The sequence below is a fragment of the Ursus arctos genome, unplaced genomic scaffold (assembly GCF_023065955.2).
Source record: "Ursus arctos isolate Adak ecotype North America unplaced genomic scaffold, UrsArc2.0 scaffold_4, whole genome shotgun sequence".
Taxonomy (NCBI): Eukaryota; Metazoa; Chordata; class Mammalia; order Carnivora; family Ursidae; genus Ursus; species Ursus arctos.
The window spans coordinates 86,868,151-87,110,556 of NW_026623056.1; the positions used below are offsets into that span (position 1 = coordinate 86,868,151).

At 41.0% G+C, this 242,406-nt stretch overlaps 3 protein-coding genes, 2 non-coding genes and 1 pseudogene across 18 annotated transcripts; 2 read left to right on the top strand and 4 right to left on the bottom strand.

Annotated features, from left to right (window-relative positions):
* Positions 1 to 6,997: 6,997 nt before the first annotated feature.
* Positions 6,998 to 15,848, bottom strand: PIGP (phosphatidylinositol glycan anchor biosynthesis class P). 4 transcript variants are annotated; one of them, XM_044390369.3, is made up of 5 exons: positions 15,781 to 15,848; positions 15,063 to 15,166; positions 9,182 to 9,254; positions 8,499 to 8,617; positions 6,998 to 7,384 (listed from the first exon to the last, which is right to left on the bottom strand). In XM_044390369.3, exons 2-5 carry the CDS (start codon positions 15,142 to 15,144, stop codon positions 7,254 to 7,256), a joined length of 405 nt encoding a protein of 134 aa, XP_044246304.1. In that variant the 5' UTR covers positions 15,145 to 15,166; positions 15,781 to 15,848; the 3' UTR covers positions 6,998 to 7,253. The 4 variants fall into 4 exon arrangements, with proteins under 4 accessions (XP_044246304.1, XP_026361202.1, XP_048071252.1 ...); XM_026505417.4 differs by lacking the exon at positions 15,781 to 15,848 and adding an exon at positions 15,610 to 15,760; XM_048215295.2 differs by lacking the exon at positions 15,781 to 15,848 and adding an exon at positions 15,393 to 15,548.
* A 65-nt stretch (positions 15,849 to 15,913) lies between these two features.
* TTC3 (tetratricopeptide repeat domain 3) lies at positions 15,914 to 132,235 on the top strand. Of its 11 annotated transcripts, none has more exons than XM_044390068.3 (46): positions 15,914 to 16,009; positions 28,404 to 28,558; positions 29,387 to 29,429; positions 30,108 to 30,258; positions 30,724 to 30,811; positions 31,609 to 31,662; positions 32,657 to 32,777; positions 34,532 to 34,617; positions 36,047 to 36,141; positions 37,286 to 37,348; positions 47,207 to 47,261; positions 56,521 to 56,683; positions 57,635 to 57,680; positions 58,506 to 58,626; positions 59,773 to 59,836; positions 62,435 to 62,495; positions 65,426 to 65,510; positions 69,944 to 70,078; positions 70,740 to 70,820; positions 72,976 to 73,088; positions 75,691 to 75,811; positions 78,319 to 78,441; positions 79,215 to 79,316; positions 80,722 to 80,814; positions 81,456 to 81,520; positions 82,541 to 82,677; positions 82,906 to 83,232; positions 85,381 to 85,632; positions 88,790 to 88,836; positions 89,781 to 89,837; positions 90,378 to 90,451; positions 91,776 to 91,937; positions 98,930 to 99,995; positions 101,171 to 101,236; positions 101,387 to 101,536; positions 110,744 to 110,883; positions 114,073 to 114,141; positions 115,083 to 115,179; positions 116,557 to 116,657; positions 119,404 to 119,494; positions 119,918 to 120,019; positions 123,260 to 123,621; positions 125,168 to 125,294; positions 125,467 to 125,607; positions 129,433 to 129,525; positions 130,694 to 132,235. In XM_044390068.3, the coding sequence occupies exons 2-46, from the start codon at positions 28,415 to 28,417 to the stop codon at positions 130,757 to 130,759; spliced, it is 6,000 nt and encodes a 1,999-aa protein (XP_044246003.1). In that variant the 5' UTR covers positions 15,914 to 16,009; positions 28,404 to 28,414; the 3' UTR covers positions 130,760 to 132,235. The 11 variants fall into 11 exon arrangements, with proteins under 11 accessions (XP_044246003.1, XP_057162785.1, XP_026360401.1 ...); XM_026504616.4 differs by having other exon boundaries at positions 15,935 to 16,118; XM_044390076.3 differs by having other exon boundaries at positions 15,977 to 16,118; positions 32,657 to 32,702.
* LOC113257198 (U6 spliceosomal RNA) lies at positions 73,745 to 73,847 on the top strand. The gene has a single exon (XR_003316869.1). It is a non-coding gene; the product is annotated as a U6 spliceosomal RNA (small nuclear RNA).
* A 37,779-nt stretch (positions 132,236 to 170,014) lies between the features above and the next one.
* VPS26C (VPS26 endosomal protein sorting factor C) lies at positions 170,015 to 211,659 on the bottom strand. Its single transcript, XM_026504175.4, has 8 exons — positions 211,376 to 211,659; positions 187,539 to 187,682; positions 186,234 to 186,383; positions 180,430 to 180,510; positions 177,717 to 177,791; positions 173,526 to 173,676; positions 173,155 to 173,307; positions 170,015 to 171,541 (listed from the first exon to the last, which is right to left on the bottom strand). Exons 1-8 carry the CDS (start codon positions 211,430 to 211,432, stop codon positions 171,459 to 171,461), a joined length of 894 nt encoding a protein of 297 aa, XP_026359960.1. The 5' UTR covers positions 211,433 to 211,659; the 3' UTR covers positions 170,015 to 171,458.
* A 20,992-nt stretch (positions 211,660 to 232,651) lies between these two features.
* On the bottom strand, positions 232,652 to 232,822 carry LOC113257146 (U2 spliceosomal RNA; annotated as a pseudogene).
* A 2,905-nt stretch (positions 232,823 to 235,727) lies between these two features.
* Positions 235,728 to 235,835, bottom strand: LOC113257300 (U6 spliceosomal RNA). Its single transcript, XR_003316917.1, has one exon. It is a non-coding gene; the product is annotated as a U6 spliceosomal RNA (small nuclear RNA).
* Between the last annotated feature and the right edge of the window lie 6,571 nt (positions 235,836 to 242,406).

A 242,406-nucleotide genomic window follows, 5' to 3' on the forward strand; every position in this document is an offset into this window, starting at 1 on the left:
CTCTGTGGCTTCTATTCCTAAGGTCACTGAGTGATCTAAGGGGCACCTTGATTTCCAGTCATTAAATCCACACCCCAGACAGCAGAAATCGGGGGGCCGAAGCAGGGCATGATCCTTCCTTGAAAGACACTTTACAAAAGTGTCCGTCCTCCTCCCCCTTCCGTCCAATAACTGCCCAGAAGCAGCTGAGGTCGCACTGCCTTGCTGCAAGGGAGAGAGAGCTTTATTCAGGTCACCACGCACCTCGTTGGAAGTGGGGAACCACTTCAGAGGAGGGTGAGAGATGGAACACTAGGGAACACAGAAGCCCCTGCCTCAGGGTGGATGTCCACCGCAGCACTGATGCCTGGGTGTCCAAAGACAGGGACAGAGGGACAGGGGGACAGAGGTCTGAGAGTTAACGTGCAGCGCCCTGAGAGGGGGGCCTAGAATCGGGGAGGTCAGCAGGTGGCCTGTGGACAGGGAGCGTGAGGCTCACGAGCCCGAGGCAGTCTCCGAGCAGGGCAAGAGAGGAGGTGGGGCCATGGGCCTGGAAAGGGCACAGTGGCAGAGACAGCAAACATGATGGATTAAACGCCACTATCGTCTCTCCTGTTCTTGGCTAGCATAAGCATAAACAGTCCAAGGGAGGGCAAGGAAGCCTCCCTCCCCTCTCCAATGAATGATTCTGAAATTCCTGTCAACAGTGGACAGTGGGAAATCAAAACATGTTTAGTAAGATTTGGAAAAAATGGAACATGGTGACATTTCATACACGCCAGAAGTGAGGAGCACTTCTGACCCAGCTGTGTGAGTCACGGCTCTCCGGAGAAACAGAACCAATAGCGTGCACATAGATACAGAAGAAGAGATTTATCATGGGAGTTGGCTTTTGTGCTTATGGGGCCTGCGATATGCCACCATCTGCCCCTTCGTAAGCTGGAGAAACCAGGAAAGCCGGTTGTATAACTCAGTCCAGATCCGAAGGCCTGAGAACCAGGAGCTCTGATGTCCCAGGACAGAAGACGGATGTCCCAGCTTAAGAAGAGAGAGAGCGTTCACGCTTCCTCCACTTTTTTGTCCTATTCCCGGCTCTCAAAGAATCGGATGTCCACCCACGCTGGACGGGGCAGCTCTTCTTTACCTAGTCTGATTCAAATGCTCATCTCTTCTGGAAACACCCTCACAGATACATTCAGAAATAATGTTTTACCATGTGTCAAGTTGACGCATGAAATGAACCATCAGACCGGTATAATGTTAGTGAACTGTAAGAGTGTGTTAATAGATAAGACCTTTTGAAGATCAGTGTCTTAAAAATGTTCAAGCCCTTTGACCCTGGAACAATTCCCATGTCAGGAACCTCGCCCAAGGACACAATGTCACAAAGCTTATCCACAAAGATTTCTGTTGCCTGTTTCTAATAGGGGAAAACAGGAGACAACGTAAGTGGCCCGTGTAGGGAAACCATGGTCTTTCTCCTCGTATTTCTGCCTCAGTGGCTAAAACAGTTCTGCCTTCTTGGGAGAGGATTAGGGAACACACTCCCGCACTCTATCCACACTCCTTAACATCCACGGGGAGGGCTGTGACTTATCCGACGGGTGAGAAATGGTAACCCGTGGGTTATCTGCTATCTGCCAGGACCACCCGGGTGGCAGCCCACCACGCTCTCCGGCGCGTGCAGAGGGCTGCGCCAAGTCGAGATCTGCAGGCCCAGCCCTCCTGCTATCAGATTTCAGGAAGAAAAGCTTGGTTTGGCTTCATTTTCATGCAGCACTTAAACATCTGGCCCCACCAGTAAAAAAGCGGACACTGTATTTGATTTCCCGTCTGGTGCTCGTCCTTCACGGAATAGTGGCAAGGAGTGGCTGTGCTCACCCCGGAGCATGCCCACCCATGGTTCATTGAGAACAGACAGAAGAGGGGTCCTGGAAACCAGTGTCAGAGGGCAGGATGGGGCCTCTCGAAGTAGCCACAGCAGCTGGTGTGGGCTGACTCACAGCTGCTTCTAATGCGCAGGGGCCACATAGACAGGCTTTATCACACAAGGGGGCCGGCCTGGCCAACTATGGCACGACTGCAGTGTGACAGCTGAGTCACTGGGAGGCTTTGGCTGGCGTTGTCCAGTCCTGGCTGTATGGCCCTCTGTGACTGTGACCTATACAAAAGCAGAGCTCGAACACTGGATTTGCAGAAATAGCCTGAGACAGGTATTAAATTATTGGAGAAACACAGTTTTTCTCCTGGACCATGTGAAAGATGTAAATCTTGGTTCACAAATGCACCTGCTCAGGAATTATGACTTAATTTCTAGAACACCATCACTTTGATCTCTGTGGCTCCTTGGGTTCCTGAGATTTCCATTGTATTTCTGGCACATTGGGTCTTACGTGGTGCTGAGGAACGGAGGGGGAGAGAACACTCAGTCCTTGGTCATAAGTCCACACAGGTGACCACTGAGACACCCACTGCCTCTGTGTGGCTCCATTCTGATTTGGTGGCTATCTCAAAGTGCTGTTTTTTTGAAAAATGAATTTTGGTTGCGCCTAGATGGATTAGAAAAGGTGGGTAAGTAAATTTCTTTCAAGAGACAGACTGAGTGAGCAGGGGAGGCGGAGAGAGTCTTAAGCAAGCTCCATGGCCAGGGGAGCCCATCGCAGGGCTCCATCTCACGACCCTGAGATCATGACCTAAACCGAAATCAGGAGTCGGGAGGCTTAACCAACTGAGCCCCTAGGGAAGAAGTACATTTCTGCCCATTCCGAACAGTAACCCAACTGAATTTTACACTGAATGAGGAGATCTTGACAACAGCCACAGCCTGACCTGCTCCTTGGGAAGACAAATCAAGAAGAACCCCTTCTTTCCTGCCTCCCCTTTCCCACATCCAATTCAGTCTCCACTGCAGTGACTGGCTAGGAGGGAGATCTGTATTGTCCTCCGTACTGGGTCTGGCACAACTGTGGTAGCACTAGATTTATTTGGGTTTTCTAAGTTCTGTGGGCCTGGGGCTGATAATATATTGACTGTCCCACTGACTCCTTGAAAAAGTGGGATGTAGAAGAAATTTGGGGTCGGATCAGCTTCCGTAAGGAGGGACCCTGGTTCTACCGAGATCTTAAGCATCAGCTTCTGGACAAAACCCAGGCTCCTGATTGAGATCCTGCTCAAATAGGGAAGGTCAAGAAATTAGGAAGGGAAGAATTTTGGATTTGAATTCTCTAGGCTTTCCATTTAGGTGATTTCATATTTGGACTTTCATAATGAAATTCTTGTTGAGAATCTAATTATCAGAGGGGGTTTTGTTAAATTTGGAAATTTCATACTGCTGACATTTTGGGGGTATTTTATGCTATTATTTGGGCTTACTGTAAAACACAGTGTCTTCCATTTTTCTTGAATTAGAACACGCAGCAGGGAAATGCATCACATATCCTGGCCCTGTAACCGAAGCACAATTTTTACAAAATAAAAACCTCTCAGCTGGGGTTCCCATGAAAGCAGAGCCTGCGACAAAGGCTTGTGTGTAGGCAGTTTATTTGGAAAGTGACATTAGGAAGGAGTGGGCAGCAAGGGAGCAAAACTGAGAAGAGCCAATACAAGCATGCGTTACTGAGGTCACCGTTGCTATGGTGACCGCAGCTCAGTCTCCCAAGGCCTCCCAAGCTGAATGAATTCAGCTCACAAGGGCTTTGTTGGGGGATGGATGCCTGCCCCACAGTGAGCTCCACGGTGTCCTTTGGATGTTGACCGCCCCCCCCCCCCCAGGGCACACTGTTGAGTGGCACCTGTGTGGACGTGGTCAGGGTGGAATGGGAAGGATCTGCAGTGGCCACAAGAGGTATTCAATCAAGATGTTTATCCATACCAAGTGCCATACTGTATCCTATGCTAGTTCACACACACACACACACACACACACACACACACGCACTGTAGCTGAGGCCCACTAAGCATTGGTTCTCAAAGTGTGCCCTGGAGACCCTGTTTCAGGGGGTCTGTGAGGTCAAAACCAATTTTATAAAACCATTAAGCTGCTATTTCTCTTTTCTGCGCTCATTCTTTCACAAGTGCGCAGTGGTTTTCCAGAGACTTTGTGACGTGTGATATTGGAACGGATTGAATACAGAAGCAGATCGGAGAATGCAGCTGTCTTCCATTAACCCAGACATTTAAAGAGATTTGTAAAAATGTAAATCAATTCTATTGGTCTTGCTAAATTTGTTTTGGAAAATGGTTATTTTTCATAAAATGTTAAATATATCAAAATGTAATAGGTTTAGTATTTATAAACAAATGTTTTTAAAATTCCTATTTTAATTTCTAAATATAATCCACATATGTGAAAGCTCTTTGGGAACACTCTTTATGAGTGTAAAGGGGTCCTGAGATTTTAAAAAATGGTGAGAATCACTACACTAAACTGACCAAGACCGTGGAAAGAATTGCAGCCCTAAACTGAGAAACACTGACATATTCTCTTATGAGCTGTAAGAACAATGTGGTTGGGAAACAGAATGAGGAGTTCATAGGAGGCCTGAGGTGAGGTGGGGTACTGGAGGTAATTAAGGGCCTTTTCTGGCCCATTTCAAAACCTTCTTAGGCCTATCACTGGCCTGAGGGGAATACAAAGGGATGATGTTGACCTGGGCAGGAGTCTCATGAAGGTTGAGAGGACTGCTCTGATAACCACCCATTCTTCCAAAGAAACAGCTGCTCCCAGGTTGACCACAGGCTGTTAAATCCAATGGATCACAGCACGAAGTTCTCAATCCTGGCTGCATGTTGTTAAGTGTCCAGGAGTCATTAAAAGCTATCCCTCCTTGGGCCCCCCTCCAGACTAATGAGTTAAAATTTCTGGGGATGGGGCATAGGCACAGTTTTTTACCTTTTTATTGATGTATAAGTTATGTCCAGGGCACAGATCTTGGGTGGGGGGGATGGCTGGAACAGCTGAAGGGGATTAAGAGGTACAAACGTCTTATAAAATAAGCCACAGGGATGTAATGTACAGCATAGGGAATACAGTCAATAACACTTGTATGGTGATGGACAGTAACTAATCCTATTGTGGTGAGCATTTTGTAATGCACGGAAGTATCGAACTGCTACCTTGTACACCTGAAATTAATATAATATGGTATGTCAATGATGATTCAATTTTAAAAAGCACAAGTTAAATCATATTAATGCTGTGCTTCTGTTATGGCCAAGTAACTACAACCCAGATCAAGATGTGAGGTATTTTTAGCTTCCCAACAGGTTCCCTCATGCCTCTCCTCGTTGACACCGCTATTATATATTTATCACCAAAGGTTCATTTTTTCCTGATTTTAAGTTTCACATAATTAGAATCATACAGTATATATTCTTTTATGTCTGTTTTTTTTCTCCCCCAACATGTGTGTGTGATATTCACTCATGTTGTTAAGCAGAGCAGTAATTCTTTCTAGTTTGCATGGCTGTATGGTTTTCCACTGTATAAACAGACATTTTATTGTTTATTTACTGTTCTACCCCAGCTGGAGCCGACCGGTCCTCTCAAACTGCTCTGAAGTGTGGCGACATGATCTTACCATAGAAATACAGGAGCTGGGACAAAGGACAGGATGGAGATAGCAGGTTCACGTCACCTGTCTTATGCTTATGAGGCAGGGATATGGTTACTGAAATGGAAGCCCTAGTTTTCTCAACTATTTAAAATTAGTAGTTTCTTTTTCTTCTTTTTACGAAGGTATAAATTTGCACAAAAATGTGTGGCTCCATTCCTGTGTAGAGATTTAGGATGTCAAAAGTTAGAAGGCCTTGAATGCTCGAGGAGTTGAGATTTGGTCCCACTGGTCACTGTGAGTACACTCTTGCTAAGTTACATATGATTTGTTTTTAAAACGTATTTCTATCTATGCTTCTCAATTTCACAGGGACACAACAGATATTAACAAGGAGGAGTCACTCAAACTAATTCATACACTGAATCCTCCAACCCCCTCAACCACACTTCCCCAGTCTGATTCAGTAAAAGGCATAACCACCTACTCAGCTCATTGATCCAGAGACCTCAGGAATGACCCTCGATCACAACTTCTCCCAGCACCTGCCCACTCTGCACAATCAGATCCACACACCCTGTCAGTCAGCTGTCTCCGACAAAGGCTGCAGCGCGACCGGCTCGCCCCCAGCTCCACTGCTAACACCGTGCTGAGCGGCCCCCTTGCTTCCATACTCTTGCCCATCCCCAACTCTCCCTCCTGAATCTACCCTCTATCCTCCAGCCTGAGCGATTTTTCAAGACCTACATTGGGCCAGGTCATGCCTTTCCTTACGGCCTCCCTCGAGCTCAGAATCTAAAGGGCCTCCAACTCATCACACTGACACTTGAGTCCAGACTTCCTACGCTGGCCTTCAAAGCCCTTTGTGGTAGTGCAGTGGTGGTGGGCCTCTCCAGGCTCCCCTCAGACCACATTCCCTTGGGCAGTGGGCTTGAGGCCCCCTGCTGGACTTCAGTCCTCAGGACACACTGAGCTCCTTCCCACCTGCAGGCCTCTGCCGCTGGCTGCTTCTCACCGGCAAGCTCTCCCATAGCTCCAATCCTTCTGATGGGCTCCGGTGTTGCTAGTCAAATTTCAACCTCAACTGCCTCTCCCTGAACAGGCTTCCCTAGCCACCCAAGCTAAAGTAGTCATTCCTTTACTTTCTAGAACATCATCCTATCTTTAATTCTCTATATAGCACTTGTCAAGTAATATTTGCTTATTTGCTTAGTCTGTCTCAATCTGCCTCTAAAATGTAGGCTCTTTCAGAAAGAATCTTATCATGGCTGTATCTAGAAAAATACCTGGTATGTAATAAGTACCCAACAAATGTTTCTTTCTGTTTTAGACACAAATATGATGCAAAAACACACAAACTAAACGTACCCTTCTCCCAAATCTCAGAGTTTGAATTCTGCGCCTCTAAGAAAAAACAGAAGGAAGGACATAATTGCCATTTAAAAATCACAACATGAATGCTTCTCTGGAGGGATTTCTTGCTTTTATTGATGCTTATTTTTTAACAAGTCTGCTATCTGGTAATGCACTATTTTATTTATTCTGTTCGTTAATAACGAATACTCAAGAACCTTTATATTATTAACAGAACTTAATCTAAGAGAACCAACTTACTTTTTTTTACATTTCAATACTGGGTACGAGAGAGAGTCAATATAATTATGGTCAAAATTACTACATCAATAACTTGCAGTAAATGCTTGGTGTTAGTCTATACACAATTTAGTTGTTGGCATAAAGTTCTTTGGTCGCAAGGAAGAACATTTGGTTTACTTCACTAATAGGAATATCTCTTAATGCTGGGATGGCCTCTTCTTGGTATTTCTTCTGCTGTTGATTTTTAGCAAAGTTATCTGTAAGAAAAGGACAAAAAGCTCTGTTTACCCCATTTCTCCTACCATTTCTGTGGTTTACGGGGATCTACTGCATAGTTTACTAGGCTAATATTTGCATAATGACAAATACCATGTTTAACATAATTAAAAGACTACTTACTTTAAAAGACTGCTTAAATTCTCTCCTTAGAAGAAATGTCCCAATTAGAACAAAAATCAGGAAAGTACTTTCTGCATCTCTAACTAGGGTAAGAAATTAATATTTCATTCAACTGTACCATGATGATTCAAGTCCCATCTGCACATGTCTCACAGGGACAGAATTATACCCAGGCTTAGAAAATATATTTAATCCAACACCCCCAAGCTTTTAAATCATTTGGTACAATCATTCATGCAAACTTAACAATGTCCCCTCTTTGCACGAATTGTCTATATGCTGTAATTTTAGGCAAGAAGACAGTGAATACAGTAGCTTATCAGAAAGAAATATAAAAATACTAGAACTGGTTTTCAAAATACATTGTATAGGCTCATGAAAAAAAGGCTCTGAAAAGTTTAAAAAAATCATACCAAGCAACTTAAAAAACACTTCACTTCTCGAAAAAACCGTTTTACTTCCTAGAATCTAAGCAAGGTCAGGAATTTATTTTAATCTTTAGACGTAGGGGGGTTAAAAAAAATTACAAAAACATGCTGTGCTCTTCTATCTACGTAACTGGGGTCAGGTGTATACAGGGATCCCGAGGAGCACGCACTCTCTCAAATCCCTCTACTGCACAAGGTCTGCATGGACCTATTTGCCATTCTTTGATCAACCTTGCCCATTTAGGATAAAATATGTTTTTCTCAGGCACAGTTGCTAAGGAACATATTATATACTTGCGGTCTTAATGGGAAAGTACACCTGCTGATTGGTGCTACAAACAGCATATTCATCAGAATTTGTTTCTGCCACATAAACACTCCCTCTGGTATAACTTTGGATTTATTTCTCCTACGTTCTTTTTCCTGTGCCGATGTGTGTAACCTACTGCAGCCTACTCTTGGTTGCTTTTCTTGATAAAACTGCTAATACCTTGCTCTTCCCTCCTCCCTTCCCCCCCAGCACTTCCCTTTGATATACATTTACCTGTGATTGTATGAATGGAGTTGAGTGGAGAGGTACTCATCATGTTTATTCCAAATAAGAGTATGTAACCGATTACTATAGTAATGAGGAGGTAGACGGGCAATGCAACTGCCCAATATCTGCGGAAGAAAATGTTAAAGAAAATATTAAACTGCCTAGAAAGTCATCGTTCTCAAGAATCCATCACTGAGTTAACATGCTTTTTAAATCTGATTTTTTTAATTAAAGTAATACATATAAATAAAAGACAGTCAAATCGTTCTACAAGGCCTGTAATGGAAAGCTGCAATCTTGCATCGTTCCCTACAGCAGCACCATGGAAAAAGTGGAAACGAAGTCAGTTACCTCTCACCTGTCTACAATCCATTTCCTTGAATTCTTTTGATACTTCTTATCTGCTATCCCATTATTTGTTCCCGTGGGCTTTTACCTTAAACATTTTTCTTCTACAGTGTTATCTTGGCAAGATGTTGGGAGGAAATGGAGACAATGGTGTGTGTTCACCCCGCCATCTTGAATTAGCGGGGTATCAACAATGACCTCTGAAAAGCTTTAAATTTCTATATGCCTATTTATAGATCTTAAAAGAATAAACATTTACAATCTGGGTAGTTTTAAGGAAAAACTATGATCCTTAAAAACAACATTAATACATTTTAATTTAAGAAAAGCATTAAACTTACTTTTGAGGCCAATAGGTTAAGCCTAAGGAGTTTAGCCAAGATTCAGGAATAAAAGCCCACACAAGATACAGTACTGCAGAAAGGAACAAAAACAAGAAAAAAGAGAAGTCAGTAAGGCATATAACTAATTTATCAAAGTTCAGATAAAACAACAAGCTTCTGGGGCACCTGGTGGCTCAGTCAGTTAAGAGTCCAATTCTTTTTTTTTTTTTTTTTTTTTAAGATTTTACTTATTTATTTGACAGAGAGAGAGGCAGTGAGAGAGGGAACATAAGCAGGGGAGTGAGAGAGGGAGAAGCAGGCCTCCCGCTGAGCAGGGAGCCCGAGAGAGCCAGAGCCGAAGGCAGCAAGTAACAACTGAGCCACCCAGGCCCCCCTAAGCGTCCAATTCTTGATTTCAGCTCAGGTCGTGATCTCAGGGTTGTGGGATGGAGCCCCCAGCAGGTTCTGCGCTCACCGCACAGTCTACTTAAGATTCTCTCTCTCCCTCTCCTTCTCCCTCTGACCCTCCTGCTCATGCGTGCTCTTGCTCTCCCTCTCTAGAATAAATCTTTGAACAACTACAAACAAAAAACAAAAAGCTCTTTGAAGATTCCCTGATTACCCCAGAAATGAGTTTTCTTTCCTTTCAGTCTCCTAGCTCTTTATTTCTATTATTCTTATTGTATCTATGACACTTAAGGCAGTATATTTGCATTGCTGTGAAATGGATCTCTAGAACTTTACCATCTTGCAAATTTAAAACTCTACGGCCATCTTGCAAATTTAAAACTCTACGGCCATTAAACAACTCCGTTTCCACCATTAGTATTTTTTTTTTTTAAACATGTCTTAACTCTCACACTGTATTTTAAGCAATTTAAGGGCAGAAATCACATCTTAGCAATTGTTGTGATCCTGATAGCACCTAACAATTTGCTTTATATATGGTAGCTATTCAACACTTCATCCCCACAGGGCTGAAATGATTACAGACACTGGTTGTTTAAAGGTGAATTTATCTACCCTTGTTCTCACCCACCTCATGATGGGCTTCTGCCTCATCTCCCAGAATATAATCTTATTTCCCTCAAGCCCAGTCTTTGTGGCACCCTTTACTGTTGTTAACATGTAAAAACAACAGCTAACCTCCAAGCACCCACTGCAGGCTAAGTGCACTTCAAAGCATTTCACATGCATTATTTAATTTAATCCTTAAAACAATCCTATGATATGTACGCCATTTTTACAGATGAGTAAATGAAATCTTAGAGATGTTACATCATCTGCCCAAGGTAAAGGGGCAGAGACAAATTTCAAACTGTATCCATAATGTTGAAGGTTCATATTCTATATCGGGACCATGAGCAACAGCGGTGAATCCAAAAGACATGGCCTCTGCCCTTCCCGAGCTTAAAATCTAGGGGAGGGGAACAGAGACGAGTAAACTGACATTCTCACGACCCTGGTAAGTGCTAATGGGTAAAAAAAAAGGTGATACAGGAGCACGTAAGAAGGATCTTAGCCTACACTAGTGCTGATGGAGGGGATGATAATGGTCAGGAAAGATTTCCTGGAGGAAGTGACTAAACTGGGGCCTAAATCATCGGTGGGGGATTAGCCAGATTAAAAATGTGTATGTCTGGGGCCTGCAGATGAGGAAGGAAGGAAATATGAGAAAATGGTGTTCCCTGCCATGACCCACAGAGTGGGAGGGATCTGGTGAGGGATTTGGGGTGACTAGATGGTAGAGAGAGAAGGTGACATGGGACAGGCTTGCAGCTTGTGACAGCTTTTGAGATGAATGAAATACAAACAGCGGGGAAACATAATGTAAATTCATAAATGGAAGTGACTGACTTTAATCAATGAATGAGCACTTATGGAACATCTACTATATGCCAGGCACTACGTAAAAGTCAAGGCTATATAGAAATAAAAGACACACAAAGTAGTGTGTAAGACAGAAATGAGTCAAATGAGTGGCAGGCACTTCCCATGCATTAGCTTATCTGACCCATTCCAAACTCTTTGGGGTGCATGCTATTATTATCCCTAACCCACAGATGAAAAAAATCAAGGCACAGGGAATTTAAGTAACTCGCTTGGGATCTCACACTAAAGGTTACTGGGCTGGAATGTGAACCCAGGCTGTGTGTTCATACTATGCTTTCAGGCAGCAGCAAGAGCATTAGTAAAAACACACAAGTGAGAAGGAATGTGATGTATCTGGGGGAAACTCTAAGCTGTTTAGAGTGAATGGGGCATAAAGCATAAGGCTGTTGAGTGCTGAGAAAGAAAGCTAGAAATGTGAATAGGTCCCAGATCAGGAAATACGTTGTAAGAGGAACTTGGACTTTATTCTCTAGGCAATGGGGAGAACTGGGTATTTCGTTTGTGTTTAACTTTAAAGATACAGCAACCTATAAACAGAAATAACCATTCCTACCCCAACCAGATTTTAAGCAGAGGAGTTAGGGGATTAGCCAGATTATAAAGATACATGGTCGCGGCCTATGGAGGAGGAGGGAAGTAAAGAGGAGAAAACGGTGCTCCCTGCCGTGATCACAGAGAGCTGTGATGGCTGTGTGTGGGATGTGTCTGAGGAAGCACGGAGGCAGTGAGAAGCCCCACCCGACTCAGCGGCAGGAGCCGAGGAATGAGTTAGGAGGGGGATAAAGAGTGTAACTGAAGAACAATTCCCAGGTTTCTAGAGTAGATGTCTAGAAATTTCAAGACTTGGGGCGCCTGGGGGCTCAGCGGGTTAAGTATCTGACTCTTGCTTTAGGCTCAGATCGTGATCTCAGGGTGGTGGGATCGGCTCTGCACTGGGTGTGGAGCCTACTTGAGATTCTCTCTCTCCCTATGCCCCTCCCCTGGTCTCTTGTTCAAAAAATATTTTTTTTCAAGCCTGAGGACACAATACCTGAGCAGTTCTTCTCCACACAGCAATGAGCGAGCTTCCAAAAATACAAATTGGACCAGATCACTTGCCTGCTCAAACCCTTAGAATAAATTAAATACCTTTAGAATAAACTCCAAACCCTTACCAGGGCTTCCAAGGACTTAAATGTCCTACTCACCTCTCCAGTGTCTAGTCCTGGTGCACGATGCTCCAGTCCAGACAGTGTCTCAGGGTCACTGCACTCACAGTGAGTGCCGTTTGCCCGGGATATTCTTCCTTTGACTCTTTCAATGGATGACTCCCCCTTTTCCATCATGACTTAGCTCAAACATCACCTTCTTAAATGAGGCGTTCCCCATCACTTGCTATTCCAACTGTGTCCCACCCACCACACTCTCCTTACTCCCTATCATTTCCCCTTATTTCCTTCAAAGTTATCATCAAAATCCCTAATTACTGTTATTGACCGAATATTTGCATGTCCCCCAAATTCATATGTTGAAGCTCAAATCCCCGGTGTGGTGGTAATTGGAGGTAGGGCCTTTGGGAGGTAGTTAGGTTTAGAAAAGGTCATGAGGGTGGGGCCACATGATGGGGGTTAGTGCCCATATAAGGAAAGTAAGACACCAGAGCTTCTGTGCACTCTCTCTCCACTATGTGAGGACACAGCAGGAAGGTGACCATCTGCAAACCAGGAAGAGGGCCTTCACCAAGAACCCAACCATGCGGGCACCCTGATCTTACACTCCCCAGCTTCCAGAACTGTGAGAAATGTCTACTGTTTAAGCCTCTCAGTCTACGGCATTTTGTTATAGTGGCCTGAGCAGACTAAGAAAATGCCTTGTTTTTAATTCTTCAAACTTACTGACCTCCACCTGTTCCTTGAATCCATAGGCACGCTCTCTAAAGGCTTCTAGTATGGTCTATTTTCTATCTGGGAGGCTCCTTCCCCAGACTGCCCCATGGCTAACTTGCGCTTTTCACGTCTGTGGTTAAATCTCATCTCTCAGTGAGACACTTCCAGAGTGCTGTATTTTAAACACCAACCTTTTCCCATTCCTTATCCTCTCTTAATTTTTCCCCACAGTACATGTTATCATCTGACATCATACATGTATCGCTTATTTAATTTGTTCATTGGTTATCTCCCCCAACTAGAATGAAAACCCTCCGAGAGCAGGACATTTTTGAATGTTTTGGTCTTCCTTTGCCTGTAACAGTGCCTGGCATGTGGTAAGCACTCAAAAATTTGTAGCATTAATTTCTTCTTACTAGATACGTCTCCGGAGGCAAGGGAAACAAAAGCAAAAATAAATATTGGGACTACATCAAAATATAAAGCTTCTGCACAGTGAAGGAAACAATCAACAAAACTAAAAGGCAACGTATGGAATGGGAGAAGATATTTGCAAATGACATATCTGGTAAAGGGTTAGTATCCAAAATATATAAAGAACTGATACAACTCAACACCCGAAAAACAAATAACCCAGTTAAAAAATGGGCAGAAGACATTTTTCCAAAGAAGACATATAGAATGTCAATAGACATGTGAAAAGATGCTCACCGTCACTCATCATCAGGGAAATGCAAATCAAAACTATAATGAGATACCACCTCACACCTGTCAGAATGGCTAAAATTAACAACGCAAGAAACAACAGGTGTTGGCGAGGATGTGGAGAAAGGGGAACCGTCTTGCACTGTGGGAATGCAAACTGGTGCAGCCACTCTGGAAAACAGGACGGTGGTTCCTCAAAAAGTTAAAAATAGTGGGTATTATTGGATTTAAGTCTTAAAGTCATTGCCTTTATCATCTGCATAGTTTCTAATCTTTCAAGTACCCTATAGAACAGGGGTTTAAACAATGATGTCGATAACAGTAACAGCAGCCAACATTTATTAAGTACTTATCAATCTTTTGTATTGTTTTAAGCGCTTTTCATGAATCAAGCAATTAATCCTCACAACAGCCCTAAAAGGCAGCACAGTGAAGTCAACCCAGTGTCTGGGTTCAAATTCCAGCTCTATCAGTTACTGGCTGTATGACCTCGGCACATTCCCAAAACTCTGTGCCTCAGGATCGTCATCTATAAAACGAGCACAGTAACAACTATACCTACCTCACAGGACTGCCTTACACACAATGAGGATTCAATAAACATTATTACCACCCTTTTACGGATGAAGAATCTGAAGATTCAAGGGCTTGGGCAAATGGTGCCAGGTGACAGAGCTAGTCCCTGGAAGAGTCAGGATTTGCACTCAAGTCACAACTTCTTTACTCTATACACTACACTTGCCAACAGCATGGCTGGCTGCACTGATGGAGTCAGGGTTCAGAAACACTACCACTCCCTCACCTCCCTGGTTTCCACAATTCCAAAAAGTTGAATGGGGGCACCCGGTTTTCTCCCTCTTGTTCTCCTTATAATTCCCACCTCCTTTAGAGGAGAGATGTGGGGCCTGCAGGATCTTCTGGGAACTAAGCCCGATCTAGGACTCTATAAAGTACACATGGCTTCTCTAGCCTAATTCTCTTGGCTTCCTGGCTCCCACAGGCTGCACCTGCACCAACTTACTCTATACCCTTCATTCAAAACCTTCCCACTCTTCCTTCTTACTGCCGGGGAGAAAGCTAACCCTCTTTCCCAGTCTGATTTCATATCTCTCTATTGGGTTCCCATGGCTCTTTTCACATTGTTAATTGTAGATTCCCTCGTCTGTTTTGTCCAGAAGACTACGACCACAGGGACCAGGTTTTACTCACTTTGCAATCCTTCCGGTGCTATACAAATATTTGTTGAGATTAAATTATTTAAACTAGTGTCGGGCATATAAAATACCAAACACAAGTTCCCTTCAGGTTTTCTTAAAAAGAGACATAGGTGGAAAAAATCACAGCTCATATGTGCACATTCTAAGAACAAATGCAGTAATTTCCTTGTCCTTGAACACCAGAAAAAGGCCCTGGCCATCCATCAGGAAAGTACTTACTGAAGCCAAACTGGGAGCTTAAGAAAAGAACAAAGCCATAAATCGCTCTTTCTGGCAATGGCGACGGTGAGTTTTCCACCATTTTCCCTGTGGCTTTAGACAATCTGCGGGAAAGAAACACAACCATCGTCAGTGATTTACTCCCTTTCATCAATGGTGCGTTGCAGCCTCATCGCGTTGCTATGGGCACAGCCTCTGCAGTTTTTTTCCTAGCCTAAACCACTGCACACCGCCACCCTGCGCACACACCTCCAACACAGACCGCTCGCACGCGCCCCCAGACCTCGCGTGTGCGCGGGCGCACAACCGCACCAGCCAGAGAGCGCGCACCCTGCAGCGGAGGGGAGCGGAGAGCAGGGAAAGGACAGACGCCGCTCCAGCCCTGCAAGCTTAGCCTCCCTGCGGAAAGGGCTTGGCAGGGCCCCGCTCGGGGCATGCGCGCCTCCCCAGGTTTGGGCCACGGTGCCCGGGACCGGGCCCTGCCCTCTCCGGGGAGCTTCAGTTTCTTATTCAAGGGTCGGGGGGTGGGGTGGGGGAGGCCCTCGACCTTGGGTCCTTGAAGCGCCCACTCAAGCCCCTCCCAACAGCTCGGCCACTTCAGCGCCGAATCCCCCGCGCAAGCGCCTTCCGGAAAGCCTCCGCGGGGGCGAAAGATGGAAAAACTAAAGGAAAGGCCGGGTCGCTACAGGGCTCCCTCCCCGCCCAGGCGCAGGCGCACCGCGACCCCTGCCGGCCTGGAGCGCGCGAGCGCCGGGGACGGCCGGATCGCTCCGCTCGCCGCCGCGGAAGGGGGCGGGGCTGCACGACTGCGCCTGTGCACTGCCCACGTGACGCGCCTGCCGCCTGCGCCGCCGCCCGCTCCCGCCCGCCCGCTGGCTGACGTGGAGGGCCCGAGGCGGCGGCGGCGGCGGCGGCCCGCGTCCGAGGCTCGCGGGCGGCGGGCCCCGGTGAGTGCACATCTGGCGCGCGGCGGGGCTTCCGGATGTGTCACCTTATCGCGCTGCAGCCGAGATGCCCGGGGAGAGGGACCCTCCACACCCCCTCCGTGGGTGTGTGGTGAGTGTGGGTGTGTGCGCGTCGCCCCGCGTCGCTCGCTGTGGTGCCCGCGGTGTGTCTGCGTGGGTCGGGGTGCCGGTGCGCTGGGGGTGTGGCCGCCTTTGTCGGCCCCAGTGGGTGTGTCCCCTTTGTCTTACGGGCCCCTTCAGCTAGCTTGGGCCCTTCGGGGCGTCTGTCCGAGGGTGGGAGTAGCCCCTTTGTGTGCGCGTCCCTCTGGCGCCCGCGCACTCTAGTCTGGAGGGTGACACCCCTAATAGGCGAGGGGTCCCTGGGTCCGGGCGTGCGGGCACGCGCCTATGTGTCCATTCCCAGCTTCTTTGTGTCGCGACCGTTTTTGGCGATTGCGTGGGTGCCTCTGGCCCGTGTGGGTGGCCCCCCTTTGTGTCACCGTCCCTCTCCGGGGCGCGCGCCTTCTGCAGTCGTGACCCCATCCTGGAGCATCTCCCTCCCCGTGTGCGTCCTCGCGTGTGCCGCGCCTGGGTCCTGTCGAGTGTATGATTTTCTTTGTGCGCGTTTTCGTTCGCGAGTGTTCGTGAACGTTCGCGCGCGCCCCGTTCTCTGTTTTCCGTGCCTTAACGTCTGCGCCACCTGTTTTTGTGAGAATGGCAGTCGAGTCCGGGGGCGGCTTCCCTCCCAGGAGCCGACCAGGGTGGGGAAAAAACCCAGCGCTCCCCCCTCCCTCCTCGCGAGAGCATCCTCCCTCCCCCGACGCGGGTGGGAAGGGGGAGACGGAGGCGGGTCTGGCCAACTACTTCGTAGTGTTGACGACATCAGGTGTGGCCTGTCGAGCCAGCCTATTCTGGGGACGGAATGAGGGGGGAGCCAAGGGCCAAAAATTGAGCCAAGGCGTAGGTGAATTTTGGCTTGTACCAGTGCAGAGTGCCTTTTCCTGAACCGCCGTAGACGCCCAAAGCCCTTCAGTTGCAGACTCCTTCCAAAATATACGTACACGCCAACTGGGCAAATACATTTTATCTGTGCTTGGACGTTCTTGATAATACTTAACGGTTCGTATAGTGTTTTATGGCGTTCACATAAATTATCTCTTGATTCTGCCCGACATCCCGGAGAGGGGACTCAAGGTAGAGATTGTACAGATTTTTACTCCTCCCTTGGCAGCAGTTTTCTCATAGTTACAGCTCTAGTTAGGACATTTTTATTTGCAAGAAATTTGCGTTTTATCCTAAGGGAAATGGGCTTTATTACAAGGATACACAGGGAAGGAAACTTCAAACCGATTAAAGATCCACCTCCTACGCTGCTTGCTCAAAGGTTCGTGCTCTGCGCTCAAAGGCTGTGTTTTGGTGTGTCTTTCTGTTCAGTTTTGTTCAATTTTCTTACCTTTGCCTAATTTCCTTTTTTCTTTTTAATTTCTGAAATATTTTACATATAAAATACACAGGGGGATCTAACCAACCCGTGACTCGGATTTACAAATGTAATTATTTTGCCAAATTTACTTCAGATCCTTTCTTATTTTAAGAAATAAGACTGCCGATGTTGGAGGCGCTCCGAGTTCCTGCCCCTCCTTCCTTAGAGGTAGCCACCGTGTTCAGATTTGTGTGTATCATTCCCTTGCATATTTTATAGTTGGTTCACAGTGAATCCATAAACAGTATATGGTGGTATGTGTTTTCAGTCTTAATGGTTTTAAATGATATGTGTCTTTTTGCAACTTGCTTTTTTTTTAAATCAGTATCACATTTTGAGATTTATATACAAATAAATTGGTTAATTGTGTTATCTTTGCTTCATTTTAATTGCTGGTGTAGAATCCAATTGTATGAATATACCATAATTTATCCATTTCCCAATCGATGGACTTTGAAGGTGTTTCTGATTTTTGACTCTAAAAACAATCCTGCAATAAACATCTTTGTACTTGTCTGCTTGTGCACACATTTGGAAGTTTCTCTAGGAAACACACCCAGTAGTAGAGTTGCTGGATAGTAGGATATGTGCATCTTCAACTTAACCAAATATCACAGAAGCTCTCAAAGTGGTTGTACTGATTTTCACTCTCACTGGTATTGAGTGAGGACAGCCATTTCCTCACATCCTTGCTAATACTTTATGTTACTAGACTTTTACTTTTTTGCCTTTTCTTTACTGACCAGCTTCCTTGTAACTTTAGCTTATGGCTAAATTTGCTTGTAGCACCTTGGCTTCTGCTCTAGCCGTGTGTCAGATGGGTTCATCTCTCACAGCTAACTGGCTCAGTCTTTATCTCATGTGGTCTTCATAAGATTAATTCCAGTAAAAGTTTATTTTGCACCTATGGTTGATGTGAAGGTAGTAATTTCTATGGTATGTTTTATGTACCTCTTTAGTGGAAGTTGAGGTGATTTAATTACTTTTTAAAATCTAATGAATGGTTTTGAAAAATCTTTTTTCCTCTTTAATGTAATATTTGATGCAATCAAAACATCTGTAACAAAATAAAATAATAAAAATATGTAACATATATGCAGATTGTGAAGCAAAACAATAGATGAACACCAATCAATATACCAATTAATCCAAGAATCAAAATGACCAGTATTGTATGTGCTCATCTCCAGAGTGACTATCCTGAATTGTCTGTGTCATTCCTTGCTTTTTAAAAATAATTTTGTCAGATATGTGTATATCCCTCAACAATGTATTGTATGGTTTCTTTGTTTTTGAGTTTTAAAAAAAAGGAATTCTGGATACAGTTTTCTGAGATTTCCTTATTTCACTCAATGTTGTTTCTAAGGGTCACTGATATTGAATATAGATGTAAGTCATTAATTTTCACTGCTGTGTAATATTCCACAGGTGAATATAACACAGTGTATGCATTCTTTGATGGACATTTGGCTGTTGCTAGGTTTTGCTCTTATGAAGATTCTTGTACATATCTTCTGGTACATAGTTCCAAGAATTTCTCTAATTTTCATGCTGGGGTTTATGACCCCCAGGGGAGTAATGAAGATATTTCTAGGGAGTACTTGGGCCGGAGTGATATTGATGACTCAGTTTCTAGATCATTAAATCCCATGTGTACTCTTTCTTAAAATTGGTAATGCCTGAGGCCTTTGATAGAGGCCTGCTCTTGGTTCTGATTTCCACCTTACCTTTCCTAGTAACACTTAGACCTTAGATAAGGAAGGCATACCACCTGCCCACATGGAATATTACTAAGGCATTGTCCCTATCAGAAAAACTCCATGGAAGACAGATAATTTAAAATCCAATATATATATATATAGCGTTGAAGCTTTTTCTAATCCAGGTACTTTCCATTTCAAGAGCTGGATTTGCAGTACAATTTCACATTTCATGTTTAATTATCAGTGTATATAGTTATTTTTGATAAATCCTATGCTATAATTATTAACAGTTCAAAACAATGATATGTCAGTTTTATTTTTAAGTGTCACAAAAAATTCATCACTTGCAATTATTTAAACTTGGGCTGAACACTTTTAGATGTCATCTTAGTGTGAAAATGATTTAAAACATTTTTAGTGGTTTTTGAGTAAAAAGTGCTTGGAATACTACTGTGGTAAGCTATTTGCTAGAAGTCAAATTGCTGGATTATGGGGTGTGAATGTTAAACTTTACCAAATTGTTTTCTGAAGTGGTTGTACCACCTTGTACTTTGGCCAGCAGTTTTGTCAATTTTTATATACTTTGATAAGCAGTGTATACAAGAGTTATAGTTGATCTATATCTACTCCAACACTTATCAGATTTCTTAATATTTGCCAATCAAATGGGTATGAAATGATGTGTCTTTGTGATTTTAATTTGCATTTCTTTGTTAATGAGTTTGAGCATCTTTTCATGTTTATGAACTGTTTCCCTTTTGTGAAATGCCTCGTCATATCTTTTACCCATTTTTCTCTTGGGTTGTCTTTTTGAAACTAATAAACTGGTAACACCGATCCTTTGTTGATTATATGCATTGTAAATATCTTCTTCTAGTTCATGGCTTGTCTTTTTACTCTTTATGGTGTGTTTTGGTGAACAGAAGTTCTTAATTTTAATGTAATCTAATTGGAAGTTTTACCTGGCCTTGGAATTATAAAGACATTCTCCTGTGTTTTTCTTTAGAAATTTTAAAATGATTATTTCACATTTAAATTCATAATTCATCTGGTATTGATTTTTGTGTACAGTGTGAGGCAGTGATCCACATTCATTTTTTTCCTCCATGTGGCTACAGCTGTCCTTATACCATTCATGGAACTGGCCCTCTGTTCATCAGCATGGGTTTGTTTCTGACTCCCCTTTCTGTGCCACTTGTCTGCTTGACTATCTCTGTGTTATACCACACTGTCATAACTATTAATCCTATAGCTTTACCAGAAATCTTGCTATTTGGGGCAGGGGGTCTTGAGTCTCAGCTGTTCTTGGACCTTTGTTCTTATTTTAAGAATCAACTTGTCACGTGACGTGAAAAACTCTTTGGGAATTGATTGGAATTATTGAATCAATTTGAGGGAGAATTGAAATCTTTAAGATTTTGAGCCTTCCTGTCTGAGAACATGGTATGTATTTCTATTTATTTAGGTTTTTAATGTCTTTTAATGTAGTTCTGTAATTTTCGCCATACAGATCAAACACTTTTAAAATGTTGATTCTGATGTTTCTAGTAGTTTTGTTGCTTTTATAAATAGTGTTATTTTTTAAGATTCTATTTTCTGGCTTTATTGTTAGCAAATAAAAATTTAATGGATTTTTATATTAACCTTTAGCCATCAACTGATAAACTCTTACTATTTCTAATATGGTTTCTGTAATTCTTTTGAGTTTTCTGTGTGAATAATTATATCATTGCAAATACTGATACTTTTGGTTCTTCCTTTCAATTATTTTCCCTTCCAGTTTTTTTTTTTCTGGTCTTAATATGCTGGCATACTTTTACATTTATGTTCAGTGGAAGTGATTCTGGTTGTTCTTTAGAAGTGATTATTGTGGGCATACATGTCTCATTCCCGATTTTAAAGGGAATGTTTCCCCATTAAAAAATCTTTAAGTTTGTAGATACTCTTTATTAAGTTAGGGAAGTCTTTGCAATTTTGTCACATGCTTTTCTGCGTGGGACAGAAAAACTTAATATTTTGTGGTTTTTCTTTTTTAATCTGTTAAATGTCATGAATTTCAATTTATATATTTTAAAACTCTTAATTCTCTTTTGTATTCTTCACTGAGATAAACCCAAATTGATCTTAGTGAATTGTCATTTCATGAACTACTGGATTGAGTTTGCTAATATTTGATTTTAGGATTTTTGTATCTTTTTGTGGATGAAATCACCCATCATTTTTCTTTATTGACTATCTTGTCTGATTTTCGCATTAAGGTAACATTGGCCTTATACCAATTAGAGAATAGCTTTTTTTTTTTTCCCTGTTCCCAGGGACAGTTTGGTTTGGAGTGATTTGTTTCTTAAAAGTTTGGTGGAATTTACCTCTACGATCATTTGAATCTAATGTTTTCATTGTAGATGGATTGTAAATTGTTAATAATTTAGTAGTGATTAGCAGCTGAGTAGTAATAGCACTTCAGACTTTCTATCTTTTAGTCGATTTTGGTAAGTTTAAAAAATTTGTTTTTCAACAAGAATTTTAAGTTGATTGGCATCGAAGTTCATGGTATTTTCTTAATTCCCTTTTTAATTTCTGCTTTATCTGTAGTTAATGTTCCCTTTCTCATTTCGAATATTATTTGTATGTGGCTTCTCTTTTTTCTTGTTTAATCTTGCCAAAAGATTTTTGGCCTAATTAGTTCTATTATATGTTTGTGTTTTAGTTCATTGATTCTTTTTCTTTTATTTCCTTACTTATTCTGTCTTGGGACTTATTTGTATGTTATTTTTCTAACTTAAATTGCATGCTTAACTTAATAATTTTCAGCCATTGTTATTTCCTAGTGTAAGTATGTTAGGCTGTAAACTTGCTCAAAATTTATTTCAGTTTAACATTGTTTAATTTATAGTGTTTTCATTAACTTTCAAATCTAAGTACTTTTTAAATTTTCATTTTGATTTCTTCTTTGACTTACATGTTTTAAATTTTTCTTTGAAATATGTATTTTAATTTTCAAAAGTATCTACATTAACATTTTTAATTTCTGTTATTCATTTCTAAATTGTTAGCAGAGAATGTAGTGTCTGTTTTATCTTTTAAAAAATATTTGGTTGCCCTGGACTTAGGGCCTTGTACATAGTGAATTATTATAACTTTTCAGTGTATACTTGTGACACGTATGTATTTTCTAATTGTTATGTATCTGTTAGACCAGGCGTGTAAATTGTGTTTTTCAGAATGTCCTTATTAATTTTTGTTTCACCTGTCGTTAATTGAGAGAGATGTGTTGCAATCTCCCACTATCACCTTCTGACTTTCTGTAGTTCTAACAACTTTTTTTGATGTATTTTGAGACTTTGATTAGATTTTTGAAAGTTTAACATTATTTTCCTCATGGATTGAACCTTTTCTATTACGCTGTCATCCTCTCTATGCTGGATTGCTTTCTGTGTTAGTATCTATTTAATCTTTCCCACCTTTTTTTTGGTGGTAATTTATCTGGGCTATCCTTTTCCTTTATTTTACTGTCACTTTTTTTTACGTCCTTAAATTTTAGATGTTTGTTATAGAGATTTTTCTTTTAATCTAGTCAGACAGTTTATGTCTTCTAATTGGTATTTTTTAGAAGTTAGTTCAAGTCTCTTGGTAGTCAGCTCAGTTTTTATCTAAAATTATTTTTCAGGGGCTCCTGGGTGGCTCAGTCAGTTAAGCACCTGACCTTGGCTCAGGTCATAATCTCAGGGTCCTGGGATCAAGCTCCGCGTTGGGCTCCATGCTTAGCGGGGAGTCTGCTCCCTCTCCCTCTGCCTCTCCCTTTGCTTTTGTGCGTGCACATGTTCTTTCTCTCTCAAATAAATAAAATTTAAAAAAATACAATTATTTTCATTTTACCCTTGTTCTTGAGAGATAGTTTCGATGGATATATAGTTCTAGGTTGATGGATTATTTTCTGTCTGCGTGGTAAAGATATTCTACATGCAAAGCCTCTGCCTGTTTTATTTTTGCTACTCTGAAGAAAATACTTTTTTACTTTTGGTTGCATTGGATTTTCTATCTTTGGTGCTATGTCATTTCCCTTCTGAGTCTGATTGAGGTTACTTTTTATTTATTCTCTTTAGGATACATGTGTTTCTTGATTCTGAATTTTGTCTTTCATAAAGTCTAGGATTCTGAGCCTTGTAATAAATATTATCTTTGATTTTATCTATTTTCTCCTGGAATTTTAATTGGATGTGTATGTACTGAACTGTTTCCAGATCAGTTACTTTTCATCTTTTCAAAGTTTTCATTTTCTTGTTTCTTTGCCAGAATTTACAATGCTGGGTAATTTCATCGGGCACATCTTGTAGTTCATCAGTTTCTCTTCATCTGTGCTCAGTCTTCTCTTAAGTGCATCCATTTTTTCCCCTTTTAATTTTAACAGTTATATTTTTTATTTCTCAAAGTTCCACTTCTTTTTTTAGACACACCAAGTCTCATGTTGCTTGCTTATTTTTCTGAATCCATGGATATTCTGTAGACTGGCATTCCCAATGTCTGATGTCTTTAGGGATCTAAATTTATGGCTTGTTCTTTCTGTTGTGTCTGCCTCATGGTGGGTTGTCACCTCCTTTGCTTGGTGATCTTTGGTTATGAACTCCTATTTGATTGATCTTTCCCTGTGGGATCTTCAGAGTTTGATTTGAGGGTGCTTTTCTTCTGGTAGGATTTGTATCCAGTTCCATTGGGAGCCAGGGAGTTTACATTACATGGCTCAGTTTCCTCACTTTGCTTCTGGCCCAGGGCTCAGTGTCCATTATTGCTCTTGGCATTATTACTTAATAGCGCTTGACTGTCAGCTTTAGTTTTTAGCTAGAGGTTTATTCCTTTTTTGGGGGAAAGGGTAGCTTTAAATGTTCCCTATTTCTATGAGCTCAGCAAACTTAAAAAATTTTTTTAAATCTAGGATCTACTTTGTTTTGCAGTGAGAGTCCCCCATTAGTTCATTGTAACTGATGGGATTAGAAGTCCTTTACATTAATATTTAATTTTAGCAGTATGTTTACTTGAGTTTGTACTAGGAAAAAAACTGTCGTACCAAATGTAAGATTTCTTGTGATACCAGATTTTCTATTAAAACAAGTTTATATCTAAGTTAGAAGTTATTCTCAAGGAAAAATATTGAATAACAGTAGTATAGGTGGCAAGTGGATTTTGCAAAGTTTTGTACTCGGGGAGTGTGAATAAAAAATATGAGAAACACTGAGTTAGGGAATCAAGATGAGTAGAGCACAGTGTACCCTCTGGGCCTAAAAAGATAAATCTGTGATGACCAGTGTGATAACTGCTGTCAAAAAGATATGGACAGGGTGCTCTGGTCTTACAGAGAAGAGGTGCAGAAAGAAACTTGGTAGTAGTGAGATCAGGAAATATTTCCCAGAATGGAGTGTTAAGGACTGGTAGGCATTAGGTGGTTGCAGAATAAGGTTTGTTTATGAATAAGGAGCACGTGAGTATGAGTGGCTTCTAAGTTGCATGTCATGGAGTGATTGGAAATAAAAGCAGAAACAGGATTACAAAAGGCCTTCCATTCTATGGTAGGGAGTTTGGACCTTATTCTGTAGATGAAGGGAAGCTGTTGACTGATTTTAAGCACTGAAATGTTATGATCGGAGTTCTAGAGAGTGCCAAGGTTGAAGGCAAGTGACCAGCTAGGAGGCTGCTTGTTAAATTAGTTCAGAGGAGAAAAAGATGAAGTGGCAGATAAGGCAGTGTCACAGGCATGAAGAGGTGTGTGCTAATTTTAGATTTCTTAGATGGATAGAAAGGACAGGACTTTGTGGTCAGTTGGATGGGAATGTTGAAAGAGACTGGGGAGTCTAGATTGACCCCCAGATTGCTGGTTTGGTTAACCAGGTGGCATGTAGAGCAGTTGACTGATAACATACAGAAAGGGGAAAGAACTTGGTTTCATTTGTTTGTTTTTGAGGAAAAAGATAAGTTAACTTTTGAGCTTAATGAATCTGAGAGACTTCTGGGACATCTTGTTTAAGATCCAGTGACAGTTGATCCAATAGCTATAGAGATGCAACACAGCCTGGAGTAATTAGAGACTCTTCAGCATTTGGGTGTTTCAGCTATTGTTTCAGTTACAGTGCAGTATGAGATATTTAAAGTGGCACATAGATTATTTTAATAGTCAAGAATTTAATGTGTATAAAAAATATAAGTTGTGCATCAAACCTATGATGTCATGGATATTATCACGTAGGCCAAATGAGCCCAATAAAAGAGAAATAACTGAGTAAATAAAAATACATGTCATATGTGGAAATGGCAAAAATCATGGCGAAGCTGTGCAAATGATGGAAGTTCAGAAAGTGCTGTTTTAAGCCATGGGTGTGGTGGATAAGGTCACCAAGGAGAGTGTAAGCCTGAAAAGAAAAGAGTTGACATTTGGGTGGCGGGGAATGGAGAAGAAGAGCCCATGGAGACTGAGGAAAAGCAGCCAGAAGAATAGGAGGAGAACCAGGAGAAGATGGTCTTTGGAGTCCAAATGAAGAGTTCTGAGGAGGAGGAAGTGGTCAACAGCGTCAAGTAAGTTGTAAGCTGAAAAGTGCTCTTTGGACTTAGCAATTATGGTAGACCATTTAGTTGGAAGCATCCAAACAGTGGATTTTTAAAAAATACTCATCTAATACTAATGTTAATGATAGCTGATATTTATAGCATTTCCTCTCTGCCATGTCCTATTCTAAGCATTTACAGATGTGTTAACTGGCTAATCAGGTAGGTAGTATTGCTACTGCATTTGATACATGAGGAACTGAAGTACAGAGAGGTAAAGTGACTTGCCCAAGATCACACTCAGGAATAGGGGAGCCAGGATTCAATCCTAAGCAATCTGGTTTCAGAGCCCATGCTCTTAATTAACCCCTGTGCCAGTCACCTCTCTGGTTAAAACAAAATAGAAAATAAAAATCACACCAGTGTCTAATTACAGTGTAGTTGGTGTAGGGTGTGCTGTCAGTAAGGTCTGCCAGGCTGACAATGATCAGCATGACGTCACAGTGGCTCAGTCTGTTGGGTATGGGCACATTAACTGGATTGTAATCGATGCCATGATGGTGATGTGTGGGCTATGACAGAGAGTTTTTGGCTCTTTTTGTGTATATATACAAAAAATGTTTGTAAGGCAAATGAGTTTAAAAGTGTATGTTTCCAAGATAGCATATGTCCCATTTTACATTCTACACTTTGGGTCCTAAAATGTTTATTTTTTCACTTTTGGAGTTAAATTCCCTAAACTCTGGAAATAACTGTTCATCGGGAACAGGTTGCGTTCCAGACATGATAGATAATCTTTTGTAGAAGGTCACTGATGACCTTACTGTAAGCAGTTTCCCTTGAATGGCAGAGGTAGAAACCCAGTTGCAGAAAGCTGAAAGTGAATGAGAATGGAGGAAATGGGAGAGAAGGGAGGAAGAATCGTGATGAGGATGAAGAATGTCTGTGGTAGGAGATTGAGGACTCAAGAGCCGTATGACTCTTGGTTGTGGTCGAAGGAGCTAATCAGAGTTAAAGATTTAAAAACTGGTTTAGACCTGCGCAGTGATCTGAGGTGTAGCCTTGGGAAGAAAGAGCCTAGGTGTCAGGGGTGGTGAAGATCATTTTAATCAAAGAGGTCAACAGCAAGGCTGGGGTCTTGAAGGGATTGTCTACGTGGGCCTTGATGTGGCTGGGATGGTGAGAGTTTGGAGGAGAGCGGGGAACATTGTGAACTAATGGCCAGTGTTCTTAAACAGGGCAACAAGCAAGAGCTACGTAGGTGGCAATGACAAGGAGAGGTAGATAATAGTGAAGTAGAGTGAGAGTAGAGACTATGGAATCTGAGGACCTACGTTTGAATCCTTCCTAGCGTGGTGACTTTGAGTAAATTACTTAATTTTATTCAGAATGCTTCCCATCTATACATTGCAGGTGGTGTTGATTGGACCTGAGAATTGCTGTGAGGATGAACGAGATAACGCATGAAAAATGCGTGGTAGGATGTGTGACAAATAATATGAGTAGTTAGCTAAGAGGTTTGTTATTGTTCTTCACTTCTCATACTATGAGGTTTTCATATAGCAAATTGGACATAATAAGAGTTAAACAGATTTGTATTTTAAGGACTGATGGTGGTCTTGCTTAGGAAAAACGAAACTTGATTTGTCCTAACAATAGCTGGGTAATAGTGAAGTGGAAAAGTCTAAGAAATGGTGTTAATGGTCGTGTTGATGATGATATGAAAAGAAGGCCATTACTTGGGCAAGAGTTAGAAGTACTGCTTAGTACTTTTTAGTGATGTGTATGTTTTGTAGCTATTCTCTGATGGTTATAAATTTTTATTATTAAACTTTCTTCCAGAAAAAAGCTTTAGTCTGAAACTCCAGGCCTAATTTCCCTTTTCCCCCATTGAAATAATTCTTTTTAAAACACAGATAATACGTTTGATAATATGAGGCTGTTGGTAACGTGAGGGTTTTTGCTCACATTTACAATCTAGCTGTGCTGTGTGTTGTGGTAGTTGTGAGAGCGCCAGATGCAGTGATTGTTAGGAGGACGGAAGTCTGGATGCGGCTGTGGGGTGTTAGGAGATTGACAAGCTTGCTGTGTACCACTCCAGCTCTGCCCCTTTGCCCAAGACAGGAGCACACACGGATGGATGGATAGGGGAATATAAGCAGCCAAGAAGAAACCATTTTCTCAGTGGAATCAGGATTTACTTCTGGCCAGGAGGTTGAGAATATGGCAGAGTTTGTGTGTGGTGAAATGGCATGTTTCACAGGATGCAGTGAAAGCAGTTGGGGTAAAAGGGCAGCAGTGGAAAGACGTCTTTTGTTCCTTCAGCCAACAATTATTCAAGGGCTTTATCATGTGCTGGGCACATACAAAAGTGAATAAGATGCCCTTAATTATCTTCCATCTAAAGGAGACATGTAAACAGATAAGTTCAGAGTAGAGATGGTGACTATGTGAGCCTAAGGAAAAAAAGAAAGATTAAACTTGTATTCGAAGAGAGATGGGGAGAGAAAAAGTAGCAGACTGAGGATAAGAGTCTTCCAGACTCAGTGTCCTTACTGATTATTTTGGGGAGGCCTAAGTTTGAAGGATTTTTCTAATATACCATAGAAGCCAGGAAAACTGCTTCTTATATTATCTCAAATGATTTAATTACTGATTTGGGTTTGTGTTGTTTCCTTAGGATGGTACAGCATGGACGATTTTGCCCTGGGAGATTTCACTGTAGCAGATGATGCCTTGTTAGAAGATTGCCCGTATGTGGATGACTGTGTCTTTGCTCCTGAATTTATGCCTAATGATTATGTTCGTGTGACTCAACTTTACTGCGATGGGGTGGTAAGATTTGTTGCTTTTTTGTTTTAACGTTGTGTCTTCTTATAGGTTTATTATTTTGTTGAGATATAATTGACATATGACATTGTATTAGTTTCTGGTGTATGACATAATGACTTGAAATGTGTGTATGTTGTGAAATTATCACCGCAGTAAGTCTAGTTAAAACTACATCACCATTCATAGTTACAGACTTTTTTTTTATTATGCTGAGGACTTAATGTCTACTTTTTTTTTTTTTAAAGATTTTATTTATTTATTTGACAGAGATAGAGACAGCCAGCGAGAGGGAACACAAGCAGGGGGAGTGGGAGAGGAAGAAGCAGGCTCCTAGCGGAGGAGCCTGACGTGGGGCTCGATCCCATAATGCCGGGATCACGCCCTGAGCCGAAGGCAGACGCTTAACCGCTGTGCCACCCAGGCACCCCTTAATGTCTACTTTTTAAAGGGTTTTTGATTGAGAGCTATGGGAGTAGAGATGTTTTTGCGGGACAGAGTTTTTGCAGAGAGTTACAACTGGGATTTCAGAAGGGAAAGTAAACAGTGCCTCCACAACAAGAGTGCAGTACCAGAGTGTGGGTGATGGGGAAAGATGGTTTTCTGACTGGAGATTAGAATAGCTCTCAAGAGATAGCCGTAGATGTACACTTGCAGGAAACACTTTAAAAAAAAAAGCCTAAAGACTCACCGGCTGAAGATGTTTTAAAGTGTATAAGTAAATGTGCACTGAAAAATTTATTAGTTTAGTACTGATAATCCTTACATTAAAAATTGAAAACTGTACTTTTGCATTTTACCAGATACAAATCAAAAGAATTTTTTTCTGTTTAGGGTATGCAGTATAAAGATTTTACCCAAAGTGAGAGAAACTTAGGTGAGTACATTGGTATTTTAATTTGTTGAGAGACTGTTGTGGGAGGTTCATCCATTCACATCAGCATAACAGTCCTACATATCTTTCATTTTTATTTTTTATTTTTTGATTTATGTGTTTTTTTTAAAGATCTTATTTATTTATTTGACAGAGATAGAGACAGCCGGCGAGAGAGGGAACACAAGCAGAGGGAGTGGGAGAGGAAGAAGCAGGCTCATAGCAGAGGAGCCTGATGTGGGGCTCGATCCCATAACGCCGGGATCACACCCTGAGCTGAAGGCAGACGCTTAACCGCTGTGCCACCCAGGGGCCCCTATGTATTTTTAATTGAAGTATAGTTGACATGCAATATTATATTAGTGCCAGGTGTACAACGTAGTGATTGGACATTTATATACGTTATGAAGTGCTTACCATGATAAGTGTAGTTATTATATGTTGCCATACAAAGTTATTACCATGTTACTGACTATATTCCCTATGCTGTCTGAACTTTACATCCCCATGATTTATTTATTTTATAAGTGGAAGTTTTACCTCTTAGTCCCCTTCATCTATTTTGCTCATCCCCTTCTTTCTTACCTTTCCATATCCATTGTAGCCATTTCTCTATTAACAGTGTTGATTTATTCCAAAATGAGGCATAAAATACTAATTTAACACTTTTTTTTAATAAAGAATTTGACATCTGCAATATGTGGTGTAGTAAACCAGTTTCTGTCCTGCAAGATTACTGTGATGCCATTAAAATATATATCTTCTGGCCACTTCTGTTTCAACGTCAGCACAGTTCTATAATATCACGGTTGCACCCCTGTGTGGAGGCCACGTAAGTTACTACTTGTCATTCAGTTTGTGTAAACAGTGATGAGCATGTTGCCCATTATTGAGGAATGCCAAGTACAGGGGAAGGCTTATGTCTTATTCTTGTATATACTGTTCAACTTCACTCTTACGTAATAAGATGGAAAAAATTAATGCTTTGGATTTGGATATGAATGACTAATCATGGTGACATTATGGTGAATGAACCTCTGAGGAGCATTAGATGGTAGATTTGAAACTAAGGGAAAATTAATATGCTTGTTTATAAATAACATTGTAGTATAGAAGAGAGAAAAAGGTACAGTATTTTGTCCACTTAATAAACAACTTATGGTTACCTAGAATGAAGTAAGAGAGTTTAATTTTTTTCAAGTAGTTTAAATTGAAGTATAACATATAGTAAAGCCAAAAGTCAATGAATTTTTATATATGAGAACCTAATTTCTTAAAAAATGAATTTGTATTTAAGCAATTCTCATGCTTCTGAGATAAGTTTGAAGAAATTACAGCATCTGGAATTGATGGAAGATATCGTGGATTTGGCAAAGAAAGTTGTGGTAAGTGGTGGAATGTGTATTTCCCCCTGTGTATCTAAAGAATATAATTTGTATGGTGTCAGGCCCATGTTACTCATTTATAGTGGTTAACAGGTAATGGTTTCAGTTTGCTTTAACCTGAGATTATTCTGCTACCTGTGAATTTGTGCTATGTATTTGAGAGATTAGGTAGACGGTGGTCTTCCTGGTTCTGACATGAATGATGAGATCCAGGACCATTCCTCGTCATTAAAGGATAGAAAATGGAATTTGTCACAGACGAAAGAATGCTCCTGGTTCACAGGAACTTTTGTCACTGAAAGTGATGGGTTCTTTCTTATAAAATCATGCCACTGTCAGCAGCATCACAACAAATATTTGTTCTATGGGGTAAACTTTTTATTATATAGTATTTGCGGCAGTGCCCTGTGTGACACTGAGGGTTTTTTCCCTTGAAAGACATTTGATTGTTTTTCTTATTTCAGTTGGTTATGGAACCAAGTGCTTATTTCCTGCTCATAATCTGTTGCTATTCCTTATATTAGCCGGTATAGTTTCATAAAAAATCTTGGTGTAATGAACTTTAAAGTCCTTACATCTAAAAGTTACACTAAGCCATTTTATTATTAGAAGCCAATATAAGACTACTTCTGAATTCTTAGAGTTCTTAGGAGGTAAATTGGGCGTGAAAGTGCTTGTGGGAAGTGGACTGTATGTACACATAGCAGTGTTCCTGAAATGGAGGATTTTTTTGTCCACTGGAAAATTCAAGTGTAACTGATTGAAGACGGTTCATTTTTTGTTGTTTTGTTTTGCAGAATGATTCATTCTTTATTGGAGGCTTATTGAGAATTGGTTATAAAATAGAAAATGTAAGTGTTAAGCACGGGAAGCAAGCACAACCATTGCTGATAAATGGCAGTTATCTCACTGCTCATTGCTCCATGAATTGGGTTCATGTGTTAGTGTTTCACATGTAGTATTTGCTAGTATTGATTTCTGTATTTTGTCTTAAGCAGTCTCCTTATTTTGGGGGTTTGCATCATTCCCTCCCCCCATATATGTAGTATAATTTGGGGTTGCTTTTACACAATGATTCTTTTTTTTTCTTTTTTAGATTATTTATCTCGCATATATTCTCCCAAATGAAATTATTATGTCCCCAGTATGAACATTTTTGATATGTAATTACTAGATAATCTCCAGATAAAATAAGCCAATTTTTAATGCTACTGGTAACATAAATATCTACCTGCTTCCCTTAAGCCTGACCTGAGCATTGATAACTGTTTTACTTAACTTCTGAAGTCATTTCAGAGTAGAAGTACGAATAACATTCCTGTGAACTCCTGACTCTTCCTGAAGATCTTTGCGCTGAATGCTCATTTGCACAGCTGCACCCTCCTCCTCTTTATCTCCTTACTTGTCTGTTTGCCATAGACCATTTAAAATACACAGTCCCTTTCAGGAACCTTAATCTGTACCTTTAACTTTGCAGTAAGGGTGGAAGTCCTAGATGAGATCTGAGACCCCTCATTCGCCTTGTATTATTGGACCCTCCTGCTACCCAGGGCAGCCCCTGGCCAGGTTGTAAACCTCAGCTTCCAAGTCTGTAGTGATTGAAGCAGCATCCTGGTGTCTTGGGGTAGCCTGAGATTATTTGAAGATGTAACATATGTGAGGCCGTGGTATCTGTTAACTTATACGTTGGGGTCCAGCTATTCTAGGTTGCATGAGTAACGAAAATACAAGATTGTGTTAAGTTTTTATTAAGAATATGAAATACTGTATGTTAAATTTATGGTACCACATGTACATTTAAAATTAATACCCAAATCACATTCTTCATCCATCTTTTTGATACAGAAAATCTTGGCAATGGAAGAAGCTTTGAATTGGGTGAAATACACAGGTGATGTAACAATTCTACCTAAATTAGGAGCAGTTGACAATTGTTGGCCTATGTTAAGTATTTTCTTTACTGAATGTAAGTATAAATGCATTAAATTGTCACTTGACTCAGTTTTTAAAGGCATTATTTAGAGAAATGGAATGTGTGGTTATGTGATTTCTTATTTATCTTAGGATTTTAAAAAATGTTTTCTCTTAAAAAAATCTTTTTCTACTGTGCATAAGAGAAAACCCTGAGTAAGAGAACTATAACCTCATAGTTAGCTTTATTCTGTATTTCCTGTCTTAATGATTTCTATGATGTCATACTTCTAAAAATCCTACCAAGTGAATGCCATAAGTTATATATATAATACCCAAAAAAAGAATCCACAACTGGGGCCTCTGTATTCTCATTGAAAAGAGAAATAAGTAACAGAGCTAAGATTATAATTTTCATTTTCCTGATGACCCTGTTAACTCTTTTGTATAATGAAACTGCCTTCTATATATTTTTTAACTTTGTGAAATACATTTCTCTAAAGCATTTGAATGTTAGTGTTTTTATAGTATAGCTGTAGGAATCTTGAAGCAGAAAATATTTGGTTCTTTAGTTGATGACTGGTAATTTGCCATCACCACTTGAGAAGAGATCAGATTTTATATTGTTTATCTAAGTGGTAGAGAGAAATTAGGCTGCAACACGAAGACAGGTTTTTCTGATATTACATACTGGGCTGTATTACATCGATAGAGGTGGTTCTCCTCATTGTTCTGGAGGCATGTAATTATAGGGTAGATTTTATGGTAGAAGTAGAGGCCCAATATCATGTATTGGACACCCATGTGGGCTTGGTTGTGACATTCTCTTTCTCTCTCTGATCTCTTCTTTACAATAGTCCTGTAAGGTAGCTGCTGTTTTCCCTATTTTAGAAATAAGCAAACTAACGCTTTGGAAGGTTAAATGATACTTCTGCAGTCTATTGAGTAGTAGAACCTAAGTGAGAAGTCAAGTCTCCCTGATTTCAAAGCCCAGATTTTTATTCTGTAATCTTACTCTGTCCCTTATTAATTACCTTATTTGGTGAACTTCTGAAATTCTTCCTTAAATTTAGATTTTAGATACTTTTTTCACCTTGGAAATGTGTGTGTGTGGCTAGAGGCTTAGCTCTAGTTTTGTTGGGATGAAATTATTACCACTTAAATCTATAGAACAGCTGAAAATACAGAAAATGAAGTCTTACAAACTTTTAACATAAATTTTGGTGATTACCCAACTGCGTTTTAATTACTTTATTAAACTTTTAAAAGAATAGTATTTCAAATGACATTTTAACATTTTATTCATGAGAGTCAAAATGTTGAATTAAGATATTTAAAATACTTTATTTGTTGCATTAAATACATTTTAGAGAGTTTTCCAGGTTTTTGTTTTTAGACATTTTTATTGAACATTGTGCCAGGTACACCATAGGTGCTCAGTAATATTTGTTGAACTAACTTTAGTAATTATGAGGCCTATTTGGAATATTATGACAGAGGATTTGTTTTAACTACGATTAGAACTAATGTAATAATAAGTGCTTTTTTAAATGTTAGAAATAAAGCAGATTAGATTCACAAGCAATGACTCTAATGTGTTCTAAAACATTTTATCATTTGTTCACTTTAAGTTGTATTATTTGATACATGTAAAAGATTACAAGAAACATGTTATTAGAAAGTATAATAATTAATTGACCTTATGGACTGACCTATGTAACCGAAGTTTTAGAACTTTAACAATACCAGTTTGCTTTTTTTTTTTAATAAACAAATGTTCTCTCACTCTCTCCTAAAAATAAAATTTAGACAAGTATCAGATAACTAAAGTTGTAACAGAAAACTGCAATTTGCTTGAAGAATTTAAAACTCAAAATTGTGCGGATTGTATAGAGGTGAGAATAAAGATTTACTTGTAAATATATTTTAAAATTTATGTTTTGGAACTTTAAACATTCAAAGAAAGTTCAATAAAACTGCTGTCTGTCAGCACACAAGGAACTATTATAAAATTCAGTAATATGTTTGAGGGAAAATTTTAATAAATTTTGATTGGAATTTTTTTTTGAAGAGGAAAACAACATCTTGATCAGAATTTTTAAATTTAAATATGAATTTTAAATATATGTATGTTAGTACATTAAATTTGTAGAATATTGAATAATAAATATTTATATGTATTTTAAGAGTTAATTGAAAATGGAAATTTGATTTTTTTTAAACTAAAAGGTTTTTAATTGAGGAAATATAATTTTCTTTAGTGACAGATTTATTGAGATGTAATTCATATGCCGTAGAATTCACTCAAAGGAAATTTTTTTTTTAAGATTTTATTTTTGAGTGATCTCTACTCCCAATGGTGGGGCTCAAGCTTACAGCCCTGAGGTCAAGAGTCACATGCTATACCAACAGACAGAGCCAGCCAGGCTCCCTGGGAAATACGATTTCAATTAAATTTCTAAAGAAGGGTTTAGGAAAAATATTTAATGTTCTGCTTAATTCACTTACTAAAGCCATTTATAGGATCCAGTTTATTTTAATCTGTTTATTTTGAAAATGTGAGTATTTGAAGTGAAAAGTTTCCATTATATCTGTAGCATCTTTGATTTCATTCTTGCTAATTTGGCTGCCTCATTTTTTGGCAATTAATCTATTTGACATTGCCTATATGCTACCAATTTATATAGATATTTTTTAAGCACTCAGGATTATTGAATAATACCACATTTTCCAGCTTAAAGTTTTACCTTGCATCTGTTTTTTTTTTTTTTTTTTTTTTAAGATTTTATTTATTTATTTGACAGAGAGACAGGCAGCGAGAGAGGGAACGAACACAAGCAGGGGGAGTGGGAGAGGAAGAAGCAGGCTCCCAGCGGAGGAGCCTGATGTGGGGCTCGATCCCAGAATGCTGGGATCACGCCCCGAGCCAAAGGCAGACGCTTAATGACTGAGCCACCCCGGCGCCCCACCTTGCATCTGTTTTTTTCTCTGCTATATGGCAGGCTCGATAGGTATTTTTAAAAGTGGGCCTGCCAAATGCTATACACACGGGCATAAATTGTTAGTAGTTATTCATAATGTGGTGGTTTTATTTACTTGTTAATATCCCTTTAACAAAGTTAGCATTGAGTCATCAGAAACAGATTTCTTTAAATAAATATACCAAAATATTTAAGGTAGTGGGTTCTCATTTTCTACAAAAATAATCCCCCAGCTTATTTCTGTTATTAGAGATAAAAGCCCAGAGCTATTTTTCCTAGATATTGGGGTTCTTGATTGTCTTTGCTTTTCATTGATGGGTCTTCTTTCACCTTGGTTTCTCAGCAAGGAGAGCTAATGAAAATGAAAGGAAATGAAGAGTTTTCAAAAGAAAGATTTGATATAGCTATTATCTATTACACCAGAGCCATTGAATATAGGTAAGAGCAAAATAGAACAATGAGATCCTTTTTGTGTGGCAGATCAAATTAGAATGCTAGTCAGGAGAAATAAAAGCAAGGCGAGGAATTGGAAAGAGTATCTTCAACTTGCTATGTAGAATCGATTTTCTCACCCTTAGGCATTAGAAGCGTTAGGGATGGCCTGGGTAGATGAACTTAACTGAATAGTAGAATTCAGGCAAGTCAGGCAGAATTGTGAATATCGCTTCTACCCTGCCCCACTCTCTCTCAAGCTTTCCAGTATAGGTCACCTGTTTTTTCTTGTTCTCATTTTGCCTTCAGCTAATACCTTCCAAATTATTAGCTAATCAGAAAGGGTTAATTACTAATACGTAAGATGTCACCCATTCAGGAATTTTTGCTTTCTAAGAGGGAACTTTTAAAGGATAATAGTTGGAATTGTTGAGAGTGTGGTGTGTTCTCTCTACCTCATCTTCTGTTTGCTCAGCTGCTAGAATTTTGTAGCATTCCTGCATGTTTGCATCATACTTGGTTCCTACTGGTGTCTTAGCTGGACCATCTAATATTGTAGCAGTCTTTGGAGGATGTGCTGTAGACATCTACTCTCTTTCCTACCTTGCCTGTCTCCATGGGGAGTGAGTGAATCAGGGTGGCACACCACGTCTGGAAGGCTGCTGCTCTGTTCTGAGGAAGGAAAGACATTAAACTAGAAAAGACAAAATTTGAAATGAAGCTATATAAATTGTTGAAATTTACAGACTTTCTTTGTCAGAGTTCTTTGTCAGAGTGGTATAGTCCTGACTTAATAGAAGTATAATTCTGTCCTTTACATCTACATCATACTTGTGATTTGCTAGCTTTTTACTATGTCCCATTTGATCCTCGCAACATCCCTATGAGCTAGGCAGAAAAGGTAGAACATTTTGAATACAGTGAAGTTAGGTTGATTTTTAAACAATGTTACACTGGGAGGAAGTAAAGGAACTAGGACTTAGCCAGTTAGGTCTCCAGATCGTATATTCTTTCTGCTCTGCCATACGGATGTAAAGTTTTTGAAAAGTTTTTCATGCCTTATATTTTCTGTGTGCTTTTTATTTGTTTTGTATGTAATGTATTTTACTGACTAATATACTTTACTGACTAAACATTATTTCTTTTAAAGACCTGAAAATCACCTTCTTTATGGTAACCGAGCTCTTTGTTTTCTTCGCACTGGACAGTTTAGGTAAGTTGGTAAGAGTACCCCAGTCACTGAGCTGTTATGCTAAATACCTATTTTTGAGAAATTATTTCTGTTGTGCAGGTATAAAGAAAATCCTTCAGTAGTTTTTTGTCAGATACAGTTAAATGGTTAAAGGGGCTCTGTGGGCTTTATACATAACAACGATGACAGCAGGAGCTGTTCTGATTGAGTAGATAACGTTTTTTGATATTTTATTTGCTGTTTTAAGTACTTTACATTGTTCCTTAATTCTCACAACACACTTAATAGGTAATGTTATTCTCCACATTTACATTTGGGCGGACTTACACTTATAAGTAGCGATGTCAAAATTTGAACACAGATCTTAATGATGTTGAAGTCTATGTTTATACTACCTGTGTTATCTCCTTTTGCTCTCTTAATTAATCTGTATAATTCTGGAAGAATTTTTGCCATTTTCTATATCTTAATATAAGAAAATTAAGTAAATTTCATTTGTAAGTGAAAGAAAAGAAATTTAATGGTCTAACCATCAGAGTGAAAACGTGATTAATTCTTTTAATTTCTTACATGATTAATTCTTAGTTTCTTATGTTGCATTGAGTTTTTATTTATTAGTTGAAAAAGATTGTTGACACTGCACCATGATTTTGTTGTCCCTCAGTTAAAAATTTTTAGGATATAAATTACAAGCATTAATATTGAGAAGCAGATGCTGTTACATTTAATTATGTCCTGGCTTACTGTAAGAAGGGCTTAGGGTGGCTTCAGGAATAAATCTGTTCGGTAGAAGAATATTAAAAACACAACGAAACAAACTAACAAACTGAAAAACCAATTTAGAGCTGGGGATCCTCAGAGTAAAGCTATATAGGGATAAGGTCCTGCACAGTTATTAGTTATAATTCATACTTGTATTTGACCTTTCTGTTGCCCAAAATAAAAGGAGAAAACCTGACAAGTTACATGCTTCTCACTGTCCATGAAGAAAGAGGACAGAAGTTGCTCAGGTGAAACAGTTTTCCTGATGTTTAGTTCTGGAAGAAATTTCTTACATGGCTTACAAGTAACAGGAACTGGGTGATGGAGTAGAGAAGAACCTCAGCAACATTTCTGTTCAAAGCAGAAAGCTCCCCGAAAGTGCAGTTTTGGGTTTCACAAATTTTTTTGTGGAATTTTCTGATGAAAGCAGAGAGTCTGATAGTGCTTTTTAGTTAAAGTGCTTATTGTTGGGATGTGGGAGGGTGGGAATGGGGAAGAGAATATATTCCAAGTATGTAGCTTTTAAAAATAACATTTGTTTTTCTTTTATTATAAACAGAACACATTCTCATGATAGAAAATTTGGAAAATACAAGAGTTTAAAAAGAAGAAAATAAAAATCACCAGTAATCCAACCACCTCGGAGAATACCGCTGTATTAACGTTATGCAGCTTTTAGATGGCTTAAGCCGTGGATAAAGCGAGGCTATCTAGACTAGAGGAATGGATGGGCTGGACACAGTCTTCCATCAATACCACTGTCCTCAACTGGTTCTGACAAGAAATGAGCTGCAAATGTCCTTAGGTTATGGCGTCTGGCTAGGTCCAGAATTGCAGATATCCTGTGCTGTTTGATGGTGAATCTGTGTGCTTTCAAGATGAATAGGTTGGCAACTTGGCTAGCCTCTTGTGAAAATCGAAACCTTGATTGGGCGAAAGGTCATCCACTCTGCGTAGGGGAGCTCCGAGAGCGGAGAGGCAAGCCGGGGGGTTTCTGCCCTCTTTCATGAGTGTTGAATGCTAGACACTCAAGGAAGATCCTCTTAAAACTGCGCTGCAAAGGAGGTGCATCAAAGTAGAAATACAGAAGCCAGGTAGCCCGGTGAGGAAAAGGTCAAGAGCAGGGTTGTGCATCCATCCTTGTACCTCTTTCCTGGTAGTCTAGCTTGTGGGTCAACACCATCGAAGTTTTCACTAGCTCAGGTCAGCAACATTTCCTTCTCAGGCAATCACCAATACGTATTGGATGCCAACGTAATGTCAGAAACGTTGTGCACAGTTTCGTTGGTGTTTCCCACCTTCTCGCACCTTGTTTATATGACTTGTTCAGTAATGTAGGGATAATGTTTTCTGAGTCTACAGTACATCTCACTCCTGATCAAGTGAGTAGATAATGTGACTTCAGAAAGGAACACGTTGCCAGTGATTCGCGCGTGCCATTGAAACAGAAGGACCCACGCCCTTTAGCTGAGTTACCACGCTTGAGATGTTTTGAAGCTCTCACATCTGAGGTTTGGTAGATCTGTCCTGGGAATCTAGCTGAGCAGCTGTGGGACACCTCGGGGTAAAGCATCCAACCTCCCTGGCACTGTTATAGGCACTTTATGCATACAAGCTCAAAAAGCCCTCAACAACCTGGTGAGGTGGGTGCTGCTGTCTCATTATAGATGAGGAAACAGGAATGGGAGGTCAAGCAAAGTATCCTCAGAAACTAGGTGGGTGTGATGGAGCCAGAATTTGAACCCAGGCAGCCTGGATTCAGAGTTTCTACTCTTAACCCCGATGAAAATGGGATAGTAGAATCAAAGGGCAATGGGAAAGCCAAAAAAAAATTAAAAAATAAATGGTCAAATAGTCAATAAACATGAGTATCCTGATAAGACATGCAGATTACAAACTTTGAGTCTCTTTTTCATGTTCATCAGATTGGCAAAAATTTTAAAAACCTCATAATACCAAGTGTTTGAGAGGATGTGGAACAAAGCAAACTTGCATACTCGGCTGGAGAAAGTGTAAATTGGTGCAATCACTTTGGACAGCAGTTTGGCAAGGTGAAGATGTGTGTACTCTGCAGCCCACTTCTAGGCTCCTGTCCTCCAAACTCAGATGTGTACCTGAGAAGATACGTACAAGCCTTCACGATAGCATTGTTTGTAAGAGTAAAGAAATGGAAACAACTTAAATGTCCATCCATGGGGGAATGGATAAAGAAATGATGGTATATTCATACAATGGAATTTTATGCAGCAGTTAAAATGATGACAATGTTGAGTGAAAAAGCAAGTTGCAGAATGATTTGTATGGTGTGATGTGATTTATATAATGTCAAAATATGCAAAACGACAAACATATCATAGTTAATACATAGTATGTATTAAAAATGTTTTACAAATGCATGGGCATGTTAAACACCAGTGGAGTGGCTGTCTCTGGGGAGGGAAGGAGGGAAAAGGATTGGAGATGAGTAAGTGGTACACAGTGATTGTCGACTGTAACAGAGTTCTGCAAAAAGATCTGAAGTAAATATGGCAAAATGTTAAGATCTTGCTAAGGTGGTTCATGGGTGTTGACTATATTAATGTTATTCTCTGTACTTTTATGTATACTTGAAATATGTGATAAAAATATAGTAAAATTAAGAATGCACATGGTAAGATGAAAAAAAAAAACAACAAAAGCAGTGTTCACTAAGACATCAAGGATAAAATAAGTGAACATAATCTCGAAAGAAGATAAGTGTTTTAAGACTAATGGTGGGGAGCCCAAGGTGAGGTATGTGTGGGGAAGGTGCTTCATTAAGAAATGGTCAAAGTGCTGGTGGTGGCTTTAATGCGAGGTAGTCACAGTTTGTACCGCTTTCCGTGGTACAATGTAGGTGAGGCCAAGAGCCCATCTGAACTCTTAACCATTCATCAGACGTGTGCACCTCCATGTCTGCAGATGTCGCACTTGGGAAATCTGTGGAACGGGGTTGCGGGGGGTTGCTGTGTGGAAATACGCTACTTCCTGCCACAGCTTCTGCCGAATCCTTTAGGCTCAGGACTGTGTGCAAATGCCCATTGTGGCTAAGATGTCCTTTTATTCACGTCTTCCAAAAGTTCACTTTACAAATACAATTTGGCAGTTACAGGGAATTTTAGAGTGATAATTTTAATTGAAGTAATCAGATACTTTTAAAGGAGAATCTAAAAAAAGTAATTAGGCATATCTATGGCTTCTGTAGATGCGAGATGTATCATCAGGCTGTGCCTCTTTACTGTTTCATTCTTCTTTCTGGTACTCACATGTTGAAATTTGAAGTCTTTGATGCGGTGTGATAAACTGTGTAGGGGGATATGTAACTGGAAAAAGGGAAAGCTTAGCCTCGGATGTTTTTTTAATTTACTTTGGAAAATTATGGAATTTTAAATTTTGGCATTTACCTTGACCTTCAGTGTTTACCCATCATAATATTTTCTTTTCTATTAGAGCCAACTTGTGATTAATAGCAGGCAGATAGACTTTAAGTAATTTCTAGTTTTTGGTTTTATTTTGTGTTTTTCTGAATTTCTCTGAGGCCAGAGGTATAAATCAAGTCAGTTGTATGTTCCTGTGAGAATTTCAAAAACTAGTGTGGGGATGCCTAGCTGGCTCAGTCAGTAGAGCATGTGTGGCTCTTGATCTCGGGGTCGTGAGTTGAGCCCCATGGTGGGTGTGGAACCTACTTAAAAAAAATCCTAGTGTGTGTGGGGAGCTTCAGTATGAGTGTTTTATGTATTTCCACAGTACCTTATGCCTATATAAGCACTTAGTATGTTGAACCAAATGAATTTGCCATTTTTATAATCCAGAATGTAGGCAGTTTCGTTTGATTCAATGTAATGTGTATGTATATGTATGGGGGTGTGTGTGTGTGTGTGTGTGTGTGTGTGTTAACGTGGGTGGGAACATACTACACATACTGTTGTACTTCTTGCTTTTTTTTTTTTTTAATACTTAAATCTTGGAGCTTGTTGCGTATTAGTGTGTATAGAGAGATACCCTTATTTATGTTCATGGCTCCATCGTCTTTTACTCAATAGTTTACTCTTGCTTTGGTTAGTTTGTATTAGAATATAAATTATTTCCAGTTAAAAAAAAATTCCGTATAGCTTTGTAATGATTATCCTTTTACTTGTATTCTACACTCAAGTGCAAGTATATATGTAGATAAACTCCTGATTGCTTTTACTTGGATGAAAGAGCTTATGTAATTTTTTTCTAAGATTTTATTTTTAAAATTTATTTGATAGAGAGGGAGAACACAAGTAGGCAGAGTGGCAGACAGAGGGAGAGGGAGAAGCTGGTTCCCCGCTGAGCAGGGAGCCCGACGTGGGGCTTGATCCCTGGACCCTGGGATCATGACCTGAGCTGAAGGCAGCAGCTTAACTGACTGAGCCACCCAGGCTCCCCAGAGCTTGTGTAATTTTAATTCTAGACACTAACTTTTGATTTAAATGTATGTTTTTATTTAGTTGATGGTTATCAGTCACTGCATATTTGGCAGAAACTGACCATTGTATCTGAATTCTGCTTGTGTTGCTTCATGTAAGATCTAGGAATTTGGGGAGTAATAGTATTATTTCTTTGTTGGTCTGGTCAGGCCCTAGAAGTGATGATTTACAATAGGGAAGAAAAAAAGTGATAATCCTTTTATGGCTTGTGAAGTTTTTACATATATTATGGTTTGAGAGAGTCACTAATAGCATCTTCTTTTCTTCCCAAGTCCAGAATCAGTTAAGAAATAGAAACGGAAGACAAGGCAAATGTTGATCCAGTCTTGCTTCCAGTGCTGACAGTTTTTGGAGAGTAGGGCCTTATCCGAACATTCTGATAGCCAAGCAACTTATTAGTTCACTTATGATCACAGACAGAACTGGCAACAGGGACCTTTGTGAACTTTAACCTTGGAGGAAAAGGGAATCTGGTAATATGATGGTGTTCATTATAAGATTCCAAAGAGTGAGGAAAAGAAGAGGCTAAGCCACATATGATTAGTGCCCCTCTCCACCATTATTCATTCTCTGGAAAAGTTAGGGGTGGGGAAGGAGAGAGTTAAAAAATGATTAATCTAGCAAATCCACATGGAAGCTAGAGGAGGGAGAAATACGTATTCTCTCCTAACATATTTTAGGGCAAAATATTCCATATTGTATATGAAGAAATAGGTGAGAAGGCTGGAGAAATAACACTTCCCCATGTAACATGTATTCCATTGGAGCATCTAGGCTAGAATGTTCTCTTACCCACTGTTCAGTACTCTCACCATTTTGTTACACAGTTTTCAAGAGTAAGTAACCATTTGCATCGCTTGAGTTCCTGTTTTCATAGATGTATTGTGCAGATGGATAGATGTTGCTCAAGTCATACCTGATCTTCAAAGTATGTACCCCTTGGCTGTACTAGGTGGGATGAGCAGTCACACCATGTAATTTACTATGCTCACTTTGTTTTAGTAGGAGGGTGTGGTCATATGCTAGTAAGTGTGAAAATACCTTAGTGTTTTTATCTCTCTCTGTATACACATATATACACACTAATACGTATGGTATTTATAAGGTATGTTTTTGTAACAATATGGTACTGCAGTTATGGTATTATATATAAATCATAATAACAACATTCAGCATTGATTCAAATAAGTATGATTGGAGTTCTGCCTCTAGCTATGTCAGAAATGAGCAAAACCAGACATTGTTCCTGTATTCTAGGCAGTGGGCCGGCTGTGGGTGGGAGGATGTTGCATTCATGGAATTAATAGTGTGCTGGATGGCTTGAATACAGAGAAGGAGTGAAGTGGTGGTCAGGGACTAGACCAAGGAGGGCCTTGTAGGCTACATAACTGTGGCCTTGAAGAGCATCAAGAAGTAAGTAAAGGATTTTAAACTGAGGTGAGATGGCATGATTAGTACCTTAGAAAGATCAGTCTAGTTGTAGTGAGGAGAATGGGTTTGGAGGGGATGCAGCACGAATTGGGTTAGGAGGCTGTTGTAGTACTTTAGGCCAGAGGTGATGGTAGCTTAGAGCAGGGTAATGGTAGTGGAAATGGAGAAGTGGAAGGATTTGAGATAATTTTGGAGGTAAAATGGACAGAGGTTGCTTATGGTTTGGTGTTTGGAACTATTATGAAATTTCTGCCTTCAGCCGCTTCACGGATTATAGGCTCACTCCCTAACACTGGGATCACTGGAAGAGATACATTTGTAGGAAGTAGAACTTGACTTCACTCTTGGGCATTCTGAGTTGAAGTGTCCTTGAAGGATCCCAGTTGGAATGTCACATCAGCAATGAATTATGTGGGTCTGCAACTCCACGGAGATACTTGGGCAAGAGAGGCGTATTTGGGATAGTTAACCTAGATGATTTGAAGTTGCAAATGTGGATGAGATTGCTTGGGGAGGTGGTTCTCAACTTTTACTGCACCCTGGAATCGATCTTGGAAGAAATGCCCCCAACCCAGAGATTCTAATTTAATTAATTGGGCATTGGGCTTCTAGCAGCCCCCCCAGATGGTACTCACGTAGCCAGTGTTGAGACCCACTGGTGTAGAGCAAGGATGAACTGAAAACTAACACAGAGCCTTGAGGGACACAAATAGTGGCCAATTAAGGGAAAATGAAACTTTGGGAGACCGTTAAGAGGTAGCCAGAGAGGTAAGAGGAAAACTGGAAGTGTGACATCATGGAAGGAAAAGGGTGATCAGTAGTGCCTGTTGTTGCTGGGAAGCCAAATGGAATTTAGATTGAGCAATATGGGCATCTTTTAGTTACATAGGGAGAGCTGTGTATGGGAACCTTGTAGATCCTGGGTTGGAGTGGGTTGAAATGAGAGGAAATGGAGACAGTATAGGCAGTTGTTAAAAGTATTTGCGGAGGGAAGCAGTGGGGAGACAAGGTGTGCCGTTGTATTAGGATGTGTTTGGTTGCCAATAACAGAAAACCCTGTTTTAAAGGTGAAGAAAACTTAACCTCATTCACGAAATCCAGAAGAGGGTGGCTCTAGGGTTGTATATTTAGTGCCTCAACAATGTCATCAAAGACCTAGGATTTTTCTAGTCCCACTGTGTGACTTGGACTTCAGGCTGCCTCCTCTGGCTATTGTAGTTCAGATATTAAACTGGACATTACAGTCTCCAGCAAAAGAATGACTCTTGTAATCTTCAAAAAAAAATACACATACTGCAAAGTGTACAATTCATAAATATATAGGTTGAATTTTCAGAAACATTACATGTGTAATTGGTACCCAGATCACAACTCCAATACCCCTGAAATCCCCCTTGTTCTCCTTCTGGTCTACCCACCTTCTTCCCCAGGTTAACTATTATCCCATTTTCCAGCACAGTGGGTTAGTTTTGCCTGTTTTTGTGCAATGTAAACAGTCATGGTATGTGCTCTTTTATGTTTGGCATTCAGCATTGTTTTCAAGATTCATATTGTTGCATGGAGTTGTACAGTGTTCATCTATTGCATGAATATACCACATTTTATCCATTCTAATGTTGATGGACATTTGGGTAGTTTCTAGTATTTGGCTTTTACAGATAGTATCATTGTGAACATATGTATTCATTTCCGTTGAGAATCTAATTGAGGAGTGGAGTTACTGGGATGAGGGTATGCTTATATTCAGCTTTCATACATAAGTTCCTATATGGTTGTATCGTTTTACACTTCTGCCAGCAGCATATGAGAGTTTCAGTTCCACGTCCTCACTAACACTTATTTTTTGTCATTTCATTTAGACATTCTGGTGGGTATGTGGTGATACAGTGCTGTGATTTTAATTTGCATTTCCTTAAGTCAATTAAGGATATTTAAGTTGAGCATCTTTGCATATGCTTATTGACCACTTGGATTAGTCTCTTTTGTGAAGTGCCTGTTTGGATCTTTTGCTTTTTTTTTTGTTTTTCTTTTGAGTTGAATGTCTTATTCATTAGGTTTTTAAACTTTTTTTGGATTTGAGTCATTGGTCAAATATCTGTATTACAAATAGCTTCTCACACTCTGGCTTGCCTTTTCACCTTTTTTTTTTTTCTTTCAACAAATGGATGATGCTGACTTTAACATAGCACCCTTTATCAGTTTTTTCCTTTATGATGAGCACTTTTTGGGTTCTGTTTATAATCTTCTCTGACATCACGAAAATGTTCAATGTTTCTTTTAAAAGCTTGATTAACTTTGCATTTAGTGAGCGGTAGAGTTCAAGATGGCTATGAATGTCTAATTGACTCATGACTCTTTCTTAAGAATATGTTTTCTCCATGCACTGCAGTGGTCATTTTTGTCATACAGATCAGGTGACTGTATGTAAACATCTGTTTCTGATTTGTTTATCCTAATCTATTGTTCAGGTCATCTGTCTTTAGATAGACTTTTTTTTTTTTAACTATATATAGTCTTTTAGTAGGTACTGCTGTCTGGTAGTGTAAGTTACCTAGTTTTGTTCTTCTTTGTAATCTCTTTTTAAGAGTGATGAGTCTTCTTAGCTTTCAGTGGCCAGTGCTGGGTCGTATGACTACCCCCAAAACAGTCGGTAGAAAGGAAAGTGAAATTGCCATGATTGGCTTAAATTAATTAGAATTATCATCCTCATTTTACATATGAGAAAGCAGGCCAGAGAGGTTAATAACTTCCGAAACAGTCCTGAGGAGAGTTAGTGGTTGTGTTGAACTTAACTCCCATCTGCGTCTCAGCTTTTATGCTCTGTCCACTGCAGTTTAGTTGATGTGTGAAAGATCTGGGACTGTCTTTTTGAAGAGAAGAAGTCTTGCTGACGTGCAAAAATAATGCAGAAAAACTATGTAGATAATAAGTTACACATAGATAAGATGTAGGTATGTGTAGGAAATACTCCAAAAGTATGAAAAGTAGTTATTCCTGGGTAGTTGTGATTGTGACTCTGGGTGACTTTTTCCTTTTGTTTTACTTTTCTGTATTTTCCAAATTTCCTATAATGGACATACATGGATTTTTAAAAATTAAGGAATTATTTTAAACTAGGTTATTTCTGGAAAATTCAAGAAGTACAAATAGATACACAATTTATAATGACTTTATGAAAAAAACAAAAATGGATATTTCTTGTTTTTCTTTTTAGAAATGCACTTGGTGATGGAAAGAGAGCCATTATCCTGAAGAGCAGCTGGACAAAGGTAGGTTGCTTTTATCTTTGCATTGGGCAGGTAATGTCATATAACTTTGTGAAAAATCTTTGTACAGGATGTAAATTTATGTGTAAAATGCTGGATAAAATCATGCCGAGCTCAAGAATGTGAGATGGGACTCTTCAGTTCCATAATCAGAAAGGAGACTTCACACAGCAGTGAGAGGCCATGTGTGTCTGAGCAGGACAGGTAGCACATAGAAATGTTGAGGAGCTGCAGGGTACCTTAGTGACTGAGATGTCAGCATCCGCACATTCTGGATGGGTTAAAGACCTTACTATGAAAAATGAAACTTAAAACTTAGGACAGGAATTATAAGAGACTGTCTTTACAACCTTGAGGTGGGAAAGCATTTATTAAATAACATACAGTGCACAAATCAGTGTGGGGGGTGCATGAATTTGACTATATCAAACTGAAAAATTTCTGTATGTCAAAAGACACCGTGAGTGAAATCATAGTCTGGGAGGAGATAGTTTATCATATGGATAACATATATGTATAACTGATAAGATTTATATCCAGAATACACAAAGAGCGTAATAAATAAACCCAGTAGAAAATGGGCAAGTGAATAAACAAGCATTTCACAGAAGAGAAATCCTGAATGGGCAATAGACATAAGCTATGTTCTTTTTCCTAGCACTTAAAATTTTACAGTTAGCAAAAGAAAACCAAGAGAGCAGAATAGAGAGCTTCCAAACAGACCTATATGTACATAAGTAAGTAAAACAATGTGATATTGTTTAGGTCCTTTAGATTGGCAGAAATTAAAGAGACCAGTAGTCCCTAGTATTGGTGAATGTGTGTGCTAACAGGACACATAAACCAGTGGGTGAGAATTGGTTGCAACCAACAGGAGAGCGCTATGATGTGCACATGCTGTAATTTTTAAATTCTAAGTGTGTATACCCCACAAACATTCTTGCAATATATGCACATTGTGAGATACGCAAAGTGGTCATTGCAGTGGTGTTCTAATGGCATAGAACTGCAGATATCTACATCCATTGATAAAGCAGGGATGGATATGGTATTTTCACTTGATCAGAGTTGTTCCTCTTATCTGTCCCTCTTCCTTAAACACCCATATGTCTCCGACCTCACTTCTACCGTTCTTTCCCTCGTTCACTCTGTGTTGACCTCCTCACCTGTTCCTTATATATGCCAGGCCCACTCCCAGTTTGTAGTTCTTCCCTCTGCCTGGAATTAGAATGCCTTTCCCCAGAGCGTGGGCTAGCTCCTTTTTTTCCTTTCATGTTTTACTGAAAGGCTTTGTGAAGACTTTTTGGCCACATTACTAAAATGCCAAGACTACCCCTGCCTAGACGCCTAGACATTTGCTATCCTCTTTCCCTGCTCTTCTTTTTTCCTCTTGGCATTTAACACTATTGAACATACTGTATGTATTATTTAAGCTATGTTTATTGTGTATCCTCCCATATAATGTGAGCTCCATGAGGATGGGTTTTTTTGTTTGGTTGTTTCACTATTGAATCTGGACTGCCTGACAAGCTGCTTGGCACATAGCAGGTACTTACTAGTAAATATTTGTTGCCTTAGTGAATGAACGAATGAACTCTCGATTGAAGTTGGAATAAGTTAACTGGCTTATCAGTATTAATAGATTTAAAAAATAGTGTTGAATGAAAAAAAGCAGTAAAAGCATAGGATAGGCCAGAAAGATACCTATCAAACTCATGATAATGTTTGTTTCTGGGCAGTTAGAGAAGGAAAGATTAGAGAGGGTAAAAAGAGGATTTCAGCTCTATCTGTATGGTTTTATTTCTTCAAGTAAAAAAGAATTTAAAGCAAATATAGCAAAATGTTAGCGATTAATTCTGGGTGTTTGTGATACTAATCACTGTATTTTCCTAAATAAGAAAAATATCTGACTTTTTTTTAAAGTAGAGCTTCAAATAAGACACAGAAAGATAACATGTGTCAGACTTCATTCCTGGCTTTACGTAACTTGTTTTTAAATCAGAGTGAGTATTAATCATAGAATTTTAGAGTCTCCCAAATTATGATTCATGTGGCCGAGGAGTGTATAGGAGTCTGGGGATTGTGAAATTCCCCAGGTGGACTCCTGCATCCAGATTTTGGAGTCCGTTTTTAAATACCTCATTTTACAGATGAAGAGTTTGAGTCCCAGAAAGGTAAAGTGACTTTTGCGAGTAAAAGACAAAACCGGATTTTGAATCCAGCGTTGGATGTGCTTCTGTGTGAAAGTGATCAATTTGTTGCCGATTTTACTAGGAGTCATTGTTGTGCTTGGTACAGAATCTTTGTTGATCACTGAACCTGGCATTTGTCATGTACTTCTTAAATACTTATTCTGTGGATGATAGAATTCTTAATACTGAAACCCAGACCTTGAAGTTAGTTTTCTAGAATTACCTTTGAATTTTCTATTATCAGTTTAGAAAAAAGAATACTAAAACTTTCTGAATTACATTGAGGACTTCATGTAGAATGTTTATTCCTGGCTTAATTTATTGAACAAAATTTTCACTTTTTAAAAAACTTTTTTTAGAGCATATTTAGGTTCACAGTAAAATTAAGAGGAAGGTAATCTCCCATAAACCCCCACACACGCATAGCCTCCTCCATTATCAGCATCCCCCTGCTGAGTGGTATAATTTGAAAATCGATGAACCTACACAGACACGTTGTAATCATCCAAGGTCCATAGTTAGGGTTCATTCCCTAAGTGTTATGCATACTATGGGTTTGGACAAATGTATAATGACATATATCCATCATTACGATTTATACAGAGTATTTTCACTGTCCCCCAAATCCTCTGATCTGCCTATCCAAACCCCTGGCAGCCACTGATCTTTTTACTGTCTCCATTAGTTTTACCTTTCCCAGAGCGTCATAGAGTTTAAATCATACATTATGTTGCCTTCTCAGATAGCCTTCTCTTTCACTTAATAATATGCATTTAAGTTTCTGCCATGTCTTTTCATGCCTTGAAAAGTGCTGAATAATATTACATTGTCTGGATGCGCCAGTTGATTTATCCATTCACTTACTGAAGGACATTTTTAAAAAAGATTTTATTTATTTCTTATGATAATTGTCTTTCTCTGCTTGACTTATTTCGCTTAGCATAATCTCCTCCAGTCCCGTCCATGTTGCTGCAAATGTTGGGTAATTGTTCTTTCTGATGGCTGAGCAATATTCCATTGTATATATGGACCACATCTTCTTAATCCAGTCATCTGTCGAAGGGCATCTTGGCTCCTTCCACAATTTTGCTATTGTGGACAATGCTGCTATGAACATTGGGGTGCATATAGCCCTTATCTTCACTATGTCTGTATCTTTGGGGTAAATACCCAGTAGTGCAATTGCTAGATCATAGGGTAGCTCAATTTTTAACTTTTTAAGGGACCTCCACACTGTTTTCCAAAGTGGCTGTACCAGCTTGCATTTCCACCAACAGTTTAAGAGGGATCCCCTTTCTCCACATCCTCTCCAGCATTTGTTGTTTCTTGCCTTGTCAATTTTTGCCATTCTAACTGGCGTAAGGTGGTATCTCAGTGTGGTTTTGATTTGAATTTCCCTGATGGCTAATGATTTTGAACATTTTTTCATGTGTCTGTTAGCCATTTGTATGTCTTCATTGGAAAAGTGTCTGTTCATATCATCTGCCCATTTTTTGATTTGATTATTTGTTTCTCGTGTATTGAGTTTGAGAAGTTCTTTGTAGATCTTGGATACCGGTCTTTTATCTGTAGTGTCATTTGCAGATATCTTCTCCCATTCCGTGGGCTGCCTCTTAGTTTTTTTGACCATTTCCTTGGCTGTGCAGAAGCTTTTTATCTTGAGAAATAGCAGGAAGATCGGTAGGAGAAGGAAGGGAAGAATGAAGTGGGGGTAAACAGAAGGGGGAATGAACCATGAGAGACTGTGGACTCTGGGAAACAAACTGAGGGCTTCAGAGGGAAGGGGGGTGGGGGACTGGGATAGGCTGGTGATGGGTATTAAGGAGGGCACATATTGCATGGTGCACTGGGTGTTATACGCAAATAATGAATCATGGAACACTACATCAAAAACTAAGGATATGCTGTATGGTGACTAACATAACATAATAAAAAATTATTATAAAAAATAAAGATTTTATTTATTTGTCAGAGAGGGATAGTGAGAGAGCACAAGCAGAGGGGAGAGGGAGAAGCAGACTCCCCACTGAGCAGGGAGCCCAGCATGGGCCTAATCCCAGGACCCTGGGAACATGACCTGAGCTGAAGGCAGATGCTTAATCAACTGAGCCACCCAGGTGCACCAAGAATATGTTTAGTTTTTTAAGGAAATGCCAAACTGTTTTCCAAAGTGGCTGTACCATTTTGCATTCCCCCCAGGCACAAGTGAAAGTTCCTGCTGCTCCATATCCTCCTTGGCATTTGGTATTGTCAGTGTCCCGAATTTTGGCCTTCCTAGTAGGCATATGTAGTATCTTGTTTTAATTTGCATTTCTCTAATGACATAATGATGTGGAGCATGTCTTCATGTGCTCATTTGCCACTGTATATCTTCCTTGATGAGGTGTCTGTTAAGATCTTTGACTTGTTGTCAAATGGGTTGTTTTCTTATTGTTGAATTTAAAGAGTTCTTTGTATATTTTGAGTAACAGACGTTATCAGATGTGTCTGGTAAATATTTTTTCCTTGTTTGCGGCTTGTCTTCTCATTTTCGTGACAGCAACTTAGCGTAAGTTTTTAATTTTAATTAAGTCCACCTTATCAGTTATTTCTTTCATGGATCATGCCTTTGGTATGGTATCTAAAAAGTCATTACCATTTTTTGCATTTTACATTGAGGCCTTACAATTAGGCCAGTTTCTAGCTAACTAAATTTTTAGTTAATTTTTGTGGAGAGCATAAGGTCTAGATTAATTTTTTTTTGCATGTAGATGCCCCAGCATCATTGTTGAAAAGGCTGTCTTTACTTCATCGTATTGCCTTTGTTATCTTCGTCAAAGATCTGTTGACTGTATTTATGTAGGTTCATTAACTCTATTTAAATAGGGATGTTTTGTGGTGATTGCAGAAATTGTTGTATAGATGCAAAACACAAATCCTAGTAAGTATTTAAAAAATGTGGTAACTAATCTAAGTCATTTTTTCACTTCATTTTACCAGAAAGAAGTGCTCATTAAAAGGTAACTTAAATTTCAAAAGCAAAGGTGAACTGTGCAAGGTGCATTTTGTACTTCTACTTTAAATTAACTATGAGCCTAAGTCTGTTGAGTCACGCCTCTACGATACAAACCTGTATAAGTAGGTTCTCTGTAGATTTCTGTGAGGGTGGGCCATTGTTCTCCCTTCTTTCCAGATAGAAAAGACTGGTACATTGCCAACTGCCCTACACGTGCTTTCAGGCTTAAGAGAGGGTGTGCCGTTGTATCCCAGAGAATGGGAATTTTTATGGTATTGTCAGTATACATTTGTTGACATTTCTCTATGCATTGCTTTTTGATATTGTTATATAGCATACAAAGTGGTAGCCTCATAGATGTCCATAAGAGCCTTTTAATATTGAGGGGTATATTAGGACTCTTTTGTTTGTGAGTGACAAAACCTAACTCAGATTTGGCCTAAGTAGTTGGCTCATGTAATTGAAAAGTCTAGGTGTTACCTTCAGGTATGGCTGGATCCAGATCTATACACATTTTTCTTCCCGTTTCTCAGTTTTTTCCCCCTGTTTGTTAGCTTCATTTTCAGTCTCTTTTCTCCCTTTTCCTTCTCTGTTTCTTTTTAGGTGGGTTCTATTGCTGTATTGAGTTCACTGGTATTTTTTGTCTGCAATGTCTAATCTGCCCCAGTTTTCATCCCATGTCCTTTTCATCTTAAATGCTATAACTTCCATCTTTAAAATTTCAGTTTGAGTATTCTTTATGTATTTCACATCTTAATATATTCAGTCTTTTAACTTCTTGAACATATGGAATATCTTTATAATAACTATAATAACTCTTCTACTAATTCTATCATCTGTGTCATTTCTGAGTATTTTCAATTGACTGATTTTTCTCTTCCTTATAGAGCACATTTTCCTTCTTTGCATACCTAGTAATTTTTTATTGGATACAAGACATTGTTACTGATATTTTTATATATCTGTAAATATTTTTGAGCTTCCTTTTGGGATGCAGTAAAGTTACTTGGAAACAGTATTATTCTTTGGAGTCTTGTTTTAAGCTTTGATAGGTGGGACCCTAGTGGTATTTGGTCAAAGGCTATCTTTTTTTTTTTTTTTTTAATGTTTTACTTATTTATGCGAGAGAGAGCATAAGCTGGGGGAGAGGCAGACTCCCCACTGAGCAGGGAGCCCAATGCAGGACTCGATCCCAGGACCCTGGGATCACAACCCGAGCTGAAGGCAGATGCCCAACCAACTGAGCCACCCAGGCACCCCAAGGGCTATCTTTTTATTGACAACTGAAGCAAAAGGCTTCTGAATACTCTGTCTGTTATTCCATGAGTTACGATGTTTTCCACTCTGGCTGGTGGAAACAGGAATTTTTCTTGGCTCAGGGTGAGTGCTGACTGTTGTTTCCTTAGTAGTTTTTCTAGTGGTTCTTTCCCTGGTTTGGGTTTTGGGTAATTGCCCCACGTGCATGTACTGATTAGTACTCCCCTCAAGACTGAACTCGGGGGGACCATGTGAGGATCTCTGGAGTTCTCTGTGGAGCAGTTTCCTCTCTGGTCCTCTGCCCTGTGAACTTGTGCTGCATTGGCTGTCCTGGCCTCCTTTGTCTGTCTCCTGAACTGAGACTGCAGTCCCTGCCTGGGTTCCTTCTCCTTGAGCCATGGCTTAGAAATGCCATTCCATAAGCTGGAGCAAGCATAGGGCTTGTTTTATGTTTCTCAGGGGTCACTGTCTTTTGTTGCCTGATATTCACTCAGTATCTTGCAAACCTTTGTTTCATGTATTTTGTCCTTGTTTGTTTTAGGCAAGACTGTAAATCCAAATCCCTGTTAACTGCATCTTGACCAGAAGTGGTAATTAGGGTGTGGGCACTCTTGGCTTCATTTTGAAAAAGACTTTTATCATGTAGTGGGAACCCCAAACTGATATCCTTAATAACTGTTAATTGTAGTGGCAAGAGAACTTCTTTTAGTATCTATGTAGTACTCCTAAGGGATGCCTCAAACTGATCGTGATTGAGCCATGTGTTCACCAGTGGACTGATCCCATGACCCGGAAAATGGTGCATTTCGATTGGTCAGTCTCCTGGGTCATACACTTCTCCCCATCCATTTTTGAGATGGAGCACTAGTCCCAGTCCTGCCAATGCTATGTGGAATAGGGACATGGTGGCACCCAAAAGGGGGGGATGCCAGGCAGGTGAACAACAGGGAATTTCCATATATGTGATAGAGAATGAGGTAATGTCAAAGAAAAGCAAAACTTTATATTGTAATTGGGTTCAGAAAACTCTCTGAGAGAGAGACCTTTAATTTAAGCTTCATTCACATAACCTCAGCAGTGAGATCTGAATAAATTCCTTTCACAACCAGTAGACATACTAGGTTTTATAGAGTTTAGGGAAGAGGACCCAACAAAAGATGAGGAAGGTGGGAGGTTAGGGGGCGGGGGATGAGGAAGAGAAAGAAAAAGTGTTTTCTACAAATTTAGCAAGTATGGTTTATAATCTATCATATTTCTTATGCTGTGACTTTTTTTTTTTTATGCAGTTACCTAAATTTTGAAGTTGAAATAGTCCTGGGTGATAGGATGTTGGTCTTGCAGCATATCTGAGAGATCTGTCTTCTTATGCCTTCTGAGGAAAACCAAAAAAAATTTTTTTTTTTTAAAGATTTTGTTTATTTATTTGACAGAGATAGAGACAGCGAGCGAGAGAGGGAACACAGGCAGGGGGAGTGGGAGAGGAAGAAACAGGCTCCTAGCAGAGGAGCCTGATGTGGGGCTCGATCCCATAATGCCGGGATCACGCCCTGAGCCAAAGGCAGACGCTTAACCGCTATGCCACCCAGGCGCCCCAGGAAAACCAAAATTTAAGCAAATGCAATCTGAATTGGGATCTTTGATCTGAGTCTAGATAGTCTGGCTAAAAAAATGCTTCGGAGCTCCTAGATGGGCTTGGTGCCCCAGAGCAGGATTACATACGCACCAAACCTGCAGAAACAAAGGTCCCCATGCTTGTTTCTGGCCTTGTTTTTAGTGAAAAGCTCATCATACTTAAAAGGGTCACTTATTTCTGATTTAGTAGTTTCTCACAGAATGAGAATATTCTTTGTAAAATTTTGTAGTAAGGGAGAAAAAGCTCTGGATCTGGAGTCATAAGGTCAGGATTCTTTGGTTTGCCTCTAAATAAGTGTGACGTTAGGCCAATTTCTAGCCTCTCTCACGGGTAAGTCAATTCTCAAGTGGAGATACTGTGCCTACAGTGAGAGTTCAGTTTGTGAGTAGCTAGAAGAGGGGGTGGTTGAGTTAGCCCCAGGTTTGGTAATATTAGCTTTCTAGATTAAAATGTTCATCCTTGCGATGGAAGATTTCCCAAAATGCATAAATGGGGCCAGCCAGGACTGTGGTTCTGTAGCAAACAAAACAAAACAAAAAGCCCTGATTATTGGAATTGAGTAAATCAGTGGTTTTCGGACCTTTTCTGAAAGCCAGGAACTACACTTAGAGATAAAATAATTAAAAGCTGATTAAGAGCAAGCTGAATGGAAGATCTAGCTTAGATTCACCCCTTATCTGTGACCATGCTCTTCAGAGGGGTTGGAAAACAACTGTATAAGCTGGTTGTTCCTTCCAGCTCTAAAATTTGTTTGATTTTCAAAGTGTAGGGAATGTAATGACTTAGAAACTGTTACTGCCTTAAGATATTTTGAAAAAAATTAAGTTACTTATTTATAATGAATGTTTTTTTGTACTTTATTTGACACAAAATAATATATTTCATTCTTTACTAGAAAATATAGTAAAGGTTGAATTATTTTCTTCGGGGTACAAAAATCTCTTAAGCAAAAATACTGATCTGTAGTTAAAATTATTATAAATACTTTTCATTTGTAACTTCACTTTAGCTCATTTAGGTAATTTTATTTCCTATGAGGTATTAACATTTTTAAAAAGTTTTCATTGATAGGATCCTAATCTAACATTTTAAGTAATCAGTTTTCAAGCAAAATATTTTTCCTTATCTATTTTCTTTAACTTAAGCATATTTTTGAGAAAAAATTAAATTTATCTTTTGGAACAGGGTCATTATCGTTATTGTGCTGCTCTTTCTATGCTGGGGGAATATGACTGGGCCCTGCAAGCAAACATAAAAGCTCAAAAACTCTGTAAAAATGACCCTGAGGGAATCAAGGATCTAATTCAGCAGCATGTAAAGTTACAAAAACAAATAGAAGACCTGCAAGGTATTTCACCTAAGATTCTTTGGTTACAGTTGAATTCCCTTTAAAACTTTTGAAGGTGGGTTTCTTGGATTAACGGAGGACCATAAATCAACTCTCAGGTGATTTGTGCTTATTTTGTTAACATTATCTTGGTCAAGTCACTGAAGTTTTCCATTTCTGTCTGTGTAGAAGTACGTTAGTGTTAAATTCCACCAGGTAATTATAAATGATTTGTATTTTTTATTTGAAACAACAAATTATTATTTGTTCTTCTGTAGAAAAATATGGCTTCTTGACATTTTGGATAAAGTGAAGCCTTTGAAACAAAATTGTTTAAAATTTTTTCCTCCATTATGGTTATTTCTTAAAGAAAAAGACCCTTCAGTAGAGTTGTTTGATGCTTTTGCACCAAGTGTGCAGCTCGTTCTGTAGCATGCTAAACATTTTCACATACATACATCTGTATGCGGGTACGGACGCATAAATCAGAAATCAGGTGTGTGGGTTAGGAATTCTAGGTTTTCATTCTCTTGTTTTCTCTCCTAAGTCTTTTGCTTTCTCCAGTGCCTGAAATTCCCTTACTCTGTACTTTTCAGCATACAGGTCTTTCCTGTTTTTTCTTCTTTGGGTATTTAGTGTCTTAGGAAGCTGAGCTGAGATGTTATCATCTAACATTACATGATTATAAGATTGTGAGCTCCTGGAAGACAGGTACCATCTCTGATTCAGATTTATATACTGTTGCTTCTAGTCAATGATCACATGTAATGGGATGTCAAATAAGGCTGTGTAACATTTTGCTGAAGCCATCCTAAAACTCAAAACATCTGAAAATACAAAATTATTTAGGTTTATTTTTCAGTTTTGTAAATTTGATGTTCTTACTGTCAGCTTAAAGGGTATTTGAAAATCTTTTCAAACTATGTGTTGCCAATCCACTGATTACTATGCATGTGTGATTGATTTTTATAGGTCGAACACCAACTAGAAATCCAATTAAAGCCTTTTATGAAAGCAGGTAAGTTAATACCAATCAGATCCGTAGCTGTTACTTGGGATGGCTTTGCACTGTAAGTTTAAGAATCACTGTATTCAACGCTTTGTGGCTATTAGTAACCACAGTAAAGTTGGGGAGGGAAGGAAGAGGGGTTTGTGTCTAAGATAGGTGACCTGTGAATTGTCAGATTTGTTTTGTGGACTGTTTTACTGAGCCATTTGTATATGTATTTATGGGAATCAGTAGCCTAAGCCTATGAGAAAAGATAGGTGAAATGTTAAGTGGATGTCACTGTGCTTGGGTGGGAGCAGTTTTTGCAGTGAGGGACCTGGCAGCAGAAAGCAGGGACAGGGTCTGTACCTTTAGCTGAGCTTCTGTCCTGGAAACATCTGCCTTCAGTCTCCCAGTATCCTTTCAAAGACTAGGACACTTTCTGTTAGAAACAGAAACAACAGACAGATTTGAATTTGCCTGCAAGAAAACAAATGGCAGCCAGGGTTCTACATTTATTACTTGGCAATTAAAATAGATTTTTCCCCCACATGCTTTAGATGCCTAAGATATTGAAGCTGTTAAATTTAAAACAGGGAGACTTACTTATCTTAATATTAGAAACCAGAATACATTATTAAACTGTTCTTAATTTATTTTGAGTTTTTACTATGAAATTTAAAACAATATTTGTGTATAAAGCCCAATCTCAGAGGTAGATCCTTTTTAAAACAGTATTACTGCTTTCAAGGAAAAAAGATGATATTTGCTGGAACTTGTTTATTTGAAGGATAACTTTTTTTAAAATGCATGCTAATCAATAGAAATAACATTATTTCTTTTATTCCCCTTCAGGGCCTACATACCTAGTTTATCAGCGCCTGCCTTCAGTACTTCACTTAACTTTGTGGAAACCGAAAAAGATTCCAGAAAAACTAACCACGAAATGGCAAACGGTGGTAATCAGAATCTAAAGGTAGGTTCAATTAAAAATTAAAATGAAAAAGGTTTCAAGTATAGATAGTCTCATGTTTTTATAATAGTATTCTGGTGATAATGGAAAATGAATATTTTGGCTATATGAATCCCTTTTGCCTATGATATGAAGAGAATAATTCTCTTTTTAATATTCCAACTACCTCCTTTCAGCTACATGAAGAGACTATTTCAGCATCACAGAGTTTCTTTTGAAATCACATTGATGTGTTTTCAAAATATTTTTTTTCTAAATTTCATTTTACTACTTGGATAGTTCTCTTTGTATGCTTTTCCTCCTTTACATATCTCAGACAGCCACTTGGGAATGAGTGACAATGGGGTCTGGTGGCCATGTCACCCCACTCCTTACAGTGCTTTGGATTTTTCTTTTCCTCCCTTTTCCCTTTTGCGTCTACTTGGCTGCCTGGCGCCACATGAGCCTGTCCACCCGACTTGTGTTATATTGGGCCTTGGTGGCACGCCCTCCCCATCTCTGCCCAAGGCATTTCTGCAGCCTCTGTTGCTATTCCCACAGTGGTCCCCAGCCTTGACTCCCTGCTGTGCTCACCAGCACCCAGGCCTCGTGGTTTTTGAGGGCACCTCTAGGCCTTTTAGCCTGGCTCTGTGACTGGTATCCCAAATGACCTGAATCTGAGTTTTCCTTTGAACAATAGTGTACTAAAAACTCGGCAGGTATCACCAAGTCCATGTTAATATTTCTTTCCAGGATTTTTGAGGAAAGAAGGAAATGATATTTTGGAGTATTTGGCTAGTAGGCATTTAAGGGAGCTTTTCCAGCTTATTGTGTAGTCCTTTTATTGTTAATGAAAATCTCAGAGGCTGTATTCAGTTAGGGAGAGGAGCATAAGGAAAGTTGGGATAATATTTATTCAGTACACTTATTGAAAAATAGACCTGTCAGGCATCATGCTGGGTGTTGGAAGTAGAATTATCATTAGAGAATTTGTCATATTAGAATCTCTTATCATTAGTTATTATTTTGTTTGTTTATTCATTTATGCCTAATTACCAGCTGGTTATTTTAGGCACTTGGGTAAATTCTGTTCTATTTTATTATTTAGCTATTGAATTCTTCATGGCTTTATTTTTTTGAAAATCTCATGAATTTTGTTTTCATGGGTAGGTGGTAGATGAAGCTTTGAAGGTAGATGATTGTGACTGTCATCCGGAATTTCTACCACCATCAGGTAAGTTTCTTCCTTATGTAAGTTGTTGCGGAATTAATATAGCATTCCTAAAATTCCAGCCCCAACATTTGACGAGCCTTGGGTACATTTGCTGTTACTCTCCTTTTACTTTATAATGCTTCTGTGTTAAGAAAACATTGAATATTTATTTGAAATGAGCGCTCAGTCTTTTCATATTATTTGATAAATTTAATTTTGGAAATCCAAGTAAATGGAATAGAAAGGGAGGATGAAACTCTTTTTGGTCTGCTACCTAATCTCCGTGAGGCCAGTGTTTTTCGACTTTAATTTCATTGAAGTCCCCTGACCGAGGAGGCTTTTTAGACATACTTTTTTCCTGTTTGCCCTCCAATTACAGATACTGTTTAACTGTTTATGTCCTATATGTACATCTGTGCTTTATAAATTAAAAAAGTTAGATTTTTTTTCATCTCCTGATAACTAACTTTCACCCTGTTGGGGGTGATGTTGAGAATGGATGCTTTAGGCTGATAGTAGTTTAACTGGTATGTACTTAGTGCGTATGTTTATTTCTGCATCTAGTAAATACACAGACACACAGCGGTACTTCATTTACATTGGGAAATGAAGTGTCCAGAGAAGCGAACATTCACGTTCATTCCATTTATTTCTCAATCTCCCTTTACATGACCAGATTTTGTTGAAAATCATTCTAAAGTAGATTATATGCTTCCCTGCCTTTTTTTTTTTTTTTTAAGATTTTATTAATTTGACAGAGACATAGTGAGAGAGGGAACACAAGCAGGGGGAATGGGAGAGGGAGAAGCAGGCTTCCCGCTGAGCAGGGAGCCCAATGTGGGGCTCAATCCCAGGACCTGGGATCATGACCTGAGCCAAAGGCAGATGTTTAACGACTGAGTCACCCAGGCGCCCCTGCTTCCCTGCCTTTTAAAACGGTTTAAGAAAAATACAGATTTTCTTGATGACTCAAGGTTGCTGTTTGATACAAATTTTTTGTCTGAAGCTTTCAGAGGTTTTTGGGGGTGAGATTGCTGACCTGATTCGTGATCTTGTTAGTGATCTCTTTTCCTTTCTCTTGCTTGTTAGCTTGTTTTCTTTTCAGTGTTTCTGCTTCTGGCAGCCATTTCTGTCTTTTGCTTCCTGCAGTTCTATCTTTTCTTAGGCTTCAGTGCCACATACCCAGCTGTTTAACCACTGGCCATCCCGTTGTTTAGCACGTTGGAAAATTATAAAGAGAAAAATTATCAAGTGATTGTCTTACGTGGTGTAAGTCTAATAGCACATGAAAAATCTTTGAAGATCAAACTTTTCTTTTGGAAAACACCTTTTAATTTATTGATATTTCTTAGACTGTTATTATCAGATAGCACATTTAAGTAAATACTTTAAATACCATCCACGCTTCAGCATCTGTATTCAAATAAATTGAGGTCCAGGGTTAGGGCTATGTAGTTTTGCCTGAAATCAGACAGCAGGAATCAAATTAGAACTCTTCTGCCTTTCTGGAAGCCTCTTTTGTTTTCTGAGGCCATCCAAACCAGCTTGGCTCCTTAATACATAGGTTCTGACTTGCCTCTGCTGTCTCTCCCCAAAGCTTCCATCGGAAAGACCCCTGTCCCTATTGCTGTGCTTTTTTCTACATAACTTGTGCATGGCCCTCCCTGCTCCAAAGTATGCAGTGGTCCCTGCTCTTGCCAGTGGGACAAAGGCTGGGCTCACAGAGTTGGAGTATTCGGAAGCAAAGGACCCGTGAACCCTCACTCCAGCTGGCCTTAGCTGCCTGGTTCTAACCTTCTCTTCTTACCCAACTCACTAGATCACACAGGTTTACTTAGTGTTTCTTAAAGTGAATATCATTCTTGGGTTTGGCCCATCCTATCCAAATCCTACTTGTTTGTTTCTTTTTTCTTTCTCTCTCTTCCTTTCATTCTTTTTTCCTTTTTTTTTTTTTTTTAAGATTTTTAAATTATTTACTTGAGAGCGAGTACAAGAGGGGGAAGGGTCAGAGGGAGAGGGAAAGGGACAAGCAGATTCTCCACTGAGCACACTGTGGGGCTCCATTCCAGAACCCTGAGGTCATGACCTGCGCTAAAGTCAGATGCTTAACTGACTGAGCCACCCAGGTGCCCCAAATCCTACTTGTTTCTTAAAGCTAAATACAAATGCTGCATCCCCACTAAGGCTTTTCCTGGCTACTCGACCTCAAGTGATTTCACCTCTGTGAGTTATAAAAGCAATTAAAATGGAATTAATATGTCAGTAACAACATGCTATCATCTCTTCTTCCTAAAGGTGGTTGTTGTGTCATTACTGATGACTGTCTTTTCTTCCCATCTGATTATAAACAACCTGAGATCAGGAACTATGGCCTATATCTCTCTGTATCGACTTTAGGTCTAAATAATATCATTGTCATTAATGTTCACAGTAATTTTATAGCATACATAGACAAACATCATTGTAGCTGGTTTTTCACCTTGTTTGTACTAAGTTACACTCACATAAAATATCGCTGCCTTTGCTGCTTATTCCAATTTACATATTTTTAATTGATTTGCTTTCAGGCTTGTTGATTTTTATGAACAGATTTCAGAAACAAATACTTTGTATTCACAGGTCAGCCTCCAAAACATAAAGGAAAACAAAAATCTCGAAACAATGAATTGGAGAAGTTCAGGTATGTTTTTCATCTGTGTGTTTTTTCCCCCCTAATAGCCTCCTCTTAAGAGTAAAAGGGGGGAAAAGTCTGAAATAGTAACTATGATGAGTGCTGAAATCCCTTTCAAATAGCGAAGGCATATCTTTAGGAGAGTGTCGTTTTTAGCCAAAGGATTATTAATCCTGGGTGTTAGTAAATGTCTGGAAGGCATGGAAGATGAGATATATCAGTGTTAATTTTTAAAAATCCCAAAACACATGCTCAAACGAAGAAAAAATATTCAGCGAAGTATAAAGTGAGAATTACGTCTTCTCCCTGCTCACCTTATTTCACCTTTCCCACAATTGCTTCTCTGGTGGCTTCCTTTAGGAGCTCTGTGTTAACAAGTTCTTGGCCACCAGGAAGCTTATTCTGTACACACAGGCATGTGTATGTGTGTATTTAGGGGCCCTTCTGAGTAGTTCTCATTAAAGGAAAGTGTTCACTAATGAAGTGATCACTTATAAAGTTAGTTCTATCAAACACCCCCCCACCAAAATTCACAGTAGGACCTTTTGCCACCTGTCTTTATAATTAACCCCTCCATTGCCTACAGAGATATATATTGATTGCAAAGTGAAATTGTAAATCTTAAAATGAATATAGGAGTTCATGAGGTTAGGGAAAGTGATGCTGGAGACCCTGCAAAACCATTTCTGCCACAGTTAGACCAGCTGTCAACTCTTTTCTTCACATAAGGCTGATTCCTGGATAGATGCTTCAAGGAGGATTTTAATACCAAAGCACTAAGAGAAATTAGTAAAGCCCCATCTTTAAAAATGACTATATTTTGATGCTGCTACAAAAAATTAAATTTAAAACAAGGACTTAGATATTATGTTGTTCTGTTACTCAGCAGAAAAATCCTGATCTTCTCCCCTTGTTAACCCTCAAAAGAAACCAAAAACTTTACAGGGTCATTCTTTGAACGCATAGTTATAATTTTAAACTGTTCTGCTAAAGAAAAATTTATTTTCCGATATCTTGTTTTTTGTTTTCAAATTGAGATCTTCTTATTTGATTATGTCTACTTCATGGGTTATTAATGATTAAGTGGGGTAACCACATGAAACACGTAAAGCCCTGGAACGTGGTAAATGCTCAGTACACTTGAACTATCATTATTGGTATTACTATCATTTTTATTGTTGTTAGGATCTTTCTGGCCTATAACTTGCTTTTTTTTTTTTTTATTTCTTTCAAGTATCTTGCATATCTTCACATATCAGATCATGGAGATCTACATCCTTCATTTTCATGGCTACAGGGTATTTCATAGTATAGATGTATATTTGAAGAAGAAATTTCCAGAGTGGAATTGTTCTGTCAAAGAGGATGTATAATTTTAACTTTGCTAGATACTGTCACATTGTCCTCCCAGAAAATGAGCACTGTTCATACTCTTACTGAGCTGTGGAAGTGTGTGGTATAATAAAAAAATATATATGTTTATTTGGTCTTTGTCCTCAGTTTTTGTCATAGAGCACTTAAAACCCTTGGAACTTTCAGAGTGATAAGAGTATCTTGTTATTCATAATGAACTTCTTTCTACCTTACCTATACTAATGAGATGACTCAAGGCTGGTCCCCCACCTTCAGGATTGGGGTTGGTCACCATAAAGACCAAATGTGTGATTGGAGGGTTGGAACTCTCAGCTCCACCCCCTCATCTCCAAGAAGGGGAAGGGGCCTGGGAATTGAGTTCAGTTACCAATGACTAGTAATGATTAGTCATGCTTATGTAATGAAACTTTGATAGAAGAAACCTCTAAACCACTGGGGTGGGGGATCTTCTGGGTTGCTGAATACATGGAGATACTGGGAAGGTGGTGCACTATGGGGCAGCACAAAAGCTTTGCAGCATTCTCCTCCCCTAAACCTTCCTGTGCATCTCTTCCATTGGGCTGTTGTGAGTTATATCCTTTATAATAAGCTAGTAATGATAAGTAGAGCACTTTCCTGGGTTCAGTGAGTCATTCTAGGAAGTTGTTGAACCTGAGGGAGGGTCACAGGAAACTGAGTTTGTAGTCCACCGGGCAGTAGTGTGAGTAGCCTGAGCACCTCATTGTGGCCGACAGTAGGGGTAAGGATATTTTGTCTGAAGTGGGGTCAGTCTTGTGGGACTGAGCCTTTAATATGTGGCGGCCTGTGTTAACTCCAGAGTTGGTGTCAAAATGGAGTTGAGTTGTTAGACACTTGGTGTTGGAGAATTGACGTGGAAAATGGCAACTATTTGGTGTCAGAATATACCACCTAGGGTACCTGAGTTTTCCTTACCCTCACCAACATGGGGAGTCAGACTTTCTGAAACAGTTGTATCTAATTATTGGTTTTCATATGAGATGGAGCATCTTTGCAATGTTTATTGGGCACATTTCTTGTTTCAAGGCTATGTTGTTATGACTACATTTATAATAACTTCTGATGATCAGCGTAAATCCCCCTAATTTCTTTTTTCTTTAAGTTTTTCTTCCATACCATCTTTATAATCAATTCATCTGCTCCCCCTTCATCTCTAATTTTATAGGGATTTTATTGAGATTTCATTGTATTTAGAGATTAATGTGGGGAGAATCAACTTCTTGGTAATATTTCAACGTAGGAACTTGTGACTCTCCATTTTTTCAATGTTTAAAATGACCTTCACATGGAGATGGAAAGTATAGCATAGGAAATATAGTCAATAATATTGTCATAATGTTGTATGGTGACAGGTGGTGACTGCACTTATTATGGTGAGCTTTGCGTAATGTATAGCATTGTGGAATAACTGAGTTGTATGCCTGAGGCTAATGTAACATTGTATGTCAGCTGTACTTCAGTTTTTAAAAAATGGCCTTCAGTAAATATATTCTTTATATAAGCAAGAATGTTTTATTTTAAAATAACTCAACACTTTTCTCTGTTAGTTCTAGTTCACAAGGGACTTTACCAGTAGATTTGAAGAACATCTTGGAAAAACAGTTTTCTAAATCTTCCAGGGCTGCACACCAGGTAAAGGAAAAGGCTTATTTCTAATGAAAAAAGCAAAGACTTTGAACAAAACATTTATCATATGAATTAAGTCTAACCATGTACATCTGAGATTTATTTTTTATAATTTAAGTTATGGACATATGATTTAATATATGACTGCTAAGAAACCAAATTATCACTAATTTAGAAATTAACTTGATAATCACTTTAACCAGAAATTTAACTAATGGTTGATACTGCAGAATTGTTCGCTTCTCAGAGATTTAAAGATTTGGGATCTTTGCTTTCCAAAGTTTTTAGTTTTAAGATAAATATTTTAAGGGGCACCTAGCTAGCTAACTTGGTAGAGCATGCAACTCTTAATCTCTGGTTGTAAGTTCGAGACCCATGTTGGGTGTACAGGTTACTTAAAAGTAAAAAATTTTTAAAAATAGATAAGCATTTAAAAAAGATTTAAAGTATTTTAAAAAGTTTAAGCACTTGCAATTTTATTACACTTACCTTAATGCTGTTAAAGAGGGAACTTTTTAGTCTTTGAATGATTTTAACAGTAATAGATAATTTTGTATATCAAATTCTTTTTGTGGTATTTAGGAAGTAATTAAAAAGTATACATTAAGGGGGAAAAGATGAATAGGCAGAGCACAGAGGATTTTTAGGGCAGTGAAAATTCTCTATAATATTATCATGGTAGATATATGTCTTTATACATTTATCCAAACCTGTAGAATATATGACACCAAGAGTGTATCCTGTGGTAAACTAGACTTTGGCTGATTAAGATGTATCCATGAAGTTCATCTTTGGTAAGAAATATACCGTTCTGGGTTAAAGAAGATGTACACACACGTACACACACATATACAATGGAGTATTACTTAGCAATAAAAAAAGAATATAATATTGCCATTCTTAACAGCATGGATGGACCTAGGGAGTATTTTGCTAAGTGAAATAAGTTAGAGAAAGGCAATACCATGTGATTTCACTTATATGTGAATCTGAAAAACAAAACAAATGAACAAACGCAAACACAAAAACAGAAAGTGTCATAAATACGGACGACATACTGGTGGTTGCCAGAAGGGAGACGATGGGAGGATGAGTGAAATACATGAAGGGGATTAAGAAGTTCAAACTTCAGGGGTGCCTGGGTGGCGCAGTCGTTAAGCATCTGCCTTCGGCTCAGGGCATGATCCCAGCGTTTTGGGATCGAGCCCCACATCAGGCTCCTCCGCTAGGAGCCTGCTTCTTCCTCTCCCACTCCCCCTGCTTGTGTTCTGTCTCTCGCTGGCTGGCTGTCTCTGTCAAATAAATAAATAAAATCTTTAAAAAAAAAAAGTTCAAACTTCAGTTATGAAATAAATAACCACAGGGTGAAAAGTGCAGTATAGAGAATATAGTCAATAATATTGTAATAACTCTGGCTGGTGACAGATGGTAACTATACTTATTGTGGTGAGCGCTGCCTAATGTTTAGCATTGTCGAATCACTGTGTTGTATACCTGGAATTAGTATGGCATTGTATGTTAACTATACTTCAATAAAAAATATAGATATGTCAAATATACCATTCTGATGAGTGATACTGATAGTGGGTGTACATGAGGAGGCAAAGAGTATATGGAAATTTCTGTACCCCCCCCTTTCAATTTTGTTGTAAACCTAAAACTAAGAGAAAAAGTCTTCTAAAAATTACAAGGGATAGAGCTAAAGGATTACTTTGAAGGAAATTTATCTAGTTAAATATATGTATTAAAAGAAAAAACTTTTAAATTAATGACGTATTTATCCCGGGAGCTAGATAAAAAGAAAAACAACAAACAAACTCAAAGAAGTAGAAGGAAGGAAATAATAATAAAGATCAAAGTAGAAAATAATGAACTGGAAACAAACATATAAGGAAGAATCCACAGAGCTAACAGTTGATTCTTTGCCAGTATAAATAAAATTTATACACTGGTGTTGCAGCTGATTAAGAAAGAAAGAAAAGAAAACATAAAACAATTTCAAGAATGAACAAGGATGCATTACTATAGATCCTTGAGTATTACAAATACATCAAAATACTATTATGAACGACTTCATACCCAGAAATTTGAAAATGTATATAGATGAAGTGGAAAAATTCCTAAAAAAATCCAACTTACAAAAACGGATTCAAGAACAAATAGAAACCTTGATGAAATCCAGAATTTACGGAACCATGGCTGGTCACTATTCTAGTCACTGAACACTTGTAGACCATGTAGTAGTAAGTGAAAGATTGTCTGTTTTGGATAACCGTGATTCGTAGGAGTCTGCTTTGACGATTAGTCCTTAATGTAAACACAGTTTTATTTCTTCTAAGATACAAATTTCACTCCAAAAAATGTATATTAACATATGGAATACAATACGTGTTTTAATATGGGGGTCATTTTAAAATTCACTTAACTATTTTAGGTATATATCACAAATATCTTACAGAGGACTGTAGGAATGAAACATGTTTCAAGCAGTTGATGAAAACATTTCTAATTAGTTGCATAAAAGCATCTTTAGAATTTCTGACATTTGGAGATTTTTAAATTATGTCTTTTTATATTGATTTTACTGACTCTAAAAACTGTGAAGGACTTAATTAGAAAAAACAACCTGGGGGGCACCTGGGTGGCTCAGTCGTTAAGCGTCTGCCTTCGGCTCAGGGCATGATCCCAGCGTTCTGGGATCGAGCCCCACATCAGGCTCCTCCGCTGGGAGCCTGCTTCTTCCTCTCCCACTTCCCCTGCTTGTGTTCCCTCTCTCGCTAGCTGTCTTTCTCTCTGTCAAATAAATAAATAAAATCTTAAAAAAAGACAACCTGGAAAGATTAGAGATGATTTAAATAAGTATGATAGTTATTTTTGAGCCTTCCCTTGTTCATTCAGCACACTTTGGGTTAGGCCCCTGTCTGTGCTGAAGTCTGAGAGAGACTGGGTATATGGCACTGCGACCCAGCCTACTCTTATGGAGCTTTTAGTACTCCATGATAGTTTTTTGTATTGTACTGAGAAAAATGATTTTTTTAAGGCTGATTTTTATTTAAGAGAGAGAGCACGCACTTGCCCGTGAGTGGGGGGAGGGGCCGAGGGAGAGAGAGAATCCCAAGCAGACTCCATGCTGAGTGCAGAGCCCTACGTGGGGCTCATTCTCATGACCCATGAGATCACAACCTGAGTGGAAACCAAGAGTTGGGTGCCCAACTGACTGAGCCACCTAGGCACCCCCGAGAGAAATAATTTTTAATGAAAACATGAGGTTATATGGCTCTCTTTTCTAGACTGTGAAAGAGATTAAAATGGAATCAGTTCATTCAAGGTTAATAAGTAGTATTTGTGGGGGTAGTATATCATCATCTATAACTTAGAATTCATGTCTTGACATAAATATAGCTATCCTTGAGCTTTTAAAATACCTTAGCAAATACCAAGTTTATGTGAGAGCTACTCTTTTCTCTGTGTGTATTCTGGCAGAAAGTTCTCCTAAATTTTGATTCATTGGATGAAAACCAGTAGGCTGCTTCTGTTAATTGTGACCATACTGATCTTCCCTCTGTGCTTTGTGCAACGGGGCCTCCTTTTGGATCTTGTTAGGAACAGTGAGGAATATCACACACATATTTGCATTTTCTGCTTTCCTGGATGGTGTACACATGTATGGCAAGGAGTGAGGAAATCTAGGCTTAATTTGTAGTCTAATGGAACTTTTGTGACTGATAGCTATTGCCATGCAACTAAAACTTGAATTCAAATTGTAATGCATGTTCACATATATATCCAAAGATAAAGTTTTTTTTTCCTCGCTTTATTTCAAGGTATATTATAGCACTTTTGTTTTTGTTTTTTATTTCTTATGCTCTTCCCTTTACATTTAACCTCTAACATCTCTTCTGATAATTTTATTGAGTTCTCTTCAAGTACATGTCGGGCAGAAGTAGAACCAAAGATCGAAATACCCATTTCTTGCTGAGAATTAAAGTGTTCCAGAGCACAAGGGTAGATGTTAAAATCTGATAGTGATCAGTAAATTGATTGCTTGTTCTTATTTGTCTAATTCTAGTCAGCGAAACAGTTATTTAGATGGTGGCTGGTGTTCTCTGTTTGTGCTGTTAAAACTTCTAAATGCTGTCTTTTCAATCTGGAAAAGTGAGCAAGACATAGAACCATGTAGTGTAAAATGAACTACCCTTTCTTGTCCTGAGTAGCAGTAGGAATGTTGGAAATAAGATGGTGAAGCAGTACCTTTCAATTTTCACTGTAGAAGTGCTGTGTAGAGAAGGGAGTGTAACACATAAAGGGCAGCTTTGGGTATTTATTTACATATTTTATGATCAGTTATAAAATACAGCTGCCTATGATGACTTTGCATCTTAAGTTTTTGCCTAAACACACATAGCTCTCGATTACTTAATAGAATTTCTTTTTTGCAGGATTTTGCTAATATAATGAAAATGCTGAGAAGCTTGATCCAGGATGGTTACACGGCCTTGCTGGAGCAGCGCTGCCGCAGTGCTGCACAGGCCTTCACGGAATTGCTCAATGGTTTAGATCCTCAAAAAATAAAGGTAAAATTGCCGTCTTACAGTCTGTCAATGCAGATGCATTTCAGGTGAATGTAGAAGAGAACCAAGGCTTTGACTTCATTGTATTAACGTCCTGAGACCTACCTGAGATAGGCTGAATCTGCTCCAGGTTGTGAGAAGCAGGTAACACTCTGATTCGACCTTTATGGTTGCACTCAATATGTGACCCAGGCTTAGACTCTCTCCTCGCGTCTACTTGGTGATCATTAGAACGCTTGGCTTCTTCTCCTACAAAAGTACTGAATCAACGTTTTGGATTTGCTTTAGTCAGATCTTTTCATCCAGAAAGAATTAGGTAGGTAAATAGTTTATGCAGGATTGTAAACAAATGTCTTAATCTGTCCCTAGTATCCACTTACATGCGAAAGAATATGATGACTCAGTTATTCTAATTTGCTATGAACCACCCCTTCAGGGAACTCTGAGACAATGTTTCTGTGTTTTAAATACTTGATTTCAGTATAACTGCATATCTTTTTAAAATACGTTTTCTAATTCTGTTTGGCCTTTGTCCCAATCATACTGATTAGAGAGATTTTATTACAGTTTTTTTTTTTTTTTTCTGTTGTGGCTAACAGGTTGGTATGATGCAAGTTGGGCAAAATTGTGTTCAGATTTTTAACTGGAGCATTTTTATTGACAGCAATTGAACCTGGCCATGATTAACTATGTCTTAGTAGTCTACGGACTTGCTGTTTCTCTCCTTGGAATAGGACAGCCTGAGGTAAGATTGGTAAGAGATGATAAACAGTTAAAATATGCCATTAATTTTAGAAGACATGTAAAAAATAGTTTTCCCTCTTCGGCTTATTTCTTTCTGATAGTTTCTTCTGAAATACCTGTTTAATTTGTGTTGTTTTTATTGAAAAGAAAATGTGATCCAATTAGAAAAAAGCCATGCTAGACAACCAGTAGGAATTTTTTTACTTGTATAAAAAGTAAATCTGTATCATCACAGGTTTAAGAGAACATGAGTGAAAAAGACGGAGAACATAACAAACATTGTGATAACCACTTATGTACAATTTGGAAAACGTATGAAATGGTAGCATATATTGTTTAATGACTATCTCTGCCTCTTATAAAGGTGAAAAAAACCACGGGCTAGCCTAGTTTAAGATAATGGTTGCATTTAATGTTGGGAGGAAGGAATGGGCCTGGGGAGATTAAGAAAGGAGAGTTCAGCTTTGTGTTAAGATCTCTTAGTTCTGGGTGATAGTATTTGGGTATTTTATTGTTTTCTGGAGTGCAGGCTTCCCATAACGACGTACAATCAGTGTATAGGTGGGAGCACACATGGTTCCCGTTACTCATGGTCCTTCAGTGCTTTCCTGGAAGGTGTGCTTATCTGCACTGTACAGCATTATACAGTTGACCCTTGAACAACACAGTTTGAATTGCATGGATCTACTTATATATGGATTGTTTTAAAAAATATAGTACAGCACTGCGAATGTATTTTTTCTTATGATTTTCTTTTCTCTTTATTATAAGTTTACAGAATATAATATGTATACAAAATATGTGTTAATCTGCTCTGTATTATTGATAAGACTTCTGGTCAGGTAGGCTATTAGTAAAGTTTTGGGGGAATCAGAAGTTATACCTGTATTTTCGATTGCATGGGTTACCCCTAGCCCCTGCATTGTTCAAGTGCCAGCTATAATTTGCTTTCTGTGGTTTTTCAGTTTTCAGTAAAAGTTAGAATTGCTCTAGGATTACCTCAGGTATAATATATCCTTTCTGCCAACTTGGCCTCCAAGCTTCCTTGGCTAAATGAAGGCTTAACCCTAACTGCTACCTAATAAGGATCAACTCATCTTTTAGGTTCCACTCTCAAAGTGGTTTACAGTGTCTGAGGTTCATTTTCCTTGTTACATGCTTCTTTCCTTGATCTTGATGTGACAGATGAATGTCTTCCATTAAGGCCTAATTCTATTTTCTAATAGATTGTTGGAGACAGGACTTCATGATCTCAATTCTTCTATTCTTGGCAGAGTGATAATAAATACTGTTTTCCTTTATCAAAATTGAAGAAGTAGTTCACTGCATTTGTGATTTACTTTGAATTAGACTGATTAAACAAATAAAACAGGTATTGTAGAATTTGGACATTTAAAAGAATGTCATTATTCACAGTAGCCCCCGAAGTAAGCAGTGTATTTGCCCCAGTACAGCTCTTGCTTAAAACATTTTTGGAATGCCTCCTTTGGAACTGGCCTCAAAGCGTCTTATAAACTCCCATTTTGTAGTGACATTTCCTTTTTCACCCACAGTGGGGTTACCAGGATTGCCTTGAGCTAAGTTTCTTCTGGATTTTTTCCAGAACAGAATTCATTCAAAGCACAGAAGTTTCTACTATTGAGAATATTCAAAAGAATGTACTCTAAGTTCTGTAAAGCTTTTGCTAAAGCACTATTTTAAAAAGAGAGCATTTATCTTTATATGCCACAAAATATTGTGGGTAACATTATTAGAGTGCCTATATCCCAAGGGAGCAGCACTTGCAAGGATAGATGTCATGGTGTGTTTGCATCTAATCAGTGTTTTTACTATGAATTCACACCTTTTAGTGTTAGCCAGCACATACCAGGCCCTCTCTTTGTAATAGAAAATGCTCATTTGGTTTGTTGTCTGATGTGTTCCACGCCAACTTTTCATTCTCAAGCCAGATCGCTTTGGTTGTGTCTCTGTATATCGTATGGTCAAAATTTGTATATTTGCTAAGAAAATAAAATGAAGAAGGTTTAATTTTGCCATGAAATTTTTGGATATACATTTGTTTGTAATATTACACAAAAAGAATCAACCTTCAGATAAAATGTGTTGCAGTATTTCTTTTGTAGTTTAAGTGATCATTGTTTTTATTGCTACTGAAGGAATTATCTGAAGCTGAAAACCAGTTTAAGAGGATGATTGAACACTACCCCAATGAGGGACTTGATTGCTTGGCCTACTGTGGAATTGGAAAAGTATATTTGAAAAAGAACAGGTTAGTGGAGACTATGCTCTTTTATACTCAGGGTGGATAACTCATTTGAAGTCTGATGTTATGGAGGTCCCTTTTCTGGAATTATATTGTTATCTTCTTTGTGGCAGATTGTTATCATCATGTTTGCTTGGAGGACCAGCATTTCTGTATCAATATTAATAATTAAAATATGGCCAATCAGTTCAGCTCCTAGTGCTTCCTTATTTTGAGAAAGTCAGGAACAAGATGATTAGACACAAAGGATTTTGTATTTTTTCTGTTAGTATATGTCACTTATAAATGGTGACTGAATTGATATAAATTAATGCTTTACAAGTCTGTATAATTTTTTTTCAGGATTTATTTTATTTATTTTTTTAATAATATTTTTTATTATATTATGTTAGATTGTATAATTTTTTGGTTACCAAAATATCTGTCTCCCCCCAAAACCTGTATGAAGATGATTTTAATATGAGATAGATATCTGTTCAAAGACATCATGAGTTAGAAACAAAAAATCTCGTCACAGAACTTCTTCTATAGTTGGAATCGCCACTCAAAGTTTATGTAGTTGTTCTGCAAATGTTTCATGTCTTATCTTCCCAAATTGCTATATGACCCTTTGGGGATAGGATTATGCATTGAGCTTTAAAAAGAACTCCCTTGTTCACTGCTTGCTTGGGCAGCACATAGACTAAAATTGGAATAATACAGAGAAGATTAGCATGGCCCCTGTGCAAGGATGACATACAAATTTGTGAAGCGTTCCATATTTTTGGCAGCATAAAACAGTATCATTAACTGTAAAGCAACAATAACAAAAAGAAAACCAAAAATCTCCCTGTTCCTGCACTCAACACCCAATATATTCGTAGGTGTGTTAGATTACTTTATAAAGAAATAATTGTTGACTGATTGAATATCATTCATAGCTTTTAATCTTGAATATTCATCTGTCCTTTTAGGGTAATTTTTTAAAGATTTTTATTTTTAAATAATCTACACCCAACCTGGGGCTCAAACTCACAGCCCTGAGATCAAGAGTTACATGCTTTTCTGACTGAGCCAGCCAGGTCCTCCTAAGGGAAATTTTATCAGATCTTTGGGACTCTTGGGAACCCAGTTTTGGAATGTGCCTAGAGCTTCCTTTATAGATTTTTTTAGATATTAAAGAAAGTTCTTTTACTTCCTGAAGTTATTTTGTGACCAGGCTGAATTATATTAAGAATCTGGTAAAGGGAGGGACAGTGAGGATTTAGCAATCATCTGTAATAGTAACAGCAAATTAAATTAATTTCAAAGTTTGGCATAACTTATTTAAGATACATGTTTTTAATGCAGTAGTAACATGTAGTTATAAGATCTAGGAATAATCATAAATATGTAACATCGTGAGAATTATGGTAAATGAAGAAGTCTTTGCCATTTTGAAAAGCATTTACATTTGAATTTCAAAATAATATGGTGTGGGGTTCAGTGTCTGATATGTTGGTTTTTGCTGTTGTAATGTACAGTTTCTGGTGAAGTCTTGTTGTTAGCTGTCGTATGTTGATGGTGGTCTAGCTTTTCTGCACGTGAATTTTTCTTACCCATAGGCAAAAAAAGTTCTTAAGTTGGAAAATAATATCAAGATTGGAGAAAGCAGGAAACTTTTCTCCTCTAGTCTGAAGAGAATAATAAAGCCCTGGTTAACTTTATAATCCAGTGTATTAGTATTCTTTTGTTGAATGGACTGTGGAAATCTATTGACATTTTTTAAAAACATGAATCAGAACTAAAACATTTCATGTAGTTAAAACAATTTACGTACACATTTGTTCTGTTAAAATACTTTACTGCTTTATGATTGAAGAAATATGTCCAGCATACACGATCTCTAGATTTTTTTCTGAAGAGTGGTTTTTACTAATAGATGTCCTAATAGAGTTGAGTTTAAAAAAAAAAAATTATGATTAATTAGTTGAAGTGAATGGTTGTCATTTCTCTGTAGGAATCTAATTAGCTTAGTAAATGAAAATAAAAATGGAACAACCAAATTATTCAATTTTCTGTTTTAATTGTTGGAAACTTTTTTTTTTTTAAAGATTTTATTTGTTTGACAGAGAGAGTACAAGCACAAGTAGGGGGAATGACAGAGGGAGAGGGAGAAGCAGGCTTCCCGCTGAGCAGGGAACCTGATGCAGGACTCGATCCCAGGACTCTGGGATCATGACCTGAGCCGAAGGCAGACACTTAACCAACTGAGTCACCCAGGCGTCCCAATAAATTATAACTTTAAAAGGGAGTAGTATGCACCTACTATAATAAAGCCAGTGTCCAGGCAGATTTGTTGATTCATTTATGTTACTTTTATAGCAAACAATAATGCCTTCCTTTTTTTTTTAAGTTTTTATTTTAATTCTAGTTAAAGAGTGTTATATTAATTTCAGGTGTACAGTATAGTGATTCGACATGCCTTTGTTTTTTTAAAGAAAATATAGGTTCCGTTGAATATTTCTGAATGGTGTTTTATCAAATGTACTCTTATTAGTAAACTTGAAATTTCTGTAACTTTTATTTTGGGGAATGAAAATTCTTATGACAGCTTTAATACCTTCTTTCTTCCTAATTACGACTTCAGATTTCTAGAAGCTCTCAATCATTTTGAGAAAGCAAGAACTTTGATTTGTCGTCTTCCTGGAGTGTTAACTTGGCCCACAAGTAATGTGATTATCGAAGAGACTCAGCCTGGGAAAATAAAGGTAACCATTTATTTCTTCAGAGAGCTTCTAACTAATTAGAAAAGCCCATCTGCACTGACTGACTTGGGTATCAGAAGACAAGGAGGTAGGGGCAGTCTGTCCTCATCATCCCCACATGTTTGCCCTTTAAAGACTAGTGAGAATCACTAACATTTGTTAAATATTTCCTGTGTGACAGTCATACAGCTTCCATTTATCATACCTTTAATCTTTACAGCAACCCTACAAGATGAGTACTATGATTATTCTCATTTTACTGAAGAGGAAGATTAAGTTTGGGACATTAAGTGATGAGCTTAAGGTTAAACAACTAGGAAGCAGTGGAGGTGGGACTTGCCTCTAGGCATTCTGAGTTCAGAGCATGCATTATTAAGTAGTATGACTTACTGCTTGTGCTTAGAGAAAGGTATAGCATTGCTGTTTCATCATAGTGACTGTAATTATTAAGATGGCACTAGAGGACTTGGAAAATATAAATTTGATCTCATATCCAGAGACATAGGATGCTTTGCTAGTTCTGGAAAGACTAAATTATGTGTGGGTTGACTAGAATAGGCCTTTACTTGTGGGGAACCCTGGCATGTATACAGAACTTGCTTTTGGCTAAAGCTTTTAAAAGCACAGGAGTCCGCTCTTAAGACTCAATAATGAAAAGACAATTTTTAATTAAAAGTAGCCATTATACTGGAATTAAATAAAAAATAAATGAAAAGTAGCCAAAGGATCTGAAAAGGCACATCTGCCAACAATTTCTGCAAATAGCCAATAAACCTGTGAAAGATGTTCAGCAACATTAGCTATCAGAGAAATGCAAATTAAAACCATAATGAGATACAACTTCACACAGCAGGAAGGCTATAATTGAGAAGGCAGACAGTCAAAAGTGTTGATACATATCTCTGGATATGTCTCTGTATCTAAACCCCCATATTTTGCTGGTGGACATGTGAAATGGTCTGGCAGCTCCTCAATAGAGTACAGATAAAGTTACCATATGACCCAGCAGTTTCATTCCTAGACTTATGCAGAGAAAGGAAAACATGTTCTCACAAAAATGTGTACATGAAAGTTTATAGCAACGTTATTCATAATAGCTAAAAAGTGGGAACAGCTCACGTGTCCATCAACTGGTGAGAGGTTAAATAAAACCATAAGCCATTCATAAAACCATATAGTGGCCTATCCATATAATTGAATATTATCTGCCCATAAAGAGTAATGTACTGATAAGTACTACAGCTTGGATAAACCTTGAAAACATGCTAAGTAAAAGAAGCCAGACACAAAGGCCACATGTCGTATGATTGTATTTATCTAAAATTTCCAGAATAGGCAAATCTGTATTTAGAGACAAAGTAGATTAGTGGTTGTCAGGGTCTTGAGGATTGGGAGGAAATGAGGAGGGACTGCTAATGGGGATGGAGTTTTTTGTTAGGTGATAAAATTGTTTAAATTTAGACTGAGGCAGTGGTTGTACAAGCCTGTGAATATACTGAAAACCACTGAACTATATACATTTTAAATGTGTAGATTGTGTGATGTGTGAATTACATCTCAACAAAACTGTTTAAAAAAAATCACTGGATGTTCTGTTTATAGTAGATTGGGGTGGAGACAGAGGAAAGCCAGCACTGGAAGCATGGCACGAGTGTCTTGGGGGCTTCAGTGGCCCTGGGGTAATTCTCCAAGGAATGCACAAGATGAGTGAGGATGGTAGGATCCCAGGTGAAGTGATACTGGAAGGGAGGAGAAGGGTAGATTCCCAAGGGTTTTTCTACCTCATCTGACTCCCTCTGAGTTATACCTTGTAAGGTTGATACACCGGGGACATTTCTAAGAGCTATACCTTCTAAACTGAGGCTTGATGATGATAACATGGGATAGGATTTTGATTCTGACTCTGAAATTCTGAAACTTTTTGTTCAGTCTTTTTTTCCTAACTTTATCTCTGGATATGTCTCTGTATCAGCCCCCCCCCCCCTTTTTTTTTGAGAGAGAGGGAATGAGCACAAGTGCGTGCAAGGGAGAGAGAGAGAATCTCCAGCAGGCTGGGCACAGAGTGTGATGAGGGGCTTGATCTCACAACCCTGAGATCATTACCTGAGCCGAAATCAAGAGTCAGGCTCTTAACCAGCTGAACGACCCAGGTGCCCCGTGTATCAACCTCCTTCTGAAAAGAAAAACTTTAAGGGGTGCCTGGATGGCTCAGTCGGTCATGATCCCAGGGTCCTTTGATTGAGCCCCGTGTCGGGCTCTCTGCTCAGTGGGGAACCTGCTTCTCCCTCTCCTCCTGGCTTGTACTCTCTATCTCTGTCTCTCTCTCAAATAAATAAATAAAATCTTTAAAAAGAAAAACTTTAAAAGTTATATGTAGTTTATTCTTCACTAAAAAACATTTTGTCGTTCCTATGCTGGAAGTATTTTGATGGCAAGAAGTTACTGAAATCATAAGCATTTTTATTGACAAATTAGTGTTGTAATATTGTTTTTGTTTATTTTTGTTTTAGATGCTATTAGAGAAATTTATTGAAGAATGCAGGTTCCCTCCAGTGCCAGATGCCATTTGTTGCTATCAGAAGTGCCATGGATATTCCAAAATCCAGATATATATAACTGATCCGGACTTCAAGGTACATAATGAATGTGCAGGAGGACAGTAACTTGCAGAATTGTGCCTTAAAATGGATTCAGAACAAGTTCTGTAATTGGAAGTATACAAGTTCTCTGCTGTTGGCAGTTTTTGTCCTCTTTTCTACCCTTCCCCCTGGGGACTTCTGTAGGTCCACATCATCTCATTTGGGGACCCAGAGCCACTAAATAAACACTGAGCGCAGGGGTAGTAACCTAAGAAGGCAGGCTAGCTAATTCTGTTTCCCCTTTCTAGCCACTGTTCGTATAATTTGCCTGTTTTTTAGCACAGGAAAGAAAATGAAATTGTTACTTCTGATTGTTTGCAATTTTAATTTCTTGTAAAATTTGAATCCAGGAATCTAAAGGCTATTGTGACCACTGAATTAGCTCCTGGAGACCTAAGTCTGAAACCAGGTCTGGCACTTAATTGAGTTACTGGGCCTTACTTTATTCAAGAAGATAGTAACTACCTACTCTCCCTGGTTCGTAGATCAAATGAATAATGTTTATAAAATATTTGCTACTCTAAAGGATGCTACAGCTATACGCCATGGAAGTGAATATGTCGGTTAAGTTCTCTTTCTCTAGCAATAGGCATTTAGGGGTATAGAAGGATTGTACTTCCCAGGAGAGAATGTGATATCTAGTTATGTTTGCCAGGTGAGTGCAGACAGCTCTCTCTTTATCTTAATATGTGTGTTGTGATTGTGAAAGAGAGTGTGTATGTGTAGACATCTTTAAATGTGTATTAAGCACTGTTTTAAACCCCTAGGGTTTTATACGAATCAGCTGCTGCCAGTACTGTAAAATAGAATTTCACATGAACTGTTGGAAGAAGTTGAAAACAACAACTTTTAATGATAAAATTGACAAGGTAAGTTCACAATTAGTCTGGATTTTGTAGTATGCTTAATTTATGTTGATTTTTTTTCCCCTGAGAATCTTCAGGAAAAGTTTTTAGTGAATATAAATTCCTTTCTGTGCATTCTAAACATAACTAAAAAGTTTTAAATTAAAACTTTAATGATAAAGTAGAAAACCAGTTTTTGTTTTTATTTTATACTGGCATTAGGGTAGTAACCGTAGAGGCCTTTAATAAATTGTTTAACCAGTTTTTATATTGGGAATCTGATCAAAAATAAAAGTTTAAATGTCCGATGTTAACGTTCTGATGCAGAATTGGGGTCTCAAATTTTTTATTTTCTACCATATTTGATGAGATAATTTGTACTAAGAAATAACTTAAATCTGGTACTGCTACTTCTCCTTGTGGTTTTTCTTAATTAGCAAGATAATATTAATTACCATTAGCTACATATACTTTGAGAGAAGGCACAATTTTATAATCTTATTTGCATTCATTTGTTTCTGATTCCTATAAGCCATGAACTTTTAAAAAAAGAAAAGAAAAACATTTTCTTTTTTCTTTTTTATTTATTTACTTATTATTATGTTCAGTTAGCCAGCGTATAGTACATCATTAGTTAAGAAGACCATTTTCTATACTGCTTAGCCTCATGCAAGCCCCTAGTCTTGTTGGAGAAAAGAGTAAGGTGCTGTGCTAAGTGTTTGTTGGCAAGAGGAATTTTTCACATCTGATAGAAATTCTCAGATTTTATGCATTTTCACATAGTTAACTAAAGATACAGTGATATAACCAATTAATTGTTGCCATTGAGTCACTTTTGCTATGTCTTTGTCTGACATTAATTCAGTTACCCTTAGTGGGGTGCACCCTTAGTGGTCTTAACCATTGCTGTGAGTTAAAATACTCCCTGTAAATTAGTCATCTTGCACTAGCATATATTGAAGTAATACACAACCCAAGTATATCTTGATTTATAATAAGAAGGGTTCATCTCTTGCTTACGTTAATTGTCCTAGAGTTCCGCAGCTGTGGGCCAGCAGCTCTAGTCTGTGTAGGTGTGTGTTCTTTGTTTCTGAATTGAGGTTGATGAGTGACCGGAATATGTTCCCATGGCAGAGGGTAAAGAGCAATGGCCAGTGCATTCACTGTTTCTTAAAGCTTTTGGGTGGACATGGTGTACATTATGTCAGCTCACTCTGCACTGACCAAAGCAAGTCACGTGGTCAGCCCTACAGCTGGAAGTATATTCCTTCTACAAGGGAGGCTCCGAAAGTCCAAAGACAAGGAGCAGGGACTTTCAGTGCCTCCCTAAAGGAGGTTTTAGACATGTCTTGACTGTTCCTGATGGTTAAAATGGTATACATATACGGATTTATTCTGAGATATAGCACTTTTTTTTTTAATCAAATAGGATTTTCTACAAGGAATTTGTCTTACTCCTGACTGTGAAGGAATCATTTCTAAGATTATCATTTTCAGCAGTGGTGGTCAAGTTAAATGTGAAGTAAGTATCTAATAGAGGGGAAATATTACCAAATTGTTAACCAAAATGTTTATAACTTTTAAAATATCATTTAAATTTTGGGAGATGTACAATTTGGATCTTTTGTTTTCCAGGAGAAATGTTCCTTAATTTAATATAGGAAATACTAGGATGTTAGAATGTATCTTTGCAATGAAGGATTCTCACATTCTTTTATATCCTTAAAGAGGAGACTTTTTACATTTTAGTTTTACTGTTTTTATTCTTTTAGATGATCTTGTTTTCTTAATCCCCAGTAAACTTTTGGGTATTAACGAGGGTGGAGTTCTTAGGAAGGGGGAAGAGTGTTTTGAAGGATTACCTTTCACTTCACTATAGGGGAGTGTTAGGAATTTTGTTCTAATGGTGTTTGTAGTTTATTTGATCTGCTTACTCTTTTTTTTTTTTTTTTTTTGAGCTTCCTAAAGTGTGTCTACTCTTCTACCTCTTTTCAGTAAATTGTTCTGCTAAAATTTTCTGGACTTTTGTCTGGGTCAGAACATCATCACTGTTCTCTCTCAAATTGAACATTGTGTGTTTCTGAACTGCTTGTTACTTGTGGTTTTGTGCTTTATGTCATGGGAGTATGAGACAAATTTTGGATGTCTTTGTTTTATTTAAAGTTTGAACACAAGGTCATAAAAGAAAAGGTTCCTCCAAGACCTATTCTGAAACAGAAATGTTCTAGGTAAGATTTTTAACAATCAATCAGTAGTTTAATGATGTCTATTAGAATAAAATTCTATTAAATGCAGATTTCTAAATTATGATATTTTTTAAATTGGCTGTATACACATACCCAAATAAGTGGTGTTTAAATGATCTTATGGATATTTAAAACTTAAAGAAAACTAGCCTATGGTTAAATACTAAAAGCTTGAATAAGAAGCATTATTTGGTGGTTGAATTTTTAAGTAAAATTATGACATTTGATGCTGTAAAATGACATGTTTGATTAATAGTTTTGGCATTTAGATAAAATTTACATACTTAGCTCTCAGTTGTTTAAACTTTAATTCCAAAAGCATTTTTCTTTTTTATCTCTCTTCAGCAAACATTTTTGAACCAGTAACTATTTCTCACCCTGAAAAACTCAATATACTGTCAAAAATATTCACTTATATATATTACTGTTTAGATCAAATAATTCCAATCCTTTTTCTTCTTCTTTTTGGTCCTGTTTCTTGTCCTCCATTCCAAGAAGTGATTTTTTTCATCATTTGTGACTAAGAAAAAACAAAAGAAAAGATGAACAGAATTATTTGTTGAAGAGAGTTCATTGTAAACCATATCAACCAAATTCCAGTGTTGTGGGCCATTATTGGGATGTGAAAATAATATTTTATTGTAGGATCTTTCTTTGAAATGAGTGTACATATGTATTATCTTGCAGGGTAATTTATACTATTTTTATTTACCTTAAGCAGTAACTTATATATACATGGAAATAACATTTGTACAATGTGTGCATGCCACCCTTAATTTTAAGTTACTCAGTCATCGAGTTCTTGCTTTCATGAAATAAGTACCCTAATTTTAACTGAACATGTGTCAAAAGCTTTTGATATTAAAGAGAAGATGCAGGCTAAGTTCTAAATTAAAAGGGAAACTTCTAGCTTACTGCTTGGAGAATGGTTTCTGTAATAGGCAGATAGTTAATTGAGTTTATAACAAAGGTGGATTATTACTAATTGTAAATGCTTACCAGCCTAGAGAAGCTAAGACTGAAAGAAGACAAAAAATTGAAGAGAAAAATCCAAAAAAAGGAAGCAAAAAAATTAGCACAAGAAAGAATGGAAGAGGACTTAAGGGAAAGTAATCCACCCAAAACTGAAGAGCAGAAAGGTATGCTGAAGTCAAAGACATGAAAAGAGGAATATATTCTTGCTTTAAAGTATAAACACAAATATCCACCTTATTGGGCGTTATATTAATTGTTACTGAATTGAAATTTAGATTTCAAATCCCTCTGAACATATTTTATATTATTATGTAATGTTTTATTCTTTCTCAGTTTATATCTTTGCAAATTGGCCCATTGCTCACTAACTAACCACTTTTATTTACCCTTAGAAACTGTAGACAATGTTCAGAGTTGCCAGTTCCTTGACGACAGAATTCTGCAGTGCATAAAACAGTATGCTGACAAGATAAAATCTGGTATTTTGAACACCTCCAAGCTTCTCAAAGAATTGCTTTCTTGGAAGGTTTTAAGCACAGAAGACTACACAACTTGTTTTTCTAGCAGAAATTTTCTAAATGAAGCAGTGGACTATGTCATTCGTCACTTGATTCAAGAAAAGAATAGAGTAAAGACCAGGATATTTCTGCATGTTTTGAGCGAGCTTAAAGAAGTGGAGCCAAAATTAGCCGCCTGGATCCAGAAGCTTAACAGCTTTGGTATGCCTCTGAATTCTCTAGAGCTGCAGGGCCTCTGGTCCCTTTTTCATTTTTCTATCATCATTTATGATTTTTTAAAGTGTAGGACTACAAATTTGTATGGTTAAAAATACTGTTTCCTCCCAACTCACAATTTAGGTTGTTTTGTAGATAGGTTACAGTACACTTTCAAAAGATGTAAACACAAGAAAGTTTAGTCAGAAAATCCAGTCCTGATTTGGCTAAACTATTAGTAAATATGTAAACGAAGTGGATACGAGACAGGTGTGGGCAGTAGCATCCCCTGGAGGCGGCTGTCTGAGTGCCCTCTGGGATTACACAGTTCTGTACTCCGATTCCTTAGAGAACTTAGAGGGAAGAGTGCATGGAACTAATTGCTTAGGATCACCGAAGGCAAATCTGTATCTAAGGATTATGAGAAAAATACTCTGAGGTTGAATCACAGGGTTATAAAACTGGTACTGTTCCCGATTTTCCTAATTTGGTGGAGGAAGACTTTCCCCTCCCCTCAAGCAGACTCTGCCCAAGGCCATGCAGGGACTGCAGAAAACAGCTGCAGATAGAGTTGTAGTTTCAACCAGATTGATATTTCTCTGGGTACCTACCAGAACACTGTTTATCTTGGTGACCGTGGTGGTAACTAGCCTCATAGTAGATGATTCATTTGGCAGCTGTTAGATACAAGGCCAGCAGGAGCCACAGCGGAGCAGTCCAAAGTGAGACTGCCAGGCCTCTGCAAGTCACCCCCACCTGCTGGAATTTTTAGGGACATGGAGCTCTTAGAATTCTAGAGTTTCAGAGAATATATTGATAAATTTCTGTCAGTAGAAACAAAGTAAGATGGCAGGAAGCTCGACATAGTTGATAACTAAGTGTTGCTGCTTTGAGCATAGGTCTGCATGGGTTTCTGGTCCCAGAAAATCACTCTTAAGTGATAAGGTTGTCATTTGCATCTGTTAACAATCAAATAAGTAAATTATAATGTTATTTTTTTTTAAGATTTTATTTATTTATTTGACAGAGATAGAGACAGCCAGCGAGAGAGGGAACACAAGCAGGGGGAGTGGGAGAGGAAGAGCAGGCTCCCAGCAGAGGAGCCTGATGTGGGGCTTGATCCCATAACACCGGGATCACGCCCTGAGCTGAAGGCAGACGCTTAACCGCTGTGCCACCCAGGCGCCCCTATAATGTTATTTTTTAACTTTAATCCGCTTTGGAAGATAGACTCATATTTAACATGAGAGGTCAGTTTATTTGCGGGGTGCAGGAGGAGAGTAACATTTTAATACTAGAAGTGACCTCTTGCCTTCCCTTCAATGAGCACATTTTTCATGCAGCATGACATCTGCAAGGTAACTCTTTCATCTGGAGGAAACATCTATCCAGGATAATTCTGACTCAGCAGTCTGCTTCATATGCCGAGAAACTATGGCTGACATAAGAGGGGATTGTGCTATATGTAAGATGGGTAGGAAGATAGACCAGAACTAGTCTTTTGCCTTTTGGTGGCTATGTTCGTAAGGGTAGCAGTAGCAGTGGTATGAGGTTGCAGCTGCTTCTTTTTCTGATTTGTTAGAAGGTGGAATAAAAGTGGAAATAGGGATCATCCTGATTTTTGAAGGAGGGTAAGAAGCCATGATATTTTCGAGGATAAGGAGTCATTAATGGAGGTGTTGGGGGGTTTGTTTACCCCTTTCCTGTTTTAAAGGCACTTGGGAAGCATTTGTATATTATTGTTACTATGGAATATGTGTAGAAAAGCACTAAAATCTTGCTAGTTTGTACTAATTAGAATGAAAATCTTGAATTAGTGAAAAAGTTGTTATATTTTTACAGGAATTTAACGCCTTGCTTTCATTACTGAAGTCTAATAAAAATGACCATAGAAGCTTATATGATCTATTATGTAAGAAGTCTTTGGCCCACCTTATTCAACTAATAGATAAGAACTATTGTAATTAGCATATCAGTGTTAAGTGGTATTTCTGAAATACAAAATAGCTTGAACAAGTTTGTATTCAGATGTTTGTTTTCACTGAAAATATTGGCAAACTGTAAGCAAACTGCTATTCAGAGATTTAAGATTGAATGTGATTTTATGGTAAATGATTTTCCCTTTTTCTGATTTGGGTTTTGTTTTTATTACAGGTTTAGATGCCACAGGACCTTTTTTTTCTCGTTATGGGGCATCTCTTAAGGAGCTTGATTTTAGCATCATGACCTTCCTCTGGAATGAGAAATATGGTCATAAACTAGCCTCTATAGAAGGAAAGCAGCTTGATTACTTCTGTGAGCCAGCATCACTGAAGGAAGCGCGGTGTTTAATATGGCTGCTGGAAGAGCACAGAGACAAGTTCCCAGGGCTGCATAATGCTCTGGATGAGTTCTTTGACATAATGGGTGTGTGGGCTGTTTCAGTTTATACCGTATCTGGGCTGAGGGGGGGAAAACAAGTCTGTGAAGGAGCTAGCTTATTTAATACTTGACAAAATAGTAAGAATTATTATGGTACAGCCTGCTTATTTGGGCAAGTAAGTGATTAAGAATAGTGATTTTTTTGATAAAATGTTTTTATTCTGTTGAGCTTAGTGTTGTAGGGGTGCTCAGATGGGTGTGTTACACTGATTATATATCATACTGTTCACAAATCTTAGATACATTGATGGTATCATGGCAAAGGTTGCATATTGAATGGACAGAATTTATCAGTAAATGGTTTAAATTGTAACCTTCAAGAAAACATTGCCCTGAAGAGGAGGGGATGTTTGCAGAATCTAGAAATAGCACAGCTATTGTAGTGGTAAGAACTTAGAATGGGGAGTCAAGAAAAGTAGGCTGTGGCCCAGCTTCTTCCCTAATTCAGTTCACTAAAAACCTTGTTTTTACTACTGCTTTAAGGTCCCTGCCCGAGCTGGGAGTTAACCAGGAGCTCAGAAATGCTTATGGTAATCCCTGCCCTCAAGGACCGTATATTATAGAAAAGGGAATAAGATGAATATACAAATAACTATAATTTGGGCATAAGCTCAGTAAGGGAGGACCGGAGCGAGTGCTGGACAATCAAGCACTTGTGTTCTTCCTGGGGGAGACGATGCCTTGGTGCAGGGCTAGAGTCCGAGCTATGAACATGGACGTAGTCGGACAGGTGGACATAGGACTTAGAGACATGGGGTTGAGGAGAGTTAGGTCACCTGTTTGGGTACCAGCATGGAGTCCAGTTTAGCAGAATAGGATGACTAGTATTTAATTCCTTAGCTTCTCTTGGATCTTAGTTTCTTCATCATTGAAGTGATAGAATTTGGAGCCAGTGGTCTGTATGGTCTCATTTTGCTTCAAAATTCTAATATTCATAGATTCTAAATTGAATTTTACTTCTTATCTTTGGTACTACACGTGTGTCTTATGATAACAACCCCCCACCCCCACCCCGCTTTTCCCTCAGCATCTGCTTTACAGACTGTCAGGAGTTAGACTTTTAAATTTCATGCTTTTTTTTTTAAAGGGCACATTAAAAGGTCTGGCCTTGTATAAAAGTATCACACATTACAAAGTTCATATGTATAAGGAACTAAAAAGGTTGCTTTCGTTGTATTTCTTAGGAGGGAGCACATTCAAATATAGATGGCTTTATTTTTCTAGGACACAGCTTCGTGACTAGAGGCCTTACTTGATAGCCTGAATTTATTGCCATCAGTTTGCTGCTGCTGGTAATAAAATGCTGTCTGGCAACTGAGCTTGTAAACCCAATGCTTGGATCACACAAAATAAAAAGGACACCCTTCTCAGTGTGTGTTTGTTTGTTTGTTTTTAGATTTTATTTATTTGACAGGGAAACAGCGAGAGAGGGAACACAAGCAGGGGGAGTGGGAGAGGAAGAAGCAGGCTCCCAGCAGAGCAGGGAGCCCGACGCGGGGCTCAATCCCAGGACCCTGGGATCACGTGTGAGCCGAAGGCAAACGCCTAACAACTGAGCCACCCAGGCACCCCAGTGTGCATTTTTTTTGTACCCCAGCTATGCAGTCCGTCTGGCTATGACTCTGTCTGCTTAGTCATAGAGTCAGAACCCACCAGCCAAATGACCAGCCATCCCAACAGATTTTCCCCTCTAATAGCTCTGCTTCTCAATCTTACACCAGATATTTTCAGTTTTCTCTCTTTTCATTTAAAGAGATGATTATATTTCTTAAAACTTTTCAGAATCCATTGGTTGTGTAAAAGAAAATATTCAATAATGTCACCAATGCTATGATAATTTGAAGTTCCATCCTCTGTCCTGAACTCTGCATACTATTTTCCTGTTGGTATTTCTTTGTAGACAGCTAAAAGGCCCGTTAAGAGCAGTGTGGCTGAACCAACTTATATCCCTAGAGATCTGTTTTTCCTAAATTATTCTTAGTAACATTGTTATATATCTTGTATCTAAGCAGGAAACCCTGGGGCGCCTGGGTGGCTCAGTCTGTTAAGCGTCTGCCTTCAGCTCAGGGCGTGATCCCAGGGTCCTGGGATTGAGCTCGCGTTGGGCTCCCTGCTCTGCTGGGAGCCTGCTTCTTCCTCTCCCACTCCCCCTTCTTGTGTTCCCTCTCTCGCTGGCTGTTTCTCTGTTAAATAAATAAATAAAATCTTTTTAAAAAAGGCAGGAAACCCTCAGTTCTTCCTTTTTCCTATTACCACATGTCTAGTTTGTCACTGGTTCCAATAAGGTTTATCTTTGATCCGTCCTTTCTTGTCCAACTCCACTTCCTACGTCAGAACCTTAGTAATCTTTCCGTGACTAGACCATCCTGGTAGCCTCCAAACTGGTCTCTATTCCTCTAGACCTTCCCACTCCAGATCTTCCTCTTACATTACCACTAGTGACTCTTCTAGAACATCTGATCCTATAATGATTTTGCTAAACATTTGCTTCGTTTTGCCTACACATTAAATTCACATCATCTGCCTGGGTTTATCATCACTCTCCCCATCTGCCCTCTGTATATACATCTCACTTCTTGAAGGTGTCCAAACCTTCCTTGTGCTTTTCCTGCCTTGTGTCTTTGCTCATGCATTTCCTCCAACCATGTCCTACTCCTTTGCTTGTTTATTTCAAGTCTCGCTTTCCCAGCTGCGCCCTCTCTGACCTCTTCTTGGGCTTCATCCTTGAAGACTTTATTATTCCATCACCTTTGTTTCCATTGTATTTATTGAGGCATTTGGTATACTGGCTATTGGTCTGTTTGTGTATTTTGCACAATACAAGCTTAGAACACAGACTTATCTGTGGCAGGGGCTGTTCTCTGCATTTCTGTATTCCCGGTACCTAACATAGAGTTTGACACCTAGAAAGCACTCAAATTGTGCTGAATTGGGTTCACATTTTGTGGTTCTTTGTGGTTGGTTTCCATTTAATTGGCCATTTTGCTCTTGGTTTCTAAACTAAATTTGTGTCGAAGCCAAATAAGGAGTAAAACATAGTTGATGATAGTAGTACCTGGGGTAGTTCTCTTTAAGGCTTTAGTATGTTGTTTGGCAGTGCAAAAGTTCCATTTTCTCACAAATCGTCGGTATTTTCCTGCAGACAGCCGCTGTACTGTATTAAGGAAACAAGACAGTGGCGATGTGCCGGTAAGTTACTTCATCACTTTAACTGTAGTGTGCTAATTTGTGTTAACCAAAGGAAGAGAGGAGTACCCAGGCCAGTGTTTATTTGCATCACAGTGGCATTCTAGAACCAAATGTGGAAGATTTCTGGCTGATGTATGCTAATTTCTTAGAAAGTTAATACCAGTCTTCCTCTTAGAATTAGAGTGACAGTCAGCAAACTTGAAGGCTTAAATTAGTGTCCATAAAGTTTTGCAACTAATAAATGTTAATCTCAGAAATAGGGAAGGAGTTGTTATCTCCTGGCATAAAAATGAAAAGTTATCTGTAATGATTAAAGTTTTAATGTTTTGCTCTGTAAGGAAAACAAAGAGACTTTGTTTTGGATGGCTCCAAATTGAGTTTAAGTTAAAATAATTCCAGAGTTTTTCTTAGTAGGTTGTGGCAGTTTTCAGACAGAAAGGTGCTTATTTACTGACTTTTAGGATCAGGTCATCTGTACTTGAAATTTTGTCTTAATCTGCTGTTGAATACTGCCCAGCTAAGTATGAAAACACAGCTAACACACCCATGGGAAGTTAAATGTCTTCCAAGTCCACTGTGCCCCCAGAATTAGCCAGGTGAAGAGTGTCTAGTTTAGCTTAGTAAAAGGAATATCATTAAAATGCTGGTAGCATATAACTGGAATTACTCTAAAAGACTGATTGCTTGAAATAACATAAACCTTCTTACAAATGAGTTTAAAATGCTGGAGCAATTTTAATTATAACATAGTCATCCTTGAGCTTTCTCTTTTCTATTAATCCTAACACTAGGGCTAATATAGTAAATGCTATTTTTGTTCAGCACTTTTGTTATTTTTGTTATATATATATTCAGCTTGTGCCTAAAAGCAGTATGGTATCTTTATTTTGAGCTTTGTAATTCTTTTATTTGCATTTTCATTGTTCCCCCCCCCATTTTTCCAGTTTAATTCTGCCAAGATAAAAAATAAAGGCAAGAAAAAGAAGCCAAAAGATTCAAAGGTATAGAGTATTTTCTGTATCAATTCTTGTATAAAATAATTGAATAGATAAATTAGAATTAACCAATATTGGGGGATATTTTGAAGCATTTTGTAGAGAAAGACTTTTTTTTTAAGATTTAATCTAAAGATTTGCTCCAAGCCCATGAGATAAATAGAGTGCTGTTTATTTTACGGTGGGTTCTCCTTGGCTGTCATAAATGTGGGGGCTCAGGTAAGGAGGGCAGGAGTTGAGACAGGAAACAAATATTAGGGGAGGATGAGAGCAGCTGTGTGTAAGTTCCACTAAAACTTGTCTTTTTATCTTTGACATTTAAAATTTTTTTGGAGCGTTGAAAGCTACCTGAATGTTAATTTGGGCTTACTTATGGCTGTTGAAACAGTAACTATGTGTTTCTGTACACAAGAAAAATTTAGATAAGTCTTGTATATTGGCAGTTTGCATGAATATTTATATAAGCATTCATCAGTTTTAATGCTAATTTTTTTCATGGAATTTTAAGGTAGAAAATCATTTTCGTTTTTCTGTCTTTTGAACTAGCCTATGTTAGTGGGGTCTGGAACAGCTACAGTAACAACAAATAATGAGAGTGTCACTTCAGGTGAAGACCATAAGTAAGTACAATTAAAATTTTTTTGCTTCATTTTAACTCAGGTGTATTAACTTAGCACGTGGTATTAATTTAACGTAAATTAAACTTGTGTTTTATTTCCCTGACTTCACTGTCTAAAGATGTGCATCTGTTATGACAACCTGGTGTGATACATCTTGGTTGAATTTATAGCATGGCTTGTCTGCATTAAGAATTCATGCAAACTACATTAAAATCACTGGGTTAATGACATTCATTAGATCAGTTTGGAAACTTACTATGTGCAAGATAACTGTGGGAAAATCCTAGAAAAGAGTCCTTAGAATGTTCAGTGAAAAGAATGTCCTATTGATAATCACTAGCATATTTGCTATAGTAGCAGAGAGGAAGATGTTTCAGAAGCTGTATATGATGTTGTGGTTTAACCTTAGATATGAGCAATTTTCAGTGTCTAGTTGTTGAAACTTGAGTTTTCAGGAAACAAATAGACATAAGAAGAAAAAAATAGTGAGTAGCAGTGACCTTTTTATGTCCTATTCCTTTATGGACTAGAAATCCACGGTTTTTTGGTTTTTTTTTCACATTTCTTAAAGGAGTTGTCATAACAACTGCTTTCCCACAGTCATTTTTACGGATTCTTTAAATGGAGGAATCATTTTAAGTTAAAATAGTAAAAGCCTATACTTAGATAACACTTAGATTCCAGGTACTATTCCATTGGCTTTATAAACTCATTGAATCCACTCTTCCACCCTAAGAAGTAAGAATTATGTCCATTTGACGGATAAGGAGTCTCCTCATGCACCATATAGTTGAATGGTATGGTATGGTTGAGTGATGTGCCCAAGAGCCTGAAGCTTATAAATAGCAGAGCCAAGGAATTAAATCCAGCAATCTGGTTTTAGAACTCACACTCAAACTACCACATCTTTTTAGAATGCTAGAATGTTATATTTTAGAAAAATAAATCTTTTTAGTAAGTCTCTCAATCTCATTTTAACTGAATAGCAGTTATAATAAAATCTTTCATTTTTCTCTTTAACAAGTTACCATTAAAGTAACATCGATACTTTTAAAACCAGAAGTTTCAAAAAATTTGCTCTTGGGAGCAAGGGTAGGTACTTAATTAAAAGTGCTTACTCAGTGGTCATGCATATATATATGTATATATATATATATATATATGTAATTGTGGAAGGGTAACGTTTCTACATTTAATTCTCTGGTAGTGTTTTTTTGCATTGTAAAGCTGAGTAATATTACTGTCTTTATATTTATTTCAATTTAAATATTATCTGGGTTACCTCAGAAGTTTATGATTCACAAAATTGTTTTTTTATCTGCAGGCGCAGTTCTAATTCTGCAGGCCCATTTGTGGTACCTGACCACCTTCGGCAAGATGTGGAAGAATTTGAAGCTATCTACGAGCAGCACAGTAGTGAATATGTTGTCCGTAATAAGAAGCTGTGGGACATTAACCCAAAACAAAAATGTTCAACTCTGTATGAGTAAGTAGTTTAACATTCCTACAAGCATTATTTTATACTGAAGCTGCCAGTTAAAGATCTCAAGTTGTTTAATTTGTGTCCATTGTGCTTATTAAAGGAATCATTTATTGGCTCACAAACCTGAGGAAGAAAAGTATTTTTACAGCTTTTGTCACGTATTACACAGAGTTAACGGAGTGTTTTTAACTATTAAATTTAGAATCCTAATTATTATTGGTTTTGTCAGTTTGAGCTGCTTAAAATAGGTATTTTCTGTTTCTAAAACTCACCTGGTATATGCTGATAGGACCTATAAAGTTTCCAGCCATAATCTTTTTTTTTATTCATTTGAGAGCGAGAGAGAGAGAAAGAAAGTGACATATGCACACATGCACGCAGGTAGGGGGAGGGGCAGAGGAAGAGAATCTTCAAGCTGAGCATGGAACTGGACACTCTGCTTGATCTCATGACCCATGAGATCATGACCTGAGCTGAAACCAAGAGTTAGGACACTTAACTGACTGAGCCACCCAGGGGCCCTCAGCCGTAATCTTTTATCATGACTTCCAAGGCATACAGTACTCCTCCCTTATCCTTAGTTTTGCTTTCCAAGATTTCACTAACCCACTGTCAACCGTGGTCTTGAAGCCGATGGTCCTCCTGACGTATTGTCAGAAGGCAGTAGTAGCCTTACATTACATCACAGTGCCTGTGTCACTCACCTCACTTCATCTTGTCATGTAGACATTTTATCATCTCCCATCATCATAAGAAGGGTGAGTACAGTGCAATAAGATATTTTGAGAGAGAGATCACATTCACATAACTTTCATTACAGTATATTATTATAACTTCTGTTTCATCATTAGTTACTGCTGTTAATTTCTTATTGCACCTAATTTATAACTTAAACTTTATCATAAGTATGTATGCATAGGAACAAAACAGTGTAAATAGGGTTCAGTACTATCTGTGGTTTCAGGCATCCCTGGGGGTCTTGGAACATACCTCTCATTGATAAGGGTGGAGTTATACATTTGACAAGGAGTAGTATGATTATTTGATCTTACTGTTCCTTTGTTGATGGATGCGGATGTTCAGCATCTCGTAAGTCCAGTGAGAAGTTAATAAGTCTGAGTGGGGTGGATAAAGTAATGGAGTAAAGAGTTCAGGAAAATCTAGGAAGCAGTTAACCATTTTGAGCTTGGTATTATTAAGGTATTGCTGCCTTCTGGGGCACCTGGGTGGCTCAGTCGTTAAGCGTCTGCCTTCAGCTCAGGTCATGATCCAGGGTCCTGGGATCGAGCCCCTCATCGGGCTCCCTGCTCAGCGGGAAGCCTGCTTCTCCATCTCCCGCTCCCCCTGCTTGTGTTCCTTCTCTTGCTGCCTCTCTGTCAAATAAATAAATAAAATCTTAAAAAAAAAAAAAAAAGATATTGCTACCTTCCTTAAGAAGAGAAATTGAGGGCTAAGACCTGCAATTAAAAATTAATTTAAAAGCTAACTGTTGGGGCGCCTGGGTGGCACAGCGGTTAAGCGTCTGCCTTCGGCTCAGGGCGTGATCCCGGCGTTGTGGGATCGAGCCACACATCAGGCTCCTCCGCTATGAGCCTGCTTCTTCCTCTCCCACTCCCCCTGCTTGTGTTCCCTCTCTCGCTGGCTGTCTCTATCCTGTTGAATAAATAAATAAATAAAAATCTTAAAAAAAAAAATAAAAGCTAACCGTTCTCCCAGAAAACCTGTCACTCATCCATAATTTAGTCATTCCTTCTATTTTCCCCAGTTGCATTATTTCTGTTCAGTCTAGTTATGCTCATAGGTCCCTCTTCATGGTTTTTCTTTAGAGTTGAAATGTTGAGCAAATCATATTTCCAGAGAACTCTCCTGGATGACCATATGGAAATAGCTATAAAACTACACTAGTATTTCTTAAAATATGGTAGGCTTTGCTTCAGGCATCCAAAACTGAAGCTAAATCGTATCATTTTGAGGGCCTTGCTTCTTAAGGAATTTATTACTGTTACAAGTGGGAGGAAATTAAACAACTTCGTGAGAAAAAAAATAGGCTGATTTGTATTTTGAGATAGAACTTAAAGTCATGAAGTTGCGGGGAGTTACATCTCAAAACAATTGTTTCTTTGAATTTTCGAAAGTAGACATGTAATGATGGGCTTAAGAATGATTTCTTTAGGGGCTCCTGGCTGGCTCAGTCAGAGGAGTGTGTGACTCTTGATCTCGGGGTTGTGAGTTCAAGCCCCATACAGGATGTACAGATTACTTAAATGAATAATTAAACAAAAACTTCAAAAAGAAAAAAAAAAGATTTCTTTTAAAAGGTGGCCAGTGGATAAAAGAAAGAAAAATGAAACTACTATAATTTTCTTTATGACAAGAGTGTAGAGTAGAAAAATTATTAGACAGGGAATCAAGAATATTGGGTTAACTGCTATTAACTTTAAGTATTTCACCGTGAAGTAGGGGATTAGACTGATTGCCGTTTAATTGACCTAATGCCCTTCCAGTTCTAACATTTTATGATTTTATATAGTTGAAGCAAATTAAATTTCAATGGGTAGTAGTCTGCATTTAGCTTTTCCTAACACCTCATTAGTGGTGGTAATTAGTCGTCCAGCATTTATTAACCATTTAGGGTTAAGCACTGTGGAAGATTGCAGAAAAAGTAGAAGATACAGTCCTTTCATGCAGCTTGTAAGTAGCAGGAGAGCTAAAATGATTATTGGTCAGGTCACAGTGTATTGCAAATAAAATTACTCTGAAATAAGGTTTATGAGCTTGTACAAAACAGTGATTTTTCAAAGGACCACAACTGGAATAGTAGGGTGGGGATACCTTCTGAAATGTTTTCTCCATCCTTATCCCTTGCCCCTGTGCCAGCAGTGACGTGTAATTGCACTGTGGTTCGGATGACCAACCATGACCATTTCAGACACTAATGGTCATCATCGAATTATGAAAATATATGTACATATATATATATATATATATATAACATAAGAACTATTAATATTTCTGGTATCATTACCTTTTTTTTTTTTTTTAAACTCCTGTCATGTGTAGTGTGCCTCCTTTTTGTCTCTGGTCCTGAAGTGCAGAGTCTGAGACTTTGAATGAGGGCAGGCAGTGATAAGAGTGGAGATGAATCTTGTGCAACTTGGCAGAAGACCGAGTCAGCCTCATCATTTCAGTTGTTATCTGGCACCTTTCATTAGAGCTCTGGCCTCTTTCATTCTGCTAGACAGTCACACCAATACCACTGTTCAGTGTGCATTGGTGGATGGATTCTAACCCCTGTAAAACACTGAAGTATTAAGAAATTATATTCATGCTATTTTGGATGCTTGTTTATCTTACAGAGATGATTTTTCAAAGCTAGAAAGATGTATAAATAGAGTTAAAGTTCATTTTGTGTTGCATTTCAAATAATAGTGACTATAAAAATTTTATTCATGATATGGTTATAATGTTTCCGTTTGGGCTAGAGACCCATGTTAAATTAAATTTTGTTCTGCTTTAGTGTTTGAAAAATTCATAGCTATTTAGCCAGTGGAAAAAATGTGGAGGCTCTATTTCTTTAAAAATTTTTTTTCTGATTGTTAAAGTAATAATATAAATTACTATGGAATTTTTTTAAATAAAGGAAAAAAATTATGAATAATTCTATCACCCAGATATAACTGCAGTTAATTTTTGGTGTATATCCTTTCAGGCTTTTAAAATGTAGGTGTGTAAAACAGAGGTTTTAAAATTTATAAACTTTTAGCATTTTACATTTTACTATATTTTATTTATATATATATTTTTAATTTTTTTAAAAAGATTATTTATTTATTTATTAGACAGAGACAGCCAGCGAGAGAGGGAACACAAGCAGGGGGAGTGGGAGAGGAAGAAGCAGGCTCCCAGCGGAGGAGCCTGACGTGGGGCTCGATCCCATAACGCCGGGATCACGCCCTGAGCCGAAGGCAGACGCTTAACCGCTGTGCCACCCAGGAGCCCCTATATTTTATTTATATTTTACTATACATTCAGCTTTGTCATAACCTTTTTCACTCAGATAGTGAGCATTTTTTTCATATCCTTGACTATTCTTCAAGAACATGACTTTTATTAGTTGCTTTGTAAACATGACCAGATCTGTGCTACCATTTACATTGCTAGCTATTGAAAAGCTCATTGCTGGGGCGCCTGGGTGGCTGTTGGTTAAGCGACTGCCTTTGGCTCGGGTCGTGATCCCAGGGTTCTGGGATTGAGCCCCGAGTCGGGCTGCTTGCTTGGCAGGGAACCTGCTCCTCCCTCTCCCTCTGCCTGCTATTCTGCCTGCTTGTGCACTCTCTCTCTCTGTCAAATAAATAAATATTTTTTAAAAAAAGAAAGAAAAGCTCATTGCTGAATTACTTAGAGTGGTTTCCTTGTATGTGGTCTCTGTTTTTTAGTTACCCCTTTTTGGATTTAAGTGTTTTAATCCAGGTGGAAAAGTTTTGTTTTTCAATGATTCTCTTTAGTATTCATCATGGAGAGCAGAAGGTAAATACACGTACACAGTTCATGAATTATTCTGCTGTTGCTTAATAGCAGCTAAATGCCAAATGGAAAGGTATCTCTCTTCAGAGAGATGGTAGAGCCGAAGTTATACCAATCAGCCGAAATCCTCAACAGGGGTTACTGATTCTGAGACTACAGTGATTTCTTTTTACCTCACTTTCCTTCGGACCCTTCTGCTTTTAGAGATTTCTCATTAAAAATGAAATTGGAGGGGCACTTGGGTGGCTCAGTTGGTTAAGCAACCAACTCTTTTTTTTTTTTTTTTAAAGATTTTATGTATTTATTTGACAGAGAAAGAGACAGCCAGCGAGAGAGGGAACACAAGCAGGATGAGTGGGAGAGGAAGAAGCAGGCTCCCAGCAGAGCAGGGAGCCTGACATGGGGCTCGATCCCAGGACCCTGGGATCATGCCCTGAGCCGAAGGCAGACACTTAATGACTGAGCCACCCAGGAGCCCCATCTTTTTTTTTTTTTTTTTTTTTTAATGACCAAAGGGAGTTTATTTTAGAAATGGAAGACTGATTTAACATTTTAAAATCAGTGTAACCCACCTAAGAAATCGAAGAAGAAAAACTACATTATCATCTTAGACATAGACCATACATTTGAAAAAAAAATTTTTTTATATTCTTTCCAGTTAAAAATTCTCAGCAAATTAGAAATAGAAGGAAACTTCCTAATCTGAAAGAAGAGATCCATGGAAAACCTACAACTAATATATTACATAGTGGTGAAAGACTGAATGCTGCCTTTTTTTTTTTTTCATCTTTTTTATTCAGTTAGACACTGTAAGGTACATCATTAGTTTTTGACGTGTTCAGTGGTTCATTAGTTATGTATAACACACAGTGCTCATCACATGTGTCCTCCTCAGTACCCGTCACCATGTCACCCCCTCCCCCTTGAAACCCTGTTTTTTTCCTGTGGTCCATAGTCTTCATGGTTCTTCTCCCCTTCAGATTTCCCTCCCTTCCCCTGTGGTCCTCTGTGCTATTGCTTATGTTCCACATATGAGTGAAACCATATGATAATTGTCTTTCTCTGCTTAACTTACTTCACTTAGCATAATCCTCTCCAGTTCCATCCACGTCAGTGCAAATGGTCGGTATTCATCTTTCCGATGGCTGATATTCCATTGTATATATGTACCACATCTTCTTTATCCATTCATCTGTTGAAGGGCATCTCTAAGCAGCCGACTCTTGATTTCGGCTCAGGTCATGATCTGAGTCCTGAGATTGAGCCCCGTGTCAGCGGGGAGTCTGCTTGAGGATTTCTCTCCCTCTCCTTCTGCCCCTCCCCCCGAGTGTATTCTTGCATGCGCGCGTGTGCGCGCGCTCTCTCTCTCTCTTTAAAATAAATAAATAAAATCTTAAAATAAAAATGAAGTTTGATGGGACTCTTAAAGTGAAAACAAATCTAACCTGTTACCTTGCAAAACAACACGTGTGTTGGGGAGTTTGAATTGTAGAGATTATTCTAAGGGGAAAATAGTCATCAAAAACACTTAAAGTATTTAGAGGAGCATTGCTGACGAAAAGTAGTGGCATTTGGTCTTTAACCTTCAGAATATCAGTTACTTTGAGTAGAGGTTAATCATTTTCAGAAATAGTCCTATGCCTTTTTCTCTAGCAGCATCTGTACATAAAGTGGTCTCTTTTGCTTCAAAGAAGTGTTTTTACCTTCCCCCTAAATAAGTTGTCTTCCTGGTTAGTGTTAATTTACTAAGAAAGTCCTTTGGAGATTTTTGCTCTTGAAAAAGCAAATCTTTTTGGTGGTGTGTGGTGTGTGTCTTTCTTCCTAGTTAATGCCACTGTTATAGACTGAATACCAAATTCAAATGGAAGAGTAAGGCTCTTTGAGGCTGACACAAGAGTGGGAAAAAAAAAACAGCCCCAGAACTGGAGGTAGATTAAGGGATCGCCCCATTACTGTGTGTCTGATCCTGTACTATGTTGGTTTATTGATCAGACAGGATTAATTTCAATACCTTTAAATCATTGCCTAGTCTTCAACAGAAAAATGTTAAGATTACTACATGCAAATTCCATAGGATTTTAGTGAAATTTGATGTCTTCTCATTTGACATCTCGTTACTAATATTCCTGTATAATAAATTTTCTTTTCATTACTTTTAAAATAGATTGTCTAATTATGTAATTGAAATTTATAAAATAACTTTTTAATCCCTTTTTATTCTTTTTTTTTTTTCAAAAGAAATTTTTAAGGATTATTTTCCAAGGGGTAAACAAAATTTTGCTTTTAGAGTATCATTGATTGCAGTTAGCTTTTGTCAGATTTAATATGAATATAATATGTTTGTTGGGGAGCTGTTGAGATCAGTTGGAAAAGAAATTGCTTTGGGAGAATTTTGGGGAAAATATTTTTTTCAAATGAACATGTATAAGTACTTCCTTATAATAACACGTAAACATAATTTTTTTTCCAAGTTATTTCTCTCAGTTGTTGGAGGAGCATGGTCCCTTGGACATGAGTAATAAAATGTTCTCTGAAGAATATGAATTCTTCCCAGAAGAAACTCGACAGATACTAGAAAAAGCTGGAGGTTTGAAATCTTTTCTCCTGGGATGTCCTCGTTTTGTTGTGATTGACAACTGTATTGCATTGAAGAAAGTTGCATTGCGGCTCAAGAAAAAGAGAAAGAAGAAAAACATCAAGACAAAAGTGGAAGAAATTTCAAAAACAGGGGAGTATTTACGAGTTAAACTGCCACTGAATCCAACCGCTAGGGAATTTAAACCAGATGTAAAATCCAAACCAGGGTCTGATTTATCTTCAGCAGCAACTTCTGAGGATGCGAAGTCCAAACCTACAGCTGCGAATTCTCCCAAACCAACCTATGAGGCTGTGAAGCCGAAACCAGAGTCTGATAATTCTTCTAGATCAGTTTCTGAGGATGAGAAGCCGAAAGAAGTCTCTTCTGATTCTCCCAAACCAGTATCCGAGGAGGCAGGTCACAAGCGAGTATCCTCTAATTCTCCCAAACCAGCTTCTGAGGATGTGAAACCAACCTACTGGACTCAACCCCATTTGGTCACAGGCTCCTGTACATACCCCCCCTTTCGGGGGTTTGACATTACCCAGACACCACCAACATACGTAAATGTGTTACCGAGTGTGCCCCAGTACACTAACATTTACACACCTCTGGCCAACATGTCTTCTGAGTATCAGCTGCAGAGATCAGTGCCAGTGGTGCCATCTCTTATAGCCAGTGACAAGCCAGATGAAAGTGCTGCTGTGTATTTTGAGGGTCATCGTTTGAATGCTGAGAATGCCGCTGGTAACCAGATTGCTCCTGAAACACAGATCCTTCAGGACTCTTTGGAAGTATCAGTACAGACACAGTGCAGCACAGATGGTGCTGATACAGCCCTGAGTGAGTCTAACAGAATCGATGGTCACTGTGGAGATTCTGCCAACAAGTGGGAAGTAAATCCAGAAAATACCGATGAAGTAACAAATATTCCACATACACAAGTGGTTGCCATACAGGTAAGGCTTAAACAGAAAAAAAATCATCTTAATACTGAAGTTAAATTTTCCTTCTCATCTTTCATTGCCATAATATTTATTAAAATTCTTTTAAATAATTGACTTTATAATGGTTATGAAATCTTTTGCGTAGAAATGTTTTAAAAATATGAACCCTTTTGTAGGGCATGACAGGTAATCCAGAAAGAATTTTTGGGTCTAGTAAATAATACACTTCTTCCCTAACCAAGTTTTGTACCCTTTGAGAAATAAGATAGAGGAATCAGCAGATGGAGCGAGAACATCACCTAATAATTAATAATGGCACCACAAGGATGATGTGGTTTGTTTCTGTAGCACTTGCATGTCCCAACATCGAAGCCCAACACTGGAGCACCAGCTCACCCACGCAGTTATAGTAGTGCTGGACCAGGAAGCCTCCCGTCTTGGGGTGCTTGCCCCACAAGGCTTACTGCATGGAGAATGAAGGGAAAAGTGCTTTTTGCACAGGCAGCTGAGAAAAGCAAGAGTCTGGGCTTATATGTGTGACCAGTTTCTCTCAAACAGGGGAGGAATGGGGGAGTTAAAAAAAGAAAAAAAAATATGTGGAGAGATATGAGAGATGCAAATAAAAGTTCCTAACAAGCAGAGAATAAATTGACGTTCTCCTATAGTTCACTCTGTAGGGTATGAATTCATTAAACCCTTGTTGGATTATTCCCCTCCTCATTATATTTTCTGTTTTCTAAGAAAGTTTTGAAAGAACATGTTAAGGGGCTCCTGGGTGGCTCAGTTGGATAAACGTCTGCCTTCGGCTCGTGGGATGGAGTCCCCTTGTCAGAGTCCTGAGCAGGGAGCCTGCTTCTCCCTGTGTTCTTCCCCCTGTTCATGCTCTCTCACTTATGCTCTCTCTCACTCTCTTTCACTGTCTCTCTCTCTCTCAAATAAATGAAATCTTTAAAAAAAAAAAAAAAAAAACATGTTAAGAGTAATGAACCGAAGTCATTTTTATTTTTACTAATTCTAGGTGATAGCTCTTTCCTAATACAAGTATTTGTAGGAAGCATACAACGTTATTAAAATTGTCAAAAAAAAACCCTTGAAAAAATTGTGGGAATGCCTTAAAATGTCATTACATATGGATTTATTTTACTAGAGCAATTGAGATAAATATAAGTGTTTGTTTTGCCACAAAGGTGTCTTGGAATATAACACATCAAGAAGTCAATACTGAGCCATATGATCCTTTTGAGGCACAACAGGTGAGTCAAAATGAATTATCATGACATTGCCCTTGTAAATTTTCTTCTGCCTTTTATTCTCCTTTGTTTATTTGAGGAGACTATTCAGAACAAGATCAAAATAGGCATTTTGAACTACTTTTAATAGATAATTTTGTAATTTACCTTTAGGGAGATATTTTACAGATTGAGAAGGAGTACCAGGTTTTACAAGAGCAGCTAAAGGAGGCATGCGAAAATTATGAGCAGAGAAAACTCAAGGGCTCAGAAGAGACCCGGGACCTGGAAGAAAAGTTGAAAAGGAACTTAGAAGAAAATAAGGTAATCAGTGTCTGAAACTTCTCTGTAGTAGCATGTGACACGATCAGGAGCATTGTTGGCTGAACAAAGGATTTTTTTTTAATGCCTCTTTAAATTTATGACATATTAAAGTGGCAGTGTTTTTGTACTGTTTTAGAACCTATACATGTTGTTGTATATGAAAAGGGCGGTGAATCTGGGTTTTCATTTATAGTTCAGTTTGCTTCATTAACTAAACCTGTGTTCTGTTGACAAGTTCTGAGTTAACCCTGGTTTATGTTGAGAAGCAGTATAGCATTAGTGGTTCATAGTGTGAGTCTTGGGGTCAGACCGGCTAGGTTCAGATGTAAGCTGGGTTCCGTACTAGTTCTCATCGGGGGCAAGTTATCTAACCTCTTTGTGCTTTAGCTTCTTATTTGGAAAATTTGGGTGATAATAGCTCCCATTTCTTGGGGTTAGATTAATACTTGTAAAGTACTTAAAACTGCCTGGTGCATAATAGGGGCTCTGTAAGTATTGCCTGCCACTGTTACTACTATTCCTACTACTGTCTTCATCTTACTCTTAAGGAAATGTGAGCATAACACGTGGAGCTTAGGCATATTAGATCTGTAAAATCACTTAGACCATTTTGTTTGAGTCTATTGATCTTGAGTTCCATTAGCTAAGGTGGATTACAGTTATATGTAATTGAGTATTGGCTATTGGAGTAATACTAATTAGTGGCAAGGCCAGATTGAATTGGTAGGGAAATGGAATTATAGATGTAGGGGAATCATAGTGCGTTTCTTTTTTAAAACTAAGGTCTTCTGTACAAATTTAACAAAGGGATGTTAGTTAATTTAAGAAAGGATGGATTTACACTTACTGTGGTAAGCATTGTCTAACATATAGAATTGTCAACTACACTTAAATTAAAAACAGAAAAAGGAAAAATTTATTCCAGGAGTCTGGATCAGTAGCTGGGGTACCATATTAAATAGAAGAAAATTTGCTTAGGTGGAACTTTAATCAGGAAATTGATGTATTGAGATTTAAGTACACCCGGCAGAAAAGGGTCCGTTTGTAAAGGTAATGTTACAACATTCCTATTATAATAGTTACAACATTCCTGTTATAACTCATTTTCACTTGCGATGGGACTGGGGCGATTTGAAGGATGAGAGGAATTAGAAGGAACCAGGCTTTCTGGTCAGTTGCCTGGTTGAATGAGATCTTCCTAATTGGGAGAGGAGAAAATGAGCAAAAATAAAACCCTGCACAGTGACTCATAGAACACTAATTTGAATAAGTTACCTGGAGGGCTTAACAAAATAAAATATTTTTATAAACTTTCTATTGCATCAGTAAAATTCAGTTTTACTAAATCCCTATAAGAATGCCTATGGCCACCTGAGTTAAGTGAGGAGAGCAGATTTTCAGACTGCCACTGAAGGTGGGCAACTGATGAGTGAGGTTTCCTTCTCTCTGGCAGAGACTTGTCCAGCTTTGTAAACTGCTGGTCTGACTGGGTCCTGTATTTGTGCTGTTTATCAAGGGCCTCTTTGTATACCTGACCAAGAAATCCACGGTTAACCAGGTGCCCAGGGAGGAGGGCTGCTAGAGAGCCACAGCTCTGACTGGGCTGAGCTTCTGATGTATTTTCTTTTTTTACCTTCATGGAGGCTCGGGGTCTGCTTTTAGGTGGTGGTTCTCAAGAGTGTAGGCAGTCTGTTTTTTAAAAGAGCCATTATTTAGTCCCCAGATTTCAGGCCTGTTAGGTTGTTAGACTTCCCATATAAATTACAGACTCATTTCTTATCAGGACAAGTTGCTCATCTGAGCTTTTAGGTAGTTGTCCACACAGGAGTAGAAGAGATATAGCTGTGGCCATTTCCTTATGAATCATAATTATGTTCATGATCAGCCTGTGGAGGAATCTTTTATAAACATAAAAGGACATTTTTGGCTTTTATTGATTTTTCCCATGGCCTTTGACTCTCTAGTTACTGAGGTTATCAGCTAATACTTTTACTTAAAAATTGCTTGGTATTACATAATGGATGTATTAGATGCAGCATCCCTTCATACTGGAGAGAATACATAGGTAAGCCCAGGCCTCAGTCAGGTTCCCTAGGTTGAACTCCAGCACTACCATCTAATTCCTTAGTTTACCTGGTTTCTTCGACCCTTGGTTTCCTCATTAGTAATACAATCTCTACTTCATAGGTTTGTGAGGACTCACAGGGGTGTTTGGACAAGGGTGGGGTTGTCCAGAGATACTAAGTATAGTAGAAGCAAGAATTATCCCACTTAAAATGCCACTCATTCCCCTACTGAGAAAAACTGCTTAGCACATAAAAAGCATCAATGAAAATCTGAGCTAACTACTTTATATAGCTAATGGGGTTTCATTATTATGGGCTAGGAATAGATAGATAATTAATAGATAATTAGGCCAGTTATCCATTCTGTCAGAGAATACCTGTTCTAAAGCAGAGGCTCCTGTTGTTTTAATATATCTCTAACTTGTAACTGGCAGGTTGTAACTGATTGCAGTATTGCTCAAGGACGTATGTTCTTTTTAGTTTATTATGATAAAATTCACCATTTTAACCATTATAAAGTCTATAATTCATTGGTTTTCAGTAGACTCACAATGTCATATGACCATTACCACTGTCTTGTTCCAGAACCATTTCATAGCACCAAAAAGAAACCCTGTACCCATTAAGCAATCACTCCTCATCTCCCCTGGGACGTGTGTTCTCAAGGTGCTTTAATGAGATTTTCTTATAGCTAAGATGGGTATTTAAGTTGACTTTGACTCTTAAAACACAGTCAAAATAATTTTGGCCTAGAATAATTTATGGAGAAGAATTTTGGAACTTTGTCCTATTTTTAAATTAAAACAGAATCTTGGGCCTTGCCTGCCAGAAATTTCTCAGCCCCCATCTGTGTAGCGGTGTTCTCCTATTCAGTCACAATCTTTGCCAAGCTTAGCCTTTTTTAGTCTAACATTTATGGAGCTTATTATGTGCCATACTCAATTGTAAATTTTTTACTTGAATTATTTTATTTAATCTCAATCATAGTATACTAGTGTATAGTATAGTATACTAGTATTGTCTCCGTTTTACTGTTAAGGAAATGGAGGCAGGAGCAGCTAATGCAACTTGCTCAAGTCATACCAGTACTAAGGGGCAGAACAGTTAGCGAGTGTCAGGCTCTAGAGCCCTTGCTTTTGTCCTCCCTTAAAAGAGAATGTCAGTTCCACAACCAGTTGAAAAACATTTCGGCACTTCATGAGCAGGATAGGTGTATCAGTTAATTGCTGCCGTATAATAATGCTGAGTAACAACCACCTACAAAACCTCAGTGACATAGAACAGTAAACATCAAGTGTGTGAGTGTGTGGATTAGTTTATCCCAGTTGGGCTTGGCTGGACTGTTTCACCTTTGGGTCAGCTGGGGCTCTGTTGTCCTTGGCTGTACTTGCTCATATATGGGGTCACCATATTCTGTGTCCACCTACATCAGAGACATCAGGCCTGCACATTCTGTGAAGATCGTTGCTTGATTTTTTGCTAGTATGTTGTTGAGGATATTATCCATTATTTCATTTGACAAAATTTATTGGATGCTCCCCTCTAAAGAAGACATACCAAATGTCCAACAGAAACCTGAAAAAATGCTCAATATCACTCGACATCAGGGAAATACAAATCAAAACCACAACGAGATACCACCTGACACCAGTCAGAATGGCTAAAATTAATAAGTCAGGAAACAACAGATGTTGTCAAGGATGCAGAGAAAGGGAAACCCTCTTACACGGTTGGTGGGAATGCAATCTGGTGCAGCCACTCTGGAAAACAGTATGGAGGTTCCTCAAAAAGTTAAAAATAGAGCTACCCTATGACACATTTGCACTACTGGGTATTTATCCAAAGGATATAAATGTAGTCATTCAAAGAGGCACATGCACCCCAGTGTTCATAGCAGCAATATCTACAATAGCCAAACTATGGGAAGAGCCCAGATGTCCATTGACTGATGAATGGATAAAGAAGATGGGATACACACACACACACACACACACACACACACACACACACACACACAATGGAATATTCCTCAGCCATCAAAAAGAATGGAATCTTGCCATTTGCAGCGATGTGATTGGAGCTAGAGGACATTATACTAAGCGAAATAAGTCAGAGAAAGACAAATACCGTATGATCTCACTTATATGTGGAACTTAAGAAACAAAACAGATGAACGTGAAGGAAGGAAAAATAAAATAATGAAATCAGAGAGGGAGACAAACCATAAGACTCTTAACTATAGAGGACAAACTAAGGGTTGCTGGAGGGGAGGTGGGTGAGGGGATGGGGTAACTAGGTGATGGGCATTAAGGAGGGCATGTGATAGAATGAGCACTGGGTGTTGTATGCAACTGATGAATCACTAAGTTCTACCTCTGAAACTAATAATACAGTATATGTTAACTAAATTGAATTTAAATAAACAATTAAAAAAAGAATAAGCCAAGCTCTGTGCTGGTCTTCCAGGATTTTTATGCAGCGCCCTCTTTATGAGACCCTAAGAAGGCGTTTCCCTCTGCTTTCACTACCTGGGCTTCTTTGTGCAGCAGATTTGTTTTTATTTTGTGGATAAAGCTCACTGTATTTCCTCTATCTTTGTCAGTCAGAAAAGTTTTAAGCTGTTTCTAAAGAATGGTTAGGGCCTTATGCCACTCTTTTTTTTTTTTAAAGATTTTTATTTATTTCTTTTAAAGAGAGGGAGAGTGCATACACACAAGTGGTGGGAGGGGCAGGGGGTAGGGAAAGAGAATCTTCAGCAGACTCTGCACTTAGCGCAGAGCCCAATGCGGAGCTCAATCCCACAAACCCAAGATAATGACCTGAGCTGAAACCAAGAGTTGGCCACCAACCAGCTGAGCCACCCAGGTTCCCCATGCCATTCATTTTTATATTGCTCTCCCTCTAGTTCTATATTACCATTTTTATCTTTTTATTCTGTTTTCTTTACCTACTTAGTAATCTTTCTGTTTTGTCTTTTTTTTTTTTTTTTAAGATTTTATTTATTTATTTGAGAGAGAGAGAGAGAGATCACCAGCAGCGGGGAGAGGTAGAGAGAGAAGCAGACTCTGGGATCCCAGACCCTGGGATCATGACCTGAGCCGAAGGCAGATGCTTAACCGACTGAGCCACCGAGGTGCAGGAGTACCTCAGTTGTTTATTTTGGAACAAAGTTGAGGTTTAAGAAAAAGAGATACGGAAACCAAATGTTTTCTAATTGAGAAAAAAGCCATCAGGAACTGTTTATAATTATGTCAGTAAGCTGTGCAGATAGAGGATGCAGTTGTGTATAGTCTGTTTTTTCTTTTATTCTAGTGTTTGAAAGAAAAGGATTCAGATCCTTCTCTTTCATGTAGTCAGAGACAGACTCTGACACCTGACCTAGTTAGCATTGTGAGGCAGCTGTGTCTTTAAAGGGTGTAGTTGAAACAGCAGATGAACTCATGTAGCATCTTCTGTGGCTGAGCTTTGTGTGTGTGTGTGTGTGTGTGTGTGTGTGTGTGTGTGTGTGTGTAATTGTGCCTTTTGATACTGAACTCCTTTTGGTACTTGTTGCCAAGTAGGTTCTTATGCCCCAGTATAACCTTGTGGTTACACATTATCTCCTGGCCAAGGGGCTTAATCTGAGGTGAAATCATTGAGAGTGGAAGCACCGGGTAGGTGAGAAACAAGGTTGGCTTGGTTACCAGCAGCAGGGCTTGCATATGGACACTGGTCATGGTAGTAGAAGATAACCACGTGCAGTACAGGATTTTGTAAGTAGAGTAGACATGGTAGTCACCTCAGTGACAGTAATGATTCAGTGATTCATGGTGAAGCAGCAAGGAAAATGTGAGTAAAACTGTCCCCATGCTAGAAGGAATGTCATTGAAAAGATCATTGAACCTCTGCTGCCTGAAAACAGGTGGCCTGTGCATCTCAAAGCCAATGAAATCAACCCTGCCCCTGTGGTAGGACTTGGAGTCTTCATGGACCTGGACTGTTAGCAAATCTGTCACCCAGGAACATCCTAAACTTGGCGTCTAAGGCTTAAGAGGGAGAAATGTCCTTGCTCTAAGTTGGTGTTGTCTTTGCCTGGAAGACCATCACTTCCCACAGAGTCTGTGTAGGTTGGCTTCAGGTACACCATCCTCTTTGAGGGAGGAGACCCCCAATTTTTGTATCTGAACCTATACCCTCAGTAACCTGGTCACATTCTCAGCAGTTGTTGATCTTAGTAGAATTTCAAACTGGAAAATATTAAAATTTAAACTTGTTTCTTGTAAATATTGCTCTATTCCCTGATTCACATATTATTAGAAATATTAATATAGAGAATGTTTTACTTATAAATGGCATGTATTTATAAACATGGACCCCACCTATACCATCTGCCAGCATTGAGTGGATGATACTTTGAAAAATGACATAAAACTTTTAGAGAATCCAGAAGTTTCAGAAAGTAGCACCTGTGTAAGAAAGCTAACAAGGAAGGCTGGGTCTCATGTGGTGTTTTATCTGACCATCTGGGGAAGAGTAACCACCCCTGCTTCAAAATACAGGTTTTCACTTCTGTTTGTCACACTGCCTGAAATCCTGGTGGGTATCTCAACCAAATGCCCCGGTGACCAGGCCAGAAACATCACATTTATATTCTGAAAAGCAAACAAACTATTGGACTTGCCAAATGTATGCTGACTACCTCTAGAGAATCACTGAGGCTGAAGAGCGAAGTGTGAACACTTCTAGGCAAGCTGAGGGGGTTCTTCAGAATTCCTTAGTGCAGTCAGGTGCGTCTGAATGCTGAGAGACATGAAGAAGAGGAAAGACGTTTAAGGTATGCGCTTGGAAGGTGGGCATGCCCTGGGTCAGGGGTGCTTAAATCAAAGGTCAGGTAAAACTTGGGGGCGTTGCAGGAGAGGGGTCCTTGGAGGATGGAATGAATGCCAAAATGAAGCTACTGCAGAATCTTTTCAGGTAGGTTTCAGAGGAGGTTCTGAACTTTCCTCTTTGCCATCTCTGCACCACATTTCTGTCCCCAGCATCCAGGGTAGGACTGTGTCTTATACAGTCAAATAGACTCTTCATGGTCCGGGGACTTGCCCTGTTAACTCTATAGCCCTCCTTGTATCTGGTTTACCACTGTAACCAGGAGCTTCCTGGAAGGAACTGGAGGATGTTTAACTTAATTTCTAACATGGCTTTTCATGGGGAAATGCATTCTAAGTTACAACCAACCAAGTGTTCAGCGGACTTTTGGAATAGGGTGGGAGTTGCCCATATTGGGAAAGTCTGTTTTGAGGAGCAAAGCACACCTGACTTGATCATGTGCTAATCTGTGCTAGAATCCAAGTGCCTGTTGTATAGAGAACACGACTTAGAAGCATGTTGTTCCTTTCTAACTGGTTATGTTGAAAGCTTTTTGAATTCAGTTTTTTATTCCTTTGATTTCTAGTCTCTGTCAAACACTTGTAAATCTCTGCTCTGTCCCATCAGAATGACTGCAGGGTCAAAATTGTGGAGTTGTAACATATTTTATTGTTTATTCATAGATTTATTTAAACATCTGAAGCTAGGTTAACATCTCTGTTTTTATGTCCTAGCCTAGTACATCTTCTGTGCTCTCCTTTTTTGTTAATGGGATTTTTAGCTATTCATTGAAAGTAGAAACCTATCTTTAATTCTGTCAACTTCTGCTTTATGTCTTATATCCCACTTAGAAACACGGTCTCTTACCCGTCCTCTTCCTCTAAAGTTTCCTTTATTTCTTTTTATCATCACTACTGTTACCATCATCCTTATCATCTCTCACTTGGGCTATCGCAGTGAGATTTTAAAAGATTCTACCTTCGGGGCGCCTGGGTTGGCTCAGTCAGTTAAGCGTCCAACTCATGATTTCAACTCAGGTCATGGTCTTGGGGTCATGGGATCGAGCCTATGTCTGGGCTCCATGATCAGCACTGAGTCTGCTCAAGATTCTTTTTCTCCCTCTCCCTCTGCTTTTCCCCCCTGCCTCGTGCTCTCTCTCTCTCTCTCTTTCAAATAAATAAATAATAAATAAAATCTTTTTTAAAAAAGATTTTTTACCTTCTTCTCCCTAGAGTTTATAACATTAAGGGTTATGATTCATATTCAGCTATGAAATCAGTTTAATGATGGTGACTGGAATTGTTCTTAATAATTGAATAGAATAGAAATATCAGAAAGTATCTCAAAAAGTTCTCTCAGTTGTGTGTGGGTACATACATACATGTATTATGTACACGTGCTATGGATCGTTACTAAAATGTATTTGTTTTTTTGGGTCACAGTAAAGAAAATGTGAAGGCCACTGTTTTGGTCTAACACTTTCACCTGCCTTCTTACCCAGTCCTAATCCATTTCTGTGTCTTTCAGAGCTATTTTTCCAAAACCAGAATCTCATCATCTCACTGCCCTGCTTGAGTCTTCACTGGCTCCCCATGGTCTACAGGACAAAATCTACCCTCCTTAGCATGACTTACAAGACCTTTCATAATTTGAACCCAAAACATCTTGGGTACCATTCTCCCTGCCCTGTCTTCATATGTCCACCTCCTATCCCAGCCACATAGTGCCTCTTGCTTTTGTTCAGACATGCCGTACTCTTATCCTTCTACCTTGCCATTCCCACTCTCCACATGGCATCTCATCTTTTTTTTTTTAGATTTATTTATTTATTTTAGAGAGAGAGGTTAGGAAGGAGGAGCAGAGGGAGAGGGAGAGAAAAACTTAAGCAGACCCCGCACTGAGTGTGGAGCCTGATGTGGGGCTTGATCTCATGACCCTGAGATCAAGCCTAAGCTGAAACCAAGAGTCAGGTGCTTAACCGACTGAGCCACCCAGGTGTTCCTGGCATCTCATCTTTAAAGACAGAAGTTAAAAATCACTGATTTTGAGAAGCCCTTCTCCCATACCAGAGAGTCTGTCATGCCTCTGTGCCTTTTTATTTGACAGCCTCCCCCAGCCTGGTTGGTGAGAGTAGGTGAGGGCAGGTGATGCCCAGGGCTGTGTGTGTTCTGCTGAACTGGAGTCATCGATTAAGCTAACATACCACCACAGTTCTGGTCTTTGGAGCTCTTTTTTTTTTTTTTTTTTTTTAAGTAAATCTTCCTAATACTTAAGTACTTTCTAAACATGTTTTCAGATCTCAAAGACAGAATTGGATTGGTTCCTTGAAGATTTGGAAAAGGAAATAAAAAAATGGCAACAGGAGAAAAAAGAAATCCAAGAAAGTCTGAAAGCACTAACGAAGAAAATGAGAAAGGTTTTAAATGCCAGCGAGACGTAAGTAACAACTGAAAGGCAATGATTTTTATCGCCTTTTTTTTTAATTGGGGTTCTTTTGTTAACATTTTTGATACTCAATTTCAGACTGTCAGGTAAAGTACAAATTTAAATATGTTTTCATCTCATTTTAGAGAACATTCATTGGGGAATAATCTTACCTAAAACTTTTCCTAAACCTGCCGTGTTGACAGATTAAGGGGGACTGTTAATCAGCAAAGAACTGACTTCCTTCTAGTCGGGATACCACCCCTTACTGTGAACATTACCTTTGACCCATTTTTTCCTTGTCTGTAAAGTAAGGGGCTTGGTCTAGATCTAAGGTTCTTACCTACACTAGGATTCTGTGATGATTATTTATCATTACTTTCAGCTTGAATCTTTAAATTATTAAAATTTGGTCTTGTGATATGAAGGATTTGGTAATGCATACAGGTAATACAATTGTCAGATGGGCCATGTTTGTTTTAAGATTCTCTGTGATCCTTCCTAACTCCCCCCTCCCTAAAAAGTGATACGTCGTATGATTCCTCAGCTTAATTGTTACCTACCACCATGTAACAAAACACCCAAACTTGGTGGTTTAAACTAACGGCCATTTTATTTGTTCCTGATCTTGGAACTTGGGGTGAGTTCCACTGGGCTGCTATGCTGGTCTTTCCATGGTTCCTCATGTGGCTGGGAATTGGCTGGGGGCTAGGCTCAGCTGGGCCTTTTCTCTCCATGTAGTTTCAGGGTTGCTCCCTTTCCATGTGACTTTTATCTATATGGTCTCTCCATGTGGCATGTGGTCTCCAGCATAGTAGACAGGCTTCTTATGTGGTACCAAAGGGCTTCAAGGGTACAGGAGTGGAAGCTGCCATGTCTTCTGAAGGTTTGGGCCCAGAACTGTGAGAACATCACTCCCACCACATTCTGTTTTGTAAAGCAAGTGGCAGGTCTACTTTAGATTTAAGGGCATGAAGAATGGGAGGCATGGTGCACTTGGGGCCACACTAGCACACTCACTGTTCAGGATTAGTGCTTTTTCCATTGCCATACCACATGATCAGACGACTTTTATTATTAAAGTCTTGCTAGCATTACATTAGGGCAGTTTTTAGGTGGTCCTTAAAAGAATGATGACATATAAAACACTGCCATGGCATGCCATCTTGAGTATGCTCAGAGTGGAGTAGTTCCATCAGAACACGTTTATGGAAGTGATAATGTCTGTAAAGCTCTTTACAGTATCTCCCACATTCTCCCATAGTTTTCACTTTCCGTGGTTTCAGTTACTCCCAATCACCCACAGTCCAGAAGCTCAGATGATCCCCCTTCTGACATGTTTTCAGGGGGTCAGTAGTAGCCTACCACTGCGTCACACACCTCACCTCATCTCACCACATAGGCATTTCATCTCACGTCATCACAAGAAGGGTGAGTACAGTGCATTAAGATGTTTTGAGAAAGACCACATTCATATAACTTTCATTACAGTATCTTGTTATAACTTTCATTACAGTATCTTGTTATAACTGTTCTAATTTATTATTAGTTATTGTTGTTAATCTCTTACTATGCCTGATTTACAACTTGAACTTTATCATAGGTGAGTATGTGTAGGAAGAAACATAAGTTTGGTACAATCTGTGGTTTCAGGCATCCGTGGGGTGGTCTTAGAACCTATCACTCCATGGATAAAAGGGGGACTGTTATGCCTCTTAATATTTGAGCATGCCAGTAGTTAAGTTAGTCAAAAATTCAGAAATGTTTATATTTAATATATATTTTTGCATGCTCAACTGAAGTTTACTGTCAAACTAGGTAAAATAAATGAGGCTGTTATAAAAAAAAATTTTCTGTACTAGCATAAAAATTAACCGTTTCCGTTGAGGAATAAACCTTTTAATGATTTTTTTCACTTCATTAATATTTTTTTGCCTTTTTCTGTCCCAGTTTAAAGATAAGCTACGGACTTCTCTGCGTGTATTGTTTTTGCACTTTGCAGATAAATGATTTTTTTTTTTTTAAAGATTTTTTTATTTATTCGACAGAGATAGAGACAGCCAGTGAGAGAGGGAACACAAGCAGAGGGAGTGGGAGAGGAAGAAGCAGGCTCATAGCAGAGGAGCCTGATGTGGGGCTCGATCCCAGAACGCCGGGATCACGCCCTGAGCCGAAGGCAGACGCTTAACCGCTGTGCCACCCAGGCGCCCCTGCAGATAAATGATTTAAATCTAAATTTTTTTATTTTATTTTATTTTATTTATTTATTTATTTATTTTTTTAAAGATTTTATTTATTTATGTGACAGAGAGACAGCCAGCGAGAGAGGGAGCACAAGCAGGGGGAGTGGGAGAGGAAGAAGCAGGCTCCCAGCGGAGGAGCCCGATGTGGGACTCGATCCCGGAACGCCGAGATCACGCCCTGAGCCGAAGGCAGACGCTTAACGACTGCGCTACCCAGGCGCCCCTAAATTTTTTTTTATTTTAGATTTTAAAATAAAATCTTAAAACCCTTTGGATCTCTTAGAGAAGTACAAAGGATATGAGAAATGATTGCTGTCCAGTACTGAGTACTTAGAGGAGGACGTAGTTTGCAAAAGAAATGAAAATGGCATTTAAACGTTTAGGTTCTTAATGGAAATGTTGGAATTTTTAGCAAGTAGAGACGACGAAAAGTTGTGTGGGAGAGAATGAAAGAAGAGGCAGAGTCCATCTTGTGCAGGGTTTTGCTTTAAAATCAAAGATTTTAAAACTTCGTTTTGCAGGGTTATCAGACTGGATATGTGTGTTAACTGGGCTTTAAGTTCTGTTTAAAGACTTAGAAGGCTCTTTTCATTTTGAATGAGACCCACTGGTTATACTGATGATGATGGAGAACACCTGCACACTTCTGGGTCATATTAAACCACCCTGGGGGCACCCCTTGAAGTGAACTGAGATAGGGTGGTCTATACTGCAAGCATATAACCTTGGGTGAAGGAAAGGTTTCTGCCCTCCAGGCGTGAAAGGAAAACAACCCAGATTTTTTGCCTAAATAGGCAGATATTAGAAATGAAATTTGCCTAAATAGGAAGATATTAGAAATGAAATCAAAATGTAGAAATTTGCAAAGAATTAAAAAAATGCGTGGAATTTACTGTGTGGGATCGTGTCTTTAAGAATATTTCAAAATTAATTAAAATTTGGTGATTTTCTTTCATAGATATGCCCAGAAAATTGATGGAACGGATAAGGAACATGAATTACTTCTGGATCAGTCCCTTGAAATCAGGCAAATTAAGCTTAAATTTGTTTTTACTATCTTATTATACTTTTAATACCAGAGGCACCAACACACTAGGCTTCTAAGTCTATTGTTGTGGCTTGTCTATTTCTTATAAATAATTATGTCTCTGTTCTTTATTTCTGTTTTTATGTTATTCTTTAATATTTAAATAAGTTTATTCTTTGAGTATTTTTATTTTATGATATTCCTACTACTATATGTCACATTGTCAGTATATAAATCCCGAATTTATTATTTTTTTTATTTATTATTCTGAAACTAAAAGTGTTTTTAAAACTTTTGTATTACTTAAAATAACAATCTCAACTTTATTATAGTAGTTTGTTGCTCTACAATTATAAGTTTATTGAAGATTTTTATTATGAACCTATAAAAAGTTTCCTTTTAACCTTTATTAATGGAAATAATGTGTTTACATACCGGTAGCCAATATATCCAGTAGTTAAGCAGTTGTGTTCCACGTTTCTCGTTGAATATTGTTTCATGTACACATTTCCATTCACGTCATGATTCATGGCCTCTTTTTTTAACTCTTATAAACATATTGCCATGAATAACTTTGTACAGATCACTTTTTTCCTTTGCATTATTTCCTTGTAATGTCAGAATAGAATTTCTCACTGAAAGGATGAGGGATGTTCTATAAAGCTTATTAATATAGCCAGATTGTACTCCACCTACCCTCATAAAAATGATGAACCGGTTTCTCAGCATTTCCACCAAACACTCAATTTTAATTTTATATGTTTCTTTGACATTTATGAAGCAGAAAAAGGACATATGAGTCTGTGTATTAAATAGTCAAATACTAGGCAAGAAGTTACTTTAGAGGATGTTATGTAAGTCTTTCTGTGGCATGATTCAAAGCTAGACCTTTGGTTATCTTACTGTTTTTTTTTTTCAAGTTTTTTTCTCAATGTTTGCAGTAATACATTTACAAATGAGATAATGAAAGTAGAAGAATGTATAAAGAAAGGGAAGGAGAATTATGAAGAGAGTCTTCAAAGAGCTGTGGCTGCAGAGGTGAGTCTAAGATACTTGGTGACTGACAGATACAGCAACATACGTTTGCTTTGTGTTTAATTGCATATGAGGCATAACAGCTTTGCCAAAAGGTGTGGATGGGGGTTATCCCATCACCCATAATCCTACCTCCCAGAAATAGCTACTTTTTCCTTGCCTGTCACTTTTTAATGTTTTTTTTTTTTACCCTTAAGCTTAAGTTGTGTTACATAGCTATACTCATAGCGTACACCGAATTTTGCAGTCTGCTTTACTTTTTTAATATTGTAATTCAGTCATTTTCAATGCTGTACACTTAGAATGGCTTCATCATACGTGATCAAGTGATATGCCATGACGTAGCCAACCGTAAAACATACTTGCCAGTACTAGAAGAAGAACTTGAAAATATTCCATTTATTAATATACTCTCAAAAAAATATATGCTCTCTTCTTCCCCCAGAAGAATATATACCAATGTCAGTATACTGTTTGAGACACTATTGAGACAAAAATCAAAATAATGACCTCTGGCTGTATTTTATTTAGTTCCCAAGACATGGTTGTCTTTGCTTTTCCAATTGAGAAGAAATGTTCTTGGTTGGCATATATATCTGTGATTATTCTGGGAAATTAAAAAAAAAAAAGGCTTAGCTTACGTATTCCGCAGATGGACTTTTGATTAAATATTGACTGTGCAGCAGCTTCTAAGGAAAGGGAGGGGGGGAAAAGCCGAAGTACATATATTTTTGGGCGCTATGCCCACATCTAAATTCATAAGCTCGTTGAAGTCCCATTTACCACCATTTGGCCAGCCCATCTGCCTGGTGGGTCTGGGACTGACACCTGTATTAAAACAAAGCAGTTCTGTTTCCATAATGACTTAATGAAAATGGCCAGTAGGCTTGCTGGGAAACTAGAGTCTGCAGTTTTAAAAACCTGCCCCAGAGGCTTTTGAAGTTTGTACTGAGAACAGCTTCTCAGGTCTTTAAATTTGAGAGGGTGCACCCTGGACGTTATTCTGCAGGCCCCTGGCCTCTGCTCACCAGGGAGTGTAGATAGTGCACGTCAGGTATACACACGCAGGCAACCCGGCTCCGTACTTGTACGTGGCGTAAGCGGTAAGCCATGTGGAAAATTTCGTGTCTGAGAAATGCATCATTTAAGGTATAATAATTTTACTGTCATTATGTTACTCTGTTTTCAAATCCAAAAGTTTTATTTAATTCGTATTCACTTGTGTGAAATTACAACGTAATCAGGTTCTAGTGATTCTGTCATCATCTGTCATTTAAGGAGAAACTTGAAAGTAGTTCAGAATGTTTAAGTTTTAACAACCTAAAATAGTTTCAGTCTCACCATCTTAAAATACTTAAACATTCTCTAATCTAATGTTAGGTATCTGTGCTTGAAAACTGGAAGGACATGGAGGTGTACAAATTACAGTTCATGGAATCCCAAGCAGGAGGGTACCTCAAGAACCTGACGCTCCGGAGCAGGTACTGTGTGGCCTCACAGATGTTCTTTCTGGCATGTCATTTAGTAAATCCAAGTTAGAGCTGATTTGAGAAAAAAAAATGTTTATATTAGACAGAACATTTTTTTTTTTAAAGCAGGCTCCATGCCGAGCATGGAGCCCAACAAGGAGCTTGAACTCATGACCCTGAGATCAAGACCTGAGCTGAAATCAAGAATTGGATGCTTAACTGACTGAGCCAGCCGGGAGCCCCAAGTCCATTTTATTTTTAATAGTTATACAGTCAATACGTGTTCGATTGTAGAAAAATCAAAACGTACAAACAAAACTGATAAAGATTATCCATAATTCTAAATTGATGTGTTAACTAGTTACTATTTTGGAATGAATCATTAAGTATTTGAAAAAAAGAAAATTTACGTTTTTTTTCCACTAAGTAATATATAGGAAACTTACTTTCATCTTTTTTTTTTTTTTTAAGATTTTATTTATTTATTTGACAGAAACAGCCAGCGAGAGAGGGAACACAAGCAGGGGGAGTGGGAGAGGAAGAAGCAGGCTCCCAGTGGAGCAGGGAGCCCAATGTGGGGCTCGATCTCAGGACCCTGGGATCACGCCCTGAGCCAAAGGCAGATGCTTAACGACTGAGCCACCCAGGCGCCCCGGAAACTTACTTTCATCTTAATAATTATATTTCTCTAACCTGATTTTCCAACATACAAATGTGTCGTGATTTATTAAACAACACTGTGATGGTATAGTCAGGTTATTTGCACATTCTCTTAATAAAAGCTGCACTTCAGTGAGTTTCCTTGTAGCTAAATTTTTATGCACATTATTAATCATTTCCATGCAATAAATTTCCGGAATGAAGATCACATTTTCAAGCTTTTTAAAAAATTACCTTCTATAAGAGCAGTCACTTAACAGTCTTAGTGGTAGACTAAGAATGGAATGTCACTTGAAAAGATATTTACCTGTGGTCATTTTTTTTTAACTCTCCATAATCTTTGTTTTTGTTTGACTTCGTTTTTGGAATAAGGTTTACCTGGGAATTCTAGAGGGTCGTCTTCAGTCTAGCCTCAGCATTTTCTATGTGGATTTTCACACAAGGGGTTACCTTTATCTGGTCTTTTTATCATATTCCACAGTCAGGTTTTTCATCCTTCCCTATGCTTTTTGCTTTACACTTCAAACCCTCGGTGTTGACCCTCTGTGGGTCATGGAAAAAGTTTTAACGTAGTTTTTATTTCTTGCTTTTCAAGATTTAGTTTGTTTCACATGAGAAAACCTTTCTAATGAGAGAAAACTAATATGCTGGTTCAAATTACAAGACTGGTACAGCTGAAGTGGAGACCAGTAGTGCCGAAAGGCTGGTGTTTCTCGTCTCGCCATGGGCCACACATTCTGGCACGTCTGGGAAACGGAGCTCTCAGACCTTTCGTCTGGTAGTATTGACTTCCTCATTAAGCCTCATAGTACACGTAGCTTCTTTCTTAGGGATTGTATGCCTACTCTTCTATTCCACCAAAGGATAGTGAAAGAAAAGATGTAAAAGGAATGTCCTGGTTTTTCTTCAAGATACATAGTGGGAACTGACACAATCACAGATTGATAATGTTGTTGATATTCCCAGTTAGGAGTGGACAGCTTGTTTGTCACTTTGAGTAAAGACACTGAGGTATAAATCTATCACATTCTGTTAGGCCCCACCCTTTATTTTACCATACGTCAAGGATAAGGTTTTATTGGAATGTTTAAGTGACCCAGGTTACCTTTTTATTTTTTTTAATGTAAAATAGCCTTTGACATTAAATGGGAAGATGTTAAATGAAAAATGGTCAGATCTTCAAATTTAGGGCAAGAAATTAAAATTCAGGAGAATATTTGCTCTCTGCCCACCAGTTTGGGAAGTTTGGTTGATCAGTAATTAAGATTTCCTAAAGTGTTTCTACCGGTGAGTCTGTAAGATACATAATTCTTAAAACTAGGTTTGTGTGTGGGGTGCCTGGATGGCTCGGTCTGTTAAGCATCCATTTCTTGATTTCTCCTCAGGTCATGATCTCAGAGTCATGAGATCGAGCCCCGTGATGGCTCCGCACTCAGTGGGGAGTCTGCTTGAAGATTCTCTCCCTCTGCCCCTCCCCCAGCATGTGAGCACTCTTGTGCACTCTCTAAAATAAATAAATCTTAAAAAAAAATAGTTTTGTGTGCGTGATCATGTTAAATATATCTTTCTGGAGTGTCTGGGTAGCTAAGTTGGTTAAGAGTCAGCCTTCAGCTCCGGTCATGATCCCGGGGTCCTGGGATCACGCCCCATGTCAGGTTCCTTGCTCAGCCTGAAGCGTGTTTCTCTCTCTCTCCCTCTGCCTGCCGCTCCCCCTGCTTGTGCTCTCTCTCTCTCTGTCAAATAAAGAAATAAAATATTTAAGAAAAAAAAAATATATATCTTTCTCAAGTTTAAATGTTTTTGTTTGCACTTTGGTGTTTTTAACTTTTAAAAACATTTCTGAGGGGTGCCTGGGTGGCGCAGTTGTTAAGCGTCTGCCTTCGGCTCAGGGCGTGATCCCAGTGTTCTGGGATCGAGCCCGACATCAGGCTCCTCCGCTAGGAGCCTGCTTCTTCCTCTCCCACTCCCCCTGCTTGTGTTCCCTCTCTCACTGGCTGTCTCTCTATGTCAAATTAATAAATAAAATCTTAAAAAAAAATAAAAATAAAACATTTCTGAGGGTAGCATTAAGGAGTTTCATGTTTTTCTGCTTTTTCAGTGATCCTGCAACATACCCTGATAAGGAGTCAGACGTACATTCATGGGAATTGTTTCTTTCTAAGGTCAGAAAAGAAATCGAGAAAGCAAAGGTAAGTTATAAAATATTTTGCAGTTCTGTCAAAACCTATATGATAATAGTTCTCAGGAGAGGTTAATGTCAGTGAAACTTCCTTTGTGGAGCTGTTAAAGGCGATATATAATTTTTTTTTGTAATTATTTAAGAGTTTTTCCTGAAAGTAGTGCTGTTTTCTTTATGGGTTGTCTTAAACTCTGCCCATAATTGAGAAAATTAGAGAAGTAATATTTGATAAGGCTGTAGAGCATTCCTATGAGTGAGGTCTTTATTTTGAACTTCTTTCAAGAAATAATTGTTCTAATACTTTGCATCTCTTGTATTTCCTAGAAGATTGTTGACCATTTGTAAATACATAGTAAGATAAAAGTATTAAGTACACAATTGTGATTTTCCCTAGGAATTTATTAGAATTTAACACTTTTCCCTCTACCTACAGTCTCAGTATGAAGAACAAATTCAGGCAGTTAAAAATGGCTCTCGGCTCAGTGAACTTTCCAAAGTGCAGATTCCTGAGCTTTCATTTCCCGTCTGTAGCACAGTAAGTCTGTCACACCTTTCTTTCCTATTTACTTTTTTATGTGTGTGAAGAAAAGAAAACAGAACAGTAAACGACAATTTCTTTCGTATTTGGCTAGAGTAGATTTGTGTTGTTTGTATTCCAGGAGTGGGATGAGATGGATTAATAAGTTGCCTTAATGTTTTCATTATTGGTGCTACTGGTTAACTCTTTAAGCTTTATAATAAACGTTCTCATATAAATGGAAGATGAGCCTTTCTACATCAGTGTCTGAGGACAGGACTGAAGTAAACACAGGGCTGGTACGTTTGCTTTCTTGTCTGGATGCTGGTGTGTGTATGTGTTTTCTACATGTGAACATATAGTCCAAGAGGATCGGGTGCCTGTGAGTTAGACCAGCTCTCTACACATTATTCCTAGATACTTGCTGGCGTATGACCAAAATTAAGATTTGTTTTTTCATCAAATATAGACTAAAAAATGCTATATGTGAGATATACAAAGGTTTTGTTGGACTAATATGTCATATTTTACTGCTAGTTTGAGGTATTTGCCGAAAATTTTGAATAATAGTGATGGCCAAACCTGGCTTTGTATTTTAAAATATGCAGCACAGTAAAGAAAAACATTATTTCTATATTGTGGACTTTAAAATATGGCTACACCTAGTATCACTTTATTGCATTCTGGGGGTACCTATTTGTTATTTGGACACAGAGCAGATGCTCAGCCAATACCAAATTGAAAAGAATTAAGACCAAAGGAGATCAGAGTGTAAGAATTTAAAGAAGGACTCTATTCAAGATTTGATTAGAGATAGGTTTTGGAATATTTTGGCACAACATTAAAACCGTCTGGTTGTAAAATAGTCTGCTCTAAGGAGGACTATTTTCCTTATGTCCTGATTTGCACCTTCCTGCCACTGCCAGCCCTTTGTCTGGGCTGTTCCCCAGCTTGGAGCACCGTCCTCACTCTCCACGTTCTGCCTCTTCCTGATGAAAGCCCAGTCTTCCTGCTGCCCACGTTTGCGCCTCACCCTGTAACCCTTCTATCATGTGCATTCGGTGACCTTAACGTAGGTGACTACACTCAGGAGCCTGATTTTGAAAGTCTCTAGCCAGTGCCTTGCATACTAAGCATGTAAGCTTATTGTGGTTTCACCTGCCAAAAAATGTTTTTAAAACATTAAAAAGTTTGGCCACCTTGAACTGAGTAAAGTACTCTATTGAGATCCATTTTCTTCTCTCCATAGAAAAACATATTTCTCTACGTTGAACTGAGTAAGAAGTAGATTAAAGATCAGTTATCATTTATAATGTTTCTAAGTTCTTTTTTTTTTTTTTTTAAGATTTATTTATTTGAGAGAGAGTGCAGTGTGGAGGGATAGAGGGAGAGTCACAAGCGGACTCCGTGGTGAATGCAGAGCCTGAGGCAGGGCTCTGTCTCACAACCCTGAGATCACAGCCTGAGCCGAAACCAAGACTCAGATGCTCAACTGACTGCGTCACCCAGGCCCACCCCTTTTTTTATTTTTATTTTTTTTAATTTTTATTTTAGAGTGTGTTTCTAAGTTCTTAACAGCAGGGGAAGGGAAAAAAATGTGAGATCTCAATAGAATATTTGCTATTAATTTTTAGTTGGGCTTATGTGGTTTTATAAATACACAAAAGAATTTTAATATCCAAGACTTGGGAACTCTTTGGTTCCGGGAACTTAAGTAATAAGTATCCCTAAAAACCATTAGCTTTGTGTGTCATTTCTCCCCCATTCATTCATTGGGTATTTAGTGGTGATCAAGATTAGATGTGGTCTGTTCCCTAAAAGGGCATATGGGTTTGGGAAAAGAGAGTCGTTAAGCCCATAATTATAAGTAAAGTGTGCCAAAGGTTTTCATAGGAGCATAAAATGCTATAGCAGCATAAATTAGGAAGCATTAACCTAACCTAGAGGTCTAGGCCTCAGCAGAAGATTCCCTGTTGGAGGTCTCAGTGAATCAGAGATCTGGAATAGGAATTAACTGGCAAAAGGAAGACATGGGTGTATGTTTGAGAAGGGGTGGATGGTATGATATTTGGAGGGTCAGAGTGTTTCAGATGGAAGAAACAGCATATTTGGAGGCTAGAAAAACAGAGAATACCTCTTTCATGGATATAAAAAGTTCAGTATGACAGAGGGGGGCTTTGGTGAGAAAAATCATAAAAGTACCCAGGGGTCAGAACAAAGGGAGCCTTACTTATTTTATAAGGTGTGTTCAGCAGTTTGACTTTTCCTGAGGTCACTAAGAAGCCAATATAGGTTTCAAGTAAGGAAACGCCATCGGCTCGCCCACAGTGTGGAGAAGTGGGAGAGGGGGGCTCACTGTTAGCAACTGTGTCCTGGATTAGAGAGTGGGGGTGGGGCTGGAGGGAGAGAGCATATTTGAGTTATTTAGGATGAATAGTGGAAAGAACTGTAAGATTGGGGGCATGGTGGGCGTATTTTGGGGAGTCAAGACAAATCTGGTTTTCTGTCCATGAGGTGGGCACCCAAGGAAAAGCAGGGTCAGAGACTGAGCCGAGCCTGATTTTGAAGACACCGAGTTTAAGCGGCCATGTATTTGCCTAAGAGGAAGTTTGGATTTGCAGGTTTGGATCTCAGGAAAACATTCAAGACTGGAATCTTTTAAGAAGTGGGCATTATCAGTATAAGCACACAGTCACTGAGGCATGAAAGAATGTGAAATGTTCTAGGGAAGAACGTGACTCTCCATCCCCCAACAGCATCCTAAGGAGCGTCCACATTAAGGCACAGACAAGCATTAAGAACCGCAGGGAGAGCCTGGAAAGGGGCTGCAGAGAGGTGGGAGGGAGGCCAGCACTGTAGAGTCCAGTAGAGCTCATTTTAAAGTGAAGGTGACCAGCAGTTTGGTTGTTTTTTTTTTAAAGATTTTATTTATTTATTTGACAGAGAGGCAGCGAGAGAGGGAACACAAGCAGGGGGAGTGGGAGAGGGAGAAGCCGGCTTCCCGCTGAGCAGGGAGCCTGACGCGGGACTCCATTCCAGAACGCCGGGATCATGACCTGAGCCAAAGGCAGACGCTTAATGACTGAGCCACCCAGGCACCCCAACCAGCAGTTTTTTAAAAACTAAACTATTTAATTTATTGTATTCAAGTTGCCTGTGCACTTGAGCACCCAGATTTTATTCTAGTCATGCTTAATTGTCAGTCTGTCCACAGATGTTTCTCTTAGTGATCCAAGGACTGTGGTATATTCTTCCCAGATTCCTGCTACAGTACTTCCTGATTCTTCAGGCCACGAAGATCATGGAACCTCCACTTCTACAAGTCATGGGACTGGAAACCAAACAGCAGTTCCTAAGGATTCAAGTCTGGTCTCTGCCAGTGATGGCCCAGTGGGGGCTTCCTCTCCGCCATTAATAGGATCACTCTCCTGTCAGCCCGAAGTCACCCAGCTGCCAGAGTATAAGAGCAGGGGCCAGGAAACTCCGCCAGAACAAAGCCTTGTGGCTGATCAGAAACTGCCTGTTCTTCCAGGACGTGCCACCCGCTCAAGCCAGTCTCCGAAAAAGCCGTTCAATAGTATTATCGAGCACCTGTCAGTGGTATTCCCGAATTACAACAGGTATGAATATAAAATGTCTGTGACTCTGTTAAATGCTTTATTGAACTAAGATTTCCTGATCAGATAACATTATGGCCAGTTAGGGGCCAAAGTGGAAATGACTTCATAGTTGTTTTACTCAGAAAAGACAGGTGCCACATTTTTTTCTTTTTTTATAAACATAGAGGTGAGCATTTTCAAACCGACTTTTTGATGTACGTATCTAGATTGAAAACACTGAATCCTGGTTACTCCACACTCATCAGAACCCAGGGCAGTTTTGATGAGATCAGTAACATGCTCCAGTCCTCGTATGCAATCCCTAAATGAAAAAACTGCAAAACACTAATTTCATATCATTTGGGGGACAAAATACCACCTAGCAAGGAACAACTTACACCTTGCTAGATAGCACCTCTGATTTGTTAGAGATGTGAGGTTGAAAAGACCAGGTGTGATTTGATAGTGAATCAGGACCGTGGTTGTGTTATAGAGGGTCCTGTGAGGGTGGGGAGTGCTGCTTTATCTAAGCCAGCGAGTGTTTGCACCTCAACCTCTGGCCTCGATCTCCAGGTTGGTATGAGGGAGTAGAAGTGCTCCCTGTCTCAGCCAAGGAGAGAAGCAATGAAGGCAATGTCTCAGGGATACAGCTAGGAAGAGAGACATCCACATCCCAGAATGACCCTCTCTACCCTGTCCCATGCTATTTCTGTCTTTGATATGATATTAGTTACAAGTTTTGAAATTATACTTTTGAAACAAAGTAGTGGTTAAATTATGACTGGCCAGAATTAATGTTTTGCATCTGTTGGTGGAGCCCAGCTTATTTGAAAATAAGTATATGCCCATGGGCATATTTAGCCCTGCCTAAGTTTGAGAAACATTGTAAGTTCTCTCAGTAGCATTTCCCATGCCAATTGTAAAACTGCTCGTTATAATTACCAAAGTACCTTACAAATAAAATGGTTTGCAATCCTGACTAAATTTGGGAGAGTTTAAATAACCAAATAGAAATGCATCCTAATTTTCTGAAAGTTAAAACATTTGAGGTATTAGTGGTTCAGATATCAAGTTCCGGTTGATTAATGGCTTAATTCCATCCATTGGTACTTGTGAAACATTCAGACTTTGAAAACCTTGTTGTCAGTTTTTTTTAAGGAGACAGTCAACAAATCTAGTTTCCCCTTAGGTAAAAAGAGATTTTTCGATTTTAAGTCAGAACCAATGTTTTCTGATCAATCAGTGATTTAGCATAAAACTACAAAATATCCAACCTATACGAAATCTGGTTTCAGAGTAGATATGGATATCCCAAATGGATCTAGCAGATAAACTGTTACTTTGAAATTCTAGTAAAATAAATAGTTAGAAATAGTATTGGAATTTTCATAACTACTTGGTAAGAGTGAATCTCTTGCTTTTATATATAGTTGCTATTGTTTAATTTTGTTTGTATGTTTTTGGTTTGTTTCTTATAGCTGTTGGGTTAATATTGGTACATAATGTTTCTCCACAGTAGAAAACTTTGACTTTCCTCTTGTCATTTATCTCCATTTCCTCTTTTTAGCACCGAGCTTGCTGGTTTTATTAAAAAAGTGCGAAACAAGAACAAGAACTTGCTCTCAGGATTGAGTATTGATGAAATTGTCCAAAGAGTGACAGAACACATTCTAGATGAACACAAAAAGAAAAAGGTCAGTGTTTCATCCAGATACAATAAAATGGTCCACTTTATTTACAAAATATGAGAATTATAAAAAGCAAAAAAAAAATGCATCCAACCAAAATGTGGAGAGCACTTCAGGTAAAGACAGAAGATTTGGGTTACTAAACTTGCTTCTCTCCCCGCCCGCATTATCTCTGTAGCCAAATTCAAATTCAGCAAAGGACAAGAAGTTGCCTGAGCCCAGCTCTGCTGCTTCTGTAACAAGGGTCTCCCAGGGCCCACCCTCCATGATTACTGGACCATCGCCCAAAACCAAGGGACAGAAGACAGAAGATACCCCTGTGAGTGTTACCTGTGTGACGGCAGAGTCAGTTTTGTTTTTTTAATGAAGAACAAAAAGGAGACAAAATAGTTAATCCATGACTTAGCCCATTCTTTTCATTTCTAGACCTAATTTATTTGATCTTAAAATTAGAAACCAGGGGCCCCTGGCTGGCTCAGTTGGTAGAGTGTGCAACTAACTCTTGATCACGATCTTGGGGTCGTGAGTTTGAGCCCCATGTTGGGCATGGAGCCTACTTAAAAAAAATTAGGGGCGCTTGGGTGGCTTAGTCACTTAAGCATGGACTCTTGATTTCGGCTCAGGTCATGATCTCAGGGTGGTGAGATCAAGCCCCTTGACAGGCTCCACGAGCAGCAGGGAGTCTGCTTGAGATTCTGTCTCTCCCTCTGCCCCTCCCCCACTCATGCGCGCACGCACTCTCTCTCAAATAAATAAATCTTTAAAAAATATTAGAGACCAGATTTAGTGTCCCATTAGAATAGTCCCATTAGAGTGTCCCATTAGAACAGTCTGTGAGACAGTGAGGTCATCTCTGCTTTTATGGGTACCTATGGGTACCTTTTAGGAGAAGCCCCTGCACTAGAGAGACCAGGAGAGCTCTGGCCACGCTGTGGGAACTGGGCCTACTGATGGTCAAATACAGACTAATTTTTTATATTAAGTGTGATATTTTGAATAGTTCGGGAAAATGATTTTTGAATCATTTCATTCCATGTCACCATGGGCTTTAGAATCCCAGGCTTGGTTCTGTCACTTAGTAACACTGTGAGCTCAGATCGTATCTGCTTGTTCAGGCTGTTGTCTGGATGAAGTGCTGGAATAGAATGACCCAGGGTCAAGCTCTGTGTTCAGGCAAGTCTGGTTGCTTCCCCTCTCTCTCCCCTTGAGTGCCTGGAGGGGGTGAGGGGGTTACTGGAATGGGCTAAACTTGCCTTAATTTGATATACGGATTTAAAATGTTTTTTGTTCTTTTAGACAATAAGAATGTTGCATTTACATAGATCTTTTTATAAAACACTGTGGTATCTATGATATCAGTTGATAAGGCATTATAATTATCTTTATTTCATAATGAAGAAACCGTAACACAGATGATTCATGCAGCTTGCCAGCATTTCTTCATTTGATCTGGGCGTGTAGCATGTAATTCCCTAATCCTCACCACACAGACCCAGCCGATACTAGGGACTGTGTAGTAGGAACCAAACATGTGGTTGAAAGAGGCCATCGTGTGTGGCTCAGGGCCACGGGCTCCAGATTGAATTCTGGTATAAAGCATGTTTTTCCCTTTTGTCCAACTGTGGTATCAGAGTTTATTTTTTTATTTTTTTTTAAGATTTTATTTATTTGAGAGAGAGCGAGCGAGCAAGCACGAGTTGGGGGAGGAGCAGAGGGAGAGGGAGAAGCAGACTCCCTGCTTAGGAGGGAGCCCTATGGCTCAATCATGGCTTGAGCCAAAGGCAGATGCTTAACTGACTGAGCCACTCGGGCACCCTGGTATCAGAGTTTAGATGAAATGAAAATTAGAAGAGTTTCTGGCCCCATAGTGGAGTCAGCGATGCATGATTGCACAGAGTACTAGTTTGCTGACTTAAACTAAGCAGTGAATCTTTGTGTGAACTTACATTTTTATTCCTCCTGTACATTTTCATTTTCCACTATTCTTTGGATATTTTCCAAACCATATTTACTCATTTCCCAGAGCATCTAACTCCAGTGAGAGAGGTTACGAGCACGCAGAGCATTCCTGCAAGACGTGGCTGGAGTGCCTCCCTCTCCCCGGGCTGCTGACTGGCCAGGTGCTGTGTGGTCCTTCAACCAGGCCGAATTCTCAGATTATCCTCACTGACCACCCCCCACCCCCCGCCCCCTGCCCCAGATAGAATGCAGTCACCTTCAGGGGAGAGATTACTTTCTGCTTCACGGTTGTTATTGATGATAATTAAGTTGTAAAAGCCGACTTACGAGAAAAATATATATTCAAACTGGGACTTAGTTTGATAATTATAGGTCATTTTTTAAAAATTAAAAGTAGTTTGCTTTATCTTTTCAAATTACAAAAGCAGTATATGTTCATAGTAGGAAATACAAATAAAAAGCCTTTAAAGAACCCCAAAACCCACCCCCTAAGGTAACCAGTGTTATGATATTGGTATGTATTTTTCTAAATTCTTTTGTATGTGTGTGTATATGTGAATTTAGTCAAAACTATACATACTTTTTGTGTCCTTTTTTTTCGCTTAGAAATGTTATGTGCTCATCTTTTCATGCTAGGAAGTAAGTCAAGTTAACTATGGGTTTTTCTTTTTTTTCTTTTTTTCTTTTTTTAAAGATTTTATTTATTTATTTGACAGAGACAGCCAGCGAGAGAGGGAACACAAGCAGGGGGAGTGGGAGAGGAAGAAGCAGGCTCTTAGTGGAGGAGCCTGATGTGGAGCTGGATCCCAGAACACCGGGATCACGCCCTGAGCCGAAGGCAGACGCTTAACCGCTGTGCCACCCAAGCGCCCCTAACTATGGGTTTTTCAACCCAAACCAAGCTCTGAGCTTTTCAGAGGACTTAATCTTCCCTTCCCTGGGACTGACACTTCCGTTGCTCCCGACTCTCCCATCAGGGGCCTCAGAGTGGAGCTAGAGCACCTCATTCTACTGTATCTACCCCATCAATGCCAGGAGAGAGACAGAAAACCCCATTCAGCAGTTCAGGGTCTTCAGAGCCTTTAGGCACTGTCCCCGTCGGCAGCCCTGACCTTAATCCCATGGCCAGGGCTGCTTTCATTCACATGCCTGACAGTTTATGGAGAATCATTTTGGGGCCAGGTTCTCTGCCATTAGCTAAGGATATAGATGAATAGGGCTCCTTCCTTGCCTTCAGGGTGCTCAGAATTTGGAGGGGAGGAGGAGTGGAAAATAATGGTGCAGTGTGGGTAGGTGCTGTGAGTTCTAGGGGGAACTTGTGCCTGGTGTCCTGGGTGGCACTCCGGCTCTGCTTTCACAGAAAATGCTGTCTGTGCTCACCAGACTGTGTGCTGCTTGAGCCGGAAACTCTCCCATTCAGCTCTGTGCCCTCGCGCCCCCGCACAATCCCTGACCACGGATGTTTGCTGAATGAGCCATCATTTTGTTTTGTTTTGATTTGCACACGTAATCCACATTCATAGAAACTTTAGAAAATAGCAAAGAAAAAGTTAAATCTCTCTTAACTGAAAGTAACTCCTGTTCACATTCTGGATTTTTCCAGGCTCTTTACTAGATATCTCTCTCTACACCCGTTCTCTTTATTTTAAAAAAGTCAATTATGTGATTATATGATACATACTGTGTTGTATCGTGCTTTTATTCAGAGGATTGTTGTCTCCAGCTTTTTGTGTCAGGGACTGTGGACTTCCATCATTTCAGTTAGCCCCACAATAGTCCATAGTGTAGTTGTGTCATAATTTATGTTTCTGTCCCCAACTGTTAGATAATTAGATGAATGATGAATTAGATGAATGAATTTACAATATTCATATGATAGTTTGGGTGTGAGGTGGGATAATTAGAAATTTGTAATAATTTCCTGGGAACCTATTAGCCCTATAAAACATTTTTTTCTGTGAGAAAATTAGAATTTTAAAGGTACACTTTTTTCTTTCGTATGTTTGTAGTTTTTCTTAAGAAATGCTATTAAAAAATAAGTTGTTCCTTCAGTCTGCTTAGCTATAATTGGGAGTAATTTGTCACCTTAATGACAAAAATGTATAAAGGCCACTTGTAGGAAGAGCTTATATAGTAAAAAGGAATTTAGCTCTTCTTTATTACTGGGATACGTTTGTTTCCACAGGCATCGGGTGCAGCTTCCTGTGAACTATGCCATGAGGTATTCAAATCCAAAAATGTGCGTGTGCTAAAATGTGGGCATAAGTTTCACAAAGGGGTAAGAATTCTCTTTGGCCATCCTCATATCACAAATTTTGACTGTTAAGTATTTTGATAATAAAAAGGGACTTTTTTTCTAGGTATCAATACTTGTATTTTCAAAGCATTTTCTGTATAAGCCTCCTTGTGCCAGTGTTGATTGTCTCCCTTTCCAAAGATTGCTGCTGTGGAAAGGGGGAGAGGCCTCCTGGGCTTGGGGGTGTGCAGCCCTGCACACTGTCCTTTCCATCCATCACATCATGGGTGGAGGAGGACAGTCCTAGTCAGCTCCCTCAAATATGTTGGTGCTGAAATTCAAAATAGTATTTGTTTCTTGAAAGGTAATTTCTTACACACATGGCTGAATAGATGCACAGTGTAACATTTTGTCAATTTAGTGCAGCATATGAAGTAAGTTTAACATTTTAGAGGAGAAGAGCTAAACTGAACTGTGTCCATTGTGCCTGATCCTGAGAGATTCTTGCTTGTACCCTTCCAAGATCTTTGGGTAAACATTTTGGGTGCTGTGAGCATTCATCCCTGCTTCTGGTTAGAATAGATCAGGTCTCTGCCATGTCAGTTTATTGATCCCTTGAAAAAAGGGATAGATACAATACACTTACTAGGAGGAGTCAAGACAGCTTTCAATCTCTTGCATGGCTTGTCTCCTGCAGATATAGGGGTGTTGTGCCTGGGCTTTCAGACTTAACATACACACCCAGCTCTGTAGCAGCAACAGGCCAGCCACAAGCAACTTGGGACCAGAATGGGTAGACAGGTTCCAGTCAAGTGTGTAGGCTGGTGGGATGTACAAGAACCGAGACCAGGCAGAGAGAGGATTGTTAAAAATTGGGTGAGTCCCAGGACCAAGAAAATGCCAACCCCTGGAATGAAATGTCAAGACTGAAATTGGAATGTAGGGAAAGTGGAGGGGCAAGGCCATCCTCCTAAGATCAGGTTGGAGTCCTGGAGTCCATGGGTCAGATTCTGAGGCGAGATAATTTGTTCCTAGGGCTTGGGGCAAACTCCTCACTTGAGTAGGCCTCAGTGTTCCTGAGTGTGGGGCAGCTCCAGGCCCCAGCAGACTTGGAGGTGAACTTGACCGTGTCTGTTCAGGAGCAGCACAAGAGAGCCAAGGCTCCACATGCTCCTGAAGACACTGACTGCCGTCATTTTCTCATTTGCAGTGCTTCAAGCAGTGGCTGAAAGGGCAGAGCACTTGCCCAGCCTGCCTTGATCGGGATCTCCTGTAAGAAGAGTAGCCGGCACCTTCTGGAAGAGGCCAGCCTGCTTTTCTAGGTAGTCTTAGTTCACTGAAGAGTAATTTACTGGTTTGTTGAATTGGAAGAATAACAATATATTACTTGTATAAAAGGTGAACATTTGAAGATTCTTTGCACTGTGTGTCACAGCGCTAGTAAATAGAAATCTTTAATACAATTGATAGTAATTTCCCTGCTCTTTTTAAACGCTTCAATAATAGCAACTAGCGGCTAATAAAATTATGTGTAGCCACATTCCTAAATTGTTGGGGCTGCTTACAGAGGTGCTCTCTGAGACGGAAGGCTTCTTTTGGGAAATATTGTGAGCACCACAAAGCAGTACTTGAATTTTAAGTATTCTGACCTATTAAAGTGCCCCAGGTTAAAATTTTTACAAGTCAGTATTCCTTATAATATGCCTACATTTTTCCTCAAAGATTCTGCATTTAAAAAATGGGCTTAAGCAAACATATTTTAATAACCTGTAGTAAATGGTAACATTGGCTGATTTAAACCAAAAGATTCAGATCTCCTTTTCATGAAACACCATGTGATTTTGCTTTTTCATTTCATTATTTTATTCCCGCAGTAGATTTATAAAGAGCTGATTTTTCATCACCTAAAAGATACAGTCTGATTTTTGAAAATCAGTTACATACGCTTTCTTATTAGTGTCAGCCAAGACTTTTTTTTGCCCTGAAAATTGAGGCTACATATTCATCACCTCAATCCTACATTTGGAACTTCTTCTTTGAATATCTTACTCTTACTAGCAGCATTTGTCCTTCGTGCATTAGATGATGCATGTTCGGGTATCTCCGTCTAACGCATAGTAGACACCAGAGAAACAGTCATCATTCCCCTCGCTTATCCCACCACCAGAAAGAGGCATTCGTGTAATTAGACAATCCTGAGGTGTCCCCGTTTCACTTGATCTGTGTTTGACATTTGTGTGAAGTAATGCATGCACTCTTGTACTGTGCTCTGAGAACAAAACTTTAACTGCTTTAGAATCTGTTAAAATATTAGATATCTTTAGTGACTTGTAGACAGTGGTAAATATAGAAACATGAATTCTCTACACATTCCATTTCTCTCAGACATCAAAAAAATGTTTTTCATTGTGTTCTTTGTGGAAGAACACAGTCCCAAGTTCATGAGCTAATCTGGTAACCTTCTTCCGCCTTGGTTCCTTGTGAGTTTTGATGTATTAGTGACTTAGTCCATAGATTCTCACTCTGTATTTTGAGGCAGATTCTCCTTGCAGGTCCCTGAAACATTGTCTGCATGTTCACAATAACTGAGAACTGTAGATAGGAAGATATGTAGGGACCAGTTTGTAGCAGCAGGTACAAAGGAAAAGAAGAGCATCTGGAGAGTGAGAAAAATGTGTTTTGTACATCAAACAAATACTTGTGAACATGCCTTACACGTGTAAGTTTCAAAATAAAGAGCATTCTAAAATAATACCAGTTTACTGTCATGCTTGTCCATTTTTCTCAAGTAATTTTTAAAAAGAATTGTACTAGAAAATTCAAGACACATACATTATCTTCATTTGGAAAAGAAGAGCCGTGATACATCCAGAGAGTCTAACCAAGGATCTTAGAAAATTTTAGAGCCTGGATCAAAACATCCTTCTGTGCCTAAATAAAGGTTGCTAAACTCAAGTTCACACGATTGGCTATTTAATATGTGAACGAAAAGTTTATACACAGATGGTAGAGAGTTTACTATTTTAGCTAATATAAGGTTTTTCATGTGAATACATACAAGAATGTTGAAGTTAATCAAATTACGTACCTCAGTATCCATTTTCCTTTGAGGCACTTGTGGATTTATGGATGACTAAGGCCAAGCAGTAGGGTTTCTCTTTTGGAGAATCTTCTGGTGAGCACTGAGAGATGATTGAAGAAAGCCTATATTATCAGTATATGTTTTTAATCTGATAGCATTTAATTCAAAATAACATATAACTTAAAACAATGACTATTCCTAAGAGTTTAGATTGTTTTCTCTGCTGAGCAGCTTAATCTGTGCTATAAATAATGGGAAATCCAATAGAAAATTGAAATGGTGCTCTAGCAATGTAAAATGTTACTACATTTTTAAGGTAATTTCTAAGACTATAGTGGAGGCAGGTGGGCAGAGTGTTCATACCACAACACCGAAGCAATGAAACGATTTTAGGTAATTTTTAAATCAGTTGACCCTCTCTGAAGACATGGAATAAAAGAAACCGGCAGAAGAGACAGTAGCAAAGTTGGAAACTCCTCCTACAACAAGAAGTACTTGGTGACGAGGCTGATAAAAAGCAGACAGTAAAGTCTGTCAGAACAATGACCTAAAACTATGATCCTTCATGAAAGAAATAGGAAATACAGTTAGGTGTTCTAAACTTTAATCAACCTATATTAAAAGAACAGTTGTAAAAACAGTTGATCATCAGTCATGTCTAATCCCTTTTTTATTTTCTCCTGTTCACTCTGCCAAGGATCTGAGAGGAGCTGTCTGCCTTCGTGTAGCCATATACCTTTAAGTGCTTTGCTGAGAAGCATGGGATGGGCAAGGCCTGGAAACCAGTGAAAACGAATGTGTATTGAGTACATACTATGTGCTGGGCGCTGGGCTAGATGTTTTGATACAGCAGTGAACAAGAAACCAGGACTTGGAAACTTGTTTTCCGGCTGAATAGACAATATATGGTATGATTCCTGAAGGTAAGAAAGGCTTTGAAGAAGTAGGTATACAGATTAATAGTAATAGTCTCATAAAGTGTTGGGCATAGTGCCTAACATAAATCCTTGATAAAAGGAAGCTAGTAACTGTTACTAAGATTAGGGCCTAGAGGGGTGCCTGGGTGGCTCAGTCGGTTAAGCATCTGCCTTTGGCTCAGATCATGGTCCCTGGGTCCTGGGATCAAGCCCCATTTCAGGCTCCCTGCTCAGCAGGGAGTCTGCTTCTCCCTCTCCCTCTGCCTTCCTCCAGCCCCATGCTTGTGTTCTCTCTCTCTCTCTCTCAAATCTTAAAAAAAAAAAAAAAAATTAGGGCTTAGAAATTGCACAGGAAGAGAGTTTGGTGGTCCTATATAAGAAGGGCTTTGTTAGGAAGCAGAATTCCTCCACGTAGCCGAGACTGTGGAATGTGATCAAGTGGTCAAGAGAACAGAAGAAATCAATTCACCTCAAAGTCATTTAAAAAATACAGCTTTGTTCCTGAAATCTCCCTAAGGTGACTGGACATCGTGATGATACAGCAAAGGTAATTTAACCTCTGGCTTTCACCACAGATAACCTGGATGAGCAGTCTTGAGGCAGCCTTTCCAGTCAGTTGAGTTTGAGGACCAGAGCTCTGTGGTTGCCTCACTTGGGGTATTTATTGGTACTGGAGGGGTCCAGGCGAGGTGTGATCCTGACTCCCTGGTTTGGGGTTAGAACTGTGCTCATTCACTTTCTCATTGCCACCAGGTTATACCGTCTCCCTATTTCCCCTTCAAGAGTGAAAGAAAAGGAGGGGCACCTGGGTGGCTCATTCGGTTAAGTGTCTGACTTGATTTCAGCGCAGGTCATGATCTCAGGGTCACGAGATCAAGCCCCACAACAAGCTCTGCACTGGGGGCGTGGAGATTGCTTAAGATTCTTTCTTCCAGGGCACCTGGGTGGCGCAGTCATTCGGCGTCTGCCTTCAGCTCAGGGCGTGATCCCGGCTTTGTGGGATCGAGCCCCACATCAGGCTCCTCCTCTAGGAGCCTGCTTCTTCCTCTCCCACTCCCCCTGCTGTGTTCCCTCTCTCACTGGCTGTCTCTATCTCTGTTAAATAAATAAATAAAATCTTAAAAAAAAAAAAGATTCTCTCTTCCTCTCCCTTTGACGGCCCCTCCCCCCTGCTTGCACATGTGTGCATGCTCTCTCTAAAAAGTGAAAGACAGGGGAAAAATAAAATATTTAGCAAAAATGCAGGAATTGACGCTTGGAAACTGCAAAATCCTAATGAGACACGATTAATCAGAAAAAGTAATAATTTTGTATGTGCATATGGAAAGAAGTGAACCTTGACCTCACACCATACATAAACATGAACTACAAATGGATCATGATCCTAAGTTCAGAAAGTAAAATAATAAAGCTTCTGAAGAGGACAATCTTCCTGGCCTTGGAATAAGCAAAGATTTATTAGGACACAAAAAACACCATAAGGGTAAAAATATGATAAATTGGATGTCATTACAATTAACTCATTATCCAATTACCCTTGAGAGAGAAGTCAAGCCATGACTTCAAAAAATCCAACAAAGGACCCAGAACATATAAATGTTACATATCAAAAAGACAATTTATTTAGAAATGAGCAAATAATTTGGCCACTTAACAAATATCCAGATAGTTAATAAGCATTTTAGTAGCCAAATTTATTCAATATCCGTCATCAGGGAAATGTAAAACCAGAATGAGATACTGCTAGATACCTGCCAGGATGGCTAAAAAAAAAAAGAGGACTGACACTCCCAAGTGTTAGTGAAGATGAGGAGGAACTGGAACTCAAACACTGGAGTTGGGAGTGTAAATTGGTACACCCATAATAACAGTATTTACTAAAGCTAACACCATGGTGCCCTTGACACAATCCCACTCCCACACATACACTTAACAGAAATGCATGCAATAGTACAAGTATTTTTATACGAGCTTTGTTCATAATAGCCTCAAACTAGAAGCAACCCAAAATGGACAAATTGTCCATCTATACAAAGGATTACATCTCAGAAAGGAAACGAAGGAACTATCACTATACACAGCAACACTGACGATGCGCACAAACAGGACGCTGAGCAAAAGCAGCCAGAATAGAATTCCACATGTGTGAACCTCAAGAACAAGAAACCAAAGTGGGAGAGGTCAGTCATGGTTGCCTCAGGTGATGCTGCTGACAGGGAAAGGACACGAGGTTGTCCACCAGGACTCTGGAAATGGGTATTTTCAGCTGAGTGATGCTTACCTGAACAGATCATTTGGAAAATCCATGGAGCAGTATATTTAAAAATGTGTGCACTTTTCTGTAGTTAATTTCAATAAAACTAAAGAGCACAAGAGAAACAGCAAAATAATAAACCTGAGCGCAGGAGCCCTACTGATTACCATGGTCTCTGGGCAGAGCTCCTAGAAAGGCTCATTACACACCTGTACACATGGCCCTCACGACTGTTAGAGTGAATTCCCACCAGAGCCTGTGGCTGACCTACACACCTCCACACAGAACAGGCGCTCCCTGCTTGGGTTGCCAGCTCCTGCCACCTCCCAGCTCTGACCACAGCCACCCAGTGGTTCTTCAGGAATCTGCTCTGCATGAGCCTGATGCCAAACTTGTAACTGCTGCTGAATCAAGAAAAAAAAAAGCCAAAGAGCACACCTTGCTAGGAAGGTAATTCAAATTGTCTTGAAGGTGCCCGGTACTGGCAAATGAGACCATTCTCTCTGCAAGGACCAGTTTTGCCATCTTCCTTGGCCTAAGGGGAGGTCTGGGACGCTGGCTTCAGTTTCCATTGGCCCAGGTAGCAAGAGCCAATTGTTAATTTTCAGGAATTTTGTGAGCTGGCTGTTCAATTGAAAATCGAATGTATAAACTTACAGTTAAATTATAAGTAATATAAAAAGCAAAGGTAATTCCCTCCTGATTGCTGTAGTTCATGCTTTTGGGGTTACTGATGTATATAGAATCTGGAAATACCGTATAGTGGGATTCTATGTAATTCTTCCCAACTCTTCAATGCTGGGAGTATTTACACCATAGAAATTGGCAAATGCTACATATCGAGGCTTCCCCTCCCTACTGCCCCCCGCCCCCAGAAGCCGGGAGGGCAGGAGTTTTGTCTGTAGGAGAAACAGCTGGTCTAATGGCGCTGAAGGTGCCCTTTATGCCTTTCTCAGTTCACATTTGACACGGTGATTAGGGGATTTTAATACATAAGCCCCTTGAGATGATTTCTGTTGAGTGAGTTCCTTCTCAGTGCTCTGTTTGGTGAGGTCCTCATTCTGACTGTCAAGGTGCCTTCTGTCTGCCCATCCTGGACCCCATCCTGGGACTGCTCCCCTTTCACTGCCATCCTGGAAAGAAGACTGCTCACCACAGTGCCTGGGGCACACGGGCCCAGAGACAGAGGTCAAAGTGTTTGATGTTGTCGACTCTTAACCTTCTCAGCGCCTCCCAGCGGTCACTGTTCCCCATCACACCTGGCCCTGCTGTGGGTCCTCCTCTGCAAAGAAAAACAAGGCAGGCCCCCTTCCTGCCTCTGGTGAGGCCCTGCCCCAGGAGCTTACAGGTAAATCCACAGCAGGTGTGCTTCAGGGGCACCAAACAAGAAACAACCATGTGGAGGACCCCAAGCCAGAGGCGACTCATCTTACCTCCCTGGAGGCAGGAGGCGGCTTGAAATTGGGCCAGCCCTCAATCTTGCCACAAGAGCCTTCACAACAAAGTGGTTGGCATTTATTACCCAGGCTTCTGCGGCAGGACACTTCAAAGAGAAAGGCTTGCTCTTTCTAACATGTGCTTTTGTGTCAGACAGAAGTGTCATTGTTTTCACCAAATACCTTGGGACTTGAGTGAATAAATACCATTCTGTTTTCTAACCTTTTTCCCCCTCCATTTTTCAAAAGTTATGTATAAAGGCATTTTGCCTAATTCCTTCAGCTCTCTACTTCAGCTTCTATTTATTTGGTGTGATATAAAGGTCTTAATTTAGATCTCCCTGCTACCAGTTCCAAGAAATCTGCCACCAGCTCCAAACTTCGTGTCCTGAAGTGCCACCCCATTCCAGCGGGGTGAGCCAACAGCCTCCGAAAAAAGAAAGCAATTGAACAGATCGACATTGTGCATCCAGACGCTGGCCACAGCCGCAGCGCCAGCGGGACTCCAGCTTTGACTGGGGCCTCATTGGAAGCCACACTGCTTTTGCTTCCAGTTTCAAAACTATCACAACCTCTAAATTGGCCAAGACCTTTGAAAGCCGGGGCACAGCACTTGCTACAAGCCTTCCCCATGAGAGATATGGCCATCAAGCCCTGCATCCTGGGCTTTTGTGTGACTGCTCAACCTACGTCTCTTCCTTTCCCTCTTCCTTGTCCCACTAAGGACCTCTCCTGGAGGACAAGGGCCTTGTCTGCCCTTCCACCTTCACTTCTCCCAAGAAGTTTCAGTGCATCCTAGCTGTGCTTTCTGGGAGTAAGCCACATGGCCCTGGTCACCAGTGAGCTGCTGAACTACAGCACATCCACTATTCATTGGTTCATTCAGTCATTCATCAAATCCTCCTTGAATGTCTAGCATGTGCAGGCATTGTTCTGAGTGCAGGAGATACTACAAGGAACAGAAGACATGAGAGGCCTGTCCTCAAGTCTTCAATGTTCCAGTAGGGGAGACTGGCATTAATTATGATAGTAAAATATATGGTATGTCAGTGGTAGACCAGAGAAAAATAGAGCCAGGAAAGGGATGATAAGGGGTCACAAATTTAGACGGGCCAGGGAAGGGAACATTTGAGTGGAACCCTGAAAGAGCCAGGCAAAGGACATATGGAGTGAGGGAGAAGGGCTGGGCAGTCCAGGCAGAACTAAAGCAAGAACAAAGCCTGCCAAGGGAGGACCTGCTGGGTATTTAAGAGAGCAAGAAGGTCAACCCTTGTTCTGGTGGGTTGTGCAGGACCAGGAGGTCCTCAGGGCAGAGATAGGGAACTGGGGAGCAGGGGTTGGAATTGTGTCTTGGTCTTGAGACCACTGATGTGGAGGTATTCCAACATTTGGCAGGGAGTACAGCTTGCTGACGCACCCGCATTAAGTATCAGTGCTAAATGTGGGCTTGGACCTACAAGGGACTTGCCCTGGGGCAGGTAGCAGGCATTTCTTTCTTTTTTTTTTTTTTTAAAGATTTTATTTATTTATGTGACACAGAGACAGCCAGCGAGAGAGGGAACACAGCAGGGGAGAGGGAGAGGAAGAAGCAGGCTCCCAGCTGAGGAGCCCGATGTGGGACTCGATCCCGGAACGCCAGGATCACGCCCTGAGCCAAAGGCAGACGCTTAACGACTGCGCTACCCAGGCGCCCCGGTAGCAGGCATTTCTGATGCAATTTGAGTTGTATTTTATCAGGCTCCTAACTAAGTGTCTGCTTCCACCCTCGACACCCCTGCCACACTCCCATTCTCCTCTAGTCACTTGAAATTCTGGATCCAATCAGGCCCCACAGACCTTTAGTGGATCTGCGCAGCAGGGCTGCATGTGTACCAGTGGACTCACGTTTCCTGGGCTTGAGCCCCTACATTCACTACCAGCCCCCACCCAGGTCATCAGCCTCATTCTCACACCTGTAACCCAAACCAGCCTCTGATCTGCAGCCGCCAGCTCCCTTCCAGTGCTCCCACTACAGCTAAGACACCCAGACCTCCCCTTTCATCCTGCCACACCCTGCTCCCTGAATGCCTTTAGTAGTGTGGCCTTGATAAATTGTTTAATCTCTTAGAACCTTGGTTTCACATTCATACAACCAGGATTAAATGAGTGTGCGTTGCACATAGTAGCTGCTTGGTAAACATTTTTTAAAACCACCGCAGCCACAGGATAAGAGCCACAAGCCCCAAACTGGCTGTGGTGGCCTCCAAGTCTGATGCCCCCAACCTCCATCTCCCCTTCCTCACAACCCCCCAATACAGGCTCTGCCCTTCACTGTCTCCCAACATTCCTTTTACAAATGACCATTTCTCAAATGTAGTAAAATGTTCTGGCGACTGCACCGATCACAAACATCACAGCCTTTAATTTCTCCAAGTACTCTACAAAGTTGAGATCACTTTTACCCCCATTTTCCAGAAGAGGAAACAAATCTAAAGGGTTAAATAACTTCACCAAGATCACAAGGCTGGAAAATGAGTCAGGATTTATACCTCATAGGCCAGGACTCTGCTCAAGCCATTCATCTGCTGGCCATTTCCCCTTCAGCCAAAACAGCTTCCCACACCCCAGCAAAACTTCCAACCATGTAGACTACAAAATCCTTGGAATTCCCAATTCATGCACCTACACCACAGCTGCAGTGGGGGTCCCGTTTGTACTACCTCATGAGGCTACTCAAGTGGTATCCCATGGTTCCATGGCTTCCTCCATGGTTACAGTGCTACAACTCTTGTGCCACTCATCTTGTTGGGAAGAGAACTTCACTGAATCCCTGATATCTTTCTATTCTATTTTCATCTTATCTGTGTGTGGGAGCCCACTGACTTCTAATTAGGCCAGGCTCTTTATCTTTTTTTCTGAAAATTTTGGTTGCCTCTTCCCCTCTTTCTTTGCTACTCTCATCCTCTATTATGTGCCTTTAGCCTATTTTCTCAGGCTCTTGTCCAGCTTCCATCCTAGAATTACCTTTATTGCTATCTTGGATTGGACCCATACCTTCCCCAGTGCATGTTTTTCTCTTAGTTGGTTTACAACTCTTTTTAGGATCATTTGTTAATTTCTACAAAAATAGCCTGCTTGGATTTTGACATGGATTGCATTAAACCCATATATCAATACAGGGAGACTTGACATCTTTACAATATTGAGTCTTCCACTCCATGAACATGGTACATCTCTCTATTTATTCAAATTTTCTTTAATTTCTCTCAGGAATTTTTTTGCAGTTTTCAGAGTAGAGATCATGCACATATTATGTCAAGTTTATGCAAGTATTTTCTATTTCTGATGCTGTTGGTAATTGTTTTTATTTTATTTTATTTTTTTATTTTATTTATTTTTATTTTAATGTTTTTTTATTATATTATGTCACCAAGCAGTACACCCCTGGTTTCTGATGTAAAGTTCGATGATTCATTAGTTTCATATTATTTTTATTTTAATGTCAATTTCTGATTGTTTATAAGTAGGATATTGAAATACAAGTGATATTTGTATATTTATTTTACATTATGCAAACTTGCTAAACCCACTTATTTCAGTAGCTTTTTTTTAGGCTGAAGAATTTTCATAGATAAGCATATCATTAGAGAATAAAGACAGTTTTAATTCTTCTCTTCTACCCTGGATTTCTTTTATGTTTTATCTTATTGAACTGTAAACAATGCGGTAAAGTACAATACTGAATAGAAGTGGTGAGAGCAGGCAGCTTTACCTATTCCTCATCTTATGCTGAAAGTACTCAGTATTTTACCACTAGTTATAATGCTAACTGTGGGCTTTTCAGAGATGCCATTTATTAGATTGAGGAAGTTCATTTATATTCTTAGTTTGCTGAAGTTTCTTTTTTTAATCAGAAATACCAGAGTCAAACACACGACACAGAAAGAAAATTAAAGACCAATATCCCTGATGAAGATAGATGCGGAAATCCTCAACAAAATATTAGTAAACAAAACTCAACTATACATTAAAAGGATTATGTGCCATGATTAAATGGGATTTATTCCAGGCATGCATGGATAATCCAATATCTGCAAATCAATGTGATACACCAAATTGACAAATTGAAAGATCAAAATCATAAGATTATCTCAATAGCTGCAGAAAAAGCTATTGAGATAAAATTCAGCATCCATTTATGATAAAAATTGAATAAAGTTAATATAGAAGGAATGTACCTCAACCTAAAGAAGGCAGTATATGACAAACCCATAGCCAACATCATACTGGAATTTGGTGGCCTCTAAGATCAAGAACAAGACGAGGTTGCCTGGTCTTGCCAATTGAATTCAATAGAGTACTGGAAATCCTAGCCGCAGCAGTTAGGCAAGAAAAAAAAAAGGCATCCGAATTGGAAAGGAAAAAGTAAAATTCATTATTTGCAGATAACATAATACTGTATATAGAAAACCCTAAAAACTCCACCAAAAAACTACTAGAATTAATAAATGAATTCAGTAAAATCAGAGGATACAAAATTAGCATACAGAAAGAGAAATTAAGAAAACAATCCCATTTACAATTGCATGAAAAAGAATACAATACCTAGGAATAAATATAACCAAGGAGGTGAAAGACCTGTACTCTGAAAACAATAAGATACTAATGAAAGAAACTGAAGATGACACAAATAAATGGAAAGATATACTGTGCTTATAGATTGGAAGGATTAATATTATTAATATCCATACTATCCAAAGCAATCTACAGATTCAAAGCAATCCCCATCAAAATACCAATGGCAGTTTTCACAGAAGTAGAACAAAGAATCTAAAATTTGTATGGAACCTCAAGAGACACTGAATAGCCAAAACGATCTTGAGAAGGAAGAATAAAGCTGGAGCTGTTATGCTCCCTGACTTCAAACTATACAATAAAGCTATAGTAATCAAAACAGTATGGTACTGGCACAAAAACAGACACATAGATTAATGGAATAGAAGAGAGCCCAGAAAAAAACCTTTACATATATGCTCAATTAATTTATGACAAAGGAAGGAAGAATATACAATCAGGAAAAACAGTTTCTTCAATAAATGGTGTTGGAAAAACTGGACCACTATCTTACACCATATACAAAAGTAAATTGAAAATGAATTAAAGACTTACATAAACCCATAAAACTTCTAGAAAGAAACATAAGCAGTAAGCTCTTTGATGTCCATCTTAGCAATTTTTTTTCAGACCATTCTCCTCAGGCAAGGGAAACAAAAATTAAAACAAAAGGAATTACATCAAACTAAAAAGCTTTTGTACAACCAAGGAAACCACCAAAAAAATGAAAAGGCAACCTATTGAATAGGATAAGATATTTTCAAATCATACATCTGATAAGGGATTAATACACAATATATATAATGAATTTACACAACTTAATTTTTTAAAAGATTTAAAAATGGGCATTTTTAAAAAAGATTTTGTTTATTTATTTGACAGAGAGACAGCCAGCAAGAGAGGGAACACAAGCAGGGGGAGTGGGAGAGGAAGAAGCAGGCTCCCAGCAGAGCAGGGAGCCCAATGCGAAGCTCGATCCCAGGACCCTGGGATCGTGCCCTGAGCCGTAGGCAGACGCTTAACGACTGAGCCACCCAGGCACCCTGCAGACATTTTTGAATAGACATTCTCCTCCCAAGAATACATACAGATGGCCAACAGGCACATAAAAATATAAACATTGCTAATTATCAGGCAAAGGCAAATCAACGGGAGCCACAGCCACAATGAGATATCACCTCATAAGTGTCAGATTGGCTATTATCCAAAAGACAAAAAATAAGTGTTGCAGAATGTGGAGAAAAGGCGACCCTCATACACTGTTGGTGGGAGTGTAATTGGTACAGCCACCATGGAAAACAGTATGGAGGTTCCTAAAAAAATTAAAAATAGGATTACCATATGACCCAGCAGTTCCACTTCTGGATATTTATCTGAAGAAAATGAAAACCAATTTGAAGGGATATATACACCCTTATGTTCTTTGCAGCATTATTTACAATAGCCAAGATAAGGGAGCAACCTAAGCGTCCATTAATGGATGAATAAATAAAGAAGATGTGGTATGTATATACACAATGGAATATTCTCAACCATAAAGAAGAATGAAACCTTGCCATTTATAACACAGGAATGGACGTAGAGGGTATTATGCTAAGTAAGTCAACAGAGAAAGATAAATACTATATGATTTCACTCACATATGAAATCTAAAAAAACAAATGAACAAACAAAACAGAAACAGACTCACAGATACAGGAAACAAACTTTTGGTTGCCAGAGGTGAGAGGGTTTGGAGAGTAGGCAAAATACGTGAAGGAGATTAACAGGTAAAATCTTCCAGCTAAAAAATAAATAAGTCATGAGGATGTAATGTACAACCTAAGGAATATAGTCAATAATATTGTAATAACTTTGTATAGTGACAGATGGTAACTAGATTTATCATAGGGATCATTTGTAAGGTATGAAAATATTTAATCACTATGATGTATATCTGAAATTAATAGGATATTGTGTGTCAGTTATACTTCAATTTAAAATTAATTAAAGAAATCAGTGTTGGATTTGTCAAATGTTTTTTCTGCATGAGTTTGGATGATTATATCGTTTTCCCTTTTTAGTCTAATATGGTAAATTATATTGATTGGTTTTCAAATGTTAAGTCAATCTTATTTTCCTGGGATAAATCTCATTTGGCTATCCTTTTTGCATTATTGTTGAATTAAATTTTCTGACTTGTTTTAGAATTTTTGCATCTATATCTATGAGGAATATTAGTATATAATATCTTTTTTGTAATGTCTTTCTCTAGTTGTGATAATGGGATAATATTTGGCCTCATATAATAAGTTCAGAAGTACTCTTTGATTTTCTGAAAGACTTTGTGTAGAACCGGTACTATTTCTTTCATAAATGTCTGGTAGAACTTATCATTAAGCCCTGTAATATAATGTTGTGTTTTCATTTTGATTCAGTTCAAAATATTTTTTTCATTTTGATTTTGATTTTCTCTTTTACCTATGGGTTATTTAAAAATATATTATTTTGTTTCCAAATATGTGGGTTTTTAAAAGATATCTTTCTGCTATTGATTTGTAATTTAATTCCAAGAGTCAGAGAATAAACTTTGTATGATTCGAATCTTTTTAAGATATTAAGAGCTTTAAAAAAAAGATTTATTTATCTGAGAGAGATGGGGGTGCAGAGGGAGATGGAGAGAGAGAATCCTCAAGCAGACTCCCCACTGAGCTCAGAGCCAGTTGCAAGTCTTGAACCCAGGACCCTGAGATCATGATCTGAGCCAAAACCAAGAGTTCAGATGCTTAACTAACTGAGCCACCTGGGTGTCCCTAAAATATTAAGAGATTTTTTTTTATGACCCACAATATGGTTTGTCATGGCAATGTTCCACGAGCATTTAAAAAGAATGTGTATTCTGCTGTTGGTAGGTGAAGCTTCAATCAATACATGACATTGGTTGGTAGTATTTTTCAAGACTTTTAATATACTTTTTGATTTTCTGTCAATTAATTCTTTCAATTACAGTGTGCAACTTCTGACTATAATTGTGGATTTGTCTCTTAGTGTTCCAACTTTGTGTATTTTGAATCTGTGTTATTAGGTGCATAAATATTTAGTATATGTCCTCTTGATGAATTGACTCTTATCAATATGAAATGACCAGTTTTTATCTCCAGTAATATTCTTCGATCTGAAATCTACATCATCTGATATTAATATAGCTACTCCAGCTTTCTTTGGTTAGTGTTGGAAAAGTTTATCTTCCCATCCCTTTGCTTTTAACTTATTTGTGTCTTTATATTCAAAACCAGGTTTCTTTACTTTTCTTTTTCTTTTCTTTTCTTTTTTTTTAAGATTTATCTATTTATTTGAGAGAGAGAAGAACATTTGGTGTAGGGGCAAAGGGAGAGAGAATTCAAAGCAGACTCCATACTGAGTGGGGAGCCCAATGTGGGCTTGATCCCATGACCCTGAGATCATGACCTGAGCTGAAAACAATAGTTGGACACTTAACAGATTGTGCCACCCAGGCACCCTGAAACTAGGTTTCTTATAAACAGCTATTACATTTTTAACTCATCTGACAAGTTATGCCTTTATTTGGGGTGTCTGGACATTTACATTTAATGTAATTGTTGGTATAGTTGAGTGTAAATCTACCATATTGCTGTTAGTTTTCTATTTGTAGTATCTTCTCATTTCTATTTTCATTTTTTGCCATGTTTTTTGAGTAACTGTATTTAAAAATTTTGGTTTTGGTTTATTAGCTACTTCTTTTTTAAATTTTAGTGGTTGATTTATTTATAATTTATGCCTTTGACTTCCTTCAAGTAATATTATGCCAGTTTACTTAAAGTATAAGAATCTTACAACAGTATTCTTTCATTTTCCCCTCCTGGCCTTTGTGTTATTATTGCCATACATTTTAAACCATATAGTATATTTCAGTTATTTTTGTTTTAAACAGCGATCTTTTTAATGGCAACTTTATTGAGATATAATTCACAAGCTATACAATTCACCCATTTAAAATGTATAATTCTGTGGTTTTTAGTATATGTAGAGTTGTGCAACAATCACCATAATCAATTTTAGAATATTTTTATCATCCCCAAAATAAACTTCATCTCTTTTAATAGTCACCCTCATTCCCTCTATCCTCTTAAATCCTTGATAATCACTAATCTACTTTTTGTCTCTATAGATTTGTCTATTCTGAACATTTAATATGAATGGAATCATACAAATGTGGTCTTCTATGATTGCCTTCTTTCACTTAGTGTTCAGAGTTCATCTATTTTGTAGCATGTACCAGAACTTTGTTCCTTTTTATTGCTGAATGATATTCCTTTGTATGAATATACCTCATTTTCTTTATTTATTCTTCAATTGATGGAAATTTTGCCTGTTTCCACTTCTTGACTTTTATGAATAATGCTGGAATGAACATTCATGTTCAAGTTTTTGCGTGGACATATGTTTTCATTTCTCTTGGGCATATACCTAGCAGTGGAATCACTCAGTCATAGAGTAACTCTATATTTAACTTTTTGAGGAACTTCCAGACTCTTAAGTGGTGGCTGCCCCATTTGGCATTCCCACCAGCAGTATACGAGTGTTCCAACTTCTCCACATCCTCATCAGCACTTGCTATTGCCCATCTTTTTTATTATAGCCATCCTAATGGGTCTGAAATGGTATCTCACTGTAGTTTTAATTTGTATTTTCCTAATGGCTAATGATGTGCATATCAATGACCTCTTTCCCCCCAATTTTATTGAGATATAATCAACATATGACATTGTATAATTTTAAGGTGTACAGTGTAATGATTTGATATATGTATATATTGTAAAGTGATTACCAAAATAAGTTTAGTTAACACACCTATCACCTCATGTAGTTACAGTTTTCCCCCTCCCTTCCTTCCTCCCTCCCTCCTTTCCTCCTTTCCTTCCTTCCTTCCCTCCTTCCTTCCTTCCTTTTGGTGAGAACTTTTAAGATTTAATAATGATCTATTAAAGAGATTTTTTTCTAATAAAGGGGAAAACTCGCTTTCATATTTATCAATATATGTCGTATTTCCAGTACTCTTTCTTTATCTATGTAAATACAGATTACTATCTATTATTACTTTTCTTCCACGTGGAGGACTTCCTTTAATATTTCTTGTGGATCAGGTCCCCTAGTGATGAATTCATTCACCTTTTCAGTGTCTGAGAAACTATTTTACATTTTTGTGAAAGATATTTTTGATGACCATAGAAGTCCAGGTTGATAGCTTTTTACTTTCAATGCTCTCTATTTGTTCCGTTGTTTCTGGGCTCACATTGCTTCCAGTATGAAGTCTCATGTCATTCTTATCTTTGTTTCTCTGTATGTAATGTGCCTTTTTTCTCTGATTGCTTTTCAAGATTTTCTCTTTATCAGTCGTTTTGAGCAATTTGATTATGATGTGCCTTGATGTAGTTTATTCATGATTCTTGTGCTTATAGTTCACTGAATTGCTTGGGCTTGTGGGCCTATGAGTTTCATCAAACTTAGACAATTCTCAGCTGTTATTTATTCAAATCTTTTTCTTGTCCTTCTACTTTGCCTGTGGTGTCTAATTACAGGTATGTTAGGCCACCCGAAGTTATCTTACAGCTCAATAATGTCCTATTCACTTTTTTTTTTTTTTCAGTTTCCCCCTCTCTATGCTTCATTTTGGGTAGTACTGTTATATTCTTAAATTCACTGATTTTTATCCCTACAGTGTCTGACCTGCTATTAATCCCACCAAGTGTAATTTTCATCTCAGACATTGTAATTTTCAAGTCTAGAAGTTCATTTTAGATCTTTTCAGTATTTCTATGTCTCTATTTAGCATGCTTAACATTTCCTCTACCTTCTCAAACATATAGTATATGGTTATAAGGACTGTTTTAATGTCCTTGTCTACTAATTCTATCATCTATCTCCCTCTTTTTTTCCTGTTTTTGTTGATTGATTTTTCTCATTATTATGGATCATATTTCTCTACTTCTTTGCATGCCTGGTGATTTTTGGTTGAATGCTAGACAGTGTAACTTTTATCTTATGTGGCAGATATTTTTCCATAAATATTCTTGAACTTTGTTCTGCAGTACAATTAAGCTACTTGGAAAAAGTTTGATATTCTTATTGTTTTTTTAAACTTTGTTAGTTGAGACTCGAGTAGATTTTAGCTGGGGCTTTTTTTTTTCTCCATTACTGAAGCAATACTTTCTGGGTATTCTATCTGATACCTTGTAAATTATAAACCTTTGTATTCTAGATACTTGGAACCACTACTGGTCCTGAGTAAAGCATAGGGATTATTCCATCTGGTCCTTTTTAAAAAATATTTTATTTTTAAGTATTTTTAACTAATCTCTACACCCAATGTGGGGCTTGAACCTACAACCTCAAGATCAAGAGTCACATGCTCCACTGACTGAGCCAGCCAGGCACCCCTCCCTCTGGTCCTTTTGGGTGATTCTCTCTGTTGGTGTCATCATATGCCCGTGTTGAACAGTAATCAGCTGAAGACTCAAGGGGACCCTCTGCAAATCTCTGGGACCCTCTGTATGATTCTCTTCTCTCCATGTATTCTGCCTTCTCAACTCTGGTTGCCTTGGCATTTTTTTTGACTCCCAGGTCCATTTTCTCAATTCAGGGAAACTACTGGCCTCCACTGGGGTTTCCCCTCCCAATGCTGTAGTCTGGAAACTCTGTCCAGATAGTAAATTGGGGACATTGTAGGGCTCTTTTGTTTTCCCTTTCTGAAGGATTACTGTCCTGTGCTGCCTGATGCCCACTATTTGCTTATCATTGTTTCTTTTTTTCCTCCTCCCACCCCCCGCCCCCAGTGTTTTAGTGTTTCAAGCAAGAGAATACATCTTATCCTTGTTCCTTCTGGAAGCAGTAGTCTTACAGGATATTTTCAAATATTGTGATAAAATACACATAACATAAAATTTGCCATTTTAACTATTTTTAACTGTACAGTTCAGTGGCATTAAGTACATCGACATTGTTGTGCAACCATCACCACCATCCTTCTCCAGAACTTCCTCTGGGTGGTCAGGTTGCCCAGACATGCAGATGCTTCTTGAGATAGAGAAGGCCTACCTCTTACAAAGTGTGGCATGGGGGAAAAGTCATTTTCCCAAACTGAAACTCTGTACTCATTAAACACTAACTCCCTTGGATTATATGTTAGATATTGTGGATGCTCCTTTGTTGAGAGTCTGTATTTGGTTGTCTTCCCTTAAATAATGGGTAATTTTATTCTGAAAGGCGGCTAATTTGTTGATAGATCATAACCTTCCAAGTCGTACTAATAGGCTTTGTGAGGAAATGCTTAGAGTGGCCTTGCCCTGAGGCAATGACTACCCTTGCTGGGGTCTCAACTAAATGAACAGGACGCTAAGCAAAGTGTTCCCAAGCAGAAAGCCAGGATGAATGTGGTACTGACTTAATGCTTCACTTTTCTCAGGGACCATAGTCCTCTAATGGCTTTTACCCACTGTCTGAAAGCAGTTGCTTTACACTTGTCCAGTTTTATTTTATTGTGAGAGAATAAGTCTAATACCTGTTCTTCAGTTCTGACCAGACCTGAAAGTCCTGGAGGGTATTTCAAAAACTGGGTATCTAATACACCATTTGGAGTTGTTTGCATTTTTTTAAATATACGTGCCTCCTTTTCAACCCTCCCACTTCATGAAATCTCTTATAGTTGTAGATTCTGTGTTAGTTGAACTTTAGTGGAAAGTTAGTGGAAAGTACATATTGAAGAAGAATTTCATGACTCCATGAGGTGGGGAACAGAGTAGCAGAAACTTGGAGAATGAGCTGGTCTAAAGAACAGAAGCCCCTTGAAACTTGCTAGTATACTTAAGGGAAATTTAGACTTTAATAGGATAGGGCAAAGAAGAGAGGATTCAACTTACCCTTTCCTGACTCAGAGATCTGAGAACTCCTGCTGACACCTGCATTGCACTTATATTCCTCGCAGTACCTAAAAGGGCATCTTACTTAGAAGACAATAAGAAGTTATCATAGAAACATAATGAATGCATGAAGTAAGTTTATGTTCTTACTTCAAAGGCAAAAGAGAATAATTTCCTATGTGTTTCTGCAATTTTTTTTCTCACATGGTCAAAAGATTTTAGATTTGTTTTAAGTTCTAATGTCAAACTGTCTTGTATCCTAACACTTTTCCCCCATGGCACACTTTGTAAGAGGTAGGCCTTCTCTGTCTCAAGAAGCATCTCCATGTTAGGGCAACCTAACCACCCAGAGACAGGTCATTAAGCAGTCTAGAGCAGCTGCCCCTGACAGAGCCAGAGATATTCCAGCATGCATTTTCTTGGCCAGGCAGCTGGTGTGAGCCTTACTTTGTAGAAAAGGGCCTCAGATGGCAGGGAGATGAGGAAAGGAAAATGTGCAGAATGGAATCTACTGCTTGTCTCCAAGTTTCTATTGCTACGAACGAAAGCCTGTTGAGCTCTGCCAGCCTGGGGACCTAGCCCTGTGAAAATGGCATGCCTATCTCTGGTGTGAGCAGCTTCAGAGACCTGAGCTGGGGAGGGTGAAGAAAGAGGGAAAGTGGGGAACCCATGGCTTGGGGAGCTGGCCCTGGTGCTTGATGGCCTGCCCTGCTTTCCTTTCTTCTCACTGACTTTCTCAGTGGCCTCCCAGTGTCCTTCTCCCTCCCTGCCTTAAGATTCCAGGACAGGAGCTCTGGGCAGTGGTGGAGCCTGTGGAGGGAGCAGCCCAAAGTTTGTTGGGAAGAGGAGGCAGAGCCAGACTGGGACAGAGCTGGGATGAGGGGGCAGGAGGGAAGAGCCTGTAAGTCACTGCCCTGATATCAAAGATAAAAGGGGACAGCACACGGGGTGAGACTGGAGCTCAGATAAAGTAGATGCAAATGCTGGAAACTCCTTCCATGGCTCTTGCCAGTTGTCACCACACCAATCCTAAAAATAGTCCCCTTAATCCTGAGGAAGCAACTAGAGGAGAAATGGACTGTGTTTGTTTCTAAGGCTTTCATATATGTTAGATTGGCTGTAGGGTGCTCTGTGGTTCTTGCTGGTTGTCACTGACAAATCTTCATCTGTTCATGCAGTGGAAGTAGCGAGAAGTGGCTAGATTGTCACTAAATGCCTCTGGGTTAGCACACCCCCAAAAATGACAGCATACAAACACAGGAGCTTTAAAATGAATGAAACCCACTAACATCCAAACACCGGGGCTCCTGACTACATGATATGAGAATAGTATTGCTCTCCCCTCTGTTTTACTGCGGGGTTTCCTCACAGCCTGGAAGTCGCTAAGGTATAGTGGGAAGAGTCTGCCTGGAAGTCACTAGGGTATATTGGGAAGAGTCTGGATCTTGAGTGGAGTAAATGTGAAATTTAGTGTCCGGCCAATGACTTCTATTTAGTGAGCATCACCCTGGGCCTGACATTGGGCTGAATATGTTACGCGGCTGATCCCAGGACCACGCAAGGTGGGGGACATGTCTGAAACAGAACGCTTTCCTAGGAGGCACTTAAGCACAGAGTATCCTTCCAGGTGTCTAGCTGATGTCATAATCAGTCAGTGTTCACAGGGTCCAGGAGAGCCTCTGTGACTTCAGCCCCTCAATGGGTTGAGACCTTAGTCCTCCCTTAGTGGTTCTCAGCCATGGCCACTCACGAGAATTCCTGGAAGCATTTAAGCATCCTATAACCAGGATCCCCAGCACAACTAAATCAGACTCTTTAGGGGTGAGATCCATGTTATAGACTGAATAGTGTCTCCCCCAAATTCACATGTTGAAGCCTTAACCCCTAATGTGACTTTATTTGGAAATCGAGCCTTTAAGGAGATAACTAAGGTTGAAGGCAGCCATAAGGGTGGAGCCCTAACCCACTCCAAACTGCTGCGTCCTTATGAGAAAGGGAAGCGACCCCTGGGGATACACACATAGAGTGAAGACCATGTGAGGACATTGTGAGAAGGCGGCTGTTTGTAAGCCAAGGAGAGAGGCCTCAGGAGAAACCAAGCCTGCCGACTACGTAGTCGGGGATCTGGGACTTCCAGCTTCCAGAAGTCTGAGAAAATAAATCTCTGTTGTTTAAGCCAACCAGTCTGCGGTATTTTGTTATGGCAGCCTGAGCAGATGAATATAATTGGGCATCAGCATTTTCCTTTTTCAAAATGACCTTGACACCCCCTGGACAGAGGAAAGGGTGACAGACAGAAATGTGAATGTATACAATATGTGAATCTATACAAAATTGATACTTATAGTTGGTATCAGATATCAGAACTATATGTATACATGTAATAAAATTTTATTGGTTAATGTCCATAAAAGATAGTCAACCTTAAGCAGAAATAAGAACAATATATTGTTATATATAAGGGATGTAGAAATAAAATATATGCCAATGTCAGCAAAAACAAAACAAAACAAAGACACAAAATAACTTTGGCTATTCTAGGTCTTTTGCATTTCCAAATACAATTTAGAAGCAGGTTATCATTTTATACATCAAGTGGTACTGGGGGTTTTGGGATTGCATTGAATCTACAATCAATTTGAGGAGAATGAACACCGTAACCATCTTGATTATTCCAACCTCTAAACATGATCTATCTCTCCATTTATTAAGATCATTTAAAATTTCTCTCATCAATGTTTTATAGTTTTTACTCAGGTCTTTCGTATCTTTCATTAAACATATTCCTAAGTATGCTGCATATTTTGATACCACTGGAACTGCTATTTTTAAACTTCATTTTCCAAGTGTTTTTTTTGCTGGCACACTGAAATATAATTTCTGTATATTGACCTTGTATCCTGCAACCTTGATAAATGTTCTTATTAATTCTCATAGTATTTTTTTGTTGTTGTTCCTTAGATCTTCTGTGTAGACAACTGTGTTTGCGAATAGAGGCAATTTTACTCTTTCCCTTCCAATCTTATACCTTTTATTTTTTGACTTACTGCATTGGCTAGGACCTCTAGTATAAGACATTCTCACTGTTCCAGTTTTAGGGGGAAAGAATTTGGTTTTTCATCATTCAGTATGATGTTAGCTTTGGATGTTCCATAGATGCCCTTTATCCAGTTAAGGACGTTTCCTTCATATTCCTAGTTTGTTGAGAGTTTTAAAAATCATTAATGTAGGTTGAATTTTGACCATTTTTATTAGTGATCACATGCTTTTTCTCTTCTACTCTGTTAATGTGGTGAATCACATTTAATAAACCCTATTTATTCATGATGTATATATTTCTGTATTGCTGCATTATATTGGATAATACCCTGAAGATTCTTACCTCTATGTTCATGAGGTTTTATCAGTCTGCAAATCTCTAGCTGGAATGTCTTCCTCAGGATGTGGTGTCAGGGTCGACCTCATAAAATGAATCACAGAGTGTTGTTTCCTGAAAGAGTTTGTGTAATATGGGTACTATTTCTCTGTTAGGTGTTGGATAATTTGGAATTTTCTCTGTGGAAAAGTTTTTGTTGTTTTGTTTTTTATAGAGAATATATTTAATATATACCAGACCATTCCAATTTTCCATTTCTTTTTGTCAATTGTAGTAATTTGTGTCTTTCAAGGAATTTTTCCAGTTCATCTAGATTGAATTCATTGGCATAAAGTTTTTTTTTTAATATTTCTTTATTGTCCTTTTAGTATCTAAAGAACCTATAGGTACTTCTTCATTCCTGCTATTGGTGCTATTATATGGAAGACACACCAAAGTTCTCTGGTTATGGAAGACTCGATGATGCCTTCCGATTATTTTACAAGGTAAAGCTCTTCCCAGAAAATTATCTCCTACCACCCAAAATGACTTCTCCAAGGCCAGTTTTTCATACTAAATATTTACGTTAAAGTATCAGGACCTCCCTTCATCCTCTCGTCTTGGAATCCATTGCCTGGTCTTGATCTCATTACACCCACCACATCTCATGAGTTGCTCAGCTGAGAGCTTCCCTCTGGAGCTCTTGAAATTGGGTGGAGCAGTTAGTGGTTCCTCTGAAGAACCAGGGAATCATACAACAGAACCACCTAGTCTCTTGTTAGGCGCCACGTAGGAAAGTACATTCTAGGCTTTTACATTTTTCTCAATGGCAGTAAAAAAAAGTACACTGCTTGTGAGTATAAATGTAGTAACTAGTAAGACAAAAGAATTTATTTTTGGATTACAAACACAAATTTGGAAATTCTCAGGCCCTCAACCTCTGATTTCTAGTCTCTCTTATACCGGAGTGAGGTCACGGGCCGAGAAGACGGGCTGGCTGCTCGGCCAAGGGGTCCCCAGCACAGTGCCTGCCCCACAGTGAGTGAGCAACGCAAAACTGCTGCTGAAGTCGCTCTTGCCGCACCTGCCCCCTCATCGCACAGGTTGAGGGAATGATCATGACCACATTTACCCAGCTCCTTTTATGGGCCAGGCCCTGTGCCAAGTGTTTGAATCCTTCACAGTAGGAGTTACTGTCCATATTTTACAGATGAAAGATTTATCTTTCTATTTGCTACTGAGGCAGACCTGGGGATTTACATGCAATTACTAACTAAATATGGGTTGAGCTAATTTAGGTTTTAACTTCGTCTGTTTTTCGAAACAATGGCCAATTCAACTGTACTAACCACAGGTTGGTGATCTCATCAGATTTCTCGAGGCCCTGCTTTTCATTCCCCTATTCAACAAATATTTGTTGCATACCTGCTTTGTGCAAGGCCCCGGGAAACTTAGAGAAGCCATTCATGTTCTGCAGGAGGTGGGCCAGGGGAAGGGTCGGAAAAGCTTGTTTCCCTCGAAAAGGGCGAGGTCACAGAGCTCTCCGAAAGCACCGTCCTCTGTGAGTGAGGCCCTGCAACAGGCCTTGGGCCTCCAGCTGGCTGCACACGGGAGTCACAACTTGGGCTTTCTTCTCAGTAACTGAAGTAGTCAGATTGTGGACTCTGGGTTTTAAAGGCCCCACCCAGGTACTTCCAACATGCAGTCAAGGTACAAGAGCAGGGCACCCGGGGGTAAGGTATTACAGACATTGGCCAATTGGACAACTGAGTTAATCATACGTCAAGCAGGCCTAGGGAGAGCTTCCCCTTGGAAGGGGACCTGGTTACTTCCCACCCTGCAGTCAGGCCCTAATCGGGGAGTAGCAGTGGCTGAGAGTATCAGCTCCAACACTCCCCACTAGGAAACCTGGTGCAAATTACACTGATTTCTCCGTGCCTGTTTCCTCATCTATAAGGAGACATAAGAATACTCTCTTCACAGGCTTGTGAGAATGAAGAGCTAATACGAGGCACCTATGTAGTAAGCACTGGATGAGGGTCAGCTGTTATTGTTATAGACAATAACTCAGACACGAGAGTCTACCTCTCCTACCTTCAGACGCTTTCAAGCAAAGCAGAAGAAACAGCCCTCCTTAACTGTCCTCCCTGAGAGCCTGCGAGGCTTCATGTGGACATAGGCTCTCCTGCCTGGTGTGGACTGGACCAGAGGTTGCAGATTTAGGTGTAATGGCCTGGGCCTAGGCACTGGAGGGCTATCCTTGAGTCCCCCCCAAAGGCTCTCAGGGGTGAATAATCTCTTCTTCTTGGGTCTCAACCCTAGCTCTTTGTTTTTTAAGTGCTTTCTGAGCCTTTACTCCATTTTCTTTTTTTTTTTTTAATTAATTCTTTTTAGAGAGAGAGGTGATGGGGGGGGGGAGGAGCAGAGGGAGAGGGACAGGCAGACTCCATGCTGAGCACGGAGCCCAGCTCAGGGCTCCATCCCACAACCCTGAGATCATGACCTGAGCCAAAACCAAGATTGGACGCTTAACCAACTGTGCCACCCAGGCACCCCTACTCCATTTTCTCGTGTTTCAGGTTTATACACATCCCAGGAAAAACTGTGTGTTTTAATTTCCTCTGTAATGTGAAAATTATCACAGCATAATTTCCTTACCTTAAAAAATTTGGGGGGTGGGTGGTGCCTGGGTGGCTCAGTCGATTAACAGTCTGCCTTTGGTTCAGGTCATGATCCCAGGGATCAAGCCCCATGTTGAGCTCCCTGCTCAGTGGGGAGTCTGCTTCTCCCTCTCCCCCATGCTTGTGCTCTCTCTCTTGTTATCTCTCTCTCTCAGATAAATAAAATCTTAAAAAAAATTTTTTTGTAGATTCTTTTTTTCTTAATCTGTGCCACATACGTATTTGCATTTGTGTGTATACATATGTACATATATATACCAATTTACAGTCCCACCAGCAGTGCATGAGAACAATCATATATTTAAAATTTTTTAATTGTGTTTGTTTAAAAAATAAAATGCATGGATAAGGGAAACATTCAAATACTACAGAAAGTAAGACAACTAAAAATAAATAAGAATATGTTCTTCTGTCCCTCTACCCTGATCCCCTGTCCCTGGGAATCCACTCCAAAAGTTTATTGTGGATACTTCCATATCCATTTCATAGAAGATAATGTGTGCCATTTTCCAAGTTACACAAATGGGATGATTCTGCACCTATTATTGTATACCTTGCTTTTTTCACTTTATAATATATATGATTTTTCCATATATAAATACATACAAATCTAGCTTATCCAATTTAACAACTCTCTAGCGTTATATCAATATTGATGTAACAAAATCTATTTAACTATTTCAATTTTCATCAAATTTGGAAATTTTTCAGTCATTAGTCATGCAAATATATTACTGCTCCCACTCAAGACTTTTCCAGGACTTCAGTGGTAAGTAGGATAGACCACTTGATATCATCCCACAGGTCATGAGGGTCCTTCTTCTTTCCTTTCCTTCTTTTTCTTTCTTCCTTTCTCTCTCTCTTTTTTTTTTTCTGAAGATGTAGTTGGCTTTATTCAATGATCCAGGAATTAGGCAGCATCCCTTCTAGTAAACAGGTGCTCCCTATTTGACTTTTTTAAAGGATTTTATTTATTTATTTGACACAGAGAGAGAGAGTGCATGCAAGCAGGAGCTGCAGAGGGAGAGGGAGAAGCAGGCTCCCCACTGAGCAGGGAGTCCGACATGGTGGTCAATCCCAGGACCCTGGGATCATGACCTGAGCTGAAGACAGATGTTTAACCGACTGCGCCACCCAGGCGCCCCCATTTGATTCTTTTTTATGTCTTCAATTTCTTTCCTCATCATGTTCTGTTTTCTCATAAGTCCTTCAGCATATAAATTCCTTGTCTGCTAATTTGACCTCTGCCAGTTCTGGGTCTCTGGATTTTGACCGAGTTTTCTTCTGTTTATGGATCATGTTCTTCTGCTTCTTGGAGTGTCTAGTAATTTTGATTGGATGCTAGGTATTGTGTATCATACTACTGAGGGTCTGGAGTCTGTGGCTTCCTTTAAAGAGTGTTGAGTTTGTTTTGGCTGACAGTTAAACTGCTTGAAGATCAACTTGAGTCCATTAAGACTGTTTTTAAGCTTTGTTGGGATGGGTTTAGAGTAGTCCTGCTAATTATGCATGATGCTTCTAGAACCTTCACTCTGGCTGGTTGGAATTCACATGCCTCCCAGCACTGTGTCAGCTCTGGAAACATTTTGACTTACAGATAGCTGGTATTTCCTTGCCTTTTGGAGTTTCACTGTACATATATATGACTAAGTTTTCAGCAACAGGTTTAAGGGGACTCTTCAGATTTCTAGAGTTCTTTCTCTATGTATCTTTCTCTTCTACAGTATTCTGAATCTCAAATTCCAGCCACTTATATTTTGTCCAAATTTTTTTAGATTTTATTTATTTATTTGACACCTGGGCATCCCTAAAACACTTTAATTTCTTTAAATTTATGTCTGTTATGCTTTTGAAAAAGGGAGATGATAAATCATGGAAACTATCACAGAAAAATGGAAGCTTAAAGGAGAACAAAGAAAGCAAGAGAAAAGATGTGATTTCATTTATAATTTAGGTGAAAATAACAAACATCTAGGAGTGCCTGGGTGGCTCAGTTGGTTAAGCGTCTGCCTTTGGCTCAGGTCATGATCCCAAGGTCCTGGGATTGAGCCCCACGTCAGACTCCCCACTCAGTGTGGAGCCTGCTTCTCCCTCTCCCTCTGCCCCTCCCCCCTGCTCATGTGGTCTCTCTCTCTTTCTAATAAATATAACCTTTAAAAAAAAAGAAAAAAACATATAATTCATAAATGAACACTATCTTATTTACATTTTTAAATTTAAAATTTGAAAAAAAAACCATTTTATTATATCAAACAATTGATTTAAGCTAAGAGGTTAAAGAATACATGGCAGGTGTTTACAGATTATTTATTATTTTGTAATACTGCTTAGCAAAAACGCACACACAGAAAATTTAGTTATGATGGAGTCAAGCCAGGTTTTAGGCTTATTTAGTGTTCCTTGCTTGTTTCAACGTGATTCATGGACAACAAGTTCTTTGTTTATCTCCCTGAGTCATAAATATTTTGTATCCTTAGTTTCTATTGTGAGGAAATTTTGTAACATAGAGCCTGAACAAGCAATGTTTATGAGGCCATGTGACTGACATTACCATTTTTCTTTAAATGAAAAGATTCTCACATATCTGATTTCACACATTTCTGAATCAAAGAAAGGGCTTATATAATTTTGTTCCCACATTTCTCTTAATACAGAGAACTTATGAACCTTTAACTTTCATAGACACCATGCTTTTTTACCCCCAAACTAGGGGTCTTAGAACAATGGCTGATAAATAGTATTGCTTAATAAATACATTGCATAAATGAAGAAATTAATGAGGCTGAACTTTTCATGAGTTTATTGGCTACACACCTTTTTTCCTTTGGTGAATTGTATATTCATATCTTGACCTATTTTCTTTTGGGGTGTTCAAATTTTTCTTACTGATCTGTAAGAATCAGTAACGTTAATGATATTAATACCTTTCAAGTCATTATGTCATAAATATTTTTCCTAATCTGTCTTTTAGCTTCAGAAATGTTTATGTACTGAAGGTTTTTACCGTCAATATTTTTCCTGGTGACTTTTGTCCTTGCTGTCATATTGTAAAAGTTTTACCATACAAAAATTATATTTTATCTGTATCTTCTTTTTTTAATTTTAATTTTTTAAAACTTTTTAAAAAAGATTTATATATTTATTTGAGAGAGAGACAGAGAGAGTACAAGCAGGGGGAGAGGCAGAGGGAGAGGGAGAAGCTGACTCCCCGCCAAGCTGGGAGCCTGACGTGGGGCTTGATCCCAGGGCCTAAAGATCATGACCTGAGCTGAAGGCAGACGCTTAACCATCTGAGCCACCCAGGCACCCTGATATATCTTCTTTTTTTAAAGTTCTTACTTAAATTCCAATTAGTTAACATACAGTGTGATATTAGTTTCATGTGTGGATTTTTCACTTACTATATCTTCTGGTATTATTATGTCATTATTTTTTTTTAAGATTTTATTTATTTATTCGACAGAGATAGAGACAGCCAGCGAGAGAGGGAACACAAGCAGGGGGAGTGGGAGAGGAAGAAGCAGGCTCATAGTGGAGGAGCCTGATGTGGGGCTCGATCCCATAACGCCGGGATCACGCCCTGAGCCGAAGGCAGACGCCTAACTGCTGTGCCACCCAGGCGCCCCTATTATGTCATTATTTACTTTCACAGTTTTATATCTTTGGAATTTACTTTCTTTTGAGGTGATTATTGGCAATATGATTTTTAACACAACATAATATTTTCAATTCTTCTGCAAGTGACATTTTTACTTAGTGTTCCTTGCTTGTCTCATATACTAAATTATTTATACACATGAGTCCAATTATGGCTTTTATATTTGTTAAATTGACCTGTCTCTTTTTTTTAAATTAAAGATTTATTTATTTATTTATTTATTTATTTATTTATTTATTTATTTGACAGAGATAGAGACAGCCAGCGAGAGAGGGAACACAAGCAGGGGGAGTGGGAGAGGAAGAAGCAGGCTCATAACAGAGGAGCCTGATATGGGGCTCGATCCCGTAACGCCGGGATCACGCCCTGAGCCGAAGGCAGATGCTTAACGACTGCGCCACCCAGGCGCCACTGACCTGTCTCTTTTGACACAACTACTGTGCTGTTATAATTTTTGTATTTTTTAATACTATTTAATATCTGGTTTGGTATTACCTCTTATTTTTTCCTTCATTTTTAAAATGTTATTGAATATTCTAACATATTCTTCCATATGAACTTAAGATCCACAGAAAATATTACATTAAGATTTATATTAGAATAATGGAACGCCTGGGTGGCTCAGTCAGTTAAATGTATCCTTAGGCTCAGGTCATGATCCCAGGGTCCTGAGATTGAGTCCCGCATCGGGCTCCATGCTCAGTGGAGAGCCTGCTTCTCCCTCTGCCTGCTGCTCCCCCTTATTGTGAGTGCTCTCTCTCTCTGACAAATAAATAAAATATTTTTTAAAAGATTTATATTACAATAAGGTTAAATATGAAAATTTTTAAATTAATTTGGTAACTGATATCTTTATAATTAAGTCTTTCTATATGCTATACATAGCATTTATCTTAATTTTAAGAAGTATTCCTAAATAGGGGCGCCTGGGTGGCACAGCGGTTAAGCGTCTGCCTTCGGCTCAGGGCGTGATCCTGGCATTATGGGATCGAGCCCCACATCAGGCTCCTCCGCTAGGAGCCTGCTTCTTCCTCTCCCACTCCCCCTGCTTGTGTTCCCTCTCTCGCTGGCTGTCTCTATCTCTGTCACATAAATAAATAAAATTAAAAAAAAAAAAAAAAGCATGTTTATTAAAAAAAAATAAATGTTTAAAAAAAAAAAAAAAGAAGTATTCCTAAATAATGTTATATAGATTTCTTTAAAAATGTGTCTTATTAATAAGTTTTGTTAAAATTATTCCTTGTATTTTATAGTTTGTTGCTATCATGAATGGAAACTGATTAAATTTAAATTTATCAATGTTTCCCTCTATTTTTTGGAAAGCAATTTTTGTATATATGTAATGGACTATCTTACTGAATTGCTTTTACAGTTATAATCTTTTTTAATTCAGTTGACTTTCTAGGATTTCCAGGTTTTTGATAATAGTATCTGCTAATAATGATAACTTCATGTCTTCCTTTGCAATGTTCATACCTAATGCAAGGAACAGAAACTCACTCAGATTAGCTCACGTGGAAAACAAAGTAATTTGTAAGGATACATTCAGACAGGAAGGCAAAAGCTACATGTATCCAAGGAAGTCTAGGGACTTCTATCTTCTGTGCCCACTCCCTCAGTCCCCTTGGTCTCCTGTGTGCTGTGCAAATGCGTCTACATCCCTTTCCCTAAGCATGAACCTAAAGAAGGGCTCTGGGATTGACTGATCACTGTCACCTGGAACTGCCCTTCTGGGCTATCCTAGTTCAAGTACCTGGTCCAATCAGTTCAATCAGATTAAAAGAGTTTGTTTTATTATAAGTATATATAACCATCACTAAGAGGCTTCCTTAGCGAACCCCTCTTTTTTTTATCTTACTGCATTGGGCAAAACTTCAACAGAAAATTTGAATAATTACTTGGAAAGCTGATACCCTCTTGCTCTAAAAATTAACAAGGTATTTCCAACACTTTGTTATGCAGAGTATTTCCTACTTATTTTTATAAATCTATTTTATCACATTTTTAGAATTCTGTATTTCCCCAGTTTAATAAGTTTTTAAAAATCAAAATAGAGGGGCACCTGGGTGGCTCAGTCGTTAAGCGTCTGCTTTTGTCTCAGGTCATGATCCCAGGGTCCTGGGATCAAGCCCCACATTGGGCTCCCTGCCCCGCTGGGACCCTGCTTCTTCCTCTCCCACTCCCCTGCTTGTGTTCCCTCTCTCGCTGGCTGTCTCTGTCAAATAAATAAATAAAATCTTTTTTAAAAAATCAAAATAGATGCCTTGAACAATTGGTTTTTTTTGAATATATGAATATAGACACAAAAATCCTCAACAAAATACTATCAAACCAAATCTAGCAATATATGAAAAGGATTGTACACCATTGACAAGTGACACTTGTCCCAAGGCTGACTTAATACCTGAAAATCAATTAATGTAATAGACTATATTAATGGAATAAAAGCCAAAAACCGTAAGATCATTTCAATAGATGCAGAAAAAGCATCTAACAAAATGCAACACCCTTGCATAATAAAAATACTCAACAAACTAGGTTTATATGGGAACTTCCTCAACCCCATGAAAGCATCCACGAAAACCCCACATTTAATATCATAGTTAATGGTGAAAGACTGAAAGATTCTCCTAAAATCAGGAACAAGACAAGGATGTCTGCTCTCATTATGTGTATTCAACATTGTACTAGAGAATCTTGCCAAGGCAATTAGGTAAGAAAAAGAAATAAAAGACAAAATTAGAAAGGAAAAAGTAAAACTAATTCTATTTGCAGAGGTCATGATCTTGTATATAGAAAATCCTAAGAAATCTACTAAAAAAACCTTATTAGCATTTAATTAGCCTATTATTAGTAACTAACCTATTAGTAAATAATGTCAGCAAGATTGCTGGATACAAAACAATATATAGAAATCAAATGTATTCTATACATTAGTAATGAACAACTTGATATTAAGAAAACAATTCCATTTACAATAACATCAAAAATAATGAAATACTGGGGCACCCGGGTGGCTCATTTCGTTGAGGGTCTGATTCTTGATTTCAGCTCAGATCATGATCTCAGGGTGGTGAGATCAAGTCCTGTGTTGCGCTCCCTGCTCAGTGGGAAGTCTGCTTCCCTCCTTCGCCCTCTCCCTTTGCCCCTCCCCACATTCAGGCTCTCTGTAAAATAAATCAATCTTTAAAAAAAATAGTGAAATACTTAGAAATAAATTTGACAAAAGAAAAGGAAGACTTGTACACTGAAAAGTATAAAACATTGTTGAAAGAAGTTAAACAGGGTCTAAATCAATGGAAAGGCATCTCATGTTCATGGACTGGAAAACTTAATACTACTACCATGATAATACTCCCAAAATTGATACAGATTCAGTGTAATTCTTATCAAAATCCTAGGCAACTTTTTTTTTGCAGAAATTGACAAACTGGGGGCGCCTTCGGTCCAGGGCATGATCCCAGGGTCCTGGGATCGAGCCCCACATTGGGCTCCCTGCTCTGCTGGGAGCCTGCTTCTTCCTCTCCCACTGCCCCTGCTTGCATTCCCTCTCTCACTGGCTGTCTCTCTCTGCCAAATAAATAAATAAAATCTAAAGAAAGAAAAAAAAAAGAAACTGACAAACTGATCCTCAAATTCATTTGGAAATGTGAAAGACCCTAAACAATTTTAAAAATGAAAATAAAAGTTGCAGAACTCACCGTCACAATTTCAAGACTTACCACAAAGCTACAGTAACCAAGACAGTATGGTACTGACATAAGAATACACATATAGATTAAGAAGAGAATCCAGGGCCCAGAAACCCATACATTTATGGTCAATTGATTTTTTTACCAGGGTGCCAGGACAATTCAATGGGGGAAAAATAGTGTTTTTGACAAATGGTGCTGGGACAACCAGATATCCAGAAGCAGAAGAATGAGGTTAGATCTCTACTTCACACCAAACAAAAAATTAACTCAAAATTGTTCAGAGACATAAATTTAACAACTAAAACTATAAGATCTTGGGAAAAAAGCCATAGGAGTAAATCTTCATGGCCTTTCGATCAGGCAGTAGGTCCTTAGATATGACACCAAAAGCTCAAGCAGGAGAAGAAAAAATAAACTGGACTATGTCAAATTTTAAAACTTTTATGCTGCAAATTATGTATTAAGATGGTGAAAAGACAACCCACAGAATGGGGGGAAATACTTGCAAACCATATATCTGAAAAGGGATTTGTAAACAACGTACAAAGAACTCTCATAACTCAATAATAACAAGAAACATAATCCAATTAAAAATGGGCAAAAGATCTGAACAGACATTTCTCCAAAGATGACATACAAATGGCCAATAAGCCATGAAAAGATGCTCAAATCATTAGTCTTTAGAGAAATGAAAACCAACATCATAATGAGACACCACTTCACACCCACTGGGATGACTACAATAAAAGAGATGGACCGTAGTAAGTGGTGGTGAGGATGTGGAGAAATCGGAACCCTGGTGGATTCCTGGTGGGAATGTAAGATGGTGCAGCTGCTTTGGAAAACAGTCTGGCAGTTCCTCAAAGATTAAACAGTCATATGACCCTGAACTTCTAACCCTAGATGATCTAAGAAGAATAAAAACACATGTCCATGCAAAAGCTTGTATGTGTATGTGTGTTCATAGCAGCATTTTTCTTAATTGCCAGAAAGTGGAAACAGTTCAAATGCCTATCAGCTGAGGAATAAACACAATACGGCACAGCTATGCAATGGAATGTTATTTGGCAATAAAAAGTAATGAGCTACTGATCCACATTGCAATGCAGAAGAACCCCGAATACATTATGTGAAGTCAAAGAAGTCAGTCACAAAAGGCCACATAATATATGATTCTATTTATATAAAATGTCCAGAATAGGCAAACGTATGGAGACAGAAAGTAAATTACTGGCTTCTCAGGGCTGAGACTGGCAGTGACTGACTCCTGAGAGGTTCAGGATTTCTACTGAGGGTGAAGAAATATTCTAAATTTAGATTGTGGCAATGGTTCCACAATTCTATGAGTATACTAAAAACTGAAATCGTACAGTGTGAATGGGTCAATTTTATGGTAAATTATATCTCAATAAAGATGTTAACAAAAAGTGCCTATCTTTTGGATATGACATAATCTATATGATTCTATCCTTTGGTAGATGTTGAAAATTTCCAAAATAAAAAGTTAAAAAATATATCCTACGGCACCCATCAAGATGGTTTCCTTCAACCCATTAATGTGATAAGTTATGCTAACAGATTTCCTGGTATTGAACTGCCTTTTCACACCTGAAACACACCCCCCCTTTCTGGTCATGATATATTGGTTTTTTAATACACTGAGAAATCAACTTGTATTGATAAGTGATATAGTTTTATGGGTTTTTTCCCACTTTGTCAATGTTCAGTTTTCCCTTCTTGTAAAACTTCTGATATTTGTCAGTTAGGCACATGACCACACAGAATAATGTGCTTCTTGTTTCTCTGCAGCAATCTGTGGCCATTAAGTTTTTGATTGTAAGATATAGGCAGAAGTGCCATATGGCAGTTTTAGAAACCATCTTTAAGAGAGCTGGCACCTGGCCTTTGCCTTTTTTTCACCCTCCCCCTTCCCTCCACCCTGCTTGCTGGAATACAGATGTAATGGCGGGAACTAGCTGTTACTGTCTTACACCATGAAGACAAAGTGGCACCATGAGCCAGAAGTAGCCTGGATCACTGCTGACATCAACACTGGCTGACATGCCAACCATTTGCATGAGTCTTGTTTAAGTCCCTCCAACCGTGGGTCTCCCCTCACTCACAGCTAAATCTGATTCCACCTAATAGGTCAGATTTTTATAGTAGGGCTACACTGGCTTCATAAAATAAACTGGGATGTTTCAACTTTAGCAGCAACAAATAGCTGAACTATCTGATCCTTGAAGCTGTGATAGAAACCCGCTCTACAACTGGAACCTTTGGTACCTTTCTTGGCCCGGCACCTTTTTAGTGCCATTTCTTTGCCAATTTTTTTCAGTTTCTTCCAAAGGCTATTATTTTTTTCAGGTAGCCTGTATTTTCTGGAGTCATTTTGCATTTTATTAAAGTTTGCAAATTTATTAGCAGGGGACGTACATGCTGCAATATAACTTACCAGGCTTTTTATCTGAAGTTGTTCCTAGTGTTATATATTTCTTTTTCTCTCTTTGTGTTTAGTTTGTTCTATTAAAGATGTGTCCATTGAATCAGTCTTTTCAAAGCACCAGCTCATGGACTTATTTATACATTTTCCAATACTTCTACTTTCATGTCAGTTAATTACTGCTCTTACTGTCATTCTTATTTTGTCCTTGCTTTTCTAGACTTTTGGGTGCCTAACTCATTAGTTTTTATTCTCTCCAGTATAATAAAAAACACACAGGGCTATGAATTATCCTCTGACTACAGCATTGGCCACAGTGTGAAGCTCTTTGCCAAATAGTATATATTCATTTTCATTAAATTTTAAAAGGTCTGCAAGTGAAGTTTTGGTTTCCTTTTTGAAAAATATTATAAAATTTGCAAGTGGTGGGGCGCCTGGGTAGCTTAGTCAGTTAAGAATCTGCCTTTGGCTCAGGTTATGATCCCACGGTCCTGGGATCCAGTCCCATACTGGGCTCCCAGCTCTGTAGGGAGCCTGCTTCTACCTCTGCCTCTGCCTTTCTCTCTCATGAATAAGTAAAATCTTTAAAAAAAATTTACAAGTGGTTATACTGAATCTGATTTTCCCCTTGGTATTAATTTCTCATTTTACTGCAATATGGTAGACTATGTGGCCTGGGCAGTTTCTACTTGTTAAAATTTAATTGAGATTTTCTTTCTTTTTTGGAAGACTGTAAAACTGATTTTTGCATATTTTCCATGGATTAAAAAATATACGTATTTTCTGTAAGACATAAAGGAAGACAGTGGTAAACACTTTAGGAAGTAAATGCTCATCTCTTAAATGTATCTGTTTTTGTGTACTGGGTTTTAATACATACTGATATTGAAAACTATTTTAAAACCAAAATGAATACTTGACTTTATTTCTCTGCTCTTTTCTACCACCTTTCCACAACTAAGTCTGAGCATATCCTTTGCTCAGTGCATCAGGAAGCAGTATGTCCAGGCTGCTGGCCCAGCCTCCTTCAGGTGGCCCAATCAGTGGCTGCTCATCTGAAACAGGACGGCTGGTCCCATCACTCAAGACCCAGAGGTGATGGTTCTCGTCCTTGCCCCCCAGATGGCAACCCCCAAGAAAGGAAGTGGCCACATTGCACCTAGTGGGGCTCTCACTGAACAAACTCTGCCTCAGGGAACTCCAGCTTCCTTCCCCTGGTAGACGTTGTCAAGGGAACCGAACAGAGGCATCACTGGAGGAAGTGACAGGGGATGCTGATCATAGGCAAACCAAACATTTCGGTGTTTTCTGCCCCCTTGGTCTTGGTCAAGCAGGTGCTCCTCCCTATTTGACCAGAGTTTTACAGACACAGATTATGTCTGTGTACTTTTGTCTTTGTACTTTTCTAAGTACTTATCACCTCCAGAGTATTTCTGGTATGTTAACATGCAAGTTTTCAGAGGTAAGGCTGGGTTTGGATATGAAAAACCGCACAACAGTTAGAATCCTGTCTACCTGGATTGGGGAGCAAGGCGTCCCCATTTTACCAGCAACATTCACAGGAAAGCACAGTAGGGTATCAGGGATCCTCACTGAGTTTTCATTCCCGTTTGCCTTTACTTCCTCTATCATCTGCATATTATGTAAGTGTAGCTGGATCAACTTTGAGTCTACACATTGGGTGCTCTTAGGTTTCTTAGTAAAGTCACATTCTCTGAATATTTCGGCCACTCTGACAGTCTTGATTATAAACATCCTTTGGTGGTCACAGCAGAGAAGACACTGACCCAGAAGACTGACTCTCACCTCCACTTCTTAGACCCACATGCATAATCTTTTTTCTACCCACATGTCTAGTTTTGACCACCTTGGGGTTACAGAATTGTTTGCACCCAAAAGTACCCTTCCCTTCACAGAGCATTTCCCTAATTAGTTCTTCTGCTTTGTGATTTTTCACCTCCACATCCTGAGCCCCAATGTCTGTTAGCTTGGATAAGCCTTACCGTGGAGGGATTCTTCACACAGAACGTTCTCCGACCTCGTGGACAAGCAGTGGGAATTACGAAGAGTGGCTTTGGCAGCAGTGGTTCATGACTGCACAGCTGCTCCACGAACAAGAGCAAGTGCCCTGTCGGCAATGGCTATCTATTCGAATTCTCTCTTGGTATGGGAAGTTGGGGTTCTTTGGGGGGTATCGGGCCAGGAATCAGTGGAGCGATGTGGCTTGGGCAGGTCACAGCTCCTCTGAGCTTGCTTAGCTGTGAAGTGGGGATAACAAAACCCCCTCAGAAGGCTACTGTGAGGTCATTACTAAAGGACATTATAGTGGTCTGAATTGGTCTAGAACATTCCCTGATATTTTCACTGTCCATAAAAGAAATCAGGATTAGAATGTGATTTACCTTGGACTTTTGGGGCTTTAGACTCTCACCTCATTCCTAAGCTGCGTCCAGCTGCAAACGATTTCCTGTCTCATGATTTCATCTTCGTTTGATTCACCTCCTCAGAGCTGAGGCAATCGCTGTGAACAAAGGCAGCGGAGCCCTTGGCCCCCCGCAACAGCTATGGCGGCATGGCCAACGTGTGATGGGGAAACGGGAAGCAGCAAGCAGGAAAGCATGTCGCTGACCCGGCAAAGTGGAGCCCAAATGAAGCGAGGCGAAGGTGGCCGCGGCTTTGGTGCCGGCAAAACTGGACCGCGTTACACGAGCTCCCCTGGACGGCCGGCAGGTGTGTGGAAACACGGACAGGTGCCTTCCATCGATGACGAGCCCTCAGCAGGAACGCGGGTAGCCGCTCCCCCCTCACCGGATTCCCGCACCGTCACGAGACGTACGCGGCACTTAGAGCACGGCCCGACCCCAAACCACCACGAACGCTCGCGTAGCTCTTGCTCTCGCTGGACCCAAGGCCGTAGCGGGTATCTCTTCACACGCCAGTACCTTGGAAGCCCCAGAGCTGGGCTCCCCTGGGCCGGGCAGCGCATGACCCCCCACCCCCACCCCAGCAAGCCCGTGGCAGCTCTTCTCCCAAAACAGACCGAGAAGGGATGGACCGCAGCTGTCTTCTCAGGACTCAGTACGGATACTTGTCTCTGGGAAAACCAAGAACTTCGTTTTTTTAATTGCCTGACTAGTACCAGTGAAAACCAGCCCACTTTCCTTCCACTCCGGTCACAGAAGTTCTTCTGGGTGGGGCTGGGTCCAGCTGGGTCCTGTGGCCACTGGATGGGGGGCAGTGGTGGCTGCAGGGAGCACCGGGCCTACACCCACCCTGACATTGACCAGCTGGCTCCAGCAAAGTCTGGACCCCTGAGAGTCTCAAAGTCATTTCTCCGCCCAGAGGACGGTCATGAAGATGGGAGTAGTTCTCTGTTCTGCACGCACGTGCACCTCAGGCTCTAGGAGACGCTAGGCCCTGGTGTGGGAGCTCCGACCCTTCTGGTCACAAGCCCCGGGGCGGGGGCTGGGCTGCCAAGACCCCAGCAACCCGGTGGCCTGAAGACAAGTCCCCTCCTTTCTCTCTCCTGTGACAACCCTGGGCAGGGAGGTGAGCTGTTGTGCTTACACAATGTTGGGGGGGGGGGGGGGTTCCTGCTTCTCCGCCATCCCCGATGGCGTGGAGCTCTGGCACAGGCTGGGACATAGGTCCTCCTGGTCCAGCCGTGCAAAGGGACCCCTGTCCTTGTCACAGGAGTACACCTAGCAGAAAAGGAGTCGGAAATAAGTCCCTAGCCAGGGGGCCGTGGGTTCATGGAAGCACAGCCTTATTTCAGAAAAAGAAGGGGGAATCTGAAAGGGATGGTGGGATTCCAGATTGCAGCAACCTGCCGCAGCCCAAATCCCTGCCAGCACGTGGAGGTAATCCTACCCCCCCAAAGTTTTAACAGGATGATTCAGACTCGGACTCGGGGCTTAGAGACTCCAACGAGGGAAGCAGAAGTAATGCCAGGGTTCTACTTCCCAGCAGCCACCAAGGCAGGCAGGCTCAGGACACCAACTGGGCGAATTCCGGCACCAATGCTTCGGCTTTTTTTACACCTTCTTTCTGATTTACCTCTTACCTTTACTCTGGAGCTTACAACATGGCGGAGAATGGGAGCCAGGCCCCATTTCTGCAGGAGCTCTGACAGCCAACGGCATTTCCCAAACAATATACTGTTACGGATTCACGGTTCAGACTCCTTCCTTCCCCTCCCCTTCATGTCCTCTCGCTCTGATGCGAGAATCCGACGACCCTGGGCCTCCGACAATGGACGCCCCCCCCCCCCCCCCCCCCCCCCAGCCAGCAAGGGCAGCCGCAGGCTGGTGGCGGTCCGAGAAAGCCAAACATCTGTGTTCATAACAACCGATGGGAGGTGTTGGCCAAGAAGGGGAAGGAAATGGCCAGCCTGAGGCCCTTGTCTGGGCCACTCAGGATCGAATGAAATGAAAATGAAAGCAGCCAGGGTGCTGGCTGGTCTTCAGTTAACAGTCGTTCCCTAAGCAGAGCACTCGTCCTATTTATATCCACAAAAGCAGTTTACTAAAGAAATGACAGAGCAGTATACATCCCAAACCTTTGCTCAAAATTCTCATTTAGCTTTTTTTCCATTAAAAATGATTTCTACCTTTGAAATGTCCCAGAAAGTATGGCCTCTTTGTTTCCTGATACTCCGAACACATCATCAAAGACAGATAATTATTAATGTCACGTGAGCATAAAAGGAGATTTATAAACCAGAAATGTATTCTCTGGGAACCAAATTAGAAATGACTCAGTGAGTAAGTTGTATCGGTTTCACTGGTGAAGCCCTAGAATAAAGCAGTGCCTGAGTCAGGTCTGTTCGCCTTCGGCGTCACACGTCACCGGACGCGGTCCCAGGACGATGGCAGCACGGCCGGGGCGAGGGATCATCAGCCCGGCGGCCTGGCTCAGGCCCGCCCAGGCGCACGCGCTGTCAGGGGGGCTGAGTGCGTGCGGAGCACACAGCCCAGGCGCAGGCGCAGTCAGGAAGGCCGGGAGCCTGCCGAGCACACAGCCCAGGCGCAGGCGCAGTGAGGGAGGCCGGGGGCCTGCCGAGCACACAGCCCAGGCGCAGGCGCAGTGAGGGAGGCCGGGGGCCTGCCGAGCACACAGCCCAGGCGCAGGCGCAGTGAGGGAGGCCGGGGGCCTGCCGAGCACACAGCTTATTTCGGAGGCCTCAGTGATTGTGGACCAACAGGATCAGACGGAAGCGATGTGCTGCACCAGGCTTCCACACGCTGTGCGCCACGACGGCTTCACCTCGGGGGCAGGCCGAGTTCGCCAAGTCCAGGGCATCTTCCCAGCCCCTCCCGGGGCACAGAAGTCTTCACCTCCTGCCCTGGGCACGTCTCCTGCCATTCAGAACCCACCCAACGACTAGAGGTGCGGACAGTCGCGGTTTCCTCCTGTGACAGCCAGGGACGCCCTGCCCCAGCTCCCTCAACATTCTGAAGTCATCATGAAAACCGATCAAAGAGCGACAAACAGAGCGGGGAAATGCTACACGGTTCCGGCGGACGCCGCTGCGCAGCCTCCTTGGACGGGGTCTACACACACCGTAAGCAACAGGCGGCTCGCCACGTCCCGCCAAGCCACTTTCTGCCAGGAGTCGCAGCTACACCCACTGGCCAGGTGGGAGGGTTTCCTGGGTCCCCAGGACCTCACCGCCCAGCCCAGCCACGTGCTCTTACAGTGTCACTGCTCCTGAAAAGGGCAGTTAAGTCAGGAGCCGGAGGAAAATTCTGCTTTCTGCGAAGGGATCTTGCCAACAACAGTTACAAAGTCCCGATGAGTTTGAGAGAACAGGTCTGATGAGAGGTGCCCACTGGAAGCAGAGGCCTCGAGGAAACAGGGAACAGCAGTGACTGTGATCGGAGGGCTCAGATTCATTTCTGATACAGAAGCATCTCGAAAATAAGCCGATGCTGCCGGCCCCCCGGCTACACCCTGCACAGCTTCAGCGGGAAGTTCTCGGTGATGAGGTGATCCGCGTGCAGCAGCACAACGACGTTCACCTCAAATTCTGCGGACAGAAAGACGCGCGTCACGCTCCCTGCCCTGCGGCGGACACCCCACGCCGACGGCGCCCCAGCGGGAGCAGGCTCCCAAAGGGGATGGTCGCCCCGTGCCGTGGGGGTTCCGTATCCTTGACCCACGTACAGCACCCTGGGCCTCCGGGGGAAGCGGCCGCGGGGAGAAGCGGCACTGGCCTCTGCCCACCTCTGGCGAACTTTCTCTAAGGGAACGTGTCTCCTCACCTTGGAACAGGAAGGGGTCGGCTTCCCAACCACACCTCCCTTGTCCTCTGTCTTTACGAGAGAGAATCTTCTAAGATCCCTTCTGTTCCTTCATACTCTTTTGCTTTATTTTTATACTTTTGACAGTTCTTAATGGAAGAGCCCAGCTGCCTGGGTACATGTCTCCCGCCCCAAATGAGAAACAACGTCCAGAAACCGTGCAGTTTACTGCTGTTCTTTGGGCAGTGGTTCATTTACCCGAGACACCTGTTTACACAACCTTCTCTTGTTGACAAGAGGGAGGGGTGAGCAGGGAGTTTCGGGAGAAGGCCTAGCATCGAAGCAGCTCAGCCCTGTGGAAGGGGCCCCGGTGGCCGGAGTCCTGAGGACAAAGTCACCATGTGTGGCTGGCTTGGCCATGACAGAGGTGTGCCCCAGCAGCACCAGCCCACTTCTTTGCTCACTTTGACAGTCGTCACGGCACTAGATCGGCCCTCTGGGATTCTGGTCCCCATTCTCTGCCACCACTCCCACACCCACCTCGCTGTTCTTCCCTGGAGGGAGCAGTGTGGCTGGGTGCCCAGCAGGCACGCAAGGGCCACGCTAGGGAGCTGGTGCTGGCTTTCCTGATGGCAGAGCAGCCATTCCGCCCGCGGAACCCTAGACTCTGGATGGGTTCCGGCTGGAGGACGGCCTCGGCCTGACGCACACTTAAGTCACATGAGGTCAGCACCAGCACAGGTGAAGGGGGCACATGCGATTCTGCTTATAACTCAGGACGTGGGGCTCGCTCCCACCTCCCACCCTGAGACTCAGAGCCTGACCGCGGCTGGCCGCGTGGACAGGAGCCCCAGGGCCCACCGATGGCGCCCTCCCTCTGCTGTGGGCACTCCCAACTAACAGTATCTGTCATGTGGCAAGCCCCAAGCCAGACAAAACCCAGGATCAGGCCCAAGGAGCATTACTGACATCCCGGCTGAGGGGCTGAGAGCGTGATGTCTATGGAACAATCCCAGGCACTGCATGAAATGTCACGAGGACACTTTCTAAATCTGATAGAAACAGCAGGCAAAAATTTAGGTGCTTCAAGTAGAGCACAGAAGAAGAAAAATTATTAGACCTCTTCAAGTTTTTGTAGAAAAACCAAGGGAGAAATCAACAGATAAGCTCCTCCTAACTTGGAATCCAAGTACTGTGAAGTAAAACTCCGCCTTGAGGACACTGCGTGACGGGCAGGGTGGCTTCTCGGGGAGCTTCTGTAGGGTGACCGCAGGACCGAGTGCTCTGCGTGGAGCCGGCCCCACACAGACCCGTGTGTCTGGCCCGGGGGCCCCTCTGCGGCCCGGCCTTCACGGGAGAAGCCGGCAGGCCCACAGGCGCAGGGGGCTGGCGCGCTTACCCACTTTGAAGTTGGTGGTCTCCAGCGTAGGGCAGGTGAACAGCCGCGGGAACACCATGTAGATGGGGACGGACAGGCTCCGACACACGTCTCCATCAGCGATCTGAATATTCTGAATCTCCGTGGCGTCTCGGGCATAGCCTTCCGCACACCCTACACAAGGCGGACGGCACCGTGTGCTCAGAGAACAGGGAATGTCCACACTGATCAACGGGCCCTCGGTGGCCGCTTCTGCCATTTGTTCTACAGGATCGAGAGCTCCCTCCCCTCCACGTCTCCCTTTCTCAGGCAGACGCTTCGTGGACTCGAGGGCCGTGCTCTTACTTCTGCCTCCCCCCGCGGTGCGTCGGCCGGCCGCAGAGGGCCCTTACCACAGGTCTCCACGCGGACCAGCTGCAGCTCTATGCTCTTGATGGCGGCCTCCGAGCTCTCCACCACCAGCTCCCCCGTCAGCGGCTGTGTGATGACGCAGTTGGTGGAGTTGAGATGCCCTCGGATGAGAAATTTGGGGAGCAAGGCTCTCTAGAACAACACAAAAACAAGACATCAGGAATGGAAGGTGCCGAGGGAAATCACTCCAGAGTCAGTCAGCTGGTACAAACAAAAACTGAAAACAAAGTTGGGCAATTGTTATAAAACCCGCTGGGACCCTGTTTTACAAAATGGGAAAGAGGTACAACAGTACTTATCTCTCCCGTCAAGTAAACGAACAGACCGAACTATTCAACAACTTCCTGCGGATACCCAGTGCTGACGCTGCCTGGACGGGACGGCCGGCTCCCTCAGACCGTCCTGATCGCCTCGATCAGACCTGCAACGCTCCTTCTTCCCAAGCGATACGACATAAAAACACCTGAGGAAGCTGCCAGGAGTGTTTACAGGGAATCGGTCACATACACCCCCCCAAAAGGTTCTATTTTTAGAATCAATCAAAAAATGCTACCAATTATGCAATTTTGAAAAGTCAAGGCACTTCTTTTATTTCAAGGACATTTAAAGAACAATTTTCGTCAATGCTTGACTAAGACCTTCTAGACCTTTTCTCTGTAGACCTAGGAACCTGGCCATGGACGATGATGTTCCTGTGGGAAGTGGATCTGAAGAGTCAGAGGCAATTGTCCTAGCAGATGTCACCCCACTAGTCCCAGGTGCTAACAAGCTGAGTCGAGTTTAGAACACCACGGTCTCACAGAAGCAAAATGCAGCTGCAAATATGAGCCTCAGATGTAATTTAAAATTTTCTAGTAGCTGTATTTTATTTATTATTTATTTATTTACTTATTTATTAGCTATATTTTAAAAAGTAAAAGGAAGCAGCTAGAATCGGCCAATATATCCTAAATATCACTTCCACGTGTAATCAATATTAAAAAATTACGTTTATATTCTCTTCCTTTTTGAAATGCAGTCAGCACCTTACACCCACGGCTCAACACGGCTCCAACCAGCTGCACCTCGAGGGCCAGTGGTCACCGTGGCTGGTGTTCACCTGTCGTGGGTGCAACGCTGGAACTGGACACAGGGAGCTCTGTATCACGTGGCCCCAGAGGCAGAGAGCTCAAGAAAACTCTTGATTCAAAACAAAGTTCTAACAACTCAAAGTAAAGAAGCTATTTGTTTGGAAAAATAAAAAGCAGGAGCACTCTACATTAAAATTCTTTTAGGCAACTGATGAAAAAGAAAAGCTCTCAACATCCGGCCTAAGATCCTGACTGAACCTTCATTTTACCCTCTCCTCCCAGGGGCGTGATGTTAACACATACAAATAAAAATAAACTACAGAGAGAAAGGCGATGCAGGACGCCATGGGGAGACAACCCCACTGAAGTGTTTGTGTGTGTGGAAGTGCACAGGGAGGCTCCCAAGAGCTCAGGGGACCACGTCCTGAGGTCGGCAGAGAGCTCTGCACACAAGCGTCCCCAGCAGGGCCCGGGGCAGCCCTGAGATTAGAGGCGGTGCCCACCCAGGGAAGGGGCAGTCAGGGGGCCGTGAGTGGCCTCTCGGGGCAGCACATGCCCAGGCTGGCACCACAGCATCCCCCAAGGGGGACTTCTCCCCAGGACAGTCCCAAAGCAGGCTGGGCGAGGCAGGGCAAGTGTCCGCAGTCATTTACAGCCACAATACAGCACAACGAGGCCCTCACCCCAGAAGACAAGCTACCGCACACCCTAAAAGAAAGCCCACAGGGTCGAGCGCCTCTTCCCCAGCAGCAAAGCTCCTCTGTCAGAGTGGGCGTTTAAAACCAGAAGGACAGGGGCGCCTGGGTGGCACAGTGGTTGGGCGTCTGCCTTCGGCTCAGGGCGTGATCCCGGCGTTACGGGATCGAGCCCCACATCAGGCTCCTCTGCTATGAGCCTGCTTCTTCCTCTCCCACTCCCCCTGCTTGTGTTCCCTCTCTCGCTGGCTGTCTCTATCTCTGTTGAATACATAAATAAAATCTTTAAAAATAAAATAAAATAAAATAAAATAAAATAAAATAAAATAAAATAAAATAAAATAAAATAAAATAAAACCAGAAGGACAGACTATCGTCTGGGCTCGGGATAGACAGTCTAGTCGACAAGGCCATACATAGTTGATTCTCATCTGCAAATATAAGCTGACAACCGGGGATCAATAAACAGCTGAAGAAAACAAAAGCAAGAAAGAGGCAAACAGAATAACCAGCAAACAGTATAACCAGCCCAAGGAAACAGAGATGAAGGGCCGTGCATCTGCAGTAAAAGAAGGGGCTATCTTGAAAAGAAATTGTGCTTGGAGACGAATCACGCTGTTGCTGAAGGAAACATGTCGACAGCTGGGCGACATACCAACCAAAGAGCAAACGAGTGAGCTGAAAGACCGGGCCAAGGTTCTCCTGAGACGCATCTAAGAAACACTGAGAGAAGTTCACAGAGCTGAAGGAAAGATGGCAGGCCCACTGACTGATTCAACACCAAAATCCAGCAAGGGCTTTGAAATTCCAGAACGCTAAGGATGGGGAGATGCTGGGATTTTCTGGCCTGGGAGGAAGGGAGAGGGAGGAGAAACAAATGAGCTCACACAAATTTGGGGATCAGATCGTCAGTACCACGAGCACCAGAAGCCCAGGGAGCTATTCTCCCAAGTTCTAAGGGCAAATGAATTTGAAGCCCAGAAGTTTCCATCTACCTAGACAAACCAGGGTTCAGCGTGAGAGCAAAGTCAGGGGTCTGTTAGATACTCAAGGATGTAAGTTCACTCCTCACCAGTTCTGAAAGAATGACTCTAGGAGGTACTCCAGCAGCACAAAAAATAAACTTTAGAAAGAAAAGAAGGTGAGAGGAAAGCAGAGGTGAGCAATGACTATGGGGAAACTTCAGTAATTCAGGGATGGCTAAGTCATGACTGGTACTTGGGGCAACTATTAGAAGTGGTTTCTAAGCCAACAGAGGATTAATGCTGGGAAAAAGAAAACAGATGAAAGGGAACTTAGATTTCAGACCATTTCAACAAACGAGAGGGCTGTGGTGGGAGGAAAATGCAAAAATGTTACCTTCTGGCAGAAGGTTCTTGTTCTCAGTGTTGTTACTTAAACTCATGAGTGTCTCTGTTTGTTTCAACATCTGGGGGTGACTATTAGGAAAACAGAAAAAGGACGTGAGAGAAAAAAGGAGCAAACAACAGTATGATAACAGAAAAAAAACCCTCACGGCCTTAATCAAAGGACAGGAACAAAAAAAAAGAAAATAAAGTAAAGCAGAGACAAGATATAAGGAACAAAACAAACTATACAAGGTCCAGCCAGGAGCTCTTTACAAGACACACTTGGTCTGCTCCCCTCCTCTTCCTCACTTCAGTTCTGTCACTGAGTTTTGTGCTATTGAGATTCTTGGGAACGAAGAGACACAAACCCTCTTAAGAGCTTGAGTGCTAACTGGGGTGCTAACAGCCGAGGCCGGCGAGGAAGCAGGGCAGCGAGGTCCCGGCTGCAGGGCCGCAGCCCCTGGACCACCTGTGCTCCCTGCGTGCTTCCAGTCACATTCAATCCCTGTGAGAGAACAAGCTGACGGACCCGCAGGGGACCCGTCCCCTCCAGTAAGTGGACTTTCGGAGAGGCCCTCCAGGACGCACACCTGCCTCAGCCGTGTCTCCCCAGGGAATGGGAGGCCTCCCCCACTTGCTGATCAACGGGGTCCAGGAGAGCAGAAAGCAGGTTTACAGCAGGGGGGGAAACGCCACGGCCTCGATGACAAGAGAGCAGGCCGCCGACTACGAAGTAAAGGTGTGCGGCTCCCAGGCCGTTGGGGGCTCAGGAAAGAGGGGCTCTGAGCCCCATGTGGTAGATGGGGGAGAAGGGACAGAAAGCACAGTAAGCAGACAGCTGCCCTGAGAAGCTTTTCAGAAGCATTCTTCTTCTCGGTACTTACTGAATTTAAAAAGAAATCAACATTGAAAATCCAGACTATTTTGGGTATAGATAATAGTCCGAAATTTCCTCTTGCTGACGACTTGATGCCCAAATAAAGAACTGGGCAGCAGTGGGTCCGCGGGATGTAGTGGCTAAGAAAATACCCCGCACGCAGGGGTGAGGAGCGCCGTACCTCTTTGACGTTCTGCAGGGTCTCAGGTGTAATGGTGAAGTCCACGGGACTCGGGGTCAACTTCCCCTTCTGAGGCTAAAACAGAAGGCAAAACCCAAATCAACTGCTTGGAGCCAAGAGTTCCACAGGCCAAACTCCCCTTCCCCCTTTTAGAGAAACGCAGGGCAGCATAATGGACCAGGAAGGACTTGGTTCCCAGCGGCAGGTCGTGTGGGGTCTAAAAACACAGTTCTGCCAAAAATCTATGTGTGTTCTTTGTGAAATTTCTTCACCCCCCCGTGACTCAGTTTCCTCATCTGTAAAATGAGGGGACCGCTTTCTTAATCTCTCAGGGCCCTTTCAGGTCCAGAAATTAAGAATTAGACCTAGGAACCGAGAGGAGCCTTCTTGGCAGGTATTTATTTTAAACCCCTCTGTTAGACCAAGAGCTGACACCGAACCAACACGATGACCCTGTGGGGTGCTGTTCTTGTCGCTGGTCCCAGCTCACAGACACGGACAGGGAGGCACGGTGAGCTCACGTGGCTTTCCCCAGCGGCAAAGCTGAGATTCAAACCCAGGTGGTCCGGCTCTGACTGTGCTGTTAGCCACTTGGCTGTCCGGCTGCCCATCTAGAAGGCTCGTTCCTCTAAGCTACATGTTACCATAATTACTAGCGATGGTCGCTTCCACATCGTGAAACCGCAGAACCCACCCAGACGGCCAAGCGTCATCAGGGCCTGCCTGGCGTGTCGCACTCAGGCGCCGGGACCCACAGGCCGGGGGCCACAGTGAGGAAGGGCACTGGCCAATCTGCCACGTTTACTCATTTACCAAAAGCGTATTCTACGATATTCTTCTCCTTAACAGGTTCATGAAAATTGTCCTCCTCACAGCATTTAAAGGAATATTTAACTTGTCCACTAGAGATCACACATGGTTTGGCCTTCTCGTGAAATCATTCACCATGAGGAACAGGCTTCTTGGAGGCTGTGTGTTGGTAAGCTGCTGGGAGCAGAGAGGAGGCCCCGAGACCTCTGCCCCTGCTGCTCACCCTGAGCCGGCCTGGGGGTGGGGGGGTGGGGGGTGGGCTCTGCAGTCATGAGAGCGCTGTGGGTCCTGGGTTGGGGGCCAAGAGGGGTCCTGGCCTGGGGCCCAGCTCTGGGCAGGGAGCTGAACTTGGGCTCATTCTCCTTCACAAAGTTGGAGGCTCTTTGCTGAAGACATAAAAAGGTACAGGTCTCTTCTAGGGAATAATCCACATGAAAAAAAAATTTTTTTTTTTGCTTCAGTTCCAAGACCCTTCATAGAAAAAAGGAAAATATCTAAATCACATCACTTCCAAAAAAGATAACTATTTTTAATATTTGATATGTTTATCACTAAAAGAAACAATTAAACACAGTAACTGTTACTAATAAGAGGAAAACTATAAATGTTGGAAGCCCCAGAAAGTCACAAAAATGGTGCAGGTAAAGGACATCGGTGATTTTGCCGATCTTACTGAAATATACCTGTGGACATTTCAGTGTAAAAGAAACGCAACTGCAGATGTTCCAGGAACACCAACCTGCCTCACCATGGGGCTCTGGAGAAGCCCCCACTTACTAAGGCCCGTGGCAAAGACCGTGGGATCCGCGTGGGGTCCCCAGGACGCTGAGTCCCACACAATGCCAACAAAGCTGTAGGCCGCGCTGGGTACACGAGCCAAGGAAAGCGAGTAGCTCTGGAGTCTGACACCGCCTGCGGCCCCACGGGATCGAGACACACATCCAGGCCCCGTTCCCCTGGGAGCCTCCAGGAACCCCAGTTTGGCTCTCTTCTGTCCCCAGACTGCTCAGAATTAAATCAAAGGCAGATAGACCACAATCTGAGTCTAGGTGGCTCTTCAAGGAGGGAACTAGGCTGCTGTCGGCCCTGAGAAAGAGGGGGCAGGCCCAGCCCCGAACCAGAGGTGTGCGCTCACAGCCCAAGCTGCTCCGATACAGGACCTGGAGAGCCCAGGGAGACGAAACAAGGGAATCCAGTGTGGTGAACATCTGTCACCACGCATCATACCTAGGGCAGGCGCTGCTGTCACTGTTAAGTTCTGCATGATGACCAAGAGTAGAGCAGATGGGCTGCCGGGGCTCTGTCTTGAATTCACCCAGAGTCGCCTACCGCCATGGGGAGGGGGACCCAGTTCCCTTAGTTGACATGTGAAAGGAAATTTTTAAGAACATTCTGTCTCTGCAAAATATGAGCAGAAGGTGTTGGGAAAGGCAACCCACACTGGCCCTGCGTGTCCACGCGTGTCCTTGCCGGGCAGACCAAGACTGTAAGGCCCTGACCCTTCTGATCTGGCCGGGCCACTGCTCCAGGGTGTGTTTGCCGCGGCAGCCTTGAGGAAGGCTGCGTCTCTCTGAAATGGACCGGCTCACTGCTCACTTGCTCTAACAGAGGGGGACTCCCAGCCTGGTGCTCCTCGACTGAGGCACAAGCCCCCGGGGCACAGCAGCGTCCAGGCCACGGCACCGCCCTGTGGGATTCTGGGCCCAGAGGAAGGAGACACATGCCGATGCCAGTGCTCTGAGCCGGCTGGGAGAAACAAGGCCCCTCGTCTCCGACCTGGGAGTCTCTGCCCAGCAGCCACGACACAGCGCCAGGCTAATGTACCAGTTTAGAAATGGGGTAAAATGCCAGACCCTACAGAAGATTCCTGTGATGAAACACAGAGCCCCCCAGGACAGCTTACAGCAGAGTGAACGATGAATTCACAAGTCTTCGTCAAGTCCTTGGCCAACAGAGACCGCCTCATGTCACAGCGCAGGGTATACTGGAGGGAGAAGTCGGAGAAGATGTCCCGTTAGTGCGATCTGCTTTCATCGTGGAATTTATTCAAAGAGACAAGTCAGTCAACATACTTTAGGGAAACTTGGTCCCATTACTGTGTTATTTGAAATTAATATACATAATATGGGGAGCCAATGCTCAGAAGGAAGGCATTTCTATAAAAAGACCAAAACCAAGAACACTTTAAGGGGATTCCTTGGCCTAGTCCCACGGCCATCCCACGGCTGGACCCACCGGTACAGAGGCACAGTCTCAGCTGTGACGCAGGGAGAGACCGGGGACGCACTCCAGAGCGAAAGCTAGCTCAAATCCAGGGATCGGTCTTACTGCGGGAGCCCTGACAGATGAGACAACTCATCTGGGCTTCGGCCTCCTGCTCCGTGAAATGGGGACGTTCAGACCCGCTTGCGGCAAGAGCCGAGTGACACGGTGTGCGCCGGGCACGCAGCACGGGGTCCGGCAGAGAGCAAGCAGCTCTCGGAAAGCGGCCGCTGTTCCATAGTGAGGGTCAGGAAGCGCACGGGGGGACCGGGAGCCGCAGGACAGCGTCTAGCATTCCACGGAGCAGGTGCGGCAGGCAGCAGCACTCCAGCGTTGAACCCCGCAGTGGTCCGTCTCTCCGCCATCCCCGAGCTAGTTTCCTGAACGAGCCACGGCTGATGTACCCCCCCACCCCCCAGGGAGAGCCAGCCCCTCTGCGGAGCCGGCCCCTAGCTAAGCGCTCTGACCCGGGACTGCTCCTTCACACCCGTCTGCGGGTGGACAGACTGATCGGTAACAAAATTCTATAGCACGATCACGGTCTTCATGCTAATCTTTCAAAAGGAAGAAGAAAATCACATAACCCATACTGAATAAAGTTAGCTGTTGTTTCAATCATCCAGGTAAAACGTCAGAATTCTGTTAAAAAAGATTTGTGCACTGGGACTATACACATGGTTGAATCAAGAAGCTACGTTATTACGAATGACCTACATACGTTATACAGGAAGTTACTATACATTTAAGGTGCCGCTGGGGAGATTACAACACTTTTTAAAAAGAAACATCCCTTGTCTGCAAGGACCTTTTCATATATATATATATATATATATACACTCTCTTCTGGGATTTCAATCTGGTCTCCCCGACCTGAGCTCAGGGAGGCCTGGTGCTGTTGGATCCATACAGGTGTGTTCACACGCATGTGTGTACATGCGTAGTACATCCTTGTATGCGTGTGTGCCCGCATGTGTTTCGTCCTCCTGTACAGCCCACACGCCATCTAGCACGGGCCACATTTTGTTCAGGCTTGCCTGGTGTCTCGGATTCTTTTCCCAGTGGGCACTTCCCCTTCCTCATTTTCAGTCTCAGCGGTTTGGCGGGGCTGACCTCCCCCCCCACCCCGGCCCTCCAGGGCAGGGCTGCTACTGGGACTGTTGGGGAAGGCTTCTTTCTGCCGGGGGTGCCGACCCAGGAGATGGTAAGCCTGCAGTGGCTGAGCTTGGCCACGGCCAGGGAAGAGTCTGCCCGAGAACGAGGTCTGTGCAGAAGGCCGAGCTGGACACACACCCAGCTTCCCTGGGGCTGCGGGCTCTGGGAGCTGTGAGATCTCTTTTTAGGCTAAGTCAGTGTGAGCCGGATTTCTGCAACTCGCAAAGGAGTGAGACGACAGGCATCCACTTGTGGTCACGAAATGTTTTTGAGTATGAAAGCAACGATCAGTAGTACAGGGCAGCTGCTAAGTGCGGGTGGGGAGAAAGGTGGAGGAAAGAGGAACAAGCTGACGTTCTGCTCTGGGAATGACGTTAATTCTTTCCCATGTACTGTCTCAGTGAATTACAAGGACGGTCACCGATAACTCGTTTATTCAGCCACTCGGCAAATACGTACTCGGAGCGTTCTACGTGCCAGGCACCATGCTGACGAAGCACTTCACTCCAAGACCTCATTCATCTCCTCGGAGGAGAGGTCACGGAGGCTGCTCGGGGTCACAGAGGTGGGATCTGAACTTACACCTGCAGGTTGCCAAAACCCATGCTCTGAATCCTTACGCAATGCTGTGACTCAAGCCCAGATCTGCCTGCTGCAAAGCCCGAGATCTTCTTACTTTATCGTGATCTTGCCCAACTGCTAAGGAACGCTCCAGGTGGTAGAGGTTACCGCAGGTCAGAGGGGTCAGGACGGTCAGACTGAGCAGGGCGCCAAGGGGAGGTGCGGGACTGGATCTCTTATGACCGTCAGGAAACACAAGGCCAACAGAAAGAAGAAGGAAGACGCACGTCAACAGACGTGAAGCAGCCTTCTAGAGAGGATATTCCTAACTGTGAGAAAGAATGATAGCATCTGGATAAATTAATTCTGAATTACAATTTCGCAGACTTGCTGGTGTTATAGCATAAAACCTAGCCACTGCGGCCACAACAGAACAAACATAATAAAATTTGCTTACGATTTACATAACTTTTCAAAGAAAAGGTATTTGCACAAAGGGCGACTGGGGAAAGTGGACAGATTCCTGTATGCACGATCTCATCACAAAGCTGAGAGATGAACACAACATGTCTGGGAAGAAGAACAGGAGCCAACACCACCAAGCCTCCATCACGAGGAAACCCAGGCCCGGCAAGCTGCAAATGTAATACTCGCTACACCTTCAACCCTTTATTCTGTCTTATGGTTTTTATTATTTTCACATTACGTCACTACAACACAATTCAAATTATAAATGTAAAATGCCTTGGCGCCCACCTAATTTGAGAAAGAGGATGTTACCAGGTATAACAACACTTTCTGTCACAAGTAATGCACCCGTGAATCCTCTGGGTGGGCACGGCAAGCGAGGGTGTGAGGGAGGGCGACGCCCTGTGCCACCCACGCCGGGGCCAGCCCTGCGACCCCGGGCGGTCACCGTTTGCTCTGCTATACACAAGGAGGCTAGCAAAAGACCCCTCTAGAAACTGAATGAATGAATCAATGAATGAAAAACGGATAAAAAAACCCCACCTTCCTAGTTTCTCTCAAGAAGTGTATTTTCAAGGCTGCCTGGCTGGCTCAGTCAGTGGGAGTATGAGACTCAGGGTCTCAGGGCGGTGCGTTCGAGCCCCACACTGGGTGTAGAGATTACTTAAAAATAAAATCTTTTTTTTAAAAGATTTTATTTATTTATTTGACAGAGAGAGAGAGCAGCAGAGGGAGAGGCAAAAGCAGGCTCCCCACTGAGCAAGGAGCCCAATGCAGGACTTGATCCCAGGACCCTGGGATTGTGACCCGAGCCGAAGGCAGATGCCTAAGCGACTGAGCCACCCAGGTGTCCCATTAAAAATAAAATCTTTAAAAAAGAAGAAGTATGTTTTCTCAGAAGGAGCAATAACAAATTTGCATATGAGTCGGGAATGAGATGGTATTTGAGGATTTTTGTCAATTTCGATAGGTGTGAAGATGCCAGCTGTGATTATGTAGGAGAGCGTCCCTACTTTCTGGAGATGGGTATTGACGTAGCTCAGGAAGTGTCATGATTCCGTAACTAACTTTGAAATGACTCAGGAAAGATAAACACACATGAAACAAAAATGGCAAAATTCTAATAAATGTTGAATCTAGGTGATAAGCTCTTCTAAATTGGAGGTTAGGAAGAGAAGAAATCTCATTTTTAGAAATCTGTGAGATATTTGGGGAGGTAGAGAATTCTAAGTTTAGCATTCTGAAGTTAACCCTCAAGGGGTGAAACCTGATGACCAAACTAAAGGCTGGGTCTGGGCGACCCTACACCATACTGAAGAACTCACCACAGGCTACCTCTCCAACTGCATTTTAAAGGGTTTCCAATTTCACACGGCCATGCAGGACACAAGCACACGGTTTTTTATGTACAGCTGACTCTTGAACAATGCGGGGTGAGGGGCGCCGATCCCGACACAGTCAAAAATCCATGCATAACTTGTGACTTCCCAAAAAGGGAACTACCAAGCGCCGACTGTCGACCAGAAGCCTGACCGGTAACATAAACAGTCGATTAACAGATATTTTATATGTTATATGTATCATGTACTGTATTCTTCCCATGAAGTAAGCTAGAGAAAAGAAAACCAGAGAGAAGAGAAAATACATTTGCACTCTAAAAGATCCACGTAAACGGGACCCACACAGTTCAAACCCATGCTTTTCAAGGGTCAACTGTACATCTCCATGCCCTTCTTGGCAATATTTGGAAAAGGAGCAGTTTCCAATTTGATTTTTTTTTTTTAAAGATTTTATTTATTTGACAGAGATAGAGACAGCCAGTGAGAGAGGGAACACAGGCAGGGGGAGTGGGAGAAGAAAAAGCAGGCTCCCAGCGGAGGAGCCCGATGTGGGGCTCGATCCCAGGACTCGGGGATCACGCCCTGAGCTGAAGGCAGATGCTTAACGACTGAGCCAGCCAGGCGCCCCTCCAGTTTGATTTTGAACAACTTAATCCCTTAACAAGAACGATGAACATAGGAGAAAGGCACAAGAAGCATGACCAGTGAAACCTGACCGTAATTCTCTTCGGTTTCTCATGAACAAACGCTTATGTTATTAAATAAACAGTATTCAAAAGTTACTGTGTTGGGAAAGCAAGGCGATGCTGATTCTGGAGAGAGAAGAAACATGACGTTCAAGTGAGACACGTGAGAATCTATCAGTCTTGCTAAGAAGGCACTTTGCTTGTACTGCCTTCCGCGGTGAAAGCGCTCCCGACCCAGGAAGCTGGTCCTTCCGGTCACTTCGGGCGGGCTGTCCAAAGCCCTCTACGTACAGACCGCCTGAAACAGGTGCACCCACAATGAAGGACGAGACGCGGTATTTCTTGACGGAAGACAGTGACTGCAGTGCAGGATGTCACGCGGCACGTGCTTCGGCGCCCCCCACGTTTCCAGAACTCGAACGCAGACAAACCTTGAGTGGACACTCTCATAAGCGTTTTGAGGATTGGTATTTTTAAATGGCTATGTTTTAGGCGGGGGAATGGTCTCTTACTAAGACCAAATTATCAGCTACAACTTAATAAATCAAGAAACTTCCTAACTTTCCGCCCTGTTGCACGTACGCAAGACAAAATGGTTTTGTCTCATGCGGCAAGGGGAGCCCGGCAAAGCTGATCTCTCACAAAAGTACCTTTCTTTCCACTGAATAAAGGAAAGGCTCTCTCTCGCCCGCTCGCTCTGAGTCATGACGCCGAACAGTGCCGGAGACAATAGCGGCTGTGAAAGGCGTCCTGAGCCGGCGGAGGTAGACAGGAAGTCATAAATTCCCTTCCCCTCATTTACAAGGTTTGTTCAATAAAGAATACAAGCCTATGTTAGAGTGCTAGCCTTTGGATACCTAACAAAGAGATATTTATCCGTATAAAACAGACAATTAGTGCGGGTGCCAGAGAGGAGCGAGGGCATAGCTGTCACCAAACACTAACAGCACCCCTCACGGTGTCAGCGTGGCCGAACAGGGCCCAAAAGAAACAACGGAAATTTTTAAAAGAAGCTATAGCCGGGGTCCTCCGGGGTTCCTATCAAAAATAATGGCCACACAGAAAATATGTTCTGCAAAGCAAAATGAGAAATGGAGACAGAAGATACACGCAGTCTTAGCATAATTACAGTATTAAATTCTTGGGTCCGTCTATTCACCTTTCAGTGAAAGAAAGACGGAGCCGTTTTGCAGAAGAAAAGTCAGGGAATCAACTGCACGGGATTCGGAAACTCTCACCTGAATGTTGACAAACACGCCGTGGTAAGTCTCGTACAGAACTTTGTTGCCCTTCACGTGCAGAGGAAATTCGAAGGGAATTTCGGTTTTGCCGCTGGGAAATTTCCCTGGCTTCACCATTTCAATGGTACTGCTGATAATCTGGATGGGCTGTAAAGAGAAAGCAACTCCATCTATCAACACGCACTTCTAGATGCATTTCCCAATTACCGTGTCTATTAACGATCTCCTGAAAGACACGAGCCCGGAGCCCTCGGAGGCTACGCTGCCCGTGTCCTGGCCAGCACAGGGCTGTGTCTGCAAAGGAGCAGCCAGCTGGCTCGAGTCTCTGGCACGATTACGGTGCGTTCACAGGACCGGATGCTTAGACGTTTGGTGCACATCTGAACCCGTATTTCCTCTGCTTTCCCCAAAAAGCTCAGTTCACTGCCCTAACAACCCTCCCGACAGGCACTCCTACCTTCAGAATGAAAGTCAAGGTGCTGGGCCAGGAGGGTGCCCGCCGTGGACCCAGGCCTCCTGGGAGCCTTCCCACAGCTCACCGCGTGGGGAAGAGCAGCCCCGTCCTCAGCCCTGTGCGCCTCCGTGTTACACGGGGGCCCGGCTCAAAGGCAGCTATCACCCCTTAACTAGTTCATGTTCGAAGCCTTGGTTTTGCATCACTCAGAACATCTACCACTTCTGAAGTGAGTCTCTGCGTGCTTCTGGAAGAAAACAGGGAGACTGTGGAAGAGCACAGGAAGGCCCTGAATCTGAATGCGGTTAATTGAGAACTCTTCTTTCCTCTGACCTCCTTTGCCCTCAACACTCACGGTTAATATGTCCCTCCGGAAAAGGAAACTCTAAGTATAGAACAAGAGTGTATATTCTGGAACACGCACCTGTACCCAAAAAGACAAAAAGGGAAGAATGGCCACTGCTCTCTCTGCGTCTAGCCTGAGTGTCAACTCCAGGAGCTGCCGCGTACACGGTCCAAATAACAGTTTCGTTCTAGGAAGGTCAGTGCCGGAAGACACAGGCACTTCTCAGAAGAGCTCTGGTCTCTTTAAAGGCTGAATTTAGTCTACTTACTGTTCTCCTATCCTATCTTATAGGAATTAAAACAGGCAGACTTGCAATAGGATATATTCAGGATCAAAACAATCTGAATATTTTTTCGGTCTGATTAGCAACTGTTAAAAGTAGGACCACCGCTTATGCCTTGCAAAACATCGACAGGTAACAACAATAAAGCCAGAAAACAAGTAAGAACCACCACACACATCGGGATAATGAACTACAAATGTGCAACCTCAGCGTTCTTACCTTAACGGAATTATAGAAAGCCTCGAACACACCCACACTCTTGGCACTGAGCTGGAGGTTCACGCTTCCTTCCACTGTCAGAGACACTCCCTGGTGCTGGATTGAGTCCTTCCCAGATACGACCACCACGCCCGAGAGCACTTCCTAGGAGAGCAGAGACAGCCACCAGTCAAATTAACACGTCTTTGCATTCACCTGTGTATTAGCAAAAGCAGGTCTCCTTAACTAGCAATTTGTTCAAAGATGCAGATATTCTTAGCACTTAGTACAGACCAGAGACCTGGATGCTGGGATGGTGCCGGCACAGCCTCTGGTAGGGACGGATGATGCGGGGCGGGACGCACGGCTGGGGAGCACCAGGGGGAGTGGGCAGCGGGTCTCAGGCCATCTCAGCCTTCCAGACACATCCCCACTCCCGGCTGGGAGAATCCCCACAAATGTCTGATTCCAAAAAGGGCAAAGAGCAGGGCCGGAGGCAAGTGGCAGATTCAAAGCCACATTATTCACAAGCATGTGTAATGACCTCTTCGGAAAGAATACAATAAAATAAAACCCTTTTCTTTGGGTTCTTTCTCAATTATGCTAAAACGACTACACATTTTCAAATGCATAGTATAACGTAACTACTGGCCCGATGCTCTCTCGGCCCAGGAAGCCTCAGTGAGGAGGGGTCTAGAGTTTGTCCACAGAACATGTGAGGACACCCCGCCACTTTCGCTAAGTCTTCCCCAGTCTCTTCACGGCCCGGGTCACCCTGTAGACATTCGAGCCTAAATTTCCCTGGATCATAAATCATTTAGGAAAGACTTCACAACAGATCATCTATTCATCTATCTGAAGATAATTACAGAGTAACAGAATATGGACATTATCCTCTCTCCTGGATGGCAGTTTCTTCCTGTCACCATAGAATTCGATGGTCTCAATTTGCTACGGGGGTTTTGGGTGGAAAAGGAAGTTCAGGAGACGACACAGCGTCCAACGGAGCGGAAGCGAATCCACAATAAATTCAAACAACATGTTTGTGAAATGACCTTCAGAAACATAGCACGACTGCTGTCAAATGGTAATATGATGGCAAAAAATTACTGACAACCAAACCAAAAAAAGAAAAACAGCAAAATTAAAAGGGGCCTGCAGATCAAAGCATTAAAAACCTTCTGTCCTATTGGTGTTTAAATCTTTTTATTTCCTCTAGTCATCCAGTGAAAAAACTTTTACCAAGTTCTCACAGTATGAGGAATTGAGGGAAGCAGGGAACAGTCTATGTCCCTTAAATGCACGAAGTATTTTGTTTTTGTTTCCTACCCTCCCCCATAAAAAGTGCATAAGCAAATTTAAACAAAAATTCCTCTGAAATAATTTAACTTTTAAATTTAATTAAAATTAATTCTATTATTTCTTGTACAACCCAAATTAAATAGAAGTCTCATTTTTAAAAATTTAAATTCACTAGTATATTTTTAAAAATTTACTTGACTCGTGTGTCCCAGAAATAAAATAAGCCAAAACAATTGCATGAACTTTATCGCTTACACAACACAGTAGCACTTGGGACACTGCTCCCATCTAATCACATTTTCAGTTATTCTCACGGGAACAGGATCTGGGCTGACCACGGATTGCCATATTATAGTCATGACATCAATACAACCTTTCCTTCCCTGATCCCTATGGCATAAGAAGGAAAAGGAACTAAAGTACCTTGGAAGGAAGCAGAGTAAATAGTTTATGACCCAAGGGATTCTTTTGTCATTCTTTCATTTAATTAAGAAAGAATAAGTAGAGGAGCGCCTGGGTGACTCCTCTGCCTTCGGCTCAGGTCAGGATCCCAGGGTCCTGAGATCCGGTCCCTGCATCGGGCTCCCTGCTTAGCAGGGAACCTGTTTCTCCCTTTCCCTACCGCTCGCCCTGCTTGTGCTCTCCCTCTCTCTCTCTCTCTCACTGTCAAATAAATACAATCTTAGAAAGAAAGAAAGAAAGAAAGAAAGAAAATAGTAGAAATACAAAATTAATAAAATATTTGTAGGTAAGTTTGGCAGGTCTGTTCAAACCCCACCAATAAAAGAGGGATATAGAATTTGTCCAGGTGTAGCCCAAGGAGCCAAGATACAGAATTTTTTAAAAATTATTATTTATTTATTTTTAAGAAACAGAATTTTAGAAACAGAAAATGGTTCAACAAAGAGGTAAGACCCACAGTAATAGGAACCAATTCTTTCGTTTGTTTTTCATGTAAGGATAATTGACATATATCACCTTATTGGCTGTAGGCACCTGGACAATGCTTGATTAATTCTGGCAAAGGAGCACAGAATGAGCTGGAGTAACTAAACTAAGGGAAAACTCACGACCTCCCCAAGAACGTGCCCCCCACCCCGACTTTCGTCTAGAACTCTCAACAGAGAGAAGGTAAGACTACGGCTCTGGATGGTGCCGATACGTCACCCAACATCATTAGCAGGGGTCACTCCTGGACTCAAGCATGGGGGCAAACCCCAGAAACAATGCACAAAAGTCATGTGCACAGGTGCTAATTTTTAGAAAAGGCATGGCTGTCGTCACAGCACCAAGGGGGCCCCAGGCCTGAGAAAGACCAAGAAATGCAGACGTGAGCGACGCAGGCCCCACACTTGCATGCGTGGAGGACTCGAGGTGACAGACCCTGCTTCAGCCGCACAGCTCCGCTGACGGGGGACTCACGGCCAAGCCATCTGTCACAGCGGGCCAGCACAGACGCCCGAGGCCACTGCGGGCTGGACACCTGCCCCTCTGTGAGGCGATGCGCTGCGGGGCACCTGGCACAGAAGGCCAGCTCGAGTCTCTGGCCTGGAGGAGCCAGGTCTGGAGAAAGGCCTAGAACAGCTGTCTTGAGCCGCGAACCAAAGCCGAGGCTAGAAGAAGCACTGAGAAGGTACTGGTCGCACCCCGAATCTCAGCCCTGCTGGCTTTCTGGGCAGAAACCACACCCAGGGGCGCCTGGGTGGCACAGCGGTTAAGCATCTGCCTTCGGCTCAGGGCGTGATCCCAGCGTTGCGGGATCGAGTCCCACATCAGGTTCTTTTGCTATGAGCCTGCTTCTTCCTCTCCCACTCCCCCTGCTTGTGTTCCCTCTCTCGCTGGCTGTCTATCTGTGTTAAATAAATAAATAAAATCTTAAAAAAAAAAAAAAAAAAGAAACCACACCCAAGTCCGTTCAGACACCTCGTTCTTCTCTAAGTGGGAAAGGCCACTACCAAAAACACACACTTTTTCTTTTGTGTTCCCCAGAATTAAACACCAAACCCATAACTTGGACTCCGGGTTTGAAGATGGTGGTGTCAAGTCTGCATCCCCGTTCCAGCTTCCTGGAAGTCACCAAAAAGAACAAGAATGAAAACCACAGACTGCATTTTTGGTGAAGCAAGGAGACAGGTGAGGCCCAGGACAGGTGGAAGGGCTGCTGCAGGGGGCGCAGACCCGGCAGGGGTGCGAGGTAGAGAGGCCGAACAAGGCCCCGCCATGCGGAACTCTGCTCCCAGTGGGGAGGGCACACCTGCGAGCAGCGGCACTGGCTGCAGGCTGGGCCGGAGCTGGAAGGGACGGAGGCGTGGAGGAGGCAGCCCCAGCCGAGGTCGTGCAGGAGGCGGGAAGCAGGAGCCTCGGCAGCAGTGGGAGGCAGGCCCTCGGCTTTGCGCAAGCCTCCCCCAGCGCTGAGCCCACAGCGGAAGCACAGTAAAGGATGAAGAAACTCACACATCAAACCTCAGCCAGCCTGGTCGGGGGTAAGTTCAAGTCCTACAAGAAGGAGACATAATGGATGTAAACATGAGCGAGGGAGGGACGGCAGAGAAATCCGAGCAGCGGATGATGAATCCACACAAGCCAGAGCATGTCACTCTTCTACTTCAAGGGACTTTATAGCAGTTCCCCATCTCATTCAGGGTAAAGGCCAAAGTCATTTCGATGGCCTATAAAGGGGGGTCTGCCCCTACCTTGATTGGTCTGGCCTCATCCCTTAACCCTCCTGTTAAGTCACTTCATTTCACTCCTCCCTTCCTGGCCCCCTTGCTAGTCCTTTAGGTGCCTGCAAATCCCAGCCTCAGGGCATTTGCACGTGTTCTTCCCTCCACCTGGACGTCCTCCTGCAGGTACCCACATGGATTGTGACAAAAATTCTCTCCTTGACCAAACGCTACTCAGCTTTCCTAAGCTCTTTTTCAACCAGCCCTTGACGTCTGGACTTCCACGTTCATCTCTGCATGGTCCAGCTGTAGCAAGAATTCTGCTAATCACTTTAGCCAGCCCCCATATCTGATCACCCCTGCTCGGGTTTCTCACCCTCCCCCAGTGCCCCATATGAGGCTGGTCACCCTGGCCTGCCTTCAGCAAGATCCTATTAGGTTGGTTTAGCCAGAATCCGCTCTTAGACTTTGTCCCCGATGTCTCCTCTCTGTAATTTTCCACCCACTGTTGCACCCTGGTCTCCCAGCCCCTTGCCCACACTGTACTTGCAGTTGAGTCTGTTCTCTCTCCTACTGCAAGGCCCCACTGCAGAGGTCTCCACAGCCATCACAACAGTTCCCCTGACGTCTTTAACAAGTGTCATAGATCATTTTTTCTTTACCATTCACTCCCTCATCTCCATCAAGTCATTGTACAAACAACACCATTTTAGTGAGGGCTTCCCTGACCATCCTATTTAAAACTGCCCCCTTCCCAACACTCACTTATCCCCCTCCTCAACTCTGCTCTGGAGCACTTGTCACCTTCTAGAATATACATAAGTAACGATCTCTTATTTATTATCTGCACTCCTGGAAGGTATACTCCACAGGGTTGAGTGACTGTGAGAACAGGCCCTTGATGAATGGTTCCTGAATATTCATTACTCAACATTCAATATTCATAAATGACCATTCACCAGAAAAAAACAGTACCATCAAACAGATGAAAACTATGAACATGCATTTCACCATGAATTTTTTAAATTGCTTCTATAAAAGATGGACAGAGCTGTAATTGCTCAGGGATGATGAAATGATGAGGTCACAGAAAGAGATAAAAATAGAAGAAAATCTCAGAAGAGAAGTGGAAGGAAAAAATACAAACATCACAGAAAAGGAGGTGAAACTGAAAGCAGCAAAAAGTACACACAGGCAGAAGTGAGAAAATGCAAACAAATGAAATAAAAATGTAATAAAGTATTAAAAAGAATCACCCAAAAAAGCGACAAGTAAGAGGGACAGTGAGGAACAACCAATGCATGCATAATGAAGCTCCCCAATGAGAAAACTGGAAGAATGGAACAGAACACACATTCACTGACATAATTTTAAAATACTGAAAGAGTGGGGCACCTGGGTGGCTCAGGTGGTTAAGCATCTGCCTTCACCTCAGGTCAGGATCTCTGGTCCTGGGACTGAGCCCTTCGTCAGGCTTCCTGCTCAGCCAGGAGTCTGCTTCTCCCTCTCCCTTTGCCCCTCCCCCCCAACTCATGCTCCCTCTCTCTCTCTCTCAAATAAATAAAATCTTAAAAAAAATACTGAAAGGGCAAATGGATCAGGAATGGTCAAGAAAAGGATAGATTTTAGTAAAATTATTCTACCTCAAAAAGAAAGAATCCTTTAGGAATCAGGCAAAAAGATCAAGTCACTCGTAAAAGGGGAGAAAACCCTGACTTCTCCATAGCAAGACGCAATTCAAAATGCAGGTACAGCGATGACCGTTACAATGATCAATGAACAAAGCGTGATCATAGAATTTTATACCCATCTAAACAGTCACTCCACTATAAAGGAGTTTTAGATGTGCAGAAACAAACCCCAAGGAGTGCCGCGTGAAAATCCTCCTTGAGGTATTTACTACATAGTGAACTATAAGCATCCGTGGGATGGCTAGAAAACTGTCAAAAAAAACCCACGTGTGAAGACTGAATCCATTTAACTCTAATAATAAGACAAGGAGATCTGTGATGATGATGGTAGGAGAAAAGAATGTGAAATGCAAGGCCCGACAGTGGAGAGGTGACTTAAGTAACACTAGCTGGGAGAGGAAGGGAGCAAGAATGTGGGAGGTAGCATAATGTCCGTGCCTTCCCTGACTCTCACAGCTGGGGCTTACAAATACGCCATGAAAACCCTGCTCTCCAGGGCGCCTGGCGGGCTCAGTAGGAGGAGCGTGTAATTCTTTGATTTTGGGGTCATGAGTTTGAGCCTCATGCTGGATGTAGAGATCACTTAAATAAATAAATAAACTTAAAAAAAAACAACCATGCTCCCCCATACGGCAGCCACTAGCCACATGTGGCTATTTAAACTCAAATTTATATTGATTAATATTAAATAAAATTTAAGATCAGCCCCTCAGTCAGACTAGCCACACATTCAAGTGCTTAAAAGCCACTTTATGGCCAGTGGCCGTCACAACAGACAGAGCAGATAAACAGGACACACACATCACTGCAGAGAGTTCTACTGGACAGTGCTGATCTGAAGTTAGCAAATCGAATCACAGAGTACGAATCAACTTCACAAAGGTAAATACCAGCACAGGTGATATTTGTAAATAACTAAGACCAGCTGGTAGAAGAGAAGAAAGGAGGAAAGAAAGAAGAGGAAATACAGTAATTTCATCATAGTTCACAAGAGGGGATTAATAAATAACGTCGAAAACAAAGCAGATGTAGGGCATAAGAAAAACTTGTAAGGGTAACAACTATAACAAATAAAACTCCAAAGTATTAGAAAATCATATAAACAACATAAAGCAAAAAAAAAAAAAAAAAAAAAAAGGCTGGAGAGAAGAAGTTTTAAAAGCTACTTAAAAAACCATCCCCTCAAGTGACACCAAAGCAGCAGCGACAGAACTAATGCCAAACACATGTCAGATTAATAAATGGGCTAAATTAACGTCTATTAAAAACAGACATTCAGATTCTATCTCAAAGCAGAGCCCAATTTTCTGTTGTATGACAGGGAAGCACCTACAAGAAGAAGAAAGGCTACGGGAAGGACTGTGATGCAAGAGCGAAGAAATCAATCACAGGCTGTAATCTTCCCATCAGGCAAGGCTGAGCTCAGAGCGACCAAAGGAGACAAAGAAGGGCACTGTGCAACTCCCAGCAGCGGGGCTCGCGCTGAGGACCCGCCGCACGACTCCCTGCGATCAAATAACGTGGCACTGACAATGCAGAAATGACAGGGGACACAAGCAGAGATTGAGGAAAACACATCCGGTGTGGGAGACGTTAATTTACCCCCTTAGCTCATGACAGAGAAAACGACAAGAAGAAGAAAAGGTATAACGGATCCACGTGATGCGTCAATAAGGTATGACTAATCGGCACACGTGGAACCCCACACTCCAGGGAGATAGTACGCTCTTTTTCGTGTCCATGGTTCATGCACAAAAATTGACAAAACTGGCCCGTAAATAAGTTCAACAGTTTTTTAGAAAAAAAAATAGCAGAGCAAATTATTTAAGAAATAATAATAATAATAATCAAGAAAAAAAAAGAGGAAAGCAAACATCAGAGATACAGAGGTAATTAAAAGAATAAGAGAACGCACTGTTCCACTGCATGTGAGTCAATCTGAAAAGTTGATAAAGTGAGTTATTCTTCTAAGAAAATATAATTAACCTAAACTAACTATAAAGGAGACATGAGACCTAAGCAAATCGGTCACCATAGAAAAAGTAGAGAAAGTTATAAATAAGCCCCCATTCAAAGCACCAGGCCCAGAGAGTTTTGGAGATCATCCCCAAATGTATAAAGAACAGAAAATTCCAATATTAAGCTACTCCAAAACATAGAAAAGGAAGGAATTTCTTTTAAAAAAAAATAAGGGAAATATAATAATGACATCAAAAGACAAAAATGTATACATGTACCCATTCCCACAGAAAGCTAGATTTTTCTCACTTACAAATATCAATGCAAAGGTCCTATATAAAATATTAACAAATACAATCCAGGAACAACTTAAAGGAATAGCACACCATAATCCCAGGGGATTCAGTCCAGGAATGAATGGACAGCTCAATTATTTAGAAAAACTATTAGTACAACTCACTATATTAATAGCTCTCCAGAGAAAAATCATACCCGTCTCTAGAGATGCTGAAAAGTCAGTTGCTAAAATGTCATATCCATTCTTGGTAAAATTCTCAGTAACATAAGAAGGATACTTCCTCAACACAACATAATAGATCGATCTTTTCCAAAAGCCAGTATCAAACTTGATGGGAAATGAGATATGCTAGATTTAAATCAGGAAAAAAATAAGGATGAACACTGTCACCACTACTAATGGAGTCCAAATACTAGTTAAAGTAACCTAACTAAAGAAATGGTATGAAAATTGAAAAGGAGAAAGTAAAATGGTCTTTATCTGCAGATAATATGACTGTACACCTGAAAGAACCCACAACAATTCACTGAAAACTATCAACATGAAGAGAATTTCAGGAAGACAGTTGGGTTCAAAGTTAATGTGCAGAAATTAACAAGGCATCATGTACAAAACAACCACCAATGAGAAAACAGGCTGGAAGAAAAGTCTTTATTTTCAAAAGCCATTAAAAGCTAAAATATTATAATTTAACAGGAAATGACCAAAACACTGATAAGACAAAAATTTAAAACACAGCTGAGGGGCACAAAACAAACTGAGAGCCATACCATGTTTTTGAATACAAAGGTTTTTTTGTTTTTTGCTTTTTGTTTTTAGATTTTATTAATTTGAGAGAGAGAGAGAGAGTGAGAGAAAGCATGGTGGGGGGAGAAGGGTTCCCCTGCTGAGCAGGGAGCCCGACGTGGGGCTTGATCCCAGGACCTCGGGATCATGACCTGAGCCAAAGACAGACCCTTAACCAACTGAGCCACCCAGGTGCCCCGAATACAAATTTTTAGCACCCTCAATGTGTCTACTTTCCCAAAGTTAAGTCTATAAAGACAACAGAATCCTAAAGGAAATAATTCTTTTTGGGGCTACGTGGTGGGGTGATATAGACCAGATAAGCTGATTTGAAAATTCTTATAGAAGAGTCAATGAATGTTGAAGAGAAGAGAAGGAAGAGACTAGCTCTATGAGATGTTCCATCACCATGATGATTTATAACGCGTGTTACCGGGCACGTACAGGCTGAGAGGTCAACTGAACAAAACGGAGGAGTCCAGAAATAGACCCAGATAGTAGCAGAACTTAACAGATGATAAAAGTAGCATTTTAAATCCAGAGCAAAAGATGGAATAAGTCACTAAATGATATAGGAAACTGGCCAGAGAACTGGAAAAAAAAAATTAGGTGGGAGCCATACTGCAAACCTTTGTACATGGGAAGTTCACAATGTGTCAAAGACTCCAATATTTTTACACAAACAACCAAAATGTTAGAAGAAGCCATTCGGGATGACTTTTATCATATCCAAGTGACTCAAAACTCTGAATAAATACTACTACAAATACAACCCAAAATAAAGTCTGTTTCATAAAAGTGATTAGGAGTGATATCACTTACATAAATGACGAACTACGGAAATAATGGAACTCAGTGTAACAGGCGAACATGAAAATATGCCCAATCTCAACAATAATATGAGAAATAACAATTAAAACTATCCTAAGTGCAATTTTCCACCTATCAGACTACTAGAGACCAAAATATTCGAGCATATTGTGTTAGGGAAGGCAGCAACAGGTACTCTCAGAGGCTTCTGGCTGGGAGTCTGGAATACCATGACCTCATGAAGAACATCTGGCAATACCAAAGACATTTTACGAACACCTGGACCCAGCAATTGCATTTTAGGAATTTTCCTCAGATATACTGGTACAGGTGAAAAAGACTTATGAACATGGCTATTCAGGGCAACGCTGTTTGTAATACCAAAAGACTGTAAAGAACCTAAATTCCAACAATAGGAAAATGGTGGTTTTTCCCTTGAACAATATCCTGAAGATCATTCACATTAGTATATACATTTATTTTAAGGCTGCATATTGCACCACTATGAAAAAAAATATTGCCATTTGTACACATTTACTTACATATGCATAAAATATCTCTGGCAGAAATCACAAGAAATTGATAGCTTTTGGTTATCCCACGGACAGGACCTTGATGGATGGTGAGGGATAGAGGCGTCCACCTTGCAACTCATGAATTTTAAACCACTGAATTGATTAACTATTAACATAATAAATAATAAATCAATTTTAAAGTAAGATCAATCCCAGAATGGGTGGCCTCTGGACCTAAATATACCAAGATCTAAGCTCTTTAAATTCTGGTAACCCAAGGGCTGCTCGCCTTGGGAAAAGATCTAAAGATTGTGTGCTAGAAAGTCACATTTCTGGGGATTATCTCTTGCTTTGGACTTGAACACAACTGCCAGAGAAGAAAAAGCCTCTTCCTTAATGCCTCAGCTCTTCTCTCTCCAATCTTTCCTTTCTGATGGTCCTAGCAGCACGAGGAGCTGTCATTGTTCCCAAGAGTCCTCTGCGTAGGCACCCAAGTCCCTCCTTCCTCACACTGCGCAGTACTCAGAACCACCTGGGATCCTCCCACCACATTTGGTCTGGAGATCTTGCACACATAGTGGGGCTGCCCCTTCCTTTATCCACAGAAAATCAAATGCACGACAAAATCACAGGGTAAATCACAGTGAGCTGGGTGGGCAAACACAAGTTAGACAATTAATTGCTAAGACAATTATTGAAACACTAGTCTTTCTTAGTAGCACTCAGAGACCCATTTTGGTTGGAAAACAGAAATCAGAAACATTAGAGAGATTTCAACTTGTGAGGTACGCCCACCTCCACAATTCTGTATCACAACTGTTTCCCATCTTGTTTGAAAAAGAGAACAAATGATCACCAGATATTTCTCCACAGTCAGTAATGGCCAATATTATGTGGTGTTTACTGAACTTCTAGAAAGGAGAATTTCGAAGAGACTGCGTCATCTCCAATCTGTCATTAAAACCTATAATGCTACTTAATCCCATTCCTAGATTTTACTCAAGTGAAATGAAAGATTATGTCCACACAAAAATCCGTACGCAAATGTTTCTATTAGCTTTATTCCAAATCACCCGAATGTACTTCATCGGGCGCGTGGCTGAACACACAGCGGTACATCCACACCAGAGAAGACAACTCGGCGACAGAACGGAACCACCACTGATACGCACAACAATCTGAATGAGTCTCAAAGGCATCACGCTACGTGATAAGGCCAGATTCAAAAGGCTACCTATCATGTAATCTCACTTATGTCACTTACAAGATATTCTGGAAAAGGGCAACTAGAAGGACTGAAAGTGGACTGGAACTTGCTAGGGGCTGGGGGGGGGGAGCGAGGGACGGGGGGAGAAGAGGGGACTATAGAGGACACAGGGAATTTTGGGGAGCATGAGAACCGTTCCACATCTGGATTGTGGTGGTAGTTATGGCCCCCAGGGAACTCTATACTGGAGAGTAATCCATTGTATGTGATGGCTTCAATTAAGAAACCCACAGAGATAATCAAGTATAGAAGGAAATACAGTCATCCTACTTTCTTGACAACAGGGTCACAGTCTGAAAGTGGTTCATATTTAAGTAAAAATCTATGAAAATCAATCAGTTCACCAGCAACAGAACTGTAACAAAATACAGAGATACTAATTTTGTTTGGCTTACGTACACATATTGCCAAAACAGCAGAAAGAATATCAGCACTGTTCTAGGTACTTGGGACAAAAGAGACAAAGCCCCTGCTCTCGGGGGCTTACATTTTATTTATTTATTTATTTATTCATTCATTCATTCATTCATTCATTCAAAGGGAGAGAGAGCACGCAAGCAGGGGTGAGGGCAGAGGGAGAGAGAGAGAATCTCAAGCAGGCTTTGTGCTGAGTGTGGAGCCCAACGTGGGGCTCAATCTCACAACCCTGAGATCATGACCTGAGCTGAAACCAAGAGTCGGATGCTTAACCTCCTGAGCCCCCAGGTGCCCCAGGGGCTCACATTTCAGTACCGCATTCTGATGCTTTTCTACTACGGTCAGAGACGGCAGGTTTCTTCTAGGTGTAATACAGTATAAGTACAGGTGTAAATACTAAGTAAAATGGGCCGACAAAACTCATGGCAATTGTCCAACGTGGGTATCTCTGAAATTTCCAGTTCTGAAACTTTCTTGAGAGTCTGGAAAAGAAATCTGAGCCCCTGAGTAAAAGTTTAGAAGGGGCAAAATAAGATTGCCAGTACTAGTCACTAAAAGTAAAACTTTTAAAATCAAACATGGAGTCTTTCGTGCAGGAGTGTCACATTAGATTCCTGGTGTGCTGTGTGGTTTCAGGGGTTGGATACCACGTATTAGCAAAATTGTGAATTAACAGAGATTACTGGATTTCAGATTTCAGTAACAGTAAAACTCATGGAAAGTCTGGAATGCTGACATTTGTTTGAACTATTGGCGTAAGTGAATGTAAAGACTGGGGACTATAAACCAAGAGTTTCGGAGAGCTCCAATTACAGGAGGCTGGGAGCTGCCCTAATTATACGCCAAAGTAATGACCGTGGAATACAGGAGTTGGCCAAAGAAAATGCTTTGAATAGCCAGCCCACTTACATAATGAACAACTCCAACGGCCACCACACTGAATCCCGGTCCAAGTGAACTCACGTGCGAAAGAGAACAGATCACCGAGTCCAAGGCAGAGCCTGAGCCCAGGAGGAGAGGGCCAGAGGTGAGTGGAGCAGGGCCCACAGGGCTGCTGCTGACAGGCCAGAGAGGGACGAGAGAGCACAGGGCCGACCATGCTCCCCAGCACAGCAGTGGCCCCTGCTCCAGGCGGCCCAGTGGCGCACGGGCACCCTGCCCATGGCAACCCCAGGACCACGCTGTGGGAGGCTGGGAATGTCAACTGCTAATTCTTGGGTGTGCTTATGGAGCAGTGAAGGAGGGGGAATGTTACTTCTCATTTGATACTCCTTCCTATTACTTGAATTTTCTTAGCAAGGGAAAACATTTAAGTTTTTTAAATTTACAGAACAAATCTGAAAAGTATGGTCAGATTTAACACTACTAGATCTTTTTCAAATTAAAAAAAGGTATTTTTTATCCGATTATTATTGAAGATAGGAATATCTGCCCTTTTATGCCTTACTTTTCTTTGATGGGACTTCTGTTCTCTTCCCAAAGATGGTGGCTTGGGTTTTAGAGTAATGGTCTTAAATGATCTTTCCTTTTTTTTTTTTTTTTTTTAAGATTTTACTTATTTGAGAGAGAGAGAGAGGGCATGAGCAAGGGGGAGGGGTAGAGGGAGAGGGAGAAGCAGAGTCCCCACGGAGCAGGGAGCCTGATAAGGGACTCTATCCCAGGACCCTGGGATCACGACTGGAGCTGAAGGCAGAAGCTTAACCGACTGAGCCACCCAGGTGCCCTTAAATGATCTTTTCTGATAAAACAAAGGGCAGACCAATTTTTGGCTGCCATGATGCCAGGTGTGTGACAGAAAACCATAAGCACAGAGAAGAACGTCAGCACAGAGGACACGCTGGTGGGGATGAATGGAACCCAGCCATCATTAGAAAGCACATGTGCCAACATCATACACCAGGAGATCCTGCCCAACAGCCAGGACAGCTGGTGTGAGCCCTCGGTTGCTCAGAGGCACCCTCTTTCGGAGCATCAGCATCCGGGGTCAGAAGAGCATGATCAGGTACAAGCTACTAGCAAGAATCCAAGGCTACCGACCATCTCACACTGCCCTTTCCAGGGTAAGGAGACCAACAGTGAGGGTGGCCAGAACCCACCAGCTTCTGCACAGACTCCCGGCCCAAGAACCCCAGGCGAGCAGGTTGTCAAGGAGGAAAGTGGCAGAAGATGAACCAACAATGGTGGTTCTGTAATCTAGGTGGAGTAGGGGGCTATCTTTTTTTTTTATTTAAATCCTCCAGTGAATAAGCAAAATATTTTCAGCCGGGTTGCATGTAATGCATTATATCTGAAAGTTAATAAAGCTTTTAAGTTTTGGCATAAGACAAAATAAAATGGGATGGTACAAAAAACTTCAACCTTGTTGGCTCTGGCCGGTCGCTACATCGTACAACCAGTACTTTTCAAACTGTGAGCCACTGGGCCCCAGGCCTGTCCAGACCCCTCAGCAGCCACTTTGGGATTTGAGGATGAGTCGGGGAAAACAGAGGGGGAATCACTTCAAATGGAAAAGTTCTGATTTTATATGCTTATAAAACAAACCATCTTAATAGTTATTATAAAAATTGATATATTAGAATTCTGTATCAGATTTCATTTAATAAAAGAGTTTCACTGCTTCAATTTTTTTTGGAAAATCTTCATCCTAAACAACGTTGTTCATCTTCTTGAGCTGTTTATAAGGAAACACTCACTTTAGTTTTCGAGATGAAAGGTAACATGCATTTTCCATCACCTGGAGAAAGGCACCATCGCTCTGAGCCTGACTTTTCTTTTACCTGTGACTGAGAAAGTAGACTTTCTCTTCAATATAGACAACAAAAGACCAAGACAGTCTTTTTAAGAGTTGCTCGCTGTATAAATGAGTCCAGAAAGTCTTGTGTGCAGGTAGAAGACAGTAACTGAAACTGATAGGAATTTTTCACTTCGCAAAAGTATTTTTACAAAAGTTGGCTCTTTAACTGTTTGTGTTTGTATGGAAAGCATCTGAAAGGACCCAGAACCCCATGGCCACCCAACACACCCAACACCACCCAACACACCACAGAGCCCAACACCCTGGATCTCCAACCACACGTGGGATCCTGGTGGCTCTGAAGCAAGCCACCATATTAACTGCCAGCTCCTTAAACTCTCCATCCCCAGAGAGGGCAAAGTTTACTTCTGAGCTTAGAGAACACTGAGCTTTTCTTTGTTAATAATGCTCTTCTGAAACTTCCACATCTTCGTCTGCTCCTGGGGAGGGGAAACAGGTCAGCCCACCTGCCCAATGGCTAATGAGTGACTGTTTTCTGAACAAAAGTTGAAGCCAAGAAACGAAGCAGGGGTGGAGGCGAGGTCATAGATCTGTCTACTAAAAGAATTCCATTTATGTATCACGACTACTTGATTAAGAACATTGAATGAGAGGAAGAGATATTCAGAGCTGGGGGTTAAAAACTCCCAAAGTGTAGCTAAAACGGAAATGGAAAGCAAATGGAAAACTGACTTGAACTTACGACTTTTCCAGAACACGACTGTGTTAAGAGGGCAAAGAACAAGCAGGGTGAGCAGAGGTGCAGGAAGAGCAATGGAAGCAGGAGGGGGCCAAGGACAGGGGGAAGGGACAGCCAGGGAATCAGGTCAGCTCGGCCCAAAGCTGAGGGAGGGAGTGGTGATTGGTGCATAGTTCACAGGAGCAGAACCAGGCACGGGGGAGGTAAGGGAGGCACAGCAGGAACCATCTGTAGGGAGGGTTAGCACAACTGAAGTGTGTAGAATAGACCAGCGGGGCTCTGCCAACTCAGGTTGGGGCAGTAATGGAGAGGGACTCAAAAGGCGGAACAAGAGAGAAGAGAGGTGCCATCTCCCCAAAACCTGCCCGTGCCACTGGCTCTCCAGACTGTGAGCAGCAGTGCTGGGAGGTCAGCGCTGGGGGACATCCCCCACTGAAAGCAGGGCAGGGCAAAGATGCAGTCTGAGCCCTCAGGGAGGGTGTGGCTGGCTCCACAGGCTGATTCAGGATGCTGCAAGGTCGGGAGGTCCAGACTGAGAACTCAAGGTCAGGAGGTTCCAAATGGGGACTAGCATCAAGAGAAGGCAGAGGAAACCCAACAGCCCTGCTAGCGTCATAGCAGCCTGCTGGGAGTCAAGGGTCCCCCTGCTGCAGAGTCTAGAAACCCACACGCCCACAGCGGTCAGGCAGGCGTTACTAATGCTCAGGCCAGTACAAAATGTGCTGTCACAAACACTAAAAGGAGAACTACATGAATCATTTTACTGCACCCAGTTTTCAAACAGGCTTGGGTAATTCTGAAAATGCCTCTCGTGCATTGCATCAGGGTTAGATTATGATTTAGAAAACAGGCCTTTTCAGGAGCATTTGATTATTCAAGAGGGAAGAGACCGACTCAAAGTTTAGATGACAGCGATTCTTAAAAGGTGCATAGCTCCCCCAAATTATCCTGGGATCCCTCCTGGCTCATTTTTGTACCCTAAATATTGCAACAGCACTCACCAGGACTGACCATTCATGTATCAAGAATCCAGTGGTACAAAGCACGATAGTTACACTTTTTTTCCATATCACTCTAGTTTTGTAATTTTTCTTCATAATGATGAACTATTACATATAGGATTTTTCCTCTTTAATTTTTAAAAAGATTTTATTTATTTATTTGAGAGAGAGAGAGAGAGGGAATACGAGTGGGGGGACGGGCAGCGCGAGAGGGAAAAGCAGACTCCCCGCTGAGCAGGGAGCCCCACGTGGGGCTGGATCCCCACGTGGGGCTGGGATCATGTCCTGAGCTGAAGGCAGATGCTTAACCGACTGAGCCACCCAAGCACCTCTATTCTTTAATTTTTTAACAGGAAATTACATGCAAACCAAATAAGACAAAATGGCAATCTAGAGGTTCTTGTGGTAACAGTAACCAGCCCGCTGTGCACAGGTCCCTTATCACTGTAACTGGCTATGCTGGATAGCAAAACTCTTACTTACGGTTTTCACAACCACAATATTTAACGGTGTCACTTTCATGAGTACATGTGCCAGGATTTTAGAATGTAAAACGTTCTGAATTTGTAAAAACAAATGAATCATATTTACATTACAAAAAGATTTACTGTAGGGTTGTTTCAACCAATAAGCTCGCTGGCGCACTGAAAACATCACATAATTGACGATGCAGTTGAGTCAAACTTTTTGATCAGGAACACCTCCCCTGCACGTGCAGGAAGCATACAGGCATATCCAAACCACACTCAGCTCTCAGTGCCCAAACCCGCTGTGCTCCCTATCGGGGCTCCCAGGGCACTGGTCCTCCCTCCTCCAAGTCCACCGTGGACAGACATCTGACAATCTGAGAAGCATCTGATACGCACTTACTTGGATGCCACTTGGACGGTGTGATAATCCCCAGATCCACATTGTGGTAGACACAGCAATTCTGTGTGAATAGACATTACAGAAAAGCATACTGATACCAAGACCCACCATGTGAGCCCCTGCTAAGGGTCAGAACCTATAACAAAATGTCTTAAAACATTATCTCATTTAATCTCACCACAAAAGCTATGAGCAGGCATTAGCTCCATCCTCCAGATGACAAAAATTAAGACCTGGAGAAGGCATACAGAAGTGTGATTTCAAATATTTACTCTTCTCAGTGCCCTTAGCATGTCACTGAGTTCTCTGATCCTGTCTTCTGAACCATAAAATGGGGGGATTCTTCAGTGTTAGTAGGGATAAAAGCAGTCTGTGAGTTGGAAAGGGCCATACTAGTATATGTTTTTATAAAACAATATTAGTTAAGTGCTCTCATGGGATATTAAAACATTCATTAGAAATATGGAATTGGGTAATTTTATCACATATTCCTGATGATCTTGTACCGTACATGGAGCTTTGGAAACACAAGTCAAGTTTCTGGACTCAAAGAGAAGGATTCTCAAGGTGGAATGGCAAGGATGCTTCAAGCTCTGAGGAAGGTCTACTTGCTGTGAGCTGTGTAAATTGCGATGAACACACCAGGGAATCAAATACTATTATTTTCTATTTCTGAATTTGAAGAGAATCACACTGACAGGAATTTGGAAGTCCCCATTCCCATATTTATTTGACTCATTCTCTTAAAAATGATTGTCCTAGAGCAAATAAAAGTAATGGGGGGAGTGTAGTTCTGGGGCAGTGCTAAAATAAGAATCTTACCAACATCTGTCTGGAATTTATGCCTAGAATATTATTTGTAATTACAAAGGAAAATCTATAGTATACCTGTAAGACCTAGCTTTCCCTTTCTGATCAATGGATTTATAAAACTATTAGCTTTATGAATTTTGTTTAAATGTTTTAAGGTTTCAACTATCATTTAATAAAGTTTTTGAGTGGGCCTATTGAGTGGGCAGGTACTGACAGGCCCAGGTATATGAATATAAACAAAACAGCATTTTAGTTAGGCAGACACAAAGAACAAATTACTTACAAGTTTAATCAATGCAATGACACAGGAATATATAAAATGTGTTGCTAATGTATTACAGGTTACGCCACTTACTAAATTACTGAAAACTTTCCGTGATATTCAGTCTTTTCCTGACCACTGGACTCAACACTTCTCTGCTCAACCGTGACCTCATATTCCAGTTCAAGGTACTCTTCTTATAAGGAATTTTTCTAACATTTAAATTTAAATATAAGAATTATTTTAAGTCTATGGCTGAGAGTTATTTTTAAGATTTATCTTTGAGAGAGAGCGTGCATGAGAGCGAGTGCACAAGCTGGGGGAGGGGCGGAGGGACAGGGACAGGCAGACTCCCCGCTGAGCAGGGACCCTGACGTGGGGCTCAATTCCCACGACCCTGAGATCATGACCTGACCTGAAATCAAGAGTCAGTGGCTTAACCAACTGAGCCACCCAGGTGCCCGAGAGTTGTTTTTATAACAGAAATGAAATGAAAACAAACAATTCTAAACAATTCATGTGTCAAACAAAAAACCATAATGGAAATTGGAAGATATTTTGGTACAATGATAAAAATGCCAGAAATCACATCTCACGAGATGGGGCAGTAGAGTGTTATGCTGGGGTCTTCCCATGTCCAGAGCGTGGGGTTACTGCGTCAGGTGGCCTCAGCTGGGTCCTTCGGAGCAGCCACTTCAGGCAGCATGGAGGCAGAGTGGTTCTACTTCTCTCCCTGGAGCTCCTGGCCATGCCCGTCTCTGGCAGGAGCTGGGTGGGGTTACGTGGGTATCCGCTTTACAGAAACTCCAGCCAACCGACTAAAACCAAAAGGCCAGCCAGATGCGACTAAAGCAGTCCTTAGAGGGCAATGTCTGCATTTTTAAGAGGAGGCTACAATTTAAGAAGCTACGCAGCCAACTTAGGAAGGTAAAACACAACAACTGGAAAAGAGCTGAATAAATTCAAGGAAAAGAGAAGAAATACCTGGAAAGATGATAAAGTGAAATCCCTTTAAAAAACGGCTGCCAAGTGAGATTCTACAAGTAACTGGAAAAGCCTGGGAAACAGAGGAAAGGAGACCTTTCACTGGACCCGGACTGCTGTGCAAATGTCTGCGAGTTCTGGTTCACTCTGCCGCCCTGTCTGCTCCTCCTGCTGGGAATGAACCGGAGCATCCGTGGTCTCCGGTGGGAGGGGGACCCCGGCCTGGCACTTACACTTCAAAACTTAGGTTCAAGCACCACCACCTCAGTGAGGCTCCAGAAGACCCTATCTTCCCCCCACAAAATGGTGATGCCCTGCTTTGCGCTCATCAGATCCCACAGATGCTCCTACTCGAACGCTTTATCACCTTTTGTTTATGTATTCACCTGTCTCTACGACCTGCAAGCCTCATGAGATCAACAGACACTGCCTGAGGAAATCTGTTTGGATTTAATAGAAACCTAAAAACAAACAAACAAACAAAACCACCAACCTAATAAAAGGATGAGACTGACAGGTGTCCAAGATAAAGATACACCATTAAGCAGAAAGAATAAGTTGTGCGCGTGTGTGTGTGTGCGTGTGTGTGCGTGCACACGTACACCACTCCTCATAGGAAACGCCTGGAGTAGTACATGAAGCAGACACCTCCAGGGACAGAAAAGGAGTAAAGAGGAGGAAGAACTTACCGTTCACTTTCCAGCCTCCTATAAAATGTTAAGTCGTTCACATGGCATGTATTACATTTTTATTTCTTAAAATGATTCAACAGTGATTTTTTTTTAAAGTCCATCATTTTGTCAGGAAGCATTTTTTTTTTCTTGGAAAAAACCCAAATGCCAATTTCAAACCCAAGTATAACTTAGGTTCTCTGGTATCCACAGAATGAAAGCCATTTTCAAATGCTTTCATGACAACTAAAACACTGAAAAGCACAGAAACAGAATCAGTACATTTTCTGAGAAGTCATAGTTTTTTATTTTTTAATTTTTAAGAGATTTTATTTATTTATTTGTCAGAGAGAGAGAGAGCATGTGAGCGCACAAGCAGGGGGAGCGGCAGGCAGTGGTAGAAGCAGGCTCCCCGCTGGGCAAGGAGCCTGATGCAGGACTCAACCCCAGGACCCTGGGATCATGACCTGAGCGGAAGGCAGATGCTTAACTGACTGAGCCACCCAGGCATCCCAAGAAGACTGCTTTATGTGGCTACACAGGCAAAAATGTGCTTTGTGTGACCGACACTCACTTATGACCTAAAGATCAGGTAGGTGGCAGCCACGTCAAACAAACTATGACAGTTGCAGGTATCCGCTGAGAAGTCAGATCCTTAGTAACTGAACCTTTACCAATGCTGTTGAGATGTACAGAGAACATCAAAAACTTGTATTAGTTCCACTTGCAGCCAGTAAGAGTGGGGAGAATGGGAAAGAGAGGCCACCCCTTGCACAATCATGGTACAAACTATGCTTGAAACACGCACCAACCACAGGGTCCGAGACCATCAACCGGCCAGCTAGGGTCCTGCCACCTGGAGCTTAGGAAGCAGCCAGGGCAGTGCTGGCCACCTACTCCACCTATCCTGAACCACAGATCACAGAGTCTAACACCTCAGTCATAGGCACATAGGTCCAAATATATACTTTTGTTGATTGTTTGGACTTACTGGTCTAGTAACTTTTTTTTTTCCTTTGGCTCCTAAAAAATATATAACAACCCTCTGTTTAGGAGAAGTTACCCTGATTTTTCTTTTTCTTTTTTTTTAAAGATTTTTATTTATTTATTTGATAGAGAGACAGCCAGCGAAAGAGGGAACACAAGCAGGGGGAGTGGGAGAGGAAGACACAGGCTCCCAGTGGAGCAGGGAGCCCGATGTGGGCCTCGATCCCAGGACCCTGGAATCACACCCTGAGCCGAAGGCAGACACTTAACGACTGAGTCACCCAGGCGCCCCTTCCTGATTTTTCTTTTATAATCGCTGTATAAGGTCCCCCAACACAAGATTAAGAAACATTGCCGTAAGCCAGCCATGGCAGCAGATTCTGTTCCCATTAATGGCACCAAGGGATGCGCACTGGTTGCGCAAAGCCGATGCCCCCTTCAGCTCTCCCAACCACAAGGACTTTCGGCTGGGTCAACTTTACCATTTCAGTTCTTGCAGCTTTTCTAAATGTACTTTTCCTTACTTGCACCATTATTTAAAACCACAGAAAATATCTCAGCTGGAACAACATCTCTGAATGGAATGTGTTGACTTTTCAATGAAATAATAATTATTAAAGCAAAATGTATATAGTACCCTATCACTGCCTCCCCAATTTTTATTGTGAATATCCAAGCTACAGAAAAGTTATGAGAATACAAAGTAGAAAGGAAGCTGGAGCCCTCACACACTGCTGGTGGAATTTACAACAGTGCAGGTGCTTTGGCAAACAGTTTGGTGGGCCTTCAAAAAGTTAAACATGGTGGGGTGCCTGGGTGGCTCTGACTCTTGATTTGGGCTCAGGTTATGATCTCAGGGTCATAAGACAGAGCCCCTCGTCAGGCTCCCTACTGGGCATGGAGCCTGCTTAAGATTCTCTCTCTCCCTTTGACCTCCCCAACGCTCCAGCTCATGCATGTGCTGGCTCTCTCTAAAAAAAAAAAAAAAAAAAAAAGTTAAACATAAAAGTATCATATCACCCAGCAATTCCACTCCTCTGTATATACCCAAGAGAAATGAAAACATATGTTCACAAAAAAACTTGTACTAGAAAGTTCATTGTAGCATTATTCATAAAAGTCAAAAAGTGAAAACCCAAATAAATGTCCATCAACAAGTGAGTGGGTAAATAAAAGATGGTCTAGCCATACAATGGAATATTACTCAGCCATAAAAAGGAACCAGGAACTGATAGATGCTACAGGTATGAACACTGAAAACATTATGCTAAACGAAGGAAGCCAGTCACAAAAGACCACATATATGACTTTTCCAGAATAGGCAAATCCATGGAGACAGAAAGCAGATCTGTGACTGCCAGGGACTGAAAGGTAGGGAGGATGAGGAATATCTGCTAATAGGTACAAGGTTTCTTTTGGGGTGGATCAAAATGTTCTAAAATTAGACGGTAGTGATTATTTGAGCAACTCTGTGAATATATTAAAACCACTGAATTTTACATCTTAAATGGGTAAATTTTATGGTATCTGAATTACATCTCAACAAAACTTACTAAAAATGAATACAAAGTGGACTCATACAGCTTTCAGTTAGAGTCGTCAATTATTAACACTTTGCCCTACTTGCTCTCTCTTCTCACATGCACACACACACACAATCTGTGCTTGAACTAGTCAAAATTTAGTTATTGCCATACTTTACTCCTGAATACTTCAGTATGTGGAGTATTCTCCTACACAGCCAAAACACAAATATCACACTGGGAAATTTAACACCAATACAAAGCTATTATTTAATATATAGTCCATACTCAAATTTATTTATCAAAAATTATGCACTGTATTTGGTTGTCATATCCCTTTAGTTTCGTTTAATCTAGAAAAACTCCCTTTTTTTATGACATTCACATTTTTTAAGAATGCAGGCCAATTATTTCAGAGTGTTCCTCAACCGGGACACGCCTGATTGTTTCCTTATGAATTGATCTAAGTTGAACCTTTTTGGTAGGAATACTACATATAAGATTTGTTCCCATCAGGCCAGACCCTCTATGATCATGCCAGAACATAATGTCAGTAGTATCATTAGTGGTGATAGTGAGGTGATGCCAACTGTTGATCGTGGATAGACTAGTGATGACCTGATTCCTCCACTATGAAGGTAGCTTTTCCCCTCTGAAATTAATAATTTGGGAGGTGATCATTTGAGTCTGTGTAAGTATCAGGTTTCCCTAGTAGTGTTGCACTCAAAAGGGTTTAGCATCTGTTCATGATCTTTGTCTGGTATTCCATCTTTTCTGAGACTGCTCTGCATTTATGGGACCAACCACTACTCTCAATTTTATTCCACAGTGTGAGCTAGCTGTGATTTCAACACTGGCTGCACATTACAATCAATGGTATCTCTGGGAGTGGGACCTGGGCAATCATACTTTAAAATTCCCAGGGTGACTGATTCTGATGTAGAGTAGGGTTGAGCTACAGGAACCTTGCATCATCCACGCTTTGCAAGTAAGGAAACTGAGGCCAGAGGAGGTTAAATGATTGGCGAGTGGCACAAAACTTGTTAATGCCGTCATTAAGATTTTAATTTTTTTGTACTTGCATTTTAATATGCCATGACTTTTGTACATCACTCAAAGAATAAAAAAATGAGTAACTTCTGCATGGTGTTGGACCTGACCGGGCCCTGAAGTGCGTATTTCTGTCTTCAAGGCGAATTCTACCTTTCATTCGTTAAGACCTCTGCAGTCACGTCGGGAGTGAGGGAACGGGGCATGTGGACACGAAGCTCCTCCACCCTCAATGGACAGCTCAAGCGCTGGACCCAAGGCCAAGCGGATGTTCAAAGGGCCAGACGGTGAACACTGCAGCTAAGGCGCCGGCCCCTCGGCCCGCACGCCCGAGGACGTGGCGGGGACTCCGCCCGGGGTCCCTCGTAGGGCTCGGGCCGCGCGAGGGGCACACCTGGCGGGACGCACCTGGCGGATCTGCCCAGCCCAGGGACACCCAGAAGTGTGCGGGGCCCTGCAGACGACGGAACCTGTAGGCCAGCCCACCCTACTTACCCCGGCGTGATAAACCTTGTTCGCTCTCTTAATCTTAATGTCCAAGGAGGTCCCCATTTCGATTACTCCGCTGAGGGTGCGACTTCCTGCCGCGCGTGACCCGAGGGGAAGGCGAGTTGCCCCGCCCCTCCAAGCCGCGCCCCGCCCCCTTCTCCTCGCCGCCCGCAGTCCTTTCAGGAGACAACACTCCCAATTCCGGATCGACTCCCCAGCCTTCCTTTTTCCGGTGCAGGGGCGGGTCTTAGCGCAGGCCGAGGCGCTATCACTCTTTGCCCCGCCCTGCCGGGCGTAAGGGGCGGGACAATGCCGGCCCCACCCTTTCCGTAAAGACTGTCTTAACACCGGAAATACCCCCCTCTTCTTTACTGGAGCGGGGGAGGGGGGAGCGGGGGGAGGGGGGGAGGGGGGAGCGGGGGGGGGGGAAATGGTTCTGTCCCGGCGTGCCCCGCGGTTGGGGGCGGTGCCGAGGCCGTGTCGCGGGCCCTGCCTGTGCCGGGAAGGTGAGGCTCCCGTCAGCCTGTGCGGCGCTCAGGCGCTGCGCTAAGGAGTTGGCATCAAGGCCGTGATAGTTGGGGACCGCGTTCCCGCCCCAGTCTCCTTCCTCTCGTCATCTCTAGTCCTCCCCCAGTCTCTCCCGGGGGCTCTGAGGACCGGCGTCCTCAGCGCTGCGTCCACTTCCCGCGGCCCCGCGCTCCCGGCCCGCAAGGCGCCGATTGGCGAGCGGCCCAACTGGCCCGCCTCCGCCTGTGCCGCCGAGCCGGGGGCCAAGGTCTCGGGGAGCGCCGGATGACCGCGCCCCGCTACGAGCCGCGGCGCTGGGTCCCCGCAGCCCGGCCGCGCGGGACCGCGGGGGCTTGTGGGTACTCCTCCGGCGCGCGCCCTGGAACGGGGTGCTGAATATTCATGTCGGTGCGCAGAATGCGGGAAGGCGCGGCCCGCAGGCCCTGGGTCCCGAAGGCGCGAGGACGTGAGAACCTCGGAGCCGGAGCGGACCTGCCGGGACTCCTTTTTATTCCCGGCCGGAGCCGACTGAACCAAACACGAGACATTGGTTTGGGGGGAGAGTTGCCTCCAGGCCCGGCAGCAATACAGTGTTAGGCAACCCACTGCTTTGACTGAAATAAAATTCCTTGTAGATGTTTTAAACCAGGACTTTTCCAATAAGCAGAAAGGTAACATTTCGTTATTTTGGTAACTGGCAGTGCGGTGAAAAAGTGCTTTTTGTTTTTAAAATTCTTAGTTTTGATGTCTGTTTTTTAAAGTGCGTTACTTTTAGGATTACATTAGAAATTTTCTGTACAACAATTTCATGAGTCAGTATCACCGGTGCCGCCCTCTTGAGAATTTAAGGCATTTTATAGGACAGTGATGGTGCTGTAGCTACAATTGCTTGTGAAGGGTGGTACAAGGTGGTGTTTCCCAATATTCAGGTCTCCGGTTTCAGCTCGTTCCTCTCTGGCCTCAGGGCTTCCTTCTCTCTTGGATGTCTTCCTGCAACTCAAACTCAGCAATTCTAAAACAGTTCATTAGGGATTTAATAATCACAGTCTAGTCTACTTGCAATTCAGGAAATGAATCCCTCTCCCCTAGACTCACCCATCATTTCCATCTGGTAAAATATCATTCTCTGTAGACAATGCAGGGAAGCGGGAAAAGAAACAGAAGGATCCACATTCTAGACTTGTTTGCTCAGCAAACCTGCTTTATACTTAGTTTACAACAGAACATTTCTTGTTCCTGGACGTCAGGTATGCCATGTTTCACTCATCTTTGTAGGTTGTACACAATCTTTATGGAATGTTAGCGCAGGGCAAAGAGCTTCCGTTCCAGCAATTACCAGTGTCATCAGTTTTTGAGCCCTGTGTGATGGCTGCCAAACACGAAACCGTCCAGTTTTCTCCAATACTACTCTTTTCCCATCCCTTAACCACACCTTAGGCCATACCCTTAACGTTCTGGTCATTTTCAGTTAGTAAAAATCAGACCATGTCAAAGTGCCAATCTCATGACTTGAGTGGAACACCAGAGCCTTAGTGGGGGTGGGAAGGTGAGAGTCGTGGTTCCGGCTCTTGGGCACTTCTTCAGCATCCTCTTCAGGCCTGGCTTCTGTGTTGAGGCAAGCATCGCTTAACTGGCCTCCGCGAAAGTTCTCTCTTAATTGGTTCCTGCTTGTATGGATAGCTGGCCCTTGTTTGAAACTTTCCGGGGACACACAAGAAGGCCTTGTTGGCCTTTTCCCTTCCGTACATTTCCATGGGAGATCTGTCTCCAGCTTGATCTTTTCCATCACCCTCTGCCAGCACCCACTAGTGCACTCAGATTATTGGTGAGGATTCAGCAAGGCAGCTCAAGACAGTTTATCTTCTATGGAGTCCACCCACGTGACTCATGAGAAATACACATCTTTACTACATGGAAGGACTGGACTGGAAGCTGCCCCAAGGCGTCTCCTCTTCACCCTTCTCTCTTCGACCTTCTTGCTCCCTCCTAAAATGCAGACAGGAATAGCTCAGCAAGAATGCTGACTAGACAGATTGGCAAGGAGTAAATGGAAGACCAGCCTTGCCTTCCAGTAGGCCCAACCGATACCAAGGAGAGATTACCTTGCAGCCTCCCCCTCTACCTCACTTCCCATGAGAAATGTTGCACTCTCCACAAGGCCAACTGCCTCCTTTCATTCTTCTCCCTCCCTTTGTAGAATGAGATGGACAGGATTGGGGAAGTATTTGATGGAAGCGGGGCTTGATCTGCAGCTTTTATTAAGCCCTGGGGAAAGCGTCTGGCTCCAATTGTAGGCATCTTTCATTAGAAGATAGGCTACTATGCTTGCTTCAGCTGTTAGCCTAATTCCCCTTCCAGGACAGTAGGAGGCTTCCTTTCAGTGGAGGCTGTGATGCTCTGCCCAGACCTTTCAGAACTGAGGGACATGTTCCTGAGCTGCTGAGAGTGTTGCTCTCAACAGCTGTCGGTTCAGTCACTCTTTACAACTTGCCCTTAGGTGAAGAAAACTGCTTTGCCCAAAGTCATGGTCCTTTGGGAGGGGCAGGAGGTTGGGGGGACAGCCCACATCTAATGACTAGTCAATTTAGGATAGAAAGCCCTCTTCCCCTCACTCCAGCTTGGAACAACTCTGAAGGACAAGTCAGATCCCTGTATTAGATTTCTATTGCTGCGTAACAAATTACCTTCAATAATTAGTAGGTTAACACATAAACATTTGATCTCATAGTGGCTGTGAGTAGGGAACTCAGGAGCAGCTTCCCTGGGTAGTTTTGGCTCAAGGTCTCAGGTGATCACAGCCAAGATGTTAGACAAGGCTACAGTCATCCGAAGGCTGGATTGGACTGGAGGATCCACTTCCAAGATGGCACCCTTATGTGGGCATGGGCTGGAGCCCTCAGTTCCTCCCCATGTGGGACTGTCCACAGGCTGCTTGAGAGTCTTCACAGCATGGCAGCTAACTTCTCCCAGACCAGGCAGTCCCACAGGGAGAGCAAACAGGGAGCTGGAGTGCCTTCTATGGCCTAGGCTCTGAACTCTCACATTTACTTTTCTTTTGTTGTTAGAACAGAGTCACTAACTCTTGCCTACACTCAAGGGAAGGGGAATTTGGCTCTACCTTTGGAACGGAGCATCAGAGAATTTGTGGACATATTTTAAAGCACTCTGCTCCCATTGGCTGGGGAGGCTTTGCTGTGATTGCATCACAATTAAACTTCCTCTGCCCAACCCAATCCTGCTTGCTTCACCTCCAACCCCACACCCATTGATCTGGAGAGTACCCCCTAATATGTTTCCTGCCCATTAATCTCCATCTCAGGGCCTGCCCCCTGGCAACCCAGCCTCCAACAATCCTGTCACACCAACTTCCTGACTTAACTCCCCTGAGTCTCTGTAAAATGATCTCAGTACCTTCATTATAAAGCTGACAGGATTCATAATGACTCACATATATGTGAAGTACTTGCGGTGGGCCAGGCACTGTTGTCAGCACTTTAAATATTTTAATTTGTTCTATCCTTATAAGGACAGTTACAGTTCCCTCACCTTACAAATGGGAAAAACTGAGGCCCAGAAGGATTAATGGACTTGCTCAAAGCCACGTAGCAACTAAACGGCAGCCACCCATCTTGATCCAGAGCTCACATGTGCAATCACCAATCGCCAAGCTCCCTATCTTCACGTGACAAATGTCTGGGCTGAGTGCAAGGCGACACAGCGTCTTAATGAAGAGACCGGGCAAAGGCCTGCCACTCAAATGTGAAAATCAAGCAGGGGTTTAACCTGCCAGCGAAGGTGATTTTACAGAAACTGATGGCGAAGACACACTATAGGAGAGGTGAACGGTGTATTAGCTTCCTGGGGCTGCCATCACCAAGTGCTGCGAATGGGCAGCTGAGAACAACAGCACTGTCCTCCTTTGTTTGGTTCTGGAGACTGAGGTCTGAAAACAAGGGGTCAGCAGGGTCGGTTCCTTTCAAGAGCTCGAGGGAAGGTTCTGCTCCCACCTTCTCTCCTTGGCTTGCAGATGGCAGTCTTCCTGTGCAACTCTTCGCTTTGCCTTCCTTCTATGTGTGTTCATCAGCATCCCGTTCTCCCTGCATGGGCATCTGTCTCCAAGTGCCCCCTTTTTTATGAGGACACAGTCATTTTGGAGTAGGGCTCACGCTAATGACCTTCTTTTGACTTGATTACCTCTGTAAAGACTCTGTTTCCAATTAGAGTCACGTTCTGAGGTACTGGGGGTTAGGACTTTACCATATGAATTTGGTGGGAACACAATTCAAACTGTAAAATATAGCAACAATATATGTACCACAAAAATAGATAAATGGACAGTTGTAGATACAGTTAGTAGAAGATTTTAACACAACACAGTCTGTCAGAGATTGAGTGCATACACAATAAAGGCATAGAGGGTTTTAACAAAGTAATGAAGAGGTACAATTAAATATAATGGAATCACAGGGGATTCACCTTTTCAAGTGTCTGTATGCATTTGTAAGCATTGATTGCATACTATGCCACAAAGAGAATCTCATATTCAATTAACTAAGTACAGTCCAGATCCTTTAACCACCCAAATTTTAACTCTTTAGAAATTTAGACAAACTCCCCCAAATACATTAGGTCAAGGAGCAAATAAAAATACGGTAACCAGCAAAAAAAAGAAAGTGTGAACGAATCATACCAAAGCCTGTGGGATACACCAAAGAAAGAATCCTCTGAAAAATGATTAGAAAAGACTTTATTTTTTTTATTTTTTTTTTAAAGATTTTATTTATTTATTAGACAGAGATAGAGACAGCCAACGAGAGAGGGAACACAAGCAGGGGGAGTGGGAGAGGAAGAAGCAGGCTCCTAGCGGAGGAGCCTGACGTGGGGCTCTATCCCAGAACGCCGGGATCACGCCCTGAGCCGAAGGCAGATGCTTAACCGCTGTGCCACCCAGGCGCCCCTAGAAAAGACTTTAAATATTTGGCCACAGTGAGATGACATGAAATGTAGAATTTGTTTTAAATTAACTCCAGGAGGAAGGGAAGGAAAAAGGAAAAAGGAGAAAGGAAGTGTGGTTGAGGCAGGGCCATAGGTGAGAGATGTTGATAATTATTGAAGCTGAGTGATAGGGACATGAACCTTTATTATATTATTCTCTGTGCTTTTCTGTATGTTTGAATTCCATAATAGAAGGAGACAATATTGTTGAAATATTAGCCAAGGTATTTTTTTATCCCTTATAATTCCTAGTAGGCACCCCCCCTCCCCCGCCCCAGCTCTCCCTCCATCAAATTTATGCTCCGGATCATGAAATGTGTGATAAAGAGCACTTTGCCAAAGACATGACATGTGTCTGATCTAGAGGAAAAGGCACAAAAAGAGAACAGAACGAAGGACATCTTGGGGTAGGGTGTGGGTGCCTGTCCTCTGGAGTCGCCATCCCACTTGAGGATGGGAATGGGCCACGCTATAGAAAAGGACAGAAAAAAGCAGAGAGCCTGAGTGAAAGAGCAGAGGCTTAGAAGACCCTGCAAGAGTGAGTTGCAGGTTGAGTCAGCAATGGCTTATTCTAACAACCCCCCTAGCGTGTTGTCGCCTGTGTGGGAACAGGACTGCAACCTGCTCCTGCTGGGGCACTGGCCACATTGTGTGGCTTGTTTGAACCCTACACCTCTCCCCATCCCAGACAGAATATTTCAGGGAGAAGGCAAGAAGGAGAAGAGGGATGTGAAAAGAGAATGTAATGCACTATCAACTGAGTTCCAGCTAAATAGTAACATCGATTTTTCCCCCCACCCTCAGCAGAAATGGTTGCTGGAGAGCTAAATTGGGCTAATCTACAGAGAAATGAAGACTGTTACTTTTCTGACCATTTATGTGTTGTACCTGTAGATTTTAAAACAGCTACATATACAAAAATCAATAGGCATTTCTATTTAACAGCAGTAACCAGTTAGAAAACAAAATGAAAATAAGGATTGTATGTTCAACAGCAATAAAAATATAAAATGCTCAGAGTAATTTGAATGTAATATGTTTGAGTTACATGAATTAAACTATAAGGCTGAATTAAGAAATACATGAAAAATGGAGAGATGTACAGTATTTCTGAAGAGGAAATCTAAATTTTTTTAAATGTCCAGTCTTACAAAATTAATTTTTAGGCTTAACTAATTCCTCTCAATATAATTTTTAATGAGTAAATTTAATACAGATTTTTCTTAAAAAATAATGGAATCGAGATATCTTTTTTAAAAGTTAATTATAGGGAAAAGAGCTTTACTAGTCACAAAACATAGTAAAGCTAAAAGAATTAAAACATCATCATTTTGGCATAAGATGAATTGGACAGAGTAGCTCAGAACAGATTCCAATTTGTTAGTACATGAGATTTTAATATATGGTAAAGGATCATAAATCTGTAGCAAACAGAGAAGAAAAAAATTGGTAATATATACCAAAACCTATAAAATGTTTATATTCTTTGACCCAGTAATTTATGTCAGGAAAATAACCCTAAATTTGAAAAAGAAAATCTTTAAACACCATGTTATTTGTAGCAAATTATTAATAATAAAAAAGTAGAAACAACCTAATTGACAAAATGGGCATGGTTTGGTGAACTAGAATTCCAATTCAGTGAGATATTATCTGCCGCTAAAAACATGGCTATGCTGAAAGAAATAAGTTGTAAATTGATGGAGTACAAGACTTGATATTATTAAGATGTCCATTCTTCCACCCAGTGCAATCCCATTCAACAATTCCAGCAGACTTTTGTTAAAAATGGACAAACTAATTTAAAAATTTATATGACAATGCAAAGGAGCTAGAATAGCAAATATAATTTTGAAAAAGAAGAACAAAGCTGGAGGATTTAGACTGCCTGACTTTAAGACCTAATATAAAACAATGGTCAAAAAAATTAAAAATAAAACAACAGCCAAGGCTTAAAGATAGACAATTACATCAATGGAATAGAGCAGGAAGTCCAGAAATAAACTTGTACATATGTAGTCAAAAAATCCTATGAATTTTAACAAAGGTGCCAAGGTAATTTTGATGGGGAAAGGGAAACTTTTTCAACGTATGGTTTTGGAACAACTAGATATTTGCAAAACGATGAAAAATTATTTTTAAAAAAATTAACCTCAATCCTTACCTCACACCATATACAAAAATTAACTTGGAATAGATCATAGACCTAAGTGTTAAAAAGGTAAAGTTTCTGAAAGAACACATGGGAGATGATCTTCCTGACATTGGGGTAGACAAAAAGGTCTTAGACTAAACATAAAAATCCAAATTATAAAAGAAAAAATGATAAATTATACTTATGCTGTTCAAAATACACCACTAAGAAAATGAAAAGGTGGGGCGCTTGGGTGGCGCAGTCGTTAAGCGTCTGCCTTCGGCTCAGGGCATGATCCCGGCGTAATGGGATCAAGCCTCACATCAGGCTCCTCCGCTAGGAGCCTGCTTCTTCCTCTCCCACTCCCCCTGCTTGTGTTCCCTCTCTCGCTGGCTGTCTCTAACTCTTCAAAAAATAAAAAAAATAAAATCTTAAAAAAAAAAAAAAAGAAAATGAAAAGGCAAGCAACACACTGGGAGAAAAAATTAGCAGTACACATATCTGACTAAGTACACATATAAGAATATATTTAAAAAGCCTCTTAAAATCCAATAATAAAAGACAAACAGCCTAACTAATAAAAGGGTCAGCATGTTCACTCCCAGTTTACCCAAGAAAATGAAAACATATGTCCACACAAAGACTTCTACTTGCATGTTCATAGAAGCATTATTTATAATCAAGAAAAACTGGAAACAACCCAAATGTTCACCAAGTGGTGAATGGATAAACAAAGTGTAGTATGTCCATACAATAAAGCACTACTTATGAATACAAAGCAACAAGCTACTGATACACGCAATAGTGTGGATGGGTCCCAAAGATACACTGAGCCAAAGAAGCCAGCCATAAAAATCTATATACTTAGTGTAGGTCCCAAGGAGGCAAAGCTAATCAATCAACAGGTGTCTGAGCGGTGGCTGGGGAGGAGGGGCCGTGATGGTGCTGACTGCAAAGGGTCAGGAGGGTACATTTAAGGTGATAGAAAAAAATCCATGTCGTGGGGCGCCTGGGTGGCGCAGTCATTAAGCGTCTGCCTTCGGCTCAGGGCGTGATCCCGGCGTTACGGGATCGAGCCCCACATCAGGCTCCTCTGCTAGGAGCCTGCTTCTTCCTCTCCCACTCCCCCTGCTTGTGTTCCCTCTCTCACTGGCTGTCTCTGTCAAATAAATAAATACATAAAAAGAAAAATCCATGTCTTGATTAGGGAGGTACTTACACAGGTTATCCGTGTGTATATGTGTATATATATGTATATGTTTTATACATATATGTATATACACTCACATACATACACACACAGTGGATGTGTTTTATTTTTCTTATTTATTTTTTAAAAGATTTCATTTATTTGAGAGAGAGAGAGTCAGAGAGAGAGCAGGGTGGAGGGGCAAAGGGATGGAGAGTCTTAAGCAGACTCTGAGCTGAGTGCGGAGTCCAATGCGGGGCCTCGACCTCACAACCCCAAGATCATGACCTGAGCTGAAACTGAGTCGGACGCTTAACCGCCATGCCACCCAGGCACCCCAGATGTGTTTCATTTTATATAAATTATACTTTTACATGAATTATACTTCCATAAGGTGACTTTAAAACTAAATCATATAGTTGTGAAGAAAACGATTGTGTTAAAATCAAGGTTTAAAAAGAATACAAGGGGCACCTGGGTGGCACAGCGGTTAAGCGTCTGCCTTCGGCTCAGGGCGTGATCCCCGCGTTCTGGGATCGAGCCCCACATCAGGCTCCTCTGCTGTGAGCCTGCTTCTTCCTCTCCCACTCCCCCTGCTTGTGTTCCCTCTCTCACTGGCTGTCTCTATCTCTGTCGAATAAATAAATAAAATCTTTAAAAAAAAAATAAAAAATAAAAAAAATAAAAAGAATACAAAATTTTGGGGCACCTGGGTGGTGCAGTCATTGAGCGTCTGCCTTCGGCTCAGGGCGTGATCCCGGCGTTCTGGGATCGAGCCCCACATCAGGCTCCTCCGCTATGAGCCTGCTTCTTCCTCTCCCACTCCCCCTACTTGTGTTCCCTCTCTCGCTGGCTCTCTGTCAAATAAATAAATAAAATCTTTAAAAAAAAACACAAAATTTTATCTATATGATTACTGCTGTGAAAAACAGGCAAACAAAAGAATAAAACACATGCAACATAAGTATCTAAATTAAACAAACAAAAAGCACAGAAAATCTGTGTCCCTGAACTATCAACGTGACTGTAACGGGTATTTAGAACATGGTACCTTTTATTCTGCTTTGCTCTTCTCACAGATATGCATGATTTCAAAATTATTTACCATTAAATTTAACATATTTACTATTAAAGTTAAGGGGGCTGGCTCAGTTAGTGGAACATGAGACTCTTGATCTCAGGGTTGTGAGTTCAAGCCCCACATTGGGTGTAGAGATTACTTAAAATAAAACAAAATCTTTAAAGTATTTACTATTAATGTTAAAGATGATAGATAGATAGATAGATAGATAGATAGATAGATAGATTTACCATTGCATTTTAAAAGACGGGAGAGGAATTCATTGGTAAGGGCAGAGTCGGGATTCTTCCAACCGCAAGAGGCAGAGAACAATTTAAATGATCTGAAGGAAACCACAGGTATATTGGCTTTCCTAACTGAAGTCAAAGACGGAGTTATTTTAAGTAATAGACAGGATTAATTAACTCATTTCTGGATGTTGTTCCTTAGGGGAGATCCTTACCATTTATAGGGGAGACATTTTAAATCTCTCCCCAATAGGCAAATCGATGAATACCACACGACAAGCACTTTCGTCATTAAAAAGGTAGTGCAGAAAGGGAAACTTGTGAAAACCGCGTATTTTATCTCTTACATTAATTTCATTTTCACAGCCTTCTGATAATTCAGCTGGGATAAAGTGAAGATGTGGTGTCACTCGGGTCTTTTCCTCGATTGCGTTGTTTGCTTTCTATTTATTTGCAATGACGTGGGGTGTCATTTCCCACGGAGACACTGCCCATTCGCCACCTGTGAACGTCCTGCAGCAGAGCCACCGATGGGCCATCGTGCCCTGAGAGTTTGTGTACTGGAGTCACCCAAAACTGTAAAGTGTAAATCCACTAAAAAAAAAAATCTTTTTTAGAATAAACGTAGCCAGAACTCATGCAAAACAAGCCCCCCAAAATGTGTATTGTGGAGTAAAGCTAATAGCTCTGCAAAGAGTAGAACAAGATGACGTCAGGGAGGAAAGCACGGAAATTGACTTGGTTTCCTGCCATTGCTCATGAATGCCTAGGAGCACGTTGGGGATGGGGCTCAGTAAGGTTTAGACATGACGGTGGCCCGCGCCCCACGCTGTCTCCGTCACCAGCTGCAGGAGTGTACTACTGGGTTTTCCTGGAATTCAGGAGGGCTGGGTGGCAAGGAGGTACCAGGTGCTACCACAGCCCCCGAGGGAAGTTCCACAACTTGGTTCACCCTCTCTGACCCCGACTGAGCAGGACGATGGCTGCACCCTCCAAAGGAGGCTTCCTCTCTTCCTTTTCAGTTACGGACTCTTTGGTTCAGCTTCTCTGTCATCACAGAGCTCTTCTTGGTTTCCCAGGGCAGTTTCTATATTACTCTTAAATACACACCTAATCTGGAAATAGGTAAGGATCTAGAATAAAGGAAATACTGGATAATTCTACGGAACTCCACTTTTAAATTCGCATTATAAATCCACATGGTCATGGCATTGGCACAAAGGACTAAGGAGATATAGCTTTCAGCAATATTTGTCATCCGCTGTCCTAGGGGTATGTACTAAGCTGAAGGGGCATGTTTGCCAGGGACCTTGGGGGCACCTATGATTCGAAACTCAATCAAATAAGAGAGATTGGTGGATGCATAGCCATGTGATAAACAAATAAAGCCAAGCATTAATTCTAGAATCTAGGTGTTTGATGTATGTCTGTTCACGCTATAATTTTTTCAACTTCGCACTGTGTTTGAAGGTTTTAAAATAGGGTGCCCGGGTGGCTCAGTTGGTTAAGCATCTGCCTTTGGCTCAGGTCATGATCCCAGAGTCCTGGGATCGAATCCTGCATCAGGCTCTGCAGGGAGCCGGCTTCTCTCTCTCTCTCTCTGTCTCTCATGAATAAATACATAAACTCGTTAAAAAGAAAAAAAAAGGTTTAAAATAAAACCCGGGGTAAAAATGGAAATAGAAATACACAATTTACATGGAAAATATATCATTCATTCATCTGATCAGTTGTCCCACATCTATTAACCGGGTGCCCAGTATATATTACACTAAATCCTGAGGACTTACTAGGGAACAACAAACGAGGTTTTCCCTTCACGTAGCATACAGCGTAGAAGGGAAGAGAGGATTGAGCAGGTAATTCCAGCAGCATGAAGAGGCATTGTACGGCCTCTATTGACCTTGTCTTAATTTGATCACCTCTGTAAAGACCCTATCTCCAAATAAGATCACATTCTGAGCTCCTAGTGGTTAGGACTCCACCAAACAGACTCTGTCTCTTTTTTGCAGAGACACGATTCAACCTATAACCTGAGACGATCAGCTTTGCATGCTAGAAAAATCCTTCTGGCGGCAACGTGCAGAATGTATGGGAGAGTAGCATCTCACTGGACATCTTGGTTAGGAGATGTTTGTAGAAATCTTAGCAAGAGAAAATAGTGCCTGGACAATAATTATGGCAATAATGTAGGAAGAAAGAAGTGGGCCAAGAAAGGACATCTCAGGGCCTAGCCCCGATGTGATTTGATTAGTGAAGGGGTGTGCGAGGAGAGAGAGAGGGCTTCTACCTGTAGATGAGGGGGCAGGGTCCCCAATGGGGTGTCACCCAAACCCCATTCTCGATAGGTGTGCCTGTGTGGCCTTCATGAAACTTATGGTCAGCACAGGGAAGCATCCCCTTTTCCTGCTTCTCCCTGCCTTGTGCCTTGCTTCTACTCTGAGATGAGCCTCCTCCAACCTCCACATCCCCATTCAGTAGGGACTCAAATTACGCATTCACTGGTAATCAGTAGATCATTCAGCACAGTCTAAGTTCTGGAGGAAAAACTCCTTTGTTTATTTCTGGAATCATTGAACTTCCATTTCATGTGCTTCTTCCCTGGAAGGTACTTATATGAATGTTTCTCTCTTTCTTTCTCCCTTCCTTTCTCCCTTCTTTTCTCCCTCCACCCCTTCCTTCCTTCCTTCTTCCTTCCTTCCTATCTTCCTTCTTCCTTCCTTCCTTCTTTCCTCTCTCCCTTTCTCTCTTTCTTCCTTCCCTCCTTCCTTCCTCCCTCCCTCCCTCCTTTCTATTTTTCTTCCTTCCTTCCTTCCTTCCTTCCTTCCTTCCTTCCTCCCTCCCTCTCTCTCTCTCTCTCTCGCTTGCTTGCTTGCTTGAAATATTGGTCCCAGTGCTACACAAAGAACTTACTACATTACTCCAAAGATAAGCATGAGACTAGAAGCAGTTAGGTAAAAACTACTGTCTTCTGGAATTTAGCACACTTGCATGTGAATTAAATTCATTTTCCACCCAAGATGTACATATAATCTTAGAAATTTAGTCAGGAACACTGGAGGGACTACTAGATGTCCCCCAAAAGATATACTCCTCTTCCCTTGTAGCAGTAGAAACCCCAATTTTTAAAAAAAAATATTTTATTTGTTTAATTTAGGGGGTGAGGGGCAAAGGGAGGGGAAGAGAAAGACTCTTAAGCAGGGCACCATCTCATGACTCTGAGGTCATGACCTGAGCTGAAACCAAGAGTCAGACGCTTAACTGACTAAGCCACTAGGTTCCCCGAAACCCCAATTGTTTTTAGCTGGGCACGTGTCTGTCAAGAACAATGTCTACATTTGTCAGTCACACTTAACACTAGGTGTGGCCACATGACCAAGTTCTGGCCAAAGGGATGTTCATGGAAGACCAGAGTGCAACCAGTCAGGAAGTATCTTCGAAAAGAGGGTGCAAGTCCTTCTTTCTCCCCTTGCTTGTCCTGCTGGTTAGAATTTGGATATGCTGGCTACAGTTCGAGGAGTCCTCTTGGACCATGAGGTGGAGGCTGCTTGCTGAGGCTGGAAGCAGGACAAGGTAGAAGGAGCCTGAGATCCTCGTGATCATTGGCTCCCCCGTACTGGCCCTAGGGGACTGCCTCCATTTATTTGAGAGAAAAATAAACTTCTTCCTTGTTGTAGCAGACAGAACAATACTCCTTCCCCACTACCCCCCAAAAGGGATGTTCACCTCCTAATCCCTGGGAACTGTGAATATGTTACCTTACAAGAGGGACTTTGCAAATGAGTTGAGAACACAGAGAGAGGAGATGATCTGGGCGGGCCCCATGTCAACAAACGGGTGCTTGTAAGAGGGAGGTAGGAATGTCCGAGACACAAGATGTTAGCAGCAATGGTTGGAGGGAGTCACCTTGAAAATGGAAAGAAGGAACATCATAAACCAAGGAGCAGGAGTGGCCTTGAGGAAGTGGAAAAGTCAAGGAAACAAATTCTCCCCTGGAGCCTCCAGAAGCACCCAGCTTCGCAGATCCTTGACTTTAGTTCCAGAAGTCTCATTTCTGACATTGGACCTCTAAAACCATAAGAGAATAAATGTGGATTGTTTTAAGTTGTTAAGTTTCTGGCAATTTGTTACAGTAACAATAGGAAACTAATGTATCTACTTCAGATTATTTTGTGACTTCTGACCCCCACAGCTGAGTCCAGTCCTGACAGAACCTAAGATGGGGCACTGATCAAGCAGTTGGATGACAAGGACTCAGTAGGTAGGTAGGTAGGTAGGAAAAATGATGACCTTTAGCACCCGGCCAAGAGACATTGGGTGGCACATTCCCGTTGCTGCCTGAGAAGGGATACTGCCTGCTGACCAAGGCAGAGCATTAGGAAAAAATGGTTGGAAAATTTCAGAATCTGGGGCACATTCAGCTGCTTCCTGCCACTTCCTGAGAAGTCCAAAAGAGAGGTGAACTCGGGGAAAAAGCCAGGCAGCCTGGAAACAGAATGAAGAATTTGTTCTGCCAAGGAAGCCCTCTCTGTCTGGAGTCTACAATGTAATTTGACTCATAACCTGGTAATTTCGAGTCTTGCTGAATTAAAAAACCCAAGCCCCTACACTCCAAGCAAAGGCATCCTGGGCAGGCAGTTTTACCGAGGCCTCATGGTCTCACAAAGAGCTTCCTATCTGTTTTTCTGCCAGACAGTGAGAGGCAGTCCAGAGGCAAACATCAGTGAATGGGTGTTATCTTCCTAACGAAGCCGGCCATTTCATATGGTCTGAGGGCAGTGGTCATTAGCTGGAAGAGAAGCGGGTAGGAGAGTAGAGCAAATAGTTTTTTTAGGGTAAGGGTGTCTCAAATATTTTACTTGCAAAGTATCATTCACCGTTTTTTGAAATTCAGGCTTCACTGGGAATCCTGTGTTTTCTTAGGATTTGTTAAATCTGGCAATCCTAAAGCGAAACTGACCAGAAACAAGCATATCAGAAACCCAGAGGTTTGTGAGGATATTAATCTTATTGATAAAGAAACAGCAAACTAGCCCCAAATTGCAAGTGACTGACCAATCCCTATAGTAACCCCTAGGACCCTATATCGGTTCCGATCCCAGCAAATACCCTCCAATGCTCACTTCTGATGGGGCTTTTAAAGATGAGGGACAAGGAAGTCCTCCTGCAGGGCAGGGACAGTAGGATATTGGGCAAGAAGAATTGTTCCAGAGCCAGAGGTATTCAGATGGGTCGACCAAAGAACTTACTCCACTGCCAGAGAAGGGGGTCCTCGCCATTCCGGTTCCTGTAGGATTTGATCACTGCTGTGGGCCAAGGACTGCTGGGTGTTCTCTGTGACTCCCCTTTCCAAATGGGTTTTTTTTTTTTTTTTAAAAGATTTTATTTATTTATTCGACAGAGAGAGAGACAGCCAGCGAGAGAGGGAACACAAGCAGGGGGAGTGGGAGAGGAAGAAGCAGGCTCATAGCGGAGGAGCCTGACGTGGGGCTCGATCCCAGAACACCGGGATCACGCCCTGAGCCGAAGGCAGACGCTTAACCGCTGTGCCACCCAGGCGCCCCCAAATGGGGGTTTTTGCTGTAACTACTTTTCCTCCTGAACCATTGTCTATGGCTCATTTTAAAGCAGAACTTTTCTTTAAGTGCATGGGTTTCCAGGCCACAGGGACCCCCTCTGCACTGAAGAAGAGCTCTGGACACCATCCAAGACATAGGTGTTCAAGCTGAGAGATGTGCCTGAATGGAACTTTGAGGTTGTTCTTGCAAAAGGTATGACTTTGTACATGTTGGAAGACAGGTGCATAGATTTTTTTTTTTTTTTTTTTGCCTTTGCTGATATTGAGTTTTTATTTTTTTTCTCTGCTTTTTTTTTTTATTTTAATAATGATTTTTTATTATATTATGTTAGTCACCATACAGTACATCCCCGGTTTTCGATGTAAGGCTCGATGATTCATTAGTTGTGTATAACACCCAGTGCACCAGGTGCATAGATATTTGAGTGGCCGAAAGGGCAGGTTTGATTTTGTGGTGGCTTGCTTTTCTCTTCCAACATTCTCCTCTTCTTCAATAGCAGATATCTTTCATTGCAGCGCGTGGGGTGACTGACTGAATTACAAGCTTATTCCCGTGTTAGAACCTTCATTTTCTGGCCAGGCCGTGAAGGCGTGGCCCGCGTAGAGCCTCTGGCCAGAAGCAGCCCAGCCCTTTTGTTCCATTGTGCCATTACCAGGGCGTGGCTGGGATGCTGGGAAGGTAACAGGAGCGCAGTGCACAGCAAACCTCTCTCACTTCTGCGACCAATTACAAGTCTGTGGGATTCCCCAAACCGTCCTCAGTTTCAATCGTTCACTGGAGAGTCGCACAGAACTCACTAGAAGCTGTTGTACCCCTAGTTAAGGTTAGTTAGAACAAAAGGATACAGGTTAAAATCAGCCAAGGGAGGAAGTACAGAGGGCAGAGTCCAGGAAAGTACCCAAACTGGAGCTTCCAGCGTCCTCTCCCTGTGGAGTCATGGGCAGCATACTCTTTGGTGTCGACGAGTGACAACGCACACGGAGTGTTGCCACCCACGGAAGCCCATCCAAGCTCTGGGACCAGAGCTCTGTTGGGGCTCCATCAGGTAGTCATGCTGGTTTCCCATATATCTGATCTCAGTCCCAAGCCCCTCTTGAAGCTGAACTACTATGTCGTGACCCACAGACCCCATCCTAAGGGACCTGAAATCACATGCACTTGCTCACATGGCAGCCCCAGTCTACACACTCCGGCGGAGCTTGACAACCTATCAGAATGGAAGGCAAGGGCCAGATTGCTCTCTGCGCAAGGTTAAAGTCTGGCACACAGACGTACTTTTCTGCAACAAGAGAACCCCAATTTCTAACTGAGCACAAAGCACCCAGAATCAAGAAACCCAGCCTCCACCAGAATCCCTCCCAGGCACCTAGTTGTGACCATGTCACTAAATTCTAGGCAACGGGCTGTAAGGGCAGTTGGTATTTGCCACTCGTGGGAAGTATCCTTAAATAGAGGAGCTTGGTCTCTTCCCCCTCCTTTCATTTTGCTGTCTAGATGGGGCTTGACGAGCTGTCTTGGCCCGTAAGGTGAAGCTTCATGTTGAGGATGTGAGCAATCAGGTAGAAGGAACCTGGGCTTCTGTTGGTTGGGGCGCCCTTCCCACAGCTGTTTAGAGAAAACACTTGAATTGTGTTTAAGCCACGGTTACTTTGGGGTTTCTGTCATTTGCAGCAAGACCTCATTTCAGCATTTGCTTGAAACTTACTTTTTTTTTTAAACTTACTTTTATATTGCTTACATCTCTTCGTAAAACTCTATGCCCCCTGGTTACTAGATTCGTCTTTAATCTAAATCACCCGCGTGCTACCAGATCCTTCCTGGCCGTTGTCTCTCTGCGTGTGGCTGGGTCCTGCCTCCCCACAACCGTGGCGTTTCGTCCCAAGCCTCTATCACACGTAGGCACTTTATTTTCCATTTTCAGCTGAGGACGGGAAGGAACTGTTTTCGGATTATATAATCATTATACTTTCCATGACTAATGAAATTGGAGATTTGACTTAGCTTAGTTTGTATCTAAACTTTGAGGTCGATTTTCTTGATACACCTTTTTAAAATTGAAGAACAGACTATTTGTTTCGTGAGACTGAAGACTTACAGATCTTTCTAAGACCTGATGTTCGAATTTTATCAAAATGTACCAGGGTTCCCTATGCCCAGCGGCTTTACCTCGCGTAGCCAGAAGGCGGGATAAACCCTGAATCTTCAATTTTTGTGTTTTTGGTGTTCTGTTGTCCTTTGTTCCAAAGAACATTCTTTGTTCTTCATAAAGACTTTATCACAGGTTTTGCAGATATCTGAGAAGTAATCATTAAAACTTAAAAAAAACGAACAAATACTGCCTTTTACATTACAAAGACAGCGATTTTATCCTTCCTTTATTTAAGAACAGCAGGTCATCGGGATGTGGCTGTCATATGACCTCTGTTACCATCTTCACAATTTATCAGTCTTGGCATTGGGGGTTGGAGGAGGACAGGAGAAATAACACTGAAACTCCGAAGTCTCACTTCTAATTTGCCTATGTTAATGACTTGATTTTCTCATTTTCATGGTAGAAAGGGTGCACGTGTGTGAACATATATATGACACAAAAGTTTGGGGCACCAGGGTGGCACAGTCGGTTAAGCATCTGACTTGGTTTCAGCTCAGGTCGTGATCTCAGGACCATGGGATCGAGCCCCTCATGAGGCTCTGCACTCAGTGCAGAGTGTGCTTAAGACTGTCCCTCCCTCTGCCCCTCCCACTCGCCCCCCCTCAAACAAATCAATCTTTAGAGGGGGTTGGGTCGATAAACCCAAGCCAAGAAAACAAACAAACAAAAAAAACCCCAGAACCCACGACAGTTAATTCTCTCATTACTACTCAGGCAAAAATCAATGTTTAAAACTTCAATACATATCAATGACATGTTTCTTAACTTTGCTCCATTATAAACCCAAGGAAAGAAAAAATGTATACCAACGAAGATTGGCAAAGTCATAAAGCCTTAGGAGGGTTCTCTAACAGTAATTATTAGACGAGGGCTTGCCAGGGATTTGTTTCCTCAGCGAAGAAGGCCTCATGGAATTTTCTTGCTGAGGAACCTAAAAACGTATTGCCACGAGTGTCCTCCTTTTCCAGATGAAACAACCGAGACCCCGGGGAAAACAACGTTGATACCAAAGATCCCCCCTGCTCGTTAACAGCAAAGCCAGAATCAGCACCCAGGCTGTTTGGCTCCTGGGTCAGAGCCCCCTCGGAACACGCCGTGTCCCCTCGATGACGGGTACAGGAGGTTCGACCATCAAGGCTGAGATGAAAGATCTCATGGGCGGCCGATGCACCTGCACAAAACAAGTGGATCCACTTAACTCACGTTCTCTTGATCGGAAAGAAACTTGTATTCAGGGGAAGCAAAAGATGTCTGTCTCCAGAATAATTCAGAAACTATTTTTCTGCCAGACCAAACCGAAGAAAGAACATGTAGGTTTCCAAAGCTCGTCGGCAAGCACAGGTCATCTGCAGAGTAACAGCCGGGTCGTATTTCCTCCTAGGATGTACATGCCTGAGGATGAGAATTTCTCAACCTCCCATCTCCCACCGCACCTAGCTCATAGTTGCTGCTAAAATTTCTTTTTAGTGAATGAAGTCTATAAATCATGGCTTTAGACCCTGGCATTGTGCCCTTTTCAAAAGCAGCAGTTCATAAACATGTGTCTAATTTCCTGTGCTGTCAGAAATATTGTTTAATCATACTGTTAAAAATAAAGACCTCCAGGGCCCACTGAACTAAATTCTCCAAACCACTAGCTACTCTTTCCTCTTTGGGCCACTCAGCTGTGCAGCCGGAAATGGATCGTGGGGGGAGAGCGGCAGCTCTTCTGCAAATACCCCGGAATGTGGGCTATGTCAGAAAGTGTTTGGAGAATGCCTCCAAAGCTGAGAAAGTATTTCCAAAGCCATATACACGCAAAGATATTTGAACCAGAGGCTGTGCTCTCCAAAATAGATGCGTGGAGCACATTCACAGAATATCAGATTTTTATCACGCTTAGGGGCTGCAGCTCATTCCCGTGAACCCAAGAGCTAAGGTAATTATAAACCGTGTGCCATGGACTGGTATGCTTGCAATGGATCGTGCAGTTTTCCACAGATCTTCGTATCTGGTAAAATGCATATAGAATTGTGTTTAAGCTCACAGGCCTGTTACAAATCTTACCTGATCAAGGACGTGAGCAAGTTTCAGAAAAAACCTACACTCCATCATTACATCCTGTAAAAGACATGCGATGCTTTTTCACTGAAAAATAGGTATCCTCAGTTGAAATCTGAGACCACAAGTTGAATGTTGAAGCCACATTTCAAAAACTATCCTCCCATGATCTCTGCCAGCTGACACAGGTGAAATGACCTGCAGGTTTCCTCTCCTCTGACAGCACAGAGACAGCAAAACATTGTCTAGGTTTGGAGTTTCTGGTCATACAGAAGTTCCAATCATATCGATGAGAAAACATTTTAAATCAAGGCCTTAAAATAATCCACCTGATGGAATACTACTTGGCAATGAAAAGGAATGAACTACTGATCAACACAACAGCCTGCGATGGACCTTAGAAGCATTTCGCTAAGTGAAAGTAGTCACACACAAGACTGTGTACCATGTGAGTCTATTTATAGAAATTTCTAGAAAAGGCAAAACTGTGGAGACAAAGTAGATCAGTGGTTGCCTGGGGCTACAGGTAGGAGCAGGGAGTGACTGCCAACAGGTGAAGGGGGTCTTCTGGATGAACGGAAGTGTTGGAAACCTGGATTCATTCATAACGTGTATGTAAATACAGAGTTTTGCTGAAACGCATCTACCATATCCTAGCAACGGGGGAGTTTATGGTACGTGAATTTTTTTCAAGTAAACTCTGTGCCCAACATGGCACTCAAACTCATGGCCCTGACCCTGAGATCAAGAGCCTCATGCACTACCAACTGAGCCAGCCAGGCGCCCCTATGGTATGTAAGTTATATCTCAATAAAGCTGGTTTTTTTTTTTTAAAGATTTTATTTATTTATTTGATAGAGAGACAGCCAGCGAGAGAGGAAACACAAGCAGGGGGAGTGGGAGAGGAAGAAGCAGGGTCCCAGCGGAGGAACCTGATGCGGGACTCGATCCCATAATGCCAGGATCACGCCCTGAGCCGAAGGCAGACGCTTAACGACCGAGCCACCCAGGCGCCCCTCAATAAAGCTGTTTTTAATTTAGTTTTTAAAATTATTATTATTATTTTAGAAGATTTATTTATTTTAGAGAGAAAGAGAGCACGAGCAGGAAGGGGAGAGGGAGAGGGAGAGATAATCTCAAGCAGCCTCTGCACTGAGCGTGGAGCTTGTCGCAGGGCTCGATCTCATGACCCTGAGATCACCCCCTGAGCTGAAACCAACAGCAGACCCTTAACCGACTGAGCCACCTTATTATTTTTTAAGAAGGCTCCATGCCCAACATGGGGCTCAAACTCATAACCTTGAGATGGAAAGTCACATGATCTACCAAGGGGGCCAGCCAGATGCCCCCAACACCCATCACAAGTTTGAAGCCCCCGAGGGAGTGCGTCGTTCCTGGGGACGCTGCAATACCAGTTCAAAGTGCGGGGTGGACGGACTCTCCCTGCTCCAAAAATCCATTTAATATATTGTCCTTGGATAAAGGACATATCAGATATTAAACTGATAAGAACAGATGCTAGATCTTAGCCAAAAAGCTGAAAATAAAGCTGTTTTTTAAAATAAGAAATGAAAAGAAATGGTTCTTTCAGGACCAGCCCAAGACGATTTATACAACCAGGTTGCCTCCCCTGTAATCCTATGGTAGCTATTATACTTTCCACATGGGAGACTCTTTCCCAGTCAGGGCACTTTGACATACGAATCTAGATACCGTTATATCAAACCAGGCTTGGTGACATTTCAAAAATTAGAATTTAGAATTTTTATGTAAACATAATTATTATTTTTTTAGCCACCTCACAGTACCAATGCCATGTTCAAGACTGTGAATACATTATTGAATTGAGGGAAGCAAACAAACCACTTCCCTGATCTGGAGAGATGGTGGCATGACTGGGAGCCCAGGAGAGCTTCGTGAGCTTTTCTTGAACCGGGCAGCTGTTAGGGCAGCTCCTGGGGCAGGAGGAGAGGTATTTAGGGTGTAGCTTAAATGCCTCCACTAACAACTGTGGTATGCTGCCTACACACATCTCCATCACCACAGAAATGTACGGAAATTATATTAGGAAAATTCATCTTGTTTAAAGGCACGGGAATGAATGGAACATTCTGGGGTCAACTTGACTAATGTTTCTGCTCACAGCAAGTGGTGCTCAAACTTGGGTGTGTATCAAAAATCTCCTGACTTGTGAAAAAGGCAGATTCCCAGGCCAGGCCCCCAGGATGCCAAACTGAACGTCTGGGAACAAGGGCTAGAGTCTGAAGCTCGAAGGAGCCTCTGAAGTGATTGGCGCTGATGGTCCTCAAAACACAGGTGGAGGAACACTGAATAAAGAAGGAGAGAGAGGGAAGGAAAGTGAGCGAGAAAGTAGTAGAAAAAAGGAATGAAAGGAAGGAAGGGAAGAGAGAAAGAATAAGGAGTAAGGAATAAGGAGGGCCCAGTGAAGAGGATGAAGATGAACATACCTGGTCAGGCCTTGCCTTGAGCACCTCGGCTGAATTTAGTCTTTGATTCTTTCCAGACCTCTAACTTTGTCTCATCTCTACATCTCATACAGTGCCTTCATCTTTACCTGCCTCTTAGCCTTGCTTTCAGGTCCTGTGGTGGACGGGGGACCTAGTTTTAAAGGGTTTTCTCTTGAGACCCCCCAGCCCCCACCTGCCATGGGACAAGACCGAGCTAGAGGCAGACTAATCCTAGCTCGTTCATTGGCCTGTGGGGTGGTTCTCACTTTGGGATCACTGGAGAAAAACTTGCAGGGGAGTCTGTGTTCCAAAACCCTCAGGGAGAGAAGCACAGAGTTGGCTGAATTTGACAACCCAGCCTGGAACAGAACCCCTTCCCTAGTGATGATACCTGTCCACTGTCGCATGGGGAGAGAGGAATGCCCTCCTGCCTGTGAGACCCTACACTCAGTGACCCACCATTGATTCCTTAGCTCCAGAGAGGCTTCTGCTGTCAGTCTTCCCTGGCAACAACCCAGGGTATGAGCAATGGCCCTTAGCTTTCTCTGGAAGATTCTGACTCCTCAACAGACCACATGGGTAAACTTTGACAGCCATGTTTGTGACATGTGACTCACCCCCTCAGTCACAGCTGACTAGACCAAGAGCGGACACTTAACTCAAGCGGTGTTGGCTGGTTTCTTATACAGAAAAGTAGAGAAAATTCAGGGGTTTCAGCATAGCTTTTTCCCACACATGTGGAATGAAATATTGGTATGATGGAGAGGGTCCCCCTGGGGTGACTCCATCCCATTTCCCAGTTCAGATCCCTTCGGAGCCCCTGCTGACTTCCTGCATCAGATAGTCCAGTATCATAGAAATAAAGGGTTCTTTTATGGTTGTTTATTCCAGCTCTGACCTGCAGTCAGCCCTCACCAATCCAGGTACCATCCAGGTAACGATCACATTTCCCTGTGCATATCTCTATCCTTGTTTTAACTCGAATCCCTTCCTTCTGTAGACAGGAAGGCAGACCACATTGTCTTCCTTATGGTGCAAAATGAGAGCTTTCCTCAAAAATGGATTTGGTTTGAATCACTGACTATTATATAATCTGTTGCCTATGTTTGAAATTGTAAAATTATTATTCATTTTTAGGTGCAAAATGGAACTACGGATTTGTTTTATTTAAAAAAGAATCCTTGGAGTGCCTGGCTGGCTTAGTCAATGGAGCATACAACTCTTGATCTCGGGGTTGTGGGCTTGCCCTCCACATTGGGTGTAGAGATTACTTAAAAATAAAATCTTTAAAAAATAAAATAAATTAAAATAAAATAAAAAATGAAAAAGAATCCTTGTCAGGGCGCCTGGCTGGCTCGGTCGGAAGAGCATGCAACTCTTGATCTTGGAGTCATGAGTTAGAGCCTCACATTGGGAATAGAGATTACGAAATAAATTAAATATATAAATAAGAATCTGAATCCTCGTCCTTTGGAGTTACATATTGAAATATTTGTGCCTGAAATTATGTGATGTCGGGATTTGCTCCTAAACAATGCTGAAGGGCAGGAAGTAGGTGAGAGCATAGATGAAAACAAGGTTCACCTTGAGCTGATAATTGTTGAATATGGGTGACTTGGGTTCATCATACTAGTCTGTCTACTTTTGCATATACTTAAAATTTTCCATAATAAGAAACTCTAAAAATAAGGACGGAAATTTTTTTTCAGGGGAATACCTCTGAAATAACATGAAACTATCAACATTCAAAAGTAAGAAGAAGCTTCTTAAATTAGCGATCTAAAAGTAAGATTCTAAAGTCAGTCACCCATAGCGGGAGTGGGTCTCATGCAGCATGTAGCTAGGATGTGAATACAAACATACCACGTGCTTATGACCCCATTCCCTTGAATGAAAATAGCGTCTTGTGTCCAACTCATCTCTGATGATACCATCCAAAATAAAATAGCCTAAGATCTATAGATTTCTTTCAAATTTGAGCAAACTACATTTAACTATATGCTTAGGAGTTTTGCATGTCCTCCTTGCACGGAGACCGTGCTAATCTTCTCTGGATCATTCCAATTTTAGTCTATGTGCTGCCAAAGCAAGCACGATATACTTAGTAGTTTTTATTTTATTAAAAATTATTTGATGAATATAAGAAACATTGCTCAAAGTAGAACATTTTCCAAATAGGTTGAAAACAAGTGTATCAGAAAATAAAGCATCTTGAGAATTCTCCAACATCTCCAAAAAGCTCACTGTGTCTGCGCATACCTTCTTATTTAGAGGAGCGAGTAGGAGGGAGGAGGAGGGAGGATGCTTGTTGAGTATTCAAGAGCGGCTGATGATTCTTTATATATTCATTATGGATAAGAGTGTTTTTTCGAGGGGTGTGGATCTGAGGAGAAATATTTAGTTTTCCTTCTAAGTGTGGTTGTCCATTTCACCCCCACGCCAACCCATTTTCAAAGGGGCCAAAGTATGTTCTCTGTCAGAGAAGCCAAGGGCACCATTTGCTCCTTGCATGACCCGTTCTTATCTTGTTTTTATGATTACTCTTACACTGTGGACACATCTGGGGGCCCATGTCTGAGACCAGAAGTCCCCAGCTTCCCTTTTAGCCTGAATGTCCACTCCTTTACCATTGGTGGTGTCCCTTTGCTCCATCAGCCCCACTTGCTCCTTTTTTCCGTCCACAACACACCAGAGTGGTGCTTACTTTGATCGGACTTTTGCAACACTCCACTCCCGACAGGTGTTTCCACGGTAGGCTTTTGCTCTGATCACAATGCATTCTACTGTCCAAGTTGTGGCTCCGTTGGTTCCGAAGACTAAAGATCCACTCTGTACCTCATGGAAACGAGGTCATGGTAAGGACATTTTTCTCATCAAAATGCATCAAGACTAAAAAACAAACAAAACCACGTCTCCATTCAAGAACCTAATGACCTCCTTCATTACATCTTCAGGCGTTCCTGAATTAAATGAAATTAAAGCTTTAGAATTACAAGGATGGCCTTTAAAAATCTTTTTGTTAATATGAAATATTTACACCACAAAAAAGTAAAGCAAATAATATAGCTGAGTCAATAAACCAATCAATACTTGGCATCATTTTTCCCCAGGGCTATTTTTTTTATAGACAAGGCGATATAAATAAGGAGTAAAACCTAGATCAGGCCCCCCATCACTTCTCATTTTAGTTAAATTGCAAATGTCGGACCTTAAAATAATGTTTGAAGGAAATTTAAATATGTAAAATATGTAAGGGTATTAAATATTTAATTATATTCAAAGTTTATCTAAATGTTTAATAAAGAAATTTAAATATTTTAAAGAAAAATAGGAAGGCTTTTCAAACCAGAATTTCTCCTATGGGTTGTATTTCTGTGGATGTGATTGGCTATGAGATAAAGTTTAATATTGTTATACATAATTTAATTGTTTAAGATAACACAGGAAAACTGCTCAAGGTCAGACATGAGGAAAAGTTTGTGTCACCTATTTAGTATGTTGGAACAATAACTTCAGATATTAAACAAATGGCTTTTGAATAATTGGGTCGAGGACCCTCAGAAAGAAATATGTTTTATAAATCTATACAGTAAACCCTAAAGTGAAAGTTACACAAGACAATAATTAACTTTTCACCTAAATATTCTGACATTTTTCTATTACACACTCTCTTTTTTCTAAGGTTTTGTTACAAGCTACACAGCTGACTTCACAAACCACTTACACAGAGTGATATGCAGCTTGGAAAACATTGCTTTATTAACAAATAATGACATAGAAATGTTAGTGATAACAAGCACCCATGTAGCCACTGCGTGCTTTGAAAAATTCTAACATTTTGCCGTATCTGCTTTAGATTATTTTTCAAATTAAAATATTGTAGCCAGAATTAAAGCCTCCCAGGTACGCACCCCTCCCTAGTCTAGTATATCTGCCTCCTACCCAGAGACTAGGAATATTCTGCATTTGGTGATTATTGTCCCCATACATGTTTTTTATATAATTACTGCAAGTGTATGGATCCATATATAACAATACTGTGTATAAAAATATATTGCAATATATAACATTGGTTTTCATGTTCATGAGTTTAAAGCAAATGTTATCATAGTATCCTACAATTTATTTTCTTCCTTAATATTATGTTTTTAAGATTCATCCATACTGGTACAACACTCTAGTTCATTCAACTTAACTGCTATGGTATTCCACTATCTGAATATTCCCTGCTTTATTATCCATTCTCCTGTTAATGGGTCTTTAAGTTGCTGACAATATATTATTATTAAAAATAATGTTGCAAAGATATTTTTGCACGCATCTCATTCTGAACCTAATCTAAAATTTTCCTGGGACATACACACATTAGTGGAATGGATGGATTATAAACTTTACCATATATTCCTATAAGTTGCTCTGTAAAGTGACTGACAGTCCTTCTAGATACTGTGTATGAGAGTTGCCACTCTGCTGCATTTTCCACAGTCTCACAGAAGGTGGCCTCTGGGCTGGTCATCAGCTGTGCCTTCAATAGGCCATTCCAATTTCTATCAAGCCAACTGCTTCTGGATGGTGGGGTTCGTGTTCTATCATTGGACTCCATGTTCATGGGTCCACACTGTACCTCCTTTGCTGTAAAGTGGGTTCCTGATTGGATCCACTGTATTCCCAGATAGTCGTGCAGGCTGGGGCTTGTCAGCAGAAAATGTGAACCCATCATATTCAGGATAAAATCTGGGCCATGAGGATGAATCATTCAGATGGACAAGGCCCAGTGTAGACAACTTGCCCTGAAAATTGGCTGCTCTCATGGAGGAATTGGCCTCTGTTGCTGGCAGTTGGACATTTAGAAGTAGCAATAGCTGGATTGGATTTAGAAGTGGGATTACGTGCTGTCAGACCCTCATAGAGACTCAATATGTGCAAGGAGCATCTTAGTCAGATTCCATTGCTATGGATTGAATGCATCCTCAACATTCATATGTTGAAGCCTAGTCCCCAGCGTAATGACAGTTGGAGGTGGGGCCTTTGGCAGGTAATTAGGTGATAAGATTGGAGCCCTTATGAATGGGATTAATGACCTCAAAAGGAAAGACAGATGAGGGCTTTCTCTCTCTCTCCCATGTGAAGGTCTGACAAGAAGATGGCCCTCACCAGACGCTGGATATCCAAGTGCCTTGATCTTGGACTTCTACCTTCCAGAACTGTGAGAAGTAACTTTTTGTTGTTTAAGCTACTCAGCCTATGGTAATTTGCTATAGCAGCTGGAACTAAGACACTCATGACACCGGTCGGAGTGACCAGCGACAAACGCTCTGTAATATCAACAAGCTGAGTCATTTTGTTGGACTTGGTCGTTTAGTGTCTCCTCTGTGGTGGACAATTTCTTCTTTCTTTCCCCTCACAGCATTATTGAGGTATAACTAGCGGACAATTAACTATAAATATTTAAAGTATAATATTTTATTTATTTTAGCATAAAGTATAATATTTTATTTATTTTAGCATAAAAGATATTTTAGCATAAGTTTAATATCCATTAAAACGATTCCCACAATCAAGACAATGAACATATGCATCACTCCTAAAAATTTCCTTGTTTCCTTTTTATTTTTTTATTTTTATTTCTTTTTAATATTTTTTATTTATTTATTTGACAGAGATAGAGACAGCCAGCGAGCGAGGGAACACAAGCAGGGGGAGCGGGAGAGGAAGAAGCAGGCTCATAGTGGAGGAGCCTGATGTGGGGCTCGATCCCACAACACTGGGATCACGCCCTGAGTGGAAGGCAGACGCTTAACCGCTGTGCCACCCAGGCGCCCCCCTTGTTTCCTTTTTAATCCCTTCCTCCCACCCTCCTAAAACATTCTAAGAGCCACTTGTCAGAATATGATTGTCGAAGTACAATCTGACTCAAATAAACAGTTCAGAGAAACCACCCGCTTTTCCGTACTCCTGTCCCATATATGTGAGCATCACCATAAGGCACACAGAATTAGTAGAGGTATATTTTCTTAGTTAAAAATTTTATTTTTAGGGGCTCCTGGGTGGCTCAGTCGTTAAGCGTCTGCCTTCGGCTCAGGGCGTGATCCCGGAGTTCTGGGATCGAGCCCCACGTCAGCCTCTTCCACTGGGAGTCTGCTTCTTCCTCTCCCATTCCCCCTGCTTGAGTTCCCTCTCTTGCCGGCTGTCTCTCTTTCTCTCTGTCACATAAATAAATAATAAAAATCTTAAAAAAATTTTTTTTTATTTTTATAACTCACATACCATAAAATATGTCCTTTTAAAGTAAAAATAAAATAAAATAAAATAAATAAAATGAAGTTCAGAGTATATTCACAGAGTTGTGCAACTATTGCAATGATCTAATTTCAGAACTTTTTCATCATCCCTAAAGAGAAACTCTGTACCCATTAACAGTTCCCAATCTCTTCTCCTTCCAACTCTTGGCAACCACAAATCTGTTTTCTGTCCCTGTGGATTTGTCTATTCTGAACATTTCATATAAAAGGAGTCATACAATATGTGGCTTTTCTCACTTATCATGCTTTCAAGACTCATCCATGGTGTAACATGTATCAGTATTCTTTTCCTTTTTATGGTTGAATACTATTCCACTGTATGGATATACCACCTGCTCTTTTTTCATCCATCAACTGATGGACATTTAGATTGTTTTCACCTTTCAGCTGTTATGAATAATGCTTTTGTGAACATTTATGTGCAAGTTTCTGTGTGGACATATTGTTTTCATTTCTGCTGGGCAGAATTCCCTAGGAAGGGAATTGCTAGGTCATATGGTAACTCTATGTTGAACTTTTTGAAGAATTACCAGACTGTTTTCCAAATCAATGGCAGCATTTTACATTCCCTATGGGTAAATTATGAGGGTTCCAATTTCTTCACATCCTTGCTAACACTTGTTATTACCTGTCTTTTTTTTTTTTATTATTATAACCATCCTAGTGAAGTGGTATCTCATTGTGGTTTTGATTTGCAGTTTCCTAATGACTAATGATGTCATGCCTCTTTTCATGTGCTTACCAACTTTGTGTATATCTTCTTTAGAGAAATGTCTATTCAAGTCCTTTTCCTATTTTAAAAATTGGGTTATTTATCTTATTATTAAGTTTTAAGGTTCTTTACATATTCTATGTATAAGTCTCTTATTGGATATATGATGTCCAAGTGTTTTTTCCTATTCTGAATTGTTTTTTGAATTTAATAATGTTTTTGGAAGCACAAACGCTTTTTATTTTGATGAAGTGCAATTTCTCTGTTTTTTCTTTTGTTGTTTGTGCTTTTGGTATCATTTCTAAGAATTCATTGCCAAATCCAAGGTCATGAAGATTTATTCCTATGTTTTCTTTAGGCAATTTAGCTTGTACATTCAGGTCTGTGATCCATTTTGAGTTAATTTTTATGTATGGTGTGAGTCAGGGCTCTAACATCATTCTTTTCTATGTGGCTGTCTAGAGTCTCTGCACCATTTGTTGAAAAGACTATTATTTCCTCATTTAATTGACTTTGCACTCTTGTTACACCTGACCACACGTGTTTGGGTTTATTTCTAAACCCACTATAGACTGCTTCACCTAACAATAGCAGAATACACACTCTTCTCACACTCACATGGAACATTCACTAAGATAGACCATGTATTGGGCCATAAAACAGACCTCAACCAATTTAAAAGAATAGAAATCATACAAAGTGTCATTTCAGGCCACAATGGAATTAAACTAGAAATCAATAAAAAAAAAAAGATGACTAAAGTATTTGAGCATTAAACAGCACATTTCTTTTTTTTTTTTTTTAAAGATTTTATTTATTTATTCGACAGAGATAGAGACAGCCAGCGAGAGAGGGAACACAAGCAGGGGGAGTGGAGAGGAAGAAGCAGGCTCATAGCGGAGGAGCCTGATGTGGGGCTCGATCCCATAACGCCGGGATCACGCCCTGAGCCGAAGGCAGACGCCCAACCACTGTGCCACCCAGGCGCCCCTAAACAGCACATTTCTAAGTAACACATGGGTTGAAGAGTAAGTCCTAAGAGAAATTTTAAAATATTTTAAACAAAATAAAAATGGAAATACAACTTATCAAAATTTGTGGGATGCAAGGAAATGTATAGTATGAACTATACATATTAGAAATAAAGGAAAATCTAAAATCTATAATCTAAGCTTCCACCTTAATGAAGCAGAAAAGAAATAATAAAAATAGACCAGAATTCAATGCAATAGAAACAAGTAAACAGGAGAATCAACAGCACCAAAAGCCGATTCTTTGAAAAGATTAATAAAATGATCAGCGTCTGGCCAAGCCAATCAAGAAAAAAAGAGAGAAGGCACACATTATTAATATTAGAAATTTAAGAGTGGGCCTTAAAAGCTTCCAGTCTGTATGTAAGAAGTTTGGAAGTCACTACTTCATTCTAACTCCTAACTTTGGAAGTCACTAACTCCATCCTTTTTATAAGTAAAAAGCTGAGCAGACTAAAAAATCAACAACTCTTCTTAGATCCAAAAGAAAGGGGACAGCACAGGGCAAACTGCTGCTGTAAGGCTGGAGACAGACAGGTAATACAAAGAGTCAATACAAAAGCTTATTGGAGTAGAGACTCTCTGAAATGCATCTCTTGAAAAGATCGTGAAATATAGAA

Coding starts and splice junctions, on each gene's coding strand:
- PIGP (XM_044390369.3), bottom strand. CDS start 15,144: ATGGTGGAAAACTCACCGTCGCCATTGCCAGAAAGAGCGATTTATGGC. Junction 9,255..15,062: donor AAGCTCCCAGTTTGGCTTCA/GTAAGTACTTTC, acceptor TCCTTTCTGCAG/TACTGTATCTTGTGTGGGCT. Junction 7,385..8,498: donor CTCCATTCATACAATCACAG/GTAAATGTATAT, acceptor CTTTTCTTACAG/ATAACTTTGCTAAAAATCAA.
- TTC3 (XM_044390068.3), top strand. CDS start 28,415: ATGGACGATTTTGCCCTGGGAGATTTCACTGTAGCAGATGATGCCTTG. Junction 30,259..30,723: donor CACCCCTGTGTGGAGGCCAC/GTAAGTTACTAC, acceptor TTTGTATTTAAG/CAATTCTCATGCTTCTGAGA. Junction 37,349..47,206: donor CTTCGCACTGGACAGTTTAG/GTAAGTTGGTAA, acceptor TTTTCTTTTTAG/AAATGCACTTGGTGATGGAA.
- VPS26C (XM_026504175.4), bottom strand. CDS start 211,432: ATGGGGACCTCCTTGGACATTAAGATTAAGAGAGCGAACAAGGTTTAT. Junction 187,683..211,375: donor ACAAGGTTTATCACGCCGGG/GTAAGTAGGGTG, acceptor CTGCTCTCCTAG/GAAGTGCTCTCGGGCGTGGT. Junction 173,677..177,716: donor CCCTGCAGAACGTCAAAGAG/GTACGGCGCTCC, acceptor GTGTTGTTCTAG/AGAGCCTTGCTCCCCAAATT.